The 261,339-nt window shown below is 39.3% G+C and overlaps 1 protein-coding gene and 1 non-coding gene across 4 annotated transcripts; one reads left to right on the forward strand and one right to left on the reverse strand.

Moving 5' to 3' along the window:
- The first annotated feature begins 65,468 nt into the window (after positions 1-65,468).
- Positions 65,469-65,574, forward strand: LOC137942263 (small nucleolar RNA R71). The gene has a single exon (XR_011110508.1). It is a non-coding gene; the product is annotated as a small nucleolar RNA R71 (small nucleolar RNA).
- Positions 65,575-122,451: 56,877 nt separating this feature from the next.
- Positions 122,452-242,976, reverse strand: LOC137940108 (nuclear pore complex protein NUP205). Of its 3 annotated transcripts, none has more exons than XM_068785032.1 (45): positions 242,717-242,976; positions 242,527-242,622; positions 230,148-230,222; positions 229,859-229,963; positions 229,632-229,742; positions 227,952-228,111; positions 227,568-227,653; positions 227,344-227,466; positions 226,955-227,182; positions 226,161-226,250; positions 218,142-218,303; positions 217,191-217,307; positions 216,912-217,118; positions 203,397-203,498; positions 203,181-203,324; positions 190,681-190,811; positions 190,413-190,532; positions 190,132-190,255; positions 182,090-182,287; positions 181,877-181,995; positions 175,573-175,723; positions 175,293-175,405; positions 175,125-175,206; positions 174,958-175,044; positions 174,795-174,872; positions 169,322-169,522; positions 155,313-155,405; positions 155,121-155,234; positions 154,854-155,021; positions 145,747-145,802; positions 145,590-145,662; positions 145,296-145,486; positions 145,076-145,205; positions 144,920-144,997; positions 144,031-144,195; positions 143,465-143,635; positions 142,183-142,323; positions 135,262-135,405; positions 135,027-135,140; positions 134,828-134,923; positions 124,989-125,126; positions 124,793-124,893; positions 123,879-123,998; positions 123,674-123,804; positions 122,452-122,696 (listed from the first exon to the last, which is right to left on the reverse strand). In XM_068785032.1, exons 1-45 carry the CDS (start codon positions 242,852-242,854, stop codon positions 122,602-122,604), a joined length of 5,667 nt encoding a protein of 1,888 aa, XP_068641133.1. In that variant the 5' UTR covers positions 242,855-242,976; the 3' UTR covers positions 122,452-122,601. The 3 variants fall into 3 exon arrangements, with proteins under 3 accessions (XP_068641133.1, XP_068641134.1, XP_068641135.1); XM_068785033.1 differs by having other exon boundaries at positions 123,669-123,804; XM_068785034.1 differs by lacking the exons at positions 122,452-122,696; positions 123,674-123,804; positions 123,879-123,998; positions 124,793-124,893 and having other exon boundaries at positions 124,995-125,149.
- Between the last annotated feature and the right edge of the window lie 18,363 nt (positions 242,977-261,339).

Genomic DNA, 261,339 nt, shown 5'->3' on the forward strand with positions numbered 1-261,339 from the left:
AGCCATCAGTGAATCCCAGCCTATGACCGAGTCAATGTGGCTGTTTTTTACTTACTAGGGGAAGCACAACTTTGGTAAAAACTAGTTGAGGTTGATAGCAATGTGGTAGATTGGGATGAATTTAAGCAACTGTGCTCTCTCCGTTTTGGTCCTCCGGCTTACAGCAACCCTTTGGGAGATTTGGTTTTGTTTCGCCAAACTAGGGCCATGGAGCAATATAAAAAACTGTTCCAGGAAAAATTAGCATGAGCCAGCAGTATGGTACAAGTGGATCAGCAAGTTGCACTGTTTACAGCAGGACTGACTGAGGCGTTAAAGCTTGAGGTGGAGCTCTATGCATCTGTTAACTTATCCATGTTAACTTATCCAGCGCTATGAATATAGCTTGTGCTTTAGAACTGCGACATAAGGCACAACACAGATTACCTCCATGGTCAGGGGAGCGGAGCGCTCCATCCATGGGGCAAGGGGAGCGCATTCCTCCGAGAAACAACCTGGGTATAACTTTGACAGGGGATCCGAGATCTAGTCATCCTACACCTCCTTATATAAAAAATTGACAAGTGCTGAGATGGCGGAACGACGGGCAAAGAATCTGTGTTACAACTGTGATGAACCATATTGGGCTGGGCATCAGTGCAAAAGATTGTTTTTGATCGATAAAGATGAGGATATCGAGGTGACAGAGGATATGATAGAGGAAGAACCACCGAACATCTCCCTGCATGCCATTACTGGGCAGCAATCGGCCACAATTACGCAGCATGGCAGCAGCTCGACAACTTCCACCAGGTCTACCCATCTTCTGAGCTTGAGGACAAGCTCGATCTCCAAGGGGGGGGGGGGGGGGGGGGGTACAGATGTTATGGACTCAATAACACTGAGTCATCTACTTTACTTTTATTATTTATGTTGCTTTTAATTTTGAATTTGATTTATTTGTAATAAGACTTAAAGGTAGGGGTAGAATTGGGTTTTATAACCCTAACCTATGTTGATGTTAATTACCCTATTTAAGGGGTAAGGATGGGGAAATAAAGCAAGTTCGGAATTAGCATAAACTAGGGTAATTTAGGTTCTTGCTAGGCTCCCTATTCTAGAGTTCTTGGTGTGAACTCTTCTGGTGGTTTGCTGCATCCATTGGGGAGTCTTTGAGAAGATCTTGGAAGGAAAAGGAAGTGGAATCACCTTTCTCTTCCAAGCTGCAAGAGCAATCTACCTCTGCCATGAACCAGCAGCTAGAGGGAGAGGTTTGTGTGAGCCTTTTCATCAAAGGAGGAGGCTTTTGAGTTGCTGGTTGGATGAGATCTTCAAGAGGTGTTTTCTGATTACCTTTTTTGTATTTGGGAAGGTCTTCTCTGGTCTCTTTTACGAATAAGAAGTAGATGCATGGTTTTAGGGATTTATACCTGTTGACGTGAGTTATAAAATAGGGGTTTCATATCTGAGTGGTTAAACATTCCTTTAATTTGCTAGTTGCATCTATAATTGAGAAAAGGAAACTCCTTTTCAATCCTAATGTAAGAGGAGAAGTAGAAGAGAGTTCTTTTCACAAAAAAACGTGTTAAGAAACCCTCAAACAGTGCTGGACCCTTATTCAACTTGCTGCATGGTGGGTCCCACCAGCTTGAGCACCATGGTGGGTCCCACATTGTAACACTCCCCCTCGAGTAGGGGGTGAGAAGACATCATAAATGCCCAACTTGCTGCATATGGTAGACATAATCTTGTGAGTGACTGGCTTGGTGAGAATGTTTGCAACTTGATTTTGTGATGATATATGCTTCAGAGATAAGAAACCAGCGTGGAACTTTTCTCGTATAAAATGGTAATCCACTTCAACATGCTTTGTCCTTTCATAGAAGACTGGATTCGATTTAATGTGTATTGCTGCTTGATTGTCACATTATAGATCTATTGGAGCTTCTTTGTAGAATCCCAATTCAGTGAGAAGAGATCTAATCCATATGAGTTCACTAACAGTGTGTGCCACAACTCTGTATTCTGCTTTTGCACTCGACCGTGCTACTACATTTTACTTTTTGCTTTTCCATGTAACCAAATTCCCTCCAACATCGTACAAAATCTCGAAGTAGATCTTCTGTCATCCGGGGATCCGGCCTAGTCTGCATCTGAGAATCCTTTGATGTTGAAGTGACCATGGCTTTTATAGAGAAGCCCCCTTCTAGGAACTCCTTTCAGATATCGTAGTATTCTTTCAAGTGCTTGCCAATGACTAAGTTGTGGCTTGTGCAAGTATTGACTTACCACACTTACTGCGTATGAAATGTCCGGCCTTGTTACACACAGGTAAATCAGCCGTCCCATTAGTCTTTGATATTTCCCAAGATCTACATCTTCTCCAGTGCCTCCACATAATTTTGTATTTGCATCCATAGGAGTGTCTGCTAGTTTGCATCCCATCATTCCTGTTTCTTCTAGTAGATCAAGGGCATACTTCCTTTGGGATAGCACAATCCCATGTCTGGATTGTAATACTTCAATACCCAAAAAATATTTGAGTAATCCAAGATCCTTCGACTTGAATTCAGCACATATTTTCTCCTTTATTTTCTAAATACCCTCGGCATCGCTCGCAGTTAAAATAATATCATCAACATATATAGCTAGAATCACCTTACCTCTCAGTGTATTTTCAATAAATACTGAGTGATCTGCAGAGCATCTGTGAAAATCGGCTCGTATGATGGCTTGACTAAATTTCTCAAACCATGCCCGAGGGGACTGCTTTAGACCATATAGATATATTTTAAGGCGGCATACGTACTCCCCCTCAACCACATACCTAGGTGGTTGGTGCATGTAAATTTCTTCTTTAATATCTCCATTATGAAATGCATTTTTAACATCCAGTTGATATATCGTCCATGATGAATTGGCTGCCAGAGATAATAATATACGTATCGAGTTCATTTTTGCCACTGGAGAGAAGGTTTCTTCATAATCAATTCCATAGCACTGAGTATAACCTTTGGCAACCAGTCGAGCCTTCAGTAGTGCAATTGACCCATCCGGATTATGTTTGATAGTATAAACCCACTTACAACCAATGGGTTTTTTACCTGTGGGAAGAGGAACCAGTGACCACGTATGATTGTCATTAAGTGCCTTCATTTCTTTATCCATTGCTACCTTCCACCCTGGATGTTGTAGAGCCTCCTGATATGACTATGGAACAGATATGGAGGAATTAGAAGAAAGAAACTGACAACATAAAGGTGAGATGCGATTATGAGACACAAAATTGGAAATAGGATGAGAAGTAGAAGGTTGAGTGCATAATCGAGGTTCTTTCCGTATAGCAATAGGACGATTATCAAATTGAGGACCAAAAATAACTGGTGATGAAGGACTTACCTTTGGTGGATCTGTTAACTCGGTAGGTGTGGTGTCAGCCACTTGCTCTGGGGGTTGAATAATCTTTGTATCATGAGGCACAACTGGTCGAGGGGAACTTGGTACTGAGGACATACCAGGAGGAGTGCTATCAGAATAAAATGAGGTGTCTTAAAAAAATGTTACATCCCTGGACACAAATAAGCATTGAAGAGTAGGACTATGACAAACATAACCCTTTTGTGTGTGAGAGTATCCCAAAAAGATACACTTGATAGATTTAGGATCAAGTTTGTTGTGTCTAGGTAATAAATTATGAACAAAACATTGACATCCGAAGACTTTCAATGGTAAGGCAAATGGATCATCATTCGGTAATAATCTAGAGTAAGGAGATTTATTACGAAGAACAGTAGATGGTAGACGATTTATAAGAAAGCAGGCTGTAAGGACGGCATGCGGCCAATAAAAGTATGGAACTTTCATGGCATATAATAAACCTCGAGCTACCTCAAGAATATGACGATTTTTCCATTCGGCTACACCGATTTGTTGAGGAGTGTAGACGCAAGACGTTTGATGGATAATGCCATTTTCTTGACAAAAAGAGTCAAGTTCTTTGGAAATATATTCTTTGGCATTATCAAACCGGAGAATTTTTATTTTCTGACCAAATTGTGTGAGTACCATAGCATGAAATGACTTAAAAATTAATGGTATCTCAGAACCCTCCTTAAAGATTAACAACCAAGTTGTGTGAGTGAAATCATCAATAAATTTAATAAAATATGTTGCTTGAGAAATATTAGAGACACTTAAGGGCCCCCAAACATTAGTATGAATTAACGAAAATGGAGTGACACTTTTGACTTCTGGATGAGGAGAGTATGTACTCCTTTGTTGTTTACTCAATTGACAAACCTCATAATGAAATTCTGACTTTAATTTAAGAGATGGAAACATATAATGAAGAGACTATGTAGAAGGATGTCCCAATCGATTGTGCCATAACCATGTCTCATTTTCAGTAGTAGAATCCATATTGATATTTGGCACATCCAAGTAATAAAGCCCCCCTTGTTCATGGCATCCACCAATCACCTGCTTCGTTATAAGATCCTGAAAGATACATGAAGTGGGTGAGAAGGTAACCGAGCAATTAAAATATTTAGTCAGCTGACTAACAGATAATAGATTCAAAGGAAAAGTAGGAACGAAAAGAATATCAGTGAGCGGAAGTGATGGGGTGACAGAAATGGAACCTTTCTCTTGGACTTTGGTTTGAGAACCGTCAGATATGGTAACAAACTTGTGTGAATGACTCGGAGATAGAGAATGTAATAAATTTTTGTTACCTCTAAGATGCTCGGAGGCTCCTGAGTCTTATCTAGGATGAAGATGAGGCAGATGGCATACCTGAAGCGGTAATGGCAGCAGTAGTTGCGGAGGAACTAGGAGAAGGACCTAGCATTGTCTTCATTTTCTAAAATACTTCATACTCTTCATTAGTAATATTTTTCTATGTTGCTGATTTTGTGAGATGTTCTTCTTTTGTATCACTCATAAAGGCTTGATTAGCCCTTGTCAATTCTTGCTGTTCATTGGCTTTATAACATATTTCTTTATAATGGCCATATTTTTTACAGTAAGTGCATGCCCTGTAACGGCATTGATCTATAGTGTGGGCAAAATATTTACAATGAGTACAATTGGTATCTTCTTTCCCATCTGTTCATCCACCAGCAGTCCTTCCACCTCTTCCTTTGCCTCCTCTATAACCTCTACCTCGGTCTCGACCCCGGTCAGATGATGATCCTCTATGATTGGAATACATAGCGAATGATACGTCAGTAGTGGAGCAAGAAGTGTCTGGAATACGAAGTAGTGTTACGCACACATCATCAAACTTTGGGACAACAAAAGCACTAAAAAGTTGACTCTTGGCAATCTCAAGATGAGGTTTAACATTTTCAAGACAAATAGCAGTAATTAAGGCTTCCTTCTATTTGTTTTGGATAGAAATATCAATGGTTGAAGGCTGAGCTAACTTCCACTCTTGAAGAAAGCCTCTAAAGCGGGCCAAGTACTCATGAATATTTTCTCCTTGTTTAGTTTCAACATTCTTTGGAGAATATCATAGGGTCTATGTAGTGTATCCGGGCATGAGTAAAGTTTAGCACATGTCTCCCAAATTTATTTAGCAGTGTCAAGATGAATAACATTATTGGAGACATTCTTCCATGCTATTGATTAGCCAACTAATTACAAAAGTATCATTTTTCAGCCATTTCATATAAAAAATATCATCTTCATCAATAGGTGGTCCTCGGGTGGTGAGGTGACCAAGTAGGTCTTTTGTTATAAGGAACCTCCGAACTGATGTGGACCAACTCATAAAATTTGATACTCCACGTAAGGGTATGGTGGTGATTCTCAGTATATCACCTTTGATATTCATATTTTCGTCAGCCATGATAGGCCACCATTCTTCAATTTTTTTAATAATAACACCAAGTTGTTCTTCTTCAATCAACTCGATGTACGGGGAAGTTTAGCATTGATGCTAAATTATTATTCTGATTTTTTTATAATACTACTCATAAAAGACTCAATGACAATATTCTATATTAGGGAACTCTTAGCCCACAAAAAAAATTCCAATAATCTGATCATGGACTGGTCTTGGTAAATAGAATTTCCAAAACGACAAAACTGTTTTGATAGCTCCTTTTAGATAGAGAGACATGCATATCCATAATATAATAAGATGAAAGCATTCACATATTAATTCTTGAATCATCTTCTAAATTCGGAAACCAGTAACATGAAAAAATAATAATTTTGAACACTTATCTCTCGGCTTGTTTCTTCTTTCATAAGAGAGCCTTCTTTGAGTGGTGTTGATCATCACTTCTCTAGAGCATTCCTTTGATGAGGGATCCTAAATATAATACTCTGATTCCATGTTCAATTTAGGATCCCTTTTCCATAATTCTGAGCAAGAGAGAGAAGAAATAAAAAGAAGAAAAAGGAAGAAGAGTTCTCGGGTAGAGAGAAGAAACAATAAAAGAGGAAAGAGAGGTTGCGCCAAACAAAGGGAGAGAGAGAGAGAGAGAGAGAGAGAGAGTAACTCGAGATTGAGATGTGTAACTTGATTTATTTCGAATTACAACACCTCTATTTATAGTAGAGTAGGAGGTAGAGTCCTTATACAATTAGCCTTTCAATCCTAATTACATTCCAACTCTAACTCTCTAAGATAAGTCTATTCAAACCAATCTACTAGAAGCTTAATATAAATTGAACTAGGACTCTTGCTTCATTCACGTGAATATAAGGGAGAAGGCCAGCTCGTAGCCTTATCCTTGTGGGTCCCTCATGATCTTCCAGCTCATCTTGATAAGGTTGACAGCTCGTGAGATATTTGTGGGTCCCACTTGATCTTCAGGTCTTTTAACTCAATTCAGCTTGTGCTTCTTAATTCCTTGACTCGTGCTTGCTTGGATGAGGACTCTTCTTGGTGTCCCACGTCCTCATGGTGGGTCCCACCAGCTCGAGCACCATGGTGGCTCCCATATTGTAACCCTCTCTTTATTTCTTCTTCTCTTTCCTTTCGTCTCTCTTCTTCTTTCTCTTCTTCCTTCAGTCCTTTGACTGATCAATTTAAGTTATTTATCATGGGATCCTAAATCCAACATAGTATTAGAGCAATGGGTTTAGGATCTTGAGGTTAATTTGGTGTTAAATTGAATTTTTTTTCAAGCTTCACGTGAGATTTTTGTTGATGAAGCAAGGATTCAGATTGTTTAATGATAAGTTTTTTTCTCCCTTCTTTGATGAGATGTTTTACTGATTTTTTTATCTCGAAAAGATGATTGATGAATGAAATTTCTCATCCAATTTTGATAGAAGATTAAGTTTTTTTTATGTATTATGATTTAGCAAAAGATTTATGCACTCGATTTGCTCTAACTCATGCTAGTTCGACAAAGCAACAATTTATACATATAAGTTCAATTTTTCCTTGGAAAATAATATTTTGGATAAAGCTCTTTTAGTTTTCCACCATATCTATGGATTATCATGATCAAACCATGTTTGAGATCTTTGAAGACTGCTGCATGTTGTTATTTGACTGATTTGCTCTCTGTAGAGCTCGTTGAAGATTTGTTCTTGATTATCGAGAGGAAAGTTTTTCTTTGGAAAGAAGTTGCTGGATTTAGAAATGATTTATCCTTCATTGTAGAGTTCTTCTCTGGATTTTCTCACCTAAAATTTTCAAAAAGAAAAGGGAAGTCGAAGGTTGTGATCTGTTATACAAGTTGGCGCACTTAATCTGCAAGAAAAGTTTCCTTCTTTAGAGAGATTCTGATTTAGTCCAAGATCTCTTACGATTAGATTTTATTCTCATATTATTTCTTGATAAAGGAAGATATGAAATCTATCCTAGATAGTATGACTAGCACGTGGAGTAATGAACTATTTGTTTAAGTGCATTATTAAGATAGATTATGGGCTGATTTTGGATTGACTTCCTCTCTCTCTCTCTCTCTCTCTCTCTCTCTCTCTTAGTTGATACTTTTCATGCAAGACATTTTTGTCACACTTTATTTAGTGACTTGTTGATAAATTTTGTGGCTGAAGATTAATATGGGTAGTAAAAGTGACTTGCTTAAGATTACTACTATACCCTGAATAGGGTTATAAAATTACTTGAGTTGGTCCCAATTGGTTAAGAAATTCCTTATCACTAGAGATCTCATAGGACACCTGACTAAACCAGCTCCACCTGTTGATGAGGAAGATAACTCCTATACTAAATGGCTTAAATATGACACACTTGTTGTCAATTGGTTAATAAGCAGTATGGAGGAACATGTGGCAAACAATATTGTCCACCTTGAAACAACAAAGCAAATATGGGACACTTGTGCCAAATTATACTCTAGTATCGAGAACCAACAATTATATGATATCTTTCAGACTATATTTAATAAAAAAATAGGGAGAGAATTTGCATAAATACTTGGTTCGGTTTAGAGGGCTTATTTAGGGACAATATCTCAACCCTACTCTGTCAATATCTCTATTCAAGAAAAGCAACGAGAGGCTTTAGTAGCTGCCATTTGCGTGGCTAATATTAAACCATACTTAGAAGTGGCAAAATCAAAACTGCTCAGCTCTTCAACACTTCCATCTTTTGATGATATTAGTGCCACATTGCTTCACATTCCATACCCCTCTTCCACACCTCAGGTTGAGATATCTTCAGCTATGTACTCTAGTAATAGAGGTACAAATTCAACCAACTAAGGTCACAATAGAAATTCTAGAGGAGGTGGAGGAAGAGGTGGTAGAGCTGGTTCAAATTCTTTGAGAACAGATAATAGAGTATGAACTTGTTTTTGAGGATTAAATCACCTTGTTGTATCCTGTTGGAAACTTCATAGGAAGCCGGATTGGGCTATTGTGAATTAGGCCTCGATTAATAGTACTGAAAAAAATGAAGAGAAAACTAAGTCACAAAAAGGAAAGAAAAAAATCTCAGATGATGTCTTTGAGCTATTACAGAGGTTGAAACTTTGATGGTACCCACAACCACATTTTCTTCCACTATTACTGCTGCTACTACTGTCTCCTGTATGATTTTTGTAATGTCCTCTTGTTCATCCTGGATGGATCCCAAACCAAGGTCATTGGGACGGGATCCTCCTTTTCTACTCTCACAGTTCAGCTAAATGATGTCTTATTTGTGCCTCAATTTTTGTTAAATTTATTGTATGTAAGCCGATTAACCAATAAGTTTAATTGTTCTATTACTTTCCCCCCTTCTTCTTGTGTTTTTTTAGAATCTAGCGATGAAGTAGGTTATTGGTGGAGGCCATGAAAAATGGGGTCTCTATTACTTGAATTTACTTCGAGTGAATGCGACTTCTATTGCTCAAACAGAGGCACAACAATAGTTCACCAATAGTACAACAGATTAGGGCATCCATCATTGTCATCACTTCAACACTTGTTTCCTTCTTTGAAGTCTCTTTCCCATTTCAATCATGAAGTATGCCAATTGAGCAAACACCAAAGAACTACTTACTCTCCTTGAGCTGAATCCAAAGGTGTTGCTCCTTTTTCCTTGGTTTATTCTGATGTGTATACCTTTGAGTATTTCAAATATTTCTCAAATGCAGTACTTTGTTACATTTGTCGATGATTTGACTAGAGTAACATGATTATTTTTATTCAAGGATAGATCTGAAATTCTTTCTATTTTTAAATCATTTTATGCCAAGGTCTCAACTCAATTCAGTCACAAATTAAAAGTACTTCACTCTAATAAAGCTAAAGAATACATGTCTTCAAACCTCTATAAGGATAATGGCATTATTCATCAAATCTCATGTACTTACACCCCTCAATAGAATGGTGTAGCTAAAATAAATAACTAACATCTTCTTGAGGTGGCTCGTGGCCTTCTTTAGTCTATGAATGTGCCCTACTTTCATAGGCCACATGAGATTCTCATAACCTGCTTTCTCATTAACAGGCTGCCATCCTCCATACGTAATAATAAGTCTCCATATTCCTTATTATTTGCAGATGCGGATCCGTTTTTCCTTCCCTTGAAGGCATTTGATTGCATTTGTTTTGTTCAAGTCACATCCTCACAAAAAAAATTAAGCTAGATTGGAGGGCTATTAAGTTTACCTTTTTGGGTTATGCTCACACCCAAAAAGGATACGTTTGCTATAACCCCTCTCTTCAAAAATTGATTGTCTCCAGGGTTGTGGCCTTCTTTGATGTTACAATGTGGGACCCACCATGGTGCTCGAGTTGGTGGGACCCACCATGAGGACGTGGGACACCAAGAAGAGTTCTCACCCAAGCTAGCACGAGTTAAGCAGTAAACAAGCACAAACTGAAATGAGTTAGAAGACTTGAAGATCAAGTGGGACCCACAAATATCCCATGAGCTGGAAATCTTATCAAGATAAGCTTGAAGATCATGAGGGACCCACAAGGATAAGGGCATGAGCTGGCCTCCTCCCTTATATTCACGTGATTGAAGAAAGAGTTCTAGTTCAACTCATATTAGTCTTCTAGTAGATTGTTTTGAATAGACTTATCTTAGAGAGTTAGAGTTGGAATGTAATTAGGAGATTGAAAGGCTAATTGTATAAGGACTCTATCTCTTCCTCTACTATAAATAAAGGTGTTGTAATTCGGAATTAATCAAGTTACACATCTCCTTCTTGAGTTAATCTCTCCCACTCTCTTAGCTTGGTGCATACCTCTTTTCCTCTTTTCTTTTTTCACCTCTCTACCCGAGAGCTCTTCTTCCCTTTTATTTTTTTTCTTTCTTCTTTCTCTTGCTCGGAATATTGGAAAATGGATCCTAAATTCAAAAAGGTATCAGAGCATTAAATTTAGGATCCCTTGTCAAAGGAATTCTCTAAAGAAGTTATGATCAATACCACTCAAAGAAGGATCTTTGTGAAGGAAGATCACAAGCCGTGAGATAAGTGCTTAAATTTTTTTTATTCATGTTAATGGTTTCTGAATTTAGAATATGATTTAAAGATGAGTATATGAATGTTTTCATCTTATTATTTTATGGATATGCATGCCTCTCTATCTAGAAGAAGCTATCAAAACAGTTTTGTCGGTTTGGAAATTCTGTCAACCGAGACCAGTCCATGATCAGATTGTTGAAATTTTTTTCTTCATGGGAACATGAGTCCCCTGATATAGAAGATTATTATTGAGTCTCTTATGAGTGGTATTAGTGGAAGAAAATCAGAATAATAATTTAGCATCAATACTAAAATTCCCCATACATCGAGTTGTTTGAAGAGTACTACTTGGTGTTATTATTTGAATTTTTTTGAAGAAGGGCCTATCATGGCTGAAGAGAATATGAATATCAAAAGTGATATACTGAGAATTACCACCATACCCTTACGTGGGGTATCAAATTTTATGAGTTGGTCCACATCGGTTTTGAGGTTCCTTATAACAAAAGACCTACTTGATCACCTCACCACCTAAGGACCACCTATTGATGAAGATGATATTTTTTATAACAAATGGTTGAAAAATGATACTTTGGTGATTAGTTGGCTAATCAATAGCATTGAGGAACATGTCTCCAACAATGTCATTCATCTTGACACTGCTAAACAAATTTGGGAGCATGTGCTAAACTGTACTCTTGCTTGGATACTCTACATAGACCATATGACATTCTCCAAAGAATGTTGAATACTAAACAAGGAGAAAATATCCATGAGTACTTGGCCCAATTTGGAGGCTTTCTTCAAGAGTGGAAGTTATCTCAGCCTTCAACCATAAATATTTCTATCCAAGACAAGCAGAAGGAAGCCTTAATTACTGCTATTTTCCTTGCAAATGTTAAACCCCATCCTAAGATTGCCAAGAGTCAACTTCTGAGTGCTTCTGTTGTCCCCAAGTTTGATGATGTATGTGCAACACTACTTCATATTCCAAACACTTCTTCCTCCACTACTAAAGTATCATCCGCGATGTATTCCGATCATAGAGGATCATCATCTAACCGTGGCCGAGGCTGAGGCAGAGGTTATAGAGGAGGAAGAGGAATAGGTGGAAGGACTGGTGGTAGCAAAGCAGATGGGAAAGAATGTACTTATTGTAAGAAATTTGGCCACACTATAGATCAATTCTATTACAAGGATTACAAGGCATGCAGTTACTATGGACAATATGGTCATTATAAAGAAATATGTTATAAAGCCAATGGACAGTTAGAATTGACAAGGGCTAATCAAGCTTTTGTCAGTGATACAAAAGAAGAACAACCCACAAAATCAGTAGCACGAAATTTTTTTACTGATGAAGAGTATGAGCTATTTCAGAAAATGAAGACAATGCTGGGTTCTTCTCCTAGTTCCTCCGCAACTATTGCTGCCACTACTGCTTCAGGTATGCTATCTGCCTCATCTTCATCCTGGATAATTGACTCATGAGCGTCCGAGCATCTTACAGGTAACAAAAATTTATTACATTCTCTATCTCTGAGTCTTTCACACAAGTTTGTTACCATAGCTAACGGTTATCAAACCAAAGCCAAGGGAAAGGTTCCACTTCTGTCACACCATCACGTCCGCTCACTGATATTCTTTTCATTCCTACTTTCCCTTTGAATCTATTATCTATTAGTCAACTAACAAAATATTTTAATTGCTTTGTTACCTTTTCACCCACTTCATGTGTCTTTCAGAATCTTATAACGAAGTAGGTGATTGGTGGAGGCAATGAACAAGGGGGGGGGGGGGGGGGGGGGGGGGGGGGGTGGTTCGTGGATTACTACTTGGACTTGCCAAAAATGAATATGGTTTCCACTACTGAAAAATGAGACATGGTTATGGCACAATCGGTTGGGACATCCATCTGCATAGTCTCTTTATTATATGTTTCCTTCTCTTAAAGTAAGGTTAGACTTTTATTGTGAGGTTTGTCAATTGAGTAAACGTCAAAGGAGTACATACTCTCCTCGTCCAGAAGTCAAAAGTGTTACTCCCTTTTCTTTAATTCATACTGATGTTTGGGGATCCTTGATTGTCTCCAACATTTCTCAAGCAAAACATTTTATTACATTTATTGATGATTTCACTCGCACAACTTGGTTGTTTATATTTAAGGGGCATTTTGAGATACCATTTATTTTTAAGTCACTTCATGCTATGGTACTCACACAATTTGGTTAGAAAATAACAATTCTCTAGTCTGATAATGCCAATTAATATGCTTCCAAAGACCTTGACTCTTTTTGTAAAGAAAATGGCATTATCCACCAAACATCATGCATCTACACTCCTCAACAAAATGGTGTAGCCGAATGGAAAAATCATCATATTCTTGAGGTAGCTTGAGGTTTATTATATGCCATGAAAGTTCCATACTTTTATTGGCCTCATGCAGTCCTTACGACTTGTTTCTTATAAATCATCTACCATCTTCAATTCTTGGTAATAAATCTCCTTACTCTAGATTATTACCAAATGATGATCCATTTTCACTACCTTTGAAAGTCTTTGGATGTCAATGTTTTGTTCATAATTCATTTCCTAGACACAACAAACTTGATTCTAAATCTATCAAGTGTATCTTCTTGGGATACTCTTGTACACAAAAGGTTTATGTTTGTTATAGTCCCATTCTTCAACGTTTATTTGTATCTAGGGATGTAACATTTTTTGAAGACTCCTCATTCTATTCTGATAGTACTCCTCCTGGTCTGTCCTCAGTACTAGATTCTCCTCGACCGGTTGTGCCTCATGATACAGAGATTATTCAACCCCCAGAGCAAGTGGCCTACACCACACCTGCCGAGTTATAGATCCAACAGAGGTAAGTCCTTCATCACCAGTTATTTTTAGCCCTCAATATGATACTCCTCCTATAGCTATAAGGAAGGAACCTAGATCATGCACTAGACCTTCTACTTCTCATCCCATTTCAAATTTTGTGTCTCATCATCACCTCTCACCTTTATGTTGTCAATTTTTTTCTTCTATTTTCTCCATATATGTTCCACAGTCCTATCAGGAGGCTCTACAACATCCAGGGTGGAAGGCAGCAATGGATGAAAAAGTGAAGGCACTTAATGATTATTATACATGGTCACTGGTTCCTCTTCCAATAGATAAAAAATCCGTTGGTTGCAAGTGGGTTTATATTGTCAAACATAACTCGGATGGGTCAATTTCACTACTGAAGGCTCGATTGGTTGCCAAAGGTTATACTCAGTAGGGAATTGATTATGAAGAAACCTTCTCTCTAGTAGCAAAAATGAACTCAGTACGTATATTATTATCTCTGGGGGCCAGTTCTGTTATGGTCCTGGGGTTAAGTACCTATGCCTTACGCTCCTAACAGGTCGGTCTTTTGGGTAGTATTGGCTAGGTGCTTAACATTTGGTATTAGAGCAGGCTCCCACGTCACGAGTTTGAATCTCCGAGGGGAGTTCCCTGACGAGGGTGTCGTGAGCCTCGGATGTGGTGGGCGTAAGGGATTATGGGATCTTGACCCGTCTCCCATCATTGAGTGTTAAGCAGCCGTGGACGTTGGCTCGCGAAGGTGGGGTGTGATGTTATGGTCCTAGGGTTAAGTACCTAAGCCTTCGGCTCCTAACAGGCTAGTATTTTGGGTAGTATTGTCTAGGTGCTTAAAAAGTTCATCATGGCCGATATATCAACTTGATGTGAAAAATACATTTCTTAATGGTGATATTAAGAAGAAATTTATATGCAACAACCACCTAGGTAAGTGGTCGAGGGGGAGTCAGTATGCCGCCTAAAAAAATCTTTATATAGTATAAAGCTATCCCCTCGGGCATGGTTTGAGAAATTTAGTCAAGCCCTCAGACGGGCCTGTTTTTACAGAGCCTCTGGAGATCACTCAATATTTATTGAAAATACATCGAAAGGGAAGGTGATTCTGTCTGTATATGTTGATGATATCATTTTAATATGTAGTGATTCTGAGGGCATCCAGAAAACAAAGGAAAAAATATGTGCTAAGTTCAAGACGAAGGATCTTGGACTACTCAAATATTTTTTGGGTATTGAAGTATTATAATCCAGATATGGGATTGTGCTATCCAAAAGGAAGTATGTCCTTGATCTACTAGAGGAAACATGAATGATGGGATGCAAACCAGTAGACACTCCTATGGACTCAAAAACAAAATTATTTGGGGACACTGGAGAAGATGTAGATATTGGGAAATATCAAAGACTAGCGGGAAGTACTGGCAAGCACTTGAAAGGATACTACGATATCTGAAAAGAGCTCCAGGAAGAGGGCTTCTCTATAAAAACCATGGTCACTTCAACATCGAAGGATTCCCAGATGCAGACTGGGCTGGATCCTCGAATAACAGAAAATCTACCTTGGGATTTTGTATGATGGTTGGAGAGAATTTGGTTACATGGAAAAGAAAGAAGCAAAATGTAGTATTATGGTCTAATGCAAAAGTAGAATACAAAACCATGGCACAAACTGTTAGTGAACTCCTATCGATAATATCTCTTCTCATTGAATTGGGATTCTAAAAAGAAGCTCTGATAGATCTATATTGTGATAATCAGACAGTAATACACATTACATCGAATCCATTCTTCCATGAAAGAACAAAGCATATTGAAGTGGACTGCCATTTGATATAAGAAAAATTCCTAGCAAGTTTCTTATCTCTAAGGCATATATCATCACAAAGTCAAGTTGCAAATATTCTCACCAAGCCGGTCACTCACAAGATTATGTCTACCATATGCAGCAAGCTGGGCATTTATGATGTCTTCTCACCCCCAGATTGAGGGGGAGTGTTAGAATGTGAGACCCACCATGGTGCTCGAGCTGGTGGGACCCACCATGAGGACATGGGACACCAAGAACAGTCCTCACCCAATCTAGCATGAGTTAAGCAGGTAAGAAGCACAAACTGAAATGAGTTAGAAGACTTGAAGATCAAGTGAGACCCACAAATATCCCATGAGCTGGCAACCTTATCAAGATAAGCTGGATGATCATGAGGGACACACAAGGATAAGGCCACGAGCTGGCTTCCTCCCTTATATTCACGAAAGAGTTCTAGTTCAACTCATATTAGTCTTCTAGTAGATTGTTTTGAATAGACTTATCTTAGAGACTTAGAGTTGGAATGTAGTTAGGAGATTGAAAGGCTAATTGTATAAGGACTCTATCTCTTCCTCTAATATAAATAGAGGTGTTTTAATTCGGAATTAATCAAGTTACACATCTTCTTCTTGAGTTAATCTCTCCCTTTCTCTTTGCTTGGCGCATACCTTTTTTTCTCTTTTCTTTTTTCTTCTCTCTACCCAATAGATCTTCTTCCATTTTCTTCTTTTTATTTCTTCTTTCTCTTGCTCAGAATATTGGAAAAGGGATCCTAAATTCAACATTTGAAGATAAACCCTTTTACTCCTCCAAGGATGTTCCTCTGAGTCTTTATTTAGTTCTTGCAACCCCTAAGCCTATTGTACCCATTGATGCAGATATCTTTCTTCAACTCCTTGAAGCATCAGCTGATACCACACTTGTGGAGTCTATTTATTCCTTCATATTCTCCTCCTATATTTTGTCCACCTTTTGATCCTATTGTGCTCAGTGAGGAACCTAGGATGTGTACTAGGCCTTCTATTGCTCTTCTTATATCTAATTTTGTTTTTCACCATCATTTGTCTGTTTCTTGTTGTCATTTCCTTGTATCTATTTATTTTGTATCTACCCCATAGTCATATCAGGAGGTCTTGAGACATCTAGGATGGAAGACTGCGATGGAAGAGAAAATGAATGCCTTGTATGAGAATCAGACTTGGACCTTGGTTCCACTTTTGTCAGGGAAGAAACTCTTGGGTTGTAAATGAATATTTACTATTAAACACAACTAGGATGGTTCTGTGGCCAGTCTCAATGCCCATCTAGTAGCAAAGAGGTACACTCAGTGTTATGGAGGTGATTACGAGAAAATTTCTCCCTTGTGGCCAAGTTAAATTTAATAATATCTTTTTATCACTTGTTGCAAATTCTTCTTGGTCAGTATATCAACTAGATGTAAAAATATTCTTTAATATTTATATTGGATTATGATTATTTCATGGGTCCTTCTACGAGGTTTATTATTTTGGTTCATGTTATATGTGTTGGAAGATGGTCGTGTTACATTACAGTTGCTGCTATTATGTCTCTTTGGATGAGACATTATTATTGAAGAAGAGGTGGCCTCAGTACCTTTTTTCATACCATAATTTATTTGACTCTCAAAAATATCAGGGTTGGGACACCATGAGAGTTGGTGCCCGGATTGGGACACCATGATAAATTTAACTCTAAAAAATATCACGGTTGGGATACCATGAGAGTCGGTGTCCGGATTGGGACACCATTATAAATAAACCCACTCCTACCACTTGAGAGTCGTTGTCTTGTGGAGGGACACGGTGGTGGACACTTCAGAGCAATGCCGATAGACACACTACCTTGAGAAGATGGAGTGTGCCCTACATCCAGCACTAGGACTGGAATATGGAGCAAAGTCTTACCGTCCAAGAGTGATTTTTACTCTCACTTATATTATGCCAACAGGTCCTCATGGAAGGACGCAATAACGTGAGGGGGAGGGTTGGAAGATGAAGGCATATTGGAAGATATGCCATTTTATACAAAATAATTCTATATATCATTTGCAACAAGCTGGGAGTTCATATTGTTATCTCACCCCCAACTTGAGGGGGAGTGTTGGAAGATAGGGCCCAAGCCCACATGACCATGGAAGACCCACATATCTAAGAGTATTATAAGATGGGCCATATGACCAAGGAAGGCCCACAAGATGGGCCCAAGCCCGTAAGAAGTAGAACCCACCATGATTACCACGAGCTGTCATCCTTATCATATAAGTTGGAAGATCAAGAAGGAATCACAAAGGCAGCTTTATCTTATGGTCACGTCCTAGAAGAGTTCTACTTTGAGTTATATTTGTCTTTTCTATATTGAGTTATTTAATTATGCTAAGACTTATCTTTAAGTGTTAGAGTTTGGGTGTAATAGGGACAAAGGTAGTTTTATTGTAATTGGACTCTACTACCTTCCTCTATTATAAATAGAGGTTCATGTACTCTGATTATAATAATTTAAATGAAGTCAAGGAAGTATTTCTATTTTCCATAAATTCAACGCCATATTTGTAAATAATACCTCAAATGGCATTGTACTGCCAGCTGTTTATGGAGATGATATTGCCTTGACTGGTAGTGCTTCAAATAGTCTAAAGGAAGTCAAAGAGAAAATATGCAATGAATTCAAAACAAAAGACCTTGGACTTCTAATTTTATTTTGGTATTGAGGTCTTCCAATTAAAGCATGACATTGTCTTATATTGGAGAAAATACATTCTTGTTCTACTTGAGGATAATAAATGACGGGATGTGAACTGGTAGATACTCCTATGGATGCTAATACAAAGTTATGTTCAAACTCTAGTGAAGATGTTGATGTAGAAAAAATTATTTATTTCAATGTGACCAGACTAAATATATCATATACAGTAAGAGTGATTAGTCAGTATATGCATAAAACACAACTTACCCATTGGTAAGCTTTGGAGATGATCCTCAAATATTTAAAAAGAAGCTCCAGATAAGGGGCTTTTATATAAATGTCGTGGTCACTTCAACATTGAAGGATTTGCGGTTGTAGATTAGGCTGGATCACTTGATGAGAAAAAGTCCACTTTTGGGTATTGTACTTTCATTGGAGGAAACTTGGTCACATGGTAGAGTAAAAAATAAAATATTGTTGCAAGGTCTAGTGCCAAGGCCGAATACAGAGCTATGGCTCATGCAATTAGTGAACTTTTATGGATCAAATCCCTCCTTACTGAATTAGGGGTCCAAAAAGAAGCATCTATGGAACTCCATTGTGACAATCAAGCAGCCATCCATATTGCTCCAAATCCATTCTTCCACGAGAGAACAAAACATATTGAGGTAGTATACCATTTCATATGAGAAAAATTACAAGCTGACATTATATCTCTCAAACATGTTTCTTCTCAAGGGCAGGTAGTAGATATCCTTACAAAGCTGGTCACATCCAAGATTTAGACCACTATATGCGCCAAGTTGGGTATCTATGATGTTTTCACTCCCCTAGTTTGAGGGGTATTGTTGAAAGATGTAACTCGAGTATAGTGGCAATGATGTAAATTGTCTTCATTTCTTGTCCCTTTCCTCCCTTCTTAGGGTAAACGGCATTGATGTAATTTTTGACACTTGTAATATTATAAATAGATGTTAAGGGAGATGATTAGGCACAACACTCAATCTCTAATCCTCTTTCTTTCTCAAATTCTCTCAAGCTGTCCCTCTCTCTTGGTCTCTTTCTATCTTCTTCTCTCTTTTCTCTTCTCTCTTCTTCTTTCTCTTGTCCTTCTATTTGGTTCCTTCTCTCCTTTGACTGGTCAACTTACGTTATTTATCTTGGGATCCTAAATCCAACATTAATATAGTCAATATACCCTCAACTAGTGCCATCGTTTGGGTGAGAAAATTGATGAATCTTTGTTATATCATAAGAGACTAATGTTAGGAATTAGACGCCCAAATTCCAAACTAACGAGAGCAATAACAATAAATGTAGAAGAAGGAAAAACAAGCACGAGAATACAAACAAGATTTATACAGGTTCACCTCAAGGTGAGACTATGTCATGTCTTTCGTCGCCGCAATAATCTACTATGAAGATGGAATAGTTTATAAGAGAAATCACACATACTTGCAGGTGGTATTTCCCTAACCTCTCTCGGACACAACTAATGATGCTCCACTAATGAAATCCTAATAGCAGTGCCCCAAATATAAAGAGGAAATTTAATGAAACAACAAGCAACTGCGTACTGACTCAACGTAGGGCAACCACAATACAAGAGTAAAATTACCAAATTGCCCTTAATGAAACAACAATCAACCGCATACCGACTCGAAGTAGGGCATTGATTAGGCTCCACAACTTAACAACTAGGACATATAAGATTAGATTCCTTGAAAAATTTAGTGAAAAATAACCTAGTGAGAGGACCACCAGATAAAAAATTTGTAAGAAGAAACATGTGATGCTTGCCACCTTGGAAAACAACACAAAACTTCTTTCAAAGCTAAGAATGTAGTTTCATCCTCTCATCCTCTCCAACTAATCCACATGGATTGGACCTACACGAACCTTACGCTTAAATGGGAAGCGCTTCAACTTAGTGGTGGTAGATTACTATTCAAGGATGACATTTTTTGGCCCACAAGGTTGATGCTTTGCCTGCCTTTGTTAAATTATGTGAAAAAGTTCAAAAGGAACAAAGTTATGGCAGTATAAAAATTATGAGTAATTGTGGAAGAGAATTTGAAAATTTATGGTTGATCATCCTCTAGAACAAATCATTGGTGACCCTCAAAGCAGAATTGCAACTAGAAGAGAAACTCATGAGATTGGCAAATAGTGCCCTACTTTCTCAAATAAAGCCCAAATACTTTGCCGAGGCTAAAATAGATGACTTTTGGACTATGGCAATGCAAAAAGAATTAAATCAATTTGAAAGAAACAAAGTTTTGACTCTAGTACCTAGACCTGAAAATCAACAAGCCATTGGAACAAAATGGGTCTTTAGGAACCGAGTGAATGAAGAAAATCAAGTAATGAGAAATAAATATAGGTTAGTTCCAAAGGATATTACCCACACGAAGGTATAGATTTTGAAGAAACCTATTGCTCATGCTTGTCACATGAAATTCAAGTTGTATCAAATGGATGTAAAGAGAGTATTATAAATGGGTACATTAAAGAAGAAGTATAAGTTGAATAATTTGAAGTATTTGAAGGTGTGAGTAAGCTTGACCATTTATAAAAATTACACAAATTATTATCTAGGTTAAAGCAACCTCCAAGAGCATGGTATGAAAGATTAAGCAAATTCTTAGAAAAGAATGGCTATAAGAGAGTGTTGATTTTCAGGACTCCATGGATTTAGGTCATGGAGAAAAGAGAGAGAGACTCATTGAGAGAAAACAAGAGGAAGAAGAGGCAGTGGACTTATATCCTAACCCTTCCCCTAAAACTCAATTTATAGATTAATCAAACTATAGTATTACAATTATGCCCCTGGAACTCAACCTAATTACGTCAATCATGATTATCCAAATCTACATAAATCAAAGGAAGATAAATCAATTACATTAATCATGGAAGATTTTCCAAATCTTCCAACTCATGTGATAAGGATTCCATCTAATGCCAAATCTTTCAACTCATGTGATAAGGATTCCAGCTCATGCCAAATCTTCCAACTCATGTGATAAGGATTCCAGCTCATGCCAAATCTTCTAACTCATGTGATAAGGATTCCATCTCGTGTGATGACTCATCATGCCACCTCAAGTGATCATGGTGGGTCCCACCAGTTCATGTGATCTTGGTGGATCCATATTTTATGGGTTTGGGCCCAGCTTCCAACACTCTTGGATATGTAGGCCTTCCTTGGTCATGTGGGTTTTGACCCATCTTCCAATAGAGAGGAAGATTAAATAAGACTCTAGTTACTAAAAACCGTAATCAAGACTTGATTATTAATAAAATTTATGTGGATGATATGAAAATGTCAAGAATTTGCAAGCGTAATGAAGAATGAGTTTGAAATGAGTTTAATGGATGAACTCACATTCTTCCTTGGACTTCGAGTAACTCCAACCGAAAATGGCACATTCATAAATTAGTCCAAATACACTAAAGGATTGCTTAAGAGATTCAACATCCAAAATCATAAGTCAATTAGAACTGTTAGAAGATGGGCTCAAACCCACAAGTCCAAGGCAAGGAAGCCCACACGTCTAAGTGATGGCATATGGGTAATATAGGACTTCAAGTAACTCCAACCGAAGATGGCATGAAGGTGTAAATACTTGTCTTTTTTTATCTCTTCTTTTATAAAGTTGTATCCCTAAGGGCATTGTAAAAGCTATAAATAGAGGCATTGGCTAAGAGGTAGAACATTGAAGCTCTCTCCTTCTTTCTCCCAAATTCGTCCAGTCTGCCTCCTTCCCTTGGTCAGCGCACCTCTCCTTCCTCCTAGTCCAAGCTCTCTCCCTTTTGTAATTAATCCCTTCTTCCTCTCTTCTCCTTCCTCTTCTTCTTCTTGGTTGATATAAGTCCTCTACATGGGATCCTAAATTCTACATGGTATCAAAGCAAGGAGTTTAGGATCCCCCTTGATGAAGTATAAAAGCAAATATTTATGAAGATCTGTCCAAGAATTTATTCATGAAAGAAGGAGTCCAGTGATGAAGAGATATGTCAATTATGGTCATTATTTACATATTCTCCTTCTATAAGCTGAGGTCTTGATTTTTGATTTACATCAAGACAAGATGATCTTCATATGTGAAGTTGTGAAGATTAATCTCTTGTGATGTTATAATCTGGATCTTCTTGTAGCTAAATTGCAAGCTTGATCAAGATTGGTTGCTGCTAGTGTTTCATCAAGATTGATGTGTTGATGAAAATGATTTACGATTTGGTTACCTACATGTAACTTGGATCAATTTTCTATGAGTTGGAATTCCAGCAAATGTTGCTGTAAGTTCTCTCACACTTGGCACTGTTCATGGGTTCTTGTTATTTTGCTGGATGATCATAATATGGTTCAAATTCCAACATCTACTTGCTTCTATTATTCAGCTGCCCCTTCTACTTCCTTGAAGTCCACACTTGTTTCTTTGAAGTTAGATTGTTCCCATGAGTTAAGGAGTTATAAGAGACTTGACTTGCTACTAAGAATCTCAAAAGAAGATTGTGATTCTTAAGTATTTGGCCACAATTTTTTTAAGTTTGGATTATGGCATAATGTTATGAACACAATAATATTATTATTTTATTGTTTTTCTTTAATTTATATTATTTTATTTCAGTTTAGGCCACGGGGGTATTTTTGGAAATATTTTATTTATAGGGGTATTTTTGTAATATTTTATATTAAACCCTAACAGGGTGAACCCTATTTAAGGGGTAAGAGTAATGAGAAAGGGGAGTATTGAAGTATTGAGAATTAGGTTAAATCTAGCGTAAATAGGCTTGAGATCACCTTCTTGATCTTGAGGTTAGGGTTTTCCTCAAAAACCCACGTATTCTCTCATCCTCCATTGATCTTCGTCTTCCCCATGTCTTTCTACTATCCCTACAGTAATGCATGGAAGACCCGTAACCCGTGGCAGATCCCAATTCCTCCCAAAGAATCCTTGTGTCAGATCCGGGATTGTAACACATAAGGGTTTAAATCTATCCTCCTTTTTAAAGGATATAAGAAGAATTGATTGATTTCTGGATGATGTTTCCACTTGACATAAACAAAAATTCTTTGTTGATTTAGTGCCTACTCTTGTGGAAAAAAAATCTATATCTCTCTTTGTAAGTGCCTGATTTGGTCCACGGATCTTCCAAGTTGCATTAGTGAATTTTTTTTAGACGCACTCTACAATTGATCTTGGTGTGATTTAAACATTTGATTTGCTTCATCATGGAGATTGGACATACAAGTAGTAAGAGTGACATACTCAAAATTACTACTATCCCCTTGACGGGCCTCTCCCATTATCTTAGTTGGTCACAATCGGGACGACGGGTTCTCATTACTTATGATCTTCTTGGTCACTTAAACAAACCCTTGCCTCCGATTGATAAAGAAGATGTAGCCTACCTCAAGCAGGTTAAAATTGATAATCTGGTTACTAGTTGGCTCATAAATAGTATGGAAGAGCATATAGCCAACAATGCTAAGTTGTACTCTAGCACAACTTCGTTGCAAAAATGATTTGATGTCTTACAAAATATGCTGAATACTATGCAAGGGGATAATTTTCATGAGTTCTTGGCCCAATTTTTGGGACTTCTTCAAGAATGGAAGATTGCTCAACCGTTCTCAACAGATATTGTAGTTCAAGAAAGGCAACTGGAGGCCTTGGCAGCAGCCATTTTCTTGACGAATATCAAGCCATATCTTGAGGTGGCTAAGACCCAACTCCTTAGCTCATCTACACTTCCATCCTTTGATGAAATCAGTACTATGTTGCTACGGATCCCTTACCCATCTTCTACTACTACCTCCCCTATTGATGTTGCATCGGCTATGTACCCCGTAATATGGGTACATCATCCTCCAACTACGGACACAACAGAAATTTTAGAGGGAGCCACACAAGAGGTGGTAGAATGGATCCTACCTATTCACGCACTGAGCCTCGCATATGTACCTACTATGGTGGTCAGAATCACCTTATGGAAAACTGTTGGAAGCTTCATGGCAAGCCTAATTGGGCCACGGCTAACCAATCCTTCTTTAATGTTGATAAACGGAGAGAAAAAGGCTGACTCCCAATCCGAAAAAAAAATGACTCTTATGGCTGAAGACAATGATACATTTCAGAAGATGAAGTCCCTTATGGAGTCTTCCCTTCCACCAATACCTATCACTGCTACCACCATTGCTTCAAGTATGCTTTCTTCCTCTTCCTCTTCCTCTTCCTCCACTTAGGTCATAGACTTCGGGGCCTCCGAACACCTATCAGGTAACAAACACATGCTTCATTCCTTATCTCCATGTTTTCCCAATAAATTTGTTACTGTTGCTAATGGTACCCAAACCAAAGTACTTGGCAAGGGTTCCTCATCTGTCACATCTTCCATCCCTCTTCAAGATGTCTTATTTGTCCCTCATTTTCCTTTAAATTTCCTTTTGGTTAGCCAAATCACAAAAAATTTGAATTGCTCTGTCGCCTTCTCACCCTCTTTTTGTACATTTCAGGATCTAACTATGAAACAAGTGATTGGTGGTAGCCATGAAAAAGTGGGGTTTGTACTACTTCAACCTTCCACCATTATCTGCATTCTCATCCACTACATCCGAGGCACAACTTTGGAACAACTGGCTTGGCCATCCTTCTACATCTTCCCTTTGTCATTTACTTCCTTCATTAAAATTTATCTCTACTTTCAATTGTGAGGTTTCTCAATTAAGTAGACATCGTAGGAGTACATATTCTCCTCGCCTTACAACTACAAGTAATGCTCCTTTTTTTTTAGTACACTCTGATGTATGGAGACCTTTGTGAGTCTCTAATATTTCCCATGTTAAATACTTTGTTACGTTTGTTGATGATTTTACCCGAGTCACATGGTTGTATCTCTTTAAAGAACGATCTGAAATACTTACTATCTTTAAAACCTTTCATGCTATGGCAATAACTCAATTTGGCAAAAAAATTCATATCCTTAGGTCTGATAACAGTGAGGAATACTTGTCTAGTGAGTTCCAATCATTTTGTGAGGGTAATGGGCTTATCCATCAAACATCATGTGCCTATACCCCTGAACAAAATGGTGTTGCTGAAAGAAACAATCATCATCTTCTTGAAGTTGCTCGGGGCCTCCTCTACCCCATGAAGGTACTTTACTTTTATTGGCTTCATGCTATACTTATGGCCTGTTTTCTTATCAAGAGGTTACCTTCATTTGTTTTTAGTCATAAAACTCCTTACTCTGTATTATTTCATTGTGAAGACCCCTTTTCTCCTCCTCTAAAGGTTTTTGGCTGTACATGCTTTGTCCATGTCACATCTCCACAAAAGAGTAAAATTGCTCCTCATTCTATGAAGTGTATTTTCTTGCACCCAAAAAGGGTATGTCTGCTAAAATCATACCCTTCGCAGGATGCTTGTGTCTTGGGATGTGACCTTCTTTGAGGTAACCTCATTCTACTCCTTGAACGATGCTCCTCTAGGTTTGTCATATCCTCCTATCACTTCTCGTCCACTTGTGCCCTTCAATTTTGATATTACTCAGCTCCCTAAAGCACTAGCCGACACCTCACCTGTGGAGTTTTTGGATCCACCCAACGTAATTCCATCCCCTCCTATGTTTGGTCCATAATTTGATATTCGGCCTATTGCTTTAAGAAATGAACGTCGCTCCTGTACTACTTCTCTCCCTATATCCAACTTTATGTGTCACCATCGTTTGTCTTCCTCTTTCTCTCAGTTCCTTGAATCTCTTTCTTCTACTTCAATTCCTCTGTCCTATCATGAGGCCCTGCAGCATCAAGGATGGAAGGCGGCTATGGATGAGAAAATGCATGCCTTATATGAGAAGCAAACCTAGTACTTAGCACCACTCCCAAAAGGAAAAACACTAGTCAATTGTAAATGGGTGTTTTTGATTAAACATAACCCGGATGGGTCAGTCGCTCATCTTAAAGCCTGACTCATTGCTAAAGGATACACTCAATGTTATGGAGTGGATCATGAGGAGACCTTTTCTCCTGTTGCCAAGTTAAATTCGGTATGTATCATATTATCTCTTTCTGCTACCTCATCATGGCCCACATATCAACTCGGTGTAAAGAATACCTTCCTAAATGGGAATATCCATGAGGAAATTTATATGGTTCAACCACTTGGTTATGTGGCTGAGGGGGTGTCTATATGCTGGTTACAAAACTCCTTATATGGGCTTAAACAATCCCCTCCGACCTGGTTTGAAACATTTAGCCAAGCACCTACGGTTTGGCCTTCGTCGATGCATGATAGATCATTTGGTATACTTTAAAGATACCTCAAAAGGAAAAATATTATTGGCTGTATATGTTGATGACATTATCTTAACCAGCGATGATGCACATAGCATACAAGAGGTAAAAAATATGAAATGTCAGGAATTCAAAACTAAAGATCTGAGACATCTTAATTATTTTTTGGGCATAGAAGTTATTTAATTCAAAATGGGATAATATTGTCTCAACAGAAGTATGTTTTGGACCTCCTCGAAGAAATAAGAATGAAGGGTGTCGACGAATTGACACACCTATGGATACAAATATAAACTTATGTGCAATTACTAGAGAAGATATTGATATTAGTAAATATCAAAGACTTGTGGGCAAATTGATCTGTCTCATGGTAATTAGACCAGACATATCATATGATGTAAGCGTGGTGAGTTAGTACATGCATAAACCATAACTTACCCACTGGCAGGCCTTGGAGAGAATATTAAGATACTTAAAAGGAGCTCCGGGAAGAGGATTACTTTATAAAAAACACGGCCACTTCAACATAGAAGGTTTCTTAAATGCAGGGCTGGATCACCTGATGATAAGAAGCAAAATGTGGGTGCAAGATCTAGCGCCGAAGCAGAATGCAGAGCTATGACCCATACAGTTAGTGAACTCCTATGGATTAGGACCATTCTAACTGAATTAGGATTTTTTAAAAGAGGTCCCATGAATCTACATTGTGATAACCAAGAAGCCATTCATATTACTTCAAACTCAGTCTTCCATGAAAGGACCAAACACATTGAGGTGGATTGCCGCTTTATACAGGAGAAATTTCAAGCGGGTATAATCTCCCTCAAACATATTTCATCACAAGAGCAAGTAGCAATTATCTTCACTAAAATAGCTACATATGAAATCCTATCCTTTATATGTGGCAAAACTAGGTATCTGTGATGTTTTTTCTCCTCTAGCTTGAGGGGGAGTGTTTGAAGATGGCCTCAAGCCGACAAGTCCAAGGCAAGGAAGCCCACACGTCTAAGTGATGGCATATGGATAATATAGAATGCTTTTCATAAAGATGACATGAAGGTGTAAATACTTATTCTTTTTATGTCTCTTATTTTATAAAGTTGTAGACCTAAGGGCATTGTAAAAGCTATAAATAAAAGCATTGGCAAAGAGATAGAGCATTGAAGCCCTCTCCTCCTTATCCAAAATTCATCCAGCCTCCATCCTTCCCTTGGTCGGCGCACCTCTCCTTCTTCCTAGTCCAAGCTCTCTCCCTTTTGTAATTGATCCCTTCTTCCTCTCTTCTCCTTCCTCTTCTTCTTCTTGGTTGATCTAAGACCTTTACATGAGATTCTAAATTTTACAAGAACACCCATGAGTTTGTCCTTGAAACTTGACTTGGACAACTTAGGTAGGGCCATAGATCAAAAACTCTAAAGAAGCATGATAGGATCTACTATATGTTTCAGCTAGTAGACCAAATATAATGTTATCAGTATGCCTATGTGGTAGATATCAATTGGATCCTAGAGAATCTTACTTAGTGGCTGTAAAAGGAATTTTTTGTCATCTACTTGGGACACCAAACTTAGGTCTTTGGTACTCAAACTCTTCAAACATTGATCTAGTTGGTTACTCAGATGCTAAGTTTTTCAGTTGAAAAATTGACAGAAAGAGTACAAGTGGTAGTTGCCTTTACTTGGAAATATGTTTGTCTCTTGGTTTTCCAAGAAATAGCACCCAGTTGCACTATCCACTACCGAAGTTGAATACATAACATGTGGAAGTTGTTGTGCTCAACTTATTTGGATGAAACAACAACTATATGATTACGGCTTAGAGCTAAAAGAATATCCGGTCCATACTGACAACATGAGTGGCAAAAGTCTAAGTAAGAATCTGGTTCACCACTCTCGATCAAAACATAGAGAAATTAGACATCATTTTATTAGAGAGTTGCTTCCAAACCAAGGTTAGTAGAATTGAGTTTGTCCCCTCTAAAAATCAATTAGAGGACATTTTTACAAAGCTATTAGGATTTGACCATTTCTCTAAGCTTCGAGGAGAACTAGGTATCACCAACCCACCTTGATTCACATCGGCTGAAAAACATGAGTTTAATGTACTCATCCCATAATTATAGTACCAAAAGAGTGAAATAGAAATAAAAAGATCACATTTAATTCACTTTGTTAAAGTTATTGATTGATCAACTTAAGCGATTGATCGATCATTCACGATGTGAACAGAGAAGATGTGGAGCCACATTTGAATTTTTAACTACTTTCTTTATCCCAAATCATTTCAAAACCTAATCCAACGATTTTCTAGAGCTCCAGTGACCCCAAATCTCCATGTCATTTTCTCTTTTGGCTGATTTTCCATCAAATCCGAGGCTAAAACCCTTATTTTTTTTCCATTTTCTCTCAAAAACCAAATCAAGCATCATGGTGAGAACAAAGGTCGTTGTGAAGAAGTCGAATCTAAGAAACGATAACAACGTTTGCGAGAAAATTCCAAATTGGAAGGAGCATTTTCTAACATGGACTCAAAGAGATAAGTATCTCCAACACTTTGCCTCCAAAAACATAGCAGAGCCAATAAGATCGATCTCTTCTTTTGCCAATGAGAGATTGTTAACTTTGATGAAATATTTCAATCCTACAAAAGCATATTGGAAAGTGAGGAAGAGTTCCACCCTCTCCTAGTGAAAGTCTTCTATACTAATTTGGAGGTAGAAGAAGTCTCCTCATGCAACATCTGGCTCACGAGTTATGTAAAGAACACACATATATCAATCAAGTCTAGTCAGCTTGGTGCTCAGCTTGGGATAACATCTATGAGGTTAGCATGATTCATAAAGGAGAACTGGCTCATGAATCTTCATCTAGACTGCCCTAAAAATATTCAAGACGCCATCCTAGTATAGCTTGGGAAAATGTGTAGAAGCTCCTATGAAGTCAAGATAAAAGATTTAAGCAGGAGCATCGGGTCTTCATGGAAATCGTGACACATTTCCTCAATCCAAGGAGGCACATTCTCCCACCTCACTATAGCTGCCACCTTCTAGCTATGGGATATTATCAAAGAGGATTCCTCCCGATTACAAATATTATATGACATGTCAAATTTTGGATATAGCTACAATTAGTCGAGCCAACGACATTCCCTTTGCCATAGAGATCACTACTTTCCTACGCCGGAGTGATGTAGATCTATAGGATGAGGTATTTGGGGAAATCACGAAGAAGATGTCCATCGGTGAAATAAAATTTGAAAATTTTAGTTTTGCTAAGTGGTATGGACAATGGATTCAAAAGGATAAGATACCAAAGGAGACAACCCCGCAGCCCGCCGCTTCAGAAGACGAGATGTGTCCAAAGCCTCCTGCTGATCAATATGAATTCTCAAAGAGGAGAACAATAGAAGAAGGTGCATGATCATCTACTGATCGGATCTCCACCATCTAAGAAGCCATAGATGATGTTTGGGCTACTCAGGTAGCAACCCTGTCCAACCTTGAAGTGGTGAAGGCCCAATTGTAGAGGATCAAGCAACATTTTGACACCATCCTTAGTTGACTTCCGCCTCCTGCTTATTCGACCTTAGGATCCACCTATTTTTTGACTCCCGTGTACTTGTGCTATTTAATATACTTGTACATATTTTTTAATTACTGGAACATCTTTTAATATATTACCTTGAGCTACTTTTTTTTCTATACTATGTGTTTAAATTCATTATCTTTTTGAGTATGACAAAAAGGGGGAGAAGAAAATATAGGGAACTTGGATCAAATAGACCTAGGCACACAAAAAATTCTGCTTAAAAGGATTAAAACAAAATATGCACAAATTAAGGGGGAGCGTATGATATAATTCTATATTTACTTAACTCTAACCCTTAGGTAACTGTATTTTTTACTTTTTACAAGTTAGTTTTTGTCATTATAAAAAAGGGGGAGAAGCCAAGAGAAGTCAGCACACAAGCTGGAACGAGTTGGCAGAATTGAAGATCTAGTGGGACCCACAAAAGATACCACAAGCCGGTATCTTTGACACATGAGCTGGAAGATTACATGGGACCCACAAAATATATACACAAGCTGGCAAATCCTGCTAAGAGATCACTTCCTTATGAAGGACAGAATTCAAGTAAGTAGTTAGAATTTGTGTAAGTTCTAAATTTAGTTGAATTATATTAGGAAAATGTACATAAATTTTATCACTCCTCCACTATAAATAGAGGAGCTTGTATTCATAATAAATCATCAAGGCAAGGAGTTCTTTTCTCTCCCTTTTTCGTGTAGAACTTCTTCTTCTTTTTCATTTTGTTTCACCTCTACCCAGAGCACTCTTTCTCCTTCTTGATTTCCCCTTCTCTCTCTCACCTTGCTCGAGATATTATTAATGGAGTCCTAAATTCAACATGGTATCAGAGCTACCAATGTAGGATCCCACGTCAAAGCAATGCTTTTTGAAGATATGATGAAGGATACTTATAGAAGGCTCTTCATGAAGCAAGATTGAAGCTCATGAGATAAGTTGTCATCTTCAATTGATTGATTTATGCTACTAGTTTTTGGATATTAGAAGATTTTTTAAGATGTTTTTATGATATCCTCATCTTATAAGATTGTGGAAATAAATGCATTTTGGATTAGAAGAAGTTCCCAAGGCAGTTTTTGTCGGTTTGGAAAATTTTCACCGAGACCAGTGCATGTTGAGTTTTTTTTTTTAACTCTGTGGGAAAAAGATTCCCTGATTAAGAAGAATGATATTGAATGTTTTATGAGTGATTATTCACTCCACATGATTACTTAGCTTTTATGCTAAGCCTCTCCACTAACCGAGTTGGTTAAAGACCTCTACTTGGTTTGTTTTTTATTAGAGAATTATATTTTTTTACTTGCCTATTATGGCTGAAGAAAGCATGAGTCACAAGCATGACATACTCAGAATTACCATTGTACCCTAGTGGGGCGTTTCAAATTTTATGAGCTGGTCGACATCGGTTCGACGCTTCCTTATTACAAAAGACCTCGTTGGTCATCTCACCAATTGTGGGCCACATATTGATGAAAGTGATATTTTTTATACTAAGTGGTTGAAGAATGATACGTTGGTTATTAGTTGGCTTATTAATAGTATGGAAGAACATGTCTTCAATAATGTATTCATCTTGAGACGGCTAAACAAATTTGGGAGACAAGTGCGAAGCTGTATTCTAGCTCCGACAATTTACACCAGCCATATGATATTGTCCAACAGATGCTTACCTCTAAACAAGGAGACAATATCAATGAATATTTGGTTCGCTTTAGAGGACTTCTTCGAGAATGGACGCTAGCCAACCTACCTCCACGGATATCTCTGTCCAAGACAAACAAAAAGAGGCCTTAGTCACTGCCATATGCCTTGCTAATATTAAACTGTATCTTGAAATTGCTAAGAGTCAACTTCTTAGCTCTTCCACGGTTCCCACCTTTGATAATGTATGTGCCACACTTCTCCGTATTCCAAATGCTTCTTCCCATAATACTAAAATATCATCCGCTATGTACTTTGGACATGGGGGAACACCATCTGACCAAGACCAAGGTCATGGCAAAAACTTTAGAGGAGGCTGAGGAAGAGGTGGAAGGAATGATTATGGCAGAACCGATTGGAGAGAATGCACCAAGTGTCGGAAAGTTTGCCGCACAATAGATGTACGCTTTTTAGAGAAGCAATGCTCTTTTTGCAAAATATATGGCCACCTTGAAGAGATGTGTTATAGGAAGCCTACTCAAGTCTTATTAAGTACTACAAAGGAGGAACAACCTACGACATCAACAAACAAGAAAACCCTTCATGATGATGAGTATGAGTTATTCCAAAAAATGAAATCACTATTGGGTCATGATCCAAGTTCATCCTCCACTGCTGCTACTACCGCTGCTTCAAGTATGCTATTTGCCTTCTCTTCATCCTGGATAATTGATTCAGGGGCCTCCAAGCATCTCATAGGTAACAAAAATTTACTACACTCAGTGTCTCCTTGTCTTTCACAAAAAAATGTTACCATAGCTGACGGGTCTCAAACTAAAGTTCTAGGGAAAGATTCCACTTTTGTCACACCATCACTTCAGCTAACTGAGATAACCTTTCCCTTATATCTTTGATCAGTAAGTCAGCTCACCAAACATTTTAATTGTTTTATCCCCTTCTCACCCACTTCATGTGTTTTTCAGGATCTTATAACAAAATAGGTGATTGGTGGAGGCCATGAACAAGGGGGGCTCTACTACCTAGATGTGCCAAAAATAAATACTATTTCCACTAGTGAAACTATGACCAAATTATGGCACAACTGGTTGGGACATCCGTCTGTACAATCTCTTGATCATATGTTTCCTACTCTCAAAGCAAGGTCCTGAGTTCCATTGTGAAGTCTGTCAAATGAGCAAACATCAAAGGTCCACATACCTACCTTGTCCAGAAATTAAAAGTGTCACTCCAAAAATTAAAAGTGTCACTTGCTTTTTCTTAATTCATACTGATGTCTAGGGACCTTTGAGCGTCTCCAACATTTCACAAGTTAAATATTTTATCACATTTATTGATGACTTCACTCATACCACTTGGCTATTTCTATTTAAAGAGCATTCTAAAATACCATTGACATTAAAATATTTTTATGCTATGGTACTCACTCAGTTTGGTAAGAAAATTAAAATCCTCTAATCTGATAATGCCAAAGAGTACACCTCCAAAGACCTTGATGCCTTTTATCAAGAAAATGGCATTATTCATCAAACATGATGTGTCTACACCCCTCAACATGGTGTAGCCGAGCGAAAGAACTGTAATATTCTTGAGGTAGATCGAGATTTACTATATGCCATGATAGTTCCTTACTTTTATTTCCCACATGCAATCCTTACTGTATATTTTCATATAAATCTGTTACCATCTTCCATTCTTGGTAATAAATCCCCTTACTCTCTATTATTATCCAATGATGATCCTTTTTCACTGCCCTTGAGAGTGTTATGAACGCGATAGCGAGCCGTGTAACTCAGCGGCACTGTGGCTGAGTCACTAAGTACTAAATTCCTTAGTTTTATAGTACTACATTTTATATCAAAGTAGGAGTAAATATGCCATAGGGGCATTCTTGTAATTTTTAACCTAAACTCTTTTTGGCGTCAAACTTATGTAGGAGGGAAGATGGAATATGATGAGGCAAGTATTATTTTGGCTAAAAACAGGATCCCAAGTTCTCCTTGGCGAGCTCAGGATTGGAGTTCCCCATTGGGCTCTAGTTATCCCTCTTGATCTCTCTTTCTTCCCCCCTTCCCCTTTCTATTTTACAGAGCTCAGCCCAGAACAGCAGCACTGAACACATTCATTGGATTCAGGTGTTATTCGTCGGTTTGTAGTCAAGCAAAGTAGGGGGATTACAGTTCCATTTTAATGAGAACAGCGGTGTACTATTGTTCGGTTTTAGTTGAGTAGAGCAGGGAGATTACAGTCCCGTTCCAGTGAGCAACAATGTGCTATTGTTCATTTTGAACCAGCATCCCAATGGGCTGTTGACCAGTTTCCGCCGAGAACAGCTGGGTACTGCTGTTCAGATCTAGCCAAGCCCAGCAGTGTACTGCTGTTCTATAACCAAGCATAATCATGGGTGGCTACCCACTTCCCGTCGAGAAGAGCAGTTTGCTGCTCTCCAGATTTAGCCGAGCCCAGCAGTCTATTGCTGCCTTGTTAACCAAGCACACCAGTGGGTTGATACCCAGTGTTATGGACTCAATAAGACTGAGTCATCTACTTTACTTTTATTATTTATGTTGCTTTTAATTTCGAATTTTATTGATTTGTAATAAGACTTAAAGGTAGGGGTAGAATTGGGTTTAATAACCCTAACCTATGTTGATGTTAATTACCTTATTTAAGGGGTAAGGATGGAGAAATAAAGCAAGTTCGGAATTAGCATAAACTAGGGTAATTTAGGTTCCTTCTAGGCTCTCTATTCTAGGGTTCTTGGTGTGAACTCTCTTGGGGGTTTGCTGCATCCATTGGGGAGTCTTTGAGGAGATCTTGGAAGGAAAAGGAGGAGGAATCAGCCTTCTCTTCCATGCTGCAATAGTCATCCATCTCTTCCACGAACCAGCAGTGAGGGAAGAAGGATTTGGTTGAGTCTTAGCATCAAGAAAGGGATTTTCGAGTTGCTGAATTGAAGGAGGTCTTCAAGAGGTATTTTTGTCTATCTTTTCCGAATTTAGAAGAGCTAGAGACTGCCCTCTTTACATTCAGCATTGGTAGTTGCATGAATTCAGAAACCCTACTCATTGACGTGAGGTATAAAGTGGGGTTTCATAATTGGATCCTTAAAACAGTCTCTTGCTGGAATTGGTGCATTCATAATTAAGAAAAAGAAACTCCTTTTCAAGGGGAATGAATTCAGTAAAGGGAAAGGGGTTGTTCTTGAGTAATTACAGCAAGTAAACCCTCTTCACATGAATCATAAAAGAGGGGTTTCATATCTGAGTGCTTAAACAGTCCTTTAACTTGCTGGTTGCATCTATAATTGAGAAAAGGAAACTCCTTTTCAATTATAACGTGTGAGGGAAGAAAAAGAGAGTTTCTTTTCACAAAAACGTGTTAAGAAACCCTCTAACAGTGCTGGATTCATATTCAACTCGCCGAGTTACTAGATCCATGGCTAGGGACCATAACAACTTGGTATCAGAGCAGGGTAACCCGGTAGAGAGAAGCACCAATGAATACTTTGAATTGCTTGAAAGAAAATTTGATATTGTCCTAGAGAGGTTCTCAAAAATTGATATCGATATGGAGACCTTGAAGGGAAGGATGGATAGCATGGAGAATGGTCTAACTACTGGCAAGAAATTTGCTACATTGGAGGAGAAGTTCACTCTCAGTTTGGAAACTTTGAAAGGAAGGATGGATAGCATGGAGACTGGTCTGAGCACTGGCAAGAACCCAATTCCGGGAGACCATTCGCAGATCAGAGGGGGAGATGAGTTTACTAGACACACGAGTTTCTCGGGTCAGCAAGGACCCTTCATTCCGGGGGGACACCTCAACCATGGGGGAGGGACTGTACCCCTCATTCCAGATCAGAGAGGAGGGGACCATTCGTATAACAGAGGGGGAGATGAATTTCCGAGGCGCACGAGTTTTTCAGGACAGCAAGGACCCCTCATTCCGGGGGGACACTTCTACCAGGGGGGAGGCACTGTTCCGAGGTATACTAAAACGGAATTCCCTACTTATAATGGGTCAGAAGACCCTTTGATATGGTTGTATCGATGTGAAAAATTTTTTAGCCATCAGCGAGTCCCAACCTATGACCGAGTCAACGTAGCTGTTTTCCACTTACTAGGGGAAGCACAACTTTGGTACCAGCTAGTTGAGGTTGATAGCGAGATGGTAGATTGGGATGAATTTAAGCGACTGTGTTCTCTCCGTTTTGGTCCTCCGGCTTACAGTAACCCTTTGGGAGATTTGGTTTTACTACGCCAAACTGGGGCCGTGGAGCAATATCAAAAATTATTCCAGGAAAAATTAGCACGAGCCAGCAGTATGGTACAAGTGGATCAGCAAGTTGCGCTATTTACAGCAGGACTGACAGAGGCCTTAAAGCTTGAGGTGGAGCTCTATGCACCTGTTGACTTATCCAGCGCTATGAATATAGCTCGTGCTTTAGAATTGCGACAACAGGCACAACACAGGCGACCTCCAGGGTCAGGGGAGCGCATTCCTCCGAGAAACAACCCGGGTATTACTTTGACAGGGGATCTGAAATCTAGTCATCCTACAACTCCTTATATAAAAAAATTGACAAGTGCTGAGATGGCAGAACGGCGGGCTAAGAATCTATGTTACAACTGTTATGAACCATATCGGGTTGGGCATCAGTGCAAAAGATTGTTTTTGATCGATAAGGTTGAAGATGAGGATATCGAGGTGACAGAGGATATGATTGAGGAAGAACCACCGGACATCTCCCTGCATGCCATTACTAGGCAGCAATCGGCCACAACTACGCAAAATGGGAGTGGCTCGACAACTTTCACCAGGTCTACCCAGCTTCCGAGCTTGAGGTCAAGCTCAATCTCCAAGGGGGGACAGATGTTATGGACTCAATAAGACTGAGTCATCTACTTTACTTTTATTATTTATGTTGCTTTTAATTTCGAATTTTATTGATTTGTAATAAGACTTAAAGGTAGGGGTAGAATTGGGTTTAATAACCCTAACCTATGTTGATGTTAATTACCCTATTTAAGGGGTAAGGATGGAGAAATAAAGCAAGTTCGGAATTAGCATAAACTAGGGTAATTTAGGTTCCTTCTAGGCTCTCTATTCTAGGGTTCTTGGTGTGAACTCTCTTGGGGGTTTGCTGCATCCATTGGGGAGTCTTTGAGGAGATCTTGGAAGGAAAAGGAGGAGGAATCAGCCTTCTCTTCCATGCTGCAATAGTCATCCATCTCTTCCACGAACCAGCAGTGAGGGAAGAAGGATTTGGTTGAGTCTTAGCATCAAGAAAGGGATTTTCGAGTTGCTGAATTGAAGGAGGTCTTCAAGAGGTATTTTTGTCTATCTTTTCCGAATTTAGAAGAGCTAGAGACTGCCCTCTTTACATTCAGCATTGGTAGTTGCATGAATTCAGAAACCCTACTCATTGACGTGAGGTATAAAGTGGGGTTTCATAATTGGATCCTTAAAACAGTCTCTTGCTAGAATTGGTGCATTCATAATTAAGAAAAGGAAACTCCTTTTCAAGGGGAATGAATTCAGTAAAGGGAAAGGGGTTGTTCTTGAGTAATTACAGCAAGTAAACCCTCTTCACATGAATCATAAAAGAGGGGTTTCATATCTGAGTGCTTAAACAGTCCTTTAACTTGCTGGTTGCATCTATAATTGAGAAAAGGAAACTCCTTTTCAATTATAACGTGTGAGGGAAGAAAAAGAGAGTTTCTTTTCACAAAAACGTGTTAAGAAACCCTCTAACAGTGCTGGATTCATATTCAACTCGCCGAGTTACTAGATCCATGGCTAGGGACCATAACACCCAGTCCCAGCCGAGAATAGTAGAATGCTACTAGTTAGATCTGGTTGAGCACCTCAGGGAGCTTCTATCCAGTCCCAGTCAAGAACAGAAGTGGAAGAACTTACTCTCTCAGCTCTAGATCTATCCATCCCACGCCGTGTTACACGATCTATGACAAGGGACCCTAACATCTTGGTATCAGAGTAGGGTAACATGGGTGACCCGTCCCAAAGTGAAGAGCTGAGAAACCTTGGCAGAGAATTGAAGGCAGACAATGCAGCTCGAATGACAGAAATGATGGGATAGATCACAAGCAGAGTCTCTGAGATTGTGGCTGGATTAAACCTACCCCCAGACACCACATGAAGGATGGAAGAGCACTCTTAGAGCAGAGGAGGAGAACAAAATTCTGGGTGTAATGGTCTACCAGCACCGACCATCAGACACCACACGAAGGATGGAAGACCACTCTTACAATAGAGGAGGACAACAACATTTTGGGCGCAATGGTCTACCATCACAAGGTGGAGGGTCAGTACCCAGGTAAACCAAACTTGATTTTCCCACCTGCACCGGGTCCGTTGACCTCTTAATCTGGCTACACAGATGTGAAAGTTTTTTGTGCCCACCAAGGCACATCTGACATGGATAAGGTGAGCTTATCTGCTTTCCACTTGCTGGATGAAGCAGAACTCTGGTTCCATCAAGTGGAATTGGATAGCCTAGTCAGGGATTGGGAAGTGTTTAAAGAGATGTGCATGATATGGTTCGGATCGCCAGCTTACAGCAACCCTTTGGGAGACTTGGTCTTGTTAAGACAGACCGGTTCGGTGGAAGCATACCAAACTCAATTTCAGGAAAAATTAGCTCGAGCAAGCCACCTAGTTCGAAGAGACCAGCATGTAAATCTATTCATAGCAGGGTTTAATGATTCGTTGAAGCTTGAGGTGGAGCTCCACACGCCTACTGATTTGGGGCGAGCTAGCTCTGGCAATGGAAGCAAGACAGCACATTCAGAATAGGAGTGGCTGGCCAGGGGGGAGAACCAGTGCAGCGGGGTGGCAAGGGGGGAGGAACTATTCGCCTTTGGTGACAGGGCCACTAGTGCCACCACCTAAAACTATTACTGGCCATACGGTGGCAGCAACCACTAGAACCCGCAACTCACCACCCCCTGATATTAGAAAATTAACCGGGATGGAAATGTCCGACTGATGAGTGAAGAACCTCTACTATAATTGTGAAGAACCTTACTGAGCTGGCCACCAATGTAAAAGATTGTTTTGGTTGGAGTTGGAAGCATGAGCAGAGGAAGAAGAACCAACCGAGAATACTCAAGCAGAGGCTGAACCAGAAATTTCCTTACATGCCATTACTAGACATAAGTCGGCCAAAACCAAGAAAGTGCGAGAAAAGGATACTAACTAGGAACTAGTGGGGTTAGTAGAATCTAGCAGCACTCACAACTTCCTCAGCGTGACAACAACGAAACACCTTCCGACTTGGGATCCAACCTCACCCAATTGCCACGGTTTCAGTCGCCAATGGTGAGAAGATTCTGAGCTACAGGGTCAGCAAGGTGGTACAATTTTCCATTGGTAACACTCGCTTTACCACTGAATGTTTTGTCATTCCTTTAGTTGGATTTGATAGGCTGCTCAGGGTTAAGTGGTTGCAAACATTTTGTGGGACTTCTTGGCGTTAACAATGAGATTTGTATCGAAAGGAAAACCAATGCTGTTAAGGGGCAGTCACGCTGCAGCCTCCCCCCATGTCCACCTATTACACGAGCATCAACCACCGGGCAGCAACATAGACAAGTTACTAGAGGAGTTGTACGAGCTCCCCCCATTGAGGCACTGTGACCACCAAATTTGTTTAAAAACCGGATCAGATGCAGTGGTGGTTAAACCCTACATGTATCCACACCTCCTAAAAGATGAAATTGAAAGGCAATCCAAGACCATGCTGGAACAAGGCCTTATCTGCAGTAGTCGTTCCCCGTTTTCTTTTCCGGTTATACTAGTTAAGAAGCTTGATGGCACATGGCAGTTATGTTTGGACTACAGGGAGCTCAATGCAAAAACCATCAAAGACAAGTTTTCCATACCAGTGGTGGATGAGCTATTGGATGAATTGCATGGGTCAACAATTTTTACCAAGCTGGATTTGAGATCGGGCTATCACCAAATCAGAATGCATCCACTAGATATTAAGAAAACCGCATTCCGTACTCACCATGGATACTTCAAATTCGTGGTGATGCCTTTCAGGTTATCCAATGAACCGTCCACCTTTTAGGCTTTGATGAATAAGGTATTCCGTGATTATGTCCACAAATTTGTGTTGGTTTTCTTTGTTGATATTCTTATTTACAGCAAATCAAGATCACAACATTTCGAAGACTTATAGCTTGTTTTCCAACTCCTCCTAGCATATCATCTCTTCGTGAATTGCTCCAAATGTTCATTTGGGAAGGCCCAAGTTGCCTATCTTGGCCACTTCATCTCGGTTTGGAAATTCTGTTTATCAAGACCAGTCCATGATCAGATTGTTGGAATTTTTTTTTTGTGGGATAAGAGTTCCCTGATATAGAAGATTGTTATTGAGTCTCTTATGAGTGGTATTAGGGAAAAAATCAGAATAGTACTATAGCATCAATGCTAAAATTCCCCATACATCGAGTTGTTTGAAGAGTACTACTTGGTGTTATTATTAGAATTTTTTTAAGAAGAGCCTATCGTGGTTGAAGAGAATATGAATATCAAAGGTGATATACTGAGAATCACCACCATACCCTTACGTGGGGTATCAAATTTTATGAGTTGGTCCACATCGGTTCGGAGGTTCCTTATAACAAAAGACTTACTTGGTCACCTCACCACCCGAGGACCACCTATTGATGAAGATGATATTTTTTTATAACAAATGGTTGAAAAATGATACTTTGGTGATTAGTTGGCTAATCAATAGCGTGGAAGAACATGACTCCAATAATGTTATTCATCTTGACTATGCTAAAAAAAATTTGGAGACATGTGCTAAATTTTACTCTTGCCCGGATACTCTACCTAGACCATATGATATTCTCCAAAGAATGTTGAATACTAAACAAGGAGAAAATATCCAAAAGTACTTGGCCCCTTTAGAGGTTTTCTTCAAGAATGGAAGTTAGCTTAGCCTTGAACCACATATATTTCTATCAGAGACAAACAAAAGGAAGCCTTAATTACTGCTATTTGTCTTGCAAATGTTAAACCCCATCTTGAGATTGCCAAGACTCAACTTTTGAGTGCTTCTACTATCCCTAAGTTTGATGATGTATGCGCAACACTACTTCGTATTCCAGAAGCTTCTTCCTCCACTACTGAAGTATCATCCGCTATGTATTTCGATCATAATGGATCATCATCTGACCGCTGCCGAGGCCGAGGTAGAGGTTATAGAGGAGGCTGTTATGGTCCTGGGTTAAGTACCTATGCCTTTTGCTCCTAATAGCCCGGTCTTTTTGGTACTATTGGCTAGGTGCTTAACAGTTGGTATCAGAGCAGGCACTACGTCCTGACTTCGAGTCCCCGTGTGCGCAGTGTTAGGTTCTTCCCTTGCCATGGATCAAGTCACCCTTCTTTCCTCTCTTTCCTCCATGGATGCTCTTGACGCTGGAAGAGAATTCTTTTCTCTGGAACGTGGAATGATGGAAATCAAAGAGAACGAAAGAGCTTTGAAGGAAGCTCAACCTGGACCTCAGAGGGAGAATCTGACCTAGACCTCTGAGGGAGAATCTAACCTGTTTAATCTAATTTTCTCAATACTTCCTTTCTCCTTCCCTTGATGTCCCCCTAAATAGGGTTGAGGACGGAATTACAAAGGTGACCCATAGGTCAAGTGGTTCACGCCACATTACAATTGGACCAACCCAAAGTAAACCGAACCAAACAAAGTTAACCGAACCAAATGAAATTACATGAAAAGTAAAATGACATAATTTAATTCCTATGCCTATGGATAACTCGTGATGTTATGGAGTCCATAACATCACCCCCCTCCTAGAGCAAGAGCTTGTCCTCAAGCTCGAAGTATGGGTAGAGAGTGTGAAACGCAGGTAATGGCTCCCATGTCGTGTCACTGGGGTCAGCATCTGCCCTTTGTACTAGGATCTTCCAATCACCCAGAATGCGAGGAGCCTGTAATACCTGTGCGGGAGTAGAAAGGACACGTCCTTCATGTAGTGGGGGCAGAGGTGTGTGCAGCAAGGGTGAATCACCTTGGAAGGCCTTCAGTTGGGAGACATGAAACACGTTGTGAATCCTGGCCTCTGGCGGAAGCTGTAAGCGGTAGGCAACTGTACCAATGCAATCCATAACCTGAAAGGGACCATAATATTTCAGAGAGAGCTTGTGGTGTTTGGAGTCTGTCAGCGACAATTGCCTATAGTGTTGGAGACACAACCAAACATAATCTCCTGGAGAAAAGAAGACTTCCCGATGCTTCTTGTCATAATACATCTTCATAGAATGTTGGGCCTCCTGGAGATGCGTTCGCACCTCAGTGAGGAAGGTGTCTCTTTCGGCTAATGCTTGGTCCAAAGTGGCGATTTTAGAGGTCTCTGGTTCATATGATAAAAGGTTGGGCAGTTCTCTACCATAGACCACCTTGAATGGGGTTGTGCCGAGTGTGCTATGGTAGGAGGTGATGTAACAGAATTCAGCCCAGGCGAGCAACTTAACCCACCTTTTAGGTGAGTCTCACACGAAACAGCAATGATACATTTCAATTATTCTGTTGACGACCTCTGTCTGACCATCAGTCTGCGGATGGTAGGCTGAAGAGAAGGCTAATGTTGTGCCCTGCAGCTTGAAGAGTTCTTTCCAGAAGGTACTTGTAAAGATTGCATCCCTATCACTGGTAATGGAATTAGGCATCCCATGTTAGCGGACAATGTTATCCATAAAGAGATGAGCGACCTAAGTGGCAGTGTAAGGATGCGCCAGAGGGATGAAGTGCCCATATTTTGAGAAACGATCCACCACTACAAAGATAACGGATTTGCCTAACGAAGAGGGAAGTCCATCTATGAAGTCCATAGAAATATCAGACCAGACCTGTGATGGTAGTTGAAGTGGTTGGAGCAACCCAGCTGGACTTAATGTTTCAGCTTTATTCCGTTGACAAGTCTAACAAGCCACCACATAATCGGCTATACTGCACTTCATGCCCCTCCAATAAAATTCCCTACTGATCCAAAAATATGTTTTCTGTCGGCCCTCATGTGTACTGTCATGGAAGGAGGCTAAAATGTTGTGAATCAGAGGGGATGTGTGGTGGAGAAAATTTTTGTTTTTGTAGAGAACCAGATTGTCTTGAACCGTCCAATGGTTTGCCGCTGTCCCCTACTGGATGTCATGACATAAAGCTATAATTTCCGGGTACTGTTGTGCCTCTTCCTATATAGAATCCAACAAGAGAGCTTTGGGCTGACTGATGGCATGTAATTGCGACTCTGGAATGTCCCGGCGAGATAAAGCATCAGCCCCTACATTCAAACTCCCCGGTTTATACTCTACAGTAAAGTCAAACCCCATAAGTGTACTTAACCAATGCTACTGCGGTGAGGTAGTGAGGTGCTGCTCAAGTAGATACTTGAGGCTGCAATGATCAGTGTGAATAAAAATGAACATCCCTAGAGATAAGGGCGCCAATGCTGTATAGCTTTAGCCAATCTGATCAATTCCCTTTCATAAGCTGCTGACTTGTGGTGGTGTTGTCCAAGTTGGCGGCTAAAATAAGCAATCGGGTGGCCCTGTTGGTGTAACACTGCACCAATACTGCCCCCCGAAGCATCACATTCCACTACAAAGGACTCATCAAAGTCGGGTAGCTGCAAAACTGGGGCAGATGATAAGGGTTCTTTCAACTGCTAAAAGGAATGAGCCGTTGTCTCTGACCAGGTAAAGGCATTTTTCTTGGGGAGGTTGTTGAGCGCAGCTGCAATCTGGCCATAGCTACGAATAAATTTTCTATAATACCCAGCTAGGCCCAAAAATCCCCTTAAGGTTCTAATGGATGTAGGAGGAGGCCAATCTGTGACCGCCTGTATCTTACTCTGGTCTACTTTCACTCCCACTGCTGAAATAACGTGGTCCAAGTATGCCACTTCTGACTTTCCCATTGAACATTTGGACCGATTTAAAACCAAATGATGTGAACGGATAAGAGAAAATACCTGGTGAAGGTGCTGAAGATGCTCTTCCCAACTGTTGCTATAGACCAAAATATCGTCGAAAAATACCAATACATATTTCCTTGAGAGAGAGGAAAATACGTCATTCATGAGGGCCTGGAAGGTGAAAGGCGCATTTGAGAGACCAAATGGCATTACTAGGAACTCAAAATTGCCGTGATGCATGCGGAACGCTGTTTTCTCCACATCTGATGGGTGAACTTGGATTTGATCATAGCCAAATTTCAAATCGAGTTTAGTAAAAATAGTAGCTCCATGTAGCTCATCTAGCAACTTGTCCACCACTGGGATGGGAATTTATCTTTAATAGTATGGGCATTGAGATGCCGGTAATCCACACAAAACCTCCATGACTTATCATGTTTGCGGACCAGTAATACTAGTGAGGAAAAAGGAGACCTGCTGGGCTGAATAATACCCTGGGCTAGCATCTTCTGGCACTGCTTTTCAATCTCATCCTTCTTTAAGTGGGGGTAACGATAAGGACGTACCACTACAGGCTCAGTGCCCGTTTTCAAATGGATACGGTGATCACAGTGCCTAATTGGCGGTAAAGCAGTAAGGTCCTGAAAGATATCCTCAAATTCTGTAAGTATGTGAGATAACTTACAGTTGGCCGTGGACTAGACCTGAACAACCTGTAGTGCGCAGGGCACTGGTTCTTGTGTGACATGCAATATAATCTGACATTGGTCCTCTGTAAAAGACATGGTCAGAGCTTGGAAATCCCATAGTATTGGCCCCAACAGTTGTAGTCATTTAATTCCTAGTACCAAATCGAATCTTGATAGTGGAATCACCAGGAAATCTGCAATAAATGCATGTCCCTCAATATCAAAGTGTGTGGCTGGAGATATGCCCACACTAGTAATTTTAGCCCCATTGGCTACAGATACAGAAAGGCCAGTCTGTTGCTGGACTACTAACCCAAGTTGTTCTGCCGCCGACTGACTAATGAAATTATGTGTACTGCTAGAGTCAACTAAAGCCAGTAACTGTAGATGTTGTAACTGGGCTTTAACCTGCATGGTGCTAGAACTGTGTAGACCAGTCATGGCATGAAGGGAAATCTCTGGACATTCTTGGTCTGTCTCCCCAATCTCCTCCTCAGGTAATATGTCGTCATCATCCTCCCACAGACAAATACTGAATAATCTTTTGCAATGGTGACCAAGGACATATTGTTCATCATAGTTAAAATAAAGGCCCTTGGCCTTTCTCTTATCCATTTCCTATCTGTTGAGTTTTTTGAATTAAGGAGTAGTTGAGCCGAATTAGAGATGTCTGGGCGTGGGGCTGCACTGTCTCTAGAATGTGGAGGTCGATAATAAGGGTTTGGTGCTGAGGCATTGTGCCTTCATGGCCAAGCTGGTTTTCTGACCAGTGACTCCTTTAGAACACGCTGTTTGTGCTCAATTGACCTGGCTAAATTCATAGCATGGTCCAAATCTGTAGGACCACGTAATTCAACTTCTAGTCTCAAAGCTTTAGTCAAACCTGCAGTAAAAATATGAACATACTATGTGTGACTGACAAACTGGTTTGCTCGGGCTAACCTTTTCTAGAAGGTCTTTTGGTACACCTCTAGTGATCCGGTTTGTTTGTAATTGATTAATTCACCCAATGGTTTGCTACTAGTTGGAGGACAAAATCTCATCATGCAAGACTCCCTAAAGGTTGCCCAATCCTAAACCAATTGGTCATTTCGGAATTGGTGGAACCATAGAAGCGCTTCATCGAGCATGTGGTAGGCGGCCAAATAAACTTTCTCATCTGCAGGTGTTTTTTGATGATAAAAGAACTGATCACACATGGCTAACCAAATCAAAGGGTCCTTAGACCCATCATACATAGGAAAGTCAAGTTTTAAATACCTGGGAATAGTATTTGATCTTTGAACGGCAGGCCCCAGATGGGGATGGTGTTGATGCATTGGTGGTTGTCAGGGAGGTGGTGGACGGAATTGATGGTGGTCGACCGGTGGAGAGTAGGCAGGTGGTGGTTGTGCTTGTGTACCATTGTCCTCTTATCACCAGAGGAGAGCTTGGATGGCAGCATCCAATAATTTTATGGCTTCACGCAAGTCAGCGGTTGTCTGACGCACCTCTTCTAGGGATTGAGCCTAGTGGTCTGTCCTCTGCTGATTGTCTTCCAATAATTGCCTCAAATCCTCGGGGGAAGAGGAATTCCCAGGGGTGGACCTATCTGATACCAAGATGTTAGGTTCTTCCCTTGCCATGGATCGAGTCACCCTTCTTTCCTCTCTTCCCTCCATGGATGCTCTTGACGTTGGAAGAGAATTCTTGTTTCTAGAACGTGGAATGATGGAAATCAAAGAGAACGAAGGAGCTTTGAAGGAAGCTCAACCTGGACCTCAGAGGGAGAATCTGACCTAGACCTCTGAGGGAGAATTTGACCTGTTTAATCTAATTTTCTCAATACTTCCTTTCTCCTTCCCTTGACATCCCCCTAAATAGGGTTGAGGACGGAATTACAAAGGTGATCCATAGCTCAAGTGGTTCATGCCACATTACAACTGGACCAACCCAAAGTTAACCAAACCAAATGAAATTACATGAAAAGTAAATTGACATAATTTAATTCCTATGCCTATGGATAACTCGTGATGCTAAGGAGTCCATAACACGCAGGTGGACTGCAAGCCCCTGGCGGGATCACTGACCCGGTCGCTCTGCTGTGTTAATGCCGCCGTGGTCATCAGCTCGGGCAGGTGGGGTGTGATGTTATGGTCTTGGGTTAGTATTGGCTAGGTGCTTAATAGAGGCAAAGGAAGAGGTGGGAGGACTGGTTTTGGTAGAGCATATGGAAAATAATGTACTCATTGTAAAAAAATTTGCCACACTATAGATCTTTGCTATTATAGGGCATGCGCTTATTGTGGTCAATATGGCCATTATAAATAAATATGCTATAAAGCCAATGGGCCGTCAGAATTGACAAACAAGCCTTTATAAATGATACAAAAGAAGAACAACCCACAAAATCAGCAGCACATAAATTTTTTACTGATGAAGAGTATGAACTATTTCAGAAAATGAAGACAATGCTGGTTCTCCTCCTAGTTCCTCCACAACTACGGCTGCCACTACTGCTTCAGGTATGCTATCTGCCTCTTCTTCATCCTGGATAATTGACTCAGGAGCCTCCAAGCATCTTACAGGTAACAAAAATTTATTACATTCTCTATCTCCGAGTCTTTCACACAAGTTTGTTACCATAGCTGACGGTTCTCAAACCAAAGTCCAAGGGAAAGGTTCCACTTCTGTCACACCATCACTTCCGCTCACTGATATTCTTTTTGTTCCTCTGTTAGTCAGCTGACAAAATATTTTAATTGCTCTGTTACCTTATCACCCACTTCATGTGTCTTTCAGGATCTTATAACGAAGCAGGTGATTGGTGGAGGCCATGAACAAGGGGGGCTTTACTACTTGGATGTGCCAAAAATAAATATGGTTTCTACTACTGCAAATGAGACACAGTTATGGCACAATCGGTTGGGGCATCCATCTGCACAATCTCTTCATTATACGTTTCCTTCTTTTAAAGTATGGTCAGAATTTCGTTGTCAGGTATGTCAATTGAGTAAACATCAAAGGAGTACATACTCTCCTTGTCCAGAAGTCAAAAGTGTTACTCCATTTTCTTTACTTCATACTGATTTTTAGGGGCCCTTGAATGTCTCCAACATTTCTCAAGAAAAATATTTTATTACATTTATTGATGATTTCTCTCGCACAACTTGGTTGTTTATATTTAAGGACCGTTCTGAGATACCATTCATTTTAAAGTCATTTCATGCTATGGTACTCACACAATTTGGTCAAAAAATAAAAATTATCCGGTCTGATAATGCCAAATAATATGTTTCCAAAGACCTTGACTCTTTTTGTCAAGAAAATGGCATTATCCATCAAACATCATGCGCCTACTCTCCTCAACAAAACAATGTAGCCGAACAAAAAAATTGTCATATTCTTGAGGTAGCTCGAGGTTTATTATATGCCATGAAAGTTTCATACTTTTATTGACCTCATGCAGTCCGTACTGCTTGCTTTCTTATAAATCGTCTACCATCTACTGTTCTTGGTAATAAATCTCCTTACTCTAGATTATTACCAAATGATGATCCATTTTCACTACCTTTGAAAGTCTTCAGATGTCAATATTTTTTTCATAATTCATTACCTACACACAAAAACTTGAGCTTAAATCTATCAACTGTATCTTTTTGGAATATTCGCGTACACAAAAGGGTTATGTTTGTTATAGTCCTACTCTTCAACATTTATTTGTGTCTAGGGATGTAACATTTTTTGAAGACTCCTCATTTTATTCTGATAGTGCTCCTCCTGGTTTGTCCTCGGTACCAGGTTCCCCTCGACCGGTTGTTCCTCATGATACAAAGATTATTCAACCCCCAGAGCAAATGGCTGACACCACACCTGCCGAGTTAAAAAATCCAACAGAGGTAAGTCCTTCATCACTAGTTATTTTTGGCCCTCAATATGAAACTCGTCCTATTGCTATAAGGAAAGAACTTAGCTCATGCACTAGACCTTCTACTTCTCATCCCATTTCAAATTTTGTGTCTCATCATCACCTCTCCCCTTTATATTGTAAGTTTCTTTCTTCTATTTCCTCCATATCTGTTCCACAGTCCTATCAGGAGGCTCTACGACATCCAGGGTGGAAGACAACAATGGATGAAGAAATGAAGGCCCTTAATGACAATCATACAAGGTGACTGGTTCCTCTTCCCACAGGAAAAAAACTCGTTGGTTGCAAGTGGTTTTATACTGTCAAACATAATTCAGATGGGTCAATTGTATGACTGAAGGCTGGACTGGTTGCCAAAGGTTATAGTCTATGCTAAGGAATTGATTATAAAGAAACCTTCTCTCTAGTGGCAAAAATGAACTCGGGACGTATAATATTATCTCTGGCGGCCAATTCATCATGGTCAATATATCAACTTGATGTGAAAAATGTATTTCTTAATGGTGATATTAAAGAAGAAATTTACATGCAACAACCACCTGGGTATGTGGTTGAGGGAGAATCAGTATGCCGCCTAAAAAATTCTTTATATGGTCTAAAGCAGTCCCCTCGGGGATGATTTGAGAAATTTAGTCAATCCATCATATCGGCTAGGTTTCACAGATGCTCTGGAGAACACTCAATATTTATTGAAAATACACCGAGAGGTAAGATGATTATGGCTGTATATGTTGATGATATTATTTTAACTGGGAGTGATTCCGAGGGCATCCAGAAAACAAAGGACAAAATATGTGCTAAATTCAAGACGAAGGATCTTAGACTACTCAAATATTTTTTGGGTATTGAAGTATTACAATGCAGACATGGGATTGTACTATCCCAAAGGAAGTATGCCTTTGATCTACTAGAGGACACTGGAATGATGGGATGCAAATCAGCAGAAACTCCTCTGGACTCAAATACAAAATTGTGTGGAGGCACTAGAGAAGATGTAGATATTGGGAAATATCAAAGACTAGTAGGATGACTTATTTACCTGTGTGTAACAAGGCCGGATATTTCAAATGCAGTAAGTATAGTAAGTTAATACAAGCAGAACCCCCAACTTAGTCATTGGCAAGCACTTGAAAGAATACTACGATATATGAAAGGAGCTCCAGGAAGGGGGCTTCTCTATAAAAACCATGGTCACTTCAACATCGAAGGATTCTCAGATGCTGACTGGGCTGGATCCCCGAATGACAAAAAATTTACTTTGGGATTTTTTACAATGGTTGGAGGGAATTTGGTTACATGGAAAAACAAGAAGCAAAATGTAGTAGCACGGTCTATTGCAGTAGTAGAATACAGGGCCATGGCACACACTGTTAGTGAACTCATATGGATAAGATCTCTTTTCACTAAATTGGGATTCTACAAAGAAGCTCCAATAGATCTATACTGTGACAATCAAGCAACAATACACATTACATCGAATCCATTCTTCCATAAAAGAACAAAGCATATTGAAGTGGATTGCCATTTTATACGAGAAAAGTTCCAAGCTGGTTTCTTATCTCTAAAGCATATATCATCACAAAGTCAAGTTGCACATATTCTCACCAAGCTGGTCACTCACAAGATTATGACTACCATATGCAGCAAGTTGGGCATTTATGATGTCTTCTCACCCCCAGCTTTTACAGTGTGGGACCTACCATGTTGCTCGAACTGATGGGACCCACCATGAGGACGTGGGACAGCAAGAAGAGTCCTCACCCAAGCAAGCACGAGTTAAGGGGAATTAAGAAACACAAGCTGAAATGAGTCAGAAGATTTGATGATCAAGTGGGACCCACAAATATCACACGAGATGACAACCTTATCAAGATGAGCTGGAAGATGATGAGGGATCCACAAGGATAAGGCCATGAGCTGGCCTCCTCCCTTATATTCACATGAATGAAGAAAGAGTTCTAGTTCAACTCATATTAGTCTTCTAGTAGATTGGTTTGAATAGACTTATCTTAGAGAGTTAGAATTGGAATGTAATTAGGATTGAAAGGCTAATTGTATAAGGACTCTACCTCTTTCTCTACTATAAATAGAGGTGTTGTAATTCGGAATTAATCAAGTTACACATCTCATTCTTGAGTTAATCTCTCTCTCTCTCTCTCTTTGCTTGGCACCATTTCTCTTTTCTTTTTTCTTTTTTCTTCTCTCTACCCAAGAGCTCCTCTTCCCTTTTATTCTTTTATCTTTCTTCTTTCTCTTGCTCGGAATTATGGAAAAGGGATCCTAAATTCAACAAGTTGGCATAATTGAAGATCTAGTGGGACCCACAAAAGATACCACAAGCTGGTATCTTTGACACATGAGCTGGAAGATTACATAGAATTTTACACAATCTGGCAAATCCAGCTAAGAGATCACGTCCTTGTAGTGGACATAGAATTAAGTAAGTCACAAGTTAAGGAAGTTAGAATTTGTGTAAGTTCCAAATAGAGTTGAATTATATTAGGAAAGTGTACATAAATTTTATCACTCCTCCACTATAAATAGAGGAGCATGTATTCACAATAAATCATCAAGGCAAGGAGATCTCTCCTCTCTCTCTCTCTCTCTCTCTCTCTCTCTCTCTCTCTCTCTCTCTCTCTCTCTCTCTCTCTCTCTTCTCACTCACTCTCTCTCATGTGGAGCTTCTTCTTCTTCCTCTTCTTCTTCTTTTTCTTCTTGTTTCACCTCTACCCAAGAGCACTCTTTCTCCTTCTTGGTTTTTCCCCTCTCTCTTACATTGCTCGAGATATTATTTATGGAGTCCTAAATTCAAAAAAATTGCATTGGAATGATCAACCAGTTACTGACAGTGATCAGTTATTTAGAACTGTGCAGGTAAAAACTAAAAAGCATGATTGATCAACCGTAGTTGATTGATTGATGATTTAGGACATGTCCATTTCAGGCTATAACCCTTGAATGATCATCCCTCATCAATTGATCATATCTATCCAAACAAACAAAATTAACATGGAATAATTGATCATCCCTCCACATTGATCAATAAGTCAAAACTTTGCCAATAAGGGACTTTGAGCTGATCGATCAAATAAAAATACACTAACCGATCATACTTGTATTGCACAGGCAGAGGGAATGTCGATTGATTGATCAACCACTAGCAATGATCGATCAACTTAACTTTTTTAGATCAACGATAACATTGAACTATTAGTTCATAGATCAATAAGTCACTATTAGACAGAATAGTAGCTGTTATGATAGATTGATCGGTCAATCACTTACCAGTGATCGATCAATCAATGTTCTAATTTTTTTCCAATAGGAAAATAATGACTAGTTTGAGTTGGGAAAGCTATAAATCCCCCCACCAAACCTGGGTAAAGAAGAGAATGAGCATTTATTGGTATATCTTCAACCCATAAATCTTTATCTTACAAATTTCCTTCAAATATGCTTTAGAGATAAAGAGAGAGAGCCTTATGTTTGGAAAACCTTCTATCTCTTTGAATCATCCTTGCATGCATCATAGTACAAGATCCTTGATCATTCCACAATGTTCTATAACGGAGGAGGCAGATTGAATGTCTCAAGGAGAAGCATCTCTTCAAGTAAGGGGGTAATTTTTCCCATTCATTTATATTTGTTAAAGGTTCATCTATAACTTGATAATCTAGATAGAAAGGCCTAGCTAGAGCTAGAATATAGCAGCAATCTCTTGGGGAGATTGGCTTGTATAAAAATCATGTATTGAGCTACATGTGGCCAAAGAGAGCTGGAATCTCTTTGTAATTTTCTAGATATTAGAGCGTAATAGTTGAAATTTTCCGATGACTACCACTATGGGAACATCGAGAACAAAAAATGCTTTTGTCCCTATGGTCTGTTTGTTACATCAGTTGTAAATAATCTTGGTCAAGAAACTTGTGTGCTAGAAAAAGAAATTTGATTGCCTTGCTTTGATTGACCATGTTTTTTTACATTGTCTCTCCCCCTTGGATATTTTAGTCATATAAAATTTGATTACCGCAACCCATGGAATTCGGAAGGAGGCACAACCATTGCAACACTCAACTTCCAATCTTAATTTTTACACGTAGAGAAAAAAAGAAGAGGACTACATCAAATCAATAGAGTAATGAATGTGACATAACTTAATTCAGCTCATGGAATCTTTCATGGTAGATTCTTTCACCTACCTCATCCTTCATCCTTCTCTTTGTTTTCTCCCCCTCGAGAGGGGAGGTAAGGGCAATGATCCCAACTTGAAAAAAAATAGTTGTAGTAATTATCTCCTCTATCAAGGTGTCCTAAGAATAAGAACTCAATCAGACAAAAACTCTCAAAATTTTGAAAAACATGGGTGATAAAGCAAGAGTTGAAACCAACATCAAAGGATTTGGAACAAAATAGTCATAATAATGACTAAAGAGGTAATGTCTCTCACTTAAAAGACAGCAATAAAAACCCAAAGGGTACCAATAAAAAAATCCCAATGGACTAAAAAACACCCACATAAAAAAAAGGACCAACGAAAGCAACCACAAAGATTTTGGCCTAAGAGGGTAAATACGAGTCAAAAAAGGATTGTAGAAGAAAGGCAATCGAGTAAAATGGTTAAGGAGGATTAAAGGAAGAGAACGTAACCACCATTGTAATAAGGAGTCTGTAGTGGTAGTATTTTTTGAATTTAGGCAATATTCCGAGCAAGGGAAGAGAGAAAGAAAAAGGAGAAAAGGGGAAGAAGGCTCTCGGGTAAAGAGAAGAAGAAGAGGAACAAGGTGTGCACCAAGCAAAGAGAGAGAGAGAGAGAGAGAGAGAGATTTACTCAAGAGATAATTTTAGAACTTGATTAATTTTGAATTACAACACCTTTATTTATAGTAGAGGAAGTGATAGAGTCCTTATACAATTAACCATTAAATCTCCTAATTACATTCCAACTCTAACTCTCTAAGATAAGTCTATCTTGAAAGGATAACACAATCTAATAGAGTTCTAATATAAGTTGAACTATAACTCTTCTTCAATAACATGGAAATAAGGGAGGAGGATAGCTTGTAGCCTTATCCTTGTGGTCCCATCTTCAGCCATATTAATAAGATTCCAACTCGTGGTATCTTTGTGGGTCCCACTTGGTCTTCAAGTCTTCTAACTCATTTCAGCTTGTGCTTCTTATCTTCTTAACTCATGCTAGCTTGGATGAGGACTTTTCTTGGCATCCCACGTCTTCATGGTGGGTCCCACCAACTTGTGCACCATGGTGGGTCCCACATTGTAACAATATTGAAATAACGTAACAAATTTGACCAAGTATGACTTTTGAGGGGTGACCAAGTTTGCCTCAAGGGGGAGATAAAAAAATAATTCCTAATTGAGAAAACTTAAAAAATATTTCCAATAAGAAATTTTTCGAGATGAAACATAATAATATATTCTTTCTAAAAATAAACTTCTCAAACAAGGCAATTACATTTTTAACAAAACTTAACAAATTTGGAAAGAAAATATTTAAAAGATAAATTCTAGAATATGGGAGTTTTAGGTTACTAATATTTGGAATTTAGAATAAGGAAACAAGACTTTCTTATTGAAAATTTTAGATTTTGTGAAAAAGGAAACTAAACTCATAATAGAAAGACTTCTCTTAAGGAAACTAATGTAATGTGAGATCAAATAAAAGATAATTTAATGGAAGAAAAGACAATAAATTTGGTAAAATCTTGAGTAGATTTTAAAATCAAATAGGAAAATTAACCAACATTATCAATTCAAAAAGTGAAGCAAAAAAATTCAGCTTAAATTTAATTTTTTTGCTTCCAATAGGACACTTGCATGACCTTTGATTCTTTCAATGTGAATATCTCTCTCCAAAAATATCATATTGAGAAAAGATTTATTGGGATATAAATTATACTCACATAGTTTTCGTTTGAGATATAATTCTCTATATAAATTCTTATTCATGTTGGTACAAACCGTTCAGAAAGTTGAGGTTTTCTGCTGCCACATGAAACTTTTCTACTGCTTGACCTTCGTTGCTTCAGATATTGATTTATATTTCTAGAAAAATTGGATTCAAACAATTATTATTGATTTTAAAACTAGACTCAAATATCATTTGAATTCTATATAGTTATCTATATGAAACATAGGGTATGAGAGTCAAACATCCAATGAAAAACAGGTATTTGGAAGGAAGACAAAAGGAAATACAAGAAACTCTTTCTTCTTCTTCTTCTTGTTCTGCTTCCTCCCTTTCTTCTCCATATTCTTCTCCTTTTCAATCTCATATTTTTTCCCGCTCTATTACCATGTTGATTTCTAGGGCCAACATATAAACACAAAAGACCTCAAGGGAAGGAGAGAAGAGAGGAATTCTAGCTCTAGCGAGAGAGGAAAAAAAAATACCAATGGAGAGAAAGAAGAGGAAAAGAGGGAGAGGTGTATGGAGGAATTTGATCCAAGAGGAAGAGGCTTGAATTCTCTTCCCCATACCTTGAGATTGTATTTATAGTTTTGTGAAGGTTTTTATAATGACTACAATGCTCTTAGGGCTACATGATTCAAAGAGAAGAAGACCTAAGAGGACATACACTAGCTTGCATAATTACAATTCTATGCCATCTCTATAAAAGTTCTCCTTATTTACTAACCATGCCACCCCTACACACATGAGTATCTTCTTTTAATTACTATATCATATCACTATATAACGTCAACATTGGTTATAATTTTAGTGGACATTCTTAATTACCTAATTGTTAAACGACTGCTAGAGAAACTAGGCATGAGTTAGAAAAGAGAAGAGCATAACATGAACACAAGGGGTGGACGAAAATATAATGTGAGAAAGAAAAAGAGAGAACATACATTGCCAAAAATATAAGCGAGAAATGTTGGCATACTTTTTTATATAATGTCTCATACCTAAAGTAAAACTAACCAACTCTCAATAACACTCTAACAAAATTTGGTAACTAAAATAGTATATAAGAACTAAAATTGAAATAGGAATCTAAAGCAAGATTTTTTAAAATGTAACTTGTCCTTTAAGTGGTTCAAGTAAGAGCTTTCACTTTCCTTTCTTTGAGCCGCTTCCTCTTGTAAAACTTTTCTTCATGAAGTTCACCTTAGATTCCACGTTCTAGCTTCTTCAACACTCCCTAGCAAATTGAAGTTTGTAACTTCAACTTACAAGAAGATTTTCCTCTTGACTTTATTGGGCTTAAGATTCTGTTATGGTCTCGGGTTATGTACCTATGTCTTCCGCTCCTAACGGGCCGGTCTTTTGGGTAGTATTGGGCTAGGTACATAACATTTGGTATCAAAGCAAGCGCTATGTCGCGAGTTCAAATCCCGAAGGGGGCGACTGCGGAGGGGGTGACCAGAGTGTGCTTCCCGCACCAATGGGCCACCGCTGTAGCGGAAGGGGCATCCTGAGTGTGTTCCCGCACCATGGGCCGTCGCTAGACTAGGCCCTCGCAAGTGGGCCACCGTGGATTTCATCTCTCATGAGCGTGGATGTGATGTTATGGTCTTGGGTTATGTACCTATGTCTTCCGATCCTAACAGGCTAGTCTTTTGGGTAGTATTGGCTAGGTGCATAACAAATTCCCATTAAAATAATTTTGATGATAAAAAATACTTAAAAATTTACTAATGAAGTGCATTAGAAAGGCTTGTAGCTCATAAAGCCCTCAAAAAATGACAGAAAACTCTTTCGACTAGCACATGATCAATCAAACAACTTATAAAAGAAGGGTTGCAAGCTGCTCATGCCAGGAAGCACATTATCGAACGGCTTAGCAACACTATGTGCTTAAAGTAAATGAGATCTACGCAATAATCAACCAACCCCCAATGATGGAGAAGGAAAGATAAAGAAAATAAAAATAAAAAGAAGAAAAGAAGAAATTTGTTCGATCAGATTAAAGTAGATAAAAAAAATTGGCCTAAAAGTAAGAAAAAAAGAAAGAAAGACAAGAGATTGTTTGTCCAAGTGAAATCTACGAGAAGTTGAATGCAAAAATTGAAATAAGAAAACATGAATTTTTATCGTTTGACAATTAGTTATATGAACAATAAAAGAAGAAAAGTCTATGTTATAAGACATACAAAAACTGATCAAATGAGTAAGGCGCACAAAGCTATAAAAGTAGGAGCACTAAAGAAAATCGACTGACCAAGATTGAGTTAATTGGAAGAGTCAATCAGATAATGGATTCCAAAATGTTGCGAACGAGATTGAAGGCTTTGATTTGGACCGACATATATCTTTATAATCTATAAGTGACCTGTCCATGTAATTAGCAACTCATTAAAATAATTTCAAGTATTTTCTCATGAATTTTTAATCAAATTTTATTGAGATTTTGGAAAGGACAAAAAGTTCCTTTCCTAGCTCAATGGTTCAATTTTTGAACATTGAAAACTTATTGATTTTGCCCCCAAATGTATCTCTATTGATCCTAAAGCAAAAAAGAACACTCCTAAGGACTTTGGCACTTTCAAACCAAATTTTAAGATTGGATTCATGATTTGGAAAGTAACATTTAAAAGAGCTAAGTACTTTTTGTGCTTCTACTTTGAAATATTATATGTTTATGTTGTTCTTTACAATTTTAAAAAAATCCAAGCATAACTGAACTCATATTATAAAATCTTTTGATTAAGCTTAGTCTAGAAAATCTGAAGACTAAAGTTCAGATCCTTGACTATGTGCTTGTATTGTAGAATTATATTTTATGTTTGATGATATAAGTTGTGTTTACTTAGGTTTCTAGGAAAATTATTTTTTATAGAATCTTATTTTCAAAGGTGTAAAGGGAGTAGGGGATTTGGTGTCTTTTATCATTATTTTATGTTATAAATATAAGAGAATAGGGAACCCTAAAATAACCCATTTCCAAAATTTCAACGTATTCTATTCTTGCTCTCTCTTCTTCTATGTTCATGAAATTTCACATAGTATTATAGTAATGATCCTAACATAGAGAAGTAGGAGAAGATGAAGGAGAAGGGGAAGAAGAGGAAGAAGAAAAATAAGAACGAGAAAGGTTTGGTTTTTATGTTTTTTCCTTACTCATTCTTCTATCTGTTTCTAGTCTTTGGTTATGTGTGTTTGCTATTTTTAGTTTGCATCAATCATATTTATGGTTTTTACAAGAAGGAAGATATGTTCTTCTAATTTCAGAATTAATATTCCTCCTACAAGGTTTTCTCTTGCTTCTCTTGTCTATTTATCTGTTTTCTTGGCTTCAACCTCTCAACGCTTTAGAAACAAGGCATCTTATTTCCTATTTTGTTTCATTCCTTAATCTGTTGATGAGGAGATTTGAGTTTGTTGATTTCCAGAACTCCTTGGATTTAGCTCATGCAGACAAAGGGAAAGGGACTCATTGAGAGAAAATTGGAGGAAGAAGAGGTTATGGACTTGATGTCCTAACCCTCCCCCTGAACCTCTATTTATAGATTAATGAAACTACTATATTATAATAATAGCCCTAAACTTAGGGGTTAGGGTTTAGGGTTTTAACCCTGGAACTTTAACCTAATTACATCAATGTCATCTCTATGAGATGACCCTTTATTAAACGTCCTGCCATCATTTTATGTGGGCCTATGGGCCTTGTCATTGATCTTTGGGCCTTGAGCACGTCTTCAATATCTCTTGGAAGTATGGGCCTTCCTTGGTCTTATGGGCTTGAACCCATCTTCCAACACACTTGGATATGTGGGCCTTCCTGGGTCATGTGGACTTGGGCTCTATCTTCCAACACTCCCCCACAAGCTGGGGATGAGAGAACATCATGAACTCCCAACTTGCTACAAATGGTGTATAAAATCTTTTTTGTATAAAATGGCAGTCCTCCATATCTTCCAACACTCCCCCTCACTTTGGTGCTCTCGTTCATGAGGTCCAGTTGGGATAAGATTAGTGAGAGTAGCATCACTTCAAGTCATATGACATTGCTTCATAATCTAGTCAAATAACTCATGCTGGATGTTCGGCACACCCTTATCTTCCGTAGGTACTACCACTCTTATTAATGTAGGTAGTGGGTCTATGCGCTGTTCCGAAGGGTAATAAAAAACTCCTCCATCACCGTGTCCCTTCACAGGACAACGTCTCTCAAGTGGTAGGAGTAATAAATGACATTAATTGGGGGGTGGGGGGTTAACTTGTAACACAAACCAAAATAATCCTTGTAAAATTGACCCATAAAATAATCTAATGCAAATATCTGTACCAAATAATATGCTGACTTAGGAATAATCTGTCAATTCTTCAAAATAATAATCCAACCAGAGAAATATTTACTGAGTCACGCCAAGTCAAATAGTAGACCAATATATCTGAGTTGCTGCAAAAATATGTATAAGCATTGGTCCAGACACGTATACTGAGGCAGGAAATAAGTGGCCCAAGTCAGATTGACTCGGAACAAGTTGACTTGATGTTATGGTCTTGATCTGACACATGGATTCATAAGGAGGAAGAAGAGAAAGACGAAAATCAAGTCAAAGGGAAGCATGAAAACCCTAGGTCCTTTGAGGAGAACGCACACCCCTAAGCTCATTGAGGAGAACTCAAAACCCTTATTTACTCTAAATCAATGTTTGTCCTTCTCATTACTCTTACCTCTTAAATAAGGTTCACCCTTACAATATTTAAGATAAATCCCTATAGATAAAATATTACAAAAATGCCCCTATGGCCTATTAATTCTTTAACTGAAATAAAATAAAGTAAATTAAATAAAAACAATTAATTAGACTCTAAATAAATTAATAATATTATTGTGTGCATAACATTACATCCCCCTGGGAGAAAGAGCTTGTCCTCAAGCTCAAAGGTAGGGTCTATTTGCCAACATGTCCACCTATTCCCAAGTAGCATCTGCAGTATTTGGGTCAACCCTTTAGAAGAAAAAACTGGAGCATTCTACCAGAGAAGAAATTTTTTTCATTTTTTATTTTATTTTATTTTATTTTTTGTTGACACTGCCAGCATCACTTGCTGTAGCATACCCCAATACGGATAAGCAATCGAACAATAAGTTGAACTATCGCCTTCTCCAAACTGGCAACTTCTGCTTTGATATGTACAACCCTTGTGTGATTTGCCCCAACGGTTGCCTAATTGGCAAAATGCAGCATGTCCCCGGTAACCTGAGTAATTGGATTGGCTGATTCCTAATTACGGCTGGCTGCCCAAGTTCAGCCAGTGGTCCATCACTTGTGTGTGCATACATGGCTGCTATGGCTCCAAAAAAATTCCAACACAAGTCAGAGATGAGGTTTTCCTTCTTGTCCCTGGCAACCACGGTCACTATGAAATTTCTACTCAGAGGACTATGGTTTGTATAACCCAAGTCAAGACTCCACAGACCACTATCAACATCCTTCAACAGGCAGCAGTGGAGAGGACTACTCGACTAAGAACAGGCACCCAGTAGGCATCGTTTGCAGTATTTGGAAGCAGTTCTTGTGCAGTAAATTGCCCAGATTATTTATTTGGACATCAGACAAAATATCTGCGGCATCTCCCATATCAATTGACACTATTGCAAACCTACACCCAACACTAGGATGAATCCCTCTGAGCATGCCAACAAATATCTTGCAGGCTATCTTACTCCCAACAAAAGGTGGATAGCTGCATACCCCATGTGCTTGTTCATTCTGCACTGCCACTGTTTTCAGAACTAGTTGTTGGCTAGCTAGCAGCAATTTTTTTTGCATTGCAACAACAGCACTGTCTTGGCTGTTTAGCAGCAATGTGTGTTGCACTGCGACAACAATATTGTCTCCTTGGCTGTCTAGCAGCACTGTGGTCTGCACTGGCATCGCAGACATCATTTGGTGGAAGAACCCATTAGTCTCCCTATTCTTTCTCACTTTGGCCACCCAATAATTTCCAGCAAGTATAACAGTCCCCTTTTCATCATTACCTCTGATTATATAATTCCAGAACTCCCCCTCTATTGTAGGCATTTCAACCAGTATAGGATGAGCCCACTGCAAGAGATTGTGTATCTGAACTGTGGGCAGATTGACCTTCAATTCTGCTGGAACAGAGGGACCTTCCATACGGCTGGAACAGAGTTCAGTGCTGAAATTTTTTTTGACTGTATGCCTCCCACAGTTTACATGCACCGCCATCAACATTGCCCCGTTAACAACATCTATTGCTCCACCGACAGCACCCATATTTGCCACCGATGAAAGAAAGTCCTTACTCTCAGTTTACATTTTCTGATGTTTTGACCTCTCTTCACTACAACAGCAACAACAATTTTAAATTTCAGCACTGGTTTCTGCAGTGCCACTGTTGTCTGCACTGGTTGCTACAGTGCCACAACAGAAGCACAAAAAAAATGTTAAAGAACCCATGAGCATCTTCAAGTGACCTGTTATGTGCATACCCAGCTGTACTGAGAACAGCCACCCTGTAGTCACAGTTGTCACCCAGTGGAGCCAGTCCAATGTCCTCACATTGGCTAGCATGCAGTACTACTCGATCTATTTTCACCTTCCTTAATGGTGAACATACAGAAAGAAAGCCAGATATAGTTACATAATTGGGATCCATAGTTTCCCACTGCTTTTCTAGCAAGTAATCTATGGCGTCTCTAGGATGACCTCTTTGTGTAGAGCCCAATAGTAGTGTTGTCCATGAGACTGTCCAAAATTTGATTTGTTTTCTATCCACAATATGAAAAATCATCCCCCACAACCCTTTCTATACCATTCCCAGAAACATCGAACTCCTTAGCATGGAAGCTTCATCTCACATGCAAACAACTACTCATCCGGGAATGCTTCTTGGATCACTGAATCTGATCTTTCTTCCTCTTGCTCTAGCCATGAGAGATTATCAGCAACTGAATTTTTGCTTCCGTTCATATCTTGAACCTCCAAATCAAATTCTTGAAGAAGCAGGATCCAACGAATTAACCTAGGCTTAGCATCCTTCTTGCCAAAAAAATAGAGAAGTGTTGCATGATCAGTGAACACTATCACCTTTGTACCAATGAGGTAAGACCGAAATTTGTCACAAGCAAACACCACAGCAGGCATCTCCTTCTCAGTTGTTGTATAATTTAATTGAGCTTCATTCAATGTTCGGCTTGCATAATAGATGGCCCTAAACAGTTTGTCTCGCCTTTGTCCCAACACTGATCCAATTGCAAAGTCACTTGCATCACACATAACTTCAAAAGGTTGACACCAATCATAATTGGTGCAAAAATTAGTTTCTCCTTGATTGCATTAAAGGCCTGCAAACAAATATCATCAAAGTCAAATGCAGAATTTTTTTCAAGAAGATTACATAAAGGTTTAGAGAGTTTAGAAAAATCCCTGATAAATCTTCTATAAAATCCCGCATGTTCTAAAAAGCTTCTGATTCCCTTATCATTCTTTGGAGGTGGTATTTTTTCTATGGTCGCAATTTTTGCTCGATCCACCTCAATTCCTTTAGATGACACTCTGTGGCCAAGCCCAATCCCTTCTTGCACCATGAAATGACACTTTTCCCAATTTAGGACTAGATTTTTATCTTCACATCTCTGAAAAGTCATCCATGAAAATTTCCATTATATCTTCCACCATATCAGAAAAGATTGCCATCATGCAACGTTGAAATGTCGCTTGAGCATTGCACAATCCAAAGGGCATCCTCCTAAAAGAAAATGTTCCATAGGGGCATGTGAATGTAGTTTTCTCCTGATCTTCAGGGGCTATAGCAATCTAGTTATACCCTGAATAACCATCCAAGAAGCAATAATAGGAATACCCAGCCAATCGATCCAACATTTGATCAATGAATGGAAGTGAAAAATGATCCTTCCTTGTTGCTTTGTTCAACTTGCGGTAATCCATGCATACACACCAGCCCGTGACTGTTCTTGTAGGAATAAACTCATTATTGTCATTTTTCACCACCGTCATTCCACCCTTTTTTGGTACAACCTGCACTAGACTTACCCATGAGCTGTCTGAAATAGCATAGATAATTCCAGCATTGAGGAGTTTCAAAATTTCAACTCTCACGACTTCCTTCATTGCTGGATTTAATCTTCTTTGGTGCTCGATCATCGGTTTGTAAATTTCCTCCATTAAAATCTTGTGCATGCAAATGGAAGGACTTATACCTTTTATGTCAGAAATAGCCTATCCCAGGGCTGTTCTATGCTCCCTTAACATACGCAGCAACTTTTCCTCTTCTTCGGGTGTGAGTGATGCAACGACAATTACTACAAATGTATAACTATCACCCAAGAATGCATAGCGAAGATGCTCAGGTAATTGCTTCAACTCCGGAGTTGTAGTTTGCTGCATCTTTTCTTTAAAATTCTGTTTTGGCCTCAATAGCACACCGAGTCACACAACGAAGAAGACAACAACAACTCACTCAATAGGATTTAATTCTTATATTTCTTTGAGTAGGATTTATTTCTTATATTGTTTTAAGTAGGAGTTATTTCTTATATTGTTTTAACTAGGAGTTATTTCTAATTACTTTTTATGTAAGGGCATTATGGGGAATTATTGTAACCCTAACCCTAAAACTCCTTGACGTGACCTATTTAAAGGAAAGGTATGAATGAAATAGGAAAGCTTTGAGATTTTAGAATAACCTAGTCTCTATAGGTTGAGATCACCTCTTGATCTCGAGTTTAGGGTTTACTCCAAAAATCCAACCTATCCTTCACCCTCCATTGCCATCCATCTTCACCCAAATTCATCCCTCATCATCCATACTAAGAAAAGGAGCTTCCTACCCCTTTTCCGAGCCCAAAGAGAGGATCTTCTCTCATCACCAGCGTCAACAAGAAGTTGGGTTCAATCCCCTCTTGACGAGCAGCAAAGAAGGAGTAATTCTGGTTCTTTCACGTGAGGGATTAGAGCCACTCTTCTTGCTGGGAATTCATCACGAAAATAGAGCAAGGACAGCCATCAACGTGAGCCAAGGCTGCCCCATCAAGCTAGGTCTTCAAGTCCTAGAACGAGCTGCATCAAATCAAGGTTGAAACCCTGATTCACGTGAGCAAAACAGGTATTTCTCCATTCTTTCTCCACCTGAATTACTTCCATTCTAGCTATAACTTTAGCACTAGAATGAGATCATAAAAAGGGAGACTGATCACTGGTGGAAGAGTATCCAAAGAAGGGACCTTTAACCCTCCTTACCGAATCCAGCTGAGTTGCTGGATTCACAACTCCCACGCCATGTTACTCAATCCATGACCCGGGACCATAACAAATTCACATAATCAATCTTTGCTACCATCGGTTCTAGCCTCCCCACTTCATTACTAAGATATGTAACCTGCTGCAATGCTCCCAAGGCAAATACATAGTGGAGAAATTCTTCACTAACAAAAGATAAATCAGATTCATAAACAGTAGAGTTATTAAAATCATAAGCATGAGATGAAGTGGTGATTCATCGTTCTAGATGATCGACTGGCATATCTTCTAGAAAGGCTTCTTCTTCACATTGCTTAATGATATCTACCCGAAAGCAAGTACTTGGATCTTCTGGAAATTTCATGGCTTGGCAGATGTTGAACACAACCTCTTCCTTGTTTAATCTCAATGTTAATTCACCCTTTTGAACATCAATTAAAGCCCTTCCCGTAGCCAAAAATGGTCGGCCAAGGATTAGTGGGACTTTTTCATCTTCATCCATATCTAGCACCACAAAATCAGCAGAAAAATTAAATTTATCCACCTTTACCAATACATCTTCTATGATTCCATGTGTATACTTGATGGATCAATCCGCTAGTTGCAAAGAAATTGTTGTTTGCTTCATCTCTCCAAGTCCTAATTTCCTACAAATAGAAAGTGGCATAAGATTAATGCTAGCACCAAGATCACATAAAACTTTATAAAAAAATGAATTTCCAATACTACAAGGCAAAGTGAAACTCCCCAGATCTTTTAATTTTTTAGGAAATTTCTTTTGAAGAATGGCACTGCATTATTCAGAAAGCTTCACTGTTTAAAAATCCTCCAACCTTCTCTTTTTGGAAATGATGTCCTTCAGGAATTTGACATAGTTTGGCATTTGTTCCAAGGCATCTGCAAAAGGAATATTTATGTGAATTTTCTTTAAAATATCCAAAAACTTAGAAAATTGCTTAACTAATTTTTGCTTTTGAAAACGTTGAGGATAAAGGAAGCGGAGTAGAGAGAATAGGAGGATTGTCAGGAAATGAACTTGCTGGAGGCACGTCAGTTTCTCTTAGTGTATCATTAACAATCTCCTCCTCTTCTACTTTTTTCTTGCTTTGGCCATTGTTCGCAGTTGTAGGGGTGGACTTGCTTTCCTTTGATGGTGACCTCTCAATTTCTCTTCCACTCCTAAGTGTTATGGCCTTGCATTGTTCCTTTGGATTCACTTATGTGTTGCTAGGAAAAGCTCCTCTTTGTTGGGCATTGATGGTCGTGGCCAATTGCCCAATTTGCACTTCAAGATTCTTCATAGTGGCTCCCATATTGCTAAAATGAGTCTCAATGTTGTCCAACCATGTATCAGTTTTTTTAAACCTTGCATTTGTCTCCTAAACAAAGGAAACCATGGCATCCTCAAGTGACATCTTCTTCTCGCTTGGTTGACTATCAAATTTTGGAGGAGGGTGCGGTTGCAACACATTCTTTGTATTTCCATATGACAAAATCTTATGATTTCGAAGCCCTGGATGGTAGTAATTTGGCATAGGATTACTACGATAGTTGTAGTTCCGATTGTTGATGTATTGAACTTGTTCTTGACTTGCTTCATTACTTGGAACTGTCATACTTGTAGCTATAACATATTCTGCACTTTGTGGTATCCTTTGGGTTGTCAAAGCTGAAATCTGATGAGATATAGTAGCAACTTGAGCTGAAAGGGTTGCTAATGGCTCCAATTCATGAATTCCAGCAACTTTCTTAGCCATAGTTCTTCCAGTTAGCCATTGATAGTTGTTTCAGGCCATTTCTTCCAAAAGAGAAGTAGCACCCTCAGTTGTCTTTGACATCAAAGTTCCACCAGAACCAGCATCAACTATAGTTCGATTTTGCCCATTTAACCCATTATAGAACATCTGAACTTGCAGCCAATCCGACAATCCATGTTGAGGGCAGCGACGAATCAAATCTTTATACCTTCTCACTCTTCATAGAGTGACTCAAAATCATTTTGCTTGAATTGACCAATCTCACTCCTGAGTTGGGTTGTTTTTGCAGGTGGAAAGAATTTAGCAAGAAACTTTTCAGCCATGTCCTGCCAACTAGTGATGCTTCCCGATTGTAGAAATTGTAACCAACCTCTAGCTTTGTCCCTCAAAGAAAAAGGAAACAATCTCAGTCTAATGGTGTCTTCAGTAACACCATTAATCTTTACAGTATCGCAAATATCCAAAAACATCGCCAAATGAATATTGGGATCATCAATTAGTGATCCGCTAAATTGTGCTTGCTGCACCATGCTAATCAAGGCTGGTTTGAGCTCAAAGTTGTTGACATTAATGGTCTGGTGTCTTATACCCGAGTAGTTGTCATTCAGAATTGGTCGTACATAATCCTTCAAGGTGCATGGTTGTGCATCCTGTTGTACATCAGCCATGGCTAGTATTTTATTTTTTCTTCGTGATCTAAGAGTTCTTTCAATCTCCGGATCAAAATAAGTAACGTCACGAGATCTAGCACGGCGCATCCAACGTCAAAAACACACATGTAGAGCAAAATAATAATAATAATAATATATAAAAATAAACTTCTAAATTAAAACCAAGATTACTTTTTAACGATATTGAAAAAAATAAGAATAAATCAATCCCCGGCAACAGCGCCAAAAACTTGATCGATGCAAAACTGTAAGTGCACAATATCGTAATTTTATAGTAAAGTGATGAAAAGAGTATCGTCCTCAGGGATTGGTAACATAATTTTGACAAATACCAAAATTATACTAATCTTAATTTTATCTAGAGAAATCACTAAGATGTTTGTAATTTCAATTCAAAATAAAATCAATTCAAAGAAAAATATGCAAAGGAAAAGAAAAATGATGTTTGAAGATCAAATTAATGGGAAAGAAAACTTCTAGGAAATAGATTTCACCTAATTCCTCACTATGCTTTACTCATCTAACTAATTTAATTTAATTCTTTCTGTTTATTAGCAAATCTCTAATTCATCCAAAAGCCTCTTTCGATAGTCAATTGGAAATTATTAATGTTCATCATTTTACACAAGAGTATGCAAATTGATAAAGCAAGAAAGCAATAAGAGTAATGATTAAAATACTACATAGGTTCATACAAGTCTTTCAATCTTTATATTTACCTATGCCGAAATACTCAAGATCTATCCTATAATTCCCTCTTTCGATAGCAAATCATGATATTAAAATCATCTAATTAATGGCCAGTTAACTAGAAGCAATAAACTCATAATAAATTAGATAAACAAAGAAATAATTACTTTAAATTAGCATCGAAAATCAAGCATAGTTCAGAACTATATTACATCGTTTTCCTAGAATTAGTAAAATTTAGTTCATGCTAAAAAATAAATTTAACATAAACGAATTCACCATAATTTTTTTGAGAATAATGGGAGGAAAATGAACACTGAAAAATAGTTCTCGCGTCGCAATCGCTATGTTTCTCTTTCGTCTTCGCAGTGGCCGTTCTCAGTCCCCATGTCGCAGTTGATCTTTGTATCTCTTCCGTCTTCTCTGTTCTTTCTTCTCGTCTGTGTTTCTCAGCGGACGTGAAATGCTTGGAACTCACTCAAAATCGATCCCCCAGAAATCTCCTACCTCTTCCGTAAAAATCAAATGAAAATCCTCAAGCTCCTTCATTCCTTTCGTAAAGACTCTGTCGAAACTCGCCTGCTGCCTTCCACGTCCAATAACATATCCCAAATGATTTCAAATTCTTAATTTTTCTATTTTTGTTTCTGGATCGTATCTTCACTACTGCTATCCATTGGGAGTCTCTGGTTTTTTGCCGAAGAAGAAGGCCATGAGATCTTCACTTCTATTCTGTTCGGTGGAAGAAGAGATACTGTAGAAAAATTAAATTGTTTCCTAAGGAAACAATTTAATCAGCCTTTCCTATCCTGCCGAGACCTTGACTCGCCTGAGTCACGCCAACGAGCCAGTGAACCAGATCTTTATCCTCAAATCGCACCGGTAAAATTTAGATCTTTATTTTCTTCAAATCTGACATAACATTTAAATAACAACAATGAAACCTAAAATCAATGAAAAATGAATAAAATTATACTAAGTTTTAAAGTAAAGAGGTGATAAAATATATTAAATTATGCAAGTCATCAATGACCCATCTTATATTACTCTTAGATATGTGGGCTTTCTTTGCTCGTGTGGGCTTGGGCCCTATCTTCCAACAAGAAGCAAGAAACTGACAACATAAAGGTGAGAGGCGATGATGAGACACAAAATTTGAAATGGGATGAGAAGTAGAAGGTGTAGTATATGATCGAGCTTCTTTCCTTGTAGCAATAGGACGAGTATCGTATTGAGGGCCAAAAATAACTGGTGATGAAGGACTTACCTCTGTTGGATCTGTTAACTTGGCAGGTGTGGTGTCAGCCACTTACTCTGGGGGTTGAATAATCTCTGTATCATGAGGCACAACCGATCTAGGAGAACCTGGTACAAAGGACAGACTAGGAGGAGTGCTATCAGAATAAAATGAGGAGTCTTCAAAAAATGTTACATCCCTAGACACAAATAAACATTGAAGAGTAGGACTACAACAAACATAACCCTTTTGTCTATGAGAGTATCCCAAAAAGATACACTTGATAGATTTAGGATCAAGTTTGATGTGTCTAGGTAATGAATTATGAACAAAATATTGATATCCGAAGACTTTCAAAGGTAATAAAAATGGATCATCATTTGGTAATAATCGAGAGTAAGGAGAGTTATTGCCAAGAACAGTAGACGGTAGACGATTTATAAGAAAGCAAGTCGTAAGGACTGCATAAGGCCAATAAAAGTATGGAACTTTCATGGCATATAATAAACCTCGAGCTACCTCAAGAATATGACAATTTTTCCATTTGGCTACACTGTTTTGTTGAAGAGTGTATGTGCATGATGTTTGATGGATAATGCCATTTTTTTGACAAAAAGAGTTAAGGTCTTTGGAAAAATATTCTTTGGCATTATCAAACTGGAGAATTTTTATTTTCTAACCAAATTGTGTGAGTACCATAGCATGAAATGACTTTAAAATGAATGGTATCTCAGAATGCTCCTTAAATATAAACAACCAAGTTGTGCAAGTGAAATCATCAATAAATGTAATAAAATATTTTCCTTGAGAAATATTGGAGACACTCAAAGACCCCCAAACAATAACGAAAATGGAGTAACACTTTTGATTTCTGGACAAGGAGAGTATGTACTTCGTTGATGTTTACTCAATTGACAAACCTCACAATGAAATTCTGACCTTGCATTTAGAGAAGGAAATATATAATGAAGAGACTGTGTAGATGGATGTCCCAACCGATTGTACCATGATCGTGTCTCATTTTCAGTAGTAGACCATATTTATTTTTGGCACATCCGAGTAGTAAAGCCCCCCTTGTTCATGGCCTCCACCAATCACTTGCTTCATTATAAGATCCTAAAAGACACATGAAGTGGGTGAGAAGGTAACAAAGCAATTAAAATATTTTGTCAGTTGACTAACAGATAATAAATTCAAAGGAAAAGTAGGAATGAAAAGAATATCAGTTAGCGGAAGTGATGGGGTGACAGAAGTGGAACCTTTCCCTTGGACTTTGGTATGAGAACCGCCAGTTATGGTAACAAACTTGTGTGAAAAACTCGGAGATAGAGAATGTAATAAATTTTTATTACCTATAAGATGCTCGGAGGCTCCTGAGTCAATTATCCAGGATGAAGATGAGGCAGATAGCATACCTGAAGCGGTAGTGGCAGCAGTAGTTGCGGAGGAAATAGGAGAAGAGCCCAACATTGTCTTCATTTTCTGAAATAGCTCATACTCTTTATCAATAAAAAATTTCTATGTTGCTGATTTTGTGGGTTGTTCTTCTTTTGTATCACTTATAAAGGCTTGATTAGCCCTTGACTATCCATTGGCTTTATAGCATATTTCTTTATAATGGCCATATGGTCCATCATAGTAAGTGCATGCCCTATAATAGCACTGATCTATAGTGTGGCCAAATATTTTACAATGAGTATATTCTTTCCCATCTGTTCTGCCAGCACCAGTTCTTCCACTTCCTCTGCCTCCTCCATAACTTCTACCTCGGCCTCGGCCGCGGTCAGATGATGATCGACTATGATCAGAATACATAGAGGATGATACGTCAGTAGTGGAGGAAGAAGTGTTTGGAATAAGAAGTAGTGTTGCGTATACATCATCAAACTTGGGGACAACATAAGCACTCAAAAGTTGACTCTTGGCAATCTCATAGTGGGGTTTAACATTTGCAAGACAAATAGCAGTAATTAAGGCTTCCTTCTATTTGCCTCGGATATAAATATATGTGGTTGAAAGCTTAGCAAACTTCCACTCTTGAATAAAGCCTCTAAAGCAGGCCAAGTACTCATGGATATTTTCTTCTTGTTTAGTATTCAACATTCTTTGGAGAATATCATATGGTCTATGTAGAGTATCCGGGCATGAGTACAGTTTAACACATGTCTCCAAAATTTGATTAGCAGTGTCAAGATTAATAATATTGTTGGAGACATGTTCTTCCATGCTATTGATTAGCCAGCAAATCACCAAAGTATCATTTTTCAACCATTTGTTATAAAAAATATCATCTTCATCAATAGGTGGTCCTCGGGTGGTGAGGTGACCAAGTAGGTCTTTTGTTAGAAGGAACCTTCGAACCGATGTGGACCAACTCAAAAATTTTGATACACCACGTAAGGGTATGGTAGTGATTCTCAGTATATCATCTTTGATATTCATATTATCTTCAGCCATTATAGGCCCTTCTTCAATAAACAAATTCTAATAATAATACCAAGTAGTACTTCAATCAACTCGATGTATGGGAAGTTTTTGCATTGATGATAAATTATAATTCTGATTTTTTTCTCTAATATCACTCATAAGAGACTCAATAACAATCTTCTATATCCGGGAACTCTTATCCCACAAAAAAAAAATCCAACAATCTGATCAGGGACTAATCTCCATAAACAGAATTTTCAAACTGACAAAACTATTTTGATCGCTCCTTCTAGATAGAGAGGCATGCATATCCATAATACAATAATATGAAAGCATTCATGTACTCATACTTAAATCATCTTCTAAATTCGGAAACCAGTAGCATGAAAAGAAAAAAAAATTGAACACTTATCTCTCGGCTTGTGTTCTTCTTTCATAAAAGAGTCTTCTTTGAGTGGTGTTGATCATCACTTCTTTAGAGCATTCCTTTGACGAGGGATCCTAAATATAATGCTCTGATACCATGTTGAATTTAGGATCCCTTTTTCATAATTCCAATCAAGAGAAAGAAGAAAGAAAAAAAAGAAAAGGGAAGAAGAGCTCTCGGGTAGAGAGAAGAAACAATAAAGGAGAAAAGAAAGGTTGTGCCAAGCAAAAAGAGAGGGAGAGAGTAACTTGAGAATGAGATGTGTAACTTGATGAATTCCAAATTACAACCCTAGGCAGAGTCCTTATACAATTAGCCTTTCAATCCTAATTACATTCCAACTCTAACTCTCTAAGATATGTCTATCCAAACTAATATACCAGAAGACTAATATGAGTTGAACTAGGGCACTTTCTTCATTCATGTGAATATAAGTGTTCAGGCCAGCTCGTGGCCTTATCCTTGTGGGTCCCTCATGGTGGGTCCCACCAGCTCGAGCACCATGGTGGGTCCCACATTGTAACAAGAAGATCTCTTGAAAAAAAATTTTGGGGGAGGAAATAATCCTACGAACAATTTCAGAATGACGGAGGAAACAATTTTCGGAGTGGTAGTGACGATCAATTTTTTTGCAATAACTGGAGATCTTTCCGAAAGCAATCGTGTCCAATTTTTGCAATAAGTTCTTTTCTTTTGAAACTCTTCTCTTTTCTATAGGGACACAAATGGTGGCCACTAGTGTCCTTCAGTAGTGCAAGGTTCATCTTCTTCATGGTTATCAATACCATTAACTTTATCAGGACCCAACAGAGTAGCATGCTTGATAGTAATACGCCAACCTGCTCTTACCTTAGGATCCTAGTGTCTTTATGGATTTGGAAGGAAGTGTGCCATCTTCTTGGTTTGTGCTTTGCTGAGGGATACAACTTCTCTTGTAAATTTGAGGGACGCAATTGCTCTCTGTTTGGCCGTCTGTCTTCGACCCAGGCCAAAGAGCTTCTCAATGGCCAGAGAGTTGTGGTGGTCCGCTACGAGAAGATCTGCCTTTCTGACGATCTTATCTAGCAAAAAATGAAGTACCATCATTTCCTCTGTAAGCACATGAACACCCAGTAGTGGGAGGTGGAACAACTACAGTTGTTGAGGGTGGTGTTGTCGACGGTTGTTTTGATGAAGCCTTGGCTAGAACAATTTTCTTGATAATTTGAGTGCAAAGTACTTCAGCAATCCCTATATTGAATTTGAATAGTGTTTCCCAGTAGAATAATGTCTAAACTCTAAAAAACTATGAAAAAGAACATCAATATGACAAAGGCAAAAAATTGGGTTCCTAGAATCCTAAAAACCATAGCCACGAGTCCTGAAAATCAATGTTCTGATACAATGTTGATTTTCAGGACTCCATGGATTTAGCTCATGGAGAAAAAGAGAAAGACACCCATTGGGAGAAAACCAGAGGAAGAAGAGGATATGGACTTGATGATCCTAACCCTTCCTCTGAAGCTCAATTTATAGATTAATCAAACTACATTACTACAATAATACCCCTGAAATTAGGGTTAAGGGTTTTAACCCTGGAACTTTAACCGAATTACATCAATGCCATCTCTATGGGATGACTCTTTATTTACCATCCTGCCATCATTATATGGGCCTGTGGACCTTCTCCTTGATCTATGGGCCTTGAGCCCGTCTTCTACATCTCTTGGATGTATGGGCCTTGGTCTTATGGGCTTGGGTCCATCTTCCAACACACTTGGACTTGTAGGTTGTTACAATGTGGGACCCACCATGAGGACATGGGACACCAAGAAGAGTCCTCTTCCAAGCAAGCACGAGTCAAGGAATTAAGAAGTACAAGCTGAATTGAGTTAGAAGACTTGAAGATCAAGTGGGACCCTCAAATATCTCACAAGCTGTCAACCTTATCAAGATGTGCTGGAAGATCTTAAGGGACCCACAAGGATAAGGCTACGAGATGGCCTTCTCCCTTATATTCACGTGAATGAAGAGAAAGTCCTAGTTCAACTCATATTAGGCTTCTAGTAGATTGGTTTGAATAGATTTATCTTAGAGAGTTAGAATTGGAATATAATTAGGATTGAAAGGCTAATTGTATAAGGACTCTACCTCATCCTTTACTATACATAGAGATATGGTAATTCAGAACAAATCAAGTTACACATCTCAATCTTGAGTTACTCTCTCTCTGTCTCTCTCTCTCTCTCTCCCTTTGCTTGGCGCAACCTCTCTTTGCTCTTTTATTTTTTCTTCTCTCTACCCGAGAGCTCTTCTTCCCTTTTCTTTTTTTCTTTCTTCTTTCTCTTGCTCGGAATTATGGAAAAGGGATCCTAAATTCAACATGGTATCAGAGCACTATGTTTAGGACCCCTCATCAAAGGAATGCTCTAGAGAAGTGATGATCAACACCACTCAAAGAAGGCTCTTTTATTAAGGAAGAACACAAGTCGAGAGATAAGTGTTCAAATATTTTTTTTTCATGTTACTGGTTTCCGAATTTAGAAGATGATTCAAGGATGAATATGTGAATGTTTTCATCTTATTTTATTATGGATATGCGTGCCTCTCTATCTAGAAGGAGCTATCAAAACATTTTCGTGGGATAAGAGTTCCATGATATAGAATATTGTTATTGAATCTCTTATGAGTGGTATTTGAAAAAAAATCAGAATAATAATTTTTCATCAATGCTAAAATTCCCCATACATCGAGTTGATTGAAAAAGTACTACTTGGTGTTATTATTAGAATTTTTTATTGAAGAAGGGCCTATAATGGCTGAAGAGAATATGAATATCAAAGGTGATATATTGAGAATCACAACCATACCCTTACGTGGGGTATCAAATTTTATGAGTTGGTCCACATCGGTTCGGAGGTTCCTTATAACAAAAGACCTACTTAGTCACCTCACCACCCGAGGACCACCTATTGATGAAGATGATATTTTTTATATGAAATGGCTGAAAATGATACTTTGTTAATTAGTTGGCTAATCAATAGCATGGAAGAACATGTCTCCAATAATGTTATTCATCTTGACACTGCTAAACAAATTTGGGAGACATGTGCTACACTGTACTCATGCCCAGATACACTACATAGACCCTATGATATTCTCCAAAGAATTTTGAATACTAAACAAGGAGAAAATATTCCCGCTTTAGAGGCTTTCTTCAAGAGTGGAAGTTAGCTCAGCCTTCGACCACTGAAATTTCTATCCAAGACAAACAAAAGGAAACCTTAATTACTGCTATTTGTCTTGCAAATGTTATACCTCATCTTGAGATTGCCAAGAGTCAACTTTTGAGGGCTTCTGTTGTCCCAAAGTTTGATTATGTGTGACGTATCATCAGCTATGTATTTCGATCGTAGAGGATCAACATCTGACCGCGGCCAAGGCCGAGGTAGAGGTTATAGAGGGGACAAAGGAAGAGGTGGAAGGATTGGTGGTGGCCGAACAGATGGGAAAGAAGATACCATTTCTACTCATTGTAAATATTTTGGCCACACTTTAGATTAGTGTCGTTACAGGGCTTGCACTTACTGTGGAAAATATGGCCATTATAAAGAAATATGTTATAAAGCCATTGAACAGCCAGAATTGACAAGGGCTAATCAAGCCTTTATGAGTAATATAAAAGAAAAACATCTCACAAAATCAGCAACACAAAAAAATATTACTGATGAAGAGTATGAACTATTTTAGAAAATGAAGACAATGCTAGGTTCTTCTTGTAGTTACTCCGCAACTCTTGCTACCACTACCGCTTCAGGTACGCTATCTGGCTCATCTTCCTCCTAGATAATTGACTCAGGAGCCTCTGAGCATCTTACAGGTAACAAAAATTTATTACATTCCCTATGTCCGAGTCTTTCAGACAAGTTTGTTACCATAGCTGACGGTTCTCAAACAAAAGTCCAAGGGAAAGGTTCCACTTCTATCACCCCATCACTTCTGCTCACTGATATTCTTTTCGTTCCTACTTTTCCTTTGAATCTATTATTTGTTAGTCAACTGACTTAATATTTTAATTGCTCGGTTACCTTCTCACCCACTTCATGTGTCTTTCAGGATCTTATAATGAAGCAGGTGATTGGTGGAGGCTATGAACAAGGGGGGTTTTATTACTTGGATGTGCTAAATATCAGTATGGTTTCTACTACTGAAAATGAGACACGGTTATGTCACAATCAGTTGGGCTATCCTTCTACACAGTCTCTTTATTATATGTTTCCATCTCTTATAGTAAGGTCGGAATTTCATTGTGAGGTTTGTCAATTGAGTAAACATCAAAGGAGTACATACTCTCCTTGTCCAGAAGTCAAAAGTGTCACCCCATTTTCGTTAATTCATACTGATGTTTGGGGGCCCTTGAGTGTCTCTAATACTTCTCAAGCAAAATATTTTATTGCATTTATTAATGATTTCACTCGCACAACTTGGTTGTTTCTCTTTAAGGAGCGTTCTGAGATACCATTCATTTTAAGGTCATTTCATGCTATGGTACTCACACAATTTGGTCAGAAAATAAAAATTCTCTGGTCTGATAATGCCAAAGAATATATTTCCAAAGACCTTGACTCTTTTTGTCAAGAAAATGGCATTATCTATCAAACGTCTTGTGCCTACACTCCTCAACAAAACAGTGTAGCCGAACGGAAAAATTGTCATATTCTTGAGGTAGCTCGAGGTTTATTATATGCCATGAAAGTTCCATACTTTTATTGGACTCATGTCGTTCTTATGGCCTGCTTTCTTATAGACTGTCTACCATCTACTGATCTTGGTAATAAATTTCCTTACTCTAGATTATTACCGAATGATGATCCATTTTCCTTACTATTGAAAGTCTTCGGATGTCAATGTTTTGTTCATAATTCATTACCTAGACACAGAAAACTTGATCCTAAATCTATCAAGTGTATCTTTTGGGGATACTCTCGCACACAAAAGGGTTATGTTTGTTATAGTCCTACTCTTCAATGCTTATTTGTGTCTAGGGATGTAAAATTTTTTGAAGACTCCTCATTTTATTCTGATAGCGCTCCTCTTGGTATGTCCTCAGTACCAAGTTCCCCTCAACCAGTTGTGCCTCATGATACAGAGATTATGCAAACCCTAGAGCAAGTGGCTGACACCACACCTGCCGAGTTAACAGATCCACCAGAGGTAAGTCCTTCAATACCAGTTAATTTTTGTTCTCAATATGATACTCGTCCTATTTCTATACGGAAAGAACCTCGATCATGCACTCAACCTTCTACTTCTCATCCTGTTTCCAATTTTGTGTCTCATCATCGCCTCTCACCTTTATGTTGTCAGTTTCTTTCTTCTATTTCCTCCTATTTGTTCCACTATCATATCAGGAGGCTCTACAACATCCAGGGTGGAGGGCAGCAATGGATGAAGAAATGAAGGCACTTAATCACAATCATACATGGTCACTGGTTCCTCTTCTCACAGGTAAAAAACATGTTGGTTGCAAGTGGGTTTATACTATCAAACATAATCCAGGTGGGTCAATTGCACGACTGAAGGCTCAAGTTGTTGCCAAAGGTTATACTCAGTGCTATGGAATTGATTATGAAGAAACCTTCTCTCCAGTGGCAAAAATGAACTCGGTACGTATATTATTATCTCAGGCAGCCAATTCATCATGGCCGATATATCAACTGGATGTTAAAAATGCATTTATTAATGGTGATATTAAATAAGAAATTTACATGAACCAACCACCTGGGTATGTGGTTGAAGGGGAGTTCATATGCCGCCTTAAAAATATCTATATGGTCTAAAGCAGTCCCCTCGGGCATGGTTTCAGAAATTTAGTCAAGCCATCATACGGGCCGGTTTTCACAGATGCTCTGTAGATCACTCAATATTTTTTGAAAATACACTGAGCGGTAAGGTGATTCTTACTATATATATTGATGATATTATTTTAACTGGGAGAGATTCCAAGGGCATTCAGAAAACAAAGGCGAAAATATGTGCTGAATTCAAGACGAAGGATTTTGGATTACACAAATATTTTTTGGGTATTGAAGTATTACAATCTAGACATGGGATTGTGCTATCCCAAAGGAAGTATGCCCTTGATCTTCTAGAAGAAACAAGAATGATGGGATGCAAACCAGTAGACACTCCTATGGATGCAAATACAAAACTATGTGGTAGCACTGGAGAAGATGTAGATATTGGGAAATATCAAAGACTAGTGGGACGACTGATTTACTTGTGTGTAACAAGGCCGGACATTTCATAAGCAGTAAGTGTGGTAAGTCAATACATGTACAAGCAAAACTTAGTCATTGGCAAGCACTTGAAAGAATACTACGATATATGAAAGGAGCTCCTAGAAGGGGGTTTCTCTATAAAAACCATGGTCACTTTAACATCGAAGGATTCTCATATGCAGACTGGGCCGGATCCCCGAATGACAAAAAATCTACTTCGGGATTTTGTACGATGGTTGGAGGGAATTTGGTTACATGGAAAAGCAAAAAGTAAAATGTAGTAGCACGGTCGAGTGCAAAAGCAGAATACAGAACCATGGCACACACTGTTAGTGAACTCATATGGATAAGATCTCTTCTCACTGAATTGGGATTCTAAAAAGAAGCTCCAATAGATCTATACTGTGGCAATCAAGTAGAAATACACATTACATCGAATCCACTCTTCCATGAAAGGACAAAGCATATTGAAGTGGATTATCATTTTATACGAGAAAAGTTCCAAGCTGGTTTCTTATCTCTGAATGATATATTATCATATATTATCACAAAATCAAGTTGCAAACATTCTCACCAAGTCACTCACTCACAAGATTATGTCTTCCATGCAGCAAGCTAGGCATTTATGATGTCTTCTCACCCCCAGCTTGAGGGGGAGTGTTACAATGTGGGACCCACCATGGTGCTTGAGCTGGTGGGACCCACCATGAGGACATCGGACACCAAGAAGAGTTCTCACCCAAGCAAGCATGAGTCAAGGAATTAAGAAGCACAAGCTGAATTGAGTTAGAAGACTTGAAGATCAAGTGGGACCCTCAAATATCTCACGAGCTGTCAACCTTATCAAGATAAGTTGGAAGATCATGAGGGACCCACAAAGATAAGGCTACGAGCTGCCCTTCTCCCTTATATTCACGTGAATGAAGCAAGAGTCCAAGTTCAACTCATATTAGGCTTCTAGTAGATTGGTTTGAATAGACTTATCTTAGAGAGCTAGAGTTAAAATGTAATTAGGATTGAAAGGCTAATTGTATAAGGACTCTACCTCCTCCTCTACTATAAATAGAGGTGTTGCAATTCGGAATAAATCAAGTTACACATCTTAGTCTCGAGTTACTCTGTCTCTCTCTCTCTCCCTTTTTACATGGCGCAACCTCTCTTTGCTCTTTTATTTTTTCTTCTCTCTACCCGAGAGCTCTTCTTCCCTTTGCTTCTTTTATTTCTTCTTTCTCTTGCTCGAAATTATGGAAAAGGGATCCTAAATTCAACATAGGCCTTCCTTGGTCATGTGGGCTTGGGCCAATCTTCCAACAATTATCGTTCAAGAATTTGCTAGTGTTATGAAGAACGAGTTTGAAATGAATTTTATGGTTGCACTCATATTCTTCGTTGGACTTCAAAAGAAAACCAAAAATGGAACATTTATAAATTAATCCAAATATACTAAGGGTTGCTTAAGAGATTCAGCTAAGAAAATTTTAAGTCAACTAGCACACTCATGAGTTATTCCTTGAAACTTGTCTTTAACAACTCAAGTAGGGCCATAGATAAAAATAAAAACTAAGCACGATAAGATCCCTACTTTGCTTTTCAGCTAGCAATAATTTTCAGCTAGTAGACTAGACATAATGTTCTTGGTATGCATATGAGCTAGATTTTAATCCAACCCTAGAGAATCTCACTTAGTGGTTGTGAAAAGAATTTTTTGTTATCTACTTGAATACCAAACTTAGGTCTTTCGTCCTCAAAACTCATTAGCAATTGAACTAGTAGGGTACTCCAAAGATGATTTTTTGGGTGAAAAATTGATAGAAAGAGTGTGTTGTGGACTCAATAGCACACTGAGTCACACAACGAAGAAGACAACAACAACTCACTCAATAGGATTTAATTCTTATATTTCTTTGAGTAGGATTTATTTCTTATATTGTTTTAAGAAGGAGTTATTTCTAATTACTTTATATGTAAGGGCATTATGGGGAATTATTGTAACCCTAACCCTAAAACTCCCTATTTAAGGGATAGGTATGAATGAAATAGGTAGGCTTTGAGATTTTAGAATAACCTAGTCTAAACAGGTTGAGATCACCTCTTGATCTCGAGTTTAGGGTTTACTCCAAAAATCCAACCTATCCTTCACCCCCCATTGTCATCCATCTTCACCCAAATTCATCCTCCATCATCCATACTAAGAAAAGGAGCTTCCTGGCCCTTTTCCAAGCCCAAAGAGAGGGTTCTCCCTCTTCATCAACGTCAGCCACCATCAAGGGGTCTAACCCTCTTAACGTGTGGACATCTTCAAACAAGTCTACCCAGCTTTCGAGCTTGAGGACAAGCTCTTTCTCCATGGGGAGGTAGATGTTGTGGACTCAATAGCACACCGAGTCACACAACGAAGAAGACAACAACAACTCACTCAATAGGATTTAATTCTTATATTTCTTTGAGTAGGATTTATTTCTAATATTGTTTTAAGTAGGATTTATTTCTTATATTGTTTTAAGTAGGAGTTATTTCTAATTACTTTTTATGTAAGGGCATTATGGGGAATTATTGTAACCCTAACCCTAAAACTCCCTAAAACTCCCTATTTAAGGGATAGGTATGAATGAAATAGGTAAGCTTTGAGATTTTAGAATAACCTAGTCTAAATAGGTTGGGATCACCTCTTGATCCCGAGTTTAGGGTTTACTCCAAAAATCCAACCTATCATTCACCCTCCATTGCCATCCATCTTCACCTAAATTCATCCACCATCATCCCTACTAAGAAAAGGAGCTTCCTGCCCCTTTTCTGAGCCCAAAGAGGAGGTCTATCCTCCTTCTCGGCAGCAGCAGCAAGAGAGGCCCAATTCCTCCCTTACCAAGCAGCAAAGTGAGGATTTTTATCCTCAAATCTTGAGCAATTCCTGGTGCAACGTGGGAGCTGATCATAGCATCAAAGAAGAGGTATTAATCTATCCCAAACTCATGTTTCAAGTTATTTAAGAAAGAAGGATTGCATTCTTAGCTAGAGCAGCAACAAAGAGGGCCAAACCCTCTTTGCCGTGACCAAGAAAAGAGAGCACCTTGCTCTAGCAAGGTCAGCATTGCTGTGGGGTCTTCTACCTAGCACAAGAACTCGGTAGGACCCTCAAAAGAGGATCTTTCCTCTGGCCAAGCATTGGTTAAGGAGAAATACTCATACACAGACCCTTGACGTGAAGTGAGTAAATTCTGAGTGCTGGATTCACAAATCCCACGCCGTGTTACTCGATCCATGACCCGGGACCGTAACGACTTGGTATCAGAGCAGGGTAACATGGGGGATAATATCAGCAATGAAGAAATCCAAATCAGGATACAAAAGAGAGAAGATAGCCTTGAAACAACACAAGCAGTGTTGGGAAAGGTTTGTGGTTTGGAAGAAGAGATGAGCCGAATCATTAGCATGCTACAGGAGTTGAGGACAGAGAGACATCAGAGTCCAGAGGTGAGAGAGGTTGCTCAACCATATCACAGAAGAGGGGAGCAGTGGCCTGGGTGCACTGCTGTCCAAGCACCTTAGCATGGAGGCACAATCCCAAGGTACACCAAGTTAGAGTTTCCCTTTTTCAATGGTTCTGTGGATCCCGTAATTTGGTTGCATATATGTGAAAAAAAAAATTTGAACCAAGGGACTACTGAATGGGATAAGGTGCAACTAGCCTCTTTCCATATGATAGATGAAGCCATGTTATGGGTGACTCAAGTAGAGAAAGAGAGACCGGGAATGACTTGGGGAGAATTTAAAAATCTATGCACAGTTAGATTTGGGCCTCCCACCAACAGCAACCCCTTGGGAGAGTTAGTCCTATTGAGACAAACGGGTTCGGTGGAACACTATCAAAAACTCTTCCAGGAAAAGTTGGCTCTTGCTGGAGAGAGGGTATTGGTTGACCAGCAGGTCTCCTTATTCACAGTAGGTCTCAATGAGTATTTACGGCTAGAGGTAGAACTCCTTATGCCCACGGATCTAGCTCATGCTATGAATATGGCCCGAGCAATGGAACAACGACAACAGTTGCAGCAACGTAAGCCGGGTTGGTCGAGTGAGAGGAACACTTCCTCCAATGGCAAGGGCACCGCTATAATTCATCTCAGGGAGCATCTACAACAGCACCATCCAGACACACTCCGACTACGACTCAGGTAGCCGATCCCCGCCCTGGTAATTCCCTACCAAGCTTTATAAAAAAATTGACTAGTGCGGAGATGGCAGAAAGGCGGTCCAAAAATCTCTGTTATAACTGCGATGAGCAGTATCGGGTCGGACACCAATGTAAACGATTATTTTGGCTCGAGATGGAGGATTCAGAAGATCCAGAGGAACCAGAGGATATTATCGAGGAGGAACCACCAGAGATATCCTTGCATGCTATTACTGGGCAGAAATCGCCTACTACAATGCAAGTCCGAGCTCATGTCATCGACCAAGAACTGGTGGGACTAGTCGACTCGGGGAGTACACACAATTTTCTAATTTTGACAGCCGCACAGCATCTCCAGCTCCAGATACACACTCATCCGACAGCCACCGTCTCAGTGGCCAATGGCGAGAAGGTCCCTAGCTATGGGATTAGTAAGGCGGTAACTTTTTCCATTGGATTTACTTCATTTAATGCGGAATTTTTTGTTATTCCCCTAGCGGGATTTGATATAGTTTTAGGCATTAAATGGTTACAAACATTGGGGCCCATTCTGTGGGACTTTGTGGCTTTAACCATGAGCTTTGATTTGGCCGGAAGTCGGGTGCTCTTACAGGGCTGTCAGGTGGACAGGGCCCACCGCATACACACTTTGCAGACACAGGATCAGCCTGTCAGTACTAGTGATGGTCTGGTTGAGGAGTTCTATGACCTCTTCCAAGAGTCTTCGGGATTGCCTCCCATGAGGCACTGTGACCACAGGATCTGTTTGAAACCAGGTTCTGAGGTAGTGGTCATGCGACCATACCGTTACCCACACCTTCAGAAGGACGAGATAGAGCGTCAGTGCCATGAGATGTTGAAACAAGGTCTTATTCGTCCCAGCCACTCCCCGTTCTCTTCACCCGTCTTACTTGTGAAGAAACATGATGGGACATGGAGGTTCTGCGTGGATTATCGGGAGTTGAATGTGTAGACAGTAAAAGACAAGTTCCCGATTCCGGTAGTGGATGAGCTTCTGGATGAGTTACATGGGTCGTGGTTATTCACTAAACTCGACCTCCGTTCGGGATACCATCAGGTCCGGATGCACCCCTCTGATATCGAGAAGACGGCGTTCCGCACGCACCATGGCCACTTTGAGTTCGTCGTCATGTCGTTCGGGGTATCCAATGCATCCTCCACTTTTCAAGCTTTGATGAACGAGGTATTTAGCCCCCTATCTTCGAAAATTTGTTCTTGTATTTTTCGATGATATTTTGATATATAGCAAGTCGGTTGAGGAGCACTTGGCACACTTGAGGATTTTCGACTTGTTAAGAGCACATCAGCTCTATTTGAAACACTCCAAGTGTTCTTTTGCGGCTTCGCACGTGGGATATCTGGGACACATTATCTCACATGAGGGGGTTACGGTGGATCCCGAGAAGATCTGAGCTATTCACGAGTGGCCGCAACCACAGTCGTGTTCTGCATTATGGGGTTTTTTGGGTCTTGCGGGCTACTACCGTAAATTTATTCAGAACTATGGGCCAGTGGCAGCACCATTGACAAGTTTACTCAAGAAAAATTCCTTTATTTGGAATGAGGGGGCCACCACGTCGTTTGTGGCACTCAAAGCTGCCCTCGCATCTGCGCCAGTATTACAACTTCCCAACTTCGACGAATTGTTCGTGGTAGAGTGCGACGCTTCGGGCATGGGCATGGGGGCCGTTTTACAGTAGTTGGGCCATCCTATTGCTTATTTTAGCAGACAGTTGGCAGTCCGCCATCACAAACTGGTAGCCTATGAGCGTGAATTGATTGGGTTGGCCAAAGCGGTCCAACATTGGAGGCCTTATCTCTGGGGCCTGGCTTTTCTCATACGCACGGATCACTACAGCCTTAAATTCTTACTAGAACAGCGTTTGACGACGTCGCCACAACAGCACTGGATCAGTAAATTGTTGGGGTTTGACTTCTCGGTGGAGTATCGTGTGGGGAGATTAAATAAGGCGGCAGATGCCTTGTCTCGGTGTTTTGAAGATCAGCAGTCGGTCTATTCTATCAGCCAGCCGAGATTTCTCATTATGGACTTGGTGCGAGAAGCACATGCTACTAAACCTGCACTGCAGGAACTGCATCAGCAGATCTCAGAAGGGACAATGAATGTGAAGTGGTCCATCCAGGATTCACTTATTTATTATAAGCATCGGATTTTCCTTCCACCTGAGTCCGAGTTGATTCCAGCTATTCTCTAGGCCTACCACGATAGTACACACGAGGGGATCCAGAAGACCTTGCACAGAATTCGAACTGATTTTTACTGGCAAGCCATGAAAGCCTCTATTGCGACTTATGTTGGCGACTGTCAGGTATGCCAGCGCAACAAAGCCGAGCACTTGAGTCCAGCCAGTCTTCTCCAGCCTCTGGCCCTTCCAACGCAGGTTTGGGCCGACATTTCAATGGATTTTGTGGAAGGCCTACCCCTGTCAGCCGGCAAATCCGTACTTTTCATAGTGGTTGATCGATTCTCCAAGTACGGGCATTTTATACCGATGGCTCATCCGTATACAGCAACACGGGTTGCTCAGACTTTCCTGGAGCAGATAGTCCGCTTACATGGCATTCCAGAATCCATTGTGAGTGATAAAGATGCAGTTTTCACGAGCACCTTTTGGCGGGAACTGTTTCGCTTGAGTGGGACGAAATCGAAGTTCTCCTCCGCCTATCATCCACAAACAGACAGGCAGATTGAGGTGGTGAACCGCACCATCGAGATGTATCTACGGTGCTTGGTGGGGGATCGTCCGCGGCAATGGGTTCAATGGCTTCCGTGGGCCGAATATTGTTACAACACTTCGTTCCACTCTGCATTGCAATCCACTCCTTTTCGGGTTATATATGGCCGGGATCCACCTCGCCTCCTCTCGTACAACCCAGGGTCCACCCGCGTGGACACGATTGATCAGGCACTCATAGACAGGGATCTACTGCTACAGAATATCACAGAATGGCTACGACGTGCCCAAGCTCAGATGAAGGATGTATACGACAGAGGCCACCGTGAGGTCTCTTTTGAGGTTGGAAAGTATGTGTGGCTACGGCTCCAGCCCTACCGTCAGCAGTCTCTAGCGGGACCTCCACGTCATAAGCTCTCACTCAGATTTTTTGGGCCGTTTCCCATTCTTCGACGCGTGGGACCAGTCGCCTATCAACTCAAATTACCGGACACTACCAAAATTCACGATGTGTTTCATGTCTCTCTTTTGAAGCCGCATTCTGGAGCACAGCCTACATCCACTCCATTCCTACCACCAGTTGATCATGGCGGGGTTATTCTTAACCCAGCTGCGGTGTTACTTGCACGGCTGACCAATGATCATTGGGAGATTCTCGTTCAGTGGACGGACACTGACCCCGACGTTGCAACATGGGAACGTGTGGACATCTTCAAACAAGTCTACCCAACTTTTGAGCTTGAGGACAAGCTCTTTCTCCATGGGGAGGCAGATGTTGTGGACTCAATAGCACACTGAGTCACACAACAAAGAAGACAACAACAACTCACTCAATAGGATTTAATTCTTATATTTCTTTGAATAGGATTTATTTCTAATATTGTTTTAAGTAGGATTTATTTCTTATATTGTTTTAAGTAGGAGTTATTTCTAATTACTTTTTATGTAAGGGCATTATGGGGAATTACTGTAACCCTAACCCTAAAACTCCCTAAAACTCCCTATTTAAGGGATAGGTATGAATGAAATAGGTAAGCTTTGAGATTTTAGAATAACCTAGTCTAAATAGGTTGGGATCACCTCTTGATCCCGAGTTTAGGGTTTACTCCAAAAATCCAACCTATCATTCACCCTCCATTGCCATCCATCTTCACCCAAATTCATCCACCATCATCCCTACTAAGAAAAGGAGCTTCCTGCCCCTTTTCCGAGCCCAAAGAGGAGGTCTATCCTCCTTCTCGGCAGCAGCACCAAGAGAGGCCCAATTCCTCCCTTACCAAGCAGCAAAGTGAGGATTTTTATCCTCAAATCTTGAGCAATTCCTGGTGCAATGTGGGAGCTGATCATAGCATCAAAGAAGAGGTATTAATCTATCCCAAACTCGTGTTTCAAGTTATTTAAGAAAGAAGGATTGCATTCTTAGCTAGAGCAGCAACAAAGAGGGCCAAACCCTCTTTGCCGTGACCAAGAAAAGAGAGCACCTTGCTCTAGCAAGGTCAGCATTGCTGTGGGGTCTTCTACCTAGCACAAGAACTCGGTAGGACCCTCAAAAGAGGATCTTTCCTCCTCGCCAAGCATTGGTTAAGGAGAAATACTCATACACAGACCCTTGACGTGAAGTGAGTAAATTCTGAGTGCTGGATTCACAAATCCCATGCCGTGTTACTCGATCCATGACCCGGGACCGTAACATATTCCACCTCTAAAACCGAAAAAGAAACCCATTTCCCATCACTACCTTCAAAATCTGATGGTGAGGTCCAAATTCATGGGAAGGAAGCCTACTCTTCCTAAGGAATTTAAAATCTGTGAAGAATGCCCAATTCGAGGGAGCATTTCTCGACAAGAGTGCAAAGGGGTAAGTATTTCAAAAACATTTCCTCTAAGAGTATCATTGAACCTACCAAAATGGATATTGAATTTTTACAATAGGAAAATTGAAGATATTGAGGGAATATGTATGCCATAGCTAAGTCTCTTGGTGAGTGAGGAAGACATTTACCCACTCTTAGTACAAGTCTTCTACACAAACCTTGAGGTGGAGCAAGTCACCCCATGTACATTGAGGCTCACAAACAATGTGAAGAAGACCACTTCCCTTGAGACAAGTGACCTCAATACGATACTAGGGACGACGACTTTGGAATTTTCCAAATATATCAAGGAGGTCTGGCCAATGGACCTCCATATGGACTGCCCTCAAAACATCCAAGATGTCATCAAGCTTGTGTTTGGTCAGACCATTGGCAGCTCCTATGAAGTGAAGAAGATCTTATCATGGAGCACTGAGTATTTATGGAGATTGTTACTCACATCCTCAATCTGAGGAAAGGTACATTCTCCCACATCACCATTCCAAATATATTTTAGATGAGTGTGATCACCCGGAAGGCGGACTTGGATTTTAGGTACTTCATGGAGAGTAGAATGATAGATATGGCCACCAACTCAAGAGCAGATGGCCTCTCGTTTGATCAAAAGATTACGGCCATTTCAGGGTTGACCTCATTGATGAGGAGAGTATATACATGAAGTGGAAAATTTTTATTAGTGAGACCAAGGTTGAAAAATTTGGCTTCGCCAAATGGTCAGGTAAAAGGGTACAAAAGGAGGTGATAGGCAAGGATGCACCTCAAACTGTGGGCTCCAGGGATGCGATTAGCTCGGAACCTCAAGCCGACCAGTTTAAGTTCGTGAAGAGGAGAAGGACCATCGAAGAAGCTTCCTCCTTTACGGACCAGCTTAGAGCATTGGAGGACATTGTATATGACATTTGGCCCACTTACGCAGCCACTCTTGCACCACAAGAATAGCCAAAGACTGGCTAGATCAAGATTAAAGCGAATTAGTAGAGGATCGAGAGTATGCACAAGACTTTTTTCACTGTAGGTTGACTCCCACATTGATTTTGATGATAACAAAACTTAATTGAACAAAGAACTTGCAAATCTAAAGTATTTCAGATATTTCACCTTCAAGAGCATCTCAAGGTCTAAAACATCGAAGACAAAATGAACACTTCAAGCATAATTGAAGAATATCTCTTGAAGAAGCACCCACAAGGAAGAAGACAATGAAAAGACTTTAGTTCAAGCATCATAGACAAACTTTTAAACTCGGTCAAATTTTGTAAGAGAGTATTCTATGTTCTATTCCTTAAGTACTTGTGAGATCAGAGCTTTAGGATATAAATTACATATAGACCTGTTTAGAATCATCATACACCACTTAGAAACATATTAAAGCACTTGGAGTGAAATTTCCATTTCTTAATAAAATATATATTTTTAATCTGGTATTGGAATGATCGATCAGTCACTAACTGTGATTGATCATCCAAAATTGTGTAGGCCAGAAATATTAAGCATGATTGATCAACCATAGTCGATTGATTGATCATCTCAATAGATGCCCTAATTCCAAACTAATGAGAGAAAAAATAATAATCACGGAATAAGGAAAAATCAAGCACGAGAACAAATAACAAGATTTATACAGGTTCACCTCAAGGTGAGACTACGTCTTGTCTTCCGCACCGCTACAGTAATCCACTATGAAGATGAATTAGTTTCAAGAGAAATCACACACTTACATGTGTTTTCTCTTACCTCTCTCGGTTACCAACATATTATGCTCCTTGGATGATTAATAAAACCAGAATAGCGGCGCCCCAAATATAAAGAAGAAACTAGGGCAAAGGACAATCCGGGTACCAACTCATCGTAGGGCATTGATTAGGCTCCACTACTTAACAAAGATTTGTTTTGCAGCACCCATATCCTTTATTGCAAACTTCTTGGACAACTCCCTTTTCAACTTTTCTATTTCCTATTTCCTATTTGCAAGCATCTGCTATGAACATGTCATCAACATATACAGTAGAATAATGTAGGAGTCATCAAACTTCTTCACATAACAGCAATGATCCACCTGGCACCTCAAGAAACCATTAATAGTCATAAAGATGTCAAACTTTTTATACCATTGTCTTGAAGCTTGTTTAAGACCATACACGCTCTTTTGAAGTTTGCACACCATTTTCTCCTTTCCTTGTGCTTTGAAACCTGTGGCTGCATCATGTAAATTTCATCCTCCAAATCACCATGAAGAAAGGTTGTCTTTACATCCAACTTCTCTAAGTGCAAGTCTTCATTTTCCACTATTCCAAACACTGTTATAATAGTAGTTAATTTCACTATTAGAGAGAAATCTCAGTGTAGTCAATGCCTTTTTTTTTTAAACCCTTTACCACCAGTCTTGCCTTGCATCGCTTGTTGCCATCATATTTGTCTTTTATTCGGTACACCCATTTGTTTTACAAGGCTTTCTCTCTTTTGGTAACTCAGTCAACTACCATATCTAATTGGATAACATTGAATTCATCTCATCCCGCATAGCCAACTCCTACTTGGTTGATTCATCAACTTGCACGACTTCCTCATAACTCTTTGGTTCACCTTTATTAGTCAAAAGAATATAATACAGTGCAGGGGAGTACCTTTATGGTGGTCTTTTAGTTCTGGTAGATCATTGACTTCAGTCACAGGAATGTTATGATTTACTTTTGGGGTATGTTTTCCTGGTCTTCTTGAGAAATATTCTTCATCTCAATAAATGGAAGATCTCTCAACTGAATCACTTCAGACTTTTTGGCTTCATCACTTGTGCTCTCAGATTCTGTTATCAACTTGTCTTTATACATGGCACCTTCATTGAAGATCACATCCTTGCTCCTAATAACCTTATGACTTTGGTCATCACAAAAGCGATAACCAAACTCGGTACCACCATAGCCAATAAAGAAACATACTTTAGATTTATCATCAAGTTTACTTCTAACAACAAAATCAATATGAATATAAGAAACACAACCAAATGCTTTCAAGAAAGAAAGGTTTACCACTTTGCCACTCCAGACCTCTTCTAGTATTTTGAAATCCAATTGTATTGAGGGACATTGTTAATCAAATAGGCAGTGGTGCTAATAGCCTCATACTAGAATATCTTTGGCAATCCTGCATGTAATCTCATGCTCCTAGCATGCTCGTTCAAAGTTTTATTCATCCTCTCAGCCACACCATTCTGTTGAGGTTTTCTAGGAATGGTCTTTTTCATCTTGATTCCATTATCAGCACAGTACTGCTTGAAACCATTATCTATGTAGTCTCCCCCATTATTAGACTGCAAAGACTTCATCTTCAAATCAGTCTCATTCTCAACCGTTGCTCTCCATCTCTTGAAGGTATCAAAGAAATCATATTTCTTTTTCAGGAAATAAACTCATACCTTTCTGCTTGCATCATCAATAAATGTCACATAGTAGTTAGAACCACCAAGGGAGGTAACAGTTGAAGGCCTCCTCACATCTGTGTGAACCAACTCCAACTTTGTTGTCTTTTGCTCCTTTTCAGCCTTAGAAAAGCTAACCCTTTTCTACTTTCCAAATATACAACCTTCACACAAACTGTTATTTAAAGTTTTCAACCCTGGTAGCTTCCCTTTGGAATAAAGCACTTTCATTCCCTTCTCACTCATATGACCGAGCCTATAATACCACAAGTTAGAATCAATAACAACATCAGTAATTGCAATCATGTCTCTGCAACTGGAAGTGATGTAAAGAGTTCCAGTCTTAACTCTTCGTGCAACAACCATGGCTCCCTTAGTGACTTTCTAGGCAACACCATTAAAAGTCACATTATGACCTTCATCATCAAACAACTCTACTGAGATCAGATTACGTATCAGTTTTGGTACATGTCTCACTTTGTGAATTTTCCACACTAACCCATTTGACATTTTCAAACTGACATTACCAATACCCACAATATCCAAAGGTTCTTCATCAGCAAGATACACCTTCCCGTGATCTCCAACAACATAATTCTCAATGATTACGGTGCGCAGTGGTGTGAAAAGAAACCCCTGAACCTAACACCCAAGAATCAATAGGGCTATCAACCGACAAGAGTAAAGCCTCTTGTACTTCTTCAGTCATCGCATTTGCAGCATCGCCTTTATTTTCATCCTTCTTCGATGCTCCGCAGTTCTTCTTTATGTGACCAAATTTGCCACAATTCCAGCACTCCACATTCCTTCCAAATTTGGACTTGCTTCTTCCATTCCTTGACTTCCCTCTACCATTGCCCTTGTTGGAATTCTTCTCGAAGTTCCTACCCCTAGTATCAACACTTAGGGCTGAATTAGATGTTGACGATTCTCTGGAGTCCTTTCTATGAACTTCCTCTGCAAAAATGGCATCCTGAACATCATGAAAAATTTACTTCCCCTTGCCTCTAGTTGTTGACAACCCTCATAGGCTCCCAAAAATTTGGCAGAGATGCCAAAAGAATTAAAGCATGAACCTCATAATCAAATTTAATCTAAACCGAGGTCACTTAATTGACAATCGTTCTAAACTCATTCAAATGTGATGTCACTGATTTATTTTTTGTCATCTTTAAATTGAAGAGTTTTTTCATGAGATGTACCTTATTATTTGCGAAAGGCTTTTCATACATGTCAGACATAATCTTCATCATCCCCGTTGTGGTTTTCTTTGATGCCACATTGTGAGCAACATTCTTTGACAGTGTTAACCGGATTACTCCCAACACCTATCTATCGAGGAGATTCCACTCATCATCTTTCATACCTTCTGGTTTCATATCTAGAAGTGGTGCATACAGCTTTTTATTGTACAGATAATCTTCAATATGCATCCTCTAGAACGCAAAATCCATATCATTGAACTTGTGGATTACAAGTGTTGATCCTTCTCTGCTAGCCATTGTTCTCAATCATGAACCAAAGCTCAGATACCAATTGTTACAAATTAGACACCCTAATTTCAAACTAACGAGAGCAATAATAATAAACATGGAAAAAGAAAAAAAGAAAAAAATAGCACGAAAAAGCACAAAAAAATTTATATAGGTACGCCTCAAGGTGAGACTACATCATGTCTTTCACACCGCTTTAGTAATCCACTATGAAGATGAAATAGCTTACAAGAGAAATCACACACTTACAAGTGTTTTCGCTAACCTCTCTCAGTTGCCAACTTATGATGCTTCTCGGAGGATTAATAAAACCGTAATAATGGCACCCCAAATATAAAGAGGAAACTAGGGCGAAGGTTGACTGGCATACCGACTCAGTGTAGGGCATTGATTAGGCTTTACAACTTAACAACATGGCCTTTTCATGCTATAATGCATGATAGATCATCCCTCCAAGTTTATCACTCAGTCAGAAACTTCCCAATAAGGGGCTTCAAGCATGATGAATCAAATCAAAATACACTGATCAATCATACTTTTATTGCTCAGCTAGAGGGAATCTCTCTATTGATCAATTAGCCACTAGCAATGATCGATCAACTTAACTTTTCAAGACCAACGATAATATATTGATCAATCTATCCATCTATCAATAAGTCACTATCTCATAGAAAAATGGCAATTATGATCGATTAATCGATTAGTCACTTACAAGTAATCTATTGAATTTAGGATCCCTTTTCCAATATTCTGAGCAAGGGAAGAGAGAGAGAAAAAATGGGAAAAGGGGAAGAAGGCTCTCGGGTAGAGAGAAGAAGAGAAGAGAAACAAAGTGTGCACCAAGAAAAGAGAGAGAGATTTACTCAAGAGAGAATTGTAGAACTTGATTAATTCCGAATTAAAACACCTCCATTTATAGTAGAGGAAGTGATAGAGTCCTAATACAATTAACCTTTAAATCTCCTAATTACATTCCAATTCTAACTCTCTAAGATAAGTCAATCATGAAAGGATAACACAATCTAATAAGTTCTAATATAAGTTGAACTATAACTCTTCTTCAATAACGTGGAAGTAAGGGAGGAGGCTAGCTCGCGGCCTTATCCTTGTGGGTCCCACATTATCTTCCAGGTACTATTGATAAGATTCCAGCTCGTGGTATCTTTGTGGGTCACGCTTGATCTTCAAGTCTTTTAACTCATTTCAGCTTGTGCTTCTTATCTTCTTAACTCATGCTAGCTTGGGTGAGTACTCTTCTAGGCATCTCATGTCCTCATGGTTGGTCCCACCAGCTCGTGCACAATAATGGGTCCCACATTGTAACACTCCCCCTCAAGCTAGGGGTGAGAAAACATTCTAGATGCCCAGCTTGTTGCAGATGGTAAACATAATCATGTGAGTGGCCGGCTTGCTGAGATATTAGCAACTTGACTTTGTGATGATACATGCTTTAGAGATAAAAGACCCACTTGGAACTCTTCTCGCACAAAATGGCAGTCCACTTAAATATGCTTTGTTCTTTCATGGAAGACAGGATTCGATGTAATGTGTATTTCTGCTTAATTATCACAATATAGATCAATTAGAGCTTCTTTGTAGAATCCCAATTCAGTGAGAAGAGATCTTATCCATAGGAGTTCACTAACAGTGTGTGCCATGGCTCAATATTCTGCTTCTGCACTAGACCGTGCTACTACATTTTGCTTCTTGCTTCTCCATGTAACCAAATTCCCTGCAACCACCATACAAAATCCCAAAGTAGATTTTCTATCATCCGAGGATCCGGCCCAGTCTGCATATGAGAATCCTTTGATGTTGATGTGACCATAATTTTTATAGAGAAGCCCTCTTCCTGGAACTCCTTTCAGATCTCGTAATATCATATCAAGTGCTTACCAATGACTAAGTTGTGGTTTGTGCATGTATTGACTCACCACAATTAATACATATGATATATCTGGCCTTGCTACACACAGGTAAATAAGTTTTCCCACTAGTCTCTAATATTTTTCGACATCTACATCTTCTCCAGTACCTGCACATAATTTTGTATTTGAGTCCATAAGAGTGTCTGTTGGTTTGCATCCCAACATTCCGGTCTCCTCCAGTAGATCAAGTGCATACTTCCTTTGGGATAGCACAATCCCATGTTTAGATTGTAATACTTCCATACCTAGAAAATATTTGAGTAGTCCAAGATCTTGTCTTGAATTCACGTATTTTTTCTTTTGTTTCCTAGATGCCCTCGGAATCACTACTAGTTAAAATGATATCATCAACATATATTGCCAGAATTACCTTGCCTCAAGTGTGTTTTTAATAAAACAGAGTGATCTCTAGAGGATCTGTAAAATCCTACCCGTATGAGGGCTTGACTAAATTTCTCAAACCAAGCACCAGGGGACTGTTTGAAACCATACAAACATTTTTTTATTTGACATATTGACTCCCCCTCAACCACATACCTAGGTGGTTTGTTAAGTTCCCGTGCCATGGATTGAGTCACCCGACGATCTCCTCTTAATTCCAGATTGTAATCTGTGCTTAGGTGAAGCTTGGGATGTTTCGAACGACCTATGATTGAGAGAGATCAAGCTTTTCTAAGGAAGCTTGCACCTTGAACCTCGTTGGACTGGCTAAACTATTGATCAACTGCTTAGTTTCATTCTAGAACCTGTCATCCATATAAGAGAGGCCAAGCAATGGCCCACGAAATTAAAGGAAATTACATCTAACCCTGCTAATTGCATAAACCTAGAAATTACATAATTTAACCCCTACGTCTACTAGTAACTCTAGATGCTATGGAGTCCATAACATCACCCCCTCCCCTCCTGGAGAAAGAGCTTGTCCTCAAGCTCAAAGTTGGGGTAGAGTGCTCGGAATTCTTCTAACGGTTCCCAAGAGGCTTCCACAGGATCAGTCTCAGCCCAATGGACTAAAATTTCGCACGCACCCTGGACTCGACGAGCTTGGAAGACATGACCTGGAATGGGCAGAACACGACCATCCTGTAGCGGCGGCAGAGGGGTGTACAACATAGGTGAGTCGCCCTTGAACGGCTTGAGAAAGGAGACATGGAAGACATCATGAATCTTGGCATCGAGGGGTAGCTTTAGGCGGTAAGTCATGCTGCCAATGCGGTCCAAAATCTGGAATGGCCCATAGAATTTTGGTGAAAGTTTGTGTCTTTTGGATGCGGTCAGGGGCAACTGGCGGTAATGTTGAAAGCAAAGCCAGACAGTCTTCGGATGCATAAGATATGTCACGATGGCCCTTGTCATATGTGTTCTTCATAAGAGCCTTAGCTTGTTCTAAGTGTTCTTTGACCTAGCTGAGCATACGATCCCTCTCCCCCAAAGCCTAGTCTAGAGCAGCCACCCGAGAAGATACAACAATATAAGATAAGAGACGAGGTGGTTTGTGCCCATAAACCATGCTGAAGAGTGCAGTCTTGAGTGTTGTGTGGTAGGAAGTATTTTAACAAAACTCCACCCAGGCTAGCCAACGGACCCAACTTTTATGCTTATCCCCCACAAAGCAACGCAAATACATCTCAATGGTCCGGTTGATGACCTTTGTTTGCCCATCTGTCTGAAGGTGGTAAGGTGAAGAGAAAGCCAATTTGGTTCCATGTAAATGGAAAAGCTCCTTCCAAAAGGTGCTAGTGAATACTGCATCTCTGTCACTGGTGATGGACTCCGGTAAGCCATGAAGTCGGACAATCTGGTCCATGAAAATCTGAGCTACATGGGTTGCTGTATATGGATGCAATAGAGGAATGAAGTGACCATACTTCAAGAAACAATCCACCACAACCAATATAATAGATTTACCGGAGGACTTCGGTAGGCCATCAATGAAATCCATGGAGACATCTGCCCATACCTGAGAAGGGAGTTGGAGAGGCTGATGCAAGCCTGCTAGGGTTAATGATTTGGTTTTGTTCCGTTGGAAAACTAGCATGCGGTGACATAGTCAGTTACCATGCGTTTCATTCCTTTCTAATAGAAGTCTCGATGAATCTGGAAATATGTCTTTTGCTGGCCGTCGTGATAGGTCGATATGATGGAGGTGAGTAAAGGTGACGTCGGACGTAGATAGAGTCAAGTCTTGCACAGTATGAGGTGGTCTTGGATGGCCCAGTTGCTCTCCATGGTCTGCTGCTCAATGCTATTAAAAATGCTAAGAGTTCAGGAGTTTGTTGATTTTTTTCCCGAAGGGAATCCAACAACAGGAACCGTGGTTGACTGATGGCATGGAGTTTTGGCTCCAACACCTCCCTGCATGATAATGCATCGGCCCCCTTGTTAAGTTGTCCCGGTTTATATTCCACCTTAAAATCGAAGCCCATCAATTTACTAAGCCAATGCTGTTGAGGGGAAGTGGTAAAGTGTTGCTCCAATAGGTACTTCAAGCTGCAGTGGTCGGTGCGGATAAGGAAGAGTCGACCCCAGAGATATGGCCACCAATGCTGAATGGCTTTGGCTAAGCCGATCAGTTCACGTCCATATGTTGCTAATTTGTAGTGGTGTTGTGCAAGGTGCCTGCTGAAATATGCAATTGGATGAGCTGTTGTTGTAAGACCGCACCCTTGCCACCCCCAGAAGCATCACTTTCTATAATAAAGAGGTCTTCAAAATTTGGAAGTTGGAGCACCGGAGTTGTGGCTAATGCGTACTGAGCAAAGGAGGAGGCAACTACATCAGACAAGGTGAAGGCATTCCGCTTGAGTAAGCTCGTGAGAGGAGCCACGATTTGGCCATAATCATGAATGAACTTCCAAGAGTGCCCTGATAATCCCAAAAATCTCTGTAAGGCAATGACTGAATGTGGAGTGGGTCAGTCAACAACGACCTGGATTTTGCTACTGTAGGCCTGAACGCCTGAGGTTGAGATGACATGTCCCAAATAAGCGACCTCGGAGGCACCCAAAGAGAACTTGGATTGCTTGAGAAATAAATGATGGGCACGCAGGATGTTGAACACATAGCGCAAATGCTGAATATGGTCATCCCAGTTCTTGTTGTATATCAATATATCATCAAAGAAAATGAGAACATACTTCCATAAGAGTGGGCAAATTACCTCATTCATAAGTGCCTGGAAGGTGGGGGGCGTTGGAGAGCCCAAATGGCATAACCAGAAACTCAAAGTGGCCATGATGGGTGCGGAAGGCAGTCTTCTCCACATCTGCAAGGTGTACCCGAATCTGGTGGTACCCAGATCTCAAATCCAGTTTAGTAAAGAATTTTGGGCTATGTAATTCGTCCACCACTGGGATTGGAAATTTATCCTTGACTGTATGTGCATTCAACTCTCTGTAGTCAACACAAAAATGCCAAGTGTTGTCCTTTTTCTTCACTAATAACACCGTTGACGAAAAGGGAGATCTGCTGGATTGGATAATGCCTTGCGTTAACATGTGTTGGCATTGACTTTCGATTTTATCTTTCTGTAAATTGGGGTAACGGTATGGGTGCACCACTACGGGCTCAATGCCCATCTTTAGAAGAATCCGATGGTCACAATCTCTGATGAGTGGAAGTGCTTGTGGCTCCATAAATAAATCAGCAAATTCTGTAATGAGAGAGTTTAACTTACAGTGGTCAGAGTCGTCCACGTTTAGGTGCTGGAGGGTGCAAGGGGAGGGTGCATGAGTCCCATGCAGGGTGATGGGTTGCTGGTCAGAAGTAAAGCTCATAGTTAGGAACTTGAAATCCCATAATATGACCCAATGGCAGCAGCCATTTAATACACAAGACCAAATCAAACCCGGCTAGTGGAATGACCAAGAAGTCCGCCACAAAGGTGTTGCCTTCTATAACCAACAGTATTGCTGAACATAACCCAACGCTGGAAACCTTTTCCCCATTAGCTACTGAGACCAAAATGCCAGAATTGTGCTGAATTGACAAGCCCTGCTGGAGTGCTGCTGGGTGGCTGAGAAATTTGTAGTGTGCTGCCCGAGTCAACTAATGCTAATAACATGAGGTTTTGTATGCCAACATGGACCTGCATGGTGTTAGAAATGTGCAACCCTGTCATAGCATGGATGGAAATTTCTAGTTCTTCCACCTCGGGCTCTTCCTCTTCCACCAGGTGGGGGTTATCCTCTGAATTATCCACCTCTAACCAAAAGAGATGTTTGCATAAGTGCCCTGGTAGGTATTGTTCATCACAATTATAACAGAGTCCTTTTTCCCGTCTCTGATCCATTTCTAATTTGGAAAGCATCGAATGTATTGTGCTGGTGGTGTTGGCTTGGTTGCCTCTAAGGGGTTTTGGCCTTGCACTGAGTGGAATTAAGTGTGTGTGGGGCTCCAGTGACAACTCGGCCTTGCCATGGGGGCCTACGTCTCAGAGATTCTTTCAAAACCCTTTGTTTGGCATCCAGTGTACGGGCCAAATTCATAGCATGTGCTAAGTTCGGGGGGTCATGTAGTTCCACTTCCAGGCGAAGTGGTTCAACTAGTCCAACAGTAAACAAATGAACATACTGAGTTGGACAAGCCGTTCCTGAAATTGTTTCTGATAAACTTCTATGCAACCCATTTGTTTGAGGTTGACCAAATCTCCCACAGGGTTACTTCGGGCTGGTGGACCAAACCTCAACATGCAATAATCTTTAAAAATATTCCGATCATAAATATGATATTCAAAGCTAAATTGATGGTACCATAGTTGTGCTTCATCAAGCATGTAGAAGGCAGCTAAAGGAACCCTGTCCTCGGGTTGGGTTCTTTGATCCCAAAAGAATTGGTCACACCTATGGAACCATATTAGAGGGTCGAAGGACCCATCATAAGTGGGAAAGTCAAGTTTTTTATACCTGGGCACAGTGGAGTTGTTGTTACCGTGAGTCCCCCCTTGTGTGCGTCAACCCTAATCCTCTCTTATATGGATAATGGGTTCTTGAATGAAATTAAGCAATTGATCAATAGTTTAGCCAGAGAGATCGGATTCTCTCTCCAATGAGGTCCAAGGTGCACGCTTCCTTTGAAAAGCTTGATCTCTCTCAATCATATGACTTTCGAAATATCCCAAGCTTCACCTAAGCATGGATTACAATCAGGAATCAATATGTTTGAAGATAAGATCAAGCCCAAACGACCAAGGAAGGCCCACTAGATGGGCCCAAGCCCATATGAAGTAGGACCCACAATGATTACCAAGAGCTGGCATCCTTATCACATCAATTGGAAGATCAAGAAGGACTCACAAAAGTATCTTTATCTTAGGGTCACGACCAAGAAGAGTTTTAGTTTAAGTTATATTTGTATTTAGTTTTAGTTTAAGTTATATTTTTATTTTATCAATATTGAGTTACCTAATTATGTTAGGACTTACCTTATGTGTTAGAGTTTGGGTGTAATTGGGACAAGGGTAGTTTTATTGTAATTAGACTCTACTACCTTCCTCTATTATAAATAGAGGTTCATGTTCTCAGATTACACCAAGTTATTGATGTCAATGAAGTATTTCACTTTTTCATAAATTCAACATGGTATCGGAGAAGGTTCTATGAGTTGACTTGATCAACTCACGGAGGTAATGTGATCAATTTCTCTAAACCCTAAACCCTAAGTCTAGGTTCGTAGTTTTTTTTTCAGTCCCTGCACCTGTAGATGGATTTTCGTTTTTTACCTCCCTACGTAGTTTTTAATATTTCAAATTATATATTTATGGAAATATATTTGAGTCTAATTTCCAAATAAATCTTATTTTTTCCAATCGAAGTTATCTATAGAGAGATATCGATATTTGTATGAGCAAAGGTCAGATTGCAAAAAAGGTTTGAGCAGCAGCAACAATCTTTAGATTCAGAGGTATTTTATGCTATCAAGAAGTAGACTTTATATGGATAAATATATATCAAAATAAATATTTGTAAGTCTATTCTTTTACCTATTCAACCAATTTTTTATCTGAGTTATCTCCAAAGAGAACTCGATATTTGAAGCAGCAAAGGTCAGATTGAAAAAGAGGTTCAAGAGGCAGCAGAAAGCTTCAAATTCCAAGGTATTGTATGCTATCAAGAAAGAGACTTTATATGAAGAATTATATAAAAAAATAAATATAATTAAGTCTATTTTCTTGCCTACTCAACCAATTCTCGGTATGATTTTTTTATAAGAAGATATTGATCTTGGAAGAGTCAATGGTCATTCTGGAAAGATAGGAGAAACAGAACTTAGTTCGGCCAGATGACAGAGACCAAAACCTATCAGATTATTTATCTTATGATAATTATATTTTATGAAGAGATGAAATTTAGTTAAGTCTAATTTCATAAGGAAAAAATTTCATGTCAATCTGATCTATATTGAAAGATATATTTGCATTGGAAGAATCAAAGGTCATGCTGATATTCTGTTGTATTGAAAAATTCGAATTTATGCCAATTGTTTTGCGTCACTTTTTGAGTTGATCAGGAAAATATCTCACTTCTCCCTAGTTTGAGGGCTTATTTATAAATCTCTTTTATTTTGGTTTATTGCTACATCTATGATATTTGGTTCAAGTTGGGATCATTGCCATTACCTCCCAGCTTGAGGGGGAGAAGTAGAAGAAGAACAAGAAAGAGGTATTTTATTTTTGATGTTGTGGATAAGTTTATGTGACCAAAATATTCAAGAAAGGGGAAGTACAAAAGATGAAGCTTGTGCATCAAAGAATAAATTTTTATATCGTATTATTTCATGGGTTCTTTGAATAAGTTTACTATGCGGTTCGTGTTATATGTGTTGAAAGATGGACGTGTTATATTCAGCTGCAACTATTTTGTCTCTTTGGGGATTATTATTGAATAAGAGGTGGCCTCATGACATCATTTATTTTACCCCGTCAAAAAGATCAAATTTTTTTGTGGTTGGGAGTCCACGATGGAGGAACTTCATCCCCAACAAAAAGATGAAAATTATTTGTGGTTGGGAGTCTACGACGGAGGAACTTCATCCCCGTCAAAAAGATGGAAATTATTTGTGTTTGGAAGTCCATGACGGAGGAACTTATGATTACATCTATGTTATCTGCTCCTTGTAATGGCTTTTATGTCTCCTAACACTTGAGAGTCGTTGTCCTGTGGAGGGACACGGTGGTGGACACTTCAGAGCAATGCCGATAGACACACTACAGATAGCAGTGGAGTGTGCCCTACATCCAGCATTAAGACTGGAGTATGAAGCAATCGCTTACTGGATAGGAGTGATTTTTACTCTCACTTACAATGCCGCAAGGCCTCATGGAAGGATGCAACAGCGTGAGGGGGAATGTTGGAAGATGACGGCATATTGGAAGATGTGCCATTTTATACAAAAATATTTTATACATCATTTGCAGCAAGTTTGGAGTTCATGTTGTTCGCTCACCTCCAGCTTGAGGGGGAGTGTTGGAAGATAAGATCAAGCCCAAACGACCAAGGAAGGCCCACATATGTAAGATTATTATAAGATGGGCCACATGACCAAGGAAGGCCCGCAAGATGGGCCCAAGCCCATAAGAAGTAGGACCCACAATGATTACCAAGAGTTGGCATCCTTATCACATCAGTTGGAAGATCAAGAAGGACTCACAAAAGTATCTTTATCTTAGGGTCACGACCAAGAAGAGTTTTAGTTTAAGTTATATTTGTCTTTTATCAATATTAAGTTACCTAATTATGTTAGGACTTACCTGAAGTGTTAGAGTTTGGGTGTAATTGGGACAAGGGTAGTTTTATTGTAATTGGACTCTACTACCTTCTATTATAAATAAAGGTTCATGTACTCTGATTACAACAAGTTATTGATGTCAATGAATTATTTCACTTTTCCATAAATTCAACACAAGAGGAGATCGTCGGGTGACTCAATCCATGGCAAGGGAACTTAACAACATTTGGTATCAGAGCTAGCGCTAATTCACTAGTTTGAATCCCGGTGAGTGAGATCGCGAATCCCGGTGAGTGAGATCGCGAATCCCATATACAGGCTACCCTATCCCCGTCGCTATGTGTTAAGCCGCCGGGACGTCAGCTCGTGAAGGTGGGTGTGATGTTATGGGCTCATATCCCACTGGTCCTGGGGTTAAATACTTGGCTTTCTACTACCTACAAGGCCGGTCTTTTGGGTAGTATTGGCTAGGTGCTCAACATGGTTGTTGCACATAAATTTCTTCTTTGATGTCCCCATTCAGAAAGTCATTTTTCACATCAAGATGATCTACCTGCATGGAAGAGTTAGCTGCCAGAGATAATACCACACGTACCGAGTTCATTTTTGTCACTGGAGAGAAGGTTTCCTCATAATCAATTCCATAACATTGTGTATAGCCCTTAGTCACGAGGCGAGCCTTCAGCCGAGCCACAGACCCATCCGGATTGTGTTTCACAGTAAACACCCATTTTCAACTGACAGGTTTCATATCTGATGGAAGTCGGACTAGAGTCCATGTCTGATTTTCATAAAATGCCTGCTTTCCTTCATCCATTGCTGCCTTCCACCCTGGATGTTTTAAAGCCTCCAGATAGGACTGTGGTACAGATATGGAAGAAATAGCAGAGAGAAATTGAACCCATGCAGGGGATAGACGATGATGAGACACAAAATTCGATATTGGATGAGATATAGAGGGTATGGTGCATGATCTAGGTTCCTTTTCTTTGAGCGATAAGATGAGTATCATATTGTGGGCCCAAGAAAACTAGAGAAGATGGACTTACCTCGATGGGATCCGTAAATTAAGCAGGTGTGGTGTCAACCAGTGTTTCTGGGAGTTGAGAAGTTTTTGTAGCATGGGGCACAACTGGTCGAAGAGAGCCTGGTATTGAAGATAAACCTGGAAGAGCATTGTCAGAATAGCATGGAGAGTCTTCGAAAAATGTGACATCTTTGGACACAAGTAAATGCTGAAGAATGGGATTATAACAAACATAACCCTTTTGTGTACGAGAGTATCCTAGAAAGATACACTTGATAGATTTAGGATCAAGTTTACTATGTTTTGGGGAGGAAATATGGACAAAACATTGACACCCGAAGATTTTCAAGGGTAATGAAAACGGATCATCATTGGGTAACAATATAGAGTAAGGAGATTTATTACCAAGAACGGAAGATGGTAGATGATTTATGAGAAAGCAAGCGGTAAGGACTGCATGAGGCCAATAAAAGTATGGAACTTTCATGACATATAATAAATCTCGATCTACCTCAAGAATATGATGATTTTTCAGTTCGTCTACACCATTTTGTTGAGGAGTGTAGGCGCATGATGTTTGAAGGATAATGCCATTTTTTTGACAAAAAGAGTCAAGTTCTTTGGAAATGTATTATTTGGCATTATCAGACCGAAGTATTTTTATGTTCTGACCAAACTAAGTGAGTATCATAGCATGAAAATACTTAAAAATCAATGGAATCTCAGAACGCTCCTTAAATAGAAACAACCAATTGATACGAGTGAAGTCATCAATAAATGAAATAAAATACCTGACTTGAAAAATATTTAAGACTCTCAAGGGTCCCCATACATCAGTATGAATTAATAAAAATAGAGTAATACTTTTGACTTTTGGACGGGGTGAGTATATACTACTTTGATGTTTGCTCAGTTAACAAACTTCACAATTAAACTCGGACCTGACTTTAAGAGTAGGAAACATATAATGAAGAGATTGTCAAGATGGATGTCCCAACTGGTTGTGCCATAGCCTTGTCTCATTTTCACTGGTGGAAACAGTATTTATTTTTGGTACATCAAGGTAGTATAGCCCCCCTTGTTTATGGCCTCCACCAATCACCTACTTCGTTATAAGAGCCTGAAATACAAACGAAATGGAAGAGAAGGTGATAGAGCAATCAAAATACTTTGTTAGCTGACTAACTGATAACCTATTCAAAGGGAAGGTTGGAACAAATAGAATATCAGTGTGCGGAAGTGATGGTGTAATAGAAGTGGATCCTTTCCCTTGAACCTTGGTTTGAGAACCGTCAGTTATGGTAACAAACTTATGTGAAAGACATGGAGATACAAAATGTAATAAATGTTTGTTATGTGTAAGATGCTCGGAGGCTCCTAGTCAATTATCCAGGATGAAGATGAGGCAGATAGCATACCCGAATCAGTGGTGGCAGCGGTGTTTAATGAGGAACTTGGAGAAGAACCCATCATTTTCTGAAACAACTCATATTCTACATCAGTAAAAATTTTCTTTTCATTTGATTTTTTGGGTTGATCCTCCTTTGTATCACCTACCAAGGCTTGATTAGCCTTTGTCAAGTCTGAGTTGTCATTGGCATTATAACATATTTCTCGATAGTGACCATTTTTTCCACAGTAATTTCCTTCCTTGTAATAGCATGTATTGATAGTGTGGCCATATCTCCCACAAAGAGTGCATTATTTCCACAATTTTCCATGCTTTTGATTAGCCAACTAATCATAATGGTATAATTTTTTAACCATTTGTTATAAAAAAAATGTCTTCTTGATCAATAGGTGGTCCACGGTTGATGAGATGACCAAGTAGGTCCTTTGTTATAAGAAACCTCCAAACCGATGGGGACTAACTCATCAAAATTTGATACCCTTTATAAGGGTATTGTGGTAATTCTGAGTATACCACCTTTGCTACTCACATTTCTTTAGCCATAATAGACTCTTCAACGAAAATAATTTTCCAAAAGGTTCTAATCAAAATATCCTAGTATTCTTCAAACAACTTGGTGCATGGAGAAATTTAGCATTGATGCTAAACAATCATTATTCTGATTTTTTTTAGTAATTAACCACTCATAATAGACTCAATATCAATCTTCTATATCAGGAGAATCTCGTTCCCTCAAAAAAAAAAAAAAAAATATCAACAATTTGATCATGGATTGGTCTTGGTTAACAGAAATTCCAAACCAACAAAACTGTTTTGATAGCTTCTTCTAGATCGAGAGGCATTCATATCCACAATCTCATAAGATGAAAAATATTTACATACTCATCTTCTAAATCTAGAAACTAGTAACATGAAGTAATAAAAAAAATAACGCCTTCACAAGGAGTGTTCTATGAGTGGTGTTGATCATATCTTCTTAGAGCATTCCTTTTGATGTAGGGATCCTAAATATAATGGTTTGATACCATGTTGAATTTAGGATCCCTTTTCCAATATTCCGAGCAAGGGAAGAGAGAAAGAAAAAGGAGAAAAGTGGAAGAAAGCTCTCGGGTAGAGAGAAGAAGAGAATAGGAACAAGGTGTGCGCCAAGCAAAGGGAGAGAGATTTACCCAAGATAGAATTGTAGAACTTGATTAATTCCGATTTACATCACCTTTATTTATAGTAGAGGAAGTGATAGAGTCCTTATACAATTAACCTTTAAATCTCCTAATTACATTCCAACTCTAACTCTCTAAAATAAGTCTATCATGAAATGATAACAAAATCTAATAGAGTTCTAATATAAGTTGAACTATAACTCTTATTCAATAACGTGGAAATAAGGGAGGAGGCCTGCTCATGGCCTTATCCTTATGGGTCCCACGTGATCTTCTAGCTCATATTGATAAGATTCCAGCTCGCGGTATCTTTGTGGGTCCCACTTGATCTTCAAGTCTTCTAACTCATTTCAGCTTGTGCTTCTTATCTTCTTCACTCGTGCTAGCTTGGGTGAGGACTCTTCTTCGCATCCCACGTCCTCATGGTGGGTCCCGCCAGCTTGTGCACCATGGTGGGTCCCACATTGTAACATGATCGATTAATCAATGATCTGGCTTTTGAAAATGGGAAAATAACGGCTAGTTTGAGTTGGGTAAGCTATAAATACCCCACCAAATTGTGAGTGAAGGAGGGAATAAGCATTTATTGTCTTATTTTCAAGCCACAAACCTTTATCTTGAAAATTCCCACCAAAAGTACTTTTGAGAGAAAGAGAGAGAGCCTTATCTTTGAAAAACTTTCAAACTCTATCAATCATCCTAGCATACATCATAGTACAAACTCCTTGATCTATTTACAACGTGCTACAAAAGAAGAGGAAACTTGAATCTCTCAAGGAGAAGCATCTTTCCAAGTAAGGATGTAATTTCTCCCTTTATTTTTATGATATTGTGAAAGTTTCATCTAGAACCTGTTAATCTAAATAGAAAGCCCTAGTTAGAGCTAGAATCTAATAACAATCTCTTGGGGAGATCGGCTTGTGTAAAAATAATTTATTGAGCTACACATGACCAATGAGAGCCAAAATCTTTTTGTAATTTTCTAGCTATTAGAGCGTAATAGTGGAAATTTTTCTTAGCAAATTTTCTTGGGCTGTGACTACCACTAGGGGAACGTTGATAACAAAAAAACTTTTTGTCCTTGTGGTGTGTGCTTGTTGCTATTTATATTAAATTGCTTTTGTGCATGGTATTTTGATTACACGCTCAATTTGGTTTTAATTTAAATATCTCAATTCACTCCCCCTCTTGAGACGCCACTTGGACCAACAAACTCTCCATAGCCAATCCGTGCAGCCATCCTAGCTTCCTAGTTGCCTTCCAACCTCTTTTTTTTACTCCCTTTTGCTTAGTACAATTGTATTTACATGTGAGCATTTTATATACATTATATATAAAAAATGGCCTTTGAGCCACTTTTCGTCACTTATGAATTGTATTTTTATATCTTTTTGAGCTTGAAAAGAAGGGGACACTAAAAATCACAAATTGAAGCTTAAAATGTGAAAATAGATATGCATAGATTATGAGGGAGCCATTTCCCATACTTGCACATTTTACATAGCTCCAACCTAAGGGATGTTGTAACCATTGTAGTTTTCATTAAAAAGGGGGAGATGATGACCGAGTGTTGACTCCCTTCTTGATTTTAATGATAAAAAAATTAATTGAGGTAAAAATTACAAATCTAGTATTTCATATACTTTTCCTTCAAGAGACATCAATTTCAAGGTCTAAAGCATTGAATCAATACAAGCTTCTCAAACACCTCAAGCTTCATGGAATGTCAAGAACTCTTGAAGAAGCACCCTTAAAAGATGAAGAAAAATTGAAGACTAAAGTTTTAGGAATCACTGAGAAATGTCAAACACTTAGTCTATGTAAGAGAGAAGTGCCCCCCTTCCAAAACTTGAGTGGTAATACAAATTTGGAGCCTTAGGACATATTTTTCATTCAAACATGTTTTCACAAATACATACAGATACTTCATACATGTTAGAATCACTTAGGATCATTAATTCACATGTTTTACGTTGGAATATATTATGTAATTAGGGTGGCACTGATGTAATTAGTTTAGGTTTTCTATCTCTTATTCACACTTATTAAGGTGAAGGGTATACGTATAATATTGGTAGTTTTGACACCTATAAATATATCTTATGACGAAGGGTTTAGTAGTCTAAAACCCTAATCTCCTCCTCAGAGCTTTGATTTTCAGGATTCTGACTATGATTTTTTTGTTTCATTTTCTTTCTTTTATGTTAGTTGCAGGATATTAGTTTTTTTTATTTTGTTCTGTTGCTCGTGGTTTACTGTCAGTGTTGTCTTCTTTTGCTTTCTAGTCTACACTTTCATCTTTATTTCTTCGCCTGTTTATTTTGGATGCCTCTCTTGTTTTTGTTCCTGCTAATTTTGGGAGTTATTTGAGAGAAGATTTGCATTGACGAGATGGGAATTTGCTTGTCTTCTCATGCTCATCTCTTCTCTGGAATTGATCGGATCCACTCTGTTCAGAAACTAGCATCCAGAAAAATTTTGGTCTGTGATTCGGATCTCTGCTGTCACGATCGCTTATTGCTTGACCATTGTTGTCATCGTTATTATTTTTTGTTGCCGTTGTATCTTGCTTGTTGGCCTCTTCTTGCGGAACCAATCCGGTGATTCTGCTGCTGGTTATGAGTATCATGTAGCTTGATTAATTCCTGTAATTCAGGCTTTGGCACTTTGTTTCTACTGTTGCTCATGGTATATCTGTCGTTGTTGATCCAGCCTACTACCTACGATAGCTGTTGTTTCGCTTAATGTTGAAATATATGATGTAATTAGGGTGACACTAATGTAATTAGTTTACGTTTCCTGTCTCTTCTTCACTCTTATTAGGGTGAAGGGTATACTTGTAATATTGGTAGTTTTGATATCTATAAATATACCTTATTGGGGAGGGTTTGGATTAAGTCCATAACCTCCTGTTTTCTCCCAATGGTGTCTCTCTCATTTTTATCCTTTTATCCATGACCTAAATATGGAGTCCTGAAAGTCAACATGGTAAAAGAGTTTTGATTTTCAGGACTCATATCTATGGTGTTCTAGAACAAAAAACCATTTTTATTTTTTCCTTCTTTGCTCGTATTACTGTTTTGTTTTTCATTGTTACTGGAACTACGTTTCTGCTAATGCGTAAATTTTGTAACATCTGCCAGCAATTCAATGGTAACATCTGCCATCAATTCAATAAAATATTTTTTTTTATCATTTGGCATCGTTGTTCTTCAGCTTACGGGAGTTGATTATCGATCAGAAGGTTTCCTTCGTTGTTATTTCGTTGCTATTTTTCCGGGATATCACTGCTAGTTTTACTTGCTTCTCCGGGATTTTGCTGCTGCTTATTATCTTCTCGTGCTCGTCTCTTTGCTGGCATATTTTTTCCGAAGCATATCTGCTCTTGGATGGCTGGTGGCTTAATCCATCAGTATATCGGCTGAATCTGCACGGCTTTCTGCTGGCAATATTTCACATTGCCATAGATCAGGAAAACACGATGTTGTTATTCTGGATATTATTGTGGAAAGTCATAAATTAAAGCTTCTGCGGCGTTGTCCGGTTTCTATTCCGGTTCTTGCCGGCTGCCTCCTGCCATTACTTACGGTGCTTTCTTTATTCTTGCTCTGTTAATCCGGAAGCCGTCTTCCCTGCACCGTCGGATAGGAAACAGAGATTGGCATCTTGTCGATTTTTTTGCCACGCTGCCGGAGAACGCAAGTGGCCACTGCTTGTGCTACCTAGAACAGTGAAGAGTCTTCCCTTCCAGCAGTGCTCGTCTTCCACCGCATTGCCGCCCTTCAGCGAGTCCCGTCACTGTTGATCGGGAGTTTATCATTGATCGGAAAGTCTCTTTCGCTGTTGTTTCGAAGTTCAGTCGGCGCTCTTTTTGGCACCGTGGAGAAGAATATCTGCTGCTGTTTATCCAGTTATTGACACTGCTGTTCGTCCGCTGCTTCTCCGAGATCTCCTGCCGTGATTGTCGCCTGAGATCTCCCGATCTCTTCGGCGCCGAGAAGGACGCACTATTGCGATTAAAAAGTCCTCGAATATCTTCGGAAATATTTTCCGGAAACTCCTCTCACTCCAATTAATATGCTGGATTATTTACTTTATGTTGTGCTGCCGCTCTGTTCAGATCTGCGCAGGGAAGACGACCCTGTTGGCCCGAGAGGATTTGAGCTCCAGCACCGTTCGGTTCGTACGCGCTAACCTGACAGTCCGAACGGCCTCCTCGGAATCGCTCGCTGTGTATGGAATCCCTACCGTGATTTTCTCTGGTTTTCCGCAGTGCTCGGAAACCAGAGTGTCGTGAGGAAGAAGATGCTGCTGCTGATTTAATTTTTCCTAAGTTAACGAAAAATTAAACTAGCACATTACCAAGCTTCTCCTGCCCGAGACCAGAGAGTCATCTATTTAGCCGGGTTAACCCAGCGGGCGGGCGTTGCCTCATTATGCTCCGCTCGGTTTAACCCAGCGGGTTGGATCAACCGAGTCAACCGGGGCCCGGTTCAAATTGACTCCTCGGTTCTTTTTTTCCAGCTGGATTATTATCTTGGATTATTACCCCAATTTGGTGCAACTTCCTTATTTACTGATGGACTCACTGCGGACTATTTCATGTCCTTATTATTTTTAAAGACCTCTATTATTTACTGGTTATCCGCTACTATACAAACTACACATTTCCACTGACTGTTGTTGGCATTGATTTGTTTGATGCAAATTTTGAATTTCTTAGAAAAATAAATCATATGGTGGCCCTAGCATTGTATATTTCTCTTTACCCATTACCCATTACTCTTTGACAGTCTTTCTCCTACTATCCTTTATTTGACTCTCACTTACCCTTATTGGCCAACCCTTTTTAAAGCATTGCTTTGGTTATCCCTTTTATTCATATAGGTGTTTAAAGTCTATTAAGACTTTTTATGGGTACCCATGTTTTCTCACCCATTTTAACTTTTAAGAGTTTGTGTCCAGTTTCGTACTTATCCTTGGGACAACGTGATGGAGAAAATTATTATTACATTTATGTTATTTGGTTCAAGTTAGAATCACTGTCATTACCTCCCAGCTTGAGGGGGGTGTTGGAATATATGATGTAATTAGAGTAGCACTAATATAATTAGTTTACGTTTTTTGTTTCCTCTTCACTCTTATTAGGGTGAAGGGTATACTTATAATATTGGTAGTTTTGATATCTATAAATATACCTTATTGGGGAAGGTTTGGATTAAGTCCATTAACCTCTTATTTTCTCCCAATGGTATCTCTCTCATTTTTATCCGTAACCTAAATCAACGAGTCCTGAAAATCAATACTTAAAATCAAGCATAAAACTGTTATGGGTCTTGCCGATATTGACTTGCCGTAGCATAATCGATTTTTGGGCTATTTTATTTCCAAGTTTCTGGTTCATCATTGTTTCCATCCTGGGAGCAACGGCGACGAACCAGCAAGCGCTCCACTTCGGAATACAAAGTCCTACTGAATTAACGGGATTTTCTGCTATCTGGAAGATTATCTCGTTGGCACATCTTCTCTTATCCAGAAATCTGATCATCTATTATCACGAGGAGATAATCTCGAACCGTTGATTTCTCAGCTTATATCACATCTGCGTTTCATCACCACTTTGTACGGCGCCGCGAGGAAGAAGAAGAACTGTAGCAAAATTAAATGTTTCCCTAAGTTTGGAACATTTCATCGGCTCGCTGGGTCTGCCCAAGTCTCGGACCGCACCGTTCTGCCGAGTTAATCCGGGTCAACCCGGACTGTATCATCATCTCTCCCAATGCTGCCATAGTCGACGTTCTCTTCGCTGTTGCAGCCGTTCGCCTTGACAGCCACAACGCCGACCGTCCCAAGCCAGTCGGAGCCGCAGCACAGAACCCCCTTATCAGAGCAGGGGCTCTGCCTTTGTTGATTTTGCTCCCTCATTTGGCCAGGAGGTTGAGCAGGGGCTCTGTTTTCGTTTGCGCAAAATAATCTCGCGGATTTGCGAGAACCTTATTCCCTTTTCCGTTGCCGCGATGCTGACGCTCTGCAATCACCGGCACCGTGGGGAGGAAGACGAAGACTCTGGGACTTCTCGAATCCGACAAAGACGTCTATCTGTTGATGATTTATTTCAGGTGCTATTGATTTTTCCGGAAATATCTGCCTCAGCAGGCGTTGCGACGATCTTTCCCTTTGGTTTGCTGTCTTTCCACTCAACCGGAGGAAGATCATGAAAAATCAGATTTCCAAAGTTAGGAAACCTGATTTATATCGCTGGTTCAGTCGGCTACTGAGTCTCGGACCCAACGAACCGAGCTTTGCATCTAGATGTTGTCGAGCAGCACCTGTTTACCGAGACGCACCAGATTTTGCTAGGTTAACTCGAACCAACTCGGTTCAGGCCAACTCGATCGAGGTCAACCCAACTCGACCCACTTGTTTTATTGTCTTAGTTATACGGGTCCAGGTCCCGAGTTTCATACAACTTTCTTCCACAACTTGGCTAAATTAGTCTAATATTTATCTCAGCACAACTCGGTTCCTTTTCTCCGATTGGATTATTATCTTGGATTATTACCCGGATTTGGTGTAGCTTCCTTATTTACTGATGGCTCGCTGTGGACTATTTCATGTGTCCTTATTATTCTTAAGAACCTCTATTATTTACCGATTATCCGCTACTATGTACATATGGTGCATGTTATTTGGGCATTGGCCCATTTCTGCTGCTGCTATTATGTTTCTTTGATTCAGACATTATTTCTAAAGAAGAACTCATCGGTTGCTCCTTGTGTTCATTATTTGATGACTGCTGTTGGCATAGGTTCATTTGATGCAAAATTTGAATTTTTATAAAATAAATCACATGGTGGTCTTAGCATCGTATCTTCCTCATTACCCATTATCCATTACCCAATGGTTATTTGACAACCTTCCTCCTACCATCCTTTTATAAGACTCTCACTTACCCCTATTGGCCAACCCTGTTGGAGCAATACTTTGATTAATCCCTTTTATTTATATGGGTGTTTTAAGCCCATTAAGACTTTTTATTGGTACCCATGGGTCTTTTATTATGCTCTTGTGAATGACAGGTATTACCCATTTGTTGAATTTATAAAAAAAATAAATACTTCATTGACTTCATTAACTTATTATAATCAAAATACATGAACGTCCATTTATAATAGAAGAAGGTAGTAGAGTCCAATTACAATAAAATTACCTTTGTCCCAATTACACCTAAACTCTAACACTTAAAGATAAGTCCTAGCATCATTAAATAACTCAATATAGATAAAAGACAAATATAACTCAAACTAGAACTCTTCCAGGACGTGACCATAGGATAAAGATGTCTTTGTAGTCATTAATCTTCCAACTTATGTGATAAGGATGCCAGCTCGTGGTAATCATGGTGGGTCCTACTTCTTATGTTCTTGGCCCATCTTGAGGGTCTTCCTTCATCGTGTGGCCCATCTTATAATATTCTTAGATATGTGGGCCTTCCTTGGTCCTGTCGGTTTGGGCCTATCTTCCAACACTCCTCCTCAAACTGGGGGTGAGAGAATAACATGAACTCCCAACTTACTGCAAATAATGTATAAAATTATTTTTTTTTATAAAAATGGCACATCCTCCAATATGCCTTCATCTTCCAACACTCCCCCTCACACTGTTGCGTCCTTCCATGAGGCCATGTTGGCATAATATAAGTGAGAGTAAAAATCACTCCTAGCCTATAAGACATTGCTCCATATTCTAAACTTAATGTTCGATGTAGGGCACACTCCATCTTCTGTAGGTATTGTGTCTATCGGCATTGCTCTGAAGTGTCCACCACCGTGTCCTTCCATAGGACAACGACTCTCAAGTGGTAGGAGTAATAAAAGCCATTACAGGGGGGTAGTGGGTTTATTTATAATGGTGTCCCAATCCGGACACCGACTCTCATGGTATCCCAACCGTGATATTTTTTAGAGTTAAATTTATCATGGTGTCCCAATCGGAGCACTGACTCCCATAGTGTCCCAACCGTGATATTTTTGAGAGTCACATAAATTATGGTATGAGAAAAGGTACTGAGGCCACCTCTTCATCAATAATAATGTCTCATCCAAAGAGACATAATAGCAACAGCTGTAATGTAACACGACCATTTTCCAGCACATATAACACGAAGCTTTTAACAAATCTTGTACAAAGACCAATGAAATAATCATAATCCGATATAAATATTTTTTCTTAGATGCAGAAGTTTCATCTTTTGTGCTCCTCTTTCTTAAATATTTTGGTCACATAAACTTATCCACAACATATGGAATAAAATACCTCTTTCTTGTACTTCTTCTACTTCTCCTCCTAAAGCTGGGAGTTAATGGCAGTGATCTCTGCTTGAACCAAATATCATAGATGCAGCAATAAGCCCAAATAAAATAGATGTAGTAATAAGCCCTTAAACCAGGGAGAAGTGAGATGTTTTCTTGATATAGCAAGTCAAACAGTGACCCAAAACAAAGGGCATAAATTCGAATTTTTCAATTCAATAGAATACCAGCATTACCTTTGATTCTTCCTATGCGAATATATATTTAAATATAGATCAAAGTGACATGAATTTTTCTCCTTCTGAAACTAGACTTAAATATCTTTCATCAAAGTATAACTTATCTTCATAAAATATAATTATCTGAAGATCAATAATCTGATAGATTTTGGTCTCTGTAATCTAGCCAAACTAAGTATTGTTTCTCCTTTTTTTCAGAATGACCATTGCCTATTCCATTATCAATATCTCATTATATAAAAATCATACCGAGAATTGGTTAAAAAGATAAGAAAATAGACTTAAATATATTTATTTTGATATATAATTCTCCATACAAAATCTCTTTCTTGATAGCATAAAATACCTCGGAAATTGAAGCTTTCTCCTGCTACTGCTCGAACCTCTTTTGTAATCTGAGCAATGCTGCTTCAAATATCAATTTCTCTTTGTAGATAACTCAGATAAAAAATTAGTTGAACAGTTAAAAGAATAGACTTACAGATATTTCTTTTGATATATATTTCTCCATAAAATCTAGTTCTTGATAGCATAAAATACCTTAGAATCTGCAGCTTTCTGTTGCTGCTCAAATCTTTTTACAATCTAACCTTCGCTCATTCTAATATCAATATCTCTCTGTAGATAACTCCGATTGGAAAAACTCATTTTTTCTTTGTAATTAGACTCAAATATCTTTCCGTCAATATATAATTTACAATATGAAAATCTAAGTATAGAGGCAAAAAATGCAAAGCAATCTACAGGTGTAGGGAATGAAAAAATAATAACTACGAACTTAGACTTGGGGTTTAGGGTTTAGAGAAAATGATCTCATTATATTTGTGGGTTGACCAAGTCAACTCACAGAACCCGCTTTGATACCATGTTGAATTTATGGAAAAGATAAATAGTTCATTGACTTCATTAACTTATAATAATCAGAGTACATGAACCTCTATTTATAATAGAGGAAGGTAGTAGAGTCCAATTACAATAAAACTACCTTTGTCCCAATTACACCCAAACTCTAACACTTAAAGATAAGTCCTAGCATAATTAAATAACTCAATAAAGATAAAAGACAAACATAAATCAAAATATAACTTTTCTAGGACGTGACCATAAGATAAAGATGCCTTTGTGAATCCTTCTTGATCTTCCAACTTATGTGATAAGGATTTCAGCTCGTGGTAATCATGGTGGGTCCTACTTCTTATGTTCTTGGGACCATTTTGTGGGCCTTCCTTCGTCGTGTGGCCCATCTTATAATACTCTTAGATATGTGGGTCTTCCTTGGTCATGTGGGCTTGGGCCTATCTTCCAATACCATTTTAGTGATTATTTTCACCATATTCGTTCGAAATCCTTCAAGTTTGGTTTCGACTTATGTTTTATCACCCATTTTTACCTTTTGAGAGTTTGTGTCCAGTTTCGTACTTATCCTTGGGACACTGTGATGGATGAGATTATTACTATATTTATGTTATTTGGTTCAAGTTGGGATCACTGCCATTACCTCCCAAGTTGAGGGGTGTTGGAATATATGATGTAATTAGTGTGGCATTGATGTAATTAGTTTAGGTTTTCTATCTCTTCTTTACTCTTATTAGGGTGAAGAGTATACTTGTAATATTGGTAGGTTTTGATACCTATAAATATATCATATGAGGGAGGGTTTGGTAAGCCCAAAACTGTAATTTCCTCCTCTTTTGCCTCACGTATTCCTCTTTTTTTTTCTCCATGAGCTAAATCCATGGAGTCCTGAAAATCAACACTTTAAAAGTCTACAAAATGAATTAGTACTAGAATGGTCGATCAACATTTACCAATGATCGATCAACCCGAAGTGCACATGCCAAAAATACAAAGCATGATCATCACTCCAAATAGATTGATCAATCATGCTTTATACTATAGATTGGCCATGTTTTGCATGATCGATCAATCAACTCAACCCAATTCGACTAATCGATTAATACTGTTAGTGCAATGCAAATGCATGTTGATTGATCGATCAACCTTAGAGATTGATCGATCATACAAACTTATCCAGTCATGGACATAAAGCATGATTGATCATATCAAGGTCATTGATCAATCATACTTGCAATGCACTACCAAAGGAAATTCTGATTGATCGATCATACCATGTGTATTGATCAATCGACATAAAATTTCGGAGCCAACGTGAAGATATTGAGCTATCATAACATCGATCAATAAGTCATATTCTAAAAACAAAATTTGTTACACATGATTGATTGATTAACCACTTTACATTGATCGATCAATGTAAATTTAACTTTTTACAAATGAACAAAACATGACTAGTTTGACTTGGAAAACTTATAAATACCCCAACAAACCTCTCATTAAGAAGTTAATGAGCCTTTATTAGTATCTCCACAAACATTTACTCTCAATTCCTTGAAAATCTTCCTTAAGTGTATTTTTTAGAAAGATTGAGCCAAAACTTTGAAAATATCCTCTCTTTTCTCATACCATCTCCATTGCATATATCTTAGTCATGCTCTAGCATTCTACATTGTGCTAAAAAAACTGGAGGCTTGGATCTCTCAAAGAAGAAGATTTCTCCCCGGTTGATAAGAGTGTAAGTTTTTACATTTCTTTTGCATTTTTTATTTGAGATGGGTTCATCTAAAACCTTATTAAATCTACTTAGAAAAGACTTTACTAGAGCTAGAATCTAGCCAATCTCTTGCGGAGATTGAATTGTAAATCGTGGATTTGAGCATACACGTGGCTGAAAAGAGAATTAAATATTTTTTGTGTAATTTCAGCTAATAGAGCTTGATTAGTGGAATTTCCCAAGTACAAGTTATTGGGTTGTGAACATGGGAACATCGATAACAAAACATTTGGTGTCAATTCTTGTGGAGTTTGAATTTCTATGTTTTACTTTGCATATTTGAATAATTTATTATTCCACGCCTTAAAGCTTTTAAAATTGTAATTCTCAATTTTACCCCCATCTTGAGAAGCCACTTGGGCCAACATAACCTTCTCCATATCTTACAAGCTTGGATTTGCTTGAATGGGGAGTAATACTTTATTTGCTTTTAAAGACATGCAAAAAATAATATGCAAAATTTTTTGTAAGGTTTTAAAATCATAACAAGAGTTCTCTCCAAGTTGAAGTTTGATTTGAAAGTCAAAGTGCATAATCGGTTCGATTACCAATTATATGTAGAAAAAATCTAATAGGCAACAATTTTTTATAAAATGTATATTTTGATAAAGGTGTTTACACTGTAACCGTATATTGAAGGTTGCATCTTATGTCCACAATGTTAATCAATTATCCTTGTTAGGCACAATCAATTATGCTCTTTGTGAATTTTTTTTTAATGAAGACGTATTTTTATTAAAAGAAAAAGAAAAAGAAAAAATTACAATGGCGGAGGGAGCAAATCCCTTACAACGAGAGATTGTAGGAAAGCTCCCTCCTTGGCAAGTACATCTACTGCCGGATTTGCAAATCTCGGAATGAGACCAAATACATGAAAAAAAAGATACAATATCCAAAATCTCCTGGAATACGTCCCAGTGTCTCCATGGGGGAGAAGTATTGCGTTGACACCAACCAATCACCACCTTAGAATCCCCTTCAATGTGAATAGGCCCACTACATTTGTCTTTGAACATCCAAAGCCCATTAAGAAGGCCATGTAACTCAACCGACGTTGAGTCGGATATGCCTAAAGGACCAGCATAAGAAAAACATTGATTTCCAGATGAGTCTGAAATGACTCCCCCAAATCCCGCGATCTTGGGATTGCTGAGAGAAGATCCATCAAAGTTCAGTTTTAGGTAGTCAGTTTCCAGGGGGATCCATTCCTGCATAACTGGGATTTTGGCTCCAATGTGCATCCTCGCCAAATTGCTCCAGTTGTCTCGAATGCTGGTGCCTTTGAAAGAGGAGAGGAATTTTTTTGTCAATAGCCAGGTTGATATTTGCCCTGTCACTCTGTCAACAACTCTAGCCTCATATTCTCTTTTAGCATCAAATCGCCTTCTATTCCGTTCGTTCCAAAGCCCCCATGGAACGAAACTAGCACAAGCTGAGATAATCAATTTGCCAAGGCCAGGAAGGGGATATCCCAAGATCGACTTGCAAAAGCTTATCAGGTCGACAACAATACAAAATTGAATATCCAATTTGCTTAAAATAGAGGTCCACACATTCCATGAGAACTAGCACAGAAGAAGAGTATGACTGGCGGATTCATCTTCATTGTGGCAGAAAGGGCATAGTGGATCTATAGATGGGTGACCTCTTCTTCTGAGCATATCAGCCATGAGAATTTCCTTTGACAAGCACTCCACATGAAAAATTTTACCTTGGGGGGGGGGGGGGGGGGCACATTGTTTCCAAACGAAGTTGATGTCATGCTTCATTTGCGTCGGATCCCAATCGTTGATGTATTCATATGCCGAAGCAACTGAGAATTTCCCACTTTTGTCAGGCCACCAAATGAGCTTGTCTTCATTGGAAGGCCAAATTTTGACATGATTCAAAGCATCTAAAAGGTTGTTGGCTTCCATGGCCTTCGTGTCTGATAAACCCCTTCGGGGGTGTAGGTTTACATTCCCTCCCTCAAAAGCATCTATAACTGTAATTTCCTTGTGAGTGGAGAGAAGGAAAAGAGTGTTGAAAGAGTTCCGAAAAGGTGCCTGTCCTATCCATCAATCATCTCATAATTTAAGAGATCTGCCATTACCCACAAAGAATCTACAGGCTGATGACAAATTCTAAAGAAGCAAAAAAATAGATCTCCATATTGAGGAGAGTCCTCTCCGATTTCCTCCAACCATCCACCATGGCATATTCCTGCCCAACTTGACTCGAACCATATCCTTCCAAAGATTGGAGGAATTTGTGTTGTACTTCCAAATCCATTTAAGCAGTAAGGCTTTGTTCATTTCTCTTGATAATCCCTAATCCTCCCAATCTTTTAGGTAAGCAGACTTCATTCCATTTGACCAAATGATATTTGAAAGAGTCACTTGATCCTCTCCATAGGAATCTTCTTTTCATTTTATCTATGGCTTTGCAAACTGAGGATGGGCAAGGCATAAAAGATAGAACATAGTTAGGAATGCCAGCAATACAAGATTTAAGGAGAATTAGTCTGCCTTACTAAGTAAACGCCCCTTCCAACTGGCTAACCTAGATTCAATCTTTTCAACCACTGGGATCCACAAACTTTGGGAAATACGCCCATGAAACAGAGGAAGACCAAGATACTTCGCTGGAAGCGTAGCCATAGAGCATCCAAATAAATTTACCATCTCTTCAAGGTCTTCTGGGCTCACATTAAAACCTATGATAGAGGTCTTCCTCTAATTAACTTTCTGACCTGATGCAATTTCAAAGAGCCCTAATACTGCTTTTATCCTCGTAGCAGTATCCATATTACCGGTGCCAAATATTATGGTATCATCCGCATATTGCAAAATCGATACATTGAAAGCCTGCTGAGAGCTGGTTGGGGAGAGTCATCCAAGGTCAACCGCCGAATAGAACATAGCTGAGAGAAATTTTGCTACTATGTTAAATAAAAGTGGGAATAGAGGGTCACCTTGTCTTATCCCCCTCGTACCTTTAAAATAACCACATACCGAACCATTGAGGATCAGGGAGTAGGTTGCTAAGCCCACACAGCTTCTCCAAATCCCATTTTTTCCATTGTTTCATCAAGCAGGGTCTAGTTAACGCGGTCAAAGGTTTTTTTGAGGTTGATCTTGAGGGCGATTCTCGGCTCCTGGTTACGCTTAAAGTGATCCATAAGCTCGTGTGCAGCCATTGTGGAGTCTAAAATTTCTCTCCCCTTGAGGAAAGCGCCCTGCTCTTTGTGGATGACAAGAGGAAGCAAAATCTTCAATTGGTGCGCTAGGAGTCTTGCAATAATTTTGTATGCACTCGAAACCAAACTAATAGGGCGGAAATCTTTTGGTTTTTCCACAGTTGTTTTCTTTGGGACCAGAGTGATAAAAGATGCACCGATGTTGCGGAATGTTATGTCATTTCTGTAAAAACCTTCGATCATAGCATTGATATCTTACTTAATCTTGGGCCAAAACTTTTTCAAAAAATCTCCATTAAATCCATCAGGACCCGGGGCTCTGTCGCTTTCCATGACCAATACTGCCTGCTCAATTTCTTCAGACGAGAAAGGGGATTCAAGAAGTGAGGCGGCTGCTGTGGAGATACGGGAGAAATTGATGTGCTAAAACCTCGGCCGGTTGGTACACTCCAAATATAACCCTGTAAAAAATTGAACCAACTCATTAGTAATTGAGGTCCGACACGATGTTACCTCATTGTTGATGCATAATGAGGTAATTCGGTTGGATCTCCTTTTTGCCGAGGCAATGGCATGAAAAAACTTTGTATTTGCATCTCCCTCCTTTAACCATCTAAACCTGGCGCGTTGCTTCCACCGGATCTTCTCTTGGTGCAAGATAGTATTTAGTTTATTGTTTAAAGAGCTTCGGCGTGAGACTTCATAAGAATTTAAGTGCCTCTATTCCTCCACCAGGTCTAGTGCCTCAATCTGAGAGATAAGAGATCATTTCTCAGCTAACCAAGAAGTATGTCTACTCTTGGCCCACTCTTTAATTTTCTCTTTTAAGTACCTCAACTATAGAGGGAACGCCCACTCCCTTCTACCAAGGTTTGGCCCCGCATCCCACCAATCATTGATAAGATTTTCAAAATTTTCCTCCATTAGCCACGAGTTTTCAAATTGACAAGGCGAGGTCCCTATTTTTCAAATGTGGTAGTCAGCAGAATAGGCCAATGATCAGATCCCACCTTATTGAGGACTCTACCTGTGACGTTCTCAAACATCTGCATCCAGTCATGACAAGCCAAGAATTGGTCTAGTTTGGATAGAATTGGTTGTTATTGTCCATTTGACCACGTGTAGTTCTTCCTAGATAAGGGAATCTCATCCAGCCCACACCCCCCAATAAAATCTGAGAAGCCTCGCATAGAGGCCGAAATTCGGACTGCCGGAGGCTTTTTTTATGACAATATCTGATAGCGTTGAAATCTCCTGCAAAGATCCATGGGAGATTCCAATTATGCTTAAGAGTATTAATTTCCTCCCAAAAAGAGTTTTGATTCCTGTATCTGGTCGGACCATATACTCCTCCCACACACCAGAGTTTCCCGGAGGAGAGATCTCGAAATTGAATACCTAGTGAATACGGCCCCTTAATGATGTTGATAAACTCAAAGAGAGTCGAGTCCCATGCTAGAAGAATACCTCATGAGTGTCCAATAGCATCCACAACTTCCCACTTAATTAAGGGACACGACTAGAGCTCTTTTGCGATGGCATTAGTCATTTCTTGGCATTTGGTTTCTTGGAGGATTATTATAGAAGCCTTGAATTGAGCGAGGAAGCTTGATATCATGCCTCGCTTCCAAGCGGTGCCAATACATCTGACATTCCAAGAGAGGAGAATCATTTACTACCTCGGTTTTGTACTCCTGATGTGATTGTCTCCCGGTAACTGACCCTTGTAGACAACCCCCAATATGCTTGCCAATCTCATCATATTTTGCCATGTTTCTTCGTCATATGTATGACTTTGAACTTGGAAGGCCTTCACCAATTTCCACTTGCCTTCTTCTTCTTCTTCTTCTATTTTTGGTCATGATAGGCGGAGAGGGTGGAGTGGAGGGTATTTCTGGAATTGAGTTGGAAAAGTTCAAATTAGCGGCCTCCATGTGAGCGTTCAGAGTTTGGGTGGATTCCATCAGCCTCTCTGTTCTTATAGATTCAAAGTCCATATCAGGCTCAGTTCCCGAGAGAGTATTTGGATCCTTAGTTTGACTTGAGGAGCTATCTTCAAGATTGATATTAGAATCCTCCTTTCGTTTTTCTGTATTCCGGGATTTACTACCCTACTTGTATCTACCGAGCTCAACATACAGCGTGTCAAGGCCATTGGGATGGTCTTTCTGAGGGGAAGGGTATTTCTGGAAATGGGAATCAGGTAGCAGATCTTTGACACGTTCGGGAAAGGGTGAGAAAAAAGAGGTGGAGAAAAGAGAAAGGATATTTCTGGAATTTTCAAAATCAGCCATACCACTACTGGTATTAGAAGAACAGTCATAATCAGAGCACTGTTCAGGAGAAGCAAGGATGGACTGAATCTCATTCTGCGTACCCTACACACTCGAGGAGTGGGTAGGCTCAATTTCCGAGGCAAAATCTGGCTCGGAATTGCTTCTTGGTTCATCAAATTTGAAGTTGAAAGTAGGGTGTGGTTTTTAAAATTTCCGAAAGGGTACTGATCTAAAACGTTACTCCCATTTTCTTTTCCGGAAGTTGGGTCTGAGGTTAAAATATCTAGCTTTAAGAGCACTACCATACCTCCCGTCTTCCCAGATTGGAGAAACTGACTTGAATTAAAAATCTGACGCACCATCAGTATTTCTCGGGAGAGCACCCTCTGACGCACCGTTAGTGGTTCTCGGTATAGGGGTTACTGGCACATATCCCGTCTTCCCGGATGAGGAATCCGGATTTAAAATTGAAACTTTTGACGCACAGTCAGTGGGTCTCGGGATAGGGGGAATTCCGGTATAACTCCTCGCTAAGAAATTTTTTGAGTTTAGAGCTGAGTCAGGACTCGGGATTGGGGATGATTCACCTGAGTGGGAGGTATTCGGACTCATGTCTCCTGAGTTGACTCGTTCAGGGCTCTGATAGGCTGAGTCTGAGGTCGTGCTGCTTCTTCCTCGTGTCCGGCGACGTTCCAGTGGACACAGTATGCAGAGGTCCTCGAAAGATACCTCTATCCACACGAAATTTCCCCCGAAACAGAATTTTTGGAAACACTTCTCGCTCTTTATGAATTTGAAAAACATAACCAATTCCTTGTTAGGATACTATTGAAGACTATAATCGATCATCCCTTTTTACTATAATCAATTGTCATGAGACTTTTTCAAACAATTCCCATGTTTCAAAATGGACATTTAATTTTTTTAAACTATAATTAAGGGTCTTAATCACGTTGATATGCTATTGATACCTTGTATCACATACCCATCCTAACATGTATACATCACTTCCTATGACTTTGAACTTGGAATGCTAATATTATGAAAACATTTTGAACATAAAGTCTGACACTAAACTATGATAATTCAGTTTTATATTATATTTATTCTAATTATAAATTTTATTAGAAAATAATACATACCGTAAAGCATTTAATCTTAAGAGCACCCATTTTTTAATCTAACTATGGATTTGAATTGAAAAATAGACAGTTTAATTTCTTAATCTCCATTTAATTAACGTCATTATTCATTTGTTCATTTAAGTCTTTTCTTTCTTAGTATTATTAATTGTTAATTATAAAATAAAGATAATGTTACTGTAAATATAATTTAAAAATATTATTATTATAAATAGTATACCTTTTCGTAAAAACAAAAATATTGGATATAAAAAAATTTGGCTGGACTTAAATCCAACTTCATTTTCTTCAAATTATTATATATACACACATTTTACATAAAAAAAAATTTTCATTATTTTTGAAATTTTCTTTTTTATTAAGTAACGTTTATAACGTTAAAACTTCCTTCCTTATTTTTATATAATAATTGCAGTTGTTTGTATGTTGTTTTCACGAAGACCAATAGTTCGTGGTTCCCTAATATTTTGATACTTGATTGCAGCCCATACTACATATATCCTAGCGCAAAATTCACCTTGATTTAAGATTAATATCGAACATGATTAAGATAGTTGGATGACAGAAAAACACCCCAAACCTTAGCAAGCCTTCGTAAGATTGATAGACCCAAATCACACCTGCGAGGTGATATATTTTTCTTCTTTATATAAGAAGCGCCTGTAAGAAATGACTGACGAACGTGTCGCCCTTGGGCACCAACAGTTTTGTATAATGTGTCGAAAATATTTGGAAAATAAAAATAAAAATCATTGACTCATAAACTGAAGGCCAGACTTGTGGACCGCCGGAGCAACAGAGATTTTTGCTAAAAATATTGCCTGTACATTATACAATAGATGAGACCTGCGAGCTAGCTAGCTGGTTCAGGTTTTGATTTACTGAGAATACATTCACCTAAATCTCATGAAGACAATTTCCACACAGTCATTTCCTTGAGGGAGCTCAACAATCTCCTGAACATTTTTAAGCTGCGTCCTACTTTGTCCTGCAAAATAGTGGCACAAAACAGATTTCAGGAAACGAAAATCATAAAATACTGAACATTTTTTCTACTATTGTTTGGCATAGCATCACCGGTGGCATGATAATTTCGACTTTTATCAGGGCAACAAGGTTGGTGTATACACATCTTTCAAAACCAACTTAATAATACCGCCAATGTTGGAAACAATAACTATAACCCAACATAACTGACTAGAACTACTCTTCAGTTCAAATGATAGAAATTCTTCAGTAATTAAGTTAATGACATAGGAAAGGCTCCTAACAGCAACACAGCATACCTTCCAAAAAAACAAACCCAGGACATCCTCAGCAACTAGAGATTTTTCACCAAATTCCTAATTCTCTATAATTTCATATCTAAGCAATTTCTACAATTGGCACATTATTGCTAGGCTGCCCGTCTTCCAAGTCTTTTCAAATCACTTTTAATCTTCATAATTTTGACGCCTTTCCTTATTTCTAAAAAGTCCACCCAACATCATCAAGGCACATGCCTATATTAAAACTCCATAGAGTGCTTATTTATAAAGATGGAAATTATGGTTGGGCTATTGACAGATAATATAAAAATGTCTTTTTTAGTAGTAACCTTTAAAAAGAGGTTTCTATAAACTGGTTTTGTAGTTGAGAGGGTAACTTTGTGCCAATCAAGCTGCAGTCAGAACACTAATAATAAAGTACTCTATAAAAGAAGAAAACATATTAAAGTGGATTTCAAAATTCACTAAGAAAGGTTGCTTAGCAATTCTCATTTCCACACATCTCAGTATGTTTATAATTAAGGGTTGTTACTGAAAGGATCTTTACTTTTTATAAATACCAGGATAGATCGTCTACAGTCTAACTTGATAGCCTCTCTCCTTTCTTTTTTCCCTTGATCCCTCGAATTTATTCTCTCAATGAAGTAAATAAAAATGAAAATGATTTCAAGATAGTTTCTGGAAAGAAATACCACACTGAGTAATTCAAGTCTTTCCAAAGCAGAAAACAGCTTTGTGCACAAAAAGGAGAGATCTTCTCTTGAATCGGTCCTGGAACTGGGTAGTACGATCATTTTGGATGTGTCTCTGGATTCTGGAATGGCAGGACTGCAGAAAACAATTCCAATAGAGCAAACTAAAGTAGCAAATTCCACAAGACAAGCAATCCTAGAATGCCTTACCTCTCTTGAAAATGAACAACGAAAATGTTAAGCACATGCTCTGCAACTTGTAGCAATAGATGTATGAGTTGCTCTCTGTTCCCGGCAGTCTGACACATTCCAACCATTGCAATGTACCTCCTGTGACAGAAAGCACCCGTTTCCTTAAGAAGGCATCATCTTTGAAACACCCATGATCCTTGAAGCAAAATGTTAACGACAAGAGCACAACTTAGACCACAACATCCCAGGGAAACTGCTAGAAAGAATGTCTCATAATTCTCTCTTTTAGAACATAACTGACACATTTTTTGTTGAAAACTCACCAACAAATTCTGTGAATCAACGTATGATATTAATGTTTGAAGCTAATGTCTTTTTCCTTTTAAACATGATTGAGAACTCAATTATTGCAGTACCTTTTTGGAAAAATTTATTGCAGAAAAAAATAACAAAAATTCTGGCTAAAGTCAATTGACATCACCATATTGGAAACAATTCATCAGTGAAAATTGTGTGAAATAGAATATTGAGAAAAAAGACTTGACTTTAAAATCCAAACTATTTTCTCATAGTATGTTGAAATACATGTAAAAGGTATTTTGGTGATTTACTATGGTTGTATGTTCCTAGCAATTAGCTTGTGTGTTTCAACTTTCATTTCATTCTGAGTTGGAGCTAGGACTACGGGTATACATATAGAGGGGCATTATTGTAACTTGACATATCTTTATTTAAATGAATAATGGTAAGAGTCTCATTTTGAACATAACTAGTGCTCTATCACGCACTCTTCTCCACCATCTCTCTTGTTCTCTTCTCTTCTACCTTCTCTCTTTCCTTCTTTAATCTTATTAATTTCGACATTAACCTTTTTATTTTGAATTCTCATCATTCTCAAAAGAAACAAAAAAGAAGACGTGAAAGACTGTCACCTCTTACGGATGTTGTCAGATGGTAAGATACAGTCATGCAGCATGTACATGTTGATAATTTCATCAACCTCTTGTCTCGATAGTTCATTGATGTCTTCAATCTACAGATGTAATTAATGATCCATCAGACAACTGCAATCTAGAGCCATATCCACTACATGAATTAACAATAATAAAAATAAGCTTCAAATATCACCTTATTAAGAAGCAGGGATTTTTCTTCAGCGGCTTTCTCAAGAGCTATAGTTACAGAACCTAAAAGATAAACCAATGATATCAATGTGGGTTGCATAGCTTGTCCTGGTACTTCATGGTCACTGAGACCATCTGACACCTGTAATACCAGATCTGCGTTAACTGTATAGAACCAGAAGGAAATAAATAAACCAAAAAATTGTTACTGAAGACAAAAGCTGCAATGAAACTTACTAGCACAGATAATATTGAACACACGAATAAACTCACAGAAAAGATAGTCAACAATAAGAAAGAGGATTGATGAAAAAGAAAAGGAAAGAGAAGAGAAGAAAGATTGTCTAGAAGTTTGAGCGGCTGTCATACAGCACACTGCCTTTGTACCACTAAACACAAATATTTATGCATGTGATAGTCCCCCCTCAATATGGGGCATAAATATCACAAAGAACAAATGATACGCTACAATGTGCCTTTATAAAAATAGGAGTAACTAATCCGATTGATGATTTCTCATTAATGAAGTCATTGTCCAGTTCTATGTTTGGTTTTTCATGGAAGACGAATTGTTATGTGGTCAGCTACCTGATTGTGACACAAAGAAATGCATAGGGTTTCCAGGCGGGACTCTAGTAGAAATGAGGCATATGCATATGATGTAGTAGAGCATGGGCAACCTCAAGAAAGTGTCTATTTTTTCTTTCAACCATACCATTTTATTGCGTTGTGTAGACACAAGAAGTTTGGTGAATGAAGCCTTTACTACTGCAAAAGGATTGGAGGTCTACTAACAAAATGTCCTTGGCATTATCTGAGGAATAGTAACAAAAGAAATAGAGGCAAGAAACTGACAACAAGACGGGGATAACCGATGGATAGATAAAGAATTAGCAATAGGATAAGAAGTAGATAGTCGGATCAAAATATCATTGGCTGCTTCTTACTCGGTTACAGCTTATTACTTGGTGTACATCCTCCTTATTTATGGTTGGACTTGTTGAAAATTGTTTCATGTGTCCTTGTTATACTAAAAGGACCTTTATTATTTCCTTCTTATCAGCTGCTATATAATAGCAACTATGATATGTGCTATAAGCTCTTTACCGAGACTGCTATTGTGGTTGATTACCCTCGGTGGGTATTGTTTGATACAAAAATATTTTAAGGGTCCAGGTTGTTCAAGAATTCAGCACTATGATGGCTCTTAAAAACACTAAAGGCTACTTCAAAAGATAAAGCATATAATGGCTACTACTAGCAACAAGGCCTCACTAAACGAGGCTTCTCCTATTGCTGGTACTACTATACCAAGTATTGTGTTCAGCTACTTCTCCATCTTCGATTATTGATTTTGGGGCCTCTGAGCATTTGATAGGTAAAGGTACCCTCTCAAGTTCTATATCTTCGTGCTTGACTAACAGTTTGTTTCTATAGCAGATGGATCCCAAACTAAGATGCGTTGGGTGGGATCCACATTTGCTACACCTACCCTTCATTTGAAAGATGTCCTTTTTGTTCCTGAGTTGTCCTTAAATCTTTTATCCGTCAATCAACTAACAAAAAAAATTAATTATTCCACTACTTTTTCCCCTACTTCGTGTGTTCTTCAGAATCTGAAGACAAAACAGGTTATTGGTGGATTACTTGCTGCCATTGATGACTCAACAGCTCATGGCCGTGATAATGTAGCTGCTCCATCCCCTGAAGCATTGGCCGACACTACACCTGTGGAGTCTTCAAACCCCTCTGAGCTGAGTTCTACATCTTCACCTCCTATTTTTGGACCTCCGTTTGATACCCAATGGATTGCTCTTCAGAAAGAGCCTAGGGCTTGCACACGAGCATCTACCTCACACCCTATTGTTAATTCTTTATCTACCCATCGGTTATCTCCGTCTTTCTATCAGTTTCTTGCCTCTTTTTCTTTTGTTGCTATTCCTCACTCTTATCAGGAGGCCCTACAACATCCAGGATTGAAAGTAGGAATGGATGAAAAGATGACAACCCTTTATGAGAATCAGACATGGCGACTAGTTCCCCTACCATCTGAAAGAAAGTCAGTCGGTTGTAAATGGATATTCACTGTAAAATAGAATCTGAATGATTCCGTGGCCTACTTTAAAGCCCGACTAGTGGCTAAAGGCAATACTCAGTGTTATGGTATTGATTATGAAGAAACTTTTTCTCACGTTGCCAAACTCAACTTTGTACGTCTATTATTATCTCTTGTTGCTAACTCTAACTGGCCTATTTTTTCAACTAAATATGAAGAATGTCTTCCTTAATGTTGATATTAAGGAGGAAATTTATATGCAACAACCACTTGGATATGTGGAGTTGTTTCTAGTGTGTAGTTGGTATTTTTTTGGAAGAGTAGTCATGGCAGATGCTGGTGACATTGTTACTACTCCTAAGGTGTCAAATAGGTAAAACTCAAAGGATTCTCACACCATTCAGATTACCTCTACTAACTTGAATGGAGGGAATTACATGAACTAGACCTGGTCCATCAAGATATTTCAGAAAGCTAAAAGGAAATTGAAATATCTTAGGGAGAATCCCCTTTCGCTAGGAAAGATTGGGAGGTAAAAGATAGTCAGATCACGACCTAGCTATGAAATAACATGGGGTCATGGATGAGTAGCCAAGTTATGTGTTATACCACTTCAAAGGAGATATGGGAAACCTTGGAGTCATTATCTTTTCTCAAAAAATAACTTTTCTAGGGTATATGACCTATATAGCTAGTACTTTAGTATGTATTGTCGTGACAAGACGACTGGATGTTGTATAGAGATGCGAGGTGTGTTCCAAGAGATTAGTGTTTTTCATCCTTCACTATAAATATTACTAGGCTAAGTAAAGAGAAGGGTCAAATTCAAGTTGCCCGGTTTTTAGATGGTTTAAGGCTAGAATATGATGTGCTATACGTGGTCAAATTCTTGTTGATGATGATATGGCCATACTAGAAAAGACGTTCAATCAAGTACTTAGGGCAAAAGAGGCTATAAAGAATGGAAAAAGAACAAAAGGACTTGATGCAACTGCCCTTAATATCCCACCTAACCTTCCTAGGCTTGTGTTACGGTCCCGGATCTGACACAAGAATTCATTGGGAGGATCTTGGATCTGCCACGGGTTACTGGTCTGCCATGCATTACTGTAGGGATAGTTGGAAGACATGGGGAAGACGAAGATCAATGGAGGAATACGTGGGTTTTTGAGGAAAACCCTAACCTCGAGATCAAGAAGGTGATCTCAAGCCTGTTTACGCTAGATTTAACCTAATTCTCAATGTTTGTCCTTCTCATTACTCTTACCCCTTAAATAGGGTTCACCCTGTTAGAGTTTAATAAAATATTACAAAAATATCCCTATGAATAAAATATTCCAAAAATATCCCTATGAATACATAATTCCCAAAATACCCCTGTCACCTAAAACTGAAATAAAATAAAGTAAATTAAAGAAAACAACTAAAATAATAATGTTATTGCGTGCATAACATTACATCCCCCGGAAGAACAAGCTTATCCTCAAACTCGGAAGTAGGGTCTGTATGCCGACGTCTCCACCTGTGCCCAAGTAGCATCCGTGATCGCTATGTTCGCTCCCTCGGCGCCCCAACGCGAGAGCATTCCACCCAAGGATTTTTTTTTTTTTTTTTTTTTACGGTTGACTGTAGGGATGTGTGCCGAATGTCGCTACATCTCCCCAAACAACAGCTCTGCCCTTCCGCAATCCTAGACTGGTGTGAAACAGCCCCTCACGGCGGCCCCCATTGGCCAGGTTGCATGGCCTACCCTTTGCCAGCCTGGCAGCAACAACATCAGGACCAACCCCCTGGGATGGAGAAGACTCAGCAGCACTGACCCCCTCCAGTTGTTGCACCCGGAAACACTTAAGAGGTCTGAAACCATCATGTGTGTCACCCCTTGGCCTAGCCTCTTCCACTGTTATTTTGTAGCCATTTATATCTGAACCGTTGAGTTCCAAGGCCTGAGAGAAACCGCGTTGAGTTCCAAGGCCTGAGAGAAACCGCCATCACCGCTGAAGTCCATGTAAGCAAGCCCCTTAGAAGCACTAGTAGCCATGAAAGATGGCAGAAACATCCATGCGTCAGTTTCCTTAGTTGCACATATGACATCAACCTGCCCATTGTATATACTCACATTTACTCCTTTTGATAAGAGCTCAACAACCTGCCCATTGTATATAGTCACAGTCGGTGCTGCCCTATCGGGTCTCTGAGGAAATACTGCTCCAGCACGCAACAGCTCCTATATGCAGCATAATATTGTGGATATCTTGCCCTGGCACCACCAAAAGCCTCTTGCCATGTATCTACTAGGACCACTATTTTCTCCTTGACATGATAATCAGGCTTTTGTTTCACAATCCTCACCATCTCGTGCAGAACATCTTTCTCAGCAACATGCATATGAACTATGTCTCCACCCAACAGAATCTGTGGAGGGTGATGGCCTTGACCATCCCCAGCAAGAAGAACAGGAAAACCTGCTGTTGAGGCAGCTCTTCTGACAGCACCACTGGCAAAGTGCATCATGGCAATTATATCAGCATATCCTTCGACCTTGTCTATGGTAGCTTCAAACGGTTCTCCTTCTGGTGCTGTAGAAAATTGCCGAGTCAGATCTGTTGTCACAATTTCAACCCATGATATCACCTCAAGAATAGAACAAACCGGCAAACCTTCACCATATACAACATCATCGCTGCATTCTAACTCAACAAAAAGATTGCCAAATGCAATTGTAGGTTCTGCTGCTGGTTTGACATCTTCAACAGAACTAGACTTTATTTTTGCAGACTCAACTGAGGCACTACTACTAGCAGCAACATGCAGCCCTGATTCCTCGTTCTCCGCATGCCCAACAGTAGGTTGAGCTCGAATAGCATAATCAATGAACAAGCATGCATTCCTATCAACATATACAACACTCTTGAATACTTCCGCATTCCCAAAGGTCACTCGAATAGCATAATCAATGAACACGCATGCATTCCTATCAACATATACAGCACTCCTGCATACTTCTGCATTCTCATAGGTCACAAATCCAACACATTTGGATTTCCCATCCCCTTCTCCCATTAGTGCAGTGCATGTAATGTTTCCACACCCACCAAATAGTTTCTTCCATTCCGAAACAGCCACACTGCTGCTGTATTCATTCACCACAATAGAAGTCATCCCATTCTGTTCTGCAATCCCAGCAAGTGTGCTTTGCTGGTCTGGGGCATTGTTGTATATGTTTAAAGCCGTTTCAAGCAACTTGAGTGCCTATGCAGGCTCATGCATAGACTCAGAGATGGCAGAAACATCAGGTAGACCACTTCCAATGTAAAAGATGTCATTCTAGAATTGTAAAAGAAGTCACAAGCTGCAGCAACCAAGCCAGCCCCGAGAGAAAAAAACATACGCCTACAGAATGTTTTCACAGCGTGAGAATCATGGAGCATAATGATGAAATTGGTGAGGGCACCCCCACTCGCAGCTCCCCACCCTAAGCCAAGGGACAGAATGGCAGATGGTGCAGACCAAGACCCATCCAACCTTCGAGCAACCACCAACCCTGAACCCTTGTTGTAGGTAAGAACCACCCCTGCTGTTGCAACTGTTAAAATTGCCAGCCCTTTAGCACCTTGGAACACTGCCAGAGGTATAGATCTCTCTGGATATAACCTAGCAACCTGACAATAACGCCATAAAGTAATGGGTGACTTGTATATCTCCTGTTCCATAGATAAACCTATGGGCCTATTTATCCATCCTCTCATACATGTCCAATCAGTCACCCCATGCTTTGCAACGATACGCCAAGCCCAACAGAGTGTCCGCAATCCCTGTTGAGCATACTGATCCACAGCCTCGACAAATACCCTTATTTGTGGCCCAGATGATGCACAAGGAAGAATTGTCTCATCTGCCCCTTTAGACAAAAGGAGAATCTTTCCATTCTGGCAGTCCTTGACGACAACTGACATCCTTTTCCTATCTGAAGGAAACGCTAGATTATCCAATAACTCATATTGAATAATTGACCCAATGAGTGTCACTTCAAGAAAATTTCCATTTTTGTTGATGAGAACCATCTGCAAGCAAGCAGCAGCATTAACAAGGGCTTCCTCATCCTGGGACCGAGCCTTGTAAATTATAGCTCCACTATTGCTTTTAAGTGGAATAACTGTGTTGCATATTGCCATAACTGTGACAAATCTGACGATCTCAGGATCATAGGTAGCAACAGCATTAAGCAGTTCTGCATCGTTTATGGCATCTCCAACTTCATTTCCATAGAATTTTCCATTTATACAGCATCTGTGGAAGATCATTCTATTTTCTGTGAGGGTCCCTGTCTGATCAGTCAAAATGTACACCACTTGTCCCAAATCCTCACTGATTGCTGTATTTGCAGCATGGGAATGGGTGTTGGTGTCCGTATCATACATCTCATCATCCCAGGCTATAAATTTTGCACATAAACTCGTCACAAAATCGAGAGAAACCTTGATAGAAATTGGAATCATGATTGAACACAGCAACTCAAACCGAAGAGGTATGACTAGTAATTCATACCATGGCCCTTCCTCGGGATATAGAACATACCATTGCTGTCTAGCCTGCTGTGCAGAAACAAGAAATCGAACAACATGACTTTGAGGCATTCTGTCGAACAACTCCCCAGCATTCGGAGCTCCCATGAAGCTTGGAAATTTAAGTTCAGAGGGACAGAAAATTTGGTGGCGTTGCAAAGGCTTACCCCAAATGACGGTGAAGTGGGTTCCCCGCGGAACTGCCGAGAGATGGAATGGGAGGGGTAGGCGGTGGCCGGAAGTTAAATCCCACCGGACTTGTTTCTATCAGCGCCGACGTAGCCTCCTCCGGGTTCAGTGGTGAAGAGCAGCCGTTTGCCACCTGGGGATTTTCTAAGACAGAGGGCTCTCGGAAACACACCGTCGGAAGAAGCACCGGAAGACACTCTGCTGGCCGTGAGGAGGGGTTTTGGGAGGTCGAACCCCCACCCTTCATCACCGACGCGGAGGGGGCATAATACCCTTCCGAGATCCTAAAAACAGAGGTCCCGCCGGCTGATTGCGGAAATGTTGAGGCCGAAAACGATGCCTTTTTGCTCGTCTAAAACAGCGCCCGCCACTTCTATAGGGACTTCGGCCAGTAACGAAGGCAAATTTTTTTATTTTGCCGGCCATTGGTCATTATGTCCGTCCAAGATAGCTTCTCGAGCGACTGCTTCTCGTTGCTCCGTCGAAAGAAAATACTTCACCCAGGAGGCACGCCATTTCTGTATTCTTTCCGCTCCAATACCTGCTGCAGCCATTTCTCTGATTTGTCTGTGCATCGCCATCACTTCGTCTTCTTGGCTCATCGTGTTCCCGCTCTGATACCAGGTGTTACGGTCCCGGATCTAACACAAGGATTCGTTGGGAGGATCTTGGATCTACCATGCATTACTGTAGGGATAGTTGGAAGACATGGGGAAGACGAAGATCAATGGAGGAATACGTGGGTTTTTGAGGAAAACCCTAACCTCGAGATCGAAAACCCTAACCTCGAGATCAAGAAGGTGATCTCAAGCCTGTTTACGCTAGATTTAACCTAATTCTCAATGCTTGTCCTTCTCATTACTCTTACCCCTTAAATAGGGTTCACCCTATTAGGGTTTAATAAAATATTACAAAAATATCCCTATGAATAAAATATTCCAAAAATATCCCTATGAATACATAATTCCAAAAATACCCATGTCACCTAAAACTGAAATAAAATAAAGTAAATTCAAGAAAACAACTAAAATAATAATGTTATTGCGTGCATAACAGCTTGAGTCTTTTAGAGGGCAAATGAGGTAGTAGAGGAAGGGGGTGCAATCATGACAATGGTGGCAGAGGTTATGATGGAGAAGATAGAAAGTGTATTCACTGAGGAAGGACCAACAATTTATTTGATAAGTATTGAGACAAGTTCAGGAAGCCCAAATTCTAGTATTTCTATTAAAGGGGCTGATGTAAGTAGTGAGGTAGGATCCTCCAATAGCACTCAAGATACTCTTTAAAAGATTCTTCAGCCGTTAGGTCAGCATGCCTTGACCACTACTCTTGCATCTTCAGCTCTTCGACTCTTGCCCTACAACCAATACCTCTCTAGCAACTTCAATATGTTTGCACTCCATCTATTAACTCGGATAATTGATTCTAGAGCATCTTCTTATACGTCAGGTATGTCTTTGGTGTTTTCTACTTTGTCACCATCCCCATCCTATAAGTCAATTACTATAGTAGACGGGTCTTCTTTGTCCACTCATGGTGAGGGGATTGGGCAAGCTTCCGCTCATCTCTCGTTATTGCTTGTATCGTATGTTCCCAATTTCCAATCAATTTGATGTTTGTTAGTAAACTTACAAGTCTTTGAAATGTTCAATAATGTTCTCTCCTTTTCATTGCATCTTTCAAGATTTGCAAATGAGGATGATTGGTTTAGGGCAAGAGAAAGATGGGGATTACTATTTGCATGTGACTCCTACACACAGATTCAGCTACATTAATACCTATGACATCTACATTTGGGATATCCATAAGCAAAGAAGCTACATCAGATAATTCGTTGCCTATCAATCTTTCTTTTGATTGTCAATTGTGTCAACTTGGGAAGCACCATAGCAGTTCTTTTCCTACAAGTCATAATCAGAGTCAAGAGTCTTTTTCATTTAGTTCATTTTGATGTATGGGGCCCATGTTGGGTCCCTAATTCTTTTCTCTTTATGTATTTCTTAACTTTAGTCAAGTTACTTGGGTGTACCTCCTGAGGGAAAGGCCAAAGCAACACCCTTATGGTGATGATTCAATTGATATGTTCTTTCTCTATTTTCACCATGAAAGTATGTTTCAAAATGTCGACTTCAACCTGGAAGGATTTTAGGATAAGCCTTCACTTGTGCCTGACCGAATTGTTGGCCATTTGAGGCATCTTCATCAAAGACGAAATCAAACTAGATTGTAGACTGCTATCCCCAAGGGAACTGAATCACCTCCCTTCTACCTCTCTCCTCCATTTCAATAATATATCTCCAAATTTCTTCAAAGACACATTGAAAAGTATCTCGGATTTCCTTGAGGCAATCACTCAATTTATCAACATCTAAACTCTGTCAACCCTCGAGTGGACAATAATGCAGGCAATGGTTCTTCTCTCCCTATTTTCAAATACTGACAAACTTGGATGCTTTGTCTCCTTTGGATACAGAATCGCTATATCGTAGAGTATAGGTCCGTCTTGTCTGACTATCTTTTGAACTTGAGTAATGGTTCCTTCAAGAGCAATGAAAGGAATATGACTAAAACTCATCCATAGAGTTTTTATCATCACTTTCACATAATTCATTTCTCCATTGCATGATTACATCCAAAAACGCCCACTGATCACCAAGGAGAAAGAAGAATGTATTTCTCTAGTTGTGCTGATGTGCTCGCCCTTTGTTGTTCAAATCTTTAACTCCATCAATACTCTTACCACAAAGGAAAAATTACCATTCCCCTAGCGAACAACTCCCCCAATTTCTTCCAGTACAATTTCTTGTTCATACAAATTTAGTTATCTTTTTCTTTTTTCTTTTTACTTGTATTTTTTTATGGCTTCTCAAATTTTCCCTTGAGACTTGAGAGCCTCCAAGGAGGAAGAGGTCTCAAAGAAAATAAAGTAGAAAGTAAAAACCATAAACTGAAAAAAATTGTACTGCAATTGAGAGGATATCGAATAAAAAAACAAACACATAAATAGATAAAGGATATAGCTTCACATACCTGCAACCTTAGCCTTTTTTTCGTGACCAGAAAATAAAGATAGGAGCTCAAACTAAAATACAGCCAAAACACGGACAACTCTGATTTCTTCTGATACTGTTCATCCCACAATAACCACAAACACTTAAGAACAAGATTATTCCGTGGAATCCAATTTCCTCCCCACCAAATAAAAGTTTACAAAAATATACAGGCCTACCTCATGAGATCCACCAAAATGAAGTGACTCCACATCGAGATGAAATAGAGAATTCATCAGCCCAAAAAGCCCTTGAATTAAACCATAGTCATCATTCTCTTCATAAGGCCAAACCTATACGGAAAATTTATATCCATAAAAATCAATTCATCAGGAATTTCGAAATAAATTTGAAGTAGAAGTATAGTTTCAAAAGCAGATAAGAAGACTCACAAGTGAAATCAATTGATTGTACCTTGTTTAGGATAGCTACAGCAAGATTGATTTGTTCCAAAGTCAATTCATCACTTTCAGATATCTCCACTCTAAGAATTTGGGCAAAGAGAGACTGATGCCCCTTGATGAAATCAATAGTCTGACGAACAACTTTATTGCTAACCTGCTCAAAAGTGCAACCATGAAGTATGAAAAGTTCATACTCAACACCAAAATAGAATCGAAGAATACAATCTAGCTAGGCTGAACATTTTCTTTGACCTTCTCATTGCTGTCTAATGTTAGAAAATAAAAAGAGTCCTTAGGGTAGTTGGTAGATTCTCACTCATTTAATGCAAGGGGAAGAGGGCATTTCAGTCAGTATATAAAGTTTTGACTTAAAGTGAAAAATAAAAGAAGTTAGGGGTCAATTTCTGACCCCTAATGAAACTGCCCCATCAGCAGCTCTTCCTTTCTCTCTCTCCATAATCTACCCTCAGGTTGATAATTTCAAAGGCTGTATTCAATCCTTTATGGTGAACTACTGCCCCTTCCTGGGTTAAAGATTGCCATTTCTGCTTCCCTCCTTCCTGCACAGACTTAGAGGACTTCTAATTGAGTCACTTGGCTACTGATTCACCCTATCTATGTTACTCACACGATTTTCTGTAGCTGGTGATGTTATTTACTTTTTTGGGGGGTAATTTACCTCTGTTTTTGGAGACCCTAATTGCTATTTTCCTGCACAAGAGAAGTTGTTTGATGTCTTTGCTGTTTCAGGGAAGTTAATTTGATCTCTGTTTGCTGTTACTGTACTGAAATTGTTGTTTTTTAGAACATTAGCGTTAATTGTTTGTTGTCTAAAGCCTGTTTTTGAAATCTGTAGAGGATGGCTGATCATGTAAGTGCTCCCTGGAGTGTTTTAGTGACTAGTTAGATATTGGCAATTTTGTAGGTCATGTAAGATGGCTGATCATGGTGTACTGACTCCTGCCTGTACTTCTGAGAGTTCTAATACCAAGGACTCATCAGCCATCCAAATAACCAGTGTGAAGTTGAAAGGAGTTAAATTTTAATTTTTTTTAAAATGGTTATAATATTAATTCAAGAGAGAAAAAGATACATTAAGGGAGATCTGCCCTTACAACAAGGGATTGAAAGGAGGGACCCAATTTAGCACAAGAATCTGCAACCAAATTGGCTGATCTGAGAACATGGGACTAGGTACAAGGAATCAAGGATACAAGATCTATAATGTCAAGATAAATCTGCCAATGATGCGAGGATGGGAAGGTGGAGGAGGAGCATCAACAGATGACGACAGGAGAATCTCCTTCCAACAATGAGCAGCCTGCTGAAATGATCATGAAAGATATGAAGTCCGTTAAGGAGACCAGATAGCTCAGTTGTAGTCGAATCAGCAATGACAAGAGGGCCCGAGTAGGAAATAATCGCGGTATCACTAGCATTGAAAATCGCTCTACCAAAGCCCACCAAGCTAGAACATCCGAGAGCGCACCCATCAAAGTTGAGCTTGAAGTGGCCAACTGGGGGGAAGGGGGAGTAGACATCTAAGCAATCAACTTCTAGATAGTGCGGAGAGTTGCTGAAATTCCTTTCGAGAGTGCATCCAGGCAGAAATGAGAGCAGTGGCAGTACAAGAAACCTCAGTTGCCAAGTGATAAATGACGCTCAAGTCTCTCAATTACAGGGGCCAAAGCCCTTTCCACAGCCTGCAGTCGATAAGGGGGAGCCCAAGATAAGCAAAGGGAAGAGTCATAATCGAGCAACCCAAAGTATCAGCCATAATCTGTAATAGGGGTCAATATGAATTCCCATAATTGTTGTCTTGCTCCAATTAATCTCAGCCTAGAGGTGATCTCAAAAAGGCCAAGGAGAACCTTGATATTGTGGATTTGGTCGAGAGTGTCAATGTCAAAGAAAATAGTGTCATCTGCAAATTGGAGAAGCGGGATGTCAAAGGTACTTTGATCCGAAATGGCATCAAGTCATCCAAAGCTGCGGGCTGAGTAGAACATAAAGGATAGTTACTCGACAATAATATTGAAGAGTAATGAGGAGAGGGGATCTCCCTACCGGATGCCACGGGATCCATGGAAGTAGCCACATACAATGCCATTAAGTAGTAAAGAGTAAGAGGCTGATGAAATGCAGCCACAGATCCAAAATCTCCACCTGTCCCAAAAACCAATACACTGCATGACATTGTCGATGAGAGTCCAATTCACGCTTTCCAATTCCCCGTTTGGAAAGGTGGTCAATAATCTCATGGGCAGCTATGCCAGGACGAGCAATTATCTTGTATGGGCTGGATACAAGACTAATCAGATTGAAATCGCATGGATGTTCGACATTTGCTTTTTTCAGAACAAGAGCAACGAGGGAAGCACCAATGCTTCTGAAAGTGATACCCCGATCATAGGGACTGCAGACCATAGAGAGAATATCCATCTTCAAAGTAGGCCAACATGATCTGTAGAATTCACCATTATAACCATCGGGGCCCGGGGCATTATCTCAGGGGAGGCCCAAAATGGCGTCCTCAATCTCAAAGTCCAAGAAGGGAAGTCCAATGAAGGCCGCCATCACTGGGGAGATTGTGAAGAATTGAAGATGTGGGAGATGAGGGCGGTAGATGCATTCTTTTCTATACAAGTCTATGAAAAAACTACGGAAGGCATCAATAAAAAAGGCCCTATCCGAGATGACTTCATTGTAGATAGACATAGAAGTCACCTAGTTAGTCCTCCGATGAGCCGAGGTGATGGCATGAAAATTTTTTGTGTTGGTATCACCCTCAGCAAGCCACTTAAACCGGGCCCGCTACTTCCATTGCACCCGCTTAGTATGGATAATAGATTGAAGTTTATTTTGAAGATCAACACGTAGAGAGAATTCTGAGTAAGAAGGACACCTTTGCTCTTCAATCAAGTCAAGGCCGACAATCTGAGACTGGAGGGAAGACTTATTGGTAGTGGCAGAAAGACAACATTCCGAGGACCAAGACTTGAGTTTACTCTTTAGTTGTTTAAATTTGTGAGGGAAAGACCAGCCATCATAATTTGTGCCCCCAATGGTTCCCCACCAACTAATTGTCAAGAAGCCAAGAGTTGTCAAACTGGAAGGGAGCTGGGCCCCATTTGTCAACTTTAATCTCAATCTACATAGACCAATGGTCAGATCCCAAGCGGTTTAGAACCGAGCCACAAACATTAACATGTAGTCTCAACCACTCCCTAGTGGCGAAGAAGTGGTCAAGCTTCAAGAGGATAGGCACTCTTTGCCAATTGGACGAAGTAAAACTTTGCCAAAAAGGATAATCTCCTCAAGTTCAAAACTTCCAATAAAGTCAGCAAAACTGCACATAGTGGAAGAAATTTTGGTTGCTGGGAGGAGGTTTGTCAGTGCAGAATCTGATTGCATTAAAGTCACCAGCGATGAGCTAAGGGATAGGCCATTGAGGAAGAAGGTTAGAGAACTCTTCCCAAAGTAAACGACGTTTCCAATAACGGGTGGGCCTTGTGGATATTTCAAAGGCTCTAGGGGACTCATACAGGGGGATCCTCTGTCCCCACTTTTATTCACTCTCATTGGAGAACAGTTAGCCGCAATGATCCATCTGGCTAAAACATCTGGATGGCTAAGCCCTGTCTCTCCTAACCCTGTTCTCGATATTAGCCTCCTCCAATATGCAGATGACACTATTCTTTTCTGTGATGGCACCCTCAATCAAATTCATAATTTAAGTGCCTTGCTGAGCTTATTTGAAATCTCATCTGGACAAAAAATTAGCTGGGAGAAATCCTCTATCTTTGGTTACAATATTGAGTCCGGTCTTCTCAACTTTATGGCCAGCTATCTTGGTTGTCGTAGTGAATCATCTTTTGGATACTATTTGGGGCTTCCTCTGACCCCACGTCTCCCCTCTAAGGCTTCCTAGCACCCTATCATTGAGCATTTGGAAGGGAGACTTGCCACCTGGCGGGGAAAATTCCTCTCAAAAGCAGGCAAGTTAACTCTCATCAAATCATGTTTACAAGGAATCCTTAACTATTATTTATCTATGTTCCATTGCCCAACGTTAATCAGAAACAAAATTGAGCTCCTAAAGAGAAGTTTCCTCTGGGGTGGACCAATTGGTGAAAAAAAATATTATCTGATTAATGGGAGGAGGTATGCAAGCCAAAAGTATTAAGTGGATTGGGTATCCGAGATACATCCACAACAAACTCTACTCTACTGCTTAAATGGACTTGGAAATTTAATATGAATCATCATTTGATTTGAAGAGCTTTTGTTAGGGAGAAAGCAAATCTCCCCTCTGGCTGGTGGACAGAGGGAGGGCGAATTCACTCTCTCTCACCTGCCTGGAGAAAAATAGCTCAGCTCCTCTCCAAATTCAAAATGGCTAAAAAATGTTACATTGGAAATGGAAATACATCAAAGTTCTGGAAAGATTGGTGGGTTGGCCAATCCCCCCTCAAAAATAGCTTCCCGGAAATCTTTGACCTCTCAGGTAACTCAGAGATCTATATCTCTGACATCTGGACAGAAAATGGGGGCTGGAATCTAAATCTTAGAAGACATCACACTGATACTGAAGCTCTCCTTGCATCCCAACTCCTTCTCACTCTTCCAACCAGACAGCCAAATACCTCCAATGATACTCTAATCTGGACTCCCTATCCCAAGGGGTCTTTCTCCACATCTTCTGCCTATACAGACTTAAACAACCTCTCATAAGCCCACCCGAAGCACCTTGCTGCTTGTGCTTGGGATCTGCTCGCCCCTCCACGTGCTAAATTCTTCATTTAGTTTGCCTACAGAAACAAAATCTTAATTTCTGATGCTTTAATTCGTCGGGGCACCTCTGTCTTGGACCCTCACTGCCCCTTTTGCAAAAATACTCCAAAAACAGCAACACATATCCTTCTTTCATGTCAGTTTGCCTACTTAGTCTGGACTTCCCTTCTAAACAAAATTGGCCTTCAATTTTGTGCCTCTGGAAACATTGCTGACACTATCCTCTCCCTCGTCAGTACAAACCTCCCAAAATTATGAAAAGTAATCTTATCTTGTTGTATTGGTCATATTATCTGGGCTCTCTGGAAAGAGCGCAACAGGAGGAAATTCAAACTCAAAACTTGTCCTATTGAGGTTTTGACGGAGCAAATCTCTAGTCAAGTCTCTGTTTGGCTCCTAAACAAAAAAGAATTCAAAAAACTCAGTGCTTCGAACTTTAGAGGGCATTGGCAGTCTATTGCTGGGATGTCTCTGCCATCTTGCCCCCCTAATATGGCAGTGCTTTAGGCTGCCCTGGTCCTACAGGATTTGGTGGTGTTATCCACAATGGAAATGGCGATCTCCTCTTCTCATATGCAGGTCCCCTCGGCAACTCAGATTCTACCACTGCAAAACTCTCTGGTCTTTTACACGGACTCAAGATCTTCTCTAGCCACCTCTCAGGCCCCTTTTTTATTGAAGGCGATTCAAAAGTAATCATCAATTGGTGTGCTAACTATGGTCACCCCCCGTGGCGCCATTGGGATATGTTCAATGAAATTTGTAATTTATTTTCTAGCTTAAACTGTAAATGGAACCACATTCCACGCTCTGCTAATCACCTGGCAGACTCTCAGGCTAAGGCAGGTGTCTCTCCAACACTTTGTTGTGGAGTCGGTCCCCCAAAGGTAGGTTTGTATTTTCCTCCCCTTATTTATCAATATACGCACTTTCATAAAAAATAAAAATAAATAATTGGTGGGCCCATAAATTCCAGCAAGGCCCCAAGAAAGGCCAGTACATCTGTCCCGTAATTTAATACTGATAGAAAATGTGTCAATGCTATGGTCCATCACCTCAAATAGTGACGTGTTCCAAAGGAGAAAGATTTCGCTAGAGAATCTAACAGTGTTAACAGCCAACTATTCCAAATTAAAAACATTCCCACAAGTCATGAACGATGGAGTCAGATAGACTTTTTTTTATGAAATGTGATTTTATTAAGAGAACAAAAAAGAGGAGTGAGCCAATGTGGATAAAATCTGTTGTCCAAGAACTTGGCATCGATCAGAAAGATCCTATGACAAGGTATTGTGATAACCAGGCAACAATCTTCATTGCAAACAATCTTAGTCTTTCATAAAAGATCAAAGCATATAGAGGTAGATTATCATTTCATCCAAGAAGTAACTACTCCACATGTTCTGTCAGGTGATCAACTCGGCGATATCCTAACAAAAGCACTAGGAAAGGGTGAATTTCTGAACTTCTACGGCAAGCTGGGATTGTTTGACATATACTATCCAGCTTGAGGGAGAGTGTTGAAAAATAAGAACAGGGGTATTTTGGTCATTTTACCTTCTCGTTATTTATATTTCTCGATGTAATCATGTTCTACATGTCAAACTATGTCTATGGACCATATTTCATTTACAAAGGACACGTAGAATAGAAGATATAGAGAATTAGGGCTTTCACTTAAAGTAAGGGCAATAATGTAAATTGTACTCAACCCTAGGTCCCCCAACTCGGTCACTTTCTCAATTTTCTCTTCTCCACTTTCTCTCCTGCTCATTCTCTCTCTTCAACCTTCTTTCTTCTCAACTTTTTCAATTACAATAAAAATATTAAGGTTTAAGAACAATCATGTAACTAATTGTCTAGTGGGACTCATTTATCAATATGAAGAGCCAATTTATGAACAGCAGAATAATCCCTCATGCAATTTGATATTCTGCATGAAGAATGAACAGCGAAACACGCATATCATACGTGATATTTTGAGAAAGTAACAATATTTTTGCAGAAGTCTCATTCATGTAAGATCTCTCTTCCATTATTGCTTTTTTTCATATCTAATCAAAACTTTTATAAAAAAAAAAATCATAATAATAATATCACGAACAAGAAAACTAAGAAATTTGAAACAGGAATAAACCTCTAAGAACTCAGATGCATCCACCAAAGATGTCAAGCAGGACACCAGCCTTAAGATTGGTGGTAGCACCAGTTGGTGCCTATCCATTTCTCCTGAAAACCCCTTCCCAATCTTTGAAGTGTCAGCTCTTCTTAAGCTTCCCTGGTACAAAAACATGTGACAGATTAAAGCCACAAGAAAAGAAACAAAATAGATGATAATAATTGCTGTATCTTATGAATGCAATAGCAGCCCAAAGATCTCGTGTGGAATTTTATAGTCCTCTATTTCTTGTGCTCTGCTGCCCACACTAAGATTTTGACTTGTAATAAATTACAAAAACATGGTCAAGTTGTGATTGACAATGTGTAATTACTGTGGTGATATTGAGTTGATCAATCATATTTTATTGCATTTCAGTAGGCATGTGTCGAGTCAGTCTTCATATAATTTGGGATGGTTGGCTACTTCACTTATTATGCTGCTGACTTTGTCTCTCGATCCTTTTCAGGTCCTTCTGCCTTCTTGGCAGGGTTATGGTAGTTGTCTCTGGCTGCTGTTTCTGGCAACCATGGAAGAAGAGAAACTTGAGGACTTCCCAGAGAACTCAGCATTTGATTGGGTTTTTTTTTTTTTTTATAAAGTTCTTCATTCTATTCTTCTATCCTCTTCTGTCTTTGGGTTATTCACTCCTATCCACATTCAGTTGTTAGAAGAAATTGGCTGCAGTTAATTCATTCCTCTGCCTCCTCTCTGTCTCTTATGCTTTTTCGGACTCCTCCAATTGGCTATTGAAGCACTTTAGGAAATACAGGGCCGCCTGGTATTGGAGGTGTAATTGATGACCATGCTGGTACAGTTAAGTTGGCTTATTCGGGCTCTCATGCAGATGGAGAGGCAGTGGAAGCAGATATTACAGCACTTCTTCAAGGCTTAAATTTCTTCCCTCAAATCGTCACCGGTTCTCTTATAGTGGAAGGGGATTCTTTTGTTGTTATTTCATAGCTATCAGGATCAGATATCCTGGCTTGGTTCCGTTGTTTACGATGAGATTGTGGCCTTGTCGCCAACACTTACTATTTCTTGGTCTAATATTTTATGTTCAGCCAATCATCTTGCTGATGGGTTGGCTAAGCCTGGTATTTCAAGACCTTATTTACTTGTGATTCTTTTCCCCTTGGGGCTTTCGGGCTTTCCTCTCCCCCCATATATATTTGCAATGAGATTATTAAAGACACATTGCCATTTAAAAAAAAAAAAAAAAGTGATTGCAGTATTAATTGTAGTTGTTGTAGAATTCCACCTTCTTGTGTAGGCCTCCAAGCCTACATGAAGTAAGATGTTCAAACACATCCATAGAAAAAAGAACCTGTGCGCCCAGCTTCCCATAGTTGTGACTAATCCTCAACAGCAGAGCAAGCTCAGCCCCACGGGTATGTAGCTGCCGCAGAGAATCCAATGTATGCCAGCTATCCTGAAAAGCCATATACACAATTCAATACAGAAAAGACAGGAATTTTTTTTGAAAGTAATGATCTTTCTAATCAAATATACAAGTAGACCTAAAATACAAAGAAAAAAACTGCATATTTTGATGATAGCTGGCAAATTCCTTAGAGAAATTGATAATGTAGGAGTAATAATAAAAACATAGAAATAGACAACATGAATGTCAGAAACATCTACGCGCCACACAACAATAACCATATATCGATGAACATGAGCAAACACATGTCAAAAGTAAGACATGATACTACAGCCATTGTAACAGTTTTTTAGACACTTCCAAAAGAGCCAAAAGCAACTTTACAGTGAATGTAAAGCACCATAAAGCACAAATCTGTTATTTAAAAGGGTAAGGAAGAGCACCTGATAGGAGAAATTGCTGATGTTTGTGAGGCAGATTCTTAGAAACCCTCTACTTTGGAGCTGACTCAAGAAAAAATTTTCCTGGTCAATGCTAATAAATGCATCCAACACATAAAGCGATATAGCTTTCCCAGTTTCACTTCCATGAATTGCGTCTTTTGTAACCTACGTAGCTCAGGAGAGACAATTGTAAGTACTTAAACCACAAACAGCGCACATAAAAAAAAAAAAAGAGGACTTACACAGCTATTGAGTTCCAAGACAAACAAAACGAAGTATGAATTGATTTGAAAGAAAGTATGAGATTGATTAGCTCAAGGAAATATGAACTATAATGATCAAAGCAATGGATACAACTGAACATTCAAATATCCAGTTGGTTACACCCACAGAAGCCAGTGGCCTCTTTCATGATCCTACGAGGTTCAGAAGATCTGTTGGTTAATTTGTCCTATAGTCAACATTCCTAACATCTCTTTCTCTATAAGTGAGATAGATCAATAGATGCATGATCCCCGAAATTCAAATTGTACAGTGCTACAATGCGTTTCTCGAATATTTGAAATGTCTGGAAGCCAATTGTCGTATAAGCTTTACGTCACCTATGCTCTGCAACTGCAGATTAGGCAGAACTCAAAAAGGCAGAAAATTCATTTAATATGTCTGTGGAGGTAATCTTGTAATGTGGAAGAGTTAGGAGGCTAAAAAGGTAAATAAGTGCAAGAGTATCAAATGTTAAAGAACTTTACTGCTCTCAAGTCTCTTAATTAAATCGATAGGTGAGTGCCTTGATAGCTAGAACACAATCTAGTACAAGCTAGTTCACAGAGAAGAAAAAGGAAACAATATAGACAGCAGCTGATTGCCATATGCTTTACATGAGACCTACCACATCCAGAACAGCCTGAGCCTCTTTCTTCAGTATAGAGAAATTTGCTTGAACCAATTCTGCCTGGTCTCTATTAACCTGGAGAAGAATGTAATCAATCTCAAGACTAGTACAAACTTAGAATTTTTAAGTACATTTATATCTGGGACAGAAAACCTTCTGGAGATCCAGATCCCCCTCCCCATCCTGTTCATCCCTAAGTAAGTATTGCAATATTGAAGCCGGAATATCTGGACTAAACATGCTCTGACAGTACTGGAAATAACTTAGAAGTAATGCATACTGCCTGAAATTACAAAATCCTTGTGTTAAAATCGTATCACATAAAGAAAGAAAAGAAAATGGAAGATGCATCTATTGACATTCTTATGATTACCTTCTCCTAAGGCTTTCTGATGATTCATGTCTCATGATTGCCAAAATAAGCTTGAACAAGATGGAGTGGCAAGCCCCATTTGGGAGTTGTTTTCCTAAAATAATATCAAGACATGTCACGTTGTCTGAATTGACACCTCCAGGTGATAAGAACCTTTCGTCTCGAAGTTTGGCCATGCATGTCAGTCCAACCTTAAGGTAATTCAGAATAGAAGGATCAGCACAAGAAAAATTAAATGACAAAAAACAAAAAATCCACCTGACTGATAATCTTGCAGAACTAACAGAAACATACCTGAGTCAATGTAATCGCCATTTTTAATGAACAATCTGGAGAAGCAGATGCACTGAGAGATGAATCGAGCACTCTGCAAGTATCAATATTTTAAATGAAAAAATGTAAATGAAAGAAATATTTAAATAAAGCATGTGAGAAATCATCTTTGGCTAACCCAAACAAAGTCTGAGAGCGGTTTTCAAGAAAAGCCATTCTTCTAGATACTGCAACCTGAAAGCAAGCAGAAAATATGAACTAACCAGTGACCAGAGGAAAGAAATGAAGAAAAGAAGCACAGGACAACAGTTTTTCAGATGATCTTGATAAGAGTTGGGTTCCCTCCCAACTTAATCAGTAAAAAGAGGGAGGAGAAGGGGTAGCGGCTCCCCTCCCCTTGTCTGTCTCCCATCAATGAAGAAAAAGAGGAGAGGAGAGGAGCGCCACCCCCACCACCTGCCTCTTTATATGTATGGAAACCAAGGAGATGGGGCCGCGACTCCTCCATTTCCCCCTTTTTCTTTGTTATACAAGAAGGGATTCCATTCCCCACTCTCCCCATGGTCATGCAAGACACGCACACTTACAAGGAATCCTTTCTCCGATCAGCAAAGGGGGGGGGGGGGGGGGGCCTCCCCCCGACCCTTTCTTAGATATTTTTCATTAAAAAAATTGAATTTATGATGCATAATGACAATAACCTGATACGGTTGGTGACAGGGTAATGTTTTGACAACATTGGTTTTGTTGAATCAGAAGAAAAAAAAAGTGTTATCAGATATTAAGGTTTACAAACTCCTTTCTTCTATTTATAACTTTAATAACATTCAAAATTACATCCATGTCCTTGCTCACCCTTAAACCCCACAAAACTACTTTCCATAGCAAATGACATTCATAGAAAATAAATAGAACTATATAAACTCCAAATTATAATTCCTAAAATACCCCCGCAAACTAGTTACAAAATATGCAGCACATTTCCCTTCTTAAGCATACAAAAAATACATCCACTAGGTCTTCAAAATCTATAGCTTGTCATTGCTTTATGTGGTGAGGACACCACTCATGTGCCACTGATTACACAAATCTATACATGAAGACATCAGACTACGACAAGACCTATCATGCTGTGGTTGGGAAGTGAAGCTTTTAGGACAAACTAATTTTTATTTTATTAATTTATATTTTGTGTTGTCCTTAGAAGTAATTGTTTCATTTGTTTAGGGGCGTTTTGTCATCAGAGATATTTTGGCCATTTTGAAATGTCCTAGGGTTTTGGGTCTCTATTTAAACCCATGATGTTTGGAAATCAGATTGATTGAATGAAGTTGAAATTTTTCCCTCATTGTTCAATTCTTCTTCTCCCTCCCTGCTCTCGGCTCTGTACCTCCCCTCTCTTCCTCCTCTTCTCCTTCCACTTTCTCTCTTCTCCCTCACAGCAGCAGCACCACACACGACGCTAATCCCGCGTCATTATGGCTTCCAAATGTTCTTCGGCTTTCTAGTTTGCACATAAAGGATGACTCTTAGACACAACTTCCTATTCACTTGCACACTTATACCTTCCCCCCCTCCTCCTCCCCCCTCCCCCCCCCCCCCCCCCCCCCCTCAGTCTAGGGAGTAAATCGCCAATGATCCTGGGCTTGAACATAGTAGAAACTCTAAAATATTGTAACATTCACCGTCTTCCATCTCTAACTTAACAAAAACCCTTGAGATATCCCATTGAATAAAAAAGCCAAAACAAATACTAGTGAAAACATGGACTTTCACAATCTTAACTAGAGGGCACAACCTAAGGAAAGGGTAAAAGAAATATGAGTGACACAAGTAAAAAAAAAAACATCAAAATTGTAAGATTAAAACACAAAATAGTGATAACAATTACTAAGTAAAAAAACCAATCACTTAAGGATAGCAATAGAAACTCACTAAGGGCTATAATATGTCACCATGAAAAAAATACCCATATATACCAAAATAAGAAAACCAACCCAAAACACTCAAACAGAAGGGATTGACACACTCAACTCTCAAGGAGTTGAAAAACAAAACAAGACATGATCTTACCAAATAAGTAAGAGTTTCAATAAAAGACAAATAGAAAAAAATATTTAAATAATATAAAAACTAATGGGAGGATCGTAACAAACATAGCGTGAGAGCTATAGCTAATCCTAAGTGCATAGCAATATGATGCGTGTGATAGAACGACCAATTATAATAACTATCAAAATCAATCCAAAATTTGAACACAAAACATTTCAGCCAAGATAGACCATCAACAAACTCACTAAAGATTCAAATTGTGTTGTTAAGTTCATACAATCTTGTAAAATGGGAGGAGGTGTGCAAACCAAAGTCTCTAGGTGGTTTGGGCATTAAGGATACTACCACTACAAACTCTACTCTCCTCCTTAAATGAATCTGGAAATTCAATCTCTATCCAGCCTTAATTTGGAGAGCGCTTGTTGCAGCAAAAGTTAACAAGCATTCAGGTTGGTGGACTGAGGGGGGACGATTCTATTCGCTCTCCTCTGCTTGGAAGAAGATCGTCAGACTTCTTCCTGAATTAAAAAATGCAATAAAGTACTACATAGGAAATGGTACCTCAACAAAATTTTGGAATGATTGGTGGACTGGCCAATCCTGTCTCAAAAATAGCCATGAAGCAACCTCTGGCCTTTCAGGTAATTTTGATGCCTTCATCTTGGACATCGGGTCAGACAATGGAGATTGGAATTTAAATCTTAGAAGACATCTCTCTGATCCTGAAGCCATTCTAGCCTCCAAACTCCTTGAAAGCCTTCTTGCAATGAAGCCCAATAACACAAATGATACTTTAATTTGGACATCGTGTTCAAAAGGGTCTTTCTCTGCTGCCTTTGCCTACAATTTCCTATGCAACACATCCACAACCCATCCAAAACACCCTACGGCCTCAGCTTGGGACCTCCTTGCCTCACAATGTGCAAAATTTTTCATTTGGTTCGCTGGCAAAAATAAAATCCTTCCTTCTGATTCTTTAATCCTAAGGGGTACCCAAATTCAGGACCCACTTTGCCCTTTCTATAAAGTTGCCCCAGAAACAGCCAACCACATTCTCCTTTCATGTCACGTTGCCTACCCGATTTGGACCTCTCTTTTAAATTAAATCGAGCTCCAGTATTGTGTGGCTGCAAATTTACCAGATACAATCCTCTCAATAATTGATTCCAGACTCCCAAAGTTAGGTAAGATGATTATATCATGTTGTATTGGTCATATCCTATGGGTCCTATGGAAAGAACGAAACAGGAGAAATTTTAAATTCAAATCCTCCCCAGTTGAAGTTCTGACAGAGCAAATATTGGGCCAAGTATTGGCTCGTTAACCGAAAAGAATTCAAAAAATTTAGCAGCACCAGCTTCAGGGAAAATTGGTAACTAGTTGCAAGTCTCTCTCAGCCCTCTCGTCCTTCGATCATGCCTATGTGGACCCCGCCTCCACTGGGCCATTTCAAGCTTAACTTTTATGGGAGTGCTCTCGGATGCCCTGGTCCTGTTGGCTACAGGGGAGTTATACACAATGCAAACGACAATCTCCTCTTCTCTTATGCGGACCCCCTCAATAACTTTGACTCTACAATAGCTGATTTATCGGGATTGCTAAACGAAATCAAAATTTTCTCAAATCATCTCTCGGGTCCATTCTGCATCAAAGGTGACTTAAAGGTGGTCATCAACTGTGTGCAAAATCCATCAGGCCCCCGTGGCATCTCTAGGATATGCATTTGGAAATATGTCATTTAAGTTCTCATTTGAATTGTAATTAGAAGCACATTCCTCGCTCTACCAATCATTTGGCAAACACCCAGGCCAAGGCGGGAGTGGCCCTCCAACCTAGGTTTGGTTGTACTTTCTTATTCTCTTTTTAATCTATTTACACACTTCAAAAAATAAAAAAGTTCATACAATCTTGATATGAATTTCAGGTTGTGCTCGAGGAAGATGATTGGCAGTGCTAGAGAGATTGATCAACTCTACTACTTTCATGGAATTGCATCCACAATTAGACAAGCACAAATTTCAGACGAAATAATATTATAATACTATAGACTAGGCCATCCAAATTTCTTGAATTTGAGTAAGCCATTTCCTTCACTTTTCAAGAATAAAAATGTTTCTCTTTTCCAATACGAAATCTATCAATTTGCCAAACATCACCGTACCACCTTTCCTTCTCAGCCTTATAAACAATCCCAACCTTTTTCGCTCAAACACGGTGATATTTGGGGGACCGTCGAGAGTGAAAAATATAATGGTTATTACATTCATAGATGATCATACTTGGGTTTGCTGAGTGTATCTAAAAAAAAAAAAAAAAAAAAAAAACAAGGCTACCTAGTTGTTTCAAAACATCTATACTCTCAATTCCATAACAAAATTCAAATCCTAAGAACGGATAATGGCAAAGAGTACTTCTTGGCCAATTTCTCATGGAAAAGGGTAATATACCCCAAACACGTGTCAACACACCTCAACAAAATAGTGTTGTTGACCGTAAGAACATGCACCTTCTAGAGGAAACTCAGTCAATTATGTACGAGAGTTCCTAAACACTTTTGGGGAGAAGTTGTATCGAATGTCATCCTGAGTATGTCAATCCCAAAAACCTCTCAACATTATGTTGGAGACCTACCCTCATGCACGATTCTTCAATTATCTATCTCCCAAGGTATTTGGTCGTGTTCACAGTAATACCCGTAGTAAACTTGAGCCAAGAGTTCGTAAATGTGTCTTTCTTCGATACTCACCTATTCAAAAGGGATATAAGTGTTTTGTTCCTACCACACCAACCAGGTCAATGTGAGTATGGATGTCATTTTCTTTGAAGATCAATATTTTTCTCCCAAACTTCTCTTCAAGGGGAAAATGATTTTGGGATATCCCCTTATATGTCTCTTTGGTTACATTTTGTCCAGAAATAACTACTTCGTCTCCTCAACCATAGATTTTCCTATAAAAAATTCCCTTCCTAAACACGAGTCCATTGTGTCAGAAACAGAAATATATAATGTTGGGGGAGAAATACTACCAGAGAAAAACACAGAGTTATCTGTTATGTGAGGCATAACCAACAAGGTTTGGAGTAACAACCACAAATATACTGTCAAGATTCAATTCCGAGTACATCAAGTAATTTAGATTCTTCCTAGGGTCCAAATCTTGTGATTTTCAAGACATTGATGTCCCCCATTGCTAATAGAAAAGGCATAAGGTCATGCACAAACCATCCTATATCTCGCTTTGTATCCTATCACAGATTGTCCTCAAGCTTTAGAGTCTTTCTTTCTAACTTGTCAAAAAGAGAAATTCCTAAATCTTGAGTGGAAAGAGGTTGTTATTAAGGAGATAAAGGCTTTGGAGAAGAATCAGACTTGGGAATTGGTATGCCTTCCCAAAGGAAAATATCTAGTTGGTTGTAAGTAGGTATTCAATTGGGAGAGAAAGTGTAAATTAAACTATCTCTAGGATATGAAGACTTACTTGGCGAAAAAGAGGTTTGTAGACTCCAACGGTCACTCTATGCTCTTAAACAACCTCCTAGATCATGGTTTGATCAGTTCACTAAAGCTATAAAGAACTTTTGGTACCTTTAGAGCCAAGCAAATCATACTATATTTTTTAAACACACATGCCGGAAAGATTTTCTACATATTATGTATGTGGATGATATAATCCTAACAGTTGATGATCTCGTTGAATAGTAAAACCTAAAGACCTTTATGGCCAAGGAATTTGAAAACAAAGATCTTGGATCTTTGAGGTATTTCTTGGGCATGGAGGAGGCAAGAACTAAGGAAGGAATCTTGGTTTCTCAAAGAAAATATATCTTAGATCTTCTCAATGAAACCAGTATGCTAGAGTGCAAGCGAGTTAAAACACCTATGGATGTAAATTGCAAATTGAGTGCAAATAGCGGTGCTGAGATTGATAAGGGACAATCAATGATTAGTTAGGAAATTGATTTACATTTCCTTTGTAGTGAGTGTTGCGAGTTTATTCATGCACTCCCCTTGTGAGGAATACAGTTTATAAGATTCTCAGATATCTTAAACAGATTTCAAGAAAGGGATTATTGTTCAAAAAGAGTGACAATGTATGTGTTGAAGCATTCACTGATGCTAATTGGGCAAGAAATATAGATGCTAGGAGATCTACATCTAGAAAGCACACCTTTGTAGGAGGAAATCTAGTAACTTGGAGAAGCAAAAAGCAGAATGTGGTGACTAGAAGCAGTGATAAAGTTGAGTTTTGGGCTGTTGCACAAGGGATATGTGATCTTCTGTGGATAAAACGGCTTCTAAGTGAGTTACAGATTGTGTTCAACTAACCTAGGAAGTAGTACTCAGATAGCAAGGCAGCTATTAGAATTTCCCATAATCCAGTATAGTACAATAGGACAAAGCACATTGAGATCAATCGGTATTTTATTAAAGAGCAAGTCACAAATATTTTCACAAAGAGTCTTAAATTACAGCAATTTGACTTTCTAATAAGCAAGGTAGGAATGCTAAATATTTATAAACTAACTTGAGGGAGAGTCACAAATATTTTCACAAAGAGTCTTAAATCACAGCAATTTGACTTTCTAATAAGAGAGGTAGGAATGCTAAATATTTATAAACTAACTTGAGGGAGAGTGTTGAAATATGTCTAAATTCATTCTTTTATTATCTAGATTCATTGTATGTTAAAATATGTCAAGATTCATTCTCCTATGATGTATATATTGTAGCCATTATAGTTGTAATGAATGAAATTGAAAAACAAGTTTTTATTCTTCATTTTCTTCATCCATCAAATTGGTCAAAAAAATTGACATTGAAATTGGACCATGAATCATTTCAAAAAAAAAAAAAAAATGGACCATGAAACTTGACCAAAGAAATTAAATATTAATAGCCAAGAAATCAGAGGAACAAGGTCACTTATAAGTTCATCAATGTTAAGGCTTCGATGATCACCACTCTAACTCAAAGACGCTAGACTTATACAGCACACTTTCATCAGAAATTACTTAATGACATTATTTTAACCCCATAGAGTATGGACCTAGATCAACTCATCTTGGGCTAAAACCCCCTGAATATTCCACAAACCAAGGCTTTGGTTAAACAAATTTACAATGGAGTTGGCAATGGAGATAAGTAATGCAGACTCTGGCTTGGCTGACGTCTATTATCAAGTTGACGACAAACTTACCCACAAGAATACACCTAACGTCACACAGATCACCAAAGCAACTCTTTTTGGCTTTGGCATCATGCCTCCTTGGAGGCAAAAGTATCTTGTTGTCAACTTCAAGGCGGAGAATTTCCTTGTGGAGCGAAAATTGGACAGGTAACATATGGGAACAGAAAAAATTCGCTCCATATTCACAATGGCTCATGTTCCACTATTGAGAGCCAAAGCAAGATAAATTCTTTGTTGAATCATGAGGCCACTATTGGTGTGAGGCAAACAAAAGGTCATGAGGTCTTTGATAAATTGGGCCCATGGAGTACAAATTGGGTCTCGGCCCGCACACACAACCTGCTCTGATACCATTGTTGGGTGTTGGGTTGAGCCCACATCCATCCCAAAATGACTAACCACTTAGGAAGTCTATTGCCCAACCTTATAACCCATTAGATTTTCTTCCCCCTTTTCAAGGTGAGGCTTTTTCACTCTCAATACCAACCATAAATGCAACAAGAGAGAAGTCACAGCAACCTTAAGCACAATAGATTGATGTAGAGGAACTACATTCAAGTAGTAAAGTCCCTCACTCTCATGCCTGAAACCAAACATCCTCCTTGTCTACAAATCCTGAAGTACAAAACCAAAAGGAAAAATTGCAATAGAAAAAGTTAAGGATTTGGTGAGTATACTGATGGATAATAAGTCAACTGGAAACTTTGGAACATACAAAACAGGGGACAAAGGAAGCTGAGTAGGATGAACCACACCTTCACTGGTAACGGATGAAGATGAGCCATTTGCCAACTTAACAAACTTACAAGAGGAAGAAAATAAATTAGAAAACACAAAGAACATACCTAAGATATAGGCAAATGCCGTAGAATCAATATCCCAATAGAGGCATAAATAACATGTGAAGTGCAAACATGGCACTGGCAGAAAAAGATGTGCTGGCCATAGGAGGAATAGATGTAGGAGAGTGGCAAGAAGCTATCCTAAGGCACTAAAATGACTTCAGAATTTCATCCCTGTGAGTTGCTAGTAGTCCCTTTTTATTTAAATAGAGTTGCTAGTAGTCCCTTGCTCACTGCTAGACACATCGACACCTTTAGAGACACTTGAGCTGGCCCAAATTTATCCTTACACTCATCTGCATTGTGAATACCAACCACAGTGTACACAATTCCTTTCTCCACAACCATTGCCATGACCACCACCATCACAACCACATCCCCTTTCTCCCTCTCGTCTATAAAAAGACAAATCGATGGGAGTCGAGAACATTTCACCACGATCACCACCATCATGACCACAACCCCTTCCTCCATCTCATCCTCGAAAAGACAGATCGATGGGAGTGGAGGACATTTTAAGGGCAATGGCATATGAACTTTTAGTTTCTCAACTTTCTTTGGACATAACTGCACTTTCAGTTCTAATAACTTAGTTATAAGCTTTCTCAAATGTAGGAACTTCATTATCTACCAACATTTGCACACGCAAAGCATCATAATCTGATCCCAAACCATCCAAGAACTGGGTAACTTGAATCTGGCCTTCTTTCTCCTAAGCTTTGTAGGATCTACCCTAAATGGATGAAAAACTGCAATTTCTTGTAACACTCCACACATCCCTGTAAAATACTCTATGACTGCCTTTTCCCCTTTGCCTATGCTGAAAACTTTTACATGTAACTCATAGACTCAGGGGAGCTTAATTTCTTGGCAAAGATCGACTCAAGAGTTTTCCACATGTATTTGGCAGTATCACAACTCATAACTTGATCACATACATGGGGCTGCATACAATTCAGCATCCAAGTCCGAAGCTAATGATCTTCTGCTTCCAAACCCTAATCATAGGATGAGGGGCTATCACAAATATACTTCACCTTCTTCTTTGCAATCAAAAACTTCTTGACAGCCCTAGACTGATTTCAGTTTTTTTTTTTTTTAAATGGCTAAAATGTGGAGGTGGAGCTACCCACTTGTGTAATGACTAAAATACCCATGAACTTTAACAAATAAAAAGAATTAAAACAAAAAAAGAGGCACACCTCTACAATTTGAGACCAACCAGACAACATATGCAGCTGTGCAGCTTGCTCCTCAAGGTTCTTATTGTATTTCCAGCCCCATTTTAACAAATCATGGATTGATTCTCTCAATTCACAGAGATCAGCTTCACTAACGGAGATTGGTCGAGGATTACGAAAATTGCACATCTGAAGAAGCACAAAAATAAGCATGTAAAGAATATTAAGTGAGCTGGCAGCTAATAAATTTTATTGTAGCTGAAGGATGTGACTGAAAAGGTACATAACCTGCCAGAGCTTCTCTCTCAATGCCACAAGATCAATCAAACGATCACCTCGTTCAGAATAATAATAAACACCACCTTTATCAGAGGTAGTAGGATTACCAAGTATCTCATCCACCTGAAAGAGGGGCTATTAGAAGAGAAAAAAGTATCCATATAAAGGGAAAAATTGCAACTTGGCATAACTGCAACCCACCTGCATATCATATTTCAAGCTGGGAATGATTTGTTTGTACTTCACAGAGGTATCAGGAGATCTGAATTGGAGAACTTGAAGCAACTCAAATACCTGAACAATTAGAAACATGACTTTAACCTACCTTGGGTAATTAGATCTTTTACCAGGTCTACATTTACAAATAAAACAGAGATTAAAAACTACGAAAAGAAAAAAAGTTAGCTTCAAGAACTAAACTTCAAAGTACAACAGCTAACTGAGGACATAAACAAATTTTTTTTCTCATTGATTACACTAATTATAATTAACATATTCTCATAATCATACAAATGATTTAACAACAACAAATTGGAACAGGACATGACAGCAAAAAAATAAATTTGCCCACTGCAGCCTACTAGGTGGATTACCATCTCCAAGCATTTGTACGCACGGTGAATGTGCATGGAACATCTAAGGAATTGTCAAAATATCACAGCTAGTAAGGTTCTTGAGATATAGACGAAATGCATTGTTTTAGAGTTGCAGCTCTAACAGTTATCAGTCAATGCATGGGACTAGGTTTTCTACATTTTCTTGGTACAAAGAAGTAAAAGTTAACTTTCAAAAAGGAAAAAAAATGCTAGTATGTGTTCGAATCTACATCAATGTATAACTTAAATAATCCAACATAAGTTAACATTAGAAAAATATTGTCGTTAATACTTGGGAAAAAGCCTCCTAACTTTGGCCTGTCATTTTAGGATGGACATGGTACTCAGTTTTAACAAAAGTCAAAGTCAAGAGTTAAAAAAGACAAATTCAAGTCAAAAAAGACAAATTCAAGTCCGGACATATAAATAAATTCCTTTTCAGACGTGGATAGGACTTTTGGTTCCATGTCCTCATACAAAAGGCTTCTTGTGTGAGGATCTTAGATTTTAAGTTTCATCAAGGGATAGGGGATATGCAATCAATATATATATATATAAAATTAAAAAAATGCTCTTTTTTTAAATGAAATCATCAACTTGTAACATAAATACTGTAGATAAGGGTCTCTTATCTATTTTTTCCATTTCTTCATTTGCGTAAGATGAGAGGTTATGACCAATCAAAAACTATTTGAAATGAAGAAGCCAAAGAACCCACATGTCCATCATTCATATAAAGATATATTGATAGAAAGATATATTTGTTTCAGAAATTCACAGTGAATAAAACTGGAAAGAGACCAGGATTGCTCCAACCTACGTCAACCAAGGGTGGGCAAGGGGTTTTTGACTCGATTTTGATGGAGATGGGATTTCCCCCTCAGCCCATGTGGTTTTACCATTCATGCTTCGAACCCAACCCATAGGGTCTACTTGCATGGTGTAATTTAAAAACGATATTGAGTTTAACAAGAAAAAAGTTATTGTTGCTGTTTTTACAGGTCAATATATATATGTATTGTTACAACAAATTATTGTAGGTTTTGGGTGGTTTCATAATCTATCATATGTATATATATATATATATACATTTTTTTTTTGGTACAAATTTCCACCAAAAAGGATGAACTTGAGTAAGAGAATGGATAGTGGATTGAGTGGGTTTTTCAAACTATTATGAGTTTCACAGTGACGAGTCTAATATCAGGTTCACAGGATGGGGACAGGTTTTCAAAAACCCAACCCATGACCATACCTAGATCAATTTCCTTATTATCTTTTTATTTCCATGATTTTCTATTTTTCCTTCTAACTATTTTCTTTTGGAGTTACAATATAACCATTTGTAAAAGTATACGGTTGCTCCACATTAGAGAGAGAGAGAGAGAGAGGGAGAGAGAAAAGAAGAGAAACAGTATGAGAGAGGCTGCTCCACGTTAGAGGTTGAACTCAACCCCTAACAGCTTTATATATATTTTTAAATGAGGTGTATAAACTATTAAAGAAAGTGAAGAGTAAAACAAACCTAGCTAAGGCCATTTGGTCTAGTGGTATTCTCTTTACATCAGGTGCGTCAGGTCGCAAGTTCAAATCGCCCCACGCCCCTCTCAAAAAAAAAAAAAAAACAACAAACCTAGCTAAGAGGGTCTTCCTCCACAACAAGGTGTTGGAGTGAAATACCCGTCTTAGCCTGAATGTCTGCCAAAAGATTGGAAGAATGAGGAATGTGATTCCAATTACAATTTAAAGAAGAAATTAAATTACAAATTTCTGAATACATATCCCAATGACGCCATGGAGGTCTGATAGATTTTGCACACCAGTCAATGACAATCTTTGAGTTCCCTTATATGTAGAGAAGGCCCGTGAGCCGGCTAATAAATACTATAATTTCGTTCAGCAATCCAGAGAGTTCTGTTGTTGTGGACTCAGAGACTCCAAGTGGCCCTGCAAAGGAAAAGAGGAGAACCGTTTGCATCGTGAATAACTCCTCCATAGCTTGCAGGACCAGGGTAGCCAAGAGCGCTCCCATAGAAATTTAGCTTGAAAAGGCCCGTACAAGGGGGGGAGGGGAACCAGCTACCAATTTCCTTTGAGATTGGAATTGCTGAAATTTATGAATTCAAATTTTCTCCCGTTTCTTTCTTTCCATATTCCCCATATTATATGCCCAATGCAACATGAGAGAAGCATCTTTCCAAGCTTTGGGAGACTGGCACCAATGATTGAGAGGATAGTGGATGAGATTTTGTGCAAAGCAATATTGGAACCTGATTTTGTTTAAAAGGTTGATCCAGATATAGTGGCAGGATAAAAGTATATGATTGGCTATTTCTGGGGCATTTTGGCAAAAAGGACAACAAGGATTGGGGACGGAGGTTCCCCGCCGAATTAAAGACTCTAATGTAAGGATTTTATTTTTGCAAGCGCTCCGGATAAAAAAACTTGTGTGAGGCAGGGCAAGGAGGTTCCAGGCGGAGGCCGCAGAGTGATTAGACTGATTTGAAATAAGGTTACTGAGGAAATTGTAGGCTGTTGAGAAAGTACCTTTTGTACAAGGTGTCCAGATCAATGTATCATGGTTAATTCTGGGTTTGGCTGTGGAGATGCTTGAGAGGAGATTAGATGCCATAATGGCTTCAGAATTCGAGAGATCTCTTCTGAGGTTCAAATTCCAGCCCCCTATTTCAGACCAAAGATCTGAGATAGAAGCATCTATATTTCTAGCCAGGATTGAGAGAGACTCATAGTTAATGTTGAGGCTGGATTGGCCAGTCCACCAATAGGACCAAAATTTTGTGGAGGTCCCATTGCCAACGTAGTATTTAACAGCTTTATTCAAGTCTGGCAGTAGCAAGACTTTTTTTTTCTAGGCCGAGGACAGACGGTGGTGTCTTCCCCCGTCAATCCACCAACCCAAATGTTTGTTGGCTTTGGCAACAACTAAAGCTCTCCAAACTAGATCAGGGAAAAGATTGAATTTACAGATCCATTTTATGAGAAGAGCAGAATTTGTAGTAGTAGTATCTTGGATATCCAGTCCACTAAGGAATTTTGCTTTGCAGACCTCTTCCCATTTTACCAAGTGACACTTTTTTTCACCATTTGGACCTCCACACAGAAATCTTCTTTTGATGAGCTCAATTATGTCTCTAATACAAGCGGGGCACCGGAACATAGATAGAAAGTAACCAAGGATTCCATGAAGGCATGATTTTATGAGAACCAACTTACCAACTTTAGAGAGGAATTTTCCTCTCCATGAAGCCAAGCGACCCTCCAGGCGCTCAATAACAGGGTGCCAGGAGCACTTGGAGAGTAATCTAGGGGTCAGGGGAAGGCCCAAATAGGTGCATGGAGTCATCTCAGTTTTACATCCAAGGTTGCTAGCCATGGAGTTCAATAGGTGAGGTTCAATGTTAAAACCAACAATATATGACTTTGACCAACTGACTTTCCGACCGGATGAGATTTCAAATCGATTGAGCAAAGCTTTAATGCGATGAATTTGTTTCAAAGAGCCTTCACAGAAGAAGATGGTGTCATCCGCATATTGTAGGAGGGCGATGTCTTGAGCAGGATCTGGGAATATGGGGTTTGAGCCATCTCGATCTTTTAGCTAGTCGAACCATGGCCAACAAATGTTCACCAATAAGGGTGAAGATGAAAGGTGATAGCTGGTCTCCTTGCCTGATTCCCCTAGTTCCATTGAAGTACCCATATGGTCTACCGTTGACAAGAACAGAATAAGATGCAATGGGAATGAAGCTTCTCATCCAGAATCTCCACCGGATGCCGAAACCCATTTCACCAAAAAGGTGGTCAATCATCTTCCAGTTAACCCGGTCAAAGGCTTTTTAGAAATCAAGTTTGAGAACAACTCTTGGTTGACTTGATTTTTTGAAAGAGTCATGTAATTTGTGGGCTACCATTGCTGAATCCAAGATATTGCAGCCTCAAATAAAGGCACTTTGACACGGGTTAATAACACGGGGGAGGATGGCTCTTAGGCGATTGGAAAGAATTCGGCCTAAGATTTTCATGTGTTGGTGGTAAGACTGATAGGTCTAAAAACTAGGGGGAGAGCTGAGTTGGCTTTTTTTGCGATTAGGGCCATGGCCAATGGATTTGTGGGTGATATCAACTTGATGGAAGTTATTGACAAAGGCATGGAGATCATTCCTGATAGTCCCCCAAGATTTGTGACAAAATTAACCATTGAACCCGTCCAGGCCAGGGGTTCGGTCACCAATTTCCTCAAGAGAGGAAGGACACTCCAGTAATTCAGCTTCCGAGGCAAAAATACTCTTAAACTAGAGCTGGTGAAGAATAGGACGGTTGAATGACTCCTTTGTTAGATCAGAAAAAAACTTCACAAGAACATTAGCAATGGAGATGTTATCCGTGATCTCCTCGTCTTCATTGCGAAGAGAGAAAATACGATTAGCTCTCCTACGGGCTGAGGCAATGGCATGGAAGAATTTGGTATTTCCATCCCCGTAGGTCAGCCAATGGAATCTGGCCCACTATTTCCAGTGAGTGGTTTCATTCTTTAGAAGATTTGAAAGATCAAAATTTAAATGATTTCGGAGTAGAAGTTCAAGGGATGAGAGTGACCTTTGCTCTTCGAGGAGATCAAGCTCAGAAATGTGGCACCGGACAGAATCTCTCCTAGATGCAGTAGCAGCACGGAGGCTTCAAGCCCATGAGCAAATCTTAATCTTTAGGGATTTGAGCTTGAGAGGAAAGGACCATCCTGGATTTGGGTGGTGGTTAAGATCTTGCCACCAGTCTTTCAGTTGGGGAACAAACGAATTAAGAAGAAGCCAGGAGTTTTCGAAGAGGAAAGGAGAGTGCCCCCAAGTTGGGGGGTGAGTGTTGATTTGGATAGGCCACTGGTCAGAGCGAACTTTGTTGAGGACTTGACCTGAAGTGTTGGGAAAGAGATAGAGCCAATTATTATTCTCTATAAATCGGTCTAACTTGGATAGGATGGGGAGTTTTGTCTGTTGGAACAGGTGATTTTTTTTTTTTTCCGAACAAGGAGATTTCTAGAAGTTCAAGACTGGAGTTGAGATCCGAGAAGGCTCTTATAGTGGAGGAAATTCTTTTGGTGGGGGAGTGGCTTTTTTCGGAGCATCAGAGGGTAACATTGAAATCCCCAACGAGCAACCAGGGCAAATCTCATGATTGGACTTGCTGGAGTAACTCATCCCAGAATGCGCCTCGATCGTCATGACATGTTGGACCATATATGCCCGCAAGGGCCCAGTGAGTTCCCAGGGTCCTTTCACGAAACCGGATACAAAGAGAGAAGAGGGTAGAATTTGTGGAAATGGCTTTTGTTAAGTTGGGTCAAGGCCCTATCCCAAAATGACTAGTCAACTTAGGAAACCTCTTTCCCAACTAATAAACTCAAGATCTTTGTACTCACTAATCCATGTGGGACTATTCCTTAACACTCCCCCTCACGTGTAGACCATCTTTTGTGGTTTTACAAGTGGATAATTTAGGAGTAGGCAGTTTAGGTGTAGGCTCTCTTTTGTGGCTCTACAAGTGGATAGTTTTAGGTGTAGGCCCTCTTTTGTGGCTCTACAAGTAGATAGTTTTTAGGTATAGGCCCACATATGAGTACCTGCTCTGATACCATGTTAAAACCAGTGCGCTAAAAGGCTTGAACCTTTTAGGAAAACAACCCCACGGATCTTATACAAGGATTGGACCGGGTGATACAAACAAATATTCCAACACCCCCCCCCCCCCCCCCCCCCCCCCCGCCCGCACAAGGAAAACTCGTGGACAAACTCACCGAAAAAAACCCGGGACAAATTCACTGAAAAAAACCCGGGACAAATTCACCGAAAAAACCCGGGACAAATTCACCAGAAATACCTAGGACAAATTCGGTGGGAGCGGGACTCGAACTTGGGACCAACCTGCTATGATACCATGTTACTAACCATTGCGGCAAAAGATCGACCTTTTAGCGAAGGCGCAACTTGCATATTAAAGATATACCCATTCCAACACTCCCCGCACGGGGAACACCCGTGTATAAATGCAAATGCACAATCCCACCTATACGGGGACGACCAAAGACAAAGTCCCACCTATGTGGGGTCGGGACAAACGGGACTCGAACTCGAGACCAACCTGTTCTGATACCATGTTACTAACCATTGCGCCAAAAGACCAATCTTTTAGCGAAGGCGCAACTTGCATATTCAAGACAGGCCCATTCCAATATTTTTTTTTTTGGAAGAGAGGCAGCTTTGCTGCTTTGGAATCCGAGCCAAAAAGGCCCTTCCCGCTTCTTTACAATCAGGGTCTAAGTGAAATTTTCAATAAGACAAAAATGCCCCTCAATACTCAAAATTACATCTCCTAAAATACATGTCTAAATTGAATGAAAATTTAACTAGAGATAAAATAAGACAACCTCTATCTAATAGCCATACTATAAGAGAAAAATGTAATATTGAAAATATAATAAATAACCAAAATACCCCTGAACTTGTATTTTAACACTCCCCCTCAAGCTAGAGAGTAGATATCAAACAATCCCAGCTTGTCACTAAAGGATACATGTTCACGTCTCCCCAAAGGCTTGGTAAATATATCTCCCAACTAGTCTGAAGACTTTACATAAGGAGTTACCACCTTCCCCTACATAATTGCATCTCTAATGAAGTGGCAGTCAACCTCTATATGTTTCATTCTCTCATGGAATACAGGGTTGATGGCAATAAAAATGGTTGCGTAGTTATCACAATTCATAACCATAAGGTCAGGTAACATAAAACCAAACTCAAGAAGCATAGACTTAATCCACATAAGACTAACTGTATGAGCCATTGCTCAATACTCAGCCTCTGCACTGGACCTAGCCACAACTGTCTGTTTCTTACTTTTCCAACTTATCAGGTTGCCTCCAACAAAATAATAGTAGCCTGATGTAGAACGTCTATCCATCTTACACCCAGCATAATCGGCATCAGAATACCCAAGTACATCAATTTTCCAATTATGAGTATACAGAAGACCTTTTCCAGGTGTACCTTAAAGTACTTCAAAATCCTTTGAGCAGCTTCTAAATGGACTTTTTGAGGATTTTCCATGAATTGGCTCACAACTCCCACAGCAAATGAAATATCCGACCTGGTAACTGTAGCATAGATCAGTTTACCTACTAACCGTCGATATTGAGTTTTATCCTTGAGTGTAGGACCCTGGGTGTCGTGTAGACTATGATTAACTTCCATGGGGGTGTCTATAGGTTTAGCACCTAATAAACCATACTCCTGTAACAAATCCAATATATATTTTCTCTGAGAAAGAACAATACCTCGCTTACTACGAGCAACTTCAATTCCAAGAAGTACTTGAGAGAGCCCAAATCCTTTGTCTGAAAATGTGTGGCCAGATATTGTTTAACTTTTGTAATACCATCAAGATCATTACCAGATAACACAATATCATCTACATAGACAACCAAAACCACCATACCAATCTTCCTTTTAAGTAGGAACATAGAATGATCACAATGACTCCTATAGAACCCAAATTGTAGTACCACATCACTAAACTTTTCAAACCAGGCCCGTGGACTCTGTTTAAGTCCATAAATAGCCTTTTGCAGCTTACACACCTTTTCTGTCTCCCCCTGACCAACATACCCAAGAGGTTGCTCCATATACACTTCTTCATGTAGATCACCATATAAAAAGGCATTCTTCACATCTAATTGAAAGATAGGCCAACCCTTATTAACAGTGACAGATATTAAGATACGTACCGAAGTAAGTTGGGCCACAAGAGAATGTCTCAAAGACATCAACTCCAAAAGTCTGTGTATACCCTTTCGCTACCAGCCGAGCTTTGTACCGTTCAATAGAGCCATCAGCATTATATTTGATAGTATAAACCCAACGACACCCCACAATAGCAGCTCCTGCAGGTGGATCACAAAGATTCCATGTTCCCCGAGACACCAAAGCACTCATCTCATCGTCCATAGCTTGTTTCCATTCTGGAGAGCACAAGGCTTCCTGCACCGACCGAGGTATATGGGAAGTAGACAATGACATAGCAAAGGACTTGAAGGATGGGGGCAAAAAATCAAGTGACACATATTTGGATATCGGATGAGAAGTACAAGATCGTTTACCTTTTCGTAGACTAATAGGCAGGTCCAAATCAGAGATAACAGGATCTGCAAGCAATGAGGAAGCTGGTGGATCATGAGGAGAGAGCTCTATAGAGGTAACTGTTGGAGGCACTGCAGGAGTACGAGAGCGACGACTGTAAACACGAAGAGGCAATGAGGAACTCGATGATGCTAGTATATCCAAAACTGCAATAGGAACAGGACAGTCTAAAGGAGATTCAGGTGATACAGGAAGCTCAGTAAATGATGAAAAATATGGAGTATGTTCAAAAAAGGTCACATCTGCTGACACATGTTTTCCGTCGAACAAGATCATAACATATGTACCCTTTTTGTTTACGAGAATATCCCAAAAAAAAACACATTTGACAAACCGAGGTGACAACTTATTGACCGAAGTTCCAAGCATATGAACAAAACAGGTACATCCAAAAATACGAGGAACCACACCAAACAATTTACAATTGGGTTTTAAAACCTGAAGTGAAACTTGACCACTCAAAACAGTTGAGGGCATACGATTAACCAAGTAGCAAGAGGTTAAAACTGCATCTCTCCAAAAACATTTAGGAACATTCATATGCAATAATAGTGTCCTTGTAACCTCAAGGAGATGTCTATTTTTACGTTCAGCCACCCCATTTTGTTGTGGTGTATAAGGGCAAGATGTTTGATGGGTAATACCATGAGACTCACAAAATACTAAAAATTTATGGAGTGTTCCAAATGACAAGAATGCCACCGGAGTGGCCAACTGCATCTATTGTTGCCCATTCAGGGTCCGCATTATACCAAAGACTCTGAGCAACAGATATATCAAAATTTTGCAGCTTAGTTTCAATAAGGATTACAATGTTAGGTTTACAGTAAAAAATAGTTGCCTTGATGACGTTGCGCTTGGAGCGCGACCTGATTCCCCTAACATTCCAAGAGAGAACTATCATGGTGGGGGGATGTTGAGAATATGCTCTTTCGAATAGCAGAAGAGGCCATGATAGTATCTGGAGAGAATTTGTCTGCATGGACCAGGATATGTTGTTTCATATTTTCGACCCACTCCCTATGAGAGATTACAGGGAACCTGTCCAGCCATTGGGTGAGTGGAGGGGAGGTCCTGAGCGAGGCAGGATTGTTCCGGGGTAAGGTCCTTTTCCTTACTTTTCTTCTTTCTTCTGGAGTGAGTGAAAAGGAGCGGGAGGGTGGTTTTCTGGATGTTCTGTGAGAGTAGATGAGGAGAAAGGGAGTGACGGAGGATCTATTGGAGGACTCCCCATCGGAGGCCACCAGAGGTTTGTTCGAAGTGGGATTCATTGAAGCCAAAGGGGGTTGGAAAAAGGATGGTGGGGTATGGACTGTGGTAGTGAGATGGTTGTTTGGAGGGGCGTTGTGCCATTTTATAAGCTTTGGATTTTCTGGGGAAGGGGTTGAGAGTTCTCGGGAGCTATCAAAAAGGCTATCATTATAGGGTTCATAGTTTAAGAGCGGCGGCTTAGAGTTGGCAAGGTGGTTGAAAAGACATAGGATTTGATGATGTGGTTTTCCGAAGATCTCAAGTTTAGAAGCATTTTTTAGGGGGACTGAAAAGAAGGTTATAGTAGATCTAGATCGAGAGGGATGGGTGGGGGATTTGATGGATTGGGGGCTGTCAGCGGGGTTGAGTTGATGTTGGCTTTTTTTGAGGATTTGATTTTGGGGGTTGATAGGGATACGATTTTTGGTGAATGGGCCTGTTGTACTTGAAGGGAGAAATTTCGCTTTCCGAGGGAGGTGTGGTAAAAACAAAGGGGTTATGATCCCTCGAGATCAGGGGAGGAAGGGGTGAGTATCTGGTTTTTCTGGATTGGTGTCAACGAGGGGACAGGTGGGATGAGTTGTCGGGCGTTGGGCTCAAGGTAGGAAAGGGCAGAGAAAATCTCAAGGGAGGGGGGGGAGGATATTTTTCGGGGCTTGGGTAGGATTCGGCAGTAGGCCAGATGGCGGGCATATGGATGATGTTCTGCACGAGGTAAAGGAAGGCGTGTCATGTTTAGTGAATGATTCGTTTATGTGAGGTGGAGTAATTTATGGGAGGGGGGGAGGATATTTTTCGGGGCTTGGGCAGGATTCGGTAGTAGGCCAAATGATGGGCATATGGATGATGTTCTGCACGAGGTAAAGGAAGGAATGTCAGGTTTAGTGAATGATTTGTTTATGTGAGGTGGAGTAATTTATGGGGGGGGGTTGCGGATCCTCAACCCTAATCCTTCTCCTCGATGTGCGGCTGACTACCATTTTCCAGCCTGGTTCCTTTGTTGGTTGTTGCGTTCTCAATTCCTCTTCTGGTGGACCATGTTGATGCTGCTGCAGCGCTGGTTCGATCTGAGCGCTTCCGGTGTCTGAGGCTTGTCCCACACGGAGAGGAGGGGCAGAGATGGGGACCGTTTGCAGGGGGGCTGATGTTTTCCCGTGGCGGGCCATCTTGTTAGAGACAAGGAACACTCAGCTTTCTATTACTTAAGTAAAAGAGGGGGCAAATGACAGAAATGCCCCTTAGTACATTAATCCATAATACACTAAGTGTAAAGTCGCAAACTAAATAAAAAAAGACAAGACTTATAGGCTGACTTCCAATATTGTTGTCTGACAACCAGATGTAAATAGCATAAGGGTAGAATTATCAAAAAATAAAACCCTAATAATAGTTTCTAACACTCCCCCTCAAACTGGAGCGTAAATATCTAACAATCATGGCTTGGTCAAAGTATCATAACCTCACATTTTCTAAGGGGTTCAATAAATGTCTCTCCGTTGCTCAAAAGATTTTACGTAAGGAGTAATTATTTTCCTTTGCACTGACATTTCGAATAAAATGACAATCAACATCAATATGTTTGGTTCTCTCAAGGAATACCAAATTAATGACAATAATATAACACCCCGATTATCACATTTCATGACCATAGGCTGGTTGGCTTAAATCCCCATCTCAACCAGAACTGATTTTACTTACAAGAGTTCACTTATTGTATGTGTCATTACCATATACTCAGCTTTTGCACTTGATCTAGCCACCACGCTTGTTTCTTAATCTTCCTACTAACTAAGTTACTTCCTACATAACAACAATATCTGATTGTAGACATTCTGTCTGATTTTGATCCAACAGAGTCAACATCAGAAAATCCCATAACATCAACTCTGTCATGAGAAGTGTACCATTACCCTTTTCTATGAACTCCTTTTAGATACTTCAAAATTCTATGGACAAATTCTAAGTGTATCTTACATGGGGATTCCATGAACTGAATAACTGCTACTACTGCAAAGGAGATGTCTATCCTTGTAACCATAGCATAAACTAACTTCCCAACCAGACGTCTATATTGTGGTTCATCCTTAAAGTTCAGGGCTCTTATCATCATGAAGACAAAGATTAACTTCCATAGAAGTTGTAAGAGGAGCACCCAATTATCAATAATCCTTTAAAATGTCCAACACATACTTCCTCTAAGATGGGACAATCCTTTCCGACTTTGAACTACTTCAAATCCAAGAATATATTTCAACTACCCCAAATCCGTTTGAAAGTGTCTGCCTAGATGCTCTTTGACCTCCTCAAACCCCGTACAATCACTCCTAGATGATATAATGTCATCCACATATACAACTAGAACTACAACACTAGACTATATCCGTAGCATGGAAATGGGCATACAGGGTTTGGCCTGAGAAGGGTGTGTGTGTGTGTGTGTGTGTTGGGGGAGGGTGTAGAGGATTGGTTGTATGGTGGTGTTTTGAGGGGTTGTGGTAGGGGGAGATGCAGCGGAGAGAGGAGGTTTGTTTTTTGCAAGGGTTTGGAGAAGGTTGTTGCGGGAGGTGTTCCAGCCGAAGCTAGTGTTTGTTTTCTGGGGGAGGAAGATAACTCCCATGGGGATTGTTACACGTCGTTGAGTGATGAAGCACTCCAGCTCGCCTCGATGGTATTGTGTGTGCAGGTGGAAGACGAAGTCGCCTGTTTGCAAAGACCGCCCAAAGATCCGGTCCATCCTGTCGGAGAGGACTCTATCTGCCGCCTCAATAGGGAGGGAAATATAAGATTGTTTCCCTCTTGACCTAGAGAGTATGCGTATTGCATCTCCACTCTGTTCCCTCGCTCACCGCAGAGAAGTGACAGTGATTCCATGGCAGAACTCAAAACCTTGGGAGGGTGCCGACTGACCAATCCAAATACATCTTCTAGAGGAGCGGCTAACTACTGTTTGCCCTTCTGATTCGGGTTGGTTTGCTCATCTTCAAGTGAGGGCCGCACGTGCTGAGCGTGTTGCCGTTGCTTGCAGCTGTGTTGTTCGTTGACTCTGTCCGCCGTCGCCCAGATTGTGTCCCACCTGAGGAGGTGAGGCATGGGAAGTAGCTGTGCTTCCTGGAGCAGAGGTGTGTCGGGCCCAATGTTGGCTAGTGGGGCACACTTCGCTCCGGGAATGTGCACTACATAAGGGGCGGTGATCTCTCTCTCACTCTCTCTCTCTCTCTCTCAAGTGCTCTCTCTCGGTCTCTCATTTTTAATTATGACTAGGACTTGCAAGAAAACTAGCTCTAAGGTACTTCCCTAGTTGATACGATTCTCACTCGAAGGAAAGATCAGCTAGCAAAGAAGAAAAAGCTGACGACATCAGGAATTTAGAAATTCCCACATATAACGTCTCCGAATCCATCTTATAAAATAAAAAAAACAACATGTTTGATCACAAAGTCATATGCAACTCATCAATTTTGTGGCAAGCTAAGCATCTGTCTGGCAAGCTAGGCACCAGTGATCTACAAGCACCAGCTTGAGGGGAAGTGTTGGAGTTTACTAGGGAAAAAGAGTTTGCACAGATTATCTTCAACAACTCTTTTTCCCATAGTCTCTGGCTTTCTGTTTAACAATTAGAATGTATTTTGAAGTACATAAGTAACAAATAAGAGAAACACACATCTGCAAATACTTTTATTTATGGAGGATAGCTACATACGGCCAACCATACATGATCAATAAAAGCTTAATATGCAGTAAAATGAAACAAATATTAATGGCAGCAGTCTAATTGAATATTGAAGTTGTTCTTTAAAGCAATCAGCTAAAACTAACTTGTGGTAAATGATATACGTGTGATTGAGTATCAGCTCCATGGCCACATTGGAATTTTTCTAACATGAGGCCATAGGTCATATATATTGAATTTTACAAAAGACAGTGTGGGAGAGATTAGGGTTTAAAGACCCCATGTACCCATTTATAACTTAAATAACATTCACATCCACATCTCTACCACCTGAAAACTTAATTAGCTCAAAATAAGAACTTCTAACGTTCAAAAAATTATAATGGGGATTTAGGGATTGTAGAAGAGGTGTCTGTACTCAATATCCAAAGTGTCAAATAAATATAAGTCATAAATCAAATAAAAATCAAATCATTGCATGAATACCTTGCTTTTAGTAATAACTTCTGTTGCATAATTATCAGAACTTATCAAATAAGAGAACGAAGGCTTTGAGTCACTTCCACTTTCTCTATCATCTTGAACAAATAAATGACCAAGAATGTTCATGCATGCTTCTCGATGTGAAGGCAAGTTCATATCACCAATATGCAACTCCAATGCTAGAAGCTTCAATAACCAAGCTCTCTACAAATATCAAAGCTAAAAAGCAGTTACAAAAGAAGAAACACAAAAAGCATTCCAAAAGCATCCGTAATATCCGACAAATATTGAATATTCAACAATTTTTTTTATTTTTATTTTTTTTAGAAAAGTGAAGTTTTATTCAAAAAACAATGAACAACAAGCTGGCTAGGGGGGAACACTCCCTTTAAAACAAGGGATTGGTGGGAAGTTCCCTACTAAGCAGGCGACTCAGCAACAGAATTTGCAATTTAGGAATGACATACAAGGCCAACTCCATCCCAAGCTGCAAATCATTGCGATTACTCTCTTTTTCAATGTTGTGCCCCAGTGATATATCTTTTTTTTTTAATGATGCTGAATTTTAGTATGAGAGCTCAAACGAGCAGATTAAGCGAGAGGAAGCCTTCCCAAACAATGAGAGATTGCTGGGAGGTTCTGAATTTTGCCAATTTATCAGCCAAAGAGTTGGCTGATCTAGGAACGAGGTTCCAATTACAATGAATGGATGACACAATGTCAGCAATACAATCAGTGATTGGCCAGGGGCGCCAAGGAGGGGAGCTTTCTTTTGAACACCAACTGATGACAGTCTTTGAAATTACCTTTGATAATCAGTTTGCCATGGAGCCAATCTTTAAAGATTTGGAGGCTGAATAGAAGAGCACTCACTTCAATAGTATTTGAATCGGCAATACCCACCAGCCCTGCATAGGATAGAATAGGGTCTCCACTGTTGTCTTTGAAAACACCACCTACTCCAACCGGCCAAGGACTGCCTAAAGCACTATCATCAAAATTGAGTTTGATGCAGTCTTAAGGGGGAGGATCCCAGGTGGCCATAACCGGATTCCTACAGGGGCCCGCCATGTGTGCTATCAAACCTCAATTTTCTCTAAGGGAGACGCCTGATAGAGAAGCAAACTACTAGCCAGCTCGAGATAAGGCCCACTGCCTGAGAAGCTATATTATCCGGGTTGCTATCCTTGGAGTTGAATCTCCGATTGTTTCGCTCTAGCCATATACACCATGGGACATGCGCAAGGCATGCCAAGAGAATTCTCTTGCTCAACTGAGGAAGGCGTATCCCCCTAACCATCTCAAAGGTGCCAAAAAGGTCCTGATGTAGCCCCATTTGGAGACCAATCTTCTGAAATATCTTCATCCAAACTTGCCATGAAAAGTCGCAATGTAAGAGAACATGCTGGATTGTCTTGTCGCACACACCACAAAGGGGACAAGTGCGATCGAGGGTTGTGTAACCTCTTTTAGGCCGTCCACACGAAGAATTTGATTTTATTAGGCACTGAGAGCTTCCATGCCAAGTTTGTCTTGTGCTCATGCATGATGTAATCTTGTTTTCTAATGTGAGAGAAGGCGGATGCAACTGTGAATCGGCCATTAATGTTGGGCTTCCATGTCGGTTTATGAACTGCATGCTCACGAATAGTAGTGCTGCTGAGTCTGGAGAGGAGAGCAAAAAGTTGTAGTTTCCTTATCCTTTAATCCCTGACAAAACGTAAGACTCTATGAGTGATCTCTCCATGAATCAGCGACTGAACAAGAGAGGTCCCTCACCACCCAAGAGAGTCCCAGGAAATCCTCAAAGAGGGGGAGGGGGCCGCACCATTCATTCGACCAAAAGAGGAGCGTCCTTCCATTGCTTGTGTGAAAGGAAGTTGTATCTTTGAATATTGGGAGTAACTTTTGAATTGATTTCCATATCGGGGATAGGAGCCGAGTAGCACCATCTTCCCTCCACCAGACACCCGAAGGTTGAAGATAGAACCTGACCATATCACCCCATAGGTTGTTATGCTTGATGTTGAAGTTCCAGATCCATTTGAGTAAAAGGGCATTGCTTATCTTCTTCGTAGGCCGAATGCCTAAACCACCGCGATTTCGGGGCATGCAAATATCCTTTCAACTCACCAAATGATATCCGAAGGTGTCCTCTGATCCCCTCCAGAGAAAACGTCGACGGATGGCATCAATCATGTTGCAAACGGAGGCCGGATAGTGCGTGAATGAAAATAAATAGTTTGGCGGTCCTGCCAAACTAGACTTGAGGAGAGTGAGACGCCCAGCAGTAGATAAAAGCTTGCCCCTCCAAGTATCTAGTCTTTTCTCAAATTTCTCAATGAGGGGGGACCAAAGCGTCGCCGACGACCGAGAGTCAAAGAATGGTAGTCCAAGATATGTAGCTGGAAAATTTCCCACTGAGCACCCCAAATAGTCAGCCATACCCTGAAGCACAGGTGAGTCAATATGATAGCCTAGGAGGATGGTGTTTTTTCCAGTTAATGTTCTGACTAGATGCCAGTTCAAATAGTCCCAATACAGCACACAGTTTTCGGATCTGATCCATAGTACCAGCCCCAAAGCAAATTGTATCGTCTGCATAGTGAAGGATCGGCACATCAAAGGTTGCTTTTTAGCCGAATAGATCAAAGATGATAGGTATTCCGCTACCACATTGAAGAGCAAAGGGGAATGGAGGTCTCCCTGCCTGATTCCCCTGGATTCCTTAAAATAACCGCAAGCCGTTCCGTTGAGAAGAACGGAGTAGTTTACAGAGGAGATGCAACATTGAATCCAGAAGCGCCATTTTTTCCCAAACCCCATCTTCCCCAAGGGAGTGTCCAAAAGCTTCCAATTAACTCTATCAAAGGCTTTCTCAAAATCACGCTTTAGGATGAATCTAGGAAGCTTTAAGGACTTAAAATGGTGGCTGAGCTCATGACATGCCATGGCCGAGTCTAAAATATTTCTTCTCTTGATAAAAGCATGCTGGCCATGATGGATGACAATAGGGAGAACCGCCATGAGGCGATTGGCAAGGAGGCGTGCAAGCACCTTGTAAGCATTGTTGGTGAGGCTGATCGGCCGAAAGTCAGAATGAAGTTTTGCCCCTTCTTTTTTAGGAATGAGGGCAATAAACGAAGCTTTGATGCTCCTATATTTGATGCCATGTTGATCGAACGAGTGGACCATGCAGCCAATATCGTGTCTGATGAAGGACCAGCATCAGCGATCGAATTCCCATTGAAACCATCCGGGCCCGGAGCACTATCCAAAGAAAGACCCAATGCTGCTTTTTCAATTTCCTTACTGAAGAAAGGGAACTCTATGAGACTAGTTGCGGCCGAAGAAATAGCCTGGAGATGAACCCTTTCGAAGAAAGGGAGAACTAGCTGGCCATCTGAGTATAACTCTGCAAAAAAGTTCACCAGTGAGTCTGAAATAAAGGATTGATCCGAGGTACTCTCACCATTGACGCTGAGCGCGGTGATGCGGTTGGCTCTTCTCCAAGTAGAAGATACTGCATGGAAGAATTTCGTATTGGCATCCCCCTCAACGAGCCATTTACATCTTGCACGCTGCTTCTAGTGCACGAGCTCACTATAAGCGAAGGATTGTATTTGCCCTTGGAAGGCGTATATAAGTTACTTTTGAGGAAGAGAGGCTTCTAGATTCCTCTTCAGAGTCAAGAGTGGAAATCTAAGAAAGGACGACGGCTCTCTCGGCTGAGGAAGAGGTCTTTCTCGCAGAGGCCCATGATCGCAACAACGGCTTTAGCATCTTGAGCTTGGCTAGGAAATTCCACCCGGTCGGGCCCGTCACGACCATCCTCTCCCAGAAGGACTGGATAGAGGACAAAGGGATCCGCCATCCAAGCATTGTTAAACATGAAGAGTAGAGGGGTGGGGGGGGGGGGGGGGGGGGGGGGGCGGGGGGGGGTGGAGCTTAGGGTTTGGAAGCCAGTCGTTGTTGACTAAGAAGCAGTCAAGCTTGGAGAGAACGGGGGGTTGTCTGCCATTTGACCAAGTGAAGGTCTTCCCAGATAGGATAACCTCATCAAGATCCCAGCTACCAATAAAGTCAGCAAATAGCGTCATGGAGGTAGTGATTCTCTGTAAGGACAGCTGCAAATAGCCCCAGTGATATATCTGAGGAAGCATTGCAGTAATGACATGATGGCGACTCAAAAATTGTTATCAACTAGTGTGTGAAGTCCGTTAATCCTCCTTGGTGGCACTGGGATCTGTTTTTTTATATTTTTAATTTAATTTCTCAATTAAACTGTAACTGGAAATACATTCCTAGATCAGCTAATCATTTAGCAGACACTCTGGCTAAATTAGGTGTTTCACTCCAACACCTTGTTGTGAAGGAAGACCCTTTTTAGCCAGGTATTTTACTCTTCGCTCTTCTTAATAGCATTTACACCTTTTACTCAAAAAAAAAAAAAAAAAAAAAAAAGTAATGACATGATGGTGATTAAAGGGATAAAGAGTGTTCAGTGCTCTTAAGTTGGGGGTAATTTTGGTCACATAACTTACAATTAAGTGGTACCGGCTTAATGTCAGGGACATTCAGGTCTATGCCATAATCATTAAGTAATGATAAAAAGACGGAGAGGGGTGACTAAAAGCCCTAATCTCCTTTTCCTTTGACACAGAACTGCCAGTGCCTCTTTCTTATCTTGTTTTGCACTGTATTTCAATTATACTTAATTTACATGGTATCAGACAAGGATTCTTGTATTCCAGCTAAGATGTTTCTATATTTTCTTATTCTTTCTCCTTCTCCAGCTTGTGCAGAGCTTGCTTTCTCCATAAATCAGATCTTTGGGTCTGTCTGAACTTTAAAAATCCCAACTTTCCTCCTCTTTGTGCCACGACCACTTGGTTGATGGTGTAAGTAGTGTTTTCAGCCTCTTACGATGCTGTTGCACCCCCTGTTGGGTTTAAATACTATGTGCTCCCCATCCCTGATCCCAGTTAAAGACCTGGAAAACATCATCAGACCGTTCAATTGCTGTTTTGGTGCTGTTTGCTGCTGTTTAAAGTGCTGCTCTTCTGTTCAGGAACAGTTGATTGCATCTGAGTGAATTAAATACTTCAGAGGCAAACACAAGAAATTTCACTGCAAGTATAAACAGGGGGATAATGCTCCTTTGTTTGTTTACTTTTTTGGGGGGGATTTCTTCAGTTTATTTTATTCTACTTTGATGTTTCTTAAACATAGGCTTCCTTTGAGGCTCAAGCTATACATTTTGTATTCTCCTTTTTTTATTCTCAATGAAATTCTCACCATTTCCAAAAAATGTACAAACAGAAGGATTCGAAGATAAAATCAGAGACAGAAAACAACGTGCATTCTTACTGAAATTAATAATGACAATAACAGCCCTGGAACTGAAAGTGACAGTATCTGGCACAAATTCAAACCTATAAAATATGTAAAATAAAAGCAAAAAGCAGAACTATACCTGTTGTAGTGAACTAATACGAAGTATCTGGTTGTTATTTCTTTTAGGGAGTGGCGCCACACCAATAGTACCCAAATGCTAAAATCACACACATAGGATGGTCTCAGAAAACATTCAAGTTGAGTGATAAACAAAGGCTCAGGAAACAGATAATCAACAATACCATAGAGAAAAAATGATATCTCTTAGTGCTCAGCAGATCCATTGTTGGACAACCTGTCAATGGATCCAAGCATAATTCATAGAGAAGCTGAAAAAAGAACCCAGTTAGATAGTTATCAACAATGCTAATTACTGATAGATATTTTTCAAATAAAAGTCTGACCAGACCTGGAAACCAAACTCATGCAATAAAGCATTGACATCAGGCTTTGCAAGCTTTTCCAAAATATCAAGAATAATCTTCAAGCAGCTGCAGGTATCAACTGATTAGCTACTGTGTAAATGATACATTGGATACAAAAAGAAGCAACATAATCTACAAAAAGAAGGACACACCTGTAATGATATTTTGGCTGTAAAGCAGTTCGCTCCACGGGAGCATCCATATCAAACTTGAGAAGTAAATGTGCAATATTTGGGGCTGGTCGACTAATATTTTCAGTAAGAAGCTAAAGAAATAACATGGAGTTAGAAATCACAAACTTGAAAGAAAAACCACTAAAAAGAATAGAAACAGAAAATAAAAACGAATCCAGTAAATAATTAAAAGGGATTGTTCATTTTCTTTTAAAAATAATAATTTACAACGAAAAAGGACATCACGTGGAACACAAACCTGTAATATAAGAACACCAACATCATCTCTGGTGTTCTCTATAGGCCGTTGCTCCTCCGACCGCAACTCCAAACAAGCAGCATAATCTTCTATCAAACAGTTTGCAGCATTTGATTTAAGCAATAACTGGACTAGTCCATTCAGACGAGCACTACCAAGTGACAAAAAACGGCACTTAGTGACGTGATGTTAAGGTTCATAGCAATGACACAACTCTGGGACTAATAAAACCTGACTAAAAGTGTCTTTAGAAATGTGAGAGAAATGTACATGCTACAAGAGCTTTATAATCCTTTTCAAAAGTGGTGTAATTTTATGAAGATCTGTCAGGGTATCAAAGTATTTAACATCGTGTGCCTGAACATGGTGGAAAAATGGGTATTCACTAACTGAATACAATGAATAATACACCCTCTAACCTTACAAACAAAGAGAAATCTAATTTCAAAAGTTCTTTCATTTCTATCTCAGGGAGGCCAACCAATGCTGCAACTTCAATCCTAAATAAAACCTTCTCAAGACATGGCGAAGGCTTTTTAGGAAAACTGCAAAGGCAGTTTAAAAAGGGTCATAGAGAACAACATTTATAGCAAAATTTCAGCAACACGACACCCTAGACAGAAAAGGCAAAAAGGCAATGAACAAAAAAATGTGATTTTCAAAGTCACAAACCTTATTACGAAAGATATAGTGGACATTTTTTACTGTCCCCTACAAAAAAGCTGATCAATGGTCAAAATATTTCCTTCCAAAGCACTTTACAAAAAAATGTTTAGTTTTGGAAGGAGTAAAACATGACCCAACAAGAGAGGACACAAGGTGGAAATCAATAATTGATACTAGAAAAAGCAAGGAAGAATCCCATGATCATGTTCCTTATCTAACAGAGCTTCCATTTCAACATCCATGGTTTGCTTCCACTGTGGAAAAGAAATATCATCTAGTACAAAAGAAGGAATAGTGCAAGTAAAAAGAGACAAGCAAACTTGTTGAATCTGTCAAACAAGGAACTAAAGGAAACAATATGAGACAAGAGATAACAGGTACCTTTTCTAACACCCTTTCGAATGGCAATAGAAAGGTGTAGATCAATTACCTCCAGATCCTTGGACGAATCAAGGTCATGGCCCGACATGAGAGAGGAGGCTATAGGCTGAGCAAAGGGCACTAGCCGACTATGATATACCTATCATGGTTTCTCAATAGTAGCACACGTTGTAAGCCTAGAACAACGATCAATCGGGAGAGGAATCACTAATCCAATACCATGTGAAGGAGATGGTACAACATCTGAACAAAAGACACAGAAAAGGGGGTATCCACAAAAAATGTAGAGACAAATGTTTTTTTTAGAAAATGGGCAAAAACATTTGTAACCCTTTCATGTTCTAGAATACCCTAATAAGACACACTTGACAACATGGGGAGACAACTAATCTCTGAATGGGCAAAAGACATGAGCAGCAAACACAACCAAACACACGAGGAGGCATAGGAAACAATGGAGCAGAGGGAAGCAAGAATTGGATATGAATTTTACCCCCAAAAATAGACGATGGCATCCTATTTATAAGATAGTATGCAGTAAGAACACATCACCCCAATATTGCTTAGGTACATTCGTATGAAGCATCAATATACATGCCACTTAAACAAATGATGTCTTTATGCTTTGCGACTCCATTTTGTTGAAGAGTGAACACACAAGATGTAGGACGAATAATTCCATGACTCTAACAAAAAACTTCAAATTTTTTATTCATAAACTCAAGTCTATTATCAGTACGCAAAATATGAATAGAAGCGGCAAACTGATTCTTTATTTCATTCTAAAAATTTTGAAATATATCAAATGATTCAAACTTTTCCCAAAGGAGATAAATACAAGTACACTACTAAAATCATCAACGAAAGAAATAAAATACTTATAACCAAACAAATTAGTTACAGGACAAGGACCCCAAACATCGGAATGAACAACCTCGAACAACCGATGACCCTATGATGCGAGATTAAAAACGAACTTCAGTGATGTTTGTCCAGTTGACACGACTCGCACTGAAAAGAAAGATTAGAAGGAAATTCAAGAATAATTTGAACCAATTTAACCAACAACGATGACCTAATCACAAATGCCACTGTAGAGGTGAGATAGCAGAATGTAACGCATGTAGAACATGATCTGGCAAGTGGCTCTCCAAATAATTCAATCCACCTCTCTCACGAGAGGAACTAATCATCTTCTTCGTCGAAAGATCCAAAAAACACAATGAGTAGGATAGCAAGTCAAAGAACATGAATTGGCATGTGCCGCGAGTGTTGTATCATGTGCCGAGATATCGAAAGCGCTAATGTGCGCCTAAGAATGTCGCAACGAGAGAAGCAAGAGAGAAGGGAGAGACCAGATCAAAGGGAGATTCAACGGGAAGACGACGGGGCTTGAGGACCAGCAGCCCGATGAATCGTCGCGACGACGGCCGACGAGCCATCGCAACAAATCGACGAGCAGCTGGACTGCTCGTCGAACCAGATCTGGTCGTGACTTTTCGGGGAGATAGAAATTGAAAGATAATCGTTGTTCCTGATTGGGACCCCCACCTCCAACGGCGATCCAGGGGGAGAAAACTTTCCACCCCTCACTCCCCTCGACGGCAACGAAGGCCTGCAACTTCCACAGGTGACGCCCGATGGCCTCCAGATGTTGTTCGGCACTCTCAATATCACTTCTTCGGTGATTCCAAGAGCAACAGCAATGTGGAGAGCTTGAACAATCGTCGTGCGACCTGTGACGACGGCGGTGCCACCAGCTGGACCACTGTTCACCGTCGGAGCCGGAGAAGACGACCCTGAGAGCCCCCTTTCCACTTCATTTTTGGTCCTACAGTAGTCACAATCACTCAAGTGACCCTCTGGTGTGCCGAAAATGTTCGTATTACAGTAAAAACAGAGGAACACCATGCCTTCATCATTGTTCCTCTGTCGGTTGGCGCTTCTTTCCTCACTGCCTTCTTGGCAGCAATTGTTGAAGATTTGTGGACGTCGCCCAGAACTCGAGAGCTCCGGTCCGGATCCTGGAGATATTATTTTCGTACGATCCGCCATGGGAACCGTGTTGAATGCAAAATTTTGCAGCACAAGGGCACCACAACCATGGCCCGTGTCACTATCCCAGAAACAACCAACTTCGGTTTCGCCTAGAGTCACCTAGCCCGTGCCATCCACCACTTTCTTCCGCCCCCATCACCGTCCAGCACTGACCTTCCCCTAACCTTCCCTTTCCCCCCTTTGGTCCCAAACCCGACAATCCAAAAAACTACTCCCACTTGCCCTGCTCCTGACCCGACAGACCTGTGGCCCAAATTTCAGTTCTGATTCCTACTTCCCTCCCTTCATCCCCACCTCCACAAAGCTCAAACCCTTCCCCCCTGGAACAAAACCCATGACACCATTTCAATCCCTCCAAACCTGATCCGCCATGGTTTTGACTGCCTCCTCTGTGCTGCCTTGGTCTCCTCCAACACGTCACCAATTGAGGGCCAGCTCATATCAGACTGGTTCCAATGCCGCATGTGCCTGGACTACAGCCCCCTAGCATCATATCTATGCCCAGACGAGTGGATAATCACCTTCCGTTCAATTGATGACCGCTGGATGGCAACTCGGCTTGCAGTCTCCAACCCCATTGCTTCAGTCCGTGACTTGAGCCCCTCCTTGCATCACCGTGGCCTCAGTCAGTGGATTCAGATTATGGGCCTTCCGCCTGAACTCTGGGAGAGCGGTGTATTCAATCTCATTGTCAGTCGCTTTGATACTTTGATCAAACTAGACAGTAGGACGGTTGAACGCCGGCGACTTGACCGAGCCAAGCTCTTCATTTTATTCCTCCGCATTCACTCTGGGATGACTTTCCTACGTCTTGACACTGATCAGTCGCACCTCTGGCTTGGTATCAGATTTGGAGGACTTGTGGGAGATAGCTTATCTCACTGGTACCAGCAACAACAACCCCGTACCTGGTCATCAGGTACCCCCTTTGCTCCCAAACCCGACAATCCAAAAAACTGCTCCCACTTGCCCTGCTCCTGACCCGACAGACCCCCTGGCCCATAAATCAGTTCTAATTCCTACTTCCCTCCCTTCATCCCCACCTCCACAAAGCTCAAACCCTTCCCCCAAGGAACAAAACCATGACACCATTTCAATCCCTCCAAACCTGATTCGCCATGGTTTTGACCACCTCCTTTGTGATGCCTTGGTCTCCTCCAGCACGCCACCGGCTGAGGACCAGCTCATATCAAACTAGTTCCAATGCCACTTGTGCCTAGACTACAGCCCCTTGGCATCATATCTCAGCCCGGATGAGTGGATAATCACTTCTGCTCAATTGATGACCGTTGGATGGCAACTCGGCTTGCAATCTCTACCCCCATTGCTTCAGTCTGAGACTGGAGCCCCTCCTTGCATCACCATGGCCTCGGTCAGTGGATTCAGCTTATGGGCCTTCCTCCTGAACTCTAGGAGAGCTATGTATTCAATCTCATTGCCAGCCACTTTGGTACTTTGATCAAACTGGACAGTAACACGGCTGAACGTCGACAAATTGACCGAGCCAGGCTCTACATCAACCCCAACCGCATTCACTCTGGGACAACTTTCATGCGTCTTGAGATTGATCAGTCCCACCTCTTGCTTGGTATCACATTTGGAGGACTTGTGAGTGATAGCTTATCTCACTGGCGCCAACAGTAGCAACCTTGTACCTGGTCATCAGGTACCCCCACCCCCTGCCACCAAACAGCCTTCTACCCCTATGTCTCAGACTACCTACCTCACCTTTTCTATCAACACCTGACCCCCCACCACACTGACACCCCTACCTAGCATCGCATCAATACCGGAACCCCCCCCCCCCCCCCCCCCCCCCGAAACCTTGTCTGCCATCATTGCCCCCCTATCACTCGTATGGACCTCTCACCGACAAGCCAAGCGCCTCCCAGACCCACCTCCCCTCTCCTTTCCAGCAGTGAGTCCTCACTCCTAGAACTAGTCAGCCCAGGTGACCTATTACTAGATCAGCTCCTCATTTGGCAACCTACCAGCATCGTCGTCGCGCTTCTGGCAAACCCGGCAGCTCTACTTGGCTTTGAAGAATGAGCACCACCAGTTTGATGATGAAACTTGGGGTCGTATCTCTGAGTTAGCTCAAAGAATGGGAATGGTTTACAGTGATAACATTTCGGGTGGCAAGACCACATCAGGAGTTTGCAAAGAAGTCAAGAAATGATTATTCTTTCTTGGAATGTTCGTGGGATGGGATCCTCCAGAATGCGTGCTACTGATCGGAATCTATTGTCCAAAAGTAACCCATCTATTGTAATCCTCCAAGAATCTAAATGTCAGAACCCTTCCAATTCCATTATGCATGACCTCTGGGGTTGTAATAATTTGAAATGGCTTGCCATCAATGCTACTAAGTTTCTAGTGGCCTCTTTCTCCTCTGGAACTCCTCTGCAGCTGATGTCTTAGATCACGTGAATGTCTCTTTCTCTATTGGAGTTAAGTTGCATGACAGATGCACTGGTTTCACTTGAGGGTTTGCCAATATTTATGGCCCTACTAGATATCGGGTTCGTCGCTCTTTTTGGGATGAGATTTCTGGCCTTCTGCCTCTTTGGCCCATTCCTTGGCTTCGTGCCGAGGATTTCCAATGCAACCCGTTTTTATAATGAGAAGTCTCCCTCTACCTCAACCATGAGGCAATTTGCGGATTTTATCAGCAGTTTTGAGTTGGAAGAAATCAACCTCTGGCAAGACGTTTACTTGGTCCAATGGTCAGAGGCCTCCTATCCTTTCCCAGCTTGATCAGTTCTTTGCCACTAGTGACTGGCTCAGACTTTACGGCAACACTTGTGGGTCGGTTTTGAGCCATGCAAGCTCCGACCACTAGCCAATTCAGATTGATGCCAAACTTGATAAATGGTGGTCTGCCCCTTTCAGGTTTGATAATTCTTGGCAGTTGGATATGCACTTCACCGGCAACATCGCCTCATGGTGGGAATCCTTTGGGGACCCTAACTATGATGGCTGGTCTCTCCCCCACAAGTTGAAGCGACTCAAAGTAAAGCTCAAATCATGGTCCTCGGAGCGTCGCCTTGCTGCCTCCTCTCAAAAATCCTCTCCAGTCTCAGATTGTTGCTCTTGATATGGTAAATAAGTTCATTTTTACAATTTATTCTTAAGAATACACACAAGCAATGCACCATCAAAACAAAGCATAAGAAATGAAGAGAAAAAACAAACATACCTAAGAATGCTCATGATTTCGATAGAGGATACTTGAATTTGGGGTAGAAAATCATATCTCACATATTCCAGCAATGCAACTATTTGCTGAGGTTCTTGGAAGAGGATGACATCCAAAGGCTTCAAATAAAAGAGAAAATGCTGAGAAAAAGGAGCTTGAGCAAAATTGAAAGATCAGATTACAGTATATAAACCAAATTACCAGATAAAATACCTGGTATAGAGGTCGCCAATAATCAGCTAGTGCCAAATCTTTATCAAAGACAAGAATCAGAATCTCCAACGCAAGCTGCACGGCCTTCTCAAGAAGGGGACCATATAGTTTACTAGTCCTTTCACTGAGTACATTGTTTACTCCCACCAAAAGAATAGCCATAGTATTTTGAAATACAGTTTTACCACTCATGAAATCCTGATAAACAAAATGAGAGATACCTAATCACTTGGCTAAAAAATGCTGAAGTAATCAAAACACAGGATTACAAAAACAGGTAGTGGTTTTGCATATATGTAGCATACTGAATTTGTCAAGAGACACGTCAATTCAAGCACAAATAGGCACAAAGAGGACAAGAGAGCAAAATTCACTCAACTCAATGAACAATCACTTCACAGCAACCAAAAACAACAACAAACACTACTGTAGGTATCTAAGCAGGCAGCAGTAGGCGACACCTGTTTCCATAATCACCCTACAATGAGAGAAAGGAAAAGATCCATCACCGGAGGGTAATGGAACAGAGAAAAAAGCAACCTCTAAATTTGCCAGTGTATCAGTCTTATGCTCTGTAGTAGACAAAGCAACAAGAAAAAAAAAGAAGAAAAGGAGAAAAAGAGAGATAAGTTAAATTACATATTTCAATTATAGTTCAAAAGATAAGTTAAATTACATATTTCAAAATACATATCCCAATGCCACCAGGGAGGAGAGGTTGACTTTGTACACCAATCAATGACAATCTTGGAGTCGCCTTCAATAAGGAGGGGCCCACAAGATAGCCCTAGAAGATTTGAAGTCCATTGAGCAATCCGGAGAGTTTTACAGTGGTAGAGTCGGAGACTCCCAGTGGCCCAACGAAGGAGAAAATGAGACGACAATTTTCATCATGGATTACTCCGCCAAATCCAGCAAGACCAGGACAAACACAGGTGCTGCCATCAAAATTTAATTTGTAGTGGCCCGCAGGTGGAGGAATCCAGATTCCCATTACAGGAAAATGAGAAGGATGCATCATTCCAGCTACCACCACTTTGGCGGTGGCTTGAACAAGGAACCCACAGAAAACATTCTCCTCGATGGAGATCTCTATTCCCCCTCCAATCCGAGTTTGCCAAGGCAATCAAGTCCTATGTGGGAAAAGGAAAGCTACTCAAATTTTGGGAGGACAGGCAGAAAGGAAAATCCCTCTCAAAAACTCAAACCCTTTGCTATACCATCTAACTTCCAACTAATTCATCATGATGACAGAACCATGGAGAGTGGATGGCATGATGTTGTAAGAAGTGCTAATTGTTTTGCTGATACATTGCTTAATTGGGGGTTTCTTTGCAGCATAAGGCTGAGGGCTATTTTTTTTCCCATTAGATACAGTTTGAGCTTATAGTTTAATTGGGATGATTATACTCTTTTTCCATATAGTACTTTTTATATTCTTTCTCTTAATGATTTCTAACTTAGAAAAAAGTACAAGAGATTGAATCTAGAATAAAAATAATTATTTGCAATAATAGAATAGAAGAAAAAATTGAGCATATCTCCATTATCAACAGTGTGTTGCAAGTTGGGCATCAATATCTATGTGCGCCAACTTGAGACAAAGTGTTAGAGTATGTTATGTAAAATAGTTATTGTTCGAGTAAAACACAACACATACACAAAATGAGAGAAAGAGAGAGAGAGTTAATAACTTTGACTCAAGAACCAGTAACCCATACGATCTTCCACTTCATTCAAATTCAAACTCTTTTCCCCACTGCCACCCCCAGCCTCCAGCCCAAACTGACACCCTGGTCCGTCGGACCAGATACCCCACCCATGAACAAATCCCCAAGAAACACGCACACAACCCCCAATGCTGCAAATGCGGCTGACTGCTTTGGTCCCCACACCAGACTCCTCCAGACCATCTGCTCACCTGCCCACATTGACAACCGTGCCCGCACACAGACTCCTTGACCCCTGAACCATTGCCACACACCATTGAAACCCTCCAGGCCATTTGCTCACCTGCCCATGTTAACAACCGCCCCTACACAACAAACTCCCTCAACCCCTAAACCATTGGCATGCACCATAAGCCGAAAAGCCCAAAAACCAAAAACCGTTGACCAACCCAGCCCTCATCCCAAAAACATGCCAGCAGTTAATGGTGCCCTCCCATTTCCTTTTTTGAAATGATACTGAATTTTATTATGAGAGCTCAAACGAGCAGATTACAAGAGGGGAAGCCTTCCCAAACAATGAGGGATTGCTGGGAGGTTCCGAATTTAGCCAATTTATCAGCCAAATAATTGGCTGATCTAGGAACGAGGTTCCAATTACAATGAATGGTGCCCTCCCACTTCAAGTCAACCAACCCGATAATTTCTGCAACTTGACTGCCCATCCCAACAAACCCTAGCCGTCCAACCAATTAACACATCCCATGATATCCGAGGAGCACATGATGGGTCACGCGAAGCGAAACACCTTGGGCAACGCCCACCCCAATACATGAGGCCTCTTTCTCGACTTGGCAGCCATGTGAACACACAACAATCGATTTCCACTTTTAAACCAAACACCTTTAAAGCACCTAGCCACAACTCTCTGCTTCCCCCCTTTTTCGACATGGAAAATCCTTCCCCTTCACCACCTGCAACCCTAGCCAATTCCCCACAGATGCTGAAACCGGCTTTCTCATATTTCCCTCTCAGCAACTTATTGGTGAACTACAGTCCGAGAAACGCAAATATGACTCAGATATATGGCAGCAGATGATGGAGCTTGCTGAAATTATGGGAGTTGTCTTTAATGGAAAGCTGCCCAGGGATTCAAATGATAAAGGAGTGACAAAATCAAAAGCCAAGAAGAAATGATCAATACTACCAGGAATGTCTGCAGGGTTTATTCAATGAGAAAACGAGCTACTATCCGCAGCCTCCATCATTTATCCAAGTCATCTATTGTCACCCTTCTAGCTAAGGACGATTCGATCGCTCATGACTTGTGACACTGCCCCAACATGAATTGAATTGTTGTGCACGTTGTTGGTCACTCTTGTGGCATCTTCACCCTTTGGGATGCAAACGTGGTCGACGTCATGGATGTGTTTCATGATACTTTTGTCATCAATCTCAAGTTATGTGACCACTCCTCCGGCAGGCGTCTATGGCCCCAAAAAATACCGTGAGAGGCAATCCTTCTAGGATGAACTTCTCCTCCTCACTCAACATTGGCCACTCCCATGGCTATCTACAAGTGACTTCAACACAATCTGTTACTGCTCAGAGAAATCCCCTCGAGCTAATAGCATCATTTCATTAATGAGGAGCTTCGCTTATTTTTTTGGTAGTTGTGAGCTTGGTGAAATTAATACCTCCGACAAGACCTTCACTTGGTCCAAAGGGCGATCCCTCCCAATCATCTCCAAGTTGGATTGTTTCCTTGCCACCGATTGCTGGCTAAGGATCTATGAGTGTGCCGCTGGCAAGGTCCTCAATCGGGTCGGCTCTGACCACTGGCCCATCCAACTAGACACCAAAGTTGGGAGATGTTCACCAAACCCTTCCGCTTCGAGAACTCTTGGTTTTTTTTTTTTTTTTTGAGGAAAATGTGTAAATTCGACAACTCTTGGTTATCTTATGAGAAATTCAATAATCTCATCTTTGATAATTGGCTTTGCATCAATGCCTTTGGTGCTTAAAGAGGCCCCCAAAAACCAAAGAGTTGAAAGGGTGAACTTAAAGTTTAAGCAGCTTCTCATTGTGCCACTCATTCAGCAGAAAAATCCTCTACTTTATCTCAAATGGCCTCCTTTGACAGCAATGAAGAAATTAGAAGCCTCACCCTACTAAGCCCTCCCTCCGCTCCTCTTCTCAGCAAATTCAATTGCATCACCAATCTTGAGCGCACACAATGGAAGCAGTGGGCCCGCTCTAGATGGTTGAAAGAAGGTGATGGAAACACCAAATGCTTCCATGTCATTGCCTTAGTCAGACAGAGGAATAACCGGGTTACCTCGCTATGCATCAATAACGAGGTAACCTAGGATGGCCTTCCATCACTAACGCTATTATCAGTTTTTTTTTCTTCTTTTTTTTGCAAATCTTTACACTGAAGAGGGCCCTGCCCACCCATCAATCCAGCACATAAGTCTCCCCAGAATTTCTCCTAGTATCACCTCCCTTCTCAAGCTACCATTTTCCTCTCGAGAAATTGAGGCTGCTGCATTGGGTCTTCCCTCTTACCAGGAGCTGGTCCGGACGGTTTCAATGGCAAGTTCTATCGGCGTTGTGGGCCAACTATCAAGAGCAACATCATAAGTATGGTCCATAGCTTCTTCCACAAAGGGATTACCTACCGCACCTTGGAGATGTCATTTATCGCCCTCATCCCCAAGAAAGCTACAGTTGAACATCCAAGAGACTTCAGACCGATCGGCCTTATATCCAGTCCCTACAAAATCATGTCAGAGTCCTCACCCATCGCTTCAAGGCCACTCTCCCCACAATCATCAATCATGGTCAAAGGGCACAACATTCTTGATTCAGCAATGGCGACACGTGAAATCATTGACCACTTAAAGAGTTCATCAAAGGCCAAGATTATCATCAAGCTTGACCTTGAGAAGGCTTCGACCATGTGAATTGGTAACTTTTGGAGGATATTCTTGAGACTATGGATTCGGATCTTGTTGGCGCTTTTGGATCAGAAATTGTATCACTTCAACCTCTTCCTCCATTCTTCTTAATGGCACAGTGTGTAGACACTTCGAAGGGACGTGTGGGATAGAATGGGAAATCCTCTCACCCCTATCCTCTTCAAACTTGTTGCAGAATATCTCTCACCTATGGTCTAATTGGCAAAGGATGTCAATTGGCTATCTCCAATTACTTAACAGAGGGAATTTAACATCCCCTTGCTCCAGCTTGCCGATAACACCCTTTGGCTTGGAGAGGGATCGATGGATCAAGTTAGACGTTTCAAGGCCCTTCTTGGCCTCTTCAAGCTGATCTCTGGTCAAAAAGTCAATTGGGGTAAAACTACTCTTACTGGATTCCACAATGACCCAACTTTGCCCCAAACCATCTCAGATGCTCCAGAACCACTCTCCCCTCTACATATTTGGGCCTTCCTCTTTTTGATTGCCAGCCTCATAAAGGCCTCTAGTCCCCTATGATTGAGAGAATCAACCTTCGTCTTGCTACCTAGCAAGACAATCTCCTTCCAAAAGCGTGTCGTATCGCTCTTCTCAACTCTTGCATAGCTGGCCTCTCGAACAACTACCTCTCTCTTCTTCTATGCCCAACCTCGGTTAACCATTGCCTTGAGTGCACCAAGAGACGATTCCAATGGTGCGGTGTTGATGATGGCTTCAAATATCATTTAGTGAATTGGAATGATATTTGCAAACAAAAAATCATGGGAGGTTTGGGAATCAAGCTGATCAATGATATGAACACAACCCTTCTCCTCAAATGGTTATGAAAATCCAACACTTCTCCAAAATCACATAGGAGAAATATGGTTGATGCCAAAATGAGATGCTCTTTAGAATGGTGGACCTCTACCAAACCTCGGCACTGTCTATATCTCCTCCTCCCCAATTTTAAGTCTACGGTTAGCATCTTCGTTGGCCAACGTGTTGACTTCTAGATTGATCAATGGATTGGCACGGCACCTATCAAAGATACCTACTCTGCACTGTTTAGCCTCAGCTGCCATCCCTCCATCTCCTTGGCCGATTCCTAGGATTGTATGGGTGTTGGAATCTTCATCTACACCCTGGTCTAAATGACTCGAAGACTTTGGACATTTGTGCCCTCCTATATCAGCTACAACTTTGAGGACAGATTAGTTTGGCAACCTACTGATAGCATCATCTTTTCTACATCCCCAGCTAATAACTACTTATCTAGTTGGACGGGATTACTAATATGTTACAAGAGTATGGTTTGTTAGGTGGAAAGCTTGTTGAGATACCTACGGAAATTGGCGATGGTCTTTACGATGAAAGCATTAATTAACTCAGGATTACTAAAATGTTACAAGAGTACGGTTTGTTAGGTGGAAAGTCTGTTGGGATACCTACGGAAATTGGCAAAGGTCTTCACGATGAAAACATTAATTAACTTAAAGACAAAACGATGTATCAAATGTTAGTTGGGAAGTTGATTTATGTCACAGTCACTCGTCCTAATATATCATTTTCTGTAAGAGTGGTGAGCCAATTCAAGGAACATCTACGCAAGGTTTACCTAGAAGGATTTGATTTTGATTAGGAAATACGCTACTGGTTATAGGTGAAAACTTTTTTTTATTTTTTGAGTAAAAGGTGTGAATGTGGTGGTAGGTGAAAACTTGATAAGCTAGAAGAGCAAAAAACTAAATGTGGTGGCACGTCCCAGTGCAGAAGCTAAGTATGTAGCAATAGCTCATACTCTTAGTGAGTTGTTGTAGGTGAGGTCTATTCTTTAGGAGTTCAATTTGCGTGTTGCAGAACCTATACAATGTATTGCTTTTTTTAAATGAACTTATACGATGAATTGTGATAACTAGGCAATTATTTTAGTTCACGCAATCAAATGTTTCAATGAAAGAACCAAAAATATAGAAGTTGACTACCGCTTTATTTGAGATAAAATAATGCCAAAATAAGTTGTTACCCCCTATGTTTGGCCTAGTGATCAAGTTGGTGACATTTTCACTAAAGCTTTGCGTAGACGTAAATTTGGGACATTTTGATAACAAGCTAGGCTTTTAGACATATATGTACGAACTTGAAGGAGAGTATTAAATGTACTGTAAAGGGCAGTTTGGTCATTTTATATTGTTTTTAATCTTCGATGAGAGTACTGTCATATTTAGGATGTTAAGGTGTGTCTATGGTCCAGATTTTATGTTGTTTACAGGTGTGGATAGGAAGTTATAAGGAGTTATGTGTAAGAGGGGTAAATAGATAATTGTCTCTCAAATCGATTAAGTTAATAAGGACGAGGGCTTGAATTTTTACCCTAACGAGAGCTCTCTTTCAGCCACATTCTTCTCCCTTTCTTCTTCTTCTCTTCTCTCACTCTTCTATTTCTCATTTCTTGACAATTCAAACTCTCTTTTCTCTCATCTCGTTTTCCTTTCTCTCATCCTCTCTCTCACTTACGATTTCTCCTCATCTCTAAACATCGCAAATTATGAATCCCCTCTCTTCTTGTCTTGACTTCCTTAATGTAACTACATCTGTGTAATGGGGCCCTAGACTTCGTACAATTTTTAGGAAAGAGCTAAGATCCATTCTTGGTACAGCATCTTTGTGTAAACAGAAATCACAAAGCAAGTTAGTAAATAGAAATGACCACTTCAGTTGACCCCACACGACTGTACTTAGTTCTTGTTCTAGTATTTTGTTGATAGTTTTGATAGCCTCCCTGTATATTCTTGCTCCCTTCAACAAACTTCTGTACAACAGGTTTGCTTGTCAAATAACTTGAACACAGTAATTTGGTGAGGATCAACAAGTACTCCATCCAAAGATCAAAGTGTACAAACCTCAATTGAGGCTGCTAAGTAACACAGGTTAACAAATATTACCAATGAAAGCATTTTTTTCAGAAAAAAACAAACAAAAATGTCTTGAACATGACATCAACATCAAATAATTAGAGATAGACAGTTTCAAAAAGTGCATACTATTTAAGTATTAAAACTACTGACAAAAAGTAAGAAAAACATAAAAAAGGAAACAAAAGAAGAAGTGGGAAGAAGAAACGGGAGAAAGTGAAAAGAGTGAAGGACAAGCGAGTCTTAGAGGAACAAAAAAGAATGGCCAATCTCAATGAGTCAACGTAACTAATTCAATGCTGTCTTTATTGTAACATTTAAAAAGAAAAGAAAGAAAGGTCAAACTGACTCTACATTGTTCAAGAGTTACATGAGAAAAAAAAAGTTGTTAACGTGGTCAATAATAGAGAACTTGATGAAAGAAGATATGTAAGGTTAGCTTCAGTATTGCAGTAACTAGAAAAAATGAAATTAAAAAGATGAAATATAAAGATAAATACTTTCAGAAGCTCCAGTATGGGAAGTTGGACTTCAAGTGGAGCAGAGTGAACCACAGACGAAGGATGGGACTGGTCAACAACACCACTATTATCCTCATTGCTAATGTCATACATGCTCAAAATCCTGTGCAGGTTATAAAATATAAACTTGTTACCTTATCAAAAATAGAATTTTCAGCTAGAGCAACAGAATAATTTAGTAATAGCAAAGTGTCTTTCAGGGATTTGTTAAAGTATAGCTTTTCAGAATGTAAATAAGCTTCCATGAACAAGGTACTCACATCTTAAAATGTTCAAGGCAAGCTACTACTAATTGCCATTTTTCACACAAATCTGCATAAGCCCTCTGAGGGAAAGGGCCAAACACGTGATCACATATAAACCGAAAGATTCCCACAAACCTAGAAAGAGAGATCATTCTGTCAGGATAACCAAAATCATAAGCTTTCAATACTTGAAATGGAAAAAAAGGAATATCGAAAATTTCCAAAATTAAGCAAACAAAAAAAGGAACAACCATACCAAAAAAAAAAAAAAAAGAACTAGTACCTTCGTCCTCTATCACCAGTATCCTTCTCCAGAGCAATTAAAGCATTCAGCAAATTAAGAAAAGATATAGTGGATGGGTACCTCTCCATCCTTGCCTCTACTTCATTCAACTCAAACTGCATATCGTAGACCTTACAAACAGAACGGACGTGAACATCAATGAATAGCAGCTGACAGAAATACCTGAATTTCATATTGATGCTTCTCCCCTTTTTTTTTTTTTTTTCTTTTGGAAAATGAAATGATGGTTAAAGCATCAAAGCATCACGCATTCTATTGGTGGTAAGCTTTCAAACCAAAATCAAGCAATCATCAAGTGATTCCAGCACATACTGACAACATATAAATGTAAACAAATAAGTTTGCAACAGTTTTTTTCTGAAAGTAATGAGAAATGAGATATCATTAAAGGAACTTCTCAAAGAGAAGATTATTACATCAAGAGGCATATTCATATAAAAAAAATGGTAAATCAAATAGGAAGAGAATTGACTACAACAAACATGCTACACATTAACAGCTTCCTTGGCTAGAGAATCTGCTAACATTAGCATGTCTTAAGGGTGTGGCACCAAGTAACATTTAAGCTACTAGAAATTTCATTATCTCATCAAAGTGCAAAAGAAATATGCTGGCAGATTCTTCATCCCTTAAAGCTAGCTTATAAGTACCAAAGAGTATCCTCCAACAATCAATGGAGAGAAGAAACAAGTCAAATAAACTCCTAAACCCAGAAGGATCCTCAATTCGGCAACTATAGGATCACAAGCTAAGAGGAATAGAATAAACAAGGAGGATATTACCTATAATGTCCCATGTAGTACCACCTCCACCAGCAAGCACTGGATTGGGCCTTTAGCTTAATGGACACATCAGGGGTTTCAAGTGCGAGGTCTTGGGACTCTTGCTAAGGGAAAGGCGTGTGCATGGGTAATCAACATTCATAAATATATATATATATATATATATATATATATATATATATATGTTAGAAAATAAAACCAGGGGTATTTTTGTCATTTTACCCTCCAGGGGTATTTTGGTCATTTTACCATCTCTATGGTTAATTTCCTTTATGTAATCTTCTTCTTTTTTTATAAACGGTGATGATGTTACTTTAAGAGAAAGTAAGAAAATACATCAAGGGAGGCATCCCCTTACAACTAGCAATTGAAGGGAGGAACCCAATTTAGCACAAGAGTCCGCAACCGTATTGGGTGATCTAAGTAAATGAGATCTAGAGCAGGAAATAGAGGAGACAATATTCATAATATCAAGGAAATTCTGCCAATGAAGCCATGGATGAAGGAGGCGGTGGAGCACCATCCAATGACCACCTTCGAGTCCCCTTCCACTATAAGCAGACCACTGAAGTGACTCTGAAAAATGCGGAGACCGTGGAGAAGGCCCGAGAGTTCCGCCGTAGTCGAGTCTGAAATGCTGAGAGGACAAGAATAGTAGATAATAGCAGCACCTCCGGGATCAAAGATCACCCCACCGAAACCCACCATCCCATAATTCCCAAGAGCATTGCCATCAAAGTTGAGCTTAAAGTGACCAGCAGGGGGAGACGCCCAAACAGCCACCCGATGGGGGCAAAAGGAGTAGACATATGAGCAATTACCTTCCAATTAGTGTGGAGAGGGGCACATGAAAGGCTAGTAAATTCTTTCCGAATACAAATCCAGGTGGAGATAAGGCCTGTAGCAGTACAAACAATCTAACAGCTGAGCAGAATACACAATCAATACGCAAGGAGTTCCACTCCTTCCAGAGGCACCAAGGGATGTAAGCAACATAGGCTGATAAAAGGAGCTCGCCTAAGCTGATTTTGCATGTTAAATTATGGCAATGGTTGAATTTTCATGTATATAGGATGTGTAGTTAGGGAGATATAGGGAGATATAAGGAGATAAAGGTTTACTAAGTATATAGGAGCATTTTTGTAATTTGTAACTCAAAACAGTTATTCAAGAGGTCTGGGAATTCGTGCATGATTCCCAACAAAGCCTTATCAGGCTCTTCAGAAAAATCTCCTCCTCCTTCCGCTTTTTCTCTCTATTTTCTCTTCTTCCTTCACCCAAATCTTGATATTTACATGATCTCAGAATAGTAGATCGTTGCTGGGAGCATTCTACTGCAAATTCTTATCAATTTTGAAGAGGACAACCTACAGGAAGGAGAAAATCTACAGGTTTTTTATGTTGGTTCATCAAAGTAAAGCTTTTTTTTTTCTTTTCTTTGCCATTGCCATAACCTCAGGGTTACTGGTCTTTATGAATCATCGAGGGATTCTCAATGCTTTGATTGCCCTAATTGGGATGCTAATTGGGTTTTTTGGGATCTGCGTCACCCAACCCAGTGTTGGATGCCTACATCATCACCCAATTGATGATGTCAACCCCAATTGCTACTCTTTTTGCATGATATTGGTTGAGATAGCTTTCAATTGCAGGTTATTAGCTTGTTGAGGTGCACATATTCTATTTCTATGCCCTAACCCTAATTTTGTGAGTGGGGCCCACCTTGGTGATAAATCTAGAAATTGTCTAGAAGCTTAGATTGGTTATTTTGTGATTATATAGGGTGTTATGGCTGAGACAGGAGAAGTTTACTCTCCGGCTAGAGAAAATTCTGGATTTAATGGAAAGGATACCATCATGATCACTTCTGAGAAATTGACAGGGCCTAATTATCTTAATTTGGGTAAATCTGTCAGGATGTATTTGAAGGGTTGAAAAAAGTTGACGATTATCCAAGATGATCCTCCAGTACCTTCAAGTAATCATTGGGAGGCAGAGGACAATCAGGTTATGACCTGGATTGTCGATAGTATTGGTTCTACTCTGAGAAATCAGGTGATGAATTGTGAGACAGCAAAGGAAGGCTATGTGGCTGCCTCTAGAATCTTTATATGCACAGGAGAGTAATCTCTCTCAGGTTTATGAGCTGTATGCATACTTTTTTGGATCGTAAAGAGGAAATAGAACTGTTACAGAGTATTACATTCCTTGGCATATGGCAGGAGATCAATGTATATTATCCGTTTACTATAGATTAAAATGAGTAGAGAAAACAGTAAAATCAGTTGTTTGTTGCAAAAAAATTGGATGGTTTAGGTGCTGAATTTGATGCTATTTAAGTCTAAGTGTAAGCTTCAAATGAAATTCCTACTCTCTACCACTTTTAATCAATTATGAGGGCTGATAAGACTATTGTACCTGGAACAGGTAAACGAGGTAAGATAATGGAAGCCACTGCTCTTAATGCTTCCACTACAACAACTCCTATAGATTCCTCTAGAGGGTAGAGGTAGAGGCCCAAGTAGAGAAGACTTTAGCCAAGGTAGAGGACGTGGTGATGGTAAGTCAGAAAGGAAGTGTGTTCATTGTGGCAGAAATAATCATTATTCAAACAGATGTTGGGTTAAGTTTGGGAAACCAACATGGGTTAATTCTACAACTCCTAATAGTGGAAGTAGGAGTTTAGATTCTTCTATATCGGTTACACCGGGTGCTCCAGATGAGATGCAACAATTGATACAACAGCAACAGCAGATTGCTCAACGCATGGCTCAGATCTATGTTGCCTCGACCTCATCATCTGTAGCTCATGCTTCCATCCCAAATCCTAGTTCTACCAGTATTGACTCAAATATGGCAGTTTATAATGTTCACTCACTCGTCACCATCTTGGGTTCTTGACTCGGGAGCATCCAAACTCATGTCAGGTATGTCATCATTGTTTTCCGATTTGAAAGTCTTTGTGTAACAAACATATTAATCTTGTGGATGGTTCTACCTTTGTTGTTCCAGGAATTGGCAATATTACTCCGGCTTCTTTTCTGTCTCCTCAGTCAGCACTTCTTATTCCCAAGTTTCCCTTAAATTTGTTGTCGGTTAGTCAACTAACAAGTCTATGAATTGTTCTCTCACATTTTATACTATTCATTGTATTTTTTAGGATCTCGTGACGAGGAAGACGATTGGTTCCTCTCATTAGAGAGATAGACTACACTACCTGGAGAACCATCGGTAGAATAATATTCAAGCGTTACATACAGCAGATTCTCCTTTTACAGTAGCACTTGCAGCAAGGTCATCTGTCTACAGCAAAACCGAATCAAGTCTTTCCAAAATTTTCTTGAAGTCCTTCCTTTCAATGCGAGTGGTGTCAACTGGGCAAGCATCACATAAGTTCATTCCTAGTCTCATCTCATAACACCAGCCATATATTTGAGATTGTGCAGTCAGACATCTAGGGTCCTTGTCCTGTGACTAGTCAATTTAGCCATAGGTATTTTATTTCATTTATCGATGATTTTAGTAGGTGTACTTGGATTTACCTTTTTAAGGAAAAATCTGAGGCCTTTGATATATTCAAACTTTTCTTCAATGAAATAAAAAATCAATTTGCTACTTCACTTCATATCTTGCATCCTGATAATGGCCTCGAGTTCATGAATAATAAATTCCAGGTCGTTTGTCAAGAACAAGGAATTATTCATCAAACATCATGTGTCATTACCCCTCAGTAAAATGGCGTAGCTAAACGTAAAAATCGTCATTTACTAGAGGTGGCTAGGACAATGATGATACATATGAATGTGCCCAAGTCTTACTCAGGTGATGTTATCTTTACAATTTGTTTCTTGGTTAATAGAATCTTTTTGTCTATTTTAGAAAGAAAATCCCTACGCAGTTTCTTTTGCCGTTTGTGCCATTATTTCCTATTTCTCCCCGAGTGTATGGTTGTGTCTGCTTTGCTCATGTATTTGGATCTTCCATAGATAAGTTGTCTCATCAATCAGTTAAATGTGTATTTTTGGGGTACTAACGCACACAGGAGGGGTACAAATGTTTTTGTTTGTCCAATAGAAAAACATTTGTATCAGCTGATGTTACTTTCTTTGAGGATGTATCGTTCTTTTCCTTAGTGTCCTTACCGTCTGATCCTGTTGTCTCACCAATACCGCCACTTGTTATCCCTGTACCAGTTGATGAGCCCGTTGGACTATCACAAGTTGTCACTGTTAAGAAATCATTACAATTATATAAACCCAGGAAAGAAGTATCACCTCCAACTCTCTCACCGGACCATCACTCTAACTCATCTCAAGATCTTAGAGGTAATGATCTACATCTTCTTATTGCACTCAGGAAGGGTATCCAAAAAGGTAAGGTACGCAGTATCCGTTATTCTCAATTTGTGTCTTTTTGTTCCTTATCCGACTCTTATAAAAAAAAAAATTTGTCCATTTCTACCTACACTATCCCTTCTTCTGTGCAGGAGGTTCTCTCATCTCCTCATTAGAAGCAAGCTATGGATGTTGAAATGGACACATTGATAGATCGGGGCACTTGGCAACTGTGTGATCTACCATCAAGGGCCAAAGTTGTTGGATGTCGTTGGGTTTACACTATCAAGTATAATGCAGACGGTTTTATTGAGCAGTATATAGCTCGGTTGGTTGCGAAGAGGTATACTCAGATTTTTTGTATTGATGAGTTTGAACCCTTTTTCACTTGTTGCTCGTTTATCGTCTATTCGTATTTTTATCTCAGTTCAATGAATCAAGGGTAGTCCCTACGTCAATTGGACAATAAAAACGCCTTCTTAAATGGTGATATAGAAGAAGAGGTGTATATGGAACAACCTCCAAGGTATGTTGCTCACGGGGAGACACATAGAGTATGCAGACTTAAGAAGGCGATTTATGGGGTAAAGCAAAGTCCACATGCTTAGTTTGAATAATTCAATCAGGTTGTGGTTTATGGGATTCTCGAGGAGTCCTTGTGATCACCTTGTTTGTGATGAAGAGGTCCTAAAAAATTGTGAGGTTTTTGGTTTATGTAGATGATATTACATTATTTGGGAGTGATATTTTTGGTATAGAGGATACTAAGTCTCGTTTGAATGTACATTTTCAAACATAAGTATTTTCTAGGACCGTTGAACTAGTTTTTGGGCATTAAAGTGGTGAAAAGTAAAGAAGGTGTTGTGATGACACAACCTAAGTATATAATAGATATGCTTCAATAATATGATATATTGGGATCCAAGCCATTTCATACCCCAATGGAAGTAGGACATGATCTCCATGATGACCAAAGTGTTGAATTAAATGATTGAGCACAATATCGGAGGTGAGTGAGAAAGTTAATTTATGCAACAGTTACTAGACCTGATATTTCTTTTGCAGTAAGTGTAGTGAACCAGTTTATGGAACATCCTCGAAAAATACACTTCGAAGTTACACAAAGAATTTTGAGGTATTTGAAAAGGCACCAAAAAAGGTATTTTCTTTAGACCTAACAATCATATGAAGATAGAGGCTTTCTCTGATGCAGATTATATAGAATCCAAACTAAAAAGGAAGTTAACCTCTGAATATTGTGTCGTCCTAGGAGAAAATTTGTTTATTGAAGAAGTAAAAAGCAAAATGTTGTAGCATGGTCTAGCACAGAAGTTGAATACAGGACAATGGCTCACATAATGAGTGAGTTGATGTGGGTCAGGTTAGTCCCATGGGAGTTGGGTTTCAACCAGGATGAGCCGATGAACATGTTTTGTGATAATCAGGTTGCAATCTTTGTGATAATCAGGTTACAAAGATAAAATCAAAGACACTACCCCCCCACCTTCCCCCCCTCCAAATTCCCCTCCTGTCCTTCCAATGGAATTTCCCCATGATTGGTACGATCTCCCCCCTGCTTTCCCCTATGGAATCCCTCCAATTTGGTCCGACCTCTCCCCAACTATAACCTCTGAATCTACCCTAGCCAAGGCCTTCACTCCCAATCCGCGCGATGAGCTCCTCCTATTCCTGCTGGAACAGGAACAATCCTTTCCTCGAGAAGAATTTTCAGAAATGACGGAGCTTGCCAACATATTTTGTGCGGGATACACTGAAGCTGGAGCCGTGGAGCGAAACATCAACTCCCACCGTTCCCCATGATCGTTCTATCATGGAATGTAAGAGGTCTCGGCTCTCTGGCCAAGCGTGCTCTCGTCAGAGCAGCGCTTTTTGATGTTAAACCAAAAATAGCTATACTTCTTGAAACGAAGATACAGTCTTTTGATTATTCAATTGTGTGTAATATATGGTATGACTCCAACCCAGCGTGGGCGCATGTAGCTGCAATTGGCCATTCTGGGGGCATTATTGTCATCTGGGATCCAATTGCTTTTGATGCTATTTCCGTCCTTCCGGGGCGATACTCAATAGGTATCCAGCTCCGGGATCAAAACCTCGGTACTTGTTGGGCTCTTGCTGGCATATATGGGCCTACTCGGTACCGTGACCGAGCATCTTTCTGGGAGGAAATCTTTCAGCTTGTCCAATTGTGGGACCTCCCTTGGCTCATTGGAGGAGACTTCAATGCGACATTATCATGCTCTGACAAATGTCCTCCTGCTTCCCGAACCTCATCAACCATGAGAGCCTTTTCTGACTTTATCAATAGTGTTGCTCTCTCCGAGATTCCTCTTTCGGGGAAAAAATTCACCTGGTCAAATTGTCAGAACCCCCCCATTTTGTCTAAATTGGACAGATTTTTTTCAAATATAGAATGGAACCTTCTTTTTCCCAACACCTCTGGCCAAGTCCTAAACAAAATTGGATCTGACCATTGGCCTATCCAACTCAATTCCCGGCCTCTTGCGTGGGAAAAATCTCCCTTTCGGTTTGAGAATGCCTGGTTATTAACCTCGGCTTTCATCCCTTCTTTGAAATCTTGGTGGCTCGAATTGGAAAATCATCCGAACCCGGGCTGGGCCCTCCCTCGGAAACTGAAAGCCCTCAAAGCAAAGATCAGAATGTGGGATAAAAATCACCGTGTTTCTGCTGCTTCCCAGAAAGATTCGATTCGCCGCCGCATTTCTGAGCTGGATCTACTGGAGGAACAAAGGTTAATCTCTCCTACTGAATTTTTGCTTAGAAATAAATTAAATGCTGAATACCGTACATTTCTTCATTCTGATTCTGTCCGTTGGAAACAACGTTCAAGATTTCGTTGGATGGCTGAGGGTGATGGAAACACAAAGTTTTTTCATTCCATCGCCTCGGCCAAGAGGAGGACTAACCGTATCACTGCTCTCTGTAACGGAGAAGTGGTAACGGATAGTGCCTCCATTTCTAACCTTTTGGTGAAGTATTTCTCAGAGCTATATTCAGAAGTTTGTTTCAGAAGACCAAAAATCCATCAGCTCAATTTCGAGCGCATCTCAACTGAAGACGCAATTGATCTTGAAAAACCATTCTCCTCAGAAGAAATTGAACGGGCTGTGCTGGGCCTTCCTAAAGATAAAGCCCCCGGACCAGATGGCTTTAATGGTGAGTTTTTTCACTGTTTTTGGGATCTGTTAAAAAATGATGTATGTGCCTTCGTTCACAATTTTCACCAAGTGGGAATTACTCACTCTGGAATTGGTGCATCTTTTATTGCGCTTATTCCTAAAAAAACAAATTCAGAGGAGCCTAAAGATTTCCGGCCCATCAGTCTCATTTCCAGTTCATATAAAATTATTGGTCGTCTGTTGGCTAATCGGCTAAAAGCTGTCCTTTACAAGGTAATTAATCCTTGTCAAAGTGCTTTTATCCGAGACAGAAACATCCTGGACTCTTCTCTTACTGCTCATGAACTTCTTCATTCGTTCAAAAAATCTTCCCTTCCTAGGTTTGTTCTGAAAATTGATTTTGAGAAAGCCTTTGACCGGGTTGACTGGAAACTGGTGGATTATCTTTTTGACCGTATGGGTTTTGGTACCAGATGGAAATTCTGGATGAGGAGTTGTATTTCCTCCCCTTCTTATTCTGTTTTGGTAAATGGGAAACCCCGAGGATACTTCAAATCCTCTAGAGGGATCAGACAAGGAGACCCCCTTTCTCCATTTATTTTTACTCTCATTGGAGAATACCTTACCTCTATGATCCGGTTTGCTAAACGTTCGGGTTGGCTCAGTCCTATTTTTTTTTATCCAATCCAAGACGTCCCCATTCTTCAGTTTGCAGATGATTCTATTCTTTTTGGAGAAGGGTCCATGAGACAAATAAAACGCATGAAAGCTATCTTGAATATCTTTGAATTGACGTCTGGTCAAAAGATAAGCTGGGAGAAAACCACAATCTTTGGTTTTAATATTGATGCATCTATTCTCAACTCAATGGCGAACTATCTGGGTTGTAAGGTAGCATCAATTCCGAGTACATATCTGGGCTTACCTTTGACTCCTTTCCTGCCTTCGAAAAATTCCTGGTTTCCGGTTGTTGAGAGGCTTGAGAAGCGTCTGGCTTCTTGGAAAGGAAAATTTTTATCCAAAGCTGGTAAACTGGTTCTAATTAAATCATGCCTTCATGGAATACCTTCCTATTTCTTATCTTTGTACAATTGTCCAGCTTCTATTCGGGATAGAATTGAATTTTTGAAAAGAAGATTTTTATGGGATGGGCCAAATGGGGAAAAAAAGGTTAATCTTGTAAAATGGGTTGATGTTTGTAAACCAATTGTAATGGGGGGCCTCGGGATTCGTGACGTTGCTACCACCAACAAGTCTCTGCTACTAAAGTGGGTTTGGAAGTACAACATGCAACCCAATCTACTGTGGCGCCGAATGGTTGCAAGTAAATCAGGAAAAGAGAGAGGTTGGTGGACGGAGGGGGGAAGATTTTACAAGTTATCCCCTGTTTGGAAGAAAATTGCCAAACTCTTACCTTGCTTCAAAGCCGCCGTCAAATGCTATATTGGAAGTGGTGAAAGTACTCTTTTCTGGTCCGATTGGTGGATCGGGACTAGTTCCTTAGAGGAAAGTTATCCTCTTTTATTCCAGCTGTCAAGATCTCGAAGTTCAATGATTTCTGACCATTGGCAGTCCTCGGGTGGGTGGAATCTTCATCTCAGACGGGCATTAAATGACTCTGAAACTGTTGAAGCAACTGGCCTGATCAATTTACTTTCTGGTGTGGCCTTAAAAAATTCTTCCGATATCCTCATCTGGACACCCAACAAACAAGGTATGTTCTCTTCAGCCTCAACGTACCATCATTTGATTTCCTACCATCCTCTTCAAGCAGAACATCCTGTTACTTTTGCTTGGTCGCTCCCGATTCCTCCTCGCATCAAATTTTTCATCTGGACAGTATGTCTTAAAAAAATTTTAACTTCTGACGCTTTGCAAAGACGAGGCATTAATATTCCCAATCCAGAATGCCCATTTTGCAACACATCTCCTGAAACAGCAGATCATACGCTTTTGCATTGCGAATATGCTCATAAGATTTGGACCGAATTAATGGACAAGATCGGTTTATTATATTGCCCTTCGCAAGATTTGCTAAACACTATTTATACTTTGGTTAGCTCCCATCTTCCGAAGTTAGGGAAAATCTTAATATCTTGTTGTGTTGGACACATTGTGTGGAATTTATGGAAAGAAAGAAATAATCGCAAATTCAATCAGAAATCTATTCCTCGGAATATTCTCTGTGATCAGATAGTTGGTCAAGTTAGCTCTTGGGTTCTCCTTCGCAAAGAATTCTGTGATCTAAGAGCAACTAATATGAGGGAAAATTGGAGAAATGTTGCGAAAATGTCTCTTATTTCGAAGGCTCCTATTATGATAGAATGGACTAGACCTCCTCCTGGACACTTTAAATTAAATTTTGATGGAAGTGCTTTCGGTTGTCCGGGCCCAGCCGGATTTGGTGGAGTAATTCACGATGATCAAGCAAATCTTCTCTACACTTATGCGGGTCCAATTGGAGTATCAGACTCTACTTGTGCGGAATTACATGGCTTGCTCAACGGGCTGAAACTCTTCAAACAAAAAAAGGACGGTGCTCTCTTGATTGAAGGGGATTCTCAAGTTATTATAAATTGGTGCTCCAAGCCTTCAAAACCTCCTTGGCGTCATTGGAAGATTTATGATGAAATCTGTAATTTAACTTCTGATTTATTATGTACTTGGAAACATGTACCAAGATCTGCTAATCATTTAGCCGATGTTCAAGCTAAAAAAGGCGTTACCCTCCAACATCTTGTTGTGGAGGAAATGTCTTTTTAGTTTTTTAGTTTGTATTTTATCTCTTTTGAATGCATTTACAACTCTTCTCAAAAAAAAAGGTTGCAATCTTTGTTGCAAGTAACACGGTTTTCCATGAGAGAACTAAACATATAGAAGTGGACTGTCACTTCATTCAAGCTGCAGTGATGAAAAGGGAGGTAGTAACTGCCTTTGTTCGGTCTAAAGATCAATTGGGAGATGTCTTCACCAAGGGCCTTGGCAAGCAAGAGTTTCTGTCATTCTACAACAAGCTAGAACTCTTGGATATATACACTCTAGCTTGAGGGGGGAGTTAAAAAATACATCAGGGGTATTTTGGTCATTTTACCATCTCCAAGGTTCATTTTTTATGTAATTTTATTATGCATGCTAAATTATATCAATGGTTAAATTTTCATGTACATAGGATGTGTAGTTAGGGAGATATAAGGATATTAAAATTTATTAAGTGTAAAGAAACATTTTTTTGTAATTTGTAACTCAAAAACAGTTATTTAAGAGGTCTGGGAATTTGTGCATGATTCCCAATGAAGACTTTTCAGGCTCTTTAGAAAAACCTCCTCCTTCCTCTTTTTCTCTCATTTTCTCCTCTTCCTTCACCTACATCTTGATTTTTACAATATATACAAGGGAAAATTGAGGAGGAGGAATCCATGATACCAGTGTGGGCAATGGCTGAAACAAAAACATTTTTCTAGTTATTTCTAATGGAAGAACTAGGTAGGTAAGTGTTGTGGTCCTGGGTTAAGTACTTGGCTTTCCGCTACCTATCAGGCCGGTCTTTTGGGTAGTATTGGCTAGGTGCATAACATTTGGTATCAGAGTCGGCACTTACGTTGCGAGTTTGAATCCCAGTGGGAGCAAACTTTGCCGAGGGGGCGACCTAGCAGAAACTAGAGTAGGTCGTCGCTCGAGTGGGCCGTCGGGGCCGGGCCGTCGGTATGGGCCACCGGACCGTTGGCTCGCAACAAGGGAGCTTGTGCTTGGGCTCGTAAGAGCTTGAGGACAAGCTCTCTCCCCAAGGGTTTGTGATGTTGTGGCCCTAGGTTAAATACTTGGCTTTCCACTACCTATCAAGCCGGTCTTTTGGGTAGTATTGGCTAGGTGCATAACAATGAGAGGTTTCAGGAAAATTACTAGCCGAAAATACCATACAATGCAGAATATTTAACTCCAAAGTGTTAAGGATTTAGATGTTGTTGAGGTCAATAAAGTTAAACATCATATCAAGTGACAATTACAGAAGATTTTCAAGAAACATGATGGAATCATTTCTGGATAATCATTTAGGCTCTCATCAAAAACTCAAAAAGAATGCAATTCAAATGCTGTAGTTTTTTTTAAATAGAAAATGCTGTAGTTTTAATTGGTAATCTAACTCACGTAATACTTTAATCGAACAGACATAAAGAATTTCAAATAATAGTTTCTTTTGATACCTGTGCAGACAATTGTTGAGTGTTGTTTACCACAGTGGGTCCAACAACTACAGGTAGATCATACTGTTCAAGATACCTCCAGATGGTATCCTTTAAGTCTGGAGAGACTTTAATGAAAGCAGCTATGGCATTCCTCAAAGCCCCCTGCACATTCAAAAGATAGGTATGATATTTGCTAAAAAAGAAGCAGAAGCAGAATTGATAGTGTGAACAAACCTTCAGATATGGAGGCAAATTTTCATAACTCAGAAGCTTGAATAAAGGTTCGATATCAGGAAACCACTTCTTCCTTTCCACAGGGTTTCCATTTTCAACAACCTGCAGCAAATGGGACACAGATGAAAAAAAAATAGCTGCCCAATAGTCTAGAATCCAGCTTAGCACACTTGAAAATCATAGTATACACCATGCAGGAGCCAAATACCACCATGAAAGGGAATGAAGTAATGAATCGTAAACTTATCCTGACAGTTTATTTCTGTAACAAATAATAGATTCTTTAAAAAAAAGCAACAACAGAATCTTTTTTTTTTTAAATAGCAATAAATAAAAAAATCTATTTACACAATAATGTTATTTTCTCCGTTTTTTTAAATGGAGAAGTTTTGATTAAACAGAACAAGACTACAAGAATTGGAAGAATCTCACCCTCATGTGAAATCTACAGATCAGCTAGAAAATGTATCCACAAAGGCTCTTGGGAAACATGAGTTCATTGATTTTTATATTAAGTTGGGGTTTTTGAACATGAATGCTCCAGCTAGAGGTGGAGTTTAGAAAATATGATGGTAAGGATAGTTACGTCATTGTATATTATGTAATGTTGTCCCTCATACATCTAAGCATAGTTCAGATTTAGTCTAAGTTGGGTCAAGTAAGAAATTAGGGGAAAAAAATTGAAAAAGTGATGATTTTATTGCAAGAAAAGAGAAAATAGAGCAAACACTAAGGAAGTCCTTCCTTGCAACAAGGGATTACAGGGAGGCTCCAAATATAGTACAAGAGTTGGTAGTAGTGTTTGCTGACCTGGGAACATGAGACCAAGTACAAAATATGGAATATACAATATCAAAAAATTCCAAAAAAACGTCCCAATGTCACCACAAGGGATTCGACAGGGAAGAGCACCAACAAACACTAACTTTTGAATTTCCTTCAATGATGAGGGGGCCACTAAGCCAGTCCTGAAAAAAGATAAGACCATGCAGGTGGGCAAAAAGCTCAACAGCAATAAAGTCAGCCATGCCAAAAGAGTCGGAGTAAGAAATAAAGGTGTCTTGGCAAAATTCGAAACCTCCCAACAAGCTCTCATTGTTTGGGAAGGCTTCCCCCCTTGTAATTTGCTCGTTTGAGCTTTCTCTTAATAAAATACAGCATTATTTCAAAAAAAAAAAAAAAATCTGCATCACAAAACATGCCACCATAACCCACAATACCAATACAGAGGCATCTGAGGGCACTACCATCGAGGTTGAACATGATGGTCCCACAGGAAGGGGGGAGGTGGACATCTGAGCAATCGCACACCAATTGGGGCGAAGAGGGACCTTCTTGAGGCTATCAAACTCCCTTCTGGTATGAAGCCAGGTAGATACAAGACCAGTGGCAATGCAAATGACTTCCTAAGTAGTGTTATACTTGCAATTGAATTGACGATTATTCCTTTCCTTCCAGAGGCACCAAGGAATGTGAGTAGTGCAAGCTGAAAGAAGGAGCTGGTCAAGCTTGGGGATGTGACACCCAAGGGACAAATGACACATTCCTTGCAGGTCATGAGGGAGACAGAGCTGAATACCCTGTCTACCAAGAAGGGAGGACCAAACATGTCAAGCAAAGGGGCAATGCAACAAGACCAATGGCGAATCTTCGCTAGAGATTTCAACTTGAGAGGGAGAGCCCAGCCAGGGTTGGGGTTATTTGGGATGGCTTGCCGCCAGATAGCAAGGTTAGTAGCAAAGCAACGATCATGGAGCCAAAAATTCTCAAACTGGAAGGGAGGGGTGTGTGTTTATTTGGATCGGCCAGTGGTCCGTGCAAGCACGGTTGAGAATGTGACCAGAGGTATTCCCATACAGGTGAAGCCATTCCGGGTTTGCAAGGAATCCGTCAAGTTTGGAGAGAATCGGGGAGGGGGGGGGGGGATTAGACCAGGTGAACTCTTTTCCAGAGAGAGGGATTTCTAAAAGTTCAAGGCAACCGATAAAGTCAGCGAAAGCCTGCATGGTGGAGGAGATTTTTGTGGATGGAGGGAACTTTTCACAGCATAGGTGGATGGCATTGAAATCCCCAACGAAGGGCCAAAGAAGGTTCTAGAGTTGGACGAGGTGAAGGAGTTCATCCCAGAAGTTGGCACGGTCATGATGGCGAGTAGGGCCGTAGATGCCAAAAAGGGCCCAAGTATGGCCCAAGAAACGATCCCGGAATTGGATCTCAATGGAGTACGTGGTCGGGGCAATGAGAGTGGCTTCAACACTATTGGGGTTCCAAACAATGAGGATAGCACCGGCATGGCCGACAACACTAACAGCGGTCCATTCCGGGTCCAGGGAGTACCAGAGTTCACGGATTACAGTATTATCAAGAGATTGAGTCTTAGTTTCTTGGAAAATTACAATAGAAGGTTTACATTTGGAGAGGATAGCTTTGACTATAGCTCGCTTGGAGCATGACCTGGTTCCCCTAATATTCCAAGAAAGAATGATCATAGGAGGGGGGCTTGGGGGATTGGTGCAGGCTCCTCTTCGTTATCTAGTCGGCCATTGTAGATTTCATCGAATTCCACGGCGAGTTATATCATCTTGGCCCATTCATGAGGTGGGTATCAGTGCTTTTCGGGCCAGATAGCCTCAATGAACCGTCGAGAGCGCTCGTTGGGGGAGAGGGTCGGTTGCCCGGGAGCAAGAGCAGATTGGGAGCCATTGGGGATAGTAGTAGATTTGCAGGATTCAGCCAGGGCATCTTTCTGGGCCAGGGATTTACTCCACCGCCGGAAGTAGGTGTATTTGATCGGAGTGGTGATGGACTGGTTGGAGGATTCGGCATCAGAGAGCTCGGTTTGGAGGTTTGTGTTTCGCTTCATGATGGCGAGCAAGGTGAGACATAGAAGGGAGGAGGTTTGGGTAGATATAGCAGAGGGTGATTGACTGATGGGGTGTGGGCCCAGTGAAGGGAATTGTAACGAGTGCCAAATGTTGAGAAGAGGATTTTGAAATGAGGAGTCAGGCAGTTCGAGATTCCACAAGAGACATGGTTCTATGTTGGGCAACTGATCATCAAGCACCTGGTTAGACACATCCATGTAACTTGAAAAGGCATTGCCTCAGTCGTTGAGATTGTCCTCGAGGAACTGACATAAAGCTAAAGGGAATTGATTATCGTTGGTTTCCCAAGTGACTGGCTGACTAGGGAGGGGAAGGGGCAGAAGAGAGTCAGTGAGAGAGGCAACAAGTGGAAGCAAGGAAGCTGCTAGGTGTCGCCATAGGGGAGATTTTTTACGGAGCTAGGGAGTGCATAGCTTGAGATGGCAAACGATGCCCGAGAAATCTTTTCCCGAGCAGGGGAAGCCTCCAAAAGATAAGCTGGAGGGTTTGATTTTGGTGATTGCCAAGGAGGATTTGACCGGGAGTCCTACAAAGTGCAGTTCCCAAAAGGCAGAGATGACCCCCGAATGGCAAATTCAGGGGTTTGTGGTCGATAAGGGTATCTGATCTGGCAGATGGGATTGTCAGACTCTGGAGGGGCGGGCCAACCTAAGGGATAGGGGGAGATGGTTTGAAATTTGAATTTTGGCGACTAACAAGGGGGTGGGTGAACTCGGCCAAAGTCGAGGCCGAGTCAAGGGAACTGGGGTGGGCGAGAGCCCAAGTTGACTCAGTAAGAGCAGGGGCAGGATCAGGTTATATAAGTTTGTTGTTGTAAATCTATGAAAGTGAGGTTATATAAGTTTCTTTATTGTAGTTAATTGAGTGGCATAAGTCCCTTTGTAAGTAATATTGTAATAAGCATTAGAGGTAATTTGTCATAAGTGCCACGTGACAACCCAAACATAGTAGTGAAAGTCCAAGGTACAAAACAGTTTGGGAGTGGATTAACAATCCAAGATAGAATTGTGGACCACTATAAAAAATTTGTGTGCTCTTTGGGGCTTGATTGTTTGTACAAGCACATTCGTTGTGAATTAAGTTTACACATTGTATTTTAATTAAGATTGTCAACACACATTAGTTTCTCTCTTTTTATTTTTGAGAATAGTGAAATATTAATAGGGGACAAGAACAATACAAACAATCAGGGGAGCTCTCCCAATGCAACAAAGGATTGGAGGAAGCTCCCTGTTTAACAAGCAAATGGGATATTACACCAAGTACAAGACATGAGAGAAGCATTATCAATGATGACATGGAAGACCGTCCAGTGATGCCAAGGCGGGTCTTCGGTTGAGGCAATGGAACTCCTTTTGGCTAAGGGGCCACGATGAAACTTGGCCAATAACCATGTCAGAGACCTCTTCAGCTCTTTAGAATTTGTAGTTAGAGCGGCGGTTATTCCTTTCCTTCTAGAGACACCATGGAATGAGAGTGTGTAGCAAGAGAGGAGGATTTTACCCAAATTTGGTATACTAGCTCCCAACATTGTGAGGCAGATGGAAGTGAGGTCCATGGGATGCATAAGTGGATGCCAATCCAGTTGAGTTGGGTGGATCAGACCCTCCAAGCAAACGGGCAGTGAAAGAGCAGGTGGTTCACCCCCTCCATTTTCGTATTACAAAACAGACAGATGTGGGATTAATGTGCTTCTGAAACATTACTTTCTCTCCTCCGTGTATCTTCTTTCTCCTCTATGCTTCTCTTCTAAATACTTCAATATCAAGACTTTACAAACAGAATTAGAAATTTTAAACAAGACATGAATGCACCAATGATCCAAAGAGAAAAAACAAAAACAGTGCAAAAAAACCAAGACTGAATTTGTAGAAATTTGGAATTAAGAACAAAGACAGAGGAGACAGAAGAAGAAGGCACGAGAGAGAGAGAGAGAGAGAAGAAGAAGAGTGCAACTATGACTTCCAGCACTCATAAGAGGTCTGAGATCAACCTCACCTTCTAATAAATACTCAAGTGAAAATACGCAAGTACAAAGATACCCCTCTACACAAAAACTTACAAGTCATAAAAGACTGATAATTGGACCATATAGCTCCAATTTGAAACAAAACATGCTCCTACTTTAGAAGCATAATATCGTCAAAATAGAAAAGGCCATATTACCTTTTACATATTATTCAACACTCCCCCCGAAGTTGGAGCTTATATATCAAGAAACCCTAGCTTATCATCAAAATTCTCAAACTCTCACTTTTCCAAAGCTTTTATAAATACATGACCACTGCACCACCCATCACAACATCACAAATGAAATGACAATCAACACCAACTTGCTTAGTTTTGTCATGGAATATGCGATTACTAGCAATAAAGATGACAATTTGGTTGTCACAATGCATAACCGACCCCTTGATGGGGAATCCTAACGCCATCAAAACCAACCTCACCCCAAAAAGGTCATTGATTATATAAGTTATTACCCGGTATTTTGCCTCTACACTAGATCGGACCACGACATTTTATTTCTTGCTCTTCTAACTGATTAAGTTTCCTTCCACAAACACACAGTAACCAGTGATTGACTTCCTATGCACTTACTAACCCTACTGCCCTTAGGCACCATGGTTGTGTTGGCACACATAACTCAAAGCAAAAGGCCTTCTTTTTTTTTTTTTTTTTTGAAATGATGTTGATTTTTATTAAGACAAAAGCTCAAAAGAGCAAATTACAAAGGAGGGAATCCTTCCCATACAATGAGAAATTGCTGGGAAGTTCTGAATTTAGCCAATTTATCAGCCAAAGAGTTGGTTGATCTAGGAATTAGATTCCAATTACAATGCAAAGAAGATACAATGTCAGCAATACTATCAGTGATGGGCCAGTGGCGCCAAGGGGGGAGGTTGTCTTTGGAACACCAACTAATAACCGTCTTCGAATCGCCTTCAATGATTAACTTGCCATGAAGACAATCTCTGAAGATTTGGAGGCCGAACAGTAGAGCACTAACTTCAGCAGTATTAGAATCGGCAATGCCTCAAGTGGTCACGGATAACCCTGGGATGGCTAACATTTTAGTGAAGTTTTTCACAGATCTTTACACCGAGGAGTGCTACAACGGTCCTATTTTGTACCAGCTTGAGTATAACTGCATTTCCTCTTCGGATGTGGACTTCTTGGAGCGGCTATTCAGTACACAAGAAATCGAGGCTGCTACTCTTGGCCTCCCAAAAGATAAAGCCCCTAGTCCTGATGGCTTTAATGGTGAGTTCTATAAAAAATTCTGAGAGGTCATAAAAAATGATGTTTTTGCTTTTGTTCAAATTTTTCATCAAATGGGGATCACTCACAAGGCTGTGGGAGCTTCATTCATTGCCCTTATTCCAAAAAAAGCAAACTCTGCATTACCTCAAGATTTTCATCCAATTAGTCTCACCACGAGTTATTACAAAATCATTGGACGAATTTTGGCCAATCGTTTGAGAGTCCTCCTTCCCAAGATCATTAGCCCTTGTCAAAGTGCTTTTATACGAGGTCGAAATATCCTTGATTCTGCCATGGCTGCACATGAACTGTTGGATACCTTCAAAAATTCAAAAAAACCCAGGTTTGTCTTGAAACTCGATTTTGAAAAAGCATTTGATCATGTAAATTGGAAACTTGTTGACCAATTGTTTCATAAGATGGGATTTGGCACACGTTGGAATTTTTGGATGAGGAGTTGCATTTCGAATGTTTCATATTCTGTGTTAGTCAATGGTAAACCTTGTGGATATTTTAATCCAACTAGAGGTATTCGGCAAGAGGACCCTTTATCTCCGTTCATCTTCACTCTCATTGTTGAGCATCTTGCCTCAATGGTCCGTCTTGCCAAAAACTCTGGATGGCTGCAATCTATCTCTGATGACCCATCTCAAGACATTTCTTTGTTGCAATATGCTGATGATACTATTCTCTTTGGGGAAGGTACGTTAGCAGAAATTTCTCATATTAAAGCCCTGTTAAATTTATTTGAAATCTCTTCTGGTCAGAAAGTTAGTTGGTCAAAATCATCAATTACTGGTTTTAATATTGATCCTTATGTGTGAAATTCCATGGCCCAATATTTGGGATGTAAAATTGCTTCGCCTCCATGTACTTATCTAGGATTGCCTTTATCTCCTTCATTACCCTCTAAAAGCTCTTGGCATCCTATTATTGAGCGTTTGGAAGGTTGTCTGGCCACTTGGAGAGGAAGATTCTTATCCAAGGCTGGAAAACTTATTCTCATTAAGTCTTGTATGCATGGAATACCTTCTTATTTCCTTTCACTTTATCGATGTCCTGCCTCTGTTTGCCAAAGAATTGAACAACTCAAAAGAAATTTCCTTTGGGGTGGACCAAATGGTGAAAGGAAATACTCTCTGGTGAAATGGGTTGAGGTTTGTAAACCAAAATCTCTTGGTGGGTTTGGGATCCGTGAAACTGTCACCACAAATTCAGCATTGTTACTTAAATGTATCTGGAAATTTAACTTATTTCTTGAATTAATTTAGAGAAAATTGGTGTCAGTAAAAGCGAACAAATTGTTGGGTTGCTGGACTGAGGGTGGACAATGTAATAAGTTGTCTCTAGTATGGAAAAAAATTGCAAAGTTATTACCTGCCTTCAAATCTGCTGTAAAATGTTACTTGGGCACAGTTTATGTGACAAGATTTCTGGACCGACTAGCGGGCTGGTACTCAGAGCTTCAACAACAGCCACAGCTTGATCTCAAATCTGGCAAGAAATATTGAAGTCTCTATTTCTAACCTACAAACTGGTTCAGGAGGGTGGAACCTAAATCTCAGAAGATCACTCTCAGACTCTGAGGCCTTAGTGGCTTCTGATCTCATCACAATGTTGTATTCGGTAAGTCTAAAAAATTCAGCAGATACTCTCATCTGGATGCCCAACTCGAAAGGTAATTTTTCTACTTCCATTGCTTATAGCTTCCTATGCTCCTCCAACCACCTGCAAATAAACCATCCATATGCCATTGCATGGACTCTTCATGCTCCCCCTCGTTCAAAATTTTTTATATGGACTACCTGCTAGAACAAAGTCCTTACATCGGACACCTTAATGCGCAGAGGTGCCCATGTCCCTGGTCCTCTTTGCCCCTTTTGCCAAACTTCTACTGAGACTATCTCCCACATCCTCCTACATTGCGAGTATGCCTTTTTTGTGTGGACTAGCCTTTTAAACAAAATTGGTTTCCAATTCTGTTCCTCTCATAATCTCCCTTCTACCATCCTTTTAATTACAAATACCAGCCTACCAAAACTCGAAAAAATATTAATATCTTGCTGTGTGGGCCATCTTATTTGGGCATTATGGAAAGAAAGGAATAATCAAAAATTCAAGTTGAAGTTTATTTCTAGAGAAATATTGGTTGAAAAAATTATTGGTCAAGTTACTTCGTGTATTTTATTGCAAAAGGAATTTTGTGATCATCGAGGGACAAACTTCCGCGAAAACTCGCACATTGCAGCTAAAATGACCTATCCAGCAAGGCCCCCTCTTATGGTGAGTTGGTCCCCTCCCCCTATTGGCCATTTTAAGTTGAACTTTGATGGTAGTGCGTATGGATGTTCGGGCCCCTGCTGGTTTTGGTGGAGTTTTTCATGATGAAAATGGGATTCTTCTTTTTTCTTATGCCGGGCCAATTGGAAATTCGGATTCTACAACGGCTGAATTAACTGGATTATTACATGGACGTCGGATTTTCAAAAGTCATGCTTCTGAGCCCCTTTGCATTGAAGGTGACTCAAAAGTTGTTATCAATTGGTGCGCAAATAAAGATCGTCCTCCGTGGCGGCATTGGGATAAGTGTTATGATATATGTAATTTAATTTCTACTTTAAATTGTAAATGGAATTATATTCCTAGATCTGCTAATCATTTAGCGGATGCCCAAGCTAAACTAGGCGTCTCTCTCCAACACCTTGTTGTGGAAGGAGTCCCTGTTTAGCAAGGTATTGTAATCTCTCTTTTTCTTTTAATACAGCTTACACATCTTATTTCAAAAAAAAAGAATCGGCAATGCCCACTGGAACAGCATAAGAAAGAATGGGGTCTCCATTGTGACCTCTAAATATACCACCTGCTCTTGCTGGACCAGGACATCCAATAGCACTACTATCAAAATTCAACTTTATGCAATCACAAGGGGGAGGATCCCAGATAGCCATTCTAGGAGCTCTGCTAGGGCCAGATATGTGAGCGATCAAATTCCAATTTTCCCAAAGGGAAACCCCTGAAAGAGTGGTAAAATCCTTCTTTGCATGAAGCCAGCTCGAGATGAGGCCGACGGCATGAGAAGTCGTGTTGTCTGAGGTACTAGCTTTGGAGTTGAATCTTCGGTTGTTCCTTTCGAGCCAAATGCACCATGGAACATGCGCAAGACAAGTTGAAAGAATTAACTTGCCCAGCCAAGGAAGGAGAATCCCTCGAACCATCTCAAAGGTGCCAAAGAGGTCCTGATGTAGCCCCAGTTGGAGCTCGATTTTTTGAAATATCTTCATCCAAACTTGCCACGAAAATCCAGTGTAAGAGGACATGCTGGACCGTCTCTTCACACTCACCTCAAAGGGGACAAGAAAGATCAGGGGCAGTGAAGCCTCTTCTGTGAAGGTTGTCTGAAGTAAGAATTTGTTCTCTGATGGCTAAACGCCTTCTTCAACGTGGGTACATCATCATCTACTAATAGTTGAGCTTGAATTGCATCATAATCAAGACCAGGCCATCAAAGAACTTCGCCACATGAATCTGTCCATATTTCTTGCAAAGCTCCTTCCCACCGGTACTGAATAGATGATAAACACTGATCTCCTCTAATAACCTTTGCAGCTCCATAAAATATTTAGTTATTGTCTTGTCTCCTCTTTTCAGACTAAAAAAATTGGCATACAACTCAAAGATTTGCAACAAATTACTCTCCTGATCATATATAGGCTCTATGGAGAGGCTGAACCGGAGCACCAACCGATAACGATGCTGGAGTTCCTTCAATGAGAAGATGACCAGAGAGACGGTCCTTGAAAGAGACTAACCCATGCAAAAGGGTGGAGACTTCAGCAGAAGTTGAGTCAGCTACACTCTAAGGACCAGCATAGCCTAAGGAATTTTTGAAAAACACCCCCGAAGCCAGCCGGTCCTGGACAAACGATGGCACTGCCATCGAAATTTAGCTTGATGTAACCTGAAGGAGGAGGGATTCAAGCAACCATGGCAGGAGGCTTGGAGGGGCCAGCCATGTACGATATGATGTTCCACTGCATATGAAGAGATACACCCAAAAGAGAGGCGAATTCTTTTCTGGAGTGTATCCAATTGGAAATGAGGACCACGGCTGAATTGATAGTGTTGTCCACAACTATGAAATTTCTGGATAAATCTTCTGTTGTTGCACTCCAGCCAAATGTGCCATGTGAGCAAGGAAGGCAGAGAGAAGGACCTTGCCAAGCTTCGGCAAAGTGATTCCCATGACCATGCAGATGGTCCCAAGGAGGTCATGCTGAAGACCAATTTTCTAGAAAATGGTCATCCCGATCCGCCACGAGTAGCTGCAGTGAAGGAGCACGTACTGGACGGATTCATTGCAGGAGCAGCATAGGGGACAGAAAATATCTGGACTGGAGTGGGCCCGTCTTGCAATTCATAACTTGACTCCTCATCTTGGATTCCATGCTATTCACAAACCAGGTCATAACCTAGCTGGCCTCTACTTCCAAAATCCTCGGTATGGGATCAAGAGGGCCATCCTTCATATATTTGCCTTTCCTCCTAACTTTCAAATACATCCAAACAGATTTGGACCAACTCAAGTAATTTTGTCCATTCAACTTCTCATAAGTGATCTGGATAATGTCTTTCCCTTCAGAATTTTCAGAATCTTTGGCTAGGGTAATAACTTACCTAAATCGAACATGTTTTCTTACAAAACTACTCAATCCACATGTGATTAACCTGGAACAAGTCCACACACGAACTAGCACACGAACACAAAGTAATTTTGCTGCACTTATGAGTGGGACCCACATGGATAAAATTAGGGACCTCTACTAATCAACCTCTTAACAGCAGTATTTCAACTCAGAATAATCCAATCAAGCAACAACAACGATGACATAGCACACAAAAAGATGATGCAGTCAAAAACACAGGTCTAGAAGACCTGGACAAGTATAGGATTGGGGAAAAAAACACCATACAACCCTCTAGGGGCACATAAAACTCATAGAACTGCTCAATTAGAAACACACAAGTCATCAACCCTGAAGCTATGACACAAAAGGTAGAGGAAAGATCTTAACTTGAACTCCAATCAGCAAAGAAATTTGACAACCCCATTTCTCAAGAAGTCGTAGACTTAGAAAGAGGAGAAGAATTGGCTAGAAGCATCCTGTAACCGGATCTTATACTTAAGATACCATGTAGAACTTAGAAATTAAGAAGAGAGAGAGAGGAGAGTATGGTTGAACTCCAGCAATCATTAGAGGTCATAAATAACTCCTATTAAATACTTAAGTGAAAAAAAGCAAAAGTACAAAAATACCCCTCTACACAAACCCTCTATAACTCCCTAATTACAAATTATAAAAACTGAAAAGTGGACCATATAACTCCTATATGAGACAAAACATACTCCTATAGAAGGATAATCTTGTAAAAGCAAAATGACCATACTACCCTTCACATATAATTCAATAGAATCCAATGGCATAACATTTACCACAACAAGATGTTGACAATATACCCTGCTTCTAGCTAAGGAGTCAAGAATGCTATTATTCAAAACCTGTGATCATGTTGTTTTGATAAAAGTGAAAAATTCATTAAAAGAGAGAAATAAGATTACAAAATCTTGATAAAAGTGAAAATTTCATTAAAAGAGGAAAAAAGGATTACAAAAAAAACCAGCCTAAGGCATCTTACATCAAGTTATGCACAAATGAGCAAGAATAAAAAGAAAAATAAACCATCATGCAATAACTAGAGCGAAAGCATCTCCAACAAGTAGCTAATGTGAAAAATAGGTGATTTGGGGAGAAAATAGAAGAGAAAATGGATTTCTGGAAGAGAGACAGCTTTGTTGCCTTGGAATCCAAGGCAGAAAGGCCCTTCCTGCTTCTTTATAATCAGGGTTTAAGTGAAATTTTACAATAGGACAAAAATGCCCCTCAGTACTCAAAAATACCTATCTCCTAAAATACATGTCTAAATTGAATGAAAATTTAAGTAGAGATAAAATAAGACATTCTCTATCTAATAGCCATACTATAAGAGAAAAATGTAATATTGAAAATCTAAGAAATGACCAAAACACCCCTAAACTTGCATTTTAACATGATGTATACTAACACCAAGACAAACTAAATTGTCAGCCATTCCATTGGCATAGAGCCGAACATGAATCAAGGAAACATCTAACAAAATGGAATTTTTATTTTTATTTTTGAGAAAATGTGCTTTTAATTGAACCTAAAGGTAAAAGATAAAACTAAAAATAAAAATAAAAAGAGTCAAGGAGAGAGGCCTTTTACAATGAGAAATTGGAGAGTCACTGCCTCTTTAGCAAACAAATCAGCAAGACCATTTGGCTGATCGTAGCACGAGACCAACGACAAACACAATCCTTAGCTAAATCCTAAATCTCATAAAAACACAACCAATGATGCCAAGGAGGATCCTTCTCTCCCAAGAACCACCCAATGACATTGCGCTAGAGTTGGCTTCCACATGAATCCTTCATGAAAATGATCATGAAACATCCTCAACCAACCCCCCACCAAAGGTCAGATTCTTCTTTTGGACCGCTTGCCTAAAAGAAATACTCGCGACAGACAACCTCCAAAGATGAGGCAACTTTGACCCTAATCTGCCCGCTCTACGCCAAAGAGGAAAGGGTGAGCCATCTTCTTCTTCACTGCCCCTTCACATTGAAGGCCTGGTCTTTTCAGTTGTATTGAATTAGGCTCCAGCTATGCACCCCCCTTACACCTTCCATCCACATGCCGCTCGGTGCTGGGGACAAATATTCCTAAGCTGGGCAGAATTCTACTCTCCTACTGCCTTGTGTTCACTCCTTGGTGTCTTTGGAATGAAAGGAATAATCCACGCTTTCAATGCAAATTTCATAGTACATAGGAGGTCTTGGATACAATTACTGGTCATGTGTCCTCTTGGCTCCTCGCTAGCAACGAATTTCAGAGCCTACAGTACACGCCCCTCCGTCAGGCATCTTGTGGCCCAGATGTCTATCCCCCCCCCCCCCCCCCCCCCCCCCCCCCCCCCATTCCCTTTTTTTTCTTCACTTCCCCTCATTTATCTCCACAAAAGCCAAAAGCTTGCCATGAATTGATACCTCGTTTCTCACCTCTTTTCATCACTAAGCCTTATGTTGTGATAACCAGATTAACAAACAATAACCAATTCAAGAAAAGAAAAAAAAACAAACAATAACATGATCAATGAAAACAAGAACAACAAGAACACCAACCACAAAAACAACTCTTTTCAAAAAAAAAAAACAATAATAATAATGAGAGCATAAGAGTAAAACAAGTACAAAAGGATTTTTTTTTGTAATAAAGAGAGGAAAAAAGACCTTTTGAAACACATTCAAATATGCAACTAGTGCTCTTGCATCCCCCTCCTGAAAATCTGGCAACACAGTTCTGGTACTTTGGAGAGAGTCTTTAAACTTCTGCTCAACAATAGACAAGCAGTGGAACAGAGTATTCCAACTAACTGAGCGGAATGTTTTGCCCTGAAGTAATTCAAAAACCTTTGAAGCACTTTCCTCACTGGAGGCCTGAAACAAAAGATCATGTTATTTGGATGCCTATTGATCAGAAAGAAGGCAAAAAGAAACTTTTGGCAGTACCAAGGCACCAAGCATTCTCAAGAAAGCCTCAAGTGTCTGGAAGTTTGTATGATCCTCCCCGGCAAAATTTATGAAAGTCCACAACACATCATTGCCAGATAACAGCTCCGGTACTTTCTGATAAAATTTTCATAAAATAGAGCAAAGATCAAAAACAATCAGTAAATTTATGCAAGCACAACAAAAACCAACTTTTGTCAAGGTACCATAACTAAATAGGCTTGCTTAAGAGGACAATGAGAGAGTCAGAGAAAGAAGAATTATGCGCAAGGAGAATGAAAGCCATGAAAAAGATAAAAATCAAATACAATCCATAAATGAAAAAGATAATTACGGGTCAAATTGATTCTTATTTGGATTTGATGAAAACCTATTTTTTCTTCTCCTCTCTCTCTTCTCTGTTTTTTTTCATTCTGCAACTTAATCATTTTCATTCTGCAACTTAATCACTGTTCTACAAAAAATAAATAAATTTTAAAAAAAATCAAGACTATGATTGAACAGAGCAATTAATGCCTTCATTTTTTTTTAAAAGTTCCACTCAATATGCTATTGATCTAATGATCTGCTTTTTTTTTTTTTGAGAGGGGGCGTGGAGCGATTCGAACTCACAACCTGACGCACTTAATGTAAACAGCATACCACTTGACCAAACGGCCTTAGGTTAATGACCTGCTATTAATTTGCAATAAAGCCCAAAACCAATCAATAGATAGACCCACTTTAAAATGTGACTAGATGATAGACATACTCAAATACATAAGAACAAATTGATGGAATACCAAACATATCAAGCATGCAAAGTAAAAAGATTATAATAAAATAGAGATTATCTACACAAACCAAAATAGTAAAAACTAAAACAATAAAACAAAAGAGATTTCTTCCACCAACAGAAGAAAAAAAAGAGACTCCATCGAACCACTAGGCAGCAAGCAAAAGCATGTCTACCTGATAGATTTCGCTGACCAATTCCAATAGAGATACAAAAGGTTCAGATTTTAGGCGGCTGATCTGCTGCGAATTTGCATCGGCATCATCCATAGAGTCCTCTGATCTAACCATCGTGTACGGACTAAGAGCACTCATAGCTTTCTCTTTCATTTCTTTCACCTACAAAAGTGGTTTTGTCAGATAAAGAAACTTCCAGAATAATTGGAGGGGAGAAATTTACAGACAACAAAAACAAATGTACATTCTACAATTGGTACATTGGTGCTGAAGGTAAAATTCAAGATAGCCTATCTTGCAATTTCTCTCACATCTAAAGGGGAAAATGATTTAATATTATACAAAACAACAAGAAAACTCATATCTATTCACCACCTTTTAACCATGTCAAGAGTAAGGGTATTTTTGTCTTCAGCATTTGTTTTATTATATTGATCTTTAGGGTAGTTAGATCAGTCGAGTGAGATACTTCTAGACTGGCAGAATATGAGCAGTAACTGTGTAATTGTTGAATTAGTGCTGGAAATAAGTAGATAAATGTGATTAGGTGTTGAATGTACCCTAACTCTTTTCTTATGCACCATTCTCCTTTTTATCAATATACGCACCATTCATAAAAAAAAAAAAAAAAAAAAAAAAAAAAAAAAAAAACTCTTTTCTTATGCAAAACTGACTTTTTTTTTTCTTCTCCCCCTACTTCACCGTTAACATTACTTGTTTTCAGGAATGTTAACATTACAATATATATATATTGCTATTTGTTTAAACACATACTCCCAAATTGGAAGGATTCAGCCAAACTCTGCTAAGAAATATGCTTGGTCCATTTCAAAAGAACAACAAACCCAACACTATCTCTAGAAGAATAATTTCCATTTTTGAGATATGTGAATCTCTGAAGTGATTCAAACCTGTTCTCCTTCTAATTATTAAATGCTTCATGTCCTCAATAGACCAATTATCCCACACATTTCCTTCCAAAAAAGGATGTCCAGAGATACTTTCACCATATTTCATCTTTCTCCCTATAAGTTTAACGCTATTATTTTCCTCTCATTCTTCTTATCTCTCATCATTCTGCATCCGAGAATTTTTTGTGATACTCCATGAATCAAAAATGTTACATTTGATACCATCCCACACTTAAAAAGTTGTTTAAATCAACTAAAGTCACTTTTTAAACCTAGGTCATTCAATGATTCCAACTAGTGTCCATCATGTGTGACTAACAATGGTGTTCAAAGTGATGCTCAGAAAAGTGATATTCTCTGCTTGTGCTAGTTTCATTCCGTGGGGGCTTTGGAATGAACGCAATCGAAGACGATTTGATGCAAAAGTGAATCTGCAGATCGGGTCACGGACCGAGTGGTGGGACATATTTCTACTTGGCTTCTGACTAAGAAGTCTTTCTCCTCCTTTGTAGGTACCCCTATCCGTGAAAACTGAAAAAATTTGGCAATAATGCACTCTGAGAGAAAGGCCCTGGATTTGCAGGAATGGATCCCTCCTAAACCCGGTTACTTTAAGTTGAACTTTGATGGCTCTTCTCATGGTAATCCCGAGATTTCTGGTTTCAGATGGGTTATTTCAGATCATTCCGGTAATCAGTTTTTCTCATATGCTGGCCCTTTAGGCATATCCAATTCTACATCAATTGAGCTTCATGGCCTCCTCTCCGGGTTCCGTGTTTTCAGAGAAGTGCAGTGGTCCGCTTCATATCGAAGGGGACTCAAAGGTGGTAATTCGATGGTGTGAGTGCGCATCCCCTCCCCCGTCGCGCCATTGGGATATGTTTCGGGAGATATTAGAAATTACCTCAAATTTATATTGTATTTGGTCTCACATTCCGAAATCCGCAAATTCGGCAGCAGGTGTGTTTGCCAAGCAGGGAGCTATCCTACAATCGCTTGTTGTCAGGGATTTGCTCTCTCCTCTTTTGTAATTCTCTTGTTAATATAAATACAACTTTATCAAAAACAACAATGGTGTTCAAAAGTGAGTCATCCACATCTTTGCTACCAGTTGTTTATGGTCTTCATTTAGATGATAGGTCTTTTTTTAAAAATTATGGCATTTTTATTAAGCAAGAGGAGAAAGCAAAAGGCCAAACCCCAGCAAAACACAAATTAGCATTAGACAAATAAAACATGCTCTACAACAAGATGTTGATGCCTAGCTCCATCCTATTACTTTGTCAAAAAAAAATTATTTGGAAAAAGTGAGAATTTTGTTGAAATAAATATTGAGGGTAGTTCAGTCATTTCACTACGTATCTTAATATTTGAATTTTTAAGTGAAGCTTAGTGGAGAGGGGAATCTTTGTCTTTTGATGCAATATTTCTTAGAGTGATTAATAAAAAGAAGCTAGTTTAGTCATAAGTCCAGCAGCGTTGATTGTACAATCGAGTTGAATGTAAGCCTTATTTCTAGTTGGCTTCACTCTCGTCATGAATTCTCTGCCCTCATGGGGATGCCGCTTCAAATTAACTGGCATATCCTCACTCACAGGTCAGGCCCGTCCAAGATTCTTGTCATGGTTGAATGGTCCTCTCCTCCTTTGAGCAATATCAAACTGAACTTTGACGGTAGTGCTTTGGGATGCCCGGGACCATCTAACTTCGAGGGCATCTTCTGCAATTCCTCGGGTGTGGCTATCTTTTATTAGGTGGGACCTTTGGCGCTTGTTGACTCTACCACCGTTGAAGTCTTTGCTCTACTTCACGGTCTGAATATCTTCAAGGAGCGGCTCTTCAGGCACCTACTCATTAATGTTAACTCTAGCATTATTATTTTTTTGAGTAAAAAGTTGTATATATTAAAAGAGAAAGAATGAGTACAATACCTAGTTAAGAAGGACCTTCCTCCACAACAAGATATTGGAGGGACACGCCTAATTTAGCATGAACATCCGCTAGGTGATTAGCAAATCTAGGAATGTATTTCCAATTACATTGCAATTGAGAAAATAAATTACAGATATCTTCAAACAAATCGCAGTGCTGCTAAGGCGGTTTAGAAGTCTTCTCGCACCAGTGGATAACGACTTTTGAGTCTCCTTCAACGCAGAGAGGGCCCACCAACCATTGTTTGAAGAGTTTTAAACCATTATACAACCCAGAACGTTCAGCAGTAGTTGAGTCAGATACTCCAATCAGTCCAGCGAAGGAAAATAGAAGCTTCCCTTTATCGTCGTGGATGACACCTCCAAATCCGGCAGGCCCAAGGCAACCGTAAGCTTTTCCGTCAAAATTTAATTTGAAGTGTCCCAGAGGAGGTAGGGACCAAGTTTCTATAACCGGGGAGAGGGGGGGCATGGATAAGACATTTCTGCAATAAGTTGCCAATTCCTTCGCAAATTGGATCCTTTAAGGTTTTGGAATTCTTTCCTTGTGAGTATCCAAGAGGAAACTTGGCCCACAATTTTATTAATCAAAATATTCCATGGAAGAGAATTTCTACTAAATTTCCGATTATTTCTTTCTTTCCATAAGGCCCAAACGATATGACCATCGCAACATGAGATAAGCAGTTTTCCGAGCTTAGGAAGATGGGCGCTAGTGAGAGTGAGGATTGTGGATGAGAGTTCTTGAGAAGGGCAGTATTGCAAACCAATTTTGTTAATGAGATTGGTCCATACATTATGGGCATAATCGCAATGTAACAGAATATAGTCCGTAGTTTCGAGGGTTGATTGCCAGAAAGTGCAAAAGGGGTCCGGAACATTAGTTCCTCGACGTATAAACGAATCGGATGTCAAAATTTTGTTTCGGCATGCGGTCCAGATAAAAAACTTCGCTCGAGGGGGCACAAGTAGGGACCACGCAATGGCTGCTGAATGGTTGGATTGAGCGGGGTGGGAAGAGAGTAAGTTGTATGCTGAGTTTGTAGAAAACATACTTTGTCGGCATGGAATCCAGATGAGAGAGTCAAGTGCATTTCTGAATCGTACCAAAGAAAGACTAGTGACAAGGTCGGAAGCTTCTAGAGCTTCTACATCTGACAAAGCTCTTCTGAGATTTAAGTTCCACTCGCCTAAATGTGTCCTTTGGTCAGAAATGGTGACGTCTTTGTATCTTGACAATGAAAAGATTTGATCATGGCTAAAGTTGAAGTTGCTTGGGCCCACCCACCAATCAGTCCAGAATTTTGTCTGACATCCCATACCGAATAACATTTGACAGCTCTTTTAAATGCAGGCAGCATTTGTGCAATTATTTTCCACACAGGAAATAAATTATTGTATCTTTCACCCTCTGTCCACCAGCCTGAATTCTTGTCTGCTTTAGCCGCAACTATGGCCTGCCATATCAAACCGGTTGCATATTAAATTTCCAAATCCATTTCAATAATAGAGCAGAATTAGTTGTAGCGTCATCCCGTATCCCAAGTCCCCCCAATACAATCGGTTTACATACATCAGCCCATTTTACGAGGTTGTATTTTCTTTTCCCATTTACCCCACCCCACAAAAATCTCCTCTAAGGAATTCAATCCGATTTCAAACAGAAGCATGACATCAGTACAGGGATAAAAAATAAGAAGGAATACCGTGCAGACAAGATTTGATAAGGACAAGTTTACCTGCTTTGCAAAGAAATCTTCCTCTCCAGGAAGCCAGTCGACCTTCAAGACGCTCAATGACAGGGTGCCATGCACTTTTAGAGGGCAAAACAGGTGATAGTTGAAGTCCCAAATATGTACAAGGGGGGGATGCAATTTTACAACCCAAATAACTTGCCATAGAATTTAAAACCAAGGGGTCAATATTGAACCCGAATATGGATGATTTAGACCTACTAACCTTTTGTCTAGAAGAGAGTTCAAAAAGGTTTAGCAGGGCTTTTATGTGCGAGATATGATTCATTGTACCTTCTCCAAAGAGTATGGTATCATCTGCATACTACAGAAGCGCAATATCTTGACTCGGGTCATCAGAGTTAGGGTTGAGCCAACCCGAGCATTTAGCAAACAGGACCATCGATGCAAGGTGCTCACCAATGAGAGTAAATAGAAAGGAAGACAAAAGGGTCCCCTTGTCTGATACCTCTTGTTGCATTGAAAAAACCGCACGGTTTTCTATTAATAAGGATAAGATATGATGCAGTAGAAATGCAACTTCTTATCCAAAATTTCCACCGAATCCCAAAACCCATTCGATCAAAGAGGTAATCAATGAGCTTCCAGTTTACCTGATCAAAAGCTTTTTCAAAATCTAATTTTAGGATGAATCTGGGTAGACAGGATTTTTTTAAGGAATCTAAGAGTTCGTGAGTGGCCATGGAAGAGTCCAGGATATTCCTACCACGAATGAAAGCACTTTGAAAACGATTTATGATTATTGGTAGATGTGCCATAAGGTGGTTAGCGAGAAGACGACCAATGATTTTGTACTAACTAGTTGTGAGGCTTATTGGTTTAAAATCTTGGGGGATGGCAGAGTTGGATTTCTTTGGGATTTAAGCAATAAAACAAGCACCCACGGCCTTGTGAGTGATATTGACTTGGTGGAAATTTTGGACAAAAGCATACACGTCAGATTTGATTGTATCCCAGAATTTGTGGTAAAACTCACCGTTGAAACCATCTGGTCCAGGAGTTTTGTCCTTGGGAAGCCCAAGGGATTTGATTGTATCCCAGAATTTGCGGTAAAACTCACCGTTGAAACCATCTGGTCCAGGAGTTTTGTCCTTGGGAAGCCCAAGGGAAGCAAAATCAATTTCCTCCGTGCTGAAAGGCCTCTCCAAATCGGACACATCAGAAGAAGAAATGCTCAAGTAGTTGAGTTGGAACAGCTTCGGCCGATTGTAATGCTCCTTGTTGAATAGTTCTGAGAAGAACTTGACAAGAATATTAGAAATAGAGGGACTATCCGTGATCACTTGGTCACCATGACAGAGAGAAGTGATACGGTTAGCCCTCCTCTAACCGAGGCGATGGCATGGAAGAACTTCAGTGTTTCCATCCCCCTCCGTCAACCAGCGAAATCTTGCACGTTGTTTCCAATGTACAGATTCACACCGAAGTAAATTTGAATATTCAAAATTTAATTTATTTCTGAGAAACAAATCAGGAGGAGAAATAGACCTTTACTCTTCGAGTAGATCGAGCTTAGTAATGCAGAAATGAACCGAATCTTTTTGAGAAGCAGCAATAGCACGATGATTAATGGACCAAGCGTGGATCCTTGCCTTAAGAGCTTTTATTTTGAGCGGAAGCGCCCAGCCAGGATTAGGGTGATGCGCCATATCTTTTCAAGAAACTACAAGGTCAAAGTTGAAGGACTCAATTAGAAACCAAGAATTTTCAAAACGAAAAGGAGATCGTCCCCAAGCAGGAGGTCGAGTGTTGAGTTGAATCAACCAGTGATCAGAACCGACTTTGTTCAAGACTTGGCCAAATGTGTTTGGAAAAAGTTGGAGCCATTCATTATTGGCAAAGAACCGATCAAGTTTGGAAAGAATGGGAGAAGATTAACCATTGGACCAGGCGTATTTTTTTCTAGAGAGAAATTTCAGATAGCTCGAGGCTGCCAATGAGATCAGAGAAGGCTCTCATTGTGGAAGTGGTTCTGATCGTGGGACGGTTTTTTTTTAGTATAGGAGGATAGCATTGAAATCTCCGGCCAGAAGCCATGGCACATCCCAGAGTTGAATGAGCTGAACAATGAGGAAGCCACTGATTTTTGCTCTCTCCTCTCCAGTCTCAGCAGTATCAATATCCGAGAGCATGTGACTGATAAACTGATATGGAAGCCTAGCATTAATGGTATATTTGATGTTGACTCAGCCTACTATCACATCAGAGAAGATGATCCCAGCTTGCCTGAGCATAAGGTAAATCTGGCACGGAAGCTCACTGCGCCTAGCAAGATCAATTTTTTCATGTGGACTGCCATCAGAGAGTAGATCTTCACTTCTAACAACCTCCACAAGAGAGGCTTCACCACTCCTAACCGCACCTGTCCTCTCTGTGGTGTGTGTGAGGAGTCTGTCCAGCAGCAAATTCTCTTGGCAAGTTTGGATGGTAATTTTTCAAAAGATTGGTATTCAAGTGGGGCTTCATCAGGACCTTTTCGGCGCTTGTCAAATGGTGATGGGGACTCTCCTGCCTAGATTGGGCATGTTACTCCTCTTGGCATACGTTGCTCACATTCCGTGGTGCCTATGGCTAGAACGCAACAACCGAAGATTCAACTCCAAATTCGGTACCCTAGATAGCACGGCTTCTTATGCAGTCGGTTTGATATCTAGCCGATTGCATACCAGAAAGGAATTTGCCACTCTGTCAGGTATATCCCTTTCGTGGAAATTGGAGTCTACTGGCTCATATGGCAGGTTCCCATAAGATGCCCATCATGGCTGTTTGGGAACCTCCCCAAGCGTCTGCATCAAGCTCAACTTCAATGGCAATGCATTGGGCTGTCTTGAGCCGGCGGGTACGGGTGGTGTCTTCAGAGATAGTTGCGGGGAATTTGTTCTCTCTTATGTAGGGTCGGTTGGCAACTGTTGAAGTGAGTACCCTCCTATATGGTCTTCAAATCTTCATGGAAAGCAACTTGTTAAAAGAGACTCCAAAGTCATCATCGATTGGTGCTCCAGCTCAAGCTTCCCTCTGGCGCCAATGGCTTATCATTGATTGTATTTCCGAGACAATTATAGGGGTCCTTCTCACATTGAGGGGGACTCAAAGGTGGTTATTGGTTGGAGCAAATATTGGGATTTGCTCCTTGTTTCTTTGTAATTCTTTTTTTTAATATATACATCCTTTTCAAAAAACAAAAAAAAGACATTGTGTCTACAATTCATACTTGGAATCATATTCCTAGATCAGCCAAATCCTTGGCTGATAAATTGGTTAAGTTTGGAACGTCTCAGCAATCTCTCATTGTTTGGGAAGGCTTCCACCCCCTTGTAATCTTGCTCTTCTAAGCTTTTGTTTTAATAAAATTCAGCATCATTCCAAAAAAAAAGTACCAAATCTTAAATTAAGTCTGGAAATTGCAAGATATTACCAGCTAACCTTATCTCTAGCAAGAGGGTGAGAAAGGAAACACATTATCAACTTATGCATGTAGGCATGATACATGTAGATCATATCCCCATCATCGTTCTACAAAATAAAATGCAAAATATGTCAGTGTGTCACTTAAACTGTAGTAGACGGCATAATGATTTAATATGTTTGCATAACAAAACACAAACTCGATGAGAATATAGATGTTTCCACTTTCCTTAGCTACTAAAGAAATAACATACATAGAAGCCAAGATCTATTCACATTTAAATAGCTTTTTTGACAACAAATTTCCTTTAAAAATAATGATAACAGATACCTATAAATATCCTGCTAACAATTTACGACAAATAAATATTAGTCCAAACTTCTTCGTTAAAATAACATAATTTGAAAACAGCAGAAAATCATACAGAAAAACAGAGAAATAAGGTTTTCAAAAATCAAATCCTACAAGACTTCCAACTCAGGTATGCAAACGAGCAAGGACAAAGAAACATAAGTCTCTGATAGCAAAAAAGGCTGAACTCATCAACACCAAAATAAATAAATTGTATAACAAAGTATTTGAACTCTGAGTGCAATATAGAAAAATCACCAAGGAAAGCTAGTCACCATAAGGTTATTGCTTCCAGAACAAAAATGACCAACTAAACCAAATAAGCCGTAACATTTAAGACATTTTCCCAAAAAAAAAAGAGAAAAGAAAAAGGGAAAAAAGTGAACCAATTGAAATAATTATCCTACCTTTAAAAAAAAAATGGCAAACAGTTGAAACCAACAAATCTGTAAGTGACTACCTGGTAAGCAGCAGTCCGGAGAACCTTCTCCAAAAGAAAGTCAAAAACATTATTTGAGGAAAGAAGTTCCAAGCAAGAATGAATGTTTGACAGGTCATTGGTTGAAGCACCCGAGAAAGTCTCTCCTGCAGAACTTGGGTCTTGTGTTAACATCAAATGTACCACCCATGCAAGTCTGACACCATTGACAAACCCCTCAACATTTGGATCATTTCTAGAGACCATCACCTAGAGTAAGCAAAATATAATTAACATAAACATAAAATAATTATAAGTGACACTAACATAGAGTGAGAAATATAATCAATATAAGTATAAAGTTTGCCCCCAGAATTACAAACGACTAGAATATAGGGCAACTGCACAAAAAAACCAACTTAATGGCTTACAAGTTCCTGAAATTCACGTCTAAAGGAAACATCTTCCGATAGGACAGAAGCTTTATCAGGAATGGCGCTTAATGCATCTGAAATGAAAGTGATCACAAGAGAAAACAGATGGCTAAACACAATCTGCACAAAGAAAACAAAGCATTTGTTTCAGTAATGCAAAAAATCACCAAAAGGAAGGCCCCAGTGATCTTCAATCAATACATGCAGAAACAAAATGAAACCTGAAGTTTTATGGGATCCGTGCCATCATTAACATTGCTTGCACAATCTTTTAGAACAGAAAAAACATCCTTAACATCTGTGGGACCTGCAGACAGAAATAATGACTTTTTACTTTACATGAGAAGCATGATGCAGATAGAAGAGGATCAAAACCAGTAATAGCAGCCATAGTCAAGGACCACTGCACCATTACCCAGAAAAATAGGCTAAGAGGCAACCTATCAGCCGATTTACCCACATCATCCATCTCAAATACAAAACACATCACCCAATAAGCACTATGTATCAACAAATAGCCCACAGCAGTAATAGTAACAACAATTCATGAACAAAATTTTAACAATGACTCACTCATTCTCCATCCTTTAAAAAAAATTCCTTACTCATTCGCACTATGAGTGTGGATAGCACCATGCAATGGCTTAGGCTTAATCTTTCCCTATAAACAACAGCTCCCCGTTCCACAAGTGCTCCTTTAGAATCAAGTACATATGGCTCTGCTTGGGGCCCACCAATGCCAACTGAATCTTCACGACCAAGATCCTAAAACAATGATATGCATGTCATTCAAAATCTAACAAGAACTTGATGCAAACTCTGAGTGACCTCATCTCAAGATGGAGAACTGACTAGGGCAATAAAATTCAATGAATTGCATTCAACACCTATAAAATAGTATGTTACTTCAAAAATTAACTCAATAATGTAAAAGTAGGATCCAAGTTCATTTCTCAATATACACACTTTCATCAAAAAAAGTTCATTTCTCAATGACTAGCCAAAGTTAGGAGGCATGTTCCCAACTATAAACCACAGTATTTGCTTCATAACAATCTCCCTCACATCCAGGGATAAACAAACAGACAATGAGCCTAAGACAATGGACAACATAAATGGGACAGCAGAAACTAGGACTTACAGAACCTACACCTTGCTCTATTACCATGTTAAAGTTGGGCCTATGTCTATCCCAGATAACTTGTCGAACTTCTTCCCAACAAATAACCATAAGATATTTTATATGTTTAACCTAAATGGGACTATTCACACTAATGTGCAGCAATTATCAAACAAGAAATCATGTTAAAAACAGTACCATACAAAGGAACTGCATTCAAGCACCAGGTTGTAGTACCAAGTTATCATTTTACATTGGTGAAGCAAACTAAAATAGTTGGAGCAAAAGTTTAGTGGCTTCTCACAATAAAGCCAGGTTAGGGGCTAGAATTGCTTTGAGTGGATTCTACCACCGCTGAAGTCTTTGCACTCTTCCACAGTCTGAACATTTTCAATGAGCAACTATCTGGTCATCTTCTCATTGAAAAAGATTCTAGTGTTGTTATTAGTTGGAGATCAGGATCGGCCCCTCCTTGGCGCTAATGGCCCACCTCGCACTCCATTTCTGATGTTGTAAAAATTATTTCTTGTTCAAGGAAACATGTAATCCGTTCGGTAAATTCTTTTGCCGACAAGTTAGCTAAAACTAGGACCTTCCTACATTCCCTCACTATGTGGGATGGTCCTCCCACCTCATGTAATTTTTTTTGTTTAATATTGTTAAGGAATAGTCCCCCATGGATTAGTAAGATCAAAGATATTGAGTTTATTAGTTGGAAAATAGGTTTCCGAAGGTGGATAGTCATTTTGGGATACGCCTTGGACCCAATTTAACATGGTATCAAAACGAGTACTCAAATGTGGGGCCTCCACGCAAATTATCCACATGCCTACACGTGAGGGGGAGTGTTAAAGAATAGTCCCAAGTGATATCAAAGATCTTGAGTTTATTAGTTGGAAAATAGGTTTCTTAAGGTGGCTAGTCATTTTGGGATAAGCCTTGGACCCCATTTAACAAATACAATTCTCGGCACTATTTCAAAAAAATATAAAAAGATTAGTTAAAAAAAATTTCAACATGGTAGACATTATAGCATAGACGAATGGCAATGCATGAAAATATGATCTACAGACTCATTTTCGGAAGAAAAAAATTAAGACATTAAACAAGGAAATTAGTAAAATCTTGGAAATGAATGTTCTAAAGCACATGAAAAAGATGATACCTTTACAAGATTAATCATCCGTTGCCGAAGTCCAGAATTAAACAAATCTTCCAAGATTTCCTGAATGTTAGCCACGAGGTCTACTGCCAACCCTTGGTCAAGCACAACAGCCTGGCAAGTGCAAAAGCGTGTCTCACTTTTTATTTAACATTTATCAAATTAAACAGAAAGAGAGGACAAGGACAACATAACAAAGATAAAACCAAAGCTTCAAGTCCACACATTACCCTTAAGAGAATATATAATGCAGTTATGAGATCTCTTCTTTCTGTATACCAAAGTCCTGCAGCAAGACGATATATCTCTAGTGGATCTCGGCCAAACAAACCCCACTTTAACAATAACAAACAGGTTAGTATTTTTGTGCAAAGATGGCAAATTTTCATTAAAAATGGAGCCAAAAAAAGAGGTTAAAGCCCTAAGAGAGTAGAATCCCCAACAAACAAGTTAGTATTTGACAACATTTTGCAAGATTTAGTCATCTAAAATATTTAAACATGGGGCAATGATTATTACCTCTTGATTAGCAGAAACCAGCAGACCTACACAATCAACCTCATTGAGATTGAGATCATCACTCAATTTCAGAGCCTAAAACATAAAATATTAAACAATAAATAACAAGAAATGAAATGTGAAGTCCAAAATAAAAGCTTATCAAATGTATATAAGTTTATTAAGAATATGACAAGATAGCAAATATTGTACATAACAAGGAATGACTGGACACATTGAGGTTTGTTTGGGTTTTGCTTGTTTTGATTTGTATAATTGACAGCTGAATCTTCAATGACCAAAAAAAGAAAAAAATCCTCAACTAGATAGGAAGTCATGAAGAGGAAGTAGTAGTGATGAAGGAAGTTGAGGAAAGGAATAGAGTCAACAGATGAAAGCAAAGAACAAGATCCAGATCAGAAACTGAAAAAACCGATTAAAAAAATAAATAAATAAACAGATACAGAGCACTATCGCATTCATATAATTATCCAAAACAAAGAGCAAATACCAACAAACATACAAGCATGCAGAAGATGGTGTCCGGTAACACCGGAGGATTTAGATTAACAATTGCATATCATCAGAAAAGTTCTCGGTCTTAATGAACACTCATGGCTTCTTTAGTGCCTTAAAGGGGATCAAGCAGGGTGATCCAATCTCCCCCGCTCTTGTTGTGCCCAAGGCTCTCAACAAAATTTTCACTAAAGCTCAACGATGTGGTTTGCTCTTTGAAAGCACCAGAGATTCCCCCTTGAGACCACTTTCCTCCAATTTGGTGATGACACTAATTGTTTCCACAATGGTAATAGGACAAACACCTAAATACAAAGGCCTTTCTTGCTGTGTACAAAATCCTAATTGGTCAAATTGTGAACTAAAGTAAATCAACTCTTATCAAAATTCAAATTTCAGAAGAGGTGGCTTAAGACATTGAGAGTATGCCGGGTCGCAGGGTTGGCTCTCTCCCTATCTCTTATTTGGACATGCCTTTTTCTTTAGCAGAAGTATGGCAGCTCTTTGGGACCCCATGTTGGCTAACTTGAAAGCAAGCTGGCTTCTTGGAAGGAGTCACCCTGGAAACAAACTGGTCTGCACAGATAAATTCTGTGCTGATCCCATCCATGTTGAAGACGACCCGAGCTGTGTTATCAATTCGTATGCTGGTTTGAAGGAGCCACCCAACCGTCAGGGGCCTTGCTATATTGAAAGTGAAGATCTTGTCAGATCTATTGGCTGCACTTGGAGTTATGTTCCTAGAGTGGCTAATGGTTTAGTTGACTCTCTTGCAAGAGAAGGGGTGTCCCTTCAATCTCTCTTTGTTAGGAGTTCCCCTCTTTTTTTGTAATCTGCCTTGGAGCTTTTGAATAAAAATTCACCTTTTTCAAAAAAACAAAACAAAAAAATAAAAAATAAAAACTGGCTTGGAAGGGAAGAATTTTTTACTTTTGCTGGGAGATTAATCCTCAAGGCTACTCTGGCTTGTATATCTAAATTTTTTCTCTCAATTGTCCACTGCCTAATGTAGCTAGCAAAATTGAAGCCATTCAAAGAAAATTTCCATGGAAGGAGGCATCAAATAAATTCATATATCATTTTGGTTAATTGCGGTGAGCTCTAAATGGCTAAACACAACGATGGGTTGGGAGTTAAAAAAGTAAATGCTTTAAACAACACCTTTCTGATAAGTGGATTTGGTGGTTTAGAGTAGAGATATCCAATGTATGAAGAGAGATCAACTGCAAGAAATATGGCATTCAGGCTGACATAGTAGTCCCAATAACCTCAGATATCGTTTTTTTATCAAGTGGAAGTCAATTGCAGCTGCTTCTGGGGCATTTTATAGGCTTTATCAGGTATGTTTAGATCTGGATCCTAAATGAAATTCCGGATGACAATTGGGCTGGGAAATAGCCCCCTATCCTTAAAGTTCCGCAACTTTTTGGGTTGGCAATTGATCCTATCAAAATGGTTTGCAAATGTATGATCCGGTGCATGGAGGCCGACCATGAGTTTCCTCGAATTGACTTCTCACCTCCTTGTTGGTATGACATATATTAGAGCTAGGGGTTTTTCTCCAACATCTTCTTGTGGAGGAAGGTTCTGTATAGTAAGGTATGTATATTTTCTCATTCACACTTTTTCTCAAAAAAAAAAAAAAAAAAAAAAAAAAAAGTGTAAAAAGGAAGATATTGAGAAGGAAAGAATGAAGAAAAGAAAAGATAAGGAGATGAGATGAGAGAGTGCAAAAGACACACTAGTTGGAGCCTGAGAAAGTTGACCTCCCTCTTTTATTATAAATTAAGTGATTATTTTTTTTTTTTTTGTACAAGAGTAGGTTTAGAAAAATGCCCCTCATAGCTCTCAGTCATATAAATTTGTGTACACATATCGGAATTTTAACCATAGGTTCCTAATAAGACATATACTCTACTGCTAACATTAGAAATATATATTGTTATTGGAAATAACGAAAATACCCCTATATATCTTTTAACACTCCCCCTCAAGCTAGAGTGTGTATATATATATATATATCAAGAAGCCCTAGCTTGTTATAGAAAAGGTCAAACTATTTCTTAGCCAAAACTTTAGTGAAATTGTCTCCAATCTGATTAGCTAACCTAACATATGGTGTGACCACTACTCCTCTCATAATTGCATCATCGATAATGTGGCAAAGGGTCGCATCGAATCGAGCAGATCGAACCTGCATATGTTCGAACTAGGCTTGATTTAAATACTTCGAATTCGAGCTTGAGCCGAGCCTAGCCTCGAACCTAAAATTGGAATCGAGCTCGAGACCAATAATTTTAACCAAGTTCGAGATCAAACTCGAGCCGGGTTCAAGCTCCAACCTACATTTAAAACATTGCATAAAATACATATCAACTAAATTATATATAAAATTATGTATAAATTTTACTTAAAATTGGGCATGGCCTCTACATAAAATTGTTGTCTATAAACTCTACATAAAATTGTTCATAAACACCGCATAATAGTATGCATAAAAATAAGCTTCTAGTCAAAAACAATAGTAAGCATAAATTTTATTCAATAATCAAACTCGAAAATTTAAATGAAATATCAATATCAAATTCACAATCACCCAAACAAAATAGTACACAAGTCATTTTTTACAAAGAGGGCAGGAAGGTTCCCTCTGTTCTCTCAGCCATGTCCAAAGGAGGGAACTCTTCTTGGTAATCAGAAAAATAAGAACAAAAAAAAGTTCTTTCAACTCTGAATCACCGCAGTAGGATTCTTCAATCAGAGACAATGTTTAATCAGTTGTTCTTGATGTGATATAACTAAAAAAACAAATCAAAAGACCCATACCAATCAAAATTATAATTATGCATATCTTATCCTTCTTCATTTTCATCTCCTTCAAAAAAAAGAACACGTCTCCATTGGTAGTAGCTGACGATGCTTTCCAGATAAAAAAAACTCAAAACTCATGAATTTTCAACCAAAAAAACATTTTAATCCACCTTTTCTTACTATGATTAGACTACCGATTTTGAAGAGTAAAAAATTTAAGAATTGTTTCAAAGATCACAAAACTCCACTAACCAAACCATCTTCTTCTCTGCCCCAGGTTATAGAGACAATGCTTTCCAGGTAAAAAATACTCAGAACTCATGAATTTTCAACCAAAAAAACATTTTAATCCAGCTTTTCTTGCTACGATTAGACTACCGATTTTGAAGCATCGAAATTTTAAAGAACAGTTTCAGAGATCACAAAACCCCACTAACCAAACCATTTTCTTCTCGGCCCCCATGTTACAGAGATGATGCTTTCCAAGTAAAAAAACCTCAAAACTCATGAAATTTCAACCGAAAACACATTTTAATCCAGCTTTTCTTGCTACAATTAGACTACCGATTTTGAAGAGTCGAAAATTTAAAGAACTGTTTCAAAGATCACAAAACCCCACTAACCAAACCCTCTTCTTCTCTGCCCCAAATTACAGAAGACGATGCCATCCCCGACAAAACGGTTCAAAAGAAAGGAACCAAGATCATCTACGGCATTTACCCGATGGGGAGAATGGAGAGCATACGGGGGAAAGACTGCCACGAGTTCAAACCAGAGAGGTGGCTAAGAGAGTTTTCGAAACGAAGATCCCCTCCCGCTGAAGTCGAATGGAGAGAATATAGGGAAAGACTGTCGTTGCAAGTTCAAACTAGAGAGGCGGCTACGAAAGTTTCTAAAGAGAGTTTTTGAAACGAAGCTCCCTCCGGTCGTTGCGGTCCTAAAAGGTGAAAAGAGGGGTTTTATTTAGTAACCAAGCCAGTCGCGAGCTTGCAAACCGAACCACAGCTCACTCAAGTTCGGCTCAATTACTTAAATGAGCACGAGCAGCTACTCGAACTCGATTCGAGATATTTTTGAATCGAGCCGAACTCGAGCTATTTGCGAACCGGCTCGGTTCGATGCCACCCCTAGATGTGGCAATCAACTCCTACATGCTTTCTACGACCATGGGTTATAGGGTTGCTAGCAATAAAGATCCAACCTAATTATTATAATGCATAGTCTTTTTTTTAATGAAGATGTATAAACTATTAAAAGAGGGAGAAATAATACAAACCTAACGAAAAGGGCCTTCCTTTACAACAAGGTGTTGGAGTGAAACACCCAGTTTAGCCTGAGTGTCTGCAAAATGATTGGCAGACCTAGGGATGTGCTTCCAATTACAGTTCAGAGGAAAAATTAAATTACATATATCAAAAAAATATCCCAATGCCGCCAGGGAGGAGGAGTTGACTTTGCCCACCAATCGAAGACAATTTTAGAGTCGCCTTCAATAAAGAGGGGGCCCACGAGATGGCTTTGGAAGATCTGAAGCCCATTGAGCAATCCGGAGAGTTCTGCAATGGTAGAATTGGAGATTCCAAGTGGCCCCGCGAACAAGAAAAGGAGACGACCATTACCATCATGGATTACTCCGCCAAAACCCACAAGAACGAAACAACTAAATGCGTCGCCATCAAAATTTTGTTTGTAGTGGCCCGCCGGAGGGGTGCCCAAATTGCCATTACCAGAGGACGAGAAGGATGCATCATACCAGCTACCAACTGCCAGTTCCCTCTAATATTAGAGCCACTGAGGCTGCTAAATTCCTTTCAAGTCAAGAGCCACGTTAAAACATGGCCAGCAATATTTTCTATCAGTATTTCAATAGGGTAGATTTAAAATTAAATTTTCGGCTATTTCTTTCCTTCCATAAGGCCCAAAGGATATGACCAACGCATCATGAAATGAGCAATAATAATAATAAAAATCATCTCATGTAACACCGATCTGGCCCATATTAAGTTCACTTATTGTATGAGCCATTGTTCGGTACTCAACTTTTGCACTTGAGCAAGCTACTACATTTTGTTTCTTACTCTTTCAACTAACCAAATTTCTACCAAAAAAAACACAATATCCAAAAGTATATTTTCTATCTTGTTTTGACCCTACATAATATGTCTCTACACAAAACACCCCATGAATGCAATAGAAAGTGAAGGAATCTCATTTGACGCAAGCAATTGGACTCGTACTACATCATACTCTAGGCCAAGACCCTCCAAAAACTTAGCAACAAATATTTGTCCTTGTTGCTTCCTCAACTCTTTTTCATCAGTCTTAGCCGGAATGAGGGACCTACGATTGGATGAGAGGGACCCGCGCGGAAGACCGAGCCTCCTCTTCCCACGAGGGGCACGGGGCACTCTCACGACTGCAAACCCCCCTCCTCCTGGTTCATCTCTTCTGGAGGGATACAACCCAGATCACGGCAACGATCACTTAGCCTCAGAGAAACAGCAGCAAAAGCAAAAGCAGGCTCAGCACACAGCGAATGAAGAAGACCCAGGTTGGCAAACCATCATCAACCGAACATCCTGACGAAGAATACGGCTAAATGAGGATCGTGTTTTCAAATTTAAAAGTGGGAACGCTTTGATTTCCCTCAGGCGAACGAGAGAGAGGATTGGCAAAAGCATTCGCATTCCCACCAAATCTGGCACAAAAAAATCCTTTAGTTCCATCCCAATCCAAGCAGCGGATGCCATTGTGGTCATCTTCAACAAGATTCAAGCCGGCAAAACAGGCAGAGGATTCAGGCGATCCCTTCTCACGGGAGACTTGGAATTTCAAGTTCACACCCAATATCACAGAGGACAGATCGAATGTGTCATCACTCAGCGACGAGGAGCTCTAGTCATGGGTATGCTTTTCCTTCCACAAAACTCTGCCTCTGGACTTGGTTGGAACAAATTCCGAGATACCTTGCTACAAATCCTGCAAAAAACAAAACTTCCCCCTCTACCTGACCACACTCCAGAAAATACCCAAAACCACCCACTCATATTTCCTTTTTTTTTTTATGAAGATGTATTTTTATTAAAAGAAGAAGAAAAAGAAAAATTACAAAGGCGGAGGGAGCAAATCCCTTACAACGAGAGATTGCAGGAAAGCTCCCTCCTTGGCAAGCACATTTGCTGCCGAATTTGCAGATCTCAGACCCGCTCATATTTCCACCCCCCCTTACAAAGCCCGAAGCCGAGCACCAACCTGCCACCCCTACCTGAAACTCCTACAGATGCCTGAAATATGATCTTACCACTGTGATACTATGTATAAAAGGAAGAAATTGAGGAAGAAAGAATGAAGAAAAGAAAAAATAAGGAGATGAGAAGAGAGAGTGCAAAAGACACTCTTGCTGGAGGCTAAGAAAGTCAACCTCCATCTTTTATTATCTCACTTAAGTGATTACCAGAGTAAGTTACAAAATAACCCCTCATAGCTCTCATTCGTATAACTTTATGTACGCATCAGAATTCAACCAAATTTGAACCATAGGTTTCTATTAAGGCATACACTCTACTGCTAACATCAGAGATATATACCGTTACTGAGAATGACTAAAATAACCCTGTATATCTTTTAACAACAAGCTCATCTGAACCGATGATCATTTTGGTAAGTTATCAATTGCTTCCTGTGATAAGAAAACTCTCTAAGTCAAACGAAATTTGACTATAACCAAATCTCACTTGAGTCAGATGTTGCATGGAGACTCATTACCCCTCAAAGGTTAAAATTTATGTATGGTGCCTGTTAAGGCTCTGCTCTTAAAGTGGATTTGGAAGTTCAACATGCAACCCAATCTACTGTGGCGCCGAATGGTTGCAATTAAATCCGGAAAAGATAATGGCTGGTGGACGGACGGGGGAAGATTCTACATGTTATCCCCCATTTGGAAGAAAATTGCCAAACTCTTACCTACCTTCAAATCTGCCGTCAAATGCTATATTGGGAGTGGAACAGATACTCTATCCTGGTCGGATTGGTGGATAGGGGCTAGTTGTTTAAAGGAAAGTCATCCTCGATTATTCCAACTGTCAAGATCTCGTAGCTCAATGATTTTTGACCATTGGCAGTCTTCGGGTGGCTGGAATCTTCATCTCAAGCGGGCATTGAATGACTCTAAAGCTGTTGAAGCGACCTGTCTGGTCAATTTACTTTCTGGTGTGACCTTAAAAAACTCTGCCGATACACTCATCTGGACGCCCAACAAACAAGGTATGTTCTCTACAGCTTCAACGTACCATCATATGATTTCATACCCGCCTCTCCACGCAGAACATCCTACTGCTTTTGCATAGTCGCTCCTGATTCCTCCTCGCATCAAGTTTTTCATCTGGACGATATGTCGTAAGAAAATCTTAACTTCTGACGCTTTGCAAAGACGAGGCATTAATACTCCCAATCCAGAATGCCCATTTTGCAACACATCTCCTGAAACAGCAGATCACACGCTTCTACACTGCGAATATGCTCATAAGATTTGGACCGAATTAATGGACAAAATCGGTTTTTTATATTGCCCTTCGCTAGATTTGCAAAACACTATCTTAACTTTGGTTAGCTCTCGTCTTCCGAAGTTAGGGAAAATTTTAATATCTTGTTGTGTTGGGCACATTGCGTGGAATTTATGGAAAGAAATAAATAATCGTAAATTCAATCAGAAAGCTATTCCTCGGAATGTTCTTTGTGAACAGATAGTCGGTCAAGTTAGCTCTTGGGTTCTCCTTCGCAAAAAATTCTGTAATTTAAGAGCAACAAATATGAGGGAAAATTGGCGAAATGTTGCAGGTATGTCTTTTCCATCGAAGGTTCCTATTATGGTAGAATGGACTAAACCTCCTCCTGGACACTTTAAACTCAATTTTGATGGAAGTGCTCTCGGGTGTCCGGGCCCAGCTGGATTTGGCGGAGTAATTCACGATGATCAAGTGAATCTTCTCTTCACTTATGCGGGTCCAATTGGAGTATTAGACTCTACTTGTGCGGAATTGCATGGCTTGTTCAATGGACTGAAGCTCTTCAAACAAAAAAAGGACGGTGCTCTCTTGGTTGAAGGGGATTCTCAAGTCATTAGAAACTAGTGTTCCAAGCCATCAAAACCTCCTTGGCGTCATTGGCAGATTTTTTATGAAATTTGTAATTTAACTTCTGGTTTACTATGCACTTGGAAACATGTTCCAAGATCTACTAATCATTTAGCCGATGTTCAAGCGAAAAAAAGCGTTACCCTCCAACATCTTGTTGTGGAGGAAATGTCTTTTTAGTTTCAAGGTTTGTAATTTTTCTTTTAAAAACATTCACACATCCTCTCAAAAAAAAAAAAAGATGGAGAATTCTTACCTGTGGACCAGCTGCAATTGAAAGGTATGCATCCTTCCAGCCCTTAAGTATTTCAGTGGAATGGAGACCAAATTTATTAATCACTCCTTGCTGCTATGTTTCTTTGCCCATGAGATCTGAACTTCCTTCTAAAAAGATTTGAGCTTCAACCTTTCACAGTGAGAGATTGGAGGTTAACCCCCTCGCGAGCTAAAGAGTTAGCAATACCATTAGCTGGCCTAAAAAAATGAAACCACTTACGAACAATAGTTTGCGATGAGTCTTGAATCTCAAAAAAGTGTTGCCAATGGTGCCAAGGTAGGTCCTTGCTCCCGATGCACCAATTGATGATGTATTAAATGACACCCTAAACATAAAGCTTTCTTGAGAAGGGGAGCTCTAAAAGATCTTACGCCCATGATGAAGAACTTCAGCCATGGTGGAGTTTGTGATGCCAAAAGAGCTTGAAGCTCTGCTATGGTGGAGTTTGGATTACCAAAAGATAAATCATCAAAGTTTAGATTCAGAATGTCTGAATCAGGACAAAGTCATTCAACATGCTGCTTGCGCTTCAGCTGGGAGAGGTTCGTGATATTGTCCCAATGGCATCAAATGAATAATCCATTCAAATCAACAGAGCACAACTAGGGAACTATCTACGACCGAATTCGCACAGCTAGGACCAGCTAGGGGGAGAACTTTTGATGAAAGCATCACTTGTTACGCTCTCTCATATGCCCCAAAGAACAAAAATCATGGTGGCCTTCAGCAAAATGAAATCCAGCAAAGGAAAAAGACTCTTAGTACCAATAGTCATGAAAGTGCAAAAACAGCTAAGAGTTATGCGTGGCATATCTGGGTTACTTTCTCTTTTTTTTTATAAATTTCCACTATTCAGAAAAACAAAACATATAAACCAACAATTGTTGGAACACTATAACATTATAAAAATGAAGAACCAAAGATTCCACCATCCAAATATTGCATTATATTTGGCCAAAATGAAAAGACACCGTCACTAATTCGGCTAGTTAGAACTGCTTTAAAGTGTTTTTGTTTTTCTTTCCTTCCAAAAACAATGAGAAATGATGATTCACTAAAGAAAACAAAGAAAAGTTGGCATCAACCATTGTCGAATTCGGCAAGAAGAAAAAGATGGGAGAGATTGGGGTTTACAGACCCCTCTCTCATATTTATAACATAAACAATATAAAAAATTACAACCATGTCCCTACAGCCCCCTTAATCCTAGGAAACAACTTTTTATTGGAAAGTACTTTCCTAAAAAACTAAGAAAACGAAATTACTCTGATTATTCCTTCCAACAACCATGAATGTCTTCATCTTTGTTTCCAAGTGTAGGCTGCATTTGGCACTGCCTCTTCTACAGAGGCCTTCTTGAGGAGGTCATTAATGAAGAGTTCTTCTCTAGAAGAACCTCTTTAAAAGCAAAAGTATAGTTTGGCTATATTTTTTTTCTTTGAGAATAGTGAGAATTGTATTCTTTTTTAATAGAATAGTGAGAATTGTATTAAGAGAGAAAGAATGTACAAGATACAAAGCGAGAGAACTACCATCTCTGCTTATATACAAATTTACCCACAAAAGCCAAAATCAATGAGCGTCAAATGAAAAAGTATCAGCTGTAAGAACATCAAGAAGATCTACACCATGAAGAGCTAAAGTATCCGGCAAAGAATTACGTGCCACTGAATGTTGAGCTGCCTACAATAATCCACAATTTCATCAAGAATATGAAGAAGCTTCCAAGGGGAGATTTCTTAGACTGAAAACTGGAAATGACCACCAAATAATCACCCTAAATCACCAAAGGGCTCAGAAAATAACATATTACATCCAAAAGTTGCATCTTTTGTCTGGTTATAATTTTTATTTTTTGACACAAAATATCTGGTTATAATATAGAAAATCATAATAATAATATAGGTTCTCTTTCTTTCCTCTTTCAATTAAATTTTCATTAATCTCAAAAAACATATTAATATAAGACAGTTTTATAAATAAATTACCAAAATGCTCTTCTTAGCACATTAGATTTAATAATAAGATAAAATATATTAATTACATAACCAAGTCAAAAGTGATATTGTAGGCCCTCCAATTTGCAGGAATAGATGGATCCCATGTCACGTGTGTATAAGCATAATAAACAATATAACATGCCTCTAATGCACCACTTATTAGATGGGATCAGTATCATATCCATTCACCTACATGAAGTAGACCCACATCAAAGAGGCAAGACCATATTAAGTGAACCCACAATGTTAGACAGTCAAGTAGATTTATCCCAGATATGCACCCACATTGGGTCTCATGACATGCATGCAAAAAGTGAAGTGGTAAAAACTAAATTTGGAGAGAAGTGAAGAAGAAAAAATGAGAGTAGATACTTCCGTAATTCTGTAACTACTTAACCCTCTTTTAAGTACTTTACAATACAAAGGACAGATATGCCACACTAAATTAAACGAGACATAATACAAAATCAATTGCCGAATCTACACTTCAACTAAGCATGACAAAGTAACTGTCTTCTTAATTACAAAAACATCCAGTAGACTTCTATTAACATATGTATTAGTCCCACATTGGAAAATTGCTTGGACATCAGTTGGTTTACAAACTTGAGCACTAGGTCTACTAATTTGCTAGTCATTCTACGACGGAACCGGGTTCAATCTTAACAACTTCTATCTCTCTAAAGAAGACAATAACAAAAATCAAACCATGACTTTATTGCTCAGGTGAGCCCATGTCAAACGTAGAATTTATTTAGATCTGTCTCACTTCACATGTAAGGACCAATGTTAAAAGTGAGCCCCCTACTCTAGTGAAAATTTATATGTAGTGCAACATATGAAATTCTCTAAAATGAGTACTTGTTTCAAACTGACTAGCACATTTCCTAATTGAAACACCTACACGAAAAAGTGGGGTAAAGATATGCAGTTCACACCAATGCTTATACTGATAGAAACACGAGATGCTTATGAACAAACATTCCCTTAGTATTCAAGAAATCTGTTTCAAACATAATACCTGTTCAAGTCAGATTTTCTAGAGAAACTGAAGAGTAGCATGTAGATAGAATCAAGAAGAATTAAAGATAGAACTGTGCAACAAATAATCTTTGACTATACTTGAACAAACCACGTTGCATAGAAAAGGTAATAACAAGGCAGGTACAGGCTCAATAAGATACAGAGGAAGAAGCGTAGGGGATGGAAGATGTTTTGACACTCATACCATAGCTCCAATCATAGTTCTGTGGTCGAAGGTGTACAACAATAATTAATATCAGATAAATAATACTTAAAATTACTGAAGAAAAAGAGCAATTCAACCTTAAACCAATATTTACTTTTACTAAACAGTCCTAGAAAAAGATTACGCTAAGACTCCAAAAGAACCAAAACACGCAGATAAATATTAACTTTCAGGTAATGCAAGACACTCGGACAAGTGGACCGTCCCCCATAAGGACCTCTGTTGAAAATCCGTACATGCCCAACGTAAAACTACTTTTGAAGAGTGCAGGATAAAAATGAGAGTTTAGAAAAGGTATTAAACAAAAAAAAAAGAATAAGGAACACCTTCACTCCTAACATTCAGCAACCAGCATATCTTAATACTCTAAACTGCAACACATTTTCAAGGGTGTTAGGCTGAACAGATGACTTACAATTTGAACATCCTGGTTGTCAAGTGAAATCAGCCCCGAATCAGGCAGCCTGACCTCTCTCCACTGAACTTGGGAACGGTCGGACGCTTTCGGAATCTGCAAAAGGACAAATAAATGGAAACAATAAGAGCACCTGAATGTTAAAATAGACTGACGCATGAGAAGAATGCACCAGCTAGGTAAAACGAACCGGATAAGAAAGTAACGATTTTAAGGAAGGGAGATGGGAACGAATTGCACGAATAAGCTCGATCCTCTGACGAGGCGTTGGAGAAGGTCCAAGAAGAGCCGATTCGATGGTGGAGAGAAGGACCTTCGAGGACACCATCCTCTCTCCTTTCCTATCCAACTCCTGAACTAACCCTAGGATGTGCGGAAAAGAGTGGAAAAGAGTGGAAAAGAGTGGCGCTATCGCAGTGGCAAGAGTGAGCGAAGGCGCGATGGCGCGAAAATGCTTTCGATCTGATGGTTGTTGGTAAAAAGGCCCTCCAGTGTTTAAAAAACTTCGGCGGCTTTTGGGACAGCGGATGAGAGTGGGCCGCTCGTTGTCGGAAACTTGGACAAAAAATATAAAAAAACGAAAATGGCTAACCAATGAGCTTTTGTTGATTAACTATACAATTTTTCAGCTTAATAAGGGGGGGTTAGTCAATAAATTAAAAATTTGATCTTTATCTTCATCTTCATCTTCATCTTATGTATCTACATGATCTTCATCTTCGAAATAGGTGTTAGTGTGGACAAGTTCATCTTCAAAATCTTCGAAATAGGGTGTTAGTGTGGACAAGTTCATCTTCATCTTCATCTTCATCTTCGAAATTTAAAACCATTGATTTTATTAATTATAAAAATAAGTTAATTAAACCAAGTGTTTGAGTTAACAATATTTTAATTACCACTATTAAATCACTAATACAATAGAGTAAATAAAAAATAAATATGATTAATGAATAAAAAAGTATTATATTAATAATATAAGATAGATTTTTTAATGGTATTAATTAATAATATATTTTGAAAAAATTAAAAGTAATTAATTAATCAAATACATACTTTAATTATATTTTATTTACAAGAGACTTAAATATGAAGTTTAATATAGTAATAAAATTGAACAAAAATAATAAATAAATACATATACAACTTTATTAATAACCTAAAAATAGATTATTCTAATAACGAGTTCGTGCCTTTAATATTAAAATCATCAAGTTACAAGTTTATTACATATAAACGACACATGTTCAAAAGTAATAAGATACAACCATCATTTATCGTTCCACATGGAAGTCGATATGGCATCTCGAAATTGTGCGGCTCTTGTGGATTCTAATGCACTCTGCCTCCGAAAGCATGTTACTTGGCTACCCACATCCTCAAGACCATCGCAATCGTCGCTGTCTGTATTGGGCATAACCTCTTCTTAAAATTGAGCATAATCTATGTATATAATACCTGTATAAAATTTGGTATGACCTCTACTTAAAATTGGGCATAATCAATATACATAATACCTGCATAAACACTCCATAAACACTCCATAAAATTATATATACATTCCATAAACACTCCATGAAATTGTTTATATACACTCCATACACTGCATAACATTATAAATAAACTCCATACAATAATCAAACACAACAAAAGTAAATGAAATATCACTATCAATTTACAATCACCGAAATAAAAACTATAAATCCATTATAAATTTACAAACTATAATTGTTTCTCTTCATGCTAGTTGTTCCTCGCCCATTTCCCCCCATGAACTGATCTCCAAATCTTTCCCTTGATTGATTTTTCTCTTGTAGAGGAGGCAACTCCTTCAATACTGCAATTGTTACATCATCCACATTGCCCTGACATGCAAGTAAGAACATCCAGAATAAATCCGTGATTATGGTAAAAAAAAAAAAAAAAAGGGTCAATTCTTTACTTGTTTACTTTTAAAAATCTAATTTTTTTGAATAGGGATATAAATATTGCCCTGATGAGCCATTCTCAAGCAGCCTCCGGACTCAAAAGTCTCCTACTCCAAAAAAATAAGATTGGAAAACAAAATCTTAGAACAATGGTTGAAATGGCATTGGTCAACAAGTTCTCAACAATATCAAAAGTAGGATATATCAATCACAAGTAGCTGTCTATAAGGCAAATCAAATACAACACTAAATTAATAAAAAATAAATAAAGTTTAGACTTACCTTATGAAATTTGAGAAAAATCAAAGCCGAATGGTTAAATCGAAACCACAAAAAAAAAAAAAAAAATATCATGTGGTGGATATGTATAACACCCGAATCTCCTCAACACATGGCAAAAACATTTCATAACACTTCAAAAATCCTCAACAACATTCTAAAACATTTCAAAATTAATTAAACTATTTTCACTACTACATATATACTAAACAATGAGAAAACGCACACATCAAGTCCAAATTCACCGAACACCCCTGGTAGAGCCCCATATAACTTCGCAATCACTACGAATTGTACCTCGTCAGTGATGGGGGTCGGGTTTCGTTGGCTAATGGATGCTCATGTAGGCGACTCAACCTAATAAAACCGAAACCATAAACCATCAAACCCTAAAGTCAAACTCTATCACCTACTAAACTTTAAACCCTAAACACTAATTCCATAACACAATACCCTAAACCTTAGAAGCCCTAAACCCTAAACCCTAAACCCTAAACCCTACACCATAATTCCATACTCTCAACCCAAAAAACCCTAGAGCTTAAAAACACAAAACCCCCCCCCCAAAACCTTAAAAACCCTATCACCTACTAAACTCCAAACCCTAAACACTAATTCCATAACTTAATACATTAAAACCCCTAAACCCTACACCCTAATTCCAAACCCTAAACCCAAAAAACCTTATAGCTTAAAAACATATAACTCCCAAAACCTTAAAAACCCTAAACCCCCTAAACCTTAAAAGCCATAATCCCTAAAATACCCTAAATCCTTAACCATAAACCCTAACCCTAATTATTGGACCCTTAAATACTGAGCAGCAAACCCTAAAAATAATCCATACACAAATCAAGAATTTAGACTATAAATCGTAACCCTAAATCCCAAAATAATGCACAAATAACCCCCAATTACGCACTGAAAATAAATTTAAATCAAATAAAACACTAATTTAATGGAAAAAAATATTAGGGTTTAGGCATACCTTCTGAAATTTGGGGAAATCCGAAGCCGGAGGGTGAAATCGATGCCTAATCGAAGTAGATATTAAGCAATCGATGCCCAAATGTCCAAAATCGAAGAAAATCGAAATGGAAATGGGGAAATCGAACGAAATCGGAAGGTATTTTCGGAGGAAAGGAGACTAGCCAGAGAGAGAAGGGAGTGGGAGCCCGAAAGGGAGAAGAGAGGGAGAAGACAGAGAAGAAAGGGAGGTCGGGAGGGAATAGAGAGAGAGAAGCAAGAGAGAGCGAGTCCGAGAGAAGAGAGGGAGTCACGGAGACGAGAGAGAGGGTGCAAGAGAAGAGAGGGAGTCACGGAGACGAGAGAGGGGGTGCGAGAGAGAGGGCGAGGCCGAGAGAAGACCAAGAGATGAGGCCGGAGGCGAGAGGGAACTGAGACGGTGGTCAGAGACGAAAGACGAGATCGATTTTGACAGCAGTGACGTCGGGGACGCAGGGAGACGAGAGGGAGTGCGAGAGAGAGGAAGAAAAAATGAGAAAGGACGACGTGCGATGGGGGGGAGGGGGTGCAAGGAGAGAGAGGGGAAAAACCGAGCTCGCCCGTCCTTCAATTCAAAGAAGATCAAACAAGGCCTTCTTCCACATGATCGAAATTAAACCGTGAAGATGAAGGACCCTTTCATCCCCTGCATCGAGATGAAGCTTCATCTGCGCTCCACTAACGACTTCAAGTGTTGAAGGGCGTTATGCGGTTGAAGATCATCTCGTCCTTCAAGTTAACTAACCCCCCCTAAGTGGATAGTTGATTACCCTAGATTTCTTTTCAACAGCACCCTTTGGGGTTCGTCAATATGAATCAAGAGATAAAGTTCATCTTAATTAAATGAGGGGGGGTTAGTCTACAATGAAGTGGAAATGAAGTGGAAAATTGAATTGAAGTGAGATGAATTGCTTCCACTTCAACTCATGTTTGGGTGTTAGTCCAGGCCAGTTGAAGTGGCTGGAAAACAGATTCCAGTGTTAGTGCTTGGAAAACAGGTTTCAGTGTCCTTTTCTAAATAAATGATTATAGTTTATTATAAATTAAAACAATAATTACATGTGACTACAATAAATTATATAAAATTAATAAAATATTTAAAAATAACATAAGAAAATATAATAAATAAACATAATGGTTTAATTAATGATAACAATTGGATAGTTAAACCAATTAATGATTATAGATTATTATAAATTAAAACAATAATTACGTGTGACATGAATAAATTATATAAAATTTTAAAAAAAAAAAATAACATAAGGGAATATAATAAATAAACCTAATAGTTTAATTGATTATAGCAATTGGATAATTAACCAATTAAAGATTATAATTCATTATAAATTAATATACTAATTACGTGACTAGAATATATTATATAAAATTATTAAAAATTACAAAATAGCATAAGGGAATATAATAAATAAAAATAATGGTTTAATTAATTTTAGAAATTGGATAATTAACCAATTAATGATTAAAATTCAATATAAATTAACATACTAATTACGTGTGACTAGAATAAATTATTTAAAATTAATAAAAATTAAAAAATAACATAAGGGAATATAATAAATAAACCTAAGTGTTTAATTAATTATAGAAATTGCATAATTAAACCAATTAATGATTACAGTTATAAATTATTATACTAATTACGTGGGATTAGAATAAATTATTTAAAATTAAAAAAAATTAAAAATAACACAAGGGAATGTAATAAATAAACCTAATTGTTTAATTAATTATAGCAATTGCATAATTAAACCAATTAATAATTACATTTTATTATTAATTATTATACTAATTACGTGGGATTAGAATAAATTATTTAAAATTAATAAAAATTTAAAAATAACACAAGGGAATGTAATAAATAAACCTAATTGTTTAATTAATTATAGCAATTGCATAATTAAACCAATTAATGATTACATTTTATTATTAATTATTAAACTAATTACGTGTGAGTAGAATAAATTATTTAAATTACATAAAACTGTTAAAAATAACATAAATGAATATAATTAATAAATAAATTATTTTGTAATAACATAATATATAGTATAAAAATACTTAATAAATAAAATTAAAACAAAAAGGTATAAAATGACAACAACGAATATAATTAGAGTTTGTGCGTTTAACATCATCAACTTACTAGTTTAGTAGATACGAACGACAACATACATGTTCAAATGCAATAAAGTACAACCACTAATAATCACTCCACATGCTAGTTGCTATGGCATCTCGAAATTGTGCAGCTCTAGTGGATTCTAATGCACGACGCCTCCGCATTGTTGTTGATAGGTTGCCTTCATCCCCAAGATCATCACTATCTCCATCCAAATTTTCACCTGTTAATCAGACCTCATCACCTCCTCCACCTACCTCATCATCGGAATCATCATCTTCCAATTCAAACATATCATTGTAATCCTCTTTACGTATATAATTGTGTAATATGCAACAAGCTATTACAATTTTCATCTGGATCTTATAAGAAAAGGGAGGAGCGACTTTCAACATTTGGAATCGAGCTTTTAAAGCACCAAAAGTTCGTTCAATAGTATTTCTCAAAGATGAGTGCCTTCGGTTGAATAGCTCTTTATCATTTCTAGGAAGGTTGCCTCCAAATTCTTGTAGATGATAACGAGTTCCTCGATATGGAGCCAAAAATCCTAACATATTTGCATAACCAGCATCGACTAGATAATATTTACCTACACTACAAAATATTTTTCACATAAGATAATTGAAGATAAAAAAAAAACTACATAACAATATATTATTTACCTTCAGGTACACAGATTCTATTTCGGCGAGTCAATGCGTCTTTCAATACACGGGAATTAGCTGCTGATCCCTCCCATCCAACAAGTACATAAGTGAATTGTATATCAAATGTACATGCTGCCATCACATTTTGTGAGAGATAGTCTTTTCTATTCCAGAACCTTTGTTGTTCTTCAAGTTGGATGTTTGCTTTGATATAAGTTCCATCAATAGCCCCAATACAATCCTAATTATATCATTTCAATTAATACAAGTAACTCTAAATATTAATCTAAAATTGTTCATTATATGTCAAGTGATGTTACCTTAAAATACGGATTAAACATTGGATTGTTTAAAATCTTCGAGTGAGTCCATTCTGAAGGCCGTTTGATGTAATCAGGCCGAAGTTTGATAATAGCATTCAACACCTTATTGAAATACCTACTTATAGTCCAGTTTGATCTATCAAACATCTCTGCTGTGACACTATACGCTTATCCTTGACCAACAGTTAAGAGAAAATATGCAAGTTGTTCTTCCACTGAGATGGCCTTTGTAGGTGATAAAAATCCTTTGCTATAAAGTATCTCTGCTATTTTTTTAAACACAATTTGATTCATCCTGTAAACTTTTCGAAATTTAACAGGTGATTTCGCTAATGCCTTTTGCAAATAAATCGGACCACCAATCCCACGAGGACGTAATGTATGTCTATACCTATGGTTCATATAGTATATTCCCATCATGTACATAAGACATGTCAATAAAATCATTCTTGCATTCCTATTTTCGTCTTCCATGGAAACCTGCAAATACAATCACCACAACCATAATAACGACTACAACAATAATTCATGTTTCTTCCTAATATCATAAACACAAAAACATACCATGTTCTTCAATCATAACCTATTTTTAATCACACCTATATAAAACCATCTCCAATCACACACCCACAACATTCATCCACACAATAAGAACACAACAATAATGAAAACCCAAATCTTAACCATAATAAAATTCATAATCTATCAATGATACGTCTTATAAAGTCATAATTAAAAAAACATAATTAAACTTCAAAACAATCGTCCCAAAATACATAGTGTATTTCAAACTATTGACTACATTTCACCAACACAATATTTAAGCCAATTAATTCGCTCTTCCACTGGCAGCTTCGTAAACATGTCCTTCTTCATTGGTGTATCTAACAATATAGGAGTGCGAAACTTCATCTCTACCGACAGGTCCGGGATTTCTGTGAGTGCTTCATACCAATTTTCTCCGGTGGCTTTATCATTTTTAGATTGTAGAGATTGCAGTAGGGTGGCAATTCTTGTTATTGTATCAGCGAACATAATACTATCATCAGTGGCCATTTGTGGTCTCTTTCTACGACGACTTGAACTTGATGGGTTAGTACTTGGAGACTGATCAGGTGCCGACTCATTTTTTGTAAAGAATGGCGAAGGAGATTCTCTACCTAAATCAACATCCTCGAGCATGTCCACACGCTCATTTTCTTCCTGATGTTGGACATCATTGCACATGTCTTCGTCAATTTGACTTGTTCTCCCCATGGCTATTGAGTTTCCCACTACCAAAGCCAATTTGTCATAAAGAGGGCAGCCTTGTTGTCTATACTTTTTAGCTTCTTTATGCTCGACCAAGGATAAAACATTATTTAGACGACTTGGCATAGAGTTCTAGTAATGCGGAAAACATACAAATTGTTTTACAGTCAATCATAATTTACTGACCTTGATATAGTCTTGCCATACAGAATGACATGCAGTAACTCGATGTGTGGTTGCATCCCAACCGAACCCACTAGTGTTGAGACAACTTGTTACTGTTTGGTAAGTTTTCTTCCATGATCTTGTTTGATTCTTGAGCTGCTCAACAGTTTTTTTATTAGCTGTGTCTTCATTGAACCTATTGACACAGTCCAAATATACTTCATGCTTCCAAACCCCATTAGGCATCCTATTCCCCATATTGACTTGCTCAACCAACAGATCGAGCATTTTGTTGTCATCATCGAAGGTCCAAATGTCATATGATCGAGGAGTTTGTTGTCTTCTTCCAACCATTTATAATCTAAATCCGAGATGGTCGTCATGGAAATTTTTTTTATCATACAACCATTACTAGTCGTAGTAACTAGGGACACACAGAAACACAACCAACAAATAACAAAATACAATGTGGTGGATATTTATAACTCCAAAATCTCCTCACCACATGACATAAATATTCCATAGCACTTCAAACATCTCAACAACATTCTAACACATTTCAAAATTAATCTAACTAATTTCATTGCAGATGACTAGAACAATGCAAAAACAAACTCATGAAGTCCAAATTTACCGAATACCCCTGGTAGAGCCCCATATGACTTCGCAGTCACTACGAACCGTACATCGTCATTGATGGGGGTCGGGTTTCGTTGGCTAATGGACGCCCGTGTAGGCAACTCAGCCTTGTTTGAATTGGACCATGTGGTGGATATTTATAACTCCAAAATCTCCTCACCACATGACATAAACATTCCATAGCACTACAAACATATTCAACAACATTCTAACACATTTCAAAATTAATCTAACTTCATTGCAGATGACTAGAACAATGCAAAAACAAACTCATGAAGTCCAAATTCACCGAACACCCCTGGTAGAGCCCCATATGACTTCGCAGTCACTATGAACCGTACATCGTCATTGATGGGGGTTGGGTTTCATTGGCTAATGGACGCTCGTGTAGGCGACTCAGCCTTGTTTGAATTGGACCATGTGGTGGATATTTATAACTCCAAAATCTCCTCACCACATGACATAAACATTCCATAGCACTTCAAACATATTCAACAACGTTCTAAAACATTTCAAAATTAATCTAACTAATTTCATTGCAGATGACTAGAATAAATTTGTTAAAGGTAGTGACTTTGCAGCTGATATGTTTGTTAATACGACTCTTATTGACATGTATGCAAAGTGTGGAAGCTTGGAGCATGCTCATTCTGTGTTTAAGATCTTGTGGAAGAAGGATGGAAATATTTTCATTTCATGAAGAGAGACCATGGCATTGAACCTCGTCAACAACATTATGATTGTGTGGTAGTTCTTCTAGGCCGAGCTGGGTACTTGACAGATGCTTATCAGTTTGTTGAAAGTATGCCAATAAAACCAGAAGTAACAATGTGGTGGACACTGTTAAGTGCCTGCAAATTCCTTAAGAATATAAAGTTAGGACAATATGCAGCAAAATAGATTTCTGCTCTTGATCCATCAAGTGCTGGCCACTATTATGTGCAACTCTCAAATCTTAGAAAAGAAGAAAAGAAATTTTTTTGAGTATTATCTTCATAGCACATCTCTCTACAGGGCATTTTACTTTCCAGATCTTTAATTCCCCCTTTTCAATACTCTCAGATTTTAAAGGTTGATACCAAGGGTAGTAGCTGAACCTGCTACATATATATCATCATCAGATTTACTCTCCTGAGTATGTACCTATCGACATACTCTTTTTTACATCCCCATGTTATCTCCAAGATATATGCCCATTCGTATATAAATCTCAAATTTTAGAGTCCAGCCAATTTTCTTTTTACCAACTCTGGTTTTAAGATAGGGGTTGCAGCAACCATCTTTGAGCATTTTATAAATTTTTTAAAAGCAAACGGGGAAACGTTACAGTTCTCTTAGTCAATACTGTTCCAAATTATTTATTGGGGCACAATCAAATTTGTATTAAACCAACTAATATAAGGGGAGTTATGTTTAGAGTCGGAACAAGTCACTTCTGTGACGGTTGTAGAGATTTTGCTTATAAACAGTATAAGAAATAAACTTCATCACAAGTTTATGAAAGATAAAAACAGCTTCAATGAATGTGATATTATTGGAATTAATTTGGCCACAATCAAGATAAATTACGCACAAAAATTAAAATTAACTCAAACACAAAACTAAATTAGTTGAAAAAAAATTAGGGTTTCGGATTACCTTCTGAAATTTGGGGGAAATCACCGCCGAATGGGGAAATGTAAGCCCAATGGAAGAAATCGACGCCTAACTGTCGAAAATCGAAGAAGATTGAAGGAAATTGAAGGATATCGAAACCGGAATAGGTTAAATCAAAGGAAATTGGGGGAGGAGGAAAGAGAAGAGCGGGAACGAGAAGGAAGAGGGAGGCCGAGAATGAAAAGAGATGGAGGCCTAGAGGGAAAAGAGAGAGGGAGAGGGAAGAGAAAGAGACGAGAGAGGGAGATGGGGCGAAAATGAGAGATAACAAGAGAGAGGGAGCAGATACAACAGAGGGAGCAGCGCTGAGCGAGAGGAGCAGAGCGAGCAGAGACAGCGAAAAAGAAAGAAGAAGTTGGGCGAAAATTTTCGTCCAGATACAAAGGCTGAGCGAGAGGAGAGGAGAAAGAAATGAGCGTGATTTTTTAGTTTCGGGGGGGGGGGAAAGAAGCGACGCCGTCGCTCGCGGTAATTGGATGACTTGAAAAAAAGGGCGAAAACAGATTTCCGTCGTTTTTGCCTGAGGAGATGAAATGGTGTTATCTCACTTCAAGTCAAGTCATTTTGGACTAACGCCATAAGTGGGATGAACTAGGTAATGCAGGGGGAATTCATTCCACTTCATTGTGGACTAACCCCCCCTAAAGTGAAGATTTCAATTCATCTTAAATGAATTAGATATGAATTACTCCCGCATTACTCCCTTCATTCGATTAGGCGATTAGTCCAAAATTATTTTCTCTTCATTTGAATCATGCTAGGTAATATTCTAAGGCAAAAATGGGGGAATTGTATTTCATACCTATTTTGTAAATCATACGCAGGATGTGTTTCTCCCTCCCCCGAACAATTTTTTTTCCCTCGTTTCGTTTATTCTCCCTCTCTCTCGGCTTCCTCTCCCACTAAACTTTTCTCCCTTCTGGGCCTTCCTCCCCCGATTTTTTTCCCTCTTCTCCCTCTTGGTGTACCGTCAAAGCATCGCCTCCGTCGTTGTTGCCTGCTGGCCCGTCGTTGTCTCCCGCCATTATCGACGCTGTGAGGAAGACAATGCATCGGGGCGCCATGAGGAAGACGACGTTGGTTTAATTTTTCCTAAGTTATAACTTCATTATATTTATTTTGTAAAATAATCCATGTTTTGTATTTATAAAATAATTATTTTTATTTATATAGTATACTCATTTTGTAATTACTGTATTTTTAAAATAAATATTTGATAAACTATTTTGGTTTAATTATCCCATTGTTATAATTAATTAAGGGAGTGTTAGTCAACTTTACTCAGGACATGAACTTCAGCCACATTACTCAGTTCATGTCCTGAGGTCATTATAAGTTGAGAGTCGAACTTCAAGTCATGTACATGACTAACATGACTCAGGAGATCATGTCCAAAGTGTAAACGACGGAAAAAAGTGTTTTCCGCCAAATTTTGGCATTCATGTACATGAAACGAGCGTGCCCCTCTCATTTCGTTTCCGCACCCCTTCTCTCGGCTACGGCATCCATCTCTCTGCTCCCTCAATCGGCTTCGGCATCTCACTCCTGTCTCCCTCTCTCTGGTCTCCCTCTCTACGACTTCTCCCTCTCGACCTCCATCACAACGGCCTCTCCCTCTCGACCTCCATTGTAGAGTACGGGAGGTCGAGCATCTGTTGCAGAGCCTCTTAGCCTCCCGACTTCTCTTCTCTCTCGACCTCCCTCTCTTCTCCCTCTCGGCGTACCGTCGGAGCGCCGCCTCTATTGGCGTTGCCTGCTGGTCCATCGCCGTCGCCGTTGCCCACTGCCTTGCCGCTGAGGAAGACGACGTGCAAGACGATGGTTTAATTTTTCCTAAGTTAGGAAAAATTAAACTATCGTCATAAAAAACACTAATTTATAATTTTTATTTATAAAATAATTATTTTTATTTATTTAATATATTTAATTTTATTTATTTTATAATTTCTATATTAAAATAGTGATTTAATAGTCATAATTAAAATATTATTAAAATAAATATTTGATAAATTATTTTGGTTTAATTATCCCATTGCTATAATTAATTAAAACAATGGTTTTAAATTTTGTGACAATATATTATTAATTAGTAATACATAAAATATATTATGTTATTGATATATATATATATAAATTATTTATTATATAATTTTTTTATTATTGTATTAAATTAGTGGTTTTTAATATTAAAACATATCTTATGTTATTAAAAAATCATTTATAACTTTATTTATTTATTACTTGTAATTAATCATGTGCGTATTTTATTGGCTCACGTAATTACCATATTAATGCAAAATAAAATATCTAATTCAATTAATAAATATATTAATATATTTAATTTTACATTAAATAACTTATTCATGTAGTTATAATGGATGTTTTACTTAATTTAGGGTAGGCATTCTCTTATTTTTTATGTTTTTCTCATGTTGGGGCACTAACACTAGAAATTGTTTTCCAGTGCACATGAAATCGTCAACACTAACACCAAGTGCAAAGATGAAGATCATATAGATGACTGACATGATCTTCATGTTGGAGATGAACATGAACTTCAAAAATCCGTTTTGTTGACTAACCCCCCAAAACTAATGGTTTTAAATTTTGTGGCAATATATTATTAATTAATAATACGTAAAAATATATATTATGTTGTCGATAAAATAATATATATATATATATATATTATATTTATTTTTTATTACTGTATTAAATTAGTGATTTTTAATGTTAAAATGTATCTTATGTTATTAAAAAATAATTTTTTATTTATTATATTCGCTTATGTGATTTGTTACTTTATTTATTTATTTATTATAATTTATTCTAGTCACACGTAATCAAGTGCACTGGAAAATAGATTCCAGTGTTAGTGCCCCCAAATGAAAAGTATGATATAAAGAAGAGTATGAGTAACCTTTTATAATATACTTAAGTAAAACATATACCTAAACATATAATTTACTCAAATAAACATGGTTACTACACTTATAAGTGATTTAATGTGTTGTATTAAAATATATTAATAACCTAATTAATGAAAAACTATATTATATTACTTGCTGATTATAGTTTATTGTAAATTAAAACAATAATTACGTGTGACAAGAAAAAAGTTATTAATAATTAATTAAAAAATTAAAAAATAACATAATCAAATATAATAAATAAATAAATTAATTTGTAATAACATAAGATATATTTTAACATTACAACTCACTCTTTTAATACAAAATAAAAAAATAAAAAAATATATTAATTTATCAATAACATAATATATATTTTTATGTATTATTAATTAATAATATATTAACACAAAATGTAAAACCAATGGTTTAATTAATTATAGCAATTGGATAATTAAACCAATTAATGATTACAGATTATTATAAATTAATATACTAATTACAGGCAACTAGAATAAGTTATTTAAAATAAATAAAAATTTAAAAATTTCATAAGCGAATATAATAAATAAATACATTATTTTGTAATAACATAAGATATATTTTAACATTAAAACTCATTATATTAATAAAAATACATAATAAATAAATAAATAAATAAATATATTAATTTATCAATCACATAATATATATTTTTAATGATTACTGTTGATTATAAATTAATATACTAATTATGTGTGACAAGAATAAATTTTAAAAAGTGAAAAATAGTAAAAAATAACAAAAACGAATATAATTATCGAATAAATTATTTAATTGAACTGAATAAATAATTTTTTTTAATTAATAACATACTATGAAATTTTTGCGTAATTAATAATATATTTTAATAAAATAAAAATTAATCGTTTAAATAATTTTTAATAACATATATATAATTAAAACTTAAAAAAAACATGCTTCAAACTGAATTGAGTTACTCGTAATAGTCCACAATTTACAGCATAAAAACAAACGTTTATGCCTTGGAATATAACAACGAGTTCGTGCATTTAAAATCACCGACTTACTAATTTTGTACATACGAACGACAACATACAAGTTCACAAGCAATAAAGTACAACCATCAATAATCACTCCACATGTTAGTCGCTATGGCATCTTGAAATTGTGCGGCTCTAGTGGATTCTATTACAAGCCGCCTCCGCATGGTTGTTGATAGGTTGTTTCATCCCCAAGATCATCGCTATCATCGCTATCTTCATCCTCATTTACACCTGTTAATCGGACCTCATCACGTCCTTTACCAAGCTCATCATCTGAATCATTATCTTCCAATTCGAACATATCATTGTAATCCTATTTACGTATATAATTGTGTAATATGCAACAAGATATTACAATTTTTATTTGGATCTTATAAGAAAACGGAGGAGCATCTTTCAACATTTGGAATCAAGCTTTTAAAGTACCAAAAGTTCATTCAATAGTATTCTTCAAAGAAGAGTGCCTTCGATTGAATAACTCTTTATCATTTATAAGAAGGTTGTCTCCAAATTATTGTAGATGATAACAAGTTCCTCAATATGGAGCCAAAAATCTTAGCATTTTTGCATAACCAGCATCAACTAAATAATATTTACCTACAGTACAAAATATATTCCACCTAAGATAATTGAAGATAAAATAGAACAAAATTACTACATAAAAATATATTATTTACCTTCGGGTACAAAGAGTCTATCTCAGAGAGTCAATGCATCCTTCAAGACATGGGAATCAATTGCTGATCCCTCCCATCCAACAAGTACATAAGTGAATTGCATGTTAAATGTACATGTTGCCATCACATTTTGTGAGAGATAGCCCTTCTGTTCCGGAACCTTTTTTGTTCTTCAAGTGGGATATTTGCTTGGGTATGAGTTCCATCAATAGCCCCAATACAATCCTAATTATATCATTTCAATTAATACAAAGTAACTTTAAATATTAATTTAAACATTGGATTGTTTAAAACCTTCGAGTGAGTGTGTTCTGAAGGCCATTTGATGTAATCAGACTGACGTTTGATAATAGCATTCAACACCTTATTGAAATACCTACTTATGGTCCAATATGATCTATCAAACATCTCTGCTGTGATACTATACGATTGTTGTTGACCAACAGTTAGGAGAAAATATGCAAGTTGTTCTTCCACTGAGATGGTCTTTGTGGGTGATAAAAATCATTTACTATAACGTATCTCTACCAATTTATGAAACACAATTTGATTCATACTGTAAACTTGTCAAAATTTAACAAGTGATTTCATTAATGCCTTTTGCAAATAAATCAGATCACCAATCCCACTAGGATGTAGTGCACGTCGATTCCTATGGTTGGAATAGTATCTTCCCATCATGTACATAAGACATGTGAATGCTATCATACTTACAATTATTCTTTTGTCTTTTTTAATATCCATGGAAACCTGAAAATACAATCACTACAAGCACAATGACGACTATAAAAATAATTCAGGTTTCTTCCTAAATGCCATAAACACAAAAACATATCGTTATCTTCAATCATAACTTATTTTCAATGACACCTATATACAACCATATCCAACTATACATCCACAATATTCATTCACACAATAAGAACACAACAATCATGAAAACCCAAATCTTATCCATATTGACATTCATAATCTATTAACGATAAGTCCATAATGTCATAATTAAAAAACATAATTAAAATTCAAAAAAATCATCCCAAAGTAGCTCATTACTACATTTGTCCAGAACAATATTTAAGCCACTGGAGTTGCTCTTCCACTCTCATATCCGTAAACATGTCCCTCTTAATTTTCGTATCCAACCATTTAGGAGCGTGAAACCTCCATTGTATCAGAATGTCGGGGATTTTTGATTGGGCTACAATCCATTTATTTCCGTCAACTTTATCATCTTCCGGTTTTATAGCATCATGCAATACCGCAACAATTTCTTTCATGTATCAAGGAACATGAAACTGTCATCAGTGGACATTTTTGGTCTCTTTCTACAATGACTTAAAGTTGACGGGTTAGCACTTCAAGACTAATCAGGTGCTGACTCATTTTCTGTAAAGAATGGTGATGGAGTATCTCTACCTAAATCGACATCCTCGAGCATGTCCAAGCGTTAATTTTCTTCCTCATGTTGAACATCATTTCACATGTCTACGTTAGTTTGACTTACTGTCCCCACGGCTATTTTGTTTCCAACTACCAAAGCCAATTTGTCATAAAGGGGGCAGCCTTGTTGTCTATACTTTTCAACATCTTTATGCTCCTACAAGAATAAAACAACATTTAGATGGCTTGGAATAGAGTTCTAGTAATGCGAAAAACATACAAAATATTTTATAGTGCATCATAATTTATTGACCTTGATGTAGTCTTGCCATACAGAATAACATGCAATAACTCGGTGTGTAGTTGCATCCCAACCGAACCCACTAGTGTTGAGACAGCTCGTTACTGTTTGGTAAGTTTTCTTACATTATTTTGTTTGATTCTTGAGCTGCTCAATAATTTTTTTATTACTGTTTGGTAAGTTTTCTTCCATGATTTTGTTTGATTCTTGAGCTGCTCAACAGATTTTTTATTAGCTGCACCTTCATTGAACCTATCGACACAGTCCAAATACACTTCATGCTTCCAAACCCCATTGGGCATCCTATTCCCCATATTGACTTGCTCAACCAAGAGATCAAGCATTCTACTGTTATCCTTGAAGGTCCAAATGTCATATGATCGAGGAGTTTGTTGTCTTCTTCTAGCCATTTATAATCTAAATCCGAGATGGTCCTCATGTAATTTTTTTTTATCAGACAACTATTACCCGTTGTACTAACTAGGGACAAATGGAAACACAACCAACAAAAAACAAAATACCATGTGGTGGATATTTATAACACCCAAATCTCTTCACCACATGGCGAGAGCATTCCATAGCACTTCATATATATTCAACAACATTCTAAAACATTTAAAAATTAATCGAACTAAACCAAATACTTAACCCAAGACCATAACAACTAAACACCCTAAACCCTAAACCCCAACCGACGACCCTAACTAATTCAAATAAACCCTAAACCCTAGACCACCTTAAAACCCCTAAAGCCGCAAAATCAAAACCCTAGACCTTCACACCCCTAAAGCCGCAAGCCCTAAACCCTAAACTCTAACCAAGAACCCTAACAAATTAAAATAAACCCTAAACTCTAACCAAGAACCCTAACAAATTAAAATAAACCCTAAACCCTAAACCCTAGACCTTAAAACCCCTAAAAGCCCCAAACCCTAAACGCTAGACCTTAAAACCCCTAAAAGTCCCTAACGCTAAACCCTAAACCCTAGCTGAGTAAACTAAAAAATCAAAATAAACCCTAAACCCTAAACCCTAAACCCTAAACCCTAAACCTTAGACCTTAAAACCCCTAAAAGCCCCATACCGTAAACCCTAGACCTTAAAACCCCTAAAAGCCCCAAACACTAAACCCTAAGCCCTTAAAACACTATCACCCCAAAAATTGAGAACCCTAATTTTTTTTGAAAAAAACCATAAACCCTAATTCTAGACCTAAAGACTAAACCTTACAAACCCTAAAGGTCCCAAACCCTAACTCTAATCCCGAAATTAAACCCTATCAAGACGAAATTGAGCCCTAAATCCCAAAATTAGGCCACAATCAAGATAAATTACGCACAAAAATTAAAATTAAATCAAATACAACACTAAATTAGTTGAAAAAAAAATTAGGGTTTCGGCTTACCTTCTGAAATTTGGGGAAAACCACCGCCGAATGGGGAAATCTAAGCCCAATCGAAGAAAGCGACGCCTAAATGTCAGAAATCCAAGAAAATCGAAGTAAATCAAAAGCGGAATAGGTTAAATCGAAGGAAACGGGAGGGGGGGGGGGGGGGGGGGGTGGAAAGTGACGAGCTAGAGCGAGAAGGGAGAGGGAGGCCGAGAGTGAGAAGAGAGGGAGGCCGAGAGGGAAAAGAGAGAGAGAGAAGGAAGAGTGAGGCCGAGAGAGACGGGGAGAGGAGATGTGTAAAAGAGAAGAAGAAGATGGAGCAAAAAAAATCGAGCGATGACGAGAGAAAGCAGAGAGAGTGAAGACAAAAGGAAGAAGATGGGGCGAAAAAATTGTTGGGAGACGAAGGCCGAGGGAGAGGGAGAGGGAGAGGTGAAAGGGAAATGACAAATTTTTTTGCCTTTTGGGGGGAAGGAGCAACGTGCATCCCGCGCTTCAAGTGATTGATTCGAAAAACAGGTCCGAATCTAAATTTCCCGTTTTGTGCCTGACAGTGAATGAATTGATGTGATTCACTTGAAGTGGAATTCATTCTGCACTAACCCCTTATTCTAATGAACTCAATAATGCAGGAGTAATTCTTATCACTTCATTTTGGACTAACCCCCATATATGGGGGTTAGTCCAAAATGAAGTGAGAAGAATTTCTCCTGCATTGTTTAGTTCATTAGAATAAGGGTTAGTCCACAATGAAGTGGAATGAATTCCCCTCGCATTACCTAGTTCATTAAATAATGGCGTTAGTGTAAAATGAATTACATTGAAGTGATATTACACCATTTCATTCTCTCAGGAAAAAATCGCGGAAAATTGATTCAGCCCGATTTTTTGAATCAACCACTTGAATCGCATTGCTTCTTCCCACCCCCCTCTCTCCCTCGGCCTTCGTCTCCCAACGATTTTTTTTAGCCCCATCTTCTTCCTCTCGTCTTCATTCTCTCTACTTTCTCTGCTTTCTCTTGTTTTCGCTCTCAATTTACTTTCGTCATCGCTCGATTTTTTTTGCCCCATCTTCTTCTT

This window comes from Aristolochia californica, unplaced genomic scaffold (genome assembly GCF_029961685.1).
Source record: "Aristolochia californica isolate CCGP_79_NKW_82.1479 unplaced genomic scaffold, dmAriCali1.0.hap1 SCAF_9, whole genome shotgun sequence".
Classification (NCBI taxonomy): domain Eukaryota; kingdom Viridiplantae; phylum Streptophyta; class Magnoliopsida; order Piperales; family Aristolochiaceae; genus Aristolochia; species Aristolochia californica.

Coding starts and splice junctions, on each gene's coding strand:
- LOC137940108 (XM_068785032.1), bottom strand. CDS start 242,854: ATGGTGTCCTCGAAGGTCCTTCTCTCCACCATCGAATCGGCTCTTCTT. Junction 175,724..181,876: donor GAAATCATGAGCATTCTTAG/GTATGTTTGTTT, acceptor GTCACTTGGTAG/TGCTCGTCTGAATGGACTAG. Junction 144,998..145,075: donor GGGATCTGGATCTCCAGAAG/GTTTTCTGTCCC, acceptor ATTCTTCTCCAG/GTTAATAGAGACCAGGCAGA.